The sequence below is a fragment of the Nilaparvata lugens genome, chromosome 5 (assembly GCF_014356525.2).
Source record: "Nilaparvata lugens isolate BPH chromosome 5, ASM1435652v1, whole genome shotgun sequence".
Classification (NCBI taxonomy): domain Eukaryota; kingdom Metazoa; phylum Arthropoda; class Insecta; order Hemiptera; family Delphacidae; genus Nilaparvata; species Nilaparvata lugens.
In genome coordinates, this window is record NC_052508.1 from 22,743,863 (window position 1) to 23,000,085 (window position 256,223).

Below are 256,223 nucleotides of genomic sequence, written 5' to 3' on the forward strand. Positions count from 1 at the left end.
CTTTTCGAACAGCAGCTATTGAAGCTGTCTTTGTAAACCCTATGGCGTATCCATGACTTTTACAAGGGGAGGTCCATTTTGTAGAAAGGAACCCTTTAACCCGACCAACCCACCTACCTGCCAGCACAAAATTTCATAAACAAAATTTAAGAGACAAACTCCGTATCCTACGGCACCTTATGGAAAACTTCTATTTCATAAATTTGGTTATAATAGCGGAATCCTCTCCACTCTTCTTGGAAAAAGAGTTGAGAATTGAATGTTTGGAGATTATAACAAAGTGTTGATTTACTGGATGAATGAAAACAGAATGCCAAACATTGTGCTCAAAGAGGAGTGATCCGTGGTCTAGTGGATAGAGTGCTTGCGTAGCAGCATAGAGATCCCGGGTTCAAAACCTCTCTCATTAACAAAAGTCTTTTAACCAGATCACTCCCGTGTTATCGGATGGGCACGTTAAACTGTCGGTCCCGGCTGAAGTATGACAGTCGTAAGGCTCATTGACGGCATAAATTATTCATATTCAGGCGAGGTGGGATCTTCCCGCAAGAGCCTCCCCACCAACAAAAGCCATACGAATTCACTGGTTTGTGCTCAAAGAGTGATTCTATTCAAGAGAGAAAACCGAGAGCAGCCCGAGAATACGATGGGAATATGAGATTAGGTATGATTTAATAAGAAGATTGATAGAAGATGGAGATTCTTGGAGGAATGTTGTGGAGGTGGCCAAAGACCACACTGGGCTGTAGAGCTTTTTTTTAAAAAAATGTATTAAAAAATCATCAATTAGCCTACTTTAAACGTTTAAGAACTTCTCATTACAAGGAACACGAAAGCCTCATTTGCTATACTTTGTTGTTGACCGAACGTAGTGAGGTCTATGTTTCAACTCGATTTGCTTTTGTTTGTCTGTATGTAACGCGATTACGGCCAAATGCGTTGATAGAATTCGATGAGATTTGGCAGGAATATTCCCTTTTCAACTGCGTGACGATGTATACACAAGGTTATTTGAAATTTTGCATTTTAATGATAATATGAAAAGAAAAGGAATTCCTCCATACTCTGATATCACTATATACATACACTAGCCGTCAGGCTCGCTTCGCTCGCCATATCCGTCTAGCCAGGTGGCTCCGCCCCCTGGACCCCCGACTGGATCGTCCAAAAATGAGATCAGCGGGCTCGCTTCGCTCGCCTGCATGTAGACCTCAGCGGAACCTCTGTACCGAATTTGAACATATGATGTCAATTTGATCTCGAAAACACCTGTTACTATATCTTTGGCGAACAAAATTCTTCCACCTCAGCTAAACCTGTGTACTGAATTTTTTTTAATATATTTCCATCAATTATTGAAAAAGGTGAGGGAACGCAGAAAAGCTGAGAAAACGCTAATTTTGGGCGTATCTTAGGCGTTATTTCAAATTCCTCCTAACACAACATTATTGCACCCCAGCTGAGCTTCTGTAGTAAATTTGTTCATTTTCTGTTTATTTGTTCTCGATAAAGCTGAGAAAACGCTAAAAAACGCAGATTTTGGGCGTATCGTTGGAATTTTTCCAATTCCGTTCTTATTGCGCCTCTAAAGGGTCAACTGAACACACATACCAAATTTGAAATGTTAGGACGATCCAGTCGGGGGTCCAGACTAAACGTCTGGCTAAACGGATATGGCGAGAGAAGTGAGCCTGACGGCTAGTAATATAATATTCCCAGGAATAGCTCTGATTGAAGTAGCAGTACCCAATTAATTTTTCCGCGATAAATCAGGACCTCCTAAAGGTACATTTAGGTACCTTTAGGAGGTACTGGATAAATTGGTATTTAGGAGGTCCTGGATAAATGCATTTCAATCTTCAACTTGGTGCCAACCTAACAAAGTCAACTCAACTTAATGCCAACCTGACAAATTTTTTAATTTAGTTACCGGAACAACTGTTTCGAAGAGGTACTCTCTCTAGATTATAGTTCTGTATTAACATAAATGGTATGGACATTTCAATTATAATTCTAATATATTGGAATAAGAAGAATATACATGCTAAAAGACGAACTTTAAACCCTTAAAAACCACCCTTAGAGTTTGAATATCGCCAAAAGATTTCTTAGTGCGCCTCTAAAGGGCCAACTGAACATACCTACCAAATTTGAACGTTTTTGGTCCGGTAGATTTTTAGTTCTGCGAGTGAGTGAGTCAATCAGTCAGTGAGTGAGTGCCATTTCGCTTTTATTATATAAAGATAATCTACTTTGATGATAGGATCAATCAGACTATGGAATTATTCATAATCAATCAGTGGATTATTCATTGCATACATTAAACAGATGTCTGGCCGTGTCTATTTCTATAAGGTAGGGATTCAATATTTTTCATGATGCGTGCCCATCAGTATCAATATTCTCACATTTGAAAAAAAAATTTAATAGGTGATTGAAAATAAAATAACTTTTTTGTCACAAACATGGATACCTAGCAAAATTATGCTTCAACAGATTACAATCATCTTCTTCAAGAAGCTGTGACAAAGCCTACATTATGGCACCAGCTGTAGTCAAAATCTTAAACTAGTGTAGTTCTGTGAACAGTAGACCTCGCGCTCATTAAGTTACATTGACCTGTTATGTTTTCTCAAAAATTAATAAATAATTTATCAATTTAAAATGTCTAGAAAAAATCTAAAATAAACATAGAGCTTTCTGTCCTATCGTATCGTGACGTGTCGTCCCGGAATGTGAGTGTGAGCGCTGTTATCAGGTCTGGCTGCCGTCGATACGCCAATCCAATCAACACATCAGACAACATTCTGTGTTGTGTTGGCGAAAAATCGGTGTGTTGGATTAACAAAATAAACAACCATAATGCTGATTCCTTACAAACTTAATTTCTCACTTTTCATGATTTTAGAAATCAATTTCTTTTCAATAATATTTGTTGCAATTTTAATCATCAGATTAAAAAAGAAAAATGTAAAAAAATGTTTTCTATCAATAACTCCAAACTAGTCATTGCCTCAGCTTATGGAAAGACAAAGTTAGTAGACAATGTCTACTAACGTTGATGATACATTTTCAAGATGTTCGGTGTTTTTGAACGGGTAATATTATAGTCCACTAGACAGCTGATTTATGATGAATAATTCTAGTCTGATTTCTACGGTAATATTGGCGTTCAAAGGAGACCCCTTTTCTTTTTGTATTATCCTTAAAATGCAAAATTTCAAAAAAGCCTAAAGTATACGTTGACGCGAAATTAAAAAATGAACATACCTGTCAAATTTCATGAAAATCTATTGCGGCGTTTCGCTGTAAATGCGGAACATAAATATAAACATAAAGAAAAATGCAAAACCGTCGACTTGAATCTTAGACCTCACTTCTCTTGGTCAATAAATAAATTTTACATTTTTTCAAATCAACAAAACTTTTTTTAAATACCAGGCAACGAAGGGTTATAGAAGGAAAAGTTTGGAAGACAATTTCTGACCCCGCAGATCTATATTTAGGGTAGTGAGCAGGTAAACATATCAAAAGTGTTAAGGGGGTGGAGGTGGTTCAAAGTTTAACAGGGTGGGTTAACACACCCTTCGAGTTAAGGGAGAGGTAGTGGTTCAAAGGTACCATTTTTTGTTTCTCCCAAACAGCTCGAAACTATGCATCAAGAACATGACTATACAAAATTAGCTTACATAATTTCCTACAATATTGATCTCACAAGTTTTTCTATATCTTTTATAGTTTTCGAGATATCAGCTCTCAAAGGTGTGACATTTTAGAAAAAAAAACGTTTTCCTCCAAATTTTTGCTCATAACTTTTCAAAAAACGATGTAAAAAATCCATGCTGATTATGAGCTAATAAAGCATACAATTTTCTTTAATTTGATGAATACTGTTGCAGCAGCTTTAATGTTGAGTGTGAAATCTTCAGTTTTGTAAGAATCGATCAATTGACAAAGGAATTTGGAGGATGTGTTTTAAACACTATTTTTGACTTAGCTTTGTTGACCAGTTGGAAGGTTAACATATCAATAGCCCCTATCCTTCTTACCTCTTGTGATGAAGGGATGAAGGTGGTTTTAAAGTTGTATTTTTCAATTTTTTGCTTGCATGTTTATAAATATCTTGGGTGAAATGCCTTTAATTGACATTCAAAAATGAAGCTTGATAAATTCTCTAGAATTTTTGTTCAGCGAAGTTCTATGAAATTTCCAACATTTTTCAAGATATTCGATCTTGAAAGTGTAAAATTGTTAAAATAAAAGATTTTCATAAAGTATTCTGCTCTTTGAATGTAAATGAATGCTTATCATAGGTTTATAGAGCATTATATTCTCTTCAATATGATGTATTATTTCACTATTTCATGTTTTCCTTTCATTGTTATCTATGCTTTAATGCGTGGGGAGGAATATTAAACTCTGCAACTTAACGGTTCGACACCTTCAACAGACGGGCTAGAGATGTGCACTTTCGCTATGTTAACCTCCTAATTAGTCCCAATTGAGCTTTAAAGTCAAAAAATGTGTTGCAGACATTTCCCTCAAATTTCGTTGTCAAAATTGAAAATTTTACCCCCCCCCCACATTGAAACTGCAACAACAATGAAAAGAAAACACGAAATAGTGAAATAATACATCATATTGAAGAGAATATTATAATGGTCGCTACGCTCGTTCCAAAAACCGAACAAGAATGTGTTCAAAGTAGAAAGTTGACCGGTATTACAGAATTGAGATTCTCATACGGTCATACATTGTGCAGCCTTCAATTGTTTCAGTATTTCTTAGATATTTGTGTGTATGTAATCTCTTCCTGAATACATTCCAGTTCGTTCACCATCTAGACCTACATAAACCGATCAGTCAAGAGGCAACGCCAGTCATGTAGACAACATTAAAACACTTGCTTTCCTTCTGTTGCCCGAAACAAAAATGCCCTGTTTCTGAAATGCTTAGTTCATGCTTGAATCATGGATTCTATTATGTTTTTCAATAACATTTAAATTATGAAAAGTCAATTTTTTCCATTCTATGAATTTTAAATTTTTTTCAATTTTTCTGGTATTTAAGAAATATTATTTTCTTGATACATCTCCAGCCTAACTGGCAGCTTCATTCTACCAAGTAGTTAGTATAAGTCTTCTCGTTTCAAATAATTTGTCAGTTTGGTCTTTGACATCTATGCCAAGACGTGTCTGATTGACAACGCCTCATGTTAACAAGATTAAAAGATCTGGACTTTTATGGTCAACTACACAAAAAGAGAGAAACAGCTTGATTTTAAAGAACATCATATAATTTATAAAACTGATATTCTCTATACACGGTATATCATTCACTAATCATAATAATTGCTAATTACAAACAAAAACAATGTACAAAAGTCAATAAACTGGTTCTACAGTGAGAAAATTAACGATGCGGTTTCCTTTGATTTGGTTAACTACTTAGCCTCTGATTGGTTTGTCTTGAATTGTTGTATTCCTCACTGTCACTGTCTGAGATATCTTCCTGATCACCTTTCCTCCCCTGAACCAAGAAAAACAATCAATGTATTAAAAGTCATTGATCAATAAAACAGGAAATGAAAATTTGAAATTGGAAATAATTTTATTCCTTCATAAAAAATACATCTCACACAAAACAAAATAGAATGTTTATCATACGTATATGAAACAAAAGCCTCCTATGTGCACAAGTCTGTGAAAAAGGAAAGTGTTCTTACTAAAAGACAATAAAAAATAGTACATATTGCATAGATTGAATATTATTCAGATTTTATGTCTAGGTTTTCAAATTGAACCTGAATCATTTTCAGGACCAACGGACCTGTTGTAGACCAGTCGAACGTTTTTAGGCAGAAGAGACCAACGTGCCAAACAAATAATTCCAAAACCTAGGAGTGGCCTAACAAAATAGTTTAGGCCGGAGAGCGAGCACAAGACTTGTGGGTTACAAACCCATTCGACTGACTACGGTCACTTAGACTATTCCGACAAAATGATAGTTATGTGAGTACTGTATTTTTAAAAGCTGGTATCCCAGACATCTTTCATAAATAATAATATTACAAACAAAATTAAAATGGTTAAATAAGCGAAAAGTTGGCGAAATTAACTACTTCAAAATCAAATAGTCTACCATTTTTCGATAGTAAAGTTAAGAAATAAAAGTGGGTACGTGGAAATCACAATAATTATTCAGCATTCGAAGGTTAGAAAAATATGTTGTTCCTTAATATAACCCAATGAATCAATATTTTCATTAACATAAATGCAATAGTCAATACACCTAAAGCAGTTACTGTAATTCTTTTTCAACATCAATGAATTTGTAATTTCTTCCGAATAGCCAGCGAACTATCATCTAATCGTCATTAAGAGGAAAAAATTATAAATCATCCAATGTATTGGATGATCTTTCAGTAGAATTTAATGGGAGATAACATTACAGAGAAGGAAATTGCATTCATACTTCAATTCTAATATTGTAACAATGAAAATTAATTTCATTCAGCATATTTATTAGTGACCCCCTGGGTTGGAGAATTCGCTCAGGAACTGTTGTATATAATCTTTGAAACCCGCAACTTTTGATTATACCTTATAGAGTTGGTGAAAATTATGGAAACAGCCAAATATTTCTTCTACAAGAATAATATTGACAGTAGATTTCATTAGGGTTCCTATTTGAAATGAAAAATTACTCTTCAATAATTAGTCTGCCATTTCAAGATATTTGTCGCTCATATGAATCCAAATTCAATAATATTACTCTGTCGTTTCAACATATTTGTCCCTCATATGAATCCAAATTAATGATACATGATTTCGATACAGAGTTCCAAGAGAAAATGAATAGCGAAAACCGCACATTGCTATCTCAACCCGTATCAGTTTGTTGATGTAAAAATTGTTGTAAATTATGTTTTATATTAACCAGCTAAAATCATGTGTCAGTGCATGAAGGCCTGTCTGTTTGATAGCTCCCAAATAGCCTCAGCTGATGTTATGAATGAATGAAAACTGTTGTAATTGCATGCAATGTATTCTTCAGCTGACTAAATGATAAATCGCAACAATTTTTTTTCTTCTTATGCACTCTCAATGTTATTTTTATATCCTGAAAAAAGGAAGGGGTGAGTCAATTTTGTTGTCCAACGAGCTTGACCTGCAAAAGGGATCGAAGAATGCGTGTTCAAAATTTGAAGCTGATTGATCAATTCTATCTATTTTAGAAAATACAAACAGACGTACAACGACTTTGGGCTTCAGTAAGTCAAAAGTGAAAACTCGTTAACGCTCGTTCAAATATAATAAAAATATTTTTCGATATAGCGAGATATTTTTGTAAAATTGATGTGGAATTTAGATAACTAGATTATTTTAGCAAGGTGTTTTAACAACTGTACCTGTTTTGATTGTGGAATCTCGTAAGGGAAACTCTTTCCACGGGCAGTGGCGTATTTCTTCAATTGAATCATAACAACAGGGCTCAATTCGGAAGTAGGAACCTTACTTGAAATACTATGTAGAAATTCCAATGCTCTCTCCATCTCATTCTTCCTGACTGAAAAAAATTGTTCAAGTAACTTATAAAAAGATAAAAACTATTATAAAGAGTAGAATAAATTTTCAAGAAGTTTAATTATTCCATAATGGTTATTAAATAGTAATAACATGGAAAAAAATTACAGACACAGTACTAAACATATTAGGCTACGAGGTTTTCCTTAAATGTATACATTCAGGGCTAGTTATTTTTTCTTTAAAAAATCATAATACCTTCTTTTGAAAAGTTTTTAATACAAAATAACAGATTAAAAACACTAATTGAAACAATAATTAAACACTAAACAATTTGGGGGTTTTTAAAAGCTTCTAAGCCAAGGAAAGAAATGTAAATTGTCTTTTTTTTAATTAATTATTCTGGTTGGAGCTTGTTAATTAGTTGCCAGGCAACTGTATTTAGGCTGTATTTAGTTAGGATTCTTAAGTACGTTCTTAACCAAGAACGCTTTAATTACAATGCATACTATAATTTTTGATAAGTTCTTATTGCTAGGCAACCAGAGTGCTTAGCTAATAACGTTCTTGAGAATATTTTATAGATGAGGTTTTGAGATGAGAAAGGTTTACCTTTTGAATAATACGGTTTATAAGATAAAATGTATGTTATTATAATTTATTAATTCTCATAAAACATAAATATCTCAGAGTACCAGTAATCGTGTTAATAATTGAGTTCTACCGATTAGATTTCAGAAGCATTAATGTTTGTGCCGAGCACTCCTTTTAATTCAGGCCTTTTCCCAAATTATAACAGTAAATTTAATACGCAATAGACTAGAGCCATTATTGTAAGAGAGTTAGCGAAATAAATTATTTTCTCTCTCTATTATGAACGGCCATGACTTCGAGTTTCCCATGATAGATATTTAAAAATTGTGGCTCCGAGTCGTCGAGGAATGTAGATTATGGAATTATCTCTAAAACTCAGCCTTCCTGTCGCGACATAAAGTGCGATAAGTTGGAAAACAGCAAGCATTGAAATTATAACAAACTACCGATTTTGCAGTTACTATTTGGTCCAAAGGCTCTAGAAGCCACGCGACGATTGGTCAAATTGATTCCATTCGCCCAATAGGAGACCTGTTTCTAAATACAGTAGTGGGGATTCCCCAGTCGAGAGACCAGATTACGTTTCGGAGGACACTTTGCTAGGAGCACTACGAGAGTAAAGATGTAGTCACTATGTTTCCCCCTTTTTGGGCAGGTTTATAAGTTTATTTCAGTAGTTAATGTAGGAGCTAGTTTTATTTTTTTATTAATGTTTAAATTTACTAGTAGTGCCATGTCCTGAAAGGTTTAATTGTGTTTCTTCTTCATGTACGAATAATTGTTTCTTCAAATAACCGCTAAGGTACGTAAAATAAGGTTAAAATATAATTTAGGGAAATTAATTAATTGAAACTTCAATCAAAAGATTTTATCAACAAAGCCTGTTATTTTTCAAGTTAATAATATTGATTGAGAATAATCCTTTTGATTTTATTAGTGATGGAAGATACTTATAAATTTTTTCTAAAGAAGTATAGAAAGTTTTCAGTTACGTTACATTTGAGTTATTGTTTCTGGAGATATATTATCGTAGAGTATTGCTGAAAGTCAGGAAGATAGCCTTTAAATTGGAATGGAATTTTCAAGATTATGTTCATATTGAGTTTATGACATTTTATAAATTTATATTTTTCAGACTCTGTTTTCTTGTCATTAAGGCTTTCGAATGATTTAGTAAATTTTTATGATAGAAATCTTAATAGACGAAGAAGAAAGTTTTTCTTTTCCAGGAAATTAATGTTAATGAATGTTCAAATTCTAATACAATTTAAATTATTTTCTATGTGTCTACTAATTTTATTTAATTAAAGGTAAATCAAATCATAAACTCTGGAATGTTCATTTTTAATTAAGGTTCTGAGCAGTTTTGGGCGAATGCCCGTTATTTACACTTGGATTGCGTCCTAAAGTTCATAAATAATAAATAAAATAAATGTTGGCTAGCGCACAAGTTTCCAACAATACTAGCCGAGCTACTATATGAAAAATTATATTTGATTTCGCAAACCAAACGAAAAATATCATATAAGTTAGCATCATTTCAATCTGAATTATTCCTTTCCTAAGAGTATTCTATCAAGTTATATAAAAGTTAACATCATAATTAATGAAGTATTCATTTTCTAAAAGCATTATATTAATTTATTACGGGTATTTTCATAAATGTTGCATTGTATATTAATGACACTCTGGCAAGTAAATTTGTTTTAAATCTGTTAAATTTTGAGAATGAAATCAGAACGTCAAGATAAAATCTAAATTGAATAACAGAATAAACTCCTGTTTTAGCTTTTGATGAATTGTAGGAAGAGTTAGAAATTAATGCTGTAATACATTTATTTACAGCGGTTCATGTGTGTCCCCAAACCAACTTCTTGTACTACCACCCCTTTGGTTCCGCAACTTTATGTAACACCGCTTCAAGACACCCGTTCAGACGACAGGTCTAGGGACGTAAGAGGACGTCGCCGTCAAGCCAAATTCAACCGGTAAAAGCTCACCGCCAAAAACAAGGTACTGTAACCCCGACGATAAAGCAACATACAGACCAACGAAAGTGCAGTGTAGTGAAACAAAGGTTCATTCGAGAATGTCAATCAAAAGTGGGGGTTCAAAATTATTATGAAATGGGTTATAAGGGTTACTATCGACGAAATTGGGTTCAACGGGCTTTTCTTTCTTGAGTAATTTCATGTTGAAATTAATTTGTTATTTTATGACTGATATTGTTTGGTTTTGTGACGTATTGCTATCTAAACGGGGATAGTAATGCGCCCCCGAATCAGATGAAGAATGTCAACAAAGTAACATGAAATTGTTGTTTCTGTTGTTCGATTTTAGTTGCCAATGTTTATTGAAGCTGTTTGTATTTTACAATTATTTCAAATTGTAGTGTTATTCTATAGTAGAAACCTATTAAATCAGGCATGGCAAGATTAATTGAAGTTTTCTTGACTCTAGCCCGTTCACCTGCATGAATTAGGTATAGACTCAGGTATTTTTTAGATGTGTCTGCCTATTTCTAAATTCTAAATTTTTCAAAATTATCTTCTTTATCATCTTTTAAAAGGTAAAGGCACACAACTGCGCCACTCTGCTGTCTAGAGATATTTAAATCTCTGGAATTCAAATTTTCTAAAAAAATAAATTTTTCATAACTTACTCTAATAATACTAGATCAATTTTTCTGAGTCTATACTTAATATTTCATTCTGTGAACGTGTTAACTGTCAATATTTTAGGTTTGGAGTTGAATGAATAATTTATAGTTGCTACTCCAATTTTTCTGAAGTTTAAATAATTGTAGATGAAATAGGAATGTTATTCAGTTCAGTAAATCCATTAAAATGAAAATCTTTTGAAGTGCTTGAAGATAAAGTCAGGTATCATTGAAGCTTAAGTTGAAAGTATTCTAAAACTTCATATTGAAATTGATTATTGAGAAATTAAAGGTTTAACGGTAGAATAAAAATTAGTAGAAGAAACTAGCATATGTGAGAAACAACTGATTCTAAGTGCTGAATAAATTTTTTGCATTCTGTAATTCCGTGAATGGTGATAGAAATTATTGTGATGTCAACGTACGTATTCTGGTCTCATGCATCGGGTACTTGAGTATCATCATAGTATAGTAGTAGTGAAAGTGAATATTGAGATTTTAAAGGCCAACCCAAGTAAATTAGGAAAATTCGGAAATTATTCTGGGAGAATGTTTGAGGAAAATAGGAAATTTTTTTTGATAAGTTTAGGTAGATCGAAGGTAATCAGAGAATAAATAGGAAACTGTTTTATTAGTTATTGTTGATATGTAGTTTTGAAAAGTTGATGAGTAGTTTTGGCCTTGAGATGTTTAAACTAAATAATTGGGTATTGTAGATTAAAGTTGAAACGATAATCAAATCCTTGGGAATTTGTATAAAAATAAGTTGATTGAGATGAGGTTGTTAAGTCCCTTTATCAGTAATGTTTATTCTCGAAAAGGTGAATCAGTTTTATTATTGGAGATATTTTTTTTTAGGTGTGATTTTTGCGGTAGGCATGCGTAGTGATAGTGTAAAGATCCGTTGTGTTGATGACGTTTCCTGTAGACTGTGGGGAATTTTTTTTGTTTGTTTAGTTGAGACTCAAGATTTAGAGGAGGACAAGGGGATGTCCTGCCTGTGTGTGTTGTTGTTGAATTTAGGTAATCGGCGCGAGTGTAGGTCCGTGTCCAGAGAGAACGGAGCACTGCCCGATAGTTGTCCATGTAACAAATCAAGGAATTTAGCTGTGACTAACCTTGCAAATTTGTACGGTGGAATTGTATAATTTCAGCGAAAGGCACCGAAGATGGTGTGAGCTGAGATTTTTTGTATCTAGTAAACGGTCTGGTTCATTCGAGAGTTATGGGGCTCGTCAGTAGAATAACGTAAACCGAAATCTAGAATATTTAGTGGGTCTTCGTAGTGATTGTAAGGAAAACAATCAGCGTAATGCAGTTTAGGGAACCCCAGTCAAATGGTTCGTTAATGTTTGTAGGAAAGTCAGCCGCAAAAACACAAGTAATAAGTAGTAAAAAAAGGGGTATTATTGAGTTTAAAGCTGCTTAGAAATTTGGTATGGTAACGAAAATTGAAAGTTTTAGACAATAAATATTTAAAGTGATTAGTTAAGGTATACAAATAAAATAATAGAGAAACTTTTTCGAGTACCTAGGTGTTAAAATGGTTATCAGTGAAAGTAGAAATAAATATTGGAACAGTACTGAACGGGTTAAATTAAAATAAAATTAACAGTGAAATTCTTCTAGTTGAATTTGAAATGAAAAGGGAAAATCTCTTGAGTTAAGCATGACTTTAAATTATTCTGTAGTTGAGAGATGAAAGGTTGATTAAAAAGTTAATTGGGGATATGAAAGTAGAAATATGTAGGAAAATTCGTGTCAAAAAGGAAATAGAATTTTTGTTGGCAAAATTAAATTGAGGTAATTAACAGTAGTAGGACCCTTTAGAGATAAGTGGTCAAAAGGTATTAATAAATAAAAAAAATAGGAAAATCTTTAATGAAATGATCAATTTTTTTAATGATGAATAGTAAAATTGCAATCAAGTTTTCCATGTGAATAAGTTGAGATATTTTGAGATCTAGTAGAGTAATTGAAACTAGTTGGATATGAAGTTTATTGTTGAGAAATATGTGAGGCTCCAGTAAGGTTGGAAATGTCAGTGCACTTGTAAATCAGTAATAGTGTAATAGTAGTCTATCAATGTATTGGTAAATTCAATAATGTTGTTAATCAGAAGTCAAGCATTAGCAGTCCTAAGCTAGTTGATCGAGCTGGATTTTCATATTATTAAATCATGCGATGAAAATTATGCTCCCAGTGTTTAGAGAAAATGTCACGTACTTTGAGTTTGCGATAAATAATAGCCTGGCTCTCGATCATAGTTTTGTTTTGACTAGCGCTCTGTGGTAGAGGTTTCTCACTGGAATATTATAATGAAAAGTGTTTTTCTCATGATTGTAGAATGCAAAATCACGCTTGAGGCATGTTGAAAAATATCCGAAACAGATCAGAAAAAAATAGGAAACAGATCAGTCTATTGAAGACAAGATTTTTTTTGTGAGTATGGCGCCACTCTATAGCCTTGTCTCTATACACTCAACGAGATGATTCCTAATGAATGAGAAGGAGAAAAGAGAAAAAGAGTTATGATAAAGATATTTACCGTATTTGTTAGAAGGATTCATTACGGGTTCATGAAGGGTTTATTAGTCAAAGATTTTGTTACGTGACAATATAATGTATATAGAAAAAATTCCGGAATGTAAATAACTTGCGCAACTAGATTAGTCATTAAAATTATGTATTAACTTCGTAATATTAAATATATTTAGGTAGGTGAATTAGGTTTAATTTTATTTCATGCACGGCTGCATACTCGCGGTAAATGAAATGATGGTACAGTTTTCCCACGGTAGTAGATAATTGATTGTTTGGCAGATCGGGTGATAATCAATTTTTGAGGTTATCAACAGTCATAATATCCTATGTAGCAATGTATGTATGTGATGTCTCTAATAATAATAAGTTATTTAGCATAAGACGATTTATCATAATATTCTATACTATACCCATTTTCAATAGCTTAATACTCATCCATTCATAGTTAAGAATTATACATTTACCTAGTTAGGAGTTAGTACACATAGATAAAATATATTCTCATTCATAAAATAATAAGGATAATGTCTAAGGCCTCATATTTTATATTCTATTCGCTTTATATTTCATATTATTTTGTTGATATCCCTATTCTTTATTAGTTTACCTTCCGTGATTAATACAATTATAATCTTATCATAGGTTTATTCAGTTCAACTGATTCCGTTTTAGTTCACTTTAATACAATTCAGTGATAGAAATTTCCTGCTGGAATACAATAATGGATAGAAAATTTTCATAGCTACGGAATGTACATCAAGCGTGTGTCATTGCTCTCCGATGGCTTGCTAGCGTTGCAGTTTCAACCATTATTATCTTTGAATCGTAGTCTATGTAGAATAGTATTGCCTATTGAATTGCTTTATATTGTTAAAAATATGTTGCACTCTCAACTCTATAGTAATGATAGTTAGATTTCAATACATTCAGCAGAGTGAAAAAGTTTCATCCTTTACTATTATAATCAACGTACTCCATATTTTACAACAGCAGAGTAACATAGGGACCAATTAAAACTATGTTGTCTTTTAAACGTTTTCCCATGTTAGAGTTTGCCAAGAAAATAACCAGGGACTCAATAAAGTGATTGAAGTATTCAAGATTATTATAGTCGGTCCGTCTTTAGTACCTACTTAAAAGGTGGACACGTCCATATTGTTTTGTCCTGACTCTTGCCACAGTTTTAAAGACTCTTGCCACAAAATCTCTATTAGTTATACATTTTGCTGAATTTCAGAATGATTAAAGAGATTTCTTTTGAAGAGGGCCCGCTTCAAATTGGATCCTACTATCTATCCAGAAATTCGACTCTCCAAATCATACAGAATGCCTCTATGGTAACATATCCTGATTAGATTTCTTTTTGCGTGTTTCACACCGTAAGGAGGGGGAGTGTGCCGAGCACTCCTTTTAATTCAGGCCTTTTCCCAAGTTATAACAGTAAATTTAATACGCAATAGACTAGAGCCATTATTGTAAGAGAGTTAGCGAAATAAATTATTTTCTCTCTCTATTATGAACGGCCATGACTTCGAGTTTCCCATGATAGATATTTAAAAATTGTGGCTCCGAGTCGTCGAGGAATGTAGATTATGGAATTATCTCTAAAACTCAGCCTTCCTGTCGCAACATAAAGTGCGATAAGTTGGAAAACAGCAAGCATTGAAATTATAACAAACTACCGATTTTGCAGTTACTATTTGGTCCAAAGGCTCTAGAAGCCACGCGACGATTGGTCAAATTGATTCCATTCGCCCAATAGGAGACCTGTTCTAAATACAGTAGTGGGGATTCCCCAGTCGAGAGACCAGATTACGTTTCGGAGGACACTTTGCTAGGAGCACTACGAGAGTAAAGATGTAGTCACTATGTTTCCCCCTTTTTGGGCAGGTTTATAAGTTTATTTCAGTAGTTAATGTAGGAGCTAGTTTTATTTTTTATTAATGTTTAAATTTACTAGTAGTGCCATGTCCTGAAAGGTTTAATTGTGTTTCTTCTTCATGTACGAATAATTGTTTCTTCAAATAACCGCTAAGGTACGTAAAATAAGGTTAAAATATAATTTAGGGAAATTAATTAATTGAAACTTCAATCAAAAGATTTTATCAACAAAGCCTGTTATTTTTCAAGTTAATAATATTGATTGAGAATAATCCTTTTGATTTTATTAGTGATGGAAGATACTTATAAATTTTTTTCTAAAGAAGTATAGAAAGTTTTCAGTTACGTTACATTTGAGTTATTGTTTCTGGAGATATATTATCGTAGAGTATTGCTGAAAGTCAGGAAGATAGCCTTTAAATTGGAATGGAATTTTTAAGATTATGTTCATATTGAGTTTATGACATTTTATAAATTATATTTTTCAGACTCTGTTTTCTTGTCATTAAGGCTTTCGAATGATTTAGTAAATTTTTATGATAGAAATCTTAATAGACGAAGAAGAAAGTTTTTCTTTTCCAGGAAATTAATGTTAATGAATGTTCAAATTCTAATACAATTTAAATTATTTTCTATGTGTCTACTAATTTTATTTAATTAAAGGTAAATCAAATCATAAACTCTGGAATGTTCATTTTTAATTAAGGTTCTGAGCAGTTTTGGGCGAATGCCCGTTATTTACACTTGGATTGCGTCCTAAAGTTCATAAATAATAAATAAAATAAATGTTGGCTAGCGCACAAGTTTCCAACAATACTAGCCGAGCTACTATATGAAAAATTATATTTGATTTCGCAAACCAAACGAAAAATATCATATAAGTTAGCATCATTTCAATCTGAATTATTCCTTTCCTAAGAGTATTCTATCAAGTTATATAAAAGTTAACATCATAATTAATGAAGTATTCATTTTCTAAAAGCATTATATTAATTTATTACGGGTATTTTCATAAATGTTGCATTGTATATTAATGACACTCTGGCAAGTAAATTTGTTTTAAATCTGTTAAATTTTGAGAATGAAATCAGAACGTCAAGATAAAATCTAAATTGAATAACAGAATAAACTCCTGTTTTAGCTTTTGATGAATTGTAGGAAGAGTTAGAAATTAATGCTGTAATACATTTATTTACAGCGGTTCATGTGTGTCCCCAAACCAACTTCTTGTACTACCACCCCTTTGGTTCCGCAACTTTATGTAACACCGCTTCAAGACACCCGTTCAGACGACAGGTCTAGGGACGTAAGAGGACGTCGCCGTCAAGCCAAATTCAACCGGTAAAAGCTCACCGCCAAAAACAAGGTACTGTAACCCCGACGATAAAGCAACATACAGACCAACGAAAGTGCAGTGTAGTGAAACAAAGGTTCATTCGAGAATGTCAATCAAAAGTGGGGGTTCAAAATTATTATGAAATGGGTTATAAGGGTTACTATCGACGAAATTTGGGTTCAACGGGCTTTTCTTTCTTGAGTAATTTCATGTTGAAATTAATTTGTTATTTTATGACTGATATTGTTTGGTTTTGTGACGTATTGCTATCTAAACGGGGATAGTAATGCGCCCCCGAATCAGATGAAGAATGTCAACAAAGTAACATGAAATTGTTGTTTCTGTTGTTCGATTTTAGTTGCCAATGTTTATTGAAGCTGTTTGTATTTTACAATTATTTCAAATTGTAGTGTTATTCTATAGTAGAAACCTATTAAATCAGGCATGGCAAGATTAATTGAAGTTTTCTTGACTCTAGCCCGTTCACCTGCATGAATTAGGTATAGACTCAGGTATTTTTTAGATGTGTCTGCCTATTTCTAAATTCTAAATTTTATTCAAAATTTTCTTCTTTATCATCTTTAAAACGGTGCAGGCACATGTTGTATAAAAGTATACTTTTATTCTACGTAGATATCGAAATTCATCTCATGTCAACAGTCAGACTTGTAACTAATGAGGTGGATAAGAATGAACAAAAATGTACTAAATAATATATCAAATTGTTTCCAATCAACAGTAAATTTCGAAGTACCAATCGAAAATTGGTAGCCTATTGCTGACCAACAAGTAGTCATTCTTACAACAGGTAAACAAATATGGCTCATATTCTACATTTCAGATAACACAGTATGTTTTGTTATTTGGACCTATATCAACTTTACAAAATCATAATATTGAAAGTTGGGATGTGAATCAAACTGTTTTAAAAATGCTTCTTTCAAAGTACACCAGAATCTATTCTTTAAATTGTTCATTAATAATATTAAAGATTTTTCCATTTTCATAGATTAGTAATACTAAGAATCCAACTAATAATATAATAAGCGATATAATAATAGTCAGTAGTGGTATGCTCGAATGCCTAATATAAAGTACTTACTCATAATGTTCATTTTTGAAGAGTAAATATTAGCATGGTTGGCGGAACTGGCGTGTTCATACTGTTCTAGGTATTTACCGAGAGTATCAGCCAATTCTTCATCTAAATTTTTGATTGCACTGTTTGATACGAGCCTGAGGACAAAAAGGCAAATTGTTGATTCACGACTAAGATCACATTCTAACAAAAGTAGTTCGTGATGTTCAGTTTCAATTTATAATGAACTAATTAATATTACACATTGATTCTTAAAAAACAGATGCATTCCACGTATAAGCTACAGAAGTGAATGCGGCAGTGATTCGGGCGATTTGGCAACACTGCAAAAAGTATATTGTTGTCGTGGTAGGGAACGAGATTACCGCCTTCTTGTAGCTCCTGCCTTACCATTAACATATTGGGCATCAGAGTATCCGAAGGGAGAAGAGAAAAATCTCTTCACAGTGCCAACGTCACAATTTCATCAAGGCTATTTTAGGACCTAATTTTTTGAGACAAAAATGTCTAGTTACTGTGGATACTCTGGTTTATATTATATTAATATAATCCTGAATTTCCTTTAATTGGAAAATTTGCTCAACCTCAATTAGCTCATAATCCTGATTACCAAAACATGTTTTTTTTTTAAACAAGATGATGCTACCTGCTATACATTCAATATATGGCTGTATTACTGTTCCCTTGATTAGATTGCACACCAAAAATTATAATTATAATATCGAGTGACCTGTCTGGCTCAGGTCTTGTGTTGCACCTGATCAATTTCAGGGCCTCTGACATGACCTAGACACCAAACAGTGACTTTGACATTGAGAAGAAACTTTTTGTGTATTCTCTGTGATTTCCTAGTGTCAAATATGTTATTGGTAGGCTAGGTGCTACAAATGGCGATAGTCGCGTTCTCCTAACACAACAAACATGAACTATTTGCAGGGTTACCAGATCGCTCGATTCACTGTCGCACCCGTTATATATCTGGAAAAGAATGAGACAGATGAAAAATTAAAATTGAAATGAATAATTGGATTAAAAAAATTGAAAAAATGGAGAATGGAATAGAAATAGAAATATAGAACAAAAAATAAACTATTATCAAGTCATATAATTACTACATGGAAATACTGCCACGGTGTAAAACTGCTACCTTATCCAATCTAGGAGTTCGTTTTGTTCCTTGCGTTTGTTCGTGTTAATAATAAATGGTACCAATCTTGAGAAGTTTGATAGAATTACTAATTGTTATTATTTTTAATACACTCAAATTCGTCTCTTCTTAAGTAACCAATGTTCTTAATTTGATAGAGTAACAGAGTTGACAATATTCATCCAGCCTCTGAATATATACTACGAGTTTCTTCTTCATAACAAATAATGGCACTAAGTTTACATACCTGTAGGATAGGAAGTTGCTTGACTTCAAGTGCTTGTTGAAGATACGATCGGCTGATTGCACATCACCTACAAATAAGTAGTAGGCCCACAGAGTATTCGCTAAAACTGAGTTACCCTTCTCAGAACACTCAGCACACAACTTTTCAACTGAAACAAAAATCAATATCTTCAATTTTTTATAAATAGTTGGTTACTTTAATAGTCTTAAAAATCTATTGAAACTTAGTGTTGAAATATAAATATGAAGGCTGTGTGACAGGTTAGCCTGGTGCTATTTTTCAAAGTTTTTCGAAAAGAAAGGTTACACAGGAAAAATGTGACCTTACAATGTAACCGTGATGTGAGCTTGGAATTCACGCAACTAAATCTTAGATATTGCCATCATCAATTGAATATTAAGTTCACTGTTACCAATCGAACGGGAATCTGAATCAGTGCTCGAAAATAACCCGAAAACTTTAGCACAGTAAATATTGAAACCTTCAAAATAACTCAAAGAGATTATTTATGAAATATGCGGCATCTCACAATTTTCAGTCAGGCGCTTTCCACAATAATTTGCTTGTACATACAACAGCATTTATTTATTGCAGTAAGTCGAACTGGCCAAGTAGTGAGTCAAATAGTCGCCAGTTGTGACGAGTTGATGGGATAGCATTCAACTACAGCCGCCAATCTTATACAGGAAGGGTAAAAAGTCCGAGAACGCCTTAATATCTCATACACAACGGTAATTTGACGGTGGGTGTGATTGGGGATCCTACTCAGATTGAAAATACTACTTTAATATGACTTTGAAAATATGGTCCCCCATCTTGGATCCGCCATGTTGAATGCAACTTTATTTTTTTAAATGGGAAGGTGGTCATGAGATACATGATTTCGATACAGAATTTCAAGAAAAGATGGGCCATTGATAGCGCATTTTCCCGATGATAGTGACGTCGAACACATTCTAAATAATACCAAGAAGCTCCGAGGGACCGGCTTCTATGTGCATAAAGACTTTTCAAAGGAGACAAGAAAAACCAGATCGAGACTTTTTGCGGTAAGGAAGGAGATATTGAAGGTACTTCCTCAAGAGAGAGTTCGAGTTCTTCATGATCGCCTGAGCGTGAGTGGAGTATTTTTTGGAATGGATGAGAATGGAAAGTTAACATTCGGGAACCAGGATGCGGATCAGAAATTGCGGGAGGTGCTGGGAAATCACGCAGAGACGGTACTGCAGGCGACGAGAGAGCAACAGGAGCGAGGCGACGACGCTGCAACGCGTGAGCAACAGTGAGGCGTGGCCGTCAGCCATGATCAGGACAATCACACTATTGAGTTAAGTGTTATGGTCTTCAATGTAGCAGGCTTAAAGGGTAAGCCATATTCCCAATTGTTTAGTTTTTTAATGGGGTTCGATTGTTTTGTTTTGTTGGAAACGCATGTTGAAGAGGGAAACCATATAGTTTATGAAAATTATTTGAAGGATTATGTTTTAAGCTGGGAATTCGCATTAAGAGATGCTCACTTTGGTAGGGCGAAAAAAGGTCAGCTAATCGCAATAAGGAAAATTATGAGAGATTATATTACAACTAGTATTTTGAACGGTAGACATGTGATCAAATTTGTAAAGCAAGATATTTATGTGGTCCCAGTTTATTTAAGCGGTGGCTTACAAGCGGATTGGGATTTTGATTATTATGCACTGTATGATTTTTTAAGCTCGTGGAATGATACTAATAATCTTATTGTGATGGGTGATATGAATGGGAGAATTGGTAATTCTCAGAATCTACCTCCAGATTTGAGTTTAGATAATATCACTGTGAGTCATATCCGTAGTTCCAAAGATAGTGTTATTAATGCAAAAGGTAGAAAGATTATAGATTTCTGCGAAGATTTTAACTTGTTAATATTAAATGGAAGAGTTAGGGGTGATACTGATGGTGAATATACTTTAATAAATGCAAGGGGAGCTTCAGTAATCGATTTATGTTGCGTAGCATTAGATCGTTTAAAAGTAGTTAAGGAATTTAGTGTTTTACCTGCAATGTTTTCAGATCATATGCCTATTGTTTTGAATGTGTTTAGTGAAAAGTTGGAATTCAATCAAAATTTGCTACCGTTATTACCGAAATTGACATGGGGAAAACTAGATGACAGTGGTTATGCTGAAAGGCTTGCTGGGGAGAGTCGTAAAATAGATTTTCTACCAGGAAACATAGATGCAGCAAATAATTTATTGACAAAATTGATAGCTGATTCAGCTAGCGGCTCAATATCGCAGAGAGGAAATAAGATTGATGTCAGGAAAAATGCCTGGTTTGATGGAGAATGTGTAAGATACAGAGATCGCGTGTTTGCGCTTCTCAAATTATTTAGAAGAACGAATTCCAAGCAAGTGAAGAACGATTACACGTCAAAGATAAAGGAATATAAGTTGTTATGTAAGAGAAAGAAAGAAGCTTATTGGGCCGACATTAAGGAAAAACTAAAAACTGTAAGGGATTCTAAGAAATTTTGGGAGCTGGCTCGGTTTTTCAGGGAGGGAAAACTTACGCGAAGTGGAAATATTAGTCCAGAACAATGGATACAGCACTTTAGACAGTTGTATACACCTGTTAGATGTAGTGGACCGATATCGTGGGTTGAGCCTCTTGTTATCGACGATTCATTAGACAAGCCAATCGAGATAACAGAAATAGATTTAGCTTTGAAAAAACTCGAAACAATAAAGCACCAGGTGTTGATAGAATACCGGCTGAGTTTTTTAAAGAAGCGCCAATAGAATTCCGACAGCTATTGTGCATGTTTTTTAACCGTATATTTCGTTTTCTTGATGTACCAGAGTCATTCACAAAGTCTATAATATTTCCATTGTATAAGAAAAATGATCCCAATAATCCTGAGAACTACAGAGCGATTTCATTTACTAATGCAATTTACAAAATATTTGTAAGTGTCTTGTTGACAAGATTGGAGAAGTGGATTTATGGTCGAGAAGTCATAAGTGAGAATCAAGCAGGTTTTCGGAAAGGTTACTCCGCAATTGATAACATTTATATTCTTTTCAACGTAATTAAACATTCTCTATCCATGCGTAAAAGATTATACTGTTTCTTCGTCGATTATAAAGCTGCGTTCGATTCAGTAGAGAGACAAGCACTCTTTTATAGACTGGCTGAGATAGGAGTTTCAAATAAATTTGTTAATTTAATAAGAGCACTATATGGGCCGAATGCAAAATCATCAATATGGTGCAAGGAGGGGCGTCAAACTGAAGACATAAGTATTGAAAGCGGATTAAGGCAGGGCTGTCTGATGTCTCCACTTTTGTTCTCCGCATTTATCTATGATATTTGCGATGTTTTGGGAGGGGGAATCAAGGTAGGAGATATGAAATTGAACGCTCTTCTTTATGCAGATGATCTTGTAATCATTTCCGATAATGTTACTGAAATGCAGAGAATGATCGATAGACTACATACTTATTGTAATCGCTGGAATCTTGTTATTAATATGGAGAAATCAAAGATGATGGTTTTTAGAAATGGAGGAAAGCTATGTAAAAGGGAGAAGTGGAAGTATGGGGGTGAACCTGTAGAAATTGTGAAGGAGTATAAGTATTTAGGTTTAGTTTTTACATCAACTCTGTCATTAACGGCTCATTTCAGGCAAAAATTAAGTACAGCAAAATTTGGAATTCAGAGTTTGTGGAATAAACTGATAGCAAACAACGATGTGACTGTCTCAACAAAATGGCAAGTTTTCAATGCAGTTAGTAGATCAATGGTTACTTATGCAGCATAGGTGTGGGGTTATCAGGAAAGAAACGATCTAGAAATAATCCACAGATTTTTTATTAAGCGTCTTTACTGGTTACCTAGAAATACTCCCAATTATATATTGTATTTGGAGACTGATGTAGAAGAAATGTATCTTCAAACTTCGAGAATGAACAGAGATTTTGTTTTGAAAACAATAGCGTTATCAGATAACAGGTTTCCCAAAAAAATTACAATTATTATGGCTCAAAATAAGTTTGGATGGTGCGAGGAGTGGAGAAGGCTGTTCGGATTGAATGATATTAATTGGGTGGACCCAGTGACTCAGTCTGATGAATGGAAATTGAAAAGCTCGGATGTAATTAATAAGATTGAAGAAAAGTGGATAAGAGATTTATGGAATAGAGCTGAAAATGCACATTATCACTCAATCTATGCTGAGCTCAGACTGGAAAATAATCAAATGAATAAAAGCTACATGAATGATAAGAATAAGAGACGGTTCATTAGTAATATATTCAAAGCAAGAGGCTCCTTATTGCCATTAAATTTCAGACCGGGTAGAGAGGGGGCTAATATAATATGTTCTTTGTGCAATAGTGGGGAAAGGGAAGATGTTTATCATTTTATAGGCCGCTGTAAGGTATTGGGAGGGCAAAGGAAAAATTGGTTACAGCACCAAGTACTAGGAGACGAAGTAGTGCGGAGATATCTTAACGGGGAGGACTGGGTGCGGTTGGAGGGGTATTTAAGATCAGCGGGAACATATAGAAATTTCCTTATTAATGAATTCAATTTTTGAACTGTGAAATAGTTAGTATTCTTAACCTAGGCTTCTCTGTAATACATTGTTTTTGTTATTGTTGTTTACCTGAGTCTTATCTTGTTTTGTAAATGAGAATAAACTTTGTTTTTCAATTATAGTTCAATAATAGTTCGTCTATGTTGAGGAAGGCTTATAACTATTCTTGTATAGAGTACCGGAATCAATGACTGAAATTTATCAAACGTTTTATCTTGATTAGTTAAGGAAAACTATTATCTTTATCTACCAACTCTGGCTGACGGCTTTGGCCATGCCTAATGAATTTTTGTCAACCATAGAATGAATAATACTGCATGTTACTTCATTGGATAAAATGTAAAGTGTTTATTATTCGATGTAATTGTGTATTGAGATTTATTTTTCCAAGAAAATGATTAATTGGAAATTAATTAATACAATCCCCGGCTAGATTTTGAATATGGCATATTTTGCCAAATATACCAAGAAAAACTTATCCATCTCCAATTCCTGGCTGATCTCAATCAGCAGTCAAATTTAGGAATAAAATATAATGAACCTAAATTAAAGGAAAACTGTACATTTGCAGATATGAGTGAGTAATCTTCATTATTGTGGAGAATGAAACAATGACAAGATGCTGACAAGAGACAATGAATTAACAGAACTCGGTCAAGTTCGAGATAAAATTAACAGAAATATTACCTCTTTCGCAGACTTCAGGTGATGCCTTCAAAATATGGATCATTCCTCCCAAAGGAATCTTTTCAGCTTTTTTAAAATCTTCTTCTGAATTAGCTCCTCTCACGATTTTCTCTACTTTATCCATTATGTCGGATACCTTTCCCGCTTCAATGTAGCACAAATAGCGCATGTTCTCGAACTTGGTATTTTTTTTCTGATCCTATAGAACAAGAATAGCATTATGAAGACAGAACAAAACAATATAATAATTATATTGAACACTTTGTTGAACAAATTAGAGAGAATTTTGAACACATTGTTTGTTGAACAAAGTGTTCAATACTGTTGTTTATTTATGTGGAAATAAATAATTGAATTGTATTTATAATAAGGTAAACTACTCTACTAATAATTAATAAACTACTATATGGGTAATTATTAAACTACTATATGGGTAATTATTTAGAAACTATATTTTTAAATCCAGTGTAAACTTACTTCGGTGAAGAAATGTCCGAAATGTTCCAAAGATTCAACATCACCAGTTTGAGCAAGTTTTTTGGTCAAGTAGGCGAGTTTGAAGCGGGGAAATTCAACGTTGGTAGCCAAAATTTCGCCCGCTAGTTCAGCGATCGTTTGGATTGGCCTTCCTTCTTCAAGTGCACACTGTATCAGTCCAGCTATTTCGGCCGGTGACAGTTTCACATTCTGCTGCTTCAACCTGCAACATTTCAAATACAATCAACTCATTTATGACAAAAACCTAAAGCTCATATTTAAAAGAATTATTACTTCAATTCTTCCTGGCATCATCCGCTTCGACTTATGGAATACCACTTATTCACAAACATAACACATAATATTGTTATTTGAGTTTGTATTAATCAGGCATTACGTATTGTTAATATTTGGGCAAACAAACTGAATTAAATCAAGAAGCATAAGGTTACTGAACATAGTTAAATTATTGATGACTTACTCCTTGTAAGCTGTCATGATGGCGTTCCAATTTTTGGAAGCGAATGCCATTTTCAACTTTCTTCGAGGCAGGGTAAGGTCTTCATCTGAAATTTTAAAGTGAAAAACATTAATAATCAAAAACTTATTATTTTTATGAAAATCAAAATACTTCAAGTATATTTTAAACAAATGAGTTTTTTCAGAAAGCGCTATGGACACTTTCATAATTCATTCAATTCATAGGATATGGATATTGTAGAAATTACGCATGCAGCTCTCTCTTCTCTGCAAAAAATGGCATGACGGAGGAAATAAATGAAAAGTATTCATTCGAATATTTCGCATTGTTAATCAAAAGTTCCTTGTGGAATTAGTTGTACAAATGGAGTGGAATATATCATGTTTTTCGATAAATCCCTCAATGGAACTCTAAAGATGAATAACAAAAGCTGAGTAACAGCTTGAACATAATGAAAATAGATTTATTCGTATACAATGTAGAAATCATGAAAAACATTTTGTATAAGGCGAGAGAAAATTTTGTAACTGGAGAAAGACGGATAGAAATGTGTTATTTTTGAAATGACAAATCAAGTGATCTACAGTACTCACCTGACTCTTTAATGGCCTTGACATCGACGGTTGGAATCACAAATGGCACAGACAATCCTTTCTCAGTTAGGAACGTTCCCAACCTGTGCAAAAATTCATCTGATGGTTGGACATTTTCTTCTTGCATACGGGTCCACAGACTAAGCGCCTTTTCCGCATTATCTAGTTTTACTGATCAAAAATTAAAATGAATTAGAATATTTAGAAATAAGTGAACATGATCATAGAAGAGCAAATAACAGTAATCAAGACAAGTATTCTAAATTCGTATTTACTGGTTTTTGTAAGAGTTGATTAATAGGAAACTACGTTCTAGGAAATGAGAAATTCAGGATTGTGCAGAGAGGTATGGATAATTTTGAATTAAAGTTACATATTCATTTTAAAACGAAAGTCACATTTTATATATTAGTGAGGACCTTAGATGTTACCATTTACAAAATTGAGATGATGATTACTGTAACATAGCATTTCATAAATGGGCTGGCAGAGCTCAAATTGAGAGATAGCGAGCAACTGACTATGAATAAGATAAGGTGCCGTGCCAGCCAGTATCATTTGTCCCATCCAACTTTAATATAATACAGATTTTCCTACAATTCTATTATCCTATAAATGTGAATGTTTTTGTAAAATTATATTTTTAATAATTAATCATTGCACCTCTCCCGGGAAAGTGTTCTTTGCATTTGGCCCATTGAACTCATTGAATTGATTTTGTTTATTGAGACTATTCAATCTCACTCACAACTGCGAGTGAGATCTTGAGTTCTAGCCCCCTCCCTTTATCAACTTTGGGGAAGTATGAGCCTTATCTGCCGGCAACTTGCAACGTACTCTCTCGTTGTATGGTGAAATGTGGGAACGATATCGTGTCAGTGAAATTTCGAACGCGCCTGCAAAATCCTAGAAGGAACTGTACTGAAACATTCCAAGTGTATACATAGGTGTATAGGTGTGAACGTGCTGACGAACAAACCCAATGCTCTACCGGCGGAGAAAATAGCAATCCGTGGACAAAACTGGGTGACTAGTTTCCAATTATTACAGCAAACGACCCTCCGGTGAAGTCAGTTTTCACATTACGTATAGAGAATAATATCTGTTAAATGACGATCGTTTTGCATATGTTGTGAGAAGTTGTTTACTCCTCTGAAGTATTGAAAGTGGTGCCAAAATCCACGTCAACTCCATGAAACACGTCTACAGCAAAACATAACTGTTTTTTCGTAATTTCGTAACTGGTCCTTCTTTTTTGTCGAACCGTCACATACAATACAAATCGTTATCCAAAGATGCTACCCAAGTTTTTTCTGCCAAAATGTGTTACCGGACATGTCACCTTATCACTATCGTGTATTTTATGATGCTACCTTAAAGCTCGAGTATAGGTGAATCCTGGTAAAACCTGAAAATCTGGATTCCTAAGTGAAACAATAACACATTAAACTCAAACGATACAATGTACAACGTCCTCCAGAGAACAAATACCACAGAATTCACAGAATTTTATGAATAAAAATGTTCGCCATTTTGTTCACCAAAGTTTAAATTTTTCATCTTCAATTTCGTAAGTGGCAACAACATTCAAGGTTCACACTGGAAATATAGCTTTTCAATTAGTTTAAAAATGAGTATGTGACTGTCATTTCAAATCATCCATACATCTGCTCAACGCTGTATATTCTCGATTTTCAGTCTGAAATAAAGCGATAAAAAACAATGAAGATTGTTTGACTGATAATAGTGGTAGTCTTCAGTATGTAGAGTTTCATGTCATACAACTCAGTGCCCATAACCAAAACGAAAGCTTCACTTTTTCAATTCCTTATTCAATGATCGATTTATCAAATTCATTAGCATTGAGTAATTGAATTACAAAAGATCCAGGGAAAGCACGTTAATTTTCAATAAGAGAGCAACATGTATTCGATGTGCAGGCTCTTACAAAATCGATCATTCTGAAAAATCCAGCCGTCGAAAAGTATTAAATTTCTAGAAAAAAAAATGAAGATAAATATTGTATGAATCGTGGGAGATGTCGATGGGACTTGAAAGTTATGTACTTTTTGAGAAAAAGACTTACAAATTTGCTCAATTCAACATTGAAAAGATAGGAAGAATAGATATTTAGAGTACCAATGACGTCACATCGATCATCTGACTCTGATCATTGAAAGATCGAGATGCGCGTGGCCAGTACCTTCTATTCTAGGTACCTTGGCATGGAATGAGTAGTAAAAAAAAGTAAATTCGTATGGCTTTTGTTGGTGGGGAGTCCCTTGCGGGAAGGTCCCACCGCCTGAATATATAATTTAAGCCGTCAATGGGCCTTACAACTGTCATACTTCAGCCGGGACCGACAGTTAACGTGCCCATCCGATAACACGGGAGCAAGCAGCATGAAAACAACCAAGACTTGGTTGGTTACCATGGTTACCATAAAGTAAATTTGTTTACGAAAGTGGCCGGTTTGGGATCATGCCATGTTGCCAGATTCATTGAACAGATAAATAGTTCCATAGCTATGGATTCTATAAATATGTTTAGGAAGCCAATACGAATTAATTGAATACATAAAGTTATTGAATGAATAGCTATAGCGTTGTTTATTGAACAACTGAGAAACTGGGAAAAAAATGATAAATATTAATAGTATAGCCAATAAAATAACTCGTTTAAAAAGCTAGCAAATAAATGAGAGACTCACTGAGATTGGTGAGAAGAATAGAATAGATGTTAGCACGGTCGACTTGTGCAATATCCTTGGTCACTTGCAAAATTCCCTCCAGCGTCTTGACATCCGCGTCACCGCGGTACCGTTCACTAATCAACCGGTCTGTGCGCACGCGCAGGCCTGGTGTCTGCAATTCACAACATCACAACATTACAGACTACCCACAAAACGATTTAACACTGAAATAAGTGATAGAATGTATCTGCATTGAAGTGGGAAAATTATTGGAAGTGAGATCGATTCAAGTAATTATCAACCTCGTGGATATCAGCGATAATCACTCGGTATTATCGTTGAACGGGTATTGCTTGAGGCCAACTACGCTAATTATCATTGAGTATCAAATCAATTAGAATGAAACCCGTTCAAATCAAACCTTTCGGTCTATTCAACCCGCATCATTCTTTCATCACCAACGCTCAAGACTAGGGCGTATGTAGGTAATAGAGACCCCCTGGGTTGAACAACTAGCTCATGAACTGTTATATTGATCTCCGAAACTTGTAATTATACAAAGTTGGTGTGAATTATTATGGAAACAGCTAAATATATCTTCTACAAGTATGATATTACAGTAGTAGGTTCCATGGGGATCCTATTCCAAATGAAATAAAAACACTTTCTGTTGCTTTAAAACTTTTGTCCGCCATCTTGGATCTGTCATATGAATCCAGCTTCATTTTGAATCCAACTTAATTTTTTTCAAAAGGGAAGGTGGTCATATGATACATGATTTCGATACAGACTTTCAAAGGGAAATTAATGGCGAAACCCGCACATTCTTCGAATGATCCGTTCCAAATAATGATCTCAACATTTGAAGATACAGTACTAATAAATGATACAAAAATTAAATTAATGAGTAGGCTACCTATACATTGAATAATGAAGTGTTAGTGAACACTAATAGTGGCTTCTACTCTAAGCAGTATTATTAATTACGTGTATTTACAGACAGGCAGACAAATCTTAACGGGAGCGAGTTAATATAGAACTTATAAATTAATATTGTATATTATTCAGCTGAAATAATGTGTCGGCGCATAAAGTCTGTCTGTCTAACCGTCTGTGTGATATCTCCCAAATAGCATCAGCTTTTTTAGATGAATGGAAAAATTAAAGAAATAGCATGCAATTAACTCCAGCTGACTTAATGATAAAATCAAAACAAATGTTTTCTTATGCACTTTCAATATTATTTTTATATCCTGAAAAAGGACGAAGGAGTGAGTCAATTTTGTTGTTCAACGAACTTGACCTGTAAAAAGGTTCGAAGAATTCGAGTTCAAATTAATAATTATATTATAATTTATATTATATTATAATTATTATTATAATTTTCTTGTGCAATAATTAATAAAATAAATAAATCTAGAAAATTTGATGAGAAGTTATTATTATTGATGTAATGCATGATGATTACCTCGAGTATCTTCCTGGCCTGTCGCATGCGTCCGCACTCGACGAACGCGAGCACCAGGTCGTGGAGGCTGTTGATCTCACCGTGAACAATGGTGCTGAGATCGGTGAGTCGCTGCAGAGAGGCGGCATCCTCCTTCTCTATCAACTTGCACGACAACTCCTTCTTCAACGGCGTAGCTCGGAAATTGTGGCACGCCCACTCAAACACGTTCAGTGCACCACTCAAATTGTTACTGCAACAAACCACACAACAAACAACTCACAAATAGTCATATTAACGCACTCAACATTATAACTCTTCCAATTCACGTTAATCTTACAAAATTCAGTAGATATAGATACAGATGCAGACTAATATAGTATAAAGGTGCGTACAGACTTTCGTTCCGCTCCAAGACCGAACGTCACTCCAGCAGAGCGATTGATGATCGACCGGCGAGCAACAATGGTTCGACCGGGGAACGCGAGAAGATCTACCATCTTCCGTAACGTTCATGATCGGTGCGAGTAGAGAGCGGAGGCGGAGCGATTGCTGTGCGATGGTGGTACGTGGGCGGTACGAGGGAGGAGCGTGCTCGGTGCGGGTTGGAAGCACGAGTATGTGTACGTAGCTTATGATACAGACATCAAATAAAGTTCAATTATTGTTGAAATTAATACCAACAAACAACTCAGAGATAGTGATATTAACGTTCGGTAGGTGCGCTCAACATTATTGTAAGTGAAACTCTTCCAATTCAAGTTGATCTTACAAAATGCAGTAGACACAGAAATCAATTAATATAGAAATAACTACATAAGTTAATATTAAAATGAATATTTTGAAAAAAGGACACTTGAAAATGGCTTAAAATCTGAAACTAATAGTGTTTATCTAAAGAAGGGTACCATGTACCCAGTCTTAGTCGAGCAGCGGTGACGAGCGGACGTGTTTGTGGTGACAAGGAGTGAATTGTACTATTGTTTGCAGTTTATCTATTATTGAGTGTACTGACTTGTTTATCGTGACCGTCTACTCATCAAACTCGTATTCTGTTTAGCTAGCATATTATAGATACGTTTGAAATATGAATAACTGCAACGTTTGCCTCGGCAATTTCAGTGATGAAGACTCAATAATTTGTGCTTCGTGTAAACAAAAATGTCATTACATCTGCCACTATCTAACCGAAAAGAACTTCAAAAAACTTTCAAAGGATAATCGGAATAAATGGAAGTGCAGTGCTTGTAAACAGGTGTCTGTGTCACCAGGACAAGAAGAGAGTGAAATGGAAAGTGATGTTTTAATGCGAAAAATGACTGTTTTATTTGAACAGTTTTCAAAATCGTTGAAAAAAGATATTGATCAACAATTAGGGGAACTAACTCACTCAGTAAAATTTGTTTCGGATAGTTTTGATAGTTTCAAATCGGATATCGGAGAAATCAAAAAAGCTAATGAACAATTAATCACTGAAAACCAAAAATTGAAAGAAGAAGTGAAATTTCTTTCTAAGAGAAATGAAATATTAGAAGAATATACCAGGAGGGAAAATTTATTATTAACCGGTATACCTGCAACAAAGAACGAAAACATGGACGAAATCCTACAAGGCGTAGCCAGTGCTCTCCAAGTGTCTGATTTTTCATCAAACGAAATCAGCGTCGCTCACAGACTGCCATCCATGAACCGAGAGACTACACCGATGATTGTCGTCAGGTTCGTGAGAAGGAGTATGAGGGACAAATGGATGACGGCTTTCCAAACCATAAGCAGAGAAGATAGGAGCAGCCCCGGAATCGACGTGAAAAAAATCAACAGAAACCTGCCGAACGGACACTTCAGGCTAATGAATCAGCTGACTGCCAAGAGTGCTAAAGAACTGAAAGCCGCTCGTGAGTTAGCTAGGGAAAATGATTGGAAATTCGTCTGGTTTCGTGGTTCACAAATGTGCGCTAAGAAGTCGGAGGGCTCACCTGTATTCAAAGTCAAGGGACTGGACCATCTGAAAAAAGTTATCAACGGAGAGGAATAAAGTGTTGCTACAGGTTTGATTAAACATTTATTATGAATGATCTCACGCAATTTGTAGATAGTATTAACAGTGTTAGGGAATGTGAAAGTACCGATGAATACTTGAACTATATCCAGCCCCTTAATTATGAATTGAATATTTTTAGTTTAAATATAAGAAGTTTGAAAAGAAATTTTGATCAAATTCTCATTATTTTGAACAGCATGAGAACAAAATTTGAGGTTCTAATTTTTACTGAAACCTGGACTTCTGAAGAAGAAAAATCACTGTTAAACATTAATGGCTATAATTTATATATAAAAAGTAACTCCTTGAATCGTTCAGATGGAATTGTCATGTATGTAGCTAATAGTATTTCCTCGAAAAAAATTGATAGTCCAAACGAATATCCTTTCTTAGCTGTTGAGCTGCAAACTAAAAATAATAAATATTTAGTAACATCCGTTTATAGATCTCCTAGTACAAGTATACCTTTATTTATAGAACAACTTGATAATTATATGAATGGTTCATGCTTTAATTTTGATTATTCATTAGTGATAGGTGATGTAAATATTGATTTGTTATGTAACTCTAAAAAAACGCATGATTATTTGTCTATTATGAGTTCGCATGGGTTTGAGTCCTTTGTCAATAGAAAAACTCGTCCTGCTTCAAATACTTGTTTAGACCATATTTTTTCTAAATCCAAACATAATGACTCATTACCACATGATAAAATGATCCAGAAACTATCTAATATTGGTATTCAAGGAATAGAGTTAGATTTCTTTGAAAGTTATCTAAGGGGTAGAAGCCAAATCGTTAGCTGTGGTGGTAGTAATAGTGAGATTAGAGATGTGACATGGGGTCTACCTCAAGGGACTGTATTGGGACCAGTTTTATTTTTGATCTATGTTAATAACCTGCCTAGTGTACTGGACTCAGTTGGGTCTAAGACAATTTGTTTTGCTGATGACACAGCACTTATCTTCCAAGAAGGTTCCTGGGAAGATGTTATCAAGCAAACTAAAGTGGGTTACTATAAGGTTTCTCAGTGGCTAAAATGTAATTATTTGAGACTAAATCTTGGTAAAACAAAATGTATGACCTTCAGTCCAACAACAAGAGGAGATCTAGATATGAACAGGCTTTGTTTGAATAATGCTTGTAACAGGTATCCATGTGATTCTTGCAATGAGGTTATTGAGAGTGTAAACAATTACAAGTATCTTGGTATTTTTGTTGATAAGCATCTACGCTGGTCACCTCAGATTAGCTACCTTTGTAGAAAATTAAGGGTGGTCAATTTAAAAATGTACATGCTTAGAAGTATTTTGAGTCTAAAATTACTAAAATCTGTTTATTTTGCTCTATTCCAATCCTTAGTTCAGTATGGTAATTCTATATGGGGAGGAACTTTTGATTCAACTTTAAAACCTCTATTTGTTTTACAAAAGTTAGTTATCAAAACAATAATGAGGTATCCGAGAGATTTCCCAAGTGTCACATTGTTTCAAAATTCCAATCTGTTCACTATAAGACAATTGTTCATTTTAAAGACTATTAAGAAACATGTACTCAAATTAAAAAATATTAAAAATTTTCAAAGAGTAACTAGACAAGTCGCTCAAAACTTGATCACAATTGAAAGAGTTGATAGCACCCTATCCCGTAGAAGTATTTCATATTTGAGAAATAAACTCTATAATAAAGTTCCAAGAGGATGGTTGTTAAAGAAGCCTAAAATAAAAGATTTCCATACCTGGGTGAAAGAAAATTATTTTTATTCAATTAATGATTTGGTTTAATATTGATTGATGTTGTATGAATCTTAAATTCAGCTTTATGTATATCTTTAATTTATTGTTATTTCTTAGAATGGAATATTTAGTTGGTTGAATGTTAATTACTGTTAGCCTATATTATAATATTGTAGGATCATTTTATATATTAATATTAATGTATAAGTGAATAAGTTATATTAAGACTCCACGTTGGCGTACAAGTTTTCTTTTGCCGACGTGTAGCACAAAGTTGTCAATTTCCTTTCAGTTGTATTCTGTATATATTTTTGTGCAATAAACGATTTGATTTGATTTGATGTAGTTATTTCTACATTAATTAAACAATCTAAGTAGCTCTATTAAAATACTCTATTAGAACACTAATTGAAGTAAAACGTTTTTCTATTCTACGCTGTTTACTACAAGTATATTGAACAAAGTCTCGTTTAGAGAAAGTAGAATAGGTTCTGAAAACCCAAATACATTATTACATTGAGACTTTGTATTCTAAACAAAAATGGACAAAGTAAAGATTAAATATAAAAAAGTATAGGCTTACTACGGAGGTGAACTGGAGGGAAATATTTTCACTGTATAATGATTATTTTAAACATCCAATGAAAGCTGTATAAATAGAACAAAGGACTTCTGCTACTATAAATATTGACCGAACTCATATTTAGTTTCTCATAAAATTTTTTTCTTCACTAATATAAATTTTTTCCTTGTTTCGTTATCTCGATTTTCAATTTCTTTGTAAAGTGATTATTGTAATTTTTTTGATTGGGGAGCAATTTTTGGGGTTTTCCCGTAGGCTTCCATTTTGTTGTAAATAAATAGCAGAAGGAAATTTGAAGATATCTTCCATCTTTGATACCTGGCCAGAATAGCTAAAACATCATAATTGAATGAAGCTGTTCAGAGAGTGCCTGGTGGGCGAAGAGTTAGAGCCCCTCCGCCGGCAACGGAGAGGTACCGGGTTCAATTCCCGGTCTGGGCACAATTTTTGGTCAGTAGCACTCTTCAAATTTCCTACTGCTATCAAGTTATTTGCAGTATCAGATATCCTTGGTTTTATTTATATGTCTTTTATTGGATGTTTTTTATATAATTATTACAGTAATAATATTCCAGCAGTTTTGGTTAGCTACAATTTCTAACAAAATCTTCCATCAGGGATATATTTATTGCTGAAATGTGAATTTCAAGATATTCAAGGAGCACAAGATATTCTCTCGACTTCATGATTGATTATAATAGACAATTTATATTTATTTAACCACAAAATAAAACAATACACGTTTGGAAACAACAAGCCAAACCGGTTGTCTGTACAAAAATATAATACTGTAAAATATATATTATGAACAAAATTAAAACTGATAATATAAGCTAGTAGAATGAAAACCTAGGAGTAGGGGTAAAGTGAGAGTACTGAAGAAAAGCTGGCTCAAAGCTGCCCCCAAATCTGCCCCAAAGCTGATTCTTGGTTCTAACCTTGCCCAATTCAATGTAATCTGAACTAACTTAACCTAGCCATACCCCTAATCTCACAATAAATCTCAAATGAAGATCCCCATTCCCACTTTTTTGGAAAAAACTAGATCCAGCTTTTTTTTATTTCTTGAATAACTAAGAAACCGTTAATTTTACAAAAAAATTACAAGAATAACTTTTTCCAGTAAATCTAATTACGAATCCATTGACACCCCATTTGTCAAGATTGAACAAAAAATAAGGATCTCATGGGAAAACTAGATCCAGCTTTTTTCAATTTCTTTAATAACTAAGAAACCGTTAATTTTACAATACATTTACAAGAATAACTTTTTCCAGTAAATCTAATAATAATAAATCCATTGACCCCCCCATTTGTCAAGATTGAACAGAAAATAAGGATCTTATGGAAAAAGTAGATCCAATTTCTTGAATAACTAAGAAACCAAGAATAATTTTTTTCAGTAAATCCATTTGTCAAGGGATCCTAACTCAATTTTTTCTGAAACTGAGCAACAAGCACACAGAATCTCTAATGATATTTTTATGTTGAGACCCTTTCTTAAGCAACACAAACCTCAGCACTAAACCCCCACATGGGATGACCCTCTGTCCTTAACCAGCTAAGTTTGAACTACTTGAAAACTCACCTCAGGTTGTATTAAACATTTATTATAAAAATAGATCATGAGTGTTGATAAATTTGGTCGATATTTGTATGATAAAGATAATAATAGTGATATTAATGTTGATATCAAAAATTTGATTCAGAATTTTTTCCATTTTTTACAATGCATACCATTAGCTGTAACTTTCATACCAAACATCAATCTCAATAATGAAAAAGAGTGGAAGTATATGACTGATCCAAACTTAATCCAACAACAATTCTCACTTTCTTCTGGAATCTCTTTTAAAGAATGGTATGAAAAAAATGTAATAAATATAGGTGAAAAATCTTAGGTTTAGGTGAGTACACCCAGAAAGAAATTGTAGATGTAGGTGAGTACACCCAGAAAAAAATGTAGGTTTGGTTACCCAGATCAAGAACATTATTCAACTTTAATAAAAATAATTCATTTGAGAAATCTAAGCTTATATAGATAGCACAAATTTGACACTATATAATCACAGTCAGTATTTGAATATATTGTGCTTTGAAAGAAGCTGATAAATCAAAAAAATATAAAATGCTTTAAAATTAAATTTGAAGAAAATGGTTGGAGATCATTCTATGGGAAGACAAGAACAATATTCTACAAATTAATGATAAATCAATGGGATGATACTGAAGGTAAAATATTGATACATTTGTAGAGTGTGGGAGATTAATACTTTTGATTTGAATATTGTCTAGTTTTTAACCAAATTTCTTGTTATTTTATAGAAGATTTTTTCAAATTTATAATACTCTTTTTACTGTTCAACTCAGTGGTGTATATTCAAACTCATTATCATAGAGGATTAAACAGTAGGCACTGGTTTTTTCTGAGAAATTATTTGTTGTTTCCAATGACAACTTTATGTCTATTGCTCCAGATTTCAATAGTTCATTTTGCTTACTACAGTCTATAACAACCAATGGTGCATATTCATCAAATGTTTTATACTCAATTGATGTACTGCTGTTATAAGGATAGTATTCATTTTGGAATTCAGAGAACATGTGATACAATAAATGTTTATTACCAACAATATTTTCATAGGGGAATGATTGAGCATTTAAATAGAGATTAACATTGTTCAGATTACAGAAATCAAAATGTGACCTGTTAGCAGTTATAACATTTTTCCTATTCTTTTGAAATCCAAGAATAATGAATCTAGGTTTCAAAATGTTCGAAGTTGTCTTAACTGTCCATTGAAGATTGGTAGTTTCAGGTAATTGTGGAAATTCATGCAATTCCCATGACCTGAATGGAATGGTAATTGGTATATCACTATGTGTTAAACTCAGCAGATCAAGACGAACAGTGTCAGAAGCATGTATGTAGGGTACTTTCCATTGTAGTTTTGTAATATCAATTTTCACCGATTTTGCTGTCTCTGATTCAATACAATTTAAGTCTGATGATGATCTTAATAGAACAATTTCCTGACAAACATTTAATAGAACTTTTCTATAGTCTTCCATTACACCTAACCACATATCCAAAGGAATGCAAAAGCCGAATTTATCTAAACTATTCCATCCAGTCAACTTCCATCCTGCATTCTCCATAATTTTTTCATTGAGTTTTGATTGACGACGTAGATAGTTTTTCATGGTTGTTGTCAATCCTACATTACGTGTGCGATCAACTTCAACCCCTCCCAATTCATATCTGATTTCATCAAATAGGTATGCAACTCCATTATTGATAAGTGAAAAGTCCTTGGTTTCAACATCATTCTTATCTTTCACTTTGATTTTGCCTTCAATTATGAGAAAACTTCTACTTGGAAGTGTATGAATATCTTCTTGTTTTAAACTAATTCGAATTTCATCATTGTAATTGAATGTCTGTTGAATATATGGTGTGTGAGTGACATACTCATATTTGGTAATACTCTCATCAAGATGTACACTCTGATCAACAAGTAATATATCCGACTTGACTTCTTTCTTATACATTTTTATTATATATTTTTTCTTCTCAATACAACCTGAGGTGAGTTTTCAAGTAGTTCAAACTTAGCTGGTTAAAGACAGAGGGTCATCCCATGTGGGGGTTTAGTGCTGAGGTTTGTGTTGCTTAAGAAAGGGTCTCAACATAAAAATATCATTAGAGATTCTGTGTGCTTGTTGCTCAGTTTCAGAAAAAATTGAGTTAGGATCCCTTGACAAATGGATTTACTGAAAAAAATTATTCTTGGTTTCTTAGTTATTCAAGAAATTGGATCTAGTTTTCCCATGAGATCCTTATTTTTTGTTCAATCTTGACAAATGGGGTTGCAATGGATTCGTAATTAGATTTACTGGAAAAAGTTATTCTTGTAATTTTTTTGTAAAATTAACGGTTTCTTAGTTATTCAAGAAATAAAAAAAAACTGGATCTAGTTTTTTCCAAAAAAAAGTGGGAATGGGGATCTTCATTTGAGATTTATTGTGAGATTAGGGGTATGGCTAGGTTAAGTTAGTTCAGATTACATTGAATTGGGCAATGTTAGAACCAAGAATCAGCTTTGGGGCAGATTTGGGCCAGCTTTGGGGCAGCTTTTCTTCAGTACTCTCACTTTACCCCTACTCCTAGGAAGCAATAATGAAATATGAAGGCCGAAGTAGCCTAAAACAAAATTTAATAATCATTATAGAAATGACTAGTACCCTTTTTTATTTTGTTTACATAAACAATTTAACAATTCAAGCAGCCCTAAGTATTAAAATACTTTATTAGAAAATATAGTGAATATTAAATAATGAAGAATTGGCCTACAGTGATTCAAGATTATTGAGTAGTAGGCCTATTAGGATTCAGAATAAATTTTCTGAAAATTGCTTGAAGGCTTTGGCTCAAAATTTTCTAGTTTCATTCAAAATTTAGGCGTTTTGAATAATTACTGTTCTATATTTTGTTAAGTTTAGACTTTAATAATATTTATTCGATTCAAAATTTGCTGAATTTTTCTGAGCTTTGAATAGTGTGAATTGTTTTTAGAAAAATGAAAATGGAATAAGCCACATTTTGACTCTGACAGTAAGTATAAATTGGAAGTGGGACAGTTTTGGGCATGAGCTTGTTGTGCCTTTCCGCATGTCAAGTATTTATACACAATGTGATAGATAAATAATTAAATTGTTAATTTATTTCAAAATTTGAAGCAATATCACCTGAGAAGTACAAATATAAAAGCAACTCACGAGACGAGATGAGCCTTGACCAGTGGTCCCAAGAACATGTTGGAGACCTGGATGAAGCCGTTGTCGACAAGAGCATCGAACACCTGCCGGGTTCCGTCGGCGTCCCCCTTCTCGGCAATCGTGTTCAACAATCGCCAGCAAATCACATTGTAGGCGAATGGCTTGTCTTTCTGCGCCTCTTTGCTTAGGTCGCCCTCCTCCCTCTTTTGGGTCTGCAGGAACAGCAACGCATCTAAGGCAAACATGCCAATTAGTTCTCATAGTACATTTCACAAAATACGATTTGATTCTAGGTACCGTACTACAGATAAAAATTCACGACACAGGTAACTTCAATTATTTCACAAAATATAACTTGCTTTTAAAAGTACTACTGATGAACATTCACGCAAAAGGTAACTTCAATGATTTGGGTTTCACATTATAGGGAGAATCAAACCATTTATCATGAGCGTCGGGTAAATCTAATCCAGAGAGGTATGCAGCTTAAAGATATACAGGTTATAGTTTTCTTCTGAACGACTTTTAACCTAATATCATCCTTATTTAAAGAATTTGACAAGTTTACGACAGAACTTGAGTTTGTGGCCTAGGCCCAACTCAACATTAAACACTAGTGTGACTTTTGAATGCTTGCTACCATCGGACTCCCCAATAATAAATGCAAAGAGAGAATTTTACATGAAATGATCAATAAAACTATAAAGCCTGAGAAGTAAATACAATTTCAAATGAAAGCTTTCGTCTAAACTAAAACAATATCAAATATTCAAAATATAAGCAGATTTTCAAAAAGTTGTCACTAATTCACAGATGTTGACAGCTAAGAATAAAAAAAAAAAACGATTTTTTTTTGTAAGATTGCCTCAACTTATTAATATTAGAGTAAATTCCAAACATTTTGTAAAAATTAGATTCTCTCATACTACTGTATTTTGATCTAAAATAATCTTAAGACGGCCAACAATGTGCGAAAACAATTTACAACATGTCAACTGACCTTGAAGACGGTCGCTCTCTATAAGTCCAGTAGCAACCTTGACAGATTTGATGTTATCTAGTTTGATATCTGGTTCCTTCTCTCGAAGCTCATTCAACATTTCAAACGCTTTATCGTGGGATTTACTGTCCAAATATTTTTCAATCATCATGGCATACATGCCAGCAGTGAGGAAGTAGCCTTCAGACTTCAATTCCTAAAATAGAGGACAATATTCATTCATTTTAAAAATATCCTTCCATACTTTTTTTAAATACAACAATATCGAGTATTGAATAACAATAATCGAGAAGATAGTAGGATTTATGCAACAAATAGAATATAGAAAGTAATCAGTTATACGCCGTTACCAACCAAAATACAAAGCCAAGTTAAAAAGAAACTATTTCATTTATTTATTCAGAAACCCAAATTCCTTAATCTAACAAAACGATTGCTTCTGAGTCATTATAATCTATTTTATCATAGAAACTTTTAAATTTATTCGACATAACATTTACATTTCAAACTTTTACATAAAAAACAAAGCTTTTAACATAACAATGGATAAGCTCTTGTAGCAAATCGTACAGCTGAAGCTAAACATTCTACGACAAACTCACTCAAATCAGAATTATAGTAGCCTACTTGAAACAGTTTGGTATTAGAAATTGACAAATTGATGTGAATGTTTGTAAGCTTTATATATTGAAAGAATATTGACATAAGAACGTAGTATTCTTGTAGAGAAATTGTTAGGATAAGAATTGTTTGAAACCCACATAAAATTATTCAGCCAAGGTTTCTATGATAAAAACCATTATCAAGTTTTGCAGGCCAGTTTGACAATTAGCCATGCAATTGGAGAAAAACTAGTATCAATTCGATATTAATTTATTGCTAGTTTCAACCACTGAAGGATGCGATCTTAATTTCAAGTAACAAATACATAAGTTCTCTATTATTCAGTGAAATGATTGGAGCAGCATCACAATTTATTGAAAATATTACAACTTGTCAAACCAGCTTGTAATTCAATTTCAATAATAATTGTATAATTTTCAATGATAAATACCTTGAAGTAAGATTCCGCTCTCTCCACATCATCGGTTGAACAATAAAGAGCAAGAAGTTGCTTTTTTATTCCATTTGTGTTCTCACCTTTTGCTTCAAGGGTTTTCTTAATAGCAAGCAATGACTCTTCATTCTGAGAAAACGATTGAAATACAAATTTTATGCGATGTCTATAAAAAAAAATACGAATATCAAGATAACAAGATAGTATTATTATTATTCTTTCACGTGATTTGAAGTTATAAGTGAGGAAGTTGAAGTTATTTAATGAAAATCATTTCGCAAACCACAAATACTGTATCACTTTCAAGAAGTAGCCTACGACGTAATTCTCATCACAGCAACAATCCTATAATACAATTCAAAAACAGGTAACTCTTGTTTTGTATATAAAGTTAATTCAGTTAAATAAATTTCCCAAATAATTGGTGGAATAAATTATCCGAGAAGTAAGTTTACTTACTAGTTTTCAACGTTTACAGTATTACACTTATTCAAACTTATCATTTGATAATTTTATATTATTCGAGTATTTTGGAAACAAAACTAAATCCTGTCAAATAAATTATCCAAAAAATTAGGATATGTCCAACTTGTATCATATTAGAACGTACCACATCAACGACTTCTACTAGCAAAGAGATAACTTCAAGCAGAATAGAATAATTGCCTTTATTGAGGGCGGAGTTAGGACTCTAGGTCCTCTCTGCCACACAACCCTATTGGTGATGACACAGAAGATAAACGAGATATAATAGAGGAAAAGATTCGGCACATCAAATAACACAATTAGAACATTCTACAATTGAAAACTTCACTGAAATTGGGTCGATTGAATAAAAACTAGAATGTAGTGACTTGAAACTAGTCATTGGTTCTAGCCACGGTATTTAGATGAAATATACCGTGGTTCTAGCTATACATAAAATTATACAGCTGACTTGAATCCTCGCGCGTGAAAATTACTTAGAACTAGCAATTGCTAGCTTTTATTCTATTGATCTATTTTTCCAAGTACTGTATTCCTGTTATTTTACTTGTATTTTCTGACAGTGTTGACTGTTCTGACAGTTTTGGAAGAAGCAAAGACGCATGCAGATGGTGATGAATGAAGACTAACCCTGGGTGCAAACTTGACAGGCAGTCTGCGTAGAATTGGAGCCGGCGAGATGTCGGTGCCAGAGAGTCGAGTCAACAGATCGGACAGGTCTGTCGTGGGGTTAGCGTCCGACAGCTGCGACTGAATCTGCTCGGCTGTCGAGTTGCTCAGGCCTAACCCTTGTTCCAGGCATTTCTGAATCACAAACAAATCTTAGTCAATGATCGACAAGTTCTATCAAGATATTAGCATCAATAAGTCGATTGGGATGCTTTTAGATAGCATCTAATACAAACACCGTAAGTCGACTTCCGTAGCATTCAACTTATTTGATATGTTTATTCATTTAATAATACACAAAACACGATTCATCAAAAATATTGTGAAGAACCAACAGGCACAACCCAAAACTGTTCCTTCCCCGAATTTCGATTCATACACTAGTCCAAAAAGTAGGTTACGTTTCATTCACTTTTGAATTTGAGTCCAATTTTCAGTGCGAACGTGAAAATGATTAACATTGTATTGAAAATGAATACTTGTTTTCGATTAATTTAAAACATTACGACCTTGAAATTACTTACTTAATTGAAAAAATGTGACATTTTGTTTCAAAAGACTTGAAACTTTTATTTCATTTGATCGTCACATGGTTGTAGAAATCATGCCCGATATACTGAAACGTGGCAGGAAGTCGAATTTCGGTGATAGGTATGTGTCATTAAGAATTACTGTCACATTAAACCAAAACAACACTCATATCCTCAACTAGGAATATATAGAAGTAGTTCTAGTAGTAGTGAATATATAGAAGTAGTTCTTTCAGAAATGTTAATAAATTAATGTTTTGCAAAGTTGAACAGTCCTTAATCACCCGATAAGGATACAGGCATGATTCACACTAAGTTGAGTTGAATCGTTTCATCATCAAAAACACTACACATATATGCCTACACTACACTTGATAATACGAAGATAAATGCCTTGTAAAATGTAAAACAATTAATCCTATCAAGAAATTTTAATTCACAAGCGGACTGACAATACCGGGGGGCAGTTGATAGATATCTTACTAATTGGAAATACATACACTGTAACCCAAAATAATTATAGTAAAATATATAAGTTTATTCTACTTTTAGCTAATCACTCACAGAGCGACCGAGAAGTCTGGGTTGTCGAGTTTTTCAAGACCGACTTAATGTGACTTTCCTGTTATTTCAATAGATGGACAAGAAAGGAGATTCTCTCAGTTAATCTTCCGAATTTCAAATCCAAGTCCAAAGTAGATCGTTCCATACCACTAATAATTATTGTCAGTGACAAATAGAGACGAACCTGGAACAATTCGCGGTAGGGCACTTCGAAATTTCTGTCTTTGTTAACAATTTCGAGCAGAGTGCGACCAATGAACTCCCGGTCGTCGAATACGGGCTCCTCTACAAGGTCTTCGGCCTGGCTGCGCGGAAGGCTCTTGGTTTGGATCATGGCGCGCATCAGCCGCGTGAACGACTCCACGTCTTTGGTGGCCAGCAGCGACTTCACCAGTGCAATACGCGAGATCGAAACTGTGTACACTGCCTGATATGATGAAGCTGAAACAAACCAAAACTTTCAAGTCAATAAAAATAAACTATTCAAATTTTAAAAGCTGAAAAAAGTGAAAATACTACCCTATAACTTAAGTAAATAAAAATGAAAAATTCAAAGAAGAATTTGAAATAGCTTCTTACAATTTGTATTATAATCAGTAATGTTTCATTACAATGAAGAACATGATAACTATGATGTGATAACCATGGAAGATAATAATAATTATTATTCCATATCTGCAGTATTTTTTTTCTAAATAATATTGATATCTGATAATAATTGAAGCATCAGTGAAATCAATAACATTCACACTAGTTAATGAGATTCAGTTTCAATAGGTGAAATCAGTCAATATAAATTAATGTGATTGATGGAAAAATAATAATCAATTTCGATGAATTTGGATATCAGCAACTCTAATCATCCAATTTCATATAGATACGATATTCGCGATTAATTCGTTAACTACAAGAAGTTTAATTGGGTTAGTTTAGTTTGATCAATTGGGACCAACATTAGTCAATTGCCATAGCTGATAAACTATTAAAAAACACTGATTGTATGGTAAATTCCACTCTACTATTTTTCTTGACAATAAAATCAGTAATTTTGAATCACGGATAAATTCCATAATTCAAATCATTTATGTACCAAATGTATTATTAAATTGTTTAACTTCCAATTATTAATTGTATTAATATTAAAACTATCATGTGACTTTTTCTCTATAAATAAAACAAAATTAATACTTTATATATATAAAAGTAAAATTTTATAATTTAAAAATGATACTTCAATTTATCGAAAAATTTGAAAATCTTCACACAAACGTTGAAAAATCTAGGAGAGCTACAACGTTTTATCTTCACCACACTTAGTAGAACTGACCAATAGCAGCGGCATCGGCCATCCTATTGTTGGCGAGGTAGTAGCTGGCAATGGCGGCGGCTGAGGCACCGATGGACACGCCGGCCTCCTTCAACTCGGCAACGAGATCGACGGCGGCGCTGACGGGGCCGAGGGCCAGCGCCCGCGGCAACACGTACTCTCGCAGCGTCTCCGCCGTCGGCGTCACCTTCAGATCACACATCTGTCGAACCACCTTCACCACATCTACTCAAAACCAATCACTTCTTTAATACACCAATTTCAATTTATTTATTTAAAAATACAATTTCAATAAAAACAGTATACATATATTTATATTTATTATTTTAACTACCAATGTTATTTCATTACATTAGTGTCATTTGCATTGTAAATAAATAAAACAAATAAATCCCTCTAGCTATTAGATATTTGAGGGATAAGAATAGAAGTACACTCTAATTTACTAGACTGCAATATATTATTAACTAAGTAAAGTGCAAAATTCATAAATAATAACTTATACCATAATAATCCAATATTCTTGTTAGATGACTGACTGTCTGACTAAACTATTGTGTGCTTGCTTATTTACTCTTAAATTAAAATTCTATACAAAATTGAATCTTACATAATAACTTCCAACAATATTGATTTCTAAACTTTTTCTATATCTTTTCTAGTTTTTGAGATATCCACTCTTGAAAGAGAGATATTTTTGAAAAAGCACATTTAACTACAATTTTTTGCTACTTTTGCTCGTATAGAGTTTTTAAAACCGATGTAAAAATCTATGCTGATTATGAGCTCATAGAGCATCAAATTCTCTTCAAATGAGTACAATAAAAGGACAACATTTAAAATTGAAATAATGAATGCTCATCATAGCTTTGTAGAGCATTAAATGCTCTTTAATCTGAAGTATAATTTTATTTGATGTTTTCGTTTCACTGTTACAGCAGCTTCAATGTGTTGGGGGGGGGGGGTGAAATTTTCAATTTTGCAACTTGCGAGTGTTAACTTAGCGGTTGCAGACCTTTAACAGAAGGACGAAATATGTGCACTTCAGCTATGTTTCCCTCCCTCTCAACTGGTCCCAATTGAGGTTCAAAGTCAAAAATTGTGTTTCAGAAATTCATCTCAACTTCCATTGTCAAATGAACAATTGTTGCAAAATTGAAATTTCACCCTCTATATAGAAGCTGCTATAACAGTTAACGGAAAACATCAAATAAAATAATACAGCAGATTAAAGAGCATTTAATGCTCTACAAACCTATGATGGGCATTCATTATGTCACTCTTCAATGTTGTCATTTTATTTTACATCAATTGAAGAGAATTTGATGCTCTATGAGTTCATAATCAGCATAGATATTTTCCATCGGGTTTAAAAAAGTTATTAGAGCAAAAGTAGCAAACAATTTGGAGGTAAACGTGTTATTTCAAAAATGTCTCACTTTCAAGAGTGGATATCTCAAAAACTAGAAAAGATATAGAAAAAGTTGTGAAATCAATATTGTAGGAAATTATGTAAGCTTCAATTTTGTATAGGATAGTCATGTACGTAAGATGCATAATTTTCGAGTTACATGCGAGAAACCGAAAAAATGTACCTTTCAGCCACCCCCACACCCTTTGCAAAGGGGGTAGGGGTGGGGACTTTTGATATGTTTACCTCCTTACTACCCTAAACAGAACTGCGTGGGCTAAAATTGTCTTTGGACACAAACTATTCCTTCTACAGGCAAACTTTTTTGAGCATTCATTGCCTGGACTAAAATGAATATATTGCATCAATGCTTAAATCTTAGCTGATATTTCAGAATTGACAAGCAAACTTACCTTTCCTAGTATTCTGTTTGACAAGGACCGGCCAAAAGTAGTGCGGTCTGACCGGATAGTAGGCGTCTTTCAAAGCTTTTATCAGAGCAATGGACAATTCGACGTTCCCAGACAGCAATGCATTCTCGGTTGCTATCAACAGTCCACGAGAATTTTGATCTTTCTCCTTCATTGCCTCACATAACTTTAGGATACTTTCAATTGGCTGTGAGCAAAAAAATAGTTCTCAGTTTGAAATGGATCAGTATTGTTTATCAGTTATATTTAAGGAATTTTCAATATATTATAACTTGACAGTAGCTGGTAGTGTTATTAATCTTACATTTCAAATAGACCTTTTATAGGCGATTTCCATCTTATTCTTTAAAATGTTATTAGGCCTATACCGTTTTTCCTCATATCCATATTAAATATTCTTATAAAATCAACAATATTTGATCCTGATTCTTACTGATCTGAGTCATTAATTTTCTCCAGTAGCCTGTCTATTCATTTATTTCAATATTTTTTCGCTTTCTCTTTCAGCAGTGAAGGACAGTCTTTAGAAAATAAAGTCTTCTCTAAGACTTTTATTTTCAATATTTTTTCGCTTTCTCTTTCAGCAGTGAAGGACAGTCTTTAGAAAATAAAGTCTTCTCTAAGACTTTTATTTTCCAATATTGAAGTCTCATATTTATTATTTTATTGTCAGTTTTTTTCAGAGTTCTTTATTATCTCTGGTATATTTTGTATTATATATGTATTTTCTGCTAACGACGTGGTTAAGTGGTAAAGTAGATATTACTGTCCAAACTTCGCCACGTCAACAAATAAAAAAATCATTCTATTCTATTCTGAAATAGAGAGTTTAAAATAATACAAAAGTTCTGTCTAAAACTCCAATAAACAACTTTAAATATATTGTCTAATAATTTGTCCAGTAATTTATCTATGGAGACAGTATGTTTCAATCTATTTGAAGCTAAATAAAAGATTTAAAGCTATTTACTCTTGTAATATCATACATTGACCGGTATAAAGGGCATATTGGGAATGTATGCTTTCAAACACTCCTAAACTGATCGTGCATAAACAGCTGAAAGGTAGTTTTTCGTTCACGCGGCTCGGCTAGTCGTCTGCAGCTGTGATTAGTAGAAAAAAACTAAAATCTATTCAAAACTATAAAAATCTATTCAAAACCATAAAATGTACCTACTCACTCAGTTGATATTGCAAGTAATTCCATTTGGTTTTATAATAATATTGATAGTGAATTGTTTCTGTCTATGTAGGATTATTTACAACAATTATCCCTAATTTTACATAACTGCTATTTTGACTAGTTGCAGCCGCAGACGACTAGTCAAGCAGCATAAACGAAAAACTAGAAAATTACCTTAACTGAAGGAATACCGAGCGTATACAGTATAAATATTACAATTCAACAAAATTCTCACTCACCAATATAGGGCCGGTTTCCGAGCTCGGCATTTGGCTAAGTTCTAGACTTTAAACAGCTGGAGTAAGAAAATTGGCTTTCCGAAACGGAGCGTAGTCGTAGTCATTGTCAAAGTCACGTTTGAATTAAATTTCAAAAACTAGAAAATTAAACACAAAATAAAATAAAGATAAAGAGAAAATAATGTAAAGTTTCAGCTATTTTGAATTATTTAGAAATGTTTAATTTCGTCAAGGAAAAACGTTTCCAATTGAGAAAATAAAAACTGCGACTACTGTTATAAAAACTGCGACTACGCCCCTTTTTGGAAAGCTAATTGTCTGACTCCAGCTGTTTAAAGTCTAGAACTTAGCTAAATCCCAAGCTCGGAAACCGGCCCTTAGATTACTAAATTGCCGTAGCTAATTGGAATCTACTATCTAAATATGCCTCGGTTGCTATATCTCTCCTCAAAATTCAGCCGCCAATACAATCATTCTTGTTCAATTATGAATATTAATTTTTGGACACACTCATTTTATTACCGTACTATACTTTGAATTGAAAAATCAGGCGTCATAGCCAAACTTACCCGATTAGCCTTGACAAGCTGTTTAACAAAGAAAGCTCCCGGACTAGCAACAGGCAAGCCTTCCGCTCTGGTACTTGGAACCATAGTTTCGTAGATCTTGTAAGCTATATCTTCCTTGCCTCTAGTAGTCAAACGCAGAATAACGTTAGCAGCATCCTGATTGTAGCCCGTTGATCTGCCGATTTTTGTTAGAATCTGTTACAAAGAGAACAGAATATTAATAATAATAATATTCAGCCTGAATACTTCCAATTTCTATTCTACATTATTCTTTTATAGATTACGTTTCAAGGACTCCAGTATTTAATTCTCAATTTCTCTATTTGTCATGGTTAGTAAATAATACCAAATTGACAATAATCATACAGAACAATAAAAATACAACTCACATTATAATCAAATATACTAGTAGTTATGTGAGCAGTAGACCTCGCGCAGTTAAAAACCACAGCCTCATTTAATACTGTCCATCAGAGTGAATTATGTCCTGTTCTGACGTGTCGGCGAGATATCGGTGTGTAAACAACTAATGGCTGTTTGGGTTGTTGTATCGACAATAATTATTAATATTAATTATAATTATCAGCATTGCAATGCTAATAATTTTTTGTGAACAAGTATGCTACTATCAGCAAAAGCTTACCGAGTTGAAAGCAGAGAAAAGTCGGGAGAAAATAATAAGCTACTTCGAGTTATTAATAGAGCATGCCTCGTTGCTTGCAATTAATAGTCCACACAACCACAGAATAGATACAGAATGGAAACTGACAATCAAACGCCTATCCGACCAATGCTTTTTACATGGCACAAATACTAGACACGTCACGTGACCTTAGGAAGTTCCAATCCTGGTCTTCTGATTGGCACGCGGCAGTAAACGAGATCAATTGATCCGGATCAGTAAAGTGATCCGAACCTTCCATCAATACTATTACAATGCAACAAAATTCTCACTCACCAATATAGGGCCGGTTTCCGAGCTCGGCATTTGGCTAAGTTCTAGACTTTAAACAGCTGGAGTAAGAAAATTGGCTTTCCGAAACGGAGCGTAGTCGTAGTCATTGTCAAAGTCACGTTTGAATTAAATTTCAAAAACTAGAAAATTAAACACAAAATAAAATAAAGATAAAGAGAAAATAATGTAAAGTTTCAGCTATTTTGAATTATTTAGAAATGTTTAATTTCGTCAAGGAAAAACGTTTCCAATTGAGAAAATAAAAACTGCGACTACTGTTATAAAAACTGCGACTACGCCCCTTTTTGGAAAGCTAATTGTCTGACTCCAGCTGTTTAAAGTCTAGAACTTAGCTAAATCCCAAGCTCGGAAACCGGCCCTTAGATTACTAAATTGCCGTAGCTAATTGGAATCTACTATCTAAATATGCCTCGGTTGCTATATCTCTCCTCAAAATTCAGCCGCCAATACAATCATTCTTGTTCAATTATGAATATTAATTTTTGGACACACTCATTTTATTACCGTACTATACTTTGAATTGAAAAATCAGGCGTCATAGCCAAACTTACCCGATTAGCCTTGACAAGCTGTTTAACAAAGAAAGCTCCCGGACTAGCAACAGGCAAGCCTTCCGCTCTGGTACTTGGAACCATAGTTTCGTAGATCTTGTAAGCTATATCTTCCTTGCCTCTAGTAGTCAAACGCAGAATAACGTTAGCAGCATCCTGATTGTAGCCCGTTGATCTGCCGATTTTTGTTAGAATCTGTTAAAAAGAGAACAGAATATTAATAATAATAATATTCAGCCTGAATACTTCCAATTTCTATTCTACATTATTCTTTTATAGATTACGTTTCAAGGACTCCAGTATTTAATTCTCAATTTCTCTATTTGTCATGGTTAGTAAATAATACCAAATTGACAATAATCATACAGAACAATAAAAATACAACTCACATTATAATCAAATATACTAGTAGTTATGTGAGCAATAGACCTCGCGCAGTTAAAAACCACAGCCTCATTTAATACTGTCCATCAGAGTGAATTATGTCCTGTTCTGACGTGTCGGCGAGATATCGGTGTGTAAACAACTAATGGCTGTTTGGGTTGTTGTATCGACAATAATTATTAATATTAATTATAATTATCAGCATTGCAATGCTAATAATTTGTTGTGAACAAGTATGCTACTATCAGCAAAAGCTTACCGAGTTGAAAGCAGAGAAAAGTCGGGAGAAAATAATAAGCTACTTCGAGTTATTAATAGAGCATGCCTCATTGCTTGCAATTAATAGTCCACACAACCACAGAATAGATACAGAATGGAAACTGTCAATCAAACGCCTATCCAACCAATGCTTTTTACATGGCACAAATACTAGACACGTCACGTGACCTTAGGAAGTTCCAATCCTGGTCTTCTGATTGGCACGCGGCAGTAAACGAGATCAATTGATCCGGATCAGTAAAGTGATCCGAACCTTCCATCAATACTATTACAATGCGGAACTTCCTAACAAGATGGCGGATTTTTGTGCTAGGGTACTAGCCGAGTTTCCATACTGTATGTATACTATGACACAACAGCTGACTTTTTACTAAGCTACATTGAGATATTAATTGCATGCAATTAATAATCCACACGACAGCTGATTTATGATGAATAATAATTCTAAAGTCTGATTTTTACGGTAATATTGGCCTTCGAAGAAGACTCCTTTTCGATTATCCTTGAAATGCAAAATTTCAAAAAACATTATGTACACGTCGACGCGAAATTCAAAAAGGAACATACCTGTCAAATTTCATGAAAATCTATTACTGCGTTTCGCTGTAAATGCGGAACATATAAACATAAAGAGAAATGTAAAACCGTCGACATGAATCTTAGACCTCACTTCGCTCGGTCAACTACACAGTCATATAGATCCATGTAATAAGGGTTGCTGGGAGGTGGGAGCACTTACAAAATCGATGAGTTGCTGTTGGTCGTTGACGGCCAAAGTGTAGATAATCTCAAGATAGTCTCTATCGCCAAGGCATATTTCTTTGGTTTCGCATTCCTGCAGCAAGCTCTCAATGGCGGATGCGTCGCCGACCCTCGCGTAGCCACAGAGCAGGGTCGTGTACGTGTCGTTGTTCGGCTCCAGATTCGCCTGACTCATCACGCCCACAATTCCCTTCGCACTTTCCATATCACTGTAATAAATAGAAGAAAAGTGTCATCAAATTGTTAAATTCAAAGAATTCCATAATCATATTATACATGTATTGTTAAATTGAAATCAATTTTTGAAGTAAGTTACGTAACTAATCATGAACACTTGAGAACTATATTCAAAATTAAACATTTTAGGACAGGAACCAACTAAAATGTTCCCCATTTACTCTGAGCAAGCTTCTATTTTGTACACCGTGTCCCACGAAGAGGTTTACACGTTTAATTTTATATTACGTGCCTATTCATGCACCGAGCTTTTTTAAATTTCACACAGTTTTCAAAGTAGGTTCCAAACATATTCTGGGAAAATTTCAACTTCCTAGCCTTCGTAGAAACAAAATTGCGGCATATTGAAAATCTTAATGAATTGGTAAAATTTTCAATATGCCGCCATTTTATTTCTACGAAGGTTATGGAGCTGAAATTCCCCCAAAATATTTCTCGAAACTACTTTGTAAACGGCGTTAAATTCACAATTATTTAATTTACTCAGTGGAAATTGTCATATTGTATAAATAAATGAATGGGCACGTAATATAAAATTAATTAAACGTGTAAACCTGTTCGTGGGACACGGTGTATATGGTAAGAAATTGGGTGAACGTATAAATGGTAATGTGTAAATGAACATAATTTATACTACACCCGTGAATAAAGGTTTATAAGATACTGTAATATTCTCATAGTTTTTCATCAAACTCAAGAAAAGCAGCGTTTCCATTAGCGATGGGAGAAGCATCGAAACAATGGAAGAAAGAAAGTGCCAGACCATATTAAGCGCTTTCAGACGGCGTTTTTAGAGTGCGCAGGGCAAGAAGCTCACCGATTGGCTTATTGAGTTGGCTCCTGAAAAAAACACTTCATATGGTCTGGCCCTCAGTGGAAGAGCTCTGGAAGCCGTTTAAGCATTTTGGTCGTTTGGACAGAATGTAGGCAAGAGATCTAGATCTTCTGGGATAAATTCCAAATCAAATCAATTTGTACAAATAATTGTAGCAAGCATAAGCAGAATAACAATATGATCACTGCTGATTAAATAACTTATCTCTTCAGTGATTGTTTGACCTATGGTGAGGTTCACATAATTATGGCAGTGTAGAAAGATAGGAGAACCGCGTTGGCGATACCCTGCCTTGTCACTGCCTTCTAACGACAACAGACACCCAATGTTTGGCCACACCCCTGCAAATCACCGGCTGAGGTCTCGATGCAGCTTTCCGACAGAGACACAGGAGCTGGGCTCCTCGGCACCACAGGAAAGAATGAGATTATGGCATGAGAGTAAAGACGCCACTGACTTGGTGTTGAGGGAGCAACTTCCAACAGGAGCAGAGCTGTCGTATGGCAAATGGAAAACTCTGAACCGCCTTAGAGCGAAGGAAAATCGCAAAACTTGGAGGTGATACCAGTGTGGTGATATCCAGTCAGATGACCACCTCCTAAAATGCTGTCTTGTATCAACATGCACTCGATAAGACCGCTTTGTACTCAATGAAGAAGCTGCTAGAACAGTGGATTTTCATTTTAATTTGGACATTTAATAACTTATCACCTGATACGCACGAACGAACTGCCTTCTATAGAATATAGCTGATACCGGTATATCTGATGGAATTATTAACTGTTCATTCTTGTTAAAAATGATCAATTGTATTTTATTCGTCAAGAGAATATATTTTTTAATGATGAAATAATATATTTTCATATTGGAGATTAGATATTTTGCAAATTAATTACACTTCTACATTGTTGAAAACCGATCTGGCAACGTTGCAAAAGGTAGAAAAGGATAGCGCTATCTGCTTTGTCGAATGATAGACAAGGATACCAACACCATTTTTTATCAAATTTAATACTGCCATTATAACGTGGACCTCATTATAGGGAGTCGATTTTGCCCCAACTACTACTATAGGTATAATCAATCATAAAGGAAAAATAGCATATTGAAGAAGTTTTTGGCAATAGCCTGTTTTTTCTTTTCCGATCGTTGTATTGTTTTTGCTAACCTAAATAAATAACAAGTTCTCATGGTATAGTGCGTTTATGTTCCAAATTTCACTGTTAAATCAAGCCGATGATCATAGTAGTTCTTTTTCGTGAAGCTATGTGAAGCTATGTGAAGCTAGTAGTCTCTCATTCGCACCATTCTTACACCCTCACCCCAACAAAAAAGTCATAATAGACAGTAATCAGCTTTAGTTAACAAGAAACCGGTTTGAAAATTTGAACATAAACAAAGGCTATCTTCATATGCTATATTTCCTCTATGATATAATGAGTTGATTGAATAAAAACTAGAATCTAGTGACTAGCAACTAGTCATTGGTTGTAGCTATACAAATAGCTGACTCAAATCATAGCACTTGGTTAAAAATTACTTGAAACTAGAAATTGCTAGTTTTTATTCAATTGACCTATACTTTGTTCAATATTTTCCAGTTTCTCAATGATAGGGGAGTGATAATATTATTTGTACAGGTCTTCTAAGGAACCATTATCAACAGCTGGTACCAATCAACTACACTTCAACTCCAAACTACCGTTTTAATACCAGTACACAATAATATTTATCACAGGGTGATATGTTTATTACAGCTGGTAACTTTAGATGCTGAATCATATTATCACAATATGATCTTGAATCATGATCATCTTTTCGTTCTTCAGTAGCCGCTCGGCCGAAAATTTCGAAAACATATGTCTGTAAAATGGATTAATAAATAATTATTATTAGCCCCCCTACTAACATTTCTGTTCAGAAACCATCCCCAATATTCACACAACATATTCCCGAAGTTTCATGCCGTTATGTCAAGTAGTTTTCAAGTCTACAGGGAACAAACAAACATACAAACAAACACACAAACAGACATTCATTTTTTTATAAATAGATTTCCATTCGGCTCAAAAAAAGCCTCTCTAAATGAAGGTAGAATGGTAAGGATTCAGTTCTGTTGTTTTAACATTTTTTCAGATCACTTTCAAAAATTTCATGTAGTACCTACTATTGTGTTTGAGACACTTCTGGCGCTATCATAGCTTCACGACTATTCTGTTCCACAGTCCTATCTCTTGCAGTCGTTAACTATATCTATAATAATTATATAAAGTAAAGAGCTGGCTTATGCACGTACGGGATAGGAAAACTATGTTTGACGCATCATCACGTCTGAACTACTGGACCAATTAACTTGAAATTTTGCTTCTAGATTCTTAATTAACCAAGGATGGTTATAGGCCTATTCTCAATTCTTCAAAATTTCATTACGACAAGTTTTCATTTTGTCAAGTTTAAAAGTAGATCCTTGCGAAGCACGGGTTCTTGCTAGTATTGTATAAATAAATGAATGGGTACGTAATATAAAATTAATTAAACGTGTAAACCTGTTCGTGGGACACGGTGTATATGGTAAGAAATTGGGTGAACGTATAAATGGTAATGTGTAAATGAACATAATTTATACTACACCCGTGAATAAAGGTTTATAAGATACTGTAATATTCTCATAGTTTTTCATCAAACTCAAGAAAAGCAGCGTTTCCATTAGCGATGGGAGAAGCATCGAAACAATGGAAGAAAGAAAGTGCCAGACCATATTAAGCGCTTTCAGACGGCGTTTTTAGAGTGCGCAGGGCAAGAAGCTCACCGATTGGCTTATTGAGTTGGCTCCTGAAAAAAACACTTCATATGGTCTGGCCCTCAGTGGAAGAGCTCTGGAAGCCGTTTAAGCATTTTGGTCGTTTGGACAGAATATAGGCAAGAGATCTAGATCTTCTGGGATAAATTCCAAATCAAATCAATTTGTACAAATAATTGTAGCAAGTATAAGCAGAATAACAATATGATCACTGCTGATTAAATAACTGATCTCTTCAGTGATTGTTTGACCTATAGTGAGGTTCACATAATTATGGCAGTGTAGAAAGATAGGAGAACCGCGTTGACGATACCCTGCCTTGTCACTGCCTTCTAACGACAACAGTCACCCAATGTTTGGCCACACCCCTGCAAATCACCGGCTGAGGTCTCGATGCAGCTTTCTGACAGAGACACAGGAGCTGGGCTCCTCGGCACCACAGGAAAGAATGAGATTATGGCATGAGAGTAAAGACACCACTGACTTGGTGTTAAGGGAGCAACTTCCAACAGGAGCAGAGCTGTCGTATGGCAAATGGAAAACTCTGAAACGCCTTAGATGAAGGAAAATCGCAAAACTTGGAGGCGATACCAATGTGGCGATATCCAGTCAGATGACCACCTCCTAAAATGCTGTCTTGCACCAACATGCACTCGACAAGACCTCTTTGTACTCAATGACGAAGCTGCTAGAACAGTGGATTTTTATTTTAATTTAGGCATTTAATAACCTATCACCTGATACGCACGAGCGAACTGCCTTCTATAGAATATAGCTGATACCGGTATATCTGATGGAATTATTAACTGTTCATTCTTGTTAAAAATGATCAATTGTATTTTATTCGTCAAGAGAATATATTTTTTAATGATGAAATAATATATTTTCATATTGGAGATTAGATATTTTGCAAATGAATTACACTTCTACATTGTAGAAAACCGATATGGCAACGTTGCAAAAGGTAGAAAAGGATAGCGCTATCTGCTTTGTCGAATGATAGACAAGGATACCAACACCATTTTTTATCAAATGTAATACTGTCATTATAACGTGGACCTCACTATAGGGAGTCGATTTTTCCCCAACTACTACTATAGGTATAATCAATCATAAAGGAAAAATAGCATACCGTATTGAAGACGTTTTTGGCAATAGCCTGTTTTTTTATTTTCCGATCGTTGTATTGTTTTTGCTAACCTAAATAAATAAATGACAAGTTCTCATGGTATAGTGCGTTTATGTTCCAAATTTCACTGTTAAATCAAGCCGATGATCATAGTAGTTCTTTTTTGTGAAGCTATGTGAAGCTAGTAGTCTCTCATTCGCGCCATTCTTACACCCTCACCCCAACAAAAAAGTCATAATAGACAGTAATCAGCTTTAGTTAACAACAAACCGATTTGAAAATTTGAACATAAACCATGGGCTATCTTCATATGCTATATTTCCTCTATGGTATAATGAGTTGATTGAATAAAAACTAGAATCTAGTGACTAGCAACTAGTCATTGGTTGTAGCAAGCTATACAAATAGCTGACTCAAATCATAGCACTTGGTTAAAAATTACTTGGAACTAGAAATTGCTAGTTTTTATTCAATTGACCTATACTTTGTTAAAATTAACTTCAGACTTGGGATGGACATGGGCAGCAGAGAAGGCATACAGAGGTAGGGATACAACGGATGCAATGTTGCCGTTGTTTGCCGGCTAGCGTTCTCCAATTTCCAGTGAGTATTCAAGCGCTCATGTTGAACTTGGGAAGTTTCCTCTCTGCAATCACAGTCTCGACTGACCCTATTCGACAAATTGACAACTACACTTCCACCTATGACTCAATCCATCACTGCAATTGGCTGATCTCCCTCCATTTCTCTGCGCCGCAAATTCTGCCAAGTCTGAAAAAGATTTGCATGAAGTATAATGTAACTGACCCAGCCTTGGCATGGCCCATGATGAGGGCATTGAAGACACCCTCGCTGATGGGCATCTGCTTCTCTCGCATGTATTCGAGAATGCGTGTGGCGCCGTCAAGGTCGGCTCGCTGACAGTAGGCGGCCACCAGCCGCTGGAAGGTGACGCGGTTAGGCTCAATGCCCTTGTGCTCCAGCTCCGACAGAAACTCCACCGGCGAGAACGGGTGCTCGTTCTCCAGGTAGACGCGCAACAGTGCGTTGTAGTGGCTGACGTCCATCGGGATGCCTGTTCCCAACATTACAAACTGATTGAAATATCTATATAGAAATCTTTTGCATTTTTTAGTTTAGTTTCATTTCGTCAAAGTTCACAAAATAATAAAGCAAAGCTTGTCATTAAATGATATATGTCAAGGGGATAGTTGCTTTTATAAAGGGCGGAGTCAGAACTCTAGGTCTTCTCTGCTACACAACCTCATATTGAGATATGAATCTGAGTATACATGGTAGAAGAATTTACCATAAACCAGATTATAAAAATAAGTTAATAGGATAATACTACAGTTCTTTATTAATGTAAGTTACAATATATTCTGGCTTATATACAAATTACTAATAAATGACAGTATAGTCAAGGAATTTTACAAAGTATGAAGATTGATTAGAATGAAGTTTGAATGCAATTTGAATATCGATGATACAATATTTTAATGTAACTAAATAAGTCGGTGGTATTTCAACAAATAATTGTCGACTCTCTAAGGAAGATATCCTTCCCATCAACACACGACCGGAAAAAAGAGAGGATAAGAGAGTAGGTAATAAATACATCTTAAAAATATATTTAAACATCTTACAGATCTGAACTGTATAACATAGATAAAATTTGAGTACAAGATGAACATACTAACCCAACTTTTCTAGTGTGGACCAGACTTCTTTCACAAGCTTCGTTCGAAATTCGGGAGTTTCTTCGGGTACCAGATTGCCGCAACATCTTATGACCATCAAAGACTGAGTACTGGTGGCCGTTTCTGTAAAGCGGAAATAATTATTAAGGAAGAAATTATTATTAAAAATTATTGAGGAAATAATCCTTATGCAAGTATAGCAAAGTATTAGTGATATTCAACTTCTAAGGTTAGTATCTGATTAACATTGGTGTACTATTCTTGTGTCATTCATTAGACAAAGCAGATAGCTCTATCTTTTTCAACTCCTCACCTTTGCCAAATTGCCAGGAGCCAGGATGCCAGAATGTATGAAATATAACTGCTAAAAATGCTATGTAGAAATATAACAAACTGATTAATATTTAATTACAATTATATATTTGAAAAAAGATTATGGGTAAAAAGATATATTTGATTATGTATAGAATTGATCATGACTAAAGTTAATCAACATAAGATGAGATAAACCGCGATGAATTGACTCACAACCATCTTCTATAGAAGACGGTTGGAGAAAGAAACGCGACAAGTTGACAACTATGCTCTCCTTTGAAATCATACGACTTTATAAGGTCGAATTCACTATAGTAGGCTACTGTATTTCTAATATTTCTTACGGTCATTATTTCGTAGGTACTATAACGCTATTTTTAAGCTTCGACTTAATATTAAGTTCGTATGGCTTCTTGTTGGAGCAGAGTTCCTTGCGGGAAGGTCCCACCTCGCATAGATATATAATATTTAAGCCGTCAATGGGCCTTACGTCTGAGCATATATTTGCACTAATCAATAGTTTATAACGACAATATGTAGGCTATTCATTTAATGTATGGCGCTACGATACAAATCTTTATCTAATACATGTTAGATGGACTTTCTGACCGAATTTGTCATTTTCAATGTAGAGAGTAGGTGGAAGCTTTTCTAAGAAAAATTTTATTACGAGAATAATATAAATTACAGCTGGAAAAATTAACATGCATTGAGTTGAAAGAATAGTTTACAGAATACAATGAAAAGAACAATTAAGACACATCACATGATTTGGAAGGATGTAGCAACTCACTTGTTGACTGAATTTCTTGTATAACGTCCTTTAGTTCTTTGATAGATATACGTCCCATTCTTCTAGCATCCTCATCCAATCTACGGATTGATCGATCCAATGAACTCCTATCATATTGTTGACGTGTGGCTTCTGCAGCGTAAGGTGAAAAATATCTAAACCTGAAATAATATTTGTTTTTTATTGTCAAGTATCTTCAAAATATGATCTTGGGAACATACCTATATTGATAATAAATAACTGGACTATTGATTACAATATAAATGATCTATTGAATACAATATATATGAACTATTAAATACAATCTACTATTATTTAAGCCTATATATAAAGGATAGATCTATAATTGAAAATTTAACCGATTTGACGCAGTTCTTGAGCAGAGCGATGCACTACAGAACAGTATAGTAGAATAAAAAACTCGCAATACAAAGTCTAAAAGTTCAATGCAATACCAATAGCCTATATGAACATTATACATTGCTATCGTTCAATGGCCAAATTGAACGGGAAAATGGCACAATTTAGTGCACAGTGTCTCTTGTATCCAAACAAAGAAATTTTGGTCCATCAGATTGGGAATCAGTGCTTCCGATGCTCTCCATTCTATACGATCCTTATTGCGCACAGCAACCAATGAGAGTATGTTCCGAAACAGCAGACAATTATCCAATATCACTCCCAACTCGGCTTGTTCCTTCAAATAAAGTGCTAATAAAATATCATGTAGGTACAAAGATAAAACAAGTATGAAGCAAATTCAATCCATTGGTCAAGGAAGCTGACATTCTTGAAGTCAACCTACAATATGCCAAGATACGACTTGAAGATGGATGAGATACAACAGTAACGTCAAGAAACTGGCACCTAAAGGTTAGGAAAATAACGAGACTGAAATAGAGTCAAAAGCAATATTAGACCACAAGAATAAAAATCAATCAGCTACTTCATGAAGATCAATATTGGCCTAATACAAAATCAAGGCTAGATATGGAAGTTCCTAAAGGAATTCTAATACGATCTGACTGCGCGGGTTATCTTCCAATTTGACTACCTATTCATTGAATTCTTATGCCTAGGCCACACTCTTGCCAAATGGCCAACACGACGGCTTGCGTTCGTCTTGCCAAATACACTGCAATGAGACCAAAAGACGAGCGGCTTATAAAGATTGGTGATAGAAACTACTTGCATTGTTTCGACAAAAATCGGAGCAAAGGCAAGCCAAGCCGAGCCGCACCAGTGAGCGGTGGCATAGTAGCCATCTACACTCTCTTGAGCTCGTCTTCATTTGTAAGCACTCGGCAAGAGTTTAGCGCTGGCATCAGAGGAAGAAAGAATTTAATGATATTAAATCATCATTATTTTCTTCTTTATCTCTAGCTATCAAATTTTCAATTATTTCATGTTGCAAACTTACACTATTTGTAATTGTAAACTTATAAAAAGGAGGATATTATAATAAATAATGATCAATCTTAATAGAGCCTATTTATGCAGATGTATTTTATTAGACTACAACTACGATATGATAAAAATAGATTTTAATTTTATCAACAATTTGAAATATATACATACAAATCGCAGTTTAAACTCAGAAAAATTTATTTATTAAACTGGGAATTACAGTTTGGAATTACTTACAGGTAAGTTATAGGTTATGTTAGGAATTGGATTAAGTTAAAGAATTATTTTGTGTTTCAATAAGAAACATAAGGATATTGATAAAAGGTCATATTCTCTAAAACAGCCTTATTAATTTGTATAGAAGTAAGAAATTGTTAAATAAAAAATACTCACGACTGCAAATTTGATTTGTCGGCTTGTTTTATAGGTTGTGAGAAAACATTTATAGAAATATTTTGAACCGTCTTTAATCTTCTAGCGTGGCCAATGTATTTTATAAACCTTGCTGAACGTAATATTGACATTCTTTAAGATTTTTCAAAGCAAATTCTATTGTAAGCCTGCAATTTTTGTTAAATTCAGATTTAATAGAAATAATTGGGCATGCGGATTGAGGAACAAGGGAACACGAACGACGAACGACCCCAACCCAACTCCGACGGTATCACGTAATTCAATGCCATCTAGATAATAGATTATAACCGGGGCAGCGGGCACACAATATGTACTCAAATTGTTTGAATTGAAAGTGGACGATTCTTTAGTCGTTTGTCACGTGTAAATTATGATCAAAATTACTACTATTAGGTTATTTGCTATAACATATTTATCAAGTTCACTTCGAAACTTGATACTATATTAATAGTGAGATTTAAATTTCAAGACAGTAAAAATGATAGAGCAGGCCATTCACTTTCAGGCAACTTTGCTAGACAAGTATATATAGTGAGGTTCACGTTATAATGACAGTATTTGATCAACTTTGGTTTTGCTATCCTTGTCTATCATTTGACAAAGCAGGTGGTACCATCCTTTTCTAGGTCCACAACGATGCCAATTATGTTTTTGACAGTTTAGAAATATAATTAATGCAGAGAATCGGCATCGCTATTCTTCTATCTTTATCCACTGCCATTATAACGTGGACCTCACTATAGCAACAGCAATGTCACAAAATACTGTCATTATAGCGTGGAACTCACTATACTATAAACCATACAAAATAATTCCGATTTTGAGGAATATTTAGAGCATAGGAAATAATGTAGGGAGACAGCGGCGGCGATGTTACCGTGCTAAAGCGACCAGCGTTCTCTAATCTCTATAGTGAGGTTCACGTTATAATGGCAGTGGAAAAGGATAGGAGAACAGCGTTGCTGATTCTCTGCCTTGCCAGATTATATTTCTACATTGTTAAATAACGATCTGGTAGCGTTGCGGAGCTAGAAAAGTATAGCGCTATCTGCTTTGTCAAATCATAGACAAGGATAGCAAGTCCAATGTTGATCAAAAATACTGACATTATAATGTGGACCACACTATATCCTTGTCTATCAATCAACAAAGTGGATAGCGCTATCTATTTATCGTTTTTCTCTGTTGCCAGATCGTCTTTTAACAATGTAGAATTGATAATTTATTAACAAAATATTTCATCTTAATTAAGAAAATTCAATATTAAGTTATTGAAAAATATAATTTTTTGCTTAATAGAATATTGGGTAATTGATTATTTTAAACGAGAATGAAAAGTCAATAATATTACATCAATAAACCTGTATCAGCTAACGTCTATAGAAGGCGTTGTTCTCCTATCTTTCTCCACTGTCATTATAATGTGTAGCCTACCTCACTATCACTATAGTGAGTGTTTAAATGCTCATGATACGGTACGCATATGAAGTTTCCTCTCTGAAAGCACCGAGTCTAATCACCAGATTAGCAACTGCACTCTTCTTTCTATGACTCTATTCATCACTGTAATTAAAAAATCTCCCTCCATTTCTCTGCTACGCATATTCTTCAAGTCAGAACTAATTTTGTATGGACTATATATATAATCATTCCAGATTGCCAGCGCTGAGTACCAGTAATGGAAACGCATAAAAAATTGTGTTGCTCCAAAGACTCACCGATTAATAAACGTTTATCGATAAAGGTTTGTGAACGGGCATGATTAAAAAAATGTTCAAGGATCTACTATTCCACAAGCTTATTCAATTCTTATCTATGATTATTACAAATAGAGAAGAATTGGCTTTTCGAAATACGGGATAGGAAATAGAGGAATGACGCATCATCACGTCTGAACTACTGAACTGATCAACTTGAAATTTTGCATGAAGGTTCTTTATATACGGAGGATTGATATAGGCTTATTTTCATGTTCATTAATCGATCAAATTTAATACGATTGAAAAAAAATTCAATTCCTGATTCAAAGCTTATGCTACAACAAAAGTTCAACCAAACAAAACTTTCTCCAAGGGAAACCATGGAATAATATTGACGTGAGATGCATGAATGAAGGTTTCGAGACCTATCAAACTTTTTTATTTTTTACTGAAAAATTTCAAATCTGATGAAGATTATCCAGCAATTTTGTTTTGACAAAATACGGTAATTCTATTTCTTATGTTTCCTGGATGGAGATTTCATTTCACAAAAAATATTTTATCCGGTGCAAAGCACGGGTTACCTACTAGTAGTTCATAAATCTATTAATTAAATTATAGTTACCGTAATATTGTATTTCTCAAATTTGTCATTAAATTATATATATGATTATTTGTCTACATAAGTTTTTGATTTATTATAATTTTCCCTTCATTTCAAAGTATTTGGTATGCCAATATTTGTTTCAACTTGATAAATTATTGCAAATTCAATTCCAATGACAGCTCTTTTTCTGAAACTCCATCATTTTTCATTCCAAAATCATTATTGACAACCAGCATTTAAGAGCTCTGAATGTTTGCAGTTTAATACAAACTTGATATTAGATCTGTCATTATTCTATCACTTCTCCACATTAATAAAGTCCCGAATTTTTATGAAAATTCAATAATTTCAATATTTCCAACTTCTTTACCTTTCTACACAATAAAAAATATTATTTATCCATATAAAATCGCTACATTTCATGTTCGTAACATATAGAACGCATCATGGGTCGATGGATTCAAAATTGAAACAAAAATCAATAATAATAACACTTTTATTCCATTTTATAATTATAAAATTCGCCAATGAGACAAGTATAAATCAATGGACTTAATAGTGATTTCGTTCTCTCCAATGAAATAACTCAACACAAATCAAGTTGATTCAAATATCACTACATACAAATATTAAATTTTTATATATATATAACAATTAAGATAATAAAATTATTATGATTAACTTTACATTAATGATATAAATGAGGGATTGATGTGGCTTTATTATTTAAAAAAATATTCGATTAAAAAATAATATTGAAAAAAGATCATGAAAAATAAAATAAATGTTAGAAATTCTTTATTACACAATAAATTTAGAGAAACTATGATAAATGTAACCAAAATTTGGGAAACTGTGATAAATGTTATCAGGACGCCATTTATGTTTTATATCTTGGAGGTAGGTCACTTATAAAATATTTTGAATTCATTATGACATCAACCAAATTTTTTTAATAAATTAAAATCTATTTTAAATCACTTTTAAAATATATTTAATTCATTATAATATCAACCAACTTTTTAAAATCATATAATGATATAAATCATTAAAAAATCAATCAATTGTATTGACACAAATAAGCAAGATCCATCACTTATAAAAATTCTCAATACTGTGTAGTAAAACAATAGTTTGTAATATTTACACTTTACAAAATTTCAATTCATTGATAGAAATTTATCATTCGCTTGTGACTTTAAATGTATAACGACTATCGTAGCATTAAAATTGAATTATTATATTTTATTAGAATCAAACTTTCCTTTCTTGAATATAATTAGATTCCTGATTTGAAATTAAATCAATGACGAGAAAAGGACAATGGACAACAATAAAAAAACGTCAAATCCCTATACAAACTATCAAGCCAGTCCGGTTTACCATAAAGAAAAGATAGCATAAGCTATCTTATTCTTATGCTATCTTTTCTCTATGGTTTTACATAGGACAAAGAGGACAATTATCTAGCTAGAGCTACAGAGAACACAACAAAGCTTTGAAAACTAAAACAGAATCCGCATTTTCCGACCGCCTACTGAATGAAAATCATTATTATACCAACATAGGACCAATCTTGAATTTATAAATATGATTTTTATGAATATAAATTTTAAAAACCACAGTAGCCGAGTTGGTCGACTATGAAAAATTTAAAATTTATGAATAAATAAATAAGCTTTATTGACAAATTTATGAATAAATAAATGAGCTATATTGACATTCTTTACAGAACAAAAGCGTCTCATTCGAGGTGAATAATAGTTGGCTACAATTTTTATTTACATACAGTATTTTTGCTTGTTAAAACTTGTCGATTATCTTCTTCCATATTTCTCTATCTGTGGCTACGGTGAGCCACATGTCTCCCACGTGCTGTGCCATCTCCTCCCTCCATCGATAAGCTGGACGTGACCTTCCTCTGGTACAGTCACGCGGTGCAGATCTTCGCCAACCGCTCTGCTGACATTTTTGACACGTGGCCGGCCCATCTCCATTTGATGAGGTGCGCTTCTTTTTGCAGGTACTTCACCTGACCCTTTTTTATTCTGTGGATCATCTCTTTCTCTCTATGGCTTTCAAATGAAAGAAGCTGACCTAGGTGAATGTATTCCTCCACAAACTACTTCAATGTTATCTTTACTTGAATTTGTTATCAGACTTTTCTTGCTTGCATTTAGACTGGGACCTATGTTTTTACTAACTATAAGCTCATCGAGCATGATCTTCATATCATCAGAAGAGCGTGATACAAGCATCACATCAGCAAACCGTAGATTTGACAGTTGATAACCATTTATGCATATACCTCTATAATTCCATTTTAGTCGTCGAAAATCATACTCCAAAGAACAATAGAAGATAATCGGGGATAGTGGGCACCCCTGCTTTAGACCTCTGCAACTCTTATACTCCGACCTTTTCTTTCCAATTCAATGTAGACTTCATTATTCTCATACAATCTTCTCAGTACTTCTATGTAGCTTCTCTCAACACCTGACTCTTCCAAGCCTTTCCACATTTCGCAGTGATTAACACTGTCAAAAGCTTTATGGAAATCAACAAATCCCAAATATACAGGAATCCTATATTCCAAGCTCTCTTCTATTAATAATAATTATTAAACGAAAATCCTAATTGAATGCTGTAAATCACCCCGAAGATTTCTGCTACTGCAAATATTGTCAACAGGGTAAACAGCTAGATGGAAATTCGATGAGCGCTTCTATTCAAAAATTATTTGTCAGCCCGGGAACACCTATTTAGATCTTTTCTATTAATTGATTGGCCGCTTGAAGTTGATCAGCTGCAGAAAAACCTGTTCTAAAGCCAGCCGGTTCTGCGGGATGATTGTCGTGAATGTTGTTTATTATCCTTGCTTTTATTAGTGTTGAAAATTTTATACATATTTGAAGTCAACGTTATGGGTCTGTTTTTAATATCCGAACGGTCACTTTTATTGAATAGGATGATAATCTTACATCTTTTCCAGTCGGTAGGCACCCTTCTGTCTCTCAGAACATATTTTAATGGATTGATCAACACTTCTGTTGCCGGTATAATTGGTTCATTGGTGATCTCATTGGGTCGGTGAACTCCGACCGCCCCTCTCCATTCCGCTCTTTATAAAATTCCTGAATCCTGACAGAATGCTGTCACATGCTATATTATTTTCTCTCTATTTGTTGATGAAGTTCCTTCTTTTGTTTCTATTTTTGGAATCCATCTTTTTTCACGCTGCTTATGAGTGTATACTCATGCTTGTTGATGATTCAGAAGAATTCATTACACTGTTAATAACACTCTCCTCATACTCCTTAATTTATTTTCTGATTCGTTTCCTCCTTTTATTTCTAAGATATTGATGTTTCTATTTTCCTCTTCAATTTTGTTCAAAATTCTGTTCAATCTCTCTCTTTCCTCAATCATCTTTTGTTTCTTCCGATAACTTGTTACTTATCCATCTTTGTCGCTGTTGATTTGAACTGCTTACTTTTCTCTCTGCCTTTCCAACTGTCTATTCTCCTACATTTAGTTCTGAAGGCCTTATTTTCTTCTTTTTTATAAAAAACCTTCTCTTTTGAATTTTCAGTTTTCCAATCAATAGCCTGTGATCTGAGTCGAAATTGATATTTTCCAAAACCTCAAGTTCTTCTATCATGTTATTGGGCCATATGCTCAACTTTTGAAGCAAATGCTTCAAAAAAAGATGAGTCTAGTCTAGAGCAGCTTATCACCTTTTGCTCATAGTACAATGGCTCAACTAATTCGTATGAGGAAGAGGAAACTATACCAGATACGATCACAGCCAATAGTTGAGAACTATAAAACTCTTTTTAGATTCAACCATGATATATATCACCATTATTCCTACAAAAGAATAAATAAAAAAATAGCTAGCTACCTGATATAAAGATAGCCATCACAAAATAGGAAATAGGCATTATAAGAAGGCTATTGATATGATAAGAATATGCTGAAGATTATTATAGAGATGACATTTTTTCACGCTATTATTTCAAAATTCTAAACTCAACTAACCTAAAACTATTCATAAATAGAAAACAGAGCAGACGACGCAAACACAAGCGGTGCCCCCTACTTGCATATTTAGCGCTTCCGTGAGCTATAAAAACAAAGTAAGGCTACAAAAGCGAATCAGCTGATGAAAAATCTTTGAAATACGAGAGCATTTGCTCCAGAGTTCAGGAGCATAAGGTAAGAGTATAAGGTGAAGATTATTCATATAAAAATGAGCAAATGCTTTTGCTTCTACCTTTTGCTCATGAGCAAAACCTTATGCTCCATGCTCTTGCTCATGAGCATTTGCTCTGGTTTTATTCATATGGGCCATTGTTTTTTTCCACAATAGGGAAGTTATCTCTTGAAGATTTCCCATTGGAGCTTTCCACGCCCATTTATTAGAAAGCTGCCCTTCGAAAAAGGAGCAGGGACCTGGATGATTAGTATTCTGGTATTCTGGACCTGGATGATTAGCCTTATATTCCCTCTTGTCAGTCTCAGAAGAGCCATTCTATCGGTTACCCCACGAAATTCTGTGATATTCCTTTTCAGCTGGTTATTGATGAGAAATCCTACGCCTCTATGTCCTCTTGTGGCCGCTGAGTGACTGATTTTTCTCTTTTCTATTATCTCATAACCTCTCCGTATTTCAGCCTGTCCTAATATATGCCACTCCTGCCCATCTAGTGCTTCTTTTAACTCCATCATCCTATATTCCCCACAAACAGATCTAGCATTCAAAGTTCCTATGTATATTTGAGATTCGATGTAATTTTTTTCCTATTCCCTTTGCATTCAGCCGACATTTTAATTCCGTTTTCCATCTGCGGTTGCTATGACTGCTCACCTTTCTTTTCTACTTCTGCTTTTCCTTCCCTCTCTTTCTCAATTTCATCTTGTCTCCTCTCCTGTATAGTAGAACTCTCAGTTTCGGTATTTTTTGCTCCACTAGCTAAGTAACTATCCTTGAAATTCTGCTTTGTTGCTTTCTTCTTTGTGGGTTGCTGAAACTGGGTGGTTTTGTGGTCAGTGTTCAACGAAGTGGAGAAGAGCGGATACAGATGGCGACAGGTTGAGGACGAGCGATGGTGGGAAGACCGAGGAAGATGGAGAGGCATGGTTAATACCCAGACCCGGCACTAGCTGGAACGGGACACTGATATGTATGTATGTATGTATATTGGAAAATACACTCTCATTTATATTAATGGTATGATTATTGAAGAAAGTGACAATTTCAAAGACTTGGGAGATGTTTTTTATCATAAGCACATTTTTGCTCTGCATGTTGAAAGGGTTTTCATAACGCATATCAGTAGCTTGGGTTCATCATCAGAATGTGTTCACATTTCAACAGCATACGAACTCTCTCCTATCCGTTACATAAACTAATAGTCGTTATTCATTTCATGTTACAAGTAAATCAGTAATCGCACCTTTTGAACCATTCCAGAATTGAAGCATTTTTATCATTCGATTCCGCGATGGAATTTTTGGCGTCCGGATAGAAGATATATTTCTGATCTGTAAATCCAAAAATTAAAAATGAATTTGCAACAAGTATTATAGAAGTGAAAGAAATAGTCAGAATAAGTTACAGCCATAATTTTTCATGAACTGAGAACCTGAAAACGCATCATAGCATCACACACTACAATGAATTCGGATTGTTGAAATCGTGGCGTCACCTACTGCCTTCCCATCAAGATGACGTGATTGTTCTAATGAGTTTGTAAGAGGCTATAAAACAAGTATTCATTCAAAGTAAACCAATCTGATTATTCCACGAAGTACAAGGAAAAAGCTGAAATTTTCAGGGAACTTTCTTACAGGCTTAGAGACAGTGCTGTAAAAGTTTAATGCGGCTAACACGATTCATTAGTCATAGATGGATGATTTTATTAGATATTGCAGTTCAACCTGCTGGAATATCTATTATAAAGGCTGGAATAATTATTATACAGTAATAAATTCATTAGTCAGTTACGAGAAATCCAATATGGAGCTACCATCTCCTAGCTACTCACTTCTACCGCCCATTGAAAAATACGGTACTTAGTGCCATCCATTTTTTAAAGGGAAAAAATTAAAGTGCGACTGAAATTCACCGAAAGCTGTAAAGCTACAGTCTCTAACACACCATTATAATTATCACGTTTCTAGTATTCTTATTAAAAAATATATTATTATACAGGCAGGCGAATATTATTATTACAGGCTGTATTATTATTATTAGGCAGGGAGGTATGGATGATTTGAAATAACAGTTACACACTCATTTTTAAACGAAATTAAAAATTTACTTTTTTTAGTGTGTACCTTGGATTTTGCCATTATAAAAATTAAAGAGGGAAAAATAAAAAAAAATGATTATTTACGAAAATAACATCTGTTGAAGGCTGTCCATTTTTGTCCATACACTCCTGTAGACGTTGGGAGAAGTTGTCTATACTCCTCTGACGCATTGCTCGAGGTACCGCTAGAATTCCTTGTGTTATTGTTTCACTCAGGGCTTCAAGGGCTCGTGACTATTTTTTATGGGGCTACCTAAAAGCACGTGTATACATAAACAAACCAAAAACCCTTGAAGCCCTGATTAAAACAATCGTCGTCGTCGTCGCCGTCTTCTTACAGGGGTAGGCATTAATACATGTTCCGCCTTCAAACATTCTCCCACCTTTTCCTTGGTCTGCCAATACTTCTCCTCCCTTCTGGCTTGTAAGCAATGACAGCTTTCGGGATTCTTCCGCTTCCCATTCTCTCAACGTGTTCTCTCCACTGTTGTTCTTATTAAAACAATAACACAAGAAATTCGAGCGGTACCACGTGCAATGCTCTAAAGGAGTATGGACAACTTCTCACAACGTTTACAAGAGTGTATAAGCAGCCTTTAACAGATGTTATTTTTCGTACATAATCAATATTTTAATTTTTATAATGGCAACATCCAAGGTACACACTAAGAAAAATAAATTTTGACTTCCGTTTGAAAAAAATGAGTGTGTAACTGTTATTTCAATTCATCTATACCTCCCTGCCCAACCCTGAACATTAAAAGGAAATAATTATAAAGGAGTATGTGTGCCTAAGTTCAACATTTAGTTAGAGTTGTTAATGCATTTTGTCAAGCTCAATGACAATGAATTGGACACGTTTGTTTGGGGCACGTGAAGTGGATGGACGGCCGCTTCGTTGTTCTTTGTGTAATGTTATTCTTCTTTCAACAGAAGATTAGCACAGACGAGAAACAATTAGCCTTGACATAACATCGTCACCATACACTCTACACAACTCGCGGTGAATTTATTTATTTAGATACAAAGAACAAATCATTAAAATGATTGGAGAAGGACCAACAGGCACAGCCCAAAACTGTTCCTTGCACTTTTATCCTTTCCGTAAAACACTACGAATTATTTAATCGGCGAAAAGAGGGAGTAGTAGCTCCATATTGGTCGCCATTGCTCGTGACTGACGAATGAATCATGATAGACGCATAAAAATTTCACAGCACTGTCTCTAAACCTGTAAAAATGTTCCCTGAAAATTGCAGCTTTTTCCTGTCATTTACAGAGTTATGAAAAAATAGTGTAACTTAATTCTGAGAAAATCCTTGTAATTCGTGGAATGATTAGATTGGTTTACTTTGAATACCTTGTTTTATAACCTCTAACAAACTCATAATCTTGATGGGAAGGCAGCTTAATGATGCTTCATCTCATCTCCACTCCGCTCGGCTTTAGGTAAAAAATAAAGGCAGCGATTCTATTCTATTCTATACTCGGCACTCCTTCGTTCCGATTTTTCACGAGACGAGTGAAAGCGAGTGGCTCCCTACCACTTATCTTGATGAGACACTTGTATTGTGGTAAAATTGCAGTGTGGATGACAAGACGCTCTTGTTGGCCATTCGGCGAGACATTTGACAAGTGAATCGGTGAAAAATTGACTAGTCGAAATAAAAATCAATACTTAATTCATAAGTAGACTTTCCTTTACTGTGACTTCTATCAATTATATGAATTCAAAACAACCTCTTTGCTGTGAGTTCAAAAATATTAAGTCTGCTCAGTCCGTGAATCTGTGAAGTCAATTCCGTGATTTCAAAAGCAGCTATTTGTTAAGTGTTCATAGAATGTACTGCATTAAGTAGAAGATGACAGTATATTATACATTATAATGGACTTATGAGCATTAGAATAGCATGTTTTATGTTCTAAAGACAAGGGTTTGAGAGCTGATTTATAAGTAGAGTAAAATAACCATAAAAAACCATATAAATTGAATTGAATCAAATTTGTAAAAAAAGTTTCCCATTTCCATTTTCTTGGGAAACAATAGGTTTATTTCACTCCGTGGAATACTTGCTATTAAAATTATGAATTTGAAATACTTAACAAAATTTTCAGATATTACTTGATGAATAATAACAAAGCCTAAAAATTAAGCTGGTGATAATAGATATATAAGTATAGAAAGACGAAATGTAAGTTTTGTTGTACTAAAATATTCTAAATAAAGGCTAGTACGTAAGGATATGAGCCGTATTACTTACTTTATCTCTTTCGGGAAAGGAAACTTCATCAAACTTATTGTTCCATAAGATTCTATTGCGATGAGTATACTCAGTGTTTTCAGGCTAGGAACTGCAACAACAATTAGTTAAATCAAACGAGTTTTTATATTGAAGAAATAAGTCAAACTACACAATTAGCAGACTTACTTAGCAGACCAACAAATTCAACAAAAGCATGATAATAAAGCTAGAAATCACTAGAAAAAAATTGGAACAGTTTAGGTGAACTTCGCTTCCTAGACATAGAACTCAATGAACCCATATGAATAAAACCCATATGAAGAAATAAGTCAAACTACACAATTAGCAGACTTACTTAGCAGACCAACAAATTCAACAAAAGCATGATAATAAAGCTAGAAATCACTAGAAAAAATTGGAACAGTTTAGGTGAACTTCGCTTCCTAGACATAGAACTCAATGAACCCATATGAATAAAGTTGAGCATTTGCTTATACTTCTAAAATATGAAGCATTTGCTTCATTTTCTATGAATAAACGTGAGCAAAACCTTTTGCTCATGCTCATCAAAAAAATAGCTTGAGCATTTGCTCATAAGTAAAAGCTTTTGCTCAAAATTGTATGAATAAACTAGAGCATTTGCTCAACTTTTGAAGCAAATGCTTCAAAAAAGGTGAGTCTAGTCTAGAGCAGCTTATCACCTTTTGCTCATAGTAAAATGGCTCAACTAATTCGTATGAGGAAAAGGAAACTATACCAGATACGATCACAACCAATAGATGAGAACTATAAAACTCTTTTTAGATTCAACCATTATAATTATATATCACCATTATTCTTACAAAAGAATAAATACAAAAGATAGCTACCTGATATAAAGATAGCCATCATTAAATAGGAAATAGGCATTTAAGAAGATGAGAGTGTAGACGATTATAAGAAGGCTATTGATATTATAAGAATATGCTAAAGATTATTATAGAAATGGCATTTTTCACGCTATTATTTCAAAATTATGAACTCAACTAACCTAAAACTATTCATAAATAGAAAACAAAGCAGACGACGCAAACACAAGCTGTGCTCCCTACTTGTATATTTAGCGCTTCTGTGAGCTATAAAAACAAATTAAGGCTATAAAAGCGAATCAGCTGATGAAAAATCTTTGAAATACAAGAGCATTTGCTCCAGAGTTCAGGAGCATAAGGTAAAGCTTATTCATATAAAAATGAGCAAATTCTTTTGCTTTTTCTTTTGCTCATGAGCAAAACCTTATGCTCCATGCTCTTGCTCATGAGCATTTGCTCTGGTTTTATTCATATGGGCCAATATAAGTGTCAAACAAAAAAACAGTGACTGCAGTGTTAACTGAATAACAGACAGGATTCCTTGAATTGTACAGCTAATTACAACTGGATGAACTGAAACATCATTTATATATATAGGTGCGTACAGCCTTATACGCCACGATCACGCGCATTTCACTTTTTATCACTAGATCCTATGCTTATTACATCCGTATCTTACTGTTTCTGTACAAATAAACCTATAATAAGCGTAGCATCAAGTGATGAAAAATGAAATTCGCCTGTTCGTACCTTTAGGAAAAATTTGAGCTAAGAATTTCAGTTATGCCACGCAGGCATTCTCGGCAATAACACTTAATTAAAAAGAATGTGTGGAATACTCCTCCAAAGAATAGAAGGGGTTTTCACGCAAAAGATCAAATAGTGATTTGCTCAACAAAGAGACTGTATAATTTTTTATTGACTTATTGACTCTGCCAACCTATTATAGACCTTTGTTCCAAAGACGTAATGGGACTTCTGTATTTTTGTTAATCGTGTACGTTGAGTATCAAGTTGTTGTCTTTGGCGGGTGCTAAACGAATGAATCATACCTCTTGTGCTCATTATAGGATTATTCTTGTGTATAATTATATTGGGAAACAACACAAATATATTGGTTGTAAACCGTTAATATACCAAGAGGAACAAATAACGGTTTACAATGTTCCCTGAATGTACCCCCACTATTATCATCACAACTTTTTTCTGGAGAATAAGAACACCAGAAACATGACTACTTCCACCCCAGTGTAGGATACCATATGACAGAAGACTGTGGAAATAACATTCGTACAAATGTTATTATTTCTGTAGTAATAATAATAATTAAATGTATTTTTCTGTAATAATATTCGTACAAATTCGAAGTTCACCGGGCCAGCCCAGTACTCGAAAACTAATGAGCAAGCCAAATATTACTAACAGAGATCTATGATGACTACTTACCAAATTCAAGAACGTAGAGATCGGAATGGTCTATTAGTTGGCTTTCAGAAGTGATTAGGCTGTCTACAGGACTGAAAAACAATTAATAACTTAACAGTTTCAGAATGGTAACAATAGTAGCACACTATATTTAAATAATTTTTAGAGTTTTTCAAAACGAATAATATCCAAAAAATTGTCAGTCTTTATTTATCCTAAGTGTATAAATGTATACTGTATAAGCATGTGCATTTTATAATGTGTACAGTAAATTGTTCCAGTTCCAATCGTGAATTGTTCCATCATGTGACTAGTACAAAATGTTCCCATGGAACGCCATTTCAAAATCGTTGGTTCAAGCTTTTGACGCGCACTTATAAAGTTGATTTACACCAAAATGTGTCGTTTACTAGCTGCGAGAATGAAGAAAGACCGTTTTACAAACTAACCGTCTAGAAAAGTGTGCATTTCTTTCATTCCATTACTCTCAAATTTTCTATAGAAAAAATTCATTTAACGGATGGTTATCAAACATCATTTTGTTGGTTATGTACTCTATGGCTAGGGTATGCTATGGTAAACAAACAAGCTATCAGCGCATGCACAGAGAAGCAAGCAGACTACAATTCAATCGACCAATGAGAGCTCGGATAGTTGGAACTGTAGCAATTTACCAGGCTTCGACTGTGGGGCAGGAACTTGGAACTGGAACTGGTTTCTGGTACAGAATCTTTCAAAATTCATCCCATGGGACGCGGAAATTTTCAACTGGTAAATTGTGAATCGGACAAGTTACCACATTCTATGTACCCAGAACGGGCTCAATGTTTTGTTAATTTCACTAGTACTATTCCTTTAGAGGTGTTATACCCACTACCAGATAAATCATTATTAGTTATGACTTATTCTAATCAAGGTATCCTTCAACGATGACAATAATAATTATAAATATCTTCAATTTCTATAAAGACGTAAAAAAATATTATATAAGCAGCTGTACAAGACCGAATTTCTTAAATTCGATGGAGCACGACTGAAGGGGACGTGACAAAACGTTTTGTCTGTTGGTTTTTATCTAGTGCAGTAGTGCAGAAAGTTTCAAGTTAGAAAGGAAATACATTATTTTACTGGTAGTTCAAAAGTAAAATGAAGAGATACTTTCAAATACAATCAAACACAACCGAAATGGTTATTTGTACATCAAATTATTATTTGTACATTGTGGAGGAGAAATAGACGAGTAAATCGTTTGTATAATTAGTAATGTAGGGGAGTAAATTACCTGGTTCCTCCGAACATGTAGGCACGGTGACCTATGACAAGGCACGCCTGCCTCCGTCGCCTGCTGGGTGTCAGGCCTTTGGTTGTCACCCGCTGCCACTCATTCGTCGACACGCAAAACCTATACATGTCGTTGAAGTGCTCACATGTCACGCTGTTAAAACCTCCGAATATGAAAATGTGATCACCATACAGAACTGAAACAACATTGCACTTGATTAGATGACAGGAGAGTCATCAATACAAATAAAAAAACAATAATGTCAATAATGTAGGTTTATCTTGAATGATTTTCATTTCAAAGATGAAAACTTGAATGGAATTATATTTTCAAGTAATCAGCTTTAGTGAAATCCACGTTTAAACTGATTAACATTGACTTGCTATCCTTGTCTATAATTTATTGGTCAAACAGATTGTTTGAAGGCTAAGTAGAAATATAAAAGAATATTTTATTATTACAGGATAAATTATAACAAGATATATTTTCTTGGTGAGTGAAAATATATTTGAGATAGAATTGATAATTATCAACAATGATCAAATTTTCTCCACCTCTGAAACCAAGTTTCAAAATTATTCTACTGAAATGAAATAAAATATTTTTATGAAATGTAAATAGAATAGCTTGAAGTCTTTTTGTAATTTGGAAATTTCAATTACTTGAGCTACCCCAAAATTGGACATTATAATGTCTTAGCAGAGACATATAGAGCATTGAAATACAGCATGCATCATAGAAAGACTCAAAACCCGCCAAAACTGTAGGCCTACTGTACTCACACGCGGAATGACTTCGCCTTCCTACTGGTATATCGCCGGTCGTGTGAGGCTTGTGCCAGCAGTTGCTTATGGTGTCGAGAAAGTGCATATTCTGGCTGTAAGACTCTGCGCCCGTGATGCGATGATCGCCCCTCCCTCCAAATATGTACATCCTATCGTTCACTACAGTCGCCGTATGGAAGTCTCTGAAGGATGGCGGTTTTCCCTGAATCATCACAAATAAATTATCATTTTTTCATCGATTAAACACTCATCACGAGTACATACAAATCCAAACAAGAATCTTCCTTCACAATCACAAAAAAGTATTTAAAATTTCACTTAAATCCACAAAATTATACACATGTTAAAATTCTAAACATCAAAACGTACAATTTTAAGATGAAATTTCTCGTAATCAACTCGTTGTTTGAGTTTACCTCAAAGGCGACAAAGACTGTTTGATGAAATAGGTGAAATTTGTCGAAAATTGAGTACAATAATTAATGGATTTCAAATTGTATTTCACAGAGAATTTGGCAACATTTTGTTACTCACAATGCAATAAATACTACAGTGTGGTAACCCCTGTAATTTAATAAGAAAAATTTGACATTATATAAATGATCACAGGCATTGAATCATCTTGAAGCAGTTCTAAACAAATTGATTGAGTAATTTCATCAAACTTATCTGAGCAAAGGATACACTTCACTTTCTAGGACTACTCACACACCCATGTTTTTATCACATGAATGACTACTTTTTGTCATCGTTGAACGCTGAACTCTATAAGTATGGGTTGATGGCAGTCCCTCAAACTCATCTTCAGTACCTAACCCTTACATCAACCACCAAAAACACAATATCTATTTGGATTTGCTGGAAGTGTGCCTACACTTTCAGTACGAATTGATCATCAATTCATGTTCTTTGGATAAAATCGATAAGATTTTTTATACGTCGTAAGGCTAGATTTTGGATGGTTGGTGAAAAATCTGCCAACATTTTATTGGTGGAAGTGCTTGTAAACACGCCGGATTTTTACCGGCCAAACATCAGTTGTGGCTTTGACGAGCTCCATGCTAAGTAGAAAGTGATGTCTGATTGACTAGAGAGAATCACTAAATTTTCAGCATTCCTTATAAATAACCTTAACGCTTTCCAATCGTGACCGTATGTCATCAGTTTCCTCATATATACGTACATAATTACACATTTTTTTAACATTCTCAGAAATAAATTGATTTGAATTTCAAGACATCAAGAACTGCAAATATATATAATTTTACTGTCGGCGAGTGCCAAGCCCTGATCCATTCAGCAGTTCACTATCAGGATTTGAATGATTGGAATAAAACCAACATTCCAAAATCCTTTTCTGTGCTTCTAGCCTGAATATTTTTATATTCGAACATAAATGTATAGTATGTATTTGTGCTACATGAGTTGTCTCTACATGAATAAACAAAAATAGAACATTTTTAATCGCGCAGTTCAATTTGTGCGTCCTCAGATCACATTATTGTGAAGTTGATTGAAAATTTGAAGTTGTTTAATGAGACCAGTGATACCCCCTGTACTTCGATTGAAAAAATCTAACATTATATAAATGATCACATTCATTGAATAATCTTGAAGCAATTCCAAACAAATTGACTGATTGAATTTTATCAAACTATCAAACTTATCTGTGACAAAGAAAAATATTATCGCCAAATGTGATCGTCGAACACAGATACAGAAAACGATTTTAGGCTCTAGTCATATCAGTAAGAGCTCACTAAGATTGATAAAAAATCAACTACGATAAAAAATTTAGCTTGTTGGAATGGACTGATTTACCTCCGTTTTGACAGGGCTCCATGTCATAGTGAGGAAATTGAGCACATAAAGCTCGTCCGAGTAATGATCAAAAACTTCGTCGTAGCCACCAAAAACATACATTTTTGATTTGATGACACAGGCTGAATGGCCATCCCTTGGCGACGGTATAAACCCGCCACTTTCGATTTGCGTCCATTTACATGTTCCTGTGAACAAATGAATCAATGGTTCACTTAAAATACAAATAATAAGATGAAGAATCTAAAACAATCAATAGAGAGAAATCGAAACAGATTCCTGAATACGAAAAAGAAGAAGGGTGAATACGAATACTTACCGGGATCAAAGCAATAGAGAATATTGTCGACAAATTCATCGTTCCTTCCACCCCAGATATACGCTTTGCCATTCCAAAAGACTGCCGTGTGCCCGTATCTCTTATAAGGTACTACATCGTGTTGCGGGTCACCAGGTTCTGGCAGAGGCAGGGATTTCCAATGCATCGTGACTGAAAATGAAAGAGATTGAGTGGTGGCCACTCAATTACTGCAATACAATCATTAGCTCAGCAGCAGCTCAATTGGCAAGAATATTAATTTAATGTAGTTATCATTAAGTAAATTGAGAAAAGAGAAATTTAAATCTAATTTTCATAAGACAGTGAAAAATTTAGATTCAAAACAAGGGTGCCAAGCGGGAAGCCTAGTTGGTTGAGCAACTGTGATGAGCAGTTATTAGTTTTGATATTTTTCAGACTGATTAAATATACAGGTAGCTTTCGATAATAGCTCCGACACGAAACAGACCTATTCGTTTTGGATTCATAAACGACTGTGACTAAGTTTGCTTCAGTTGCCTTGCAGCCAGCAATACCAATCTTTCTGTTTGGCTCCTACTATGGTTTGTTAAGCAACCAAAACAATGGGCCATATGAATAAAGTTGAGCATTTGCTTATACTTCTAAAATATGGAGCATTTGCTTCATTTGAATAACGTGAGCAAAACCTTTTGCTCGTGCTCATCAAAAAAGTAGTTTGAGCATTTGCTCAAAAGTAAAAGCTTTTGCTCAAAATTGTATTAATAAACTAGAGCATTTGCTCAACTTTTGAAGCAAATGCTTCAAAAAAGGTGAGTCTAGTCTAGAGCAGCTTATCACCTTTTGCTCATAGTACAATGGCTCAACTAATTCGTATGAGGAAGAGGAAACTATACCAGATACGATAACAACCAATAGTTGAGAACTATAAAACTTTTTAGATTCAACCATGATATATATCACCATTATTCCTACAAAAGAATAAATACAAAAGATATAAAGATAGCCATCACAAAATGGGAAATAGGCATTCAAGAAGATCAGAGTGTAGACGATTATAAGAAGGATATTGATATTATAAGAATATGCTGAAGATTATTATAGAGATGACATTTTTCACGCTATTATTTCAAAATTCTAAACTCAACTAACCTAAAACTATTCATAAATAGAAAACAGAGCAGACGACGCAAACACAAGCTGTGCCCCCTACTTGCATATGTAGCGCTTCCGTGAGCTATAAAAACAAAGTAAGGCTACAAAAGCGAATCAGCTGATGAAAAATCTTTAAAATACGTGAGCATTTGCTTCAGAGTTCAGGAGCATAAGGTAAAGCTTATTCATAAAATCTGGTGTGGCGCACTCTCACAACTTTCCTTGTCGTTATGAAAATTGATCACCTGACGCTAGTGTTCCCGCGCAACTCAAGTCTACTATTCAAAGATTTGACCCAGCTGGTGACAGGGCAATAACGCTGGAGACACACGAGGTCTGCTATCTCTTCATAGTGAATCATTTAATAGAATCAACAGTTTGCAATTGGATAATCACATTTTCTCGAATTTCGAGCTTATTTTTAATTTTAGGTGAAAATGTTACTGAACATTAATTGTAGAGATTCTCATGCTTAATCTTTTCCACTCAAGTTTTTTTGTTTAAATTGTATCTGAAGCCTGATAATTGAGAATCTAAAATCAAACTTTGCATAGATGGGGCGGAGCTCCTGAAATTTTTACAGATATGGGACTTGTGGCAGTTGATAGAGCTTATCGATGACTATTTCAGGTTTAACGTTGGAGCCGTTTTCGATAAAATCGCAAAAACCCCTGTTTTTGACAAAATTTTCGCCATTTTAGCCGCCATCTTGAATCGCATTTGATCGAAATTGTTCGTGTCGGATCCTTATATTGTAAGGAACTCGTGTACACAGACGCACATACACTCATACACACACGCATACACACACACACACACACACACACACACACACACACACACACAGACCAATACCCAAAAACCACTTTTTGGACTCAGGGGACCTTGAAACGTATAGAAATTCGGAAATTGGGGTACCTTAATTTTTTTCGGAAAGCAATACTTTCCTTACCTATGGTAATAGGGCAAGGAAAGTAATAAAAATGAGCAAATGCTATTGCTTCTACCTTTTGCTCATGAGCAAAACCTTAAGCTGCGTACACATATTCGCGCTTCCAACCCGCACCGAACACGCTCCTCCCTCATACCGCCCTCGTACCACCATCGAACCACAGTCGCTCCGCCCACGCACCCATCATGAACGTTACGGAAGATGTTAGATCTTCTCGCGTTCCCCGGTCGAACCACTGTTGCTCGCCGGTCGATCATCAATCGCTCTGCTGGAGTGACGTTCGGTTGCGGAGCAGAGCGAAAGTCTGTACGCACCTTAATGCTCCGTGCTCTTGCTCATGAGCATTTGCTCTGGTTTTATTCATATGGGCCATTATTGGCTCATGAATTAGGATTTTCGTTTAATAATAACTATTCATCAATTAGCATTTGAACAAATGAAATTTCTTATTTCTTTCCATCTGTAGACTGGCTGGTCGGTTGACTATGGCTTCGTATAAAATGAGCGCTGCTATCCAGAGATTGTAATTTCGGTGTAAGGGTAAGCATTCCTGACTAGCAATTAGGAGGTACCGAGTTCGATTCATGGGCTGGCAAATAATTTTTGTATAGTAGCGCAGGTAACGCTCATCGAATTTCCATCTAGCTATTAACCCTGTTGTCAATATTAGCAGTAGCAGAAGTCGTTGGGGTGATTTACAGCATTTAATTAGGATTTTATTTTAATAATAATTATTGGCTCAGCTCATTCTCAAATTCTCCTATTAAACGGCCTTGACAAAGCAGCAGACGGCGTGTCAAAGAGAAATATGTCCATCAGTTCTGCACCATTCGCGTTATAAAGTTATTTGATTTTTCAAGTGACACAATTCCACCATCATGTTTCCATGTCTGATTAAATTTTTCTGTAACAAACTGTATAAGCTACTTTTTTCAAAATTTATCGTGCTTTCTTCCTTCAGTGTTAATACCTCATAAATTGCCATTCCAGTGTCCCTTTGGTTTGCACACATCTATAATAACAGTGTAATGATTTTGGTACTGATCAAAAATGAATAGAAGGTATGGAAAGGCAAACCTGTATCAAGAACATGCACATCCATGGGTTTCTTAGTTTTGTAGTTTCTGCCGGTACAGTAGCCGCCGAACGAGTAGATGAGATCACCGATTGCCACAGCAGCATGATTCACGCGCTTCGGCCCGTTCTCCATGTACACTGTCCAGTACATTCTCAAATTATCATCTGATCCTGGAAAATTTAAATTTTTCATTCAATTCGTTTGTAATTTGTACAAAAATGAACTGTGCAACAAATACAACGCTTTGTCATGAAAGCAAAGAACACAGCATTGGACTGCATTGCATCCAAAGCATTGGACTTTTTGAAGTGAAAGTGAAATCTTAGCCTTATTCTTTTTTAAAACTTCTATTTGTAAAAATTTGGGAGAAGACAGTTTTGGGCTATGCCTGTTGTCTTCTCCCAATCATACTATATTTATTATAATTATGATTTGTAATTGTCAATGAAATAAATAAATAAATATTATATAAATATAAATATTAAACACAACATGTAATATTTTAAGCCTCTTTTTGTTAGGCTGGGTATCTGCACAGTTGACAGCCGCTTCATTCTCCTCTGCCTGATGTTGATAAAAAGAACCAATAAGATGATTAAGGTGACCCGGACAGATGTGTATGACAAAAATACTACACGCTTAATAAAACAGGTAGAAACTTGGACAAATTACCATGAAACCAAATTGTCCAAAATTTTAATCTTTTCCTACAAGCCCATATGATTGGATATGAAGTTAAATTTATTATTATATATTAAAATTGACAGCTAATAACAAAGAAAATATAAGAAAAAAATGCAGTGGTACAGACATGTGGTGAGAAGGGAGGAAGATTATGTAGGATAAAAGACCTACCACTTGAATGTCGAAGGCACTAGGACGAGGGGAAGACTTAGGGAGAAATGGGAAAATTGTATCGCCCAAGATATTGTACAGAAGAGTCTAACACCACACGAAGCCCATGACCGAGACCCTTGGAAGCGACTGATCCGAAACGCCGACCCCACCTGAGTGGGAAAATGCTGAGAAGTAGAAGATTGAAATTTACAACTCTGCATCGACTATGTTCTCTTCTTAGGTGTTGGACATAGAAAGCTTATCTAAAAGAGTTCAATTAGGTATTGGACATAGAAAGCTAGGCTAAAAGAGATCAGCGCTGACTACTTCAACAAGCTTCCTGGACAGGTGAAAAATTCATTCATTCATTCAGTTGTATGGTCCAACGCCAACACCAGCCTTGAAATTCTTTTCAGGAAATAAAATTGATAATCAGGTCTTAGACCCTCGTCTCCAAAACATAAAATATCAGTTTCAAGCCTAGCCTGAGAATAAAAATATCAAGTTCTTCTTCCAGAGTCACTCACAGTTCTATTCTTGGCTGTTTTAACCAGTCTACAGCTCTTTTTGTGGCTTCATGCAGCTCTCTTAGGTCTCCCTCAAAAAAATGGATTGGGCATTCAGCAGTTATGTGGTTCATGGTTTGTGTTTGGCCACACTCACACAAATCTGACTGCTGTAGGCCCCATCTCTTTTGCTACTGAGCGCATAGCCCTTTTCCCACACGGATCCGATTGAGAGCACTCCACTCTTTCCTCTGGAGATCAAATCCATGCACTCTTTCAGTTGGATCTTCAACTAGGAAGTTATTTGTGGATGCATCTTGTGCCCACTTCGATTTCCACCTCTCTCTCATGTTACCACGCTCCATAATCTTTGGGTACATCTTCCATGGAGGATTTCTATAGACTTAAGGGTACTTTATGGAAAGAGTGGGATGTCATCATACATCGGCGTTTTTGGATTGTGTAGGCACTTTTCCCATTCTCTCTTCAGGTGCTCTTCTCTACGTAGCTGTGCTGGGGCTATATTGGCTGAAACTGGAAGCCATGGAACAGGAGTCGGTCTTATTGTGCCTGAAATGATTCTCAATGCACTGTTCAGTTGGGCATCCAGTTTCTTTGTGTGGGAGCTGTAGAGCCATACCGGTGAGCAATACTCAGCTGTTGAAAAAATAAGTGCCAGGGATGAAATTCTTAGGCAATTAGTTCCAGCTCCCCAGTTTGTAACAGCCAGCTTTCTTATCAGGTTGACTCTACTACGCACCTTACAACTTAACCTTCGGATATGGGTCTTGTATGACAAGGTCCTATCAATGACTACACCCAAATATTTGGGGTTGCAAGTAAAGGGTACCGCTTGCCCACAAAAGTCAACCCTGACCTGTGCTTGTGCCATGTGAGTATTGAGATAGAAGAGGGCCCATTCTGTTTTATTGGGATTTGGTACCAACCTCAATTTTTTCAAGTACTTTCCCATTGCAGCAAGATCCCTGTTAATAATATCCTCACAGCATGCTGGATTTTTGCTTTGGCATGCTATGGTAATGTCATCTGCGTACTGGAAAATACGGCTTTCTAATGGACTTATGTCATGGACATACAGGTTGAAGAGTAGTGGGGCCAATACTGATCCCTGTGGCAGGCCATCATTTACAGTCTTCCAACGGCTGTGTTTCCCTCCCATGTGTACTCTGAACCTTCTGTTGGATAGAATTGAATCTAGAAGAAGAACTAGTTTCCTACAGTGGATCACTTGTGATAGCTCGAGTAATAATCCTTCTCTCCAAACCGTATCGTAGGCTGAGGATAGATCCAAAAATACAGCAGCTGTCTGAAACCTGTTTGTTCCCTCGGTAGAACTTTCTCAACCAATGGTGAAATGCGGTTGTACAGAAGCCTCTCAAAGAGTTTGTAAGTTACACTAAGGAGTGATATTGGCCTGAGGTCTGCAGCTTCATTCCCAGATTTCCCTGGCTTTTTGATACCAAAAACTTTAGCCTGTTTAAACTCCTTAGGGAGGTGACCAGTCAGTAAAATATTGTTGAAAATACTCGAGAGGTAGTTTTTAGCATTCCTTCCAAGATTTGCCAGGAACTCAGGGTATATTCCATCATATCCAGCTGCTTTTCCCAATTTAAGGGCACTGATCCCACACTCTAGCTCAGGCAATGTGAAAGGGCCTGAAATATTATCATCAGGTATCAGTCTCTTCTTCCTTTGCCTGACAGCTTTCCTGACCTGGTGTTTCCAATCAGCCTCAACATGAGCTTTTGAGGTCCTCAGTAACCGGCTTGCAACCTGGTTCGGTGTTGTTTTAAAGTTTCCCACTTTCTCAGATGCATCTGAACCAAGTTTCTTCAGGAGACCCCATGCTTTCCTGCTCGAATGAGTGAAATTCATACTGGAGACAGTCCTCATCCAGCGATCCCTCCTTTTATCTCCGAGCATCTTTAGGAGCTCGTTACCAACTTCAGCTTGACCAGTCTCCTCGAACTGTTGTAGCAATGTCTCACATTCATCATCCCACCCTGGGACATAGTCTTTACGTCTTCCCCTTGGGACATGGGATTTGGCTGCCAATATCACTGCTCTCGAAAAACGGTAGTAAGACTTCGCATTGTCTGGAATCCAACCTACTATGCTGTCAAGTTTGGCAGAGAAGCCTTGCCAGTTGGCTTTCTTAAAATTCCAGCGAGGAGCATCAATTGATTTGATTCTGTCTTTTCTGATGCAAGTGACAACTGCAAGCATGACTGGTCTATGCTTGCTATGGGGAAAAACATCCAACACCGTTCTAACAGCATTAGTTTGATGTGCTGGATTTCTGTAGATTATGCACAGGTCTGGTGTATAGTCCCTTCTCCATCTTGCTGAGAAGAATGTGCCTTTATCCTTGGCTGAATAGATCAGCTTTAGATTATTATTCTCAATCCAGTCACTCAGTGCAATTCCATTGTTATCATCTTCACTGTATCCCCACATAGTAGAATGGCTGTTGAAGTCGCCCATGTAAATGCTCAAGGAGTTGAAGACTTTCATAACTGGAATTGGCCATCTCACATTAGGTGGCTTGTAAACGTTGATGATGTTCACGCCCGAAATCTCTATCACTAGGCAAAATATATTATTATTATCAGTTTCACTCACCACTCTAACATCTGCTATATCATTTCTCACATATGTTGCTAAGCCGTATTTCTCATGATTTATGGCTGCAACTATTTTAAACCCACTAATTGTGCCTCTTCTAGCTTGCTCCTCATTGTCCTTCGAGTGTGTCTCTTGAAGGTGAAAAATTTGGATGTGCTTTTGAGAGGTTTGTGGCCAAGTTCCTGAAAGGCAAAGCTTCTTATGGTGTTCAAAAGACCTTTGATGACCTAACACAAATGCTGACATAATACTGAATGAATGTTTTGCAGATTCTTATGTGAGTTTTTGATCCGACGCACTGCCATCTTGAAAACTTCATCCAGTTCCACCGTCAGTCAGTCAGGTCATCACACACCCAGCTACGTGTAGCTATAGCGAGGTGCACGTTATAATGACAGTGGAGAAAGGCACTAATGATGTAGCGTAGATTTAACATTGGAAGAAAGGGCAACTAGGCCTACGTCTTCCAAAGATGTATTCCTATAGTGAATTCCACGTTATAATAGCAGTATTTGATTAACATTGGTGTTGCTATCCTTGTCCATCCCATAGTTGAGTAGGTTAATTTCAGAAAAAATGCAATCTATTTATATTTGTAGTATGTTATGTTATTATGTTTATTTTATTTTATTGATTGGTTCTGTTACTTGTTAAATACAACAAGGTCACTTTTAGGTTAAACTTGGGGTGACTTTGTCCCAGTATAAAAATTGTGATATTATGCAGGATATGATGCAAATACAATTCAAAATCTGATAAATATAATGTATTCTACCTAATAAAAGAAAATAATCACCTTTTTGGGATTAATAGCCTACAATGTTAATATTCATTTTTAGCTGATTCTGCAGCTGGAGCCAAAATGCTTCGACTCTAAAATAGATCTTTAAGCAGCAGAAACTATAATATTTTTCAAAAAATAATTTGTGAATTTTTAAAGTAGATTACATTTGTTTTCAATGTCACTATTCATTTTAAAGGTTAACAGTTGATTTCAGTTTGTCTAACTCTTGAAAATGAACTATTTTTCAAAGTGAGACAAAGTCACCCCAACCCCTGTTTGATTTTGTGTTAATTTCGAAAAAAATATCTTAGTTAAAGTAGAGAAAAATATCAACTTCTTATAATGAAAAATATTCTTCAAACATTTTAGAATACAATAAAAAATATTGCAGGAGATTTGATGCAACTCAAGTATTGATTGCAAGCGGTTTAAAATCTCAACTCCCCAAAATTGGGACAAAATTACCCCGGTTTACCGGTACTTAAACTGTTGAGAGAACTTAATAATTAAAAGTTAAGTGCAGTATAAATGGAGGTACCTCAAGCAGGTCGAAGGGAACCAATAACAGCTTCCCAACAAAGAATAGGCCTATTAGATAATCTAAAAGTCTCTCTATTGAATAATAAAGAACAAAGTAATAGTATGATGATCAATTATTTATTCGATCCCTTCTGTTTTACGTTGTTCTGTGATGTTTGTTTAATATATAATATAATGGTTGACTCATGTAGGTAACTAAGTTCAAGTTATGTCTAATAGGCTTATAAATAAGGATAAAAATGAATTAGAAATTGCATGTGTTTAAATGCTAATTAATATTAAACGAAATCATAATTGAATGCTGTAAATCACCCCGAAGACTTCTGCTACTGCAAATATTATCAACAGGAAATTCGATGAGAGTTACTATCCAAAAATGATTTGCCAGCCCAAAAGGTACCGTACCGGGTTCAATCCCCGGGCTGGCAATAATTTTTGGATAGTAGCTATCATCGAATTTCCATCCAGCTGTTAACCCTGTTGTCAATATTTGCAGTAGCAGACTTCTTCGGGTGATTTTCAGCATTTAATTTGGAATTTCGTTTGATAATAATAATATGCTTATGCTTTTTCAGGCCCAGTTCAGTAATAAAATACACAAATAAAAACAAATAGACATCTAACGAATAAAAGTACATAAAGGGTTTAAATCATAGGTTTGTTGAGAATCAGAAGCTTGATATCTTGTGATTGTGTGAGCATTTCTTGACATTGGGTGAGTCAGATTTTTACTCAATGATATCTGACCTTACAATTGCCTCAATTTATCGTAGAACTGTGACCAGATGTGGTGGCTCTGCTATTTACATTCGGAGTGATATTGACTTCACCGAAATTGATGTTTCTGTGTTTTGTAAAGAACTTGACTTGAAAGTTGTGGCTGTGATAGTGCCCACTTATCATATAATAATCGTTCCTTTGTACCACTCTCCCAGTGGAAATTTTGACAGTTTTTGTGAACTTTTTGAACGTTTATTGTTTTATCTTAATATACACCACACTACATGTAATATTGTGGTAGCTGGTGATTTCAATGTAAATTTTATTGGTGACGATTCAAAGGCAAGATATGTTATCGAGCTTCTGAAATGTTTTGGCCTGTACAGTGTACATCACTTGCACTGAGCCCACCAGAGGAGTCTCCTGCCTGGACAATGTTGCTGTGAGCTTTCAACCGGATGTTTGCAGCACAAAAGTCATTGAACTGCATGGCGACGACCACTCTGCATTGGTATCAAGTTTTTCAATGTCTGGCTTATCCATGATGAGTGATGAAACATCTACATGGCATATAAACTATTCTTTCAGATCGAGGCCTGTAAATGAGATTACATTGATTCTTTTTGGAAATGATATGGCCAGCACCCCCTTTGATGTAGTACTCCAGCTTGTTTGAGACTTTTTTCAACTATTTTCAGGAGAGATTTAACTTCTTTTTCCCTGAAAAGCTCAAACCGTATCGCTCTCAGCAACCACAGAAGAGACTGAGCCATATGAGAAGTCATCAAGAGTGGTATACTGATGATCTTGCCAGGCTGAAGGGACTTATGCTTGCTTTGAAGGATAGGTGTGCTGGTGGCAGTGCTAGAGACATGGAGAGATACCGACGTGCAAAGTCCATCTATAAGAGGCATATTGAGCAGGCTAGGAAGCTGGCAACGGCTGCAAAGATTGAGAATGCACCAAATCGCTGTAAGGCGGCATGGGATGTGATAAACTCACATCGGTCCTTGCCAAGGAGACAGCTTGATTTTGCAAGTCCTGATGAATTCAACACTTTTTTCATCGAGGCAGTGAACAGCAATGTGCGAGATCTGCCTATAGTTGATGGTGATCCAGTTGAGCTGCTGGCTGCACGAGTTAGGCAAATGTTTCTCAACTATAACAAACTTATTTACGGAGTGAAATGTTTTGACAGACATAATGCCCGGTTGCAGAGTCATCACATAAAGTTAAAACAGGCAGTTAACTCACTTATAAAGCCATAACTCCACTTTCCGTTGCAAAAATGGGCTTCGGAAAACGACTGTGCAATGACCAACCATTTATGTCAGAGATTTTAATCTGTCTCACATAGCTATGTTTGATTTTATGTAACTACTCAATAGTTAATAGTTTATTAATAGGTAATAGTTTGTTAATTAATATTGTAATGAGCATACAATGATAAAACTACACATAAATAAGATACTTCTGCTCAAAAAACTATAACTTATGGTAAATTTGTAAAGTCCATACAAATTGTATGGAGAAGTATCAATGCGGATAGTCAGAAACATTGTCAGTGGCTTGAAAAACTCCAAAACACAGGATATATTTGGCCTATCCACTTCTGTCTTGAAAGAGACCATTGAACATGTAGCAGAACCAATGGCTACAGCAGTCAACCACTGTTTGAGGTTGGGAGTATTCCCAGACACACTGAAGCTGGCAAGAACACTACCAATTCACAAGAAGGGAAATACAGAGATTCCATCCAATTTCAGGCCTATTTCAATAGTGCCAATAATGTCAAAAGTGATTGAAACCGAGATGAAGCTGCAACTTACCAACTTTTTTGTGAAGAACAACCTTCTGTCCCAGTCTCAGCATGGCTTCAGAAATGGTCGCTCAACAGCAAGCGCTCTACTGTCATTATCTAAAAAGATACAGGATGCTTTTGAGAGTGGTGATTCACTTGCGCTTACTTTATGCGACCTGAGCAAAGCTTTCGATTGTGTGCCTCATGGCATACTGATTAGGAAGCTCAACAAGTATGGTGTTCAGGGTACAGTTCTAAGCACAATCAAGTGCTACTTGGAAACAGAAGACAAGTGGTCTCACTGGAAGGAGCCTCATCAAGTATTAGAAATATGAAGCATGGTGTGCCACAAGGCTCTGTATTGGGCCCCCTGCTCTTCATACTCCTCATGAATGACTTCCCAGACAGCCAGGGGTCCATCCTCTTTGCGGATGACACCACACTGATAGCTAGAGGACGAACAACAGAGGAGGCAGCAGAAAGGTCAGTGGAACAACTAAATGCAGCAAAGTCCTGGTTTACTGCAAACAGGATGAAGTTAAATGAGGAGAAAACTAACCTTCTGGTATGTTCCCTCAAGAGGACTGCAGTGGAGTCTGATCCTGTGAAGCTGCTGGGTTTTGGGTTGACAACAAGTTGAGGTGGAGTCAACATGTGGCTGAGGTCTGCAAAAGACTTTCCAGGGTTATATTCCTTATAAGAAAACTGAGACACATTGTCTCCAGGGATTACCTGGTCTCAGCTTATCACTCCCTTTTTCATAGTCACATCTTGTATGGAATCCTCCTGTGGGGACACGCGCCTTATTGCCATGATGTGCTGCTCCTGCAGAAGAAGGCCATTACTTTTGCGGACTACAGGGAGCATTGCAGGCCACTCTTCAAGGAACTGAAGATACTCACCATCCACAGCCAATACATCCTGTCCTCCTTGATGTATGTCAGAGACAACCTGCAGCAGCTGTCAACAAGAAATCAGATACACAGCTACAATACACGCCATGCAACTGACCTGGATGTTCCCCGATGTCGGTTGGCTGCTACTGAGAGAGGCTTCCCATCAGCATCCTTGGGCTTCTACAATGGACTCCCAACTGAAGTAAAAAGTGCATCACGTGCAAGATTCAGCGCTCTCGTCAGGCAAAAGTTGATTGATAGAGCAATTTACTCGTTGGCAGAATTAGCTAATGAGCCTTTATTTTAATGACACAGTCTGTCTGGTGGACCCAGTCAAGGATGACGACAACAAGTATCAAGTAAGTATCAAAGGTCTACGTTATAATGGCAGTGTTTGATTTGCAATGGTGTTGCTATCCTTGTGTATCATTCAACAAAGCAGAGATGGCGCTATCTCTTTCACCCATTGCAAGGTTGCCACATCGTTCATCAGCAATGTAGAAATTCAACTAATTAAACCGTTGCAAGGTTGCCACATCGTTTATCAACAATGTAGAAATTCAACTAATTGACAAAATAGGGTTGAGGGTTAGGTTTTATTCAGATTATATTTTATAATGTTTCATAAGGATAGGTTAGGTTTCTGCTTTGAAATTGCAATATGCTAGAAGGGGCTAGGGTCCAGGTAGAGTTATGTTTTTTGTTGTTTCAAAGGTGAAAGGATAGGTTAGGGCTTTAGGATTTTGCATTGAAATTCAAAGTATTGAATGTGAAAGGGTTAGGGGTTAGGTTATTTCAAGTTATATTTGATAATGTTTCATAAGGCAAGGTTAGGTTTTTGCTTTAAAATTGCAATATGCTAGAAAGGACTAGGAAACAGTTGAAATTATGGTTTTTGATATTTCAAAACCAATAGGTTAGGGGGTTAGGATTTTGCTTTGAAATTGCAATATGCTGGAAGGGATTATGCGTTTTTACAAATATTTATGTTTAATAATGTTTTAAATATTAAAGGGGAGGTTAGGGGGTTAGGTTTTTGCTTTGAAATGACAATATGCTGACTTAGTTATAGTGTTTTTCAACATTAGTTAAATAACAACTGTTATATTTTATTAATTATATTATTAAAAAGTACTCTTTCTGTTATTGAATGAAATGATGATAATATATTGATTATTATATCGAATTTAATGATAAATCATCATTGGATAATAATCAATCAATCAAATTATTTATTGTCACACAACATTAAAATGTTACAACAACGTCATTAATAACACAGAAAACATCAATTTAAAAAATCTATTACAAAGAAATCTTCAACTTCATATAAACATTCATTGACCAGTACTTTTTCAAATATTTACAGTAACTATTAAAGCTCATTCTTTTGATATTTTCAGGCAAATAATATCCTCATCAAAATGGAATGACGGCTCCAGTTATGGTGCTCGGTAACCATCATCACAAATAACGCTACATTTAAAGATCTGACTGGATGGAACGGGAAAAAACCGTTACTAACGCATGCGCGATACGGTGCTGTCTGAGACCGAGAGTGGTTTGTCAACATTAGTCATTATTTTCATGATTCAAGTTTAATCTTTAATCGTCAGTGTGCTGTGAAACTAAGATACTATCATACTTTATTTTTTATGAAGTATTGTGGTTTCAAATTGAATAACTTTAATAAGTAGATCTTGAGTAAATAATTATTATTATGGATACCTCTCAAAGAGAAAAAAAGTTTGAACGGCTTCCTACAGTAGTTCGCCCAAAGTCTTACAAGATTCATATCAAACCAAGTTTGGAAAAATTCACATTTCAGGTTATTGAAAGTATAAATGTACTTGTAAGTAACGTTTTTTTTTCTAATTGTTGAGACGCAATGTATTATGATCTTTTACCAGATTCCTCAAAATTTCTATTTTGCCTTACTGCACAGAAAACATAAAATTCCGGGATAGTTTTTAGGTTATGCCGGTCTCTAATGGTGCAATTCCTTAAATTCATTAAATTCGATTATTAATTGAATATCCATGTTTAATGAACTTTATGGCGAAAGATGAATTGGAAGTGGTGTCTACTAGATTGCTTTTACGATTCATATATAATGAATTTATAGGTTGTGTTCTAGCCTTGACGACTCTTAGCAACGCCTGTCAAGACACTTCCAAGGAATTGCACCTTGGGGACCAAATACATGAGACGTTTACAGGCTATACGGCACGACAAGATAGGAAGCATCTAAAGTTACTATTCACGGCGTAATTGTATCTCAACTATTATTGAAGATACCGACTCATTTCTTTTTAAATTGCAGAGGAGGAAAAACTGAAAATCTGTGGATGAAGATACATTCTAATAGTAAAATTTAATACCTAAACGTGCATCCTTTACCCATAATATGGAATCGATGGCGTCAAAAACATAAAATACAATACACAAAACAAAAACATACATAATGCATGTTTAGCAAGATAGCATTTCCGACAAATCATCACTCATATATTTTACTAACACTGTAGTACGCCTTGCTTTTTAAGTGCTTGGATACAACTCTCTCGAACGCTCTTAAATCCAACTGTTTTACTCCTGTAGGCAGCCTATTGAAGTATCGCAATGCCGAACTCCTGAAGCACACCTGTGATCTCTTTCTTGAATTCCTTGACCGGGAGAACCGGATAGACTGTGTCAGGGAGTTCAGGGGGTCACCCCTTAAACTCTGGGATGGCGGATGTTCGTGTTTGAGTATAGGGGCTCATCCACTAGTTCTGCCAATGAATATAATGGCCGTTGTATTAGACGTTCTTTCAATATTTGCTTAAACTTTCTGGCTTCGCAATTTTTTATATATTCAGGGAGCTGGTTATACAGTCGCAGTGCTGATATTTCAAAACTTTTGAGTTGCTGTAAGTCTGCTTCGAGGTACATCCAGGTCTGCCGCATGTCGAGTGTTGTAGGTATGTATGTTGCTTCTCTTTGTCATGTTGTTTGCTTTGTTCTTTATGAATAGGAGTGAGCAGAGTACATAGTGGCTAAAGATTTTAAGTACTCTCAGCTTTTTGAATAGTGGCCTGCAGTGTGCCAGGTGGTCAGAGAATGTCAATTCAATTCAAAAAGTTATTTATTTGACAAGTCTTATAAGCAATCACAGTGGTAGCCTACATCATAAAATAAGAATACACTTTACAATAAAAATAAGACAATGTCTGCACCACAGAAATGACAGCGATATACAAATATGTATTAAGAAATATTTACTCTCGCAGAGGCATTACTGCCTGTGTGCGAGAATGAGTCTAAGGTAGGAATAGGCATATATAAATATTTCGCAGTACTTGCACAGATCGGTTAAGCTTGTTGACATTTCAATAATAGTGACACTAAACCCCCCCCCCCCCCCTGAGAATGAAACTACATTTCTCCCCCCTATCCCTATGCCACCCCCTAGAAACCCAAGAAACCCCTAACCCGCCCCCCCCATAAGTGACATTCCCCCATCCAAACCTAACAAACAGACGAAGAAACAGATCACCCACAGAGGCGTGAAAACGCAAACACCCACACATACACACACACACACACACACACACAAACACCTCAAAAAGAGAGAATCAGGAGATTCAGAAAAATAGCCAGTATAATGATTAAAATTTGTAATAGTGACCGGTGATAGAATGTGTAAAGGCTTGAAATGATTTTATTAGTTTTTTAGCAATCCAGCCCTAGAATCTAAACTCTGAAGTGATCAATCTTTCACAACTCTCGCCTCTACCGATACCCCGAATCCACCTTTTAATTGCTATTTTGAATGCAGATGTTTTATAGATAATGAAGTCTGTTGCAGCTATAGGTAAGTTTTTTAACAGAACATGGGCTATGTAGTATGAATTAGTAGTGAAGATGGTTTTATTTACCTTTGGCATTTGGATATTGTTATGAATTACTCTCCTTGTTGTATAATTATGAGTGATAGTATTAAATATGTCAGAATAGTTTTTGAATATGTATGTTGCCAAAGTTCTAATGTATAATTGCCTGACATCAAGCACCTCCATCTCCGCGAAAACCGCCTCAGTCGAGTAGTCCCAACGCCTCCCAAGTGCAGCCTTTAGAATCAGTTTTTGTGTAATGAATAGAGGATTCAAAATAGATCTGAATCCTCCTCCATAAGCTAGGAACCCTCCTTCAATAATTGATTGAACAAATGCGTAATAAATTGTTAGGATTTCGTTCTTGTTCAAATATTCTCTAAGTTTCCTAAAAACATAAATCATTTTTCTTAGTCTGCTGTTCTGATAAGCAACGTGTGCAGACCAGTTGAATCTATTATCAATAATCACACCTACATATTTATAAGAGTCTACCCTTGCAATTGACTCACAGTTACAAGAGGTATTGTTAATGTTACCACATGTATGCAGTTTGACCCCTTCAACTGAGGTGTCGCTAGCATCTCTCAGGGAGACCGGCATGAACTTTGTCTTACTGACATTGAGTGTCAATAAATTATGGTCAAACCATGTTTTTAATGACGCCAAGTCTCTCTTTGCCCTATTCAGTACGGATTCCCAGTCAGGTCCCCTAACCAGAACAGCAGCGTCATCTGCAAAGAGATAGATCCTGCTATTTAAGTTCAATCTTGCAAGGTTATTTACATAAATCAAGAATAATAATGGACCTAGGGTGCTTCCTTGAATTACCCCATATTCTACTTGTTTCAGCTGGCTATTTCCTCCATTTATAACAGTAAACTGTTTACGGTTACTGAAATACGATTTAAACCAATTAAATGAGTCTCCCTCTATCCCAATCAGTTCCATTTTCTTGAGCAACTTTTCCCTATCCACAGAATCGAATGCCTTGGCCAGATCCAAGAATATCAATGCACATTTTTCATTACTTCCCAAGGCAAAATTCACATCTCTGGTTATAGCGAAGAGGGCATCTGAAATATTTTTTGATTTTCTAAAACCATATTGAGAATTAGTTGGTAATCTATTACTTTCAAGGTATGTTGTTAATTGGTCTTTTATTACTTTTTCAAGAATTTTGGAAAATACGCTAAGTAGGCTGATTGGACGAAAGTTTGAACTCTCAGTTATGTCTCCTGATTTGAACAATGGAATCACCTTTGCTATTTTGAGGGCGTCAGGAAACTCGCCCGAAGCGATGCTCAAGTTGATGATATGCAGAAGTGGATCAGATAGGCTTTGAAAGTGGGATTTCAGGATATCAGCAGAAATACAATCATACCCAGGAGCCAAACCGCCGCGCAGGGAATTCACATAAGTAAGCAACTCTGCCTTGTCGATAGTGTGTAGGATCAATCTAGAGTCTACTGCGTAATCTGAGTCATTTACTACCGTTGGGCCTATAGGGTTTATTTTATCAGCTAAGTTACTTCCCACATTGGAAAAATATTCATTGAATTCTTCAGCTACATGCATTCTTTTATCCCCCGGATATGTCTTTCCTGCCGCGTACTGGTCCAGTGGAAAGGGGTCTTTGTTTTTTCTTTTACCAGACAATTCATTCACAGTCTGCCAGAATAGTTTTGGATTATTTTTAGAATCGAAAATTTTTGTTTTGTAGTAGTGGGTCTTGGTTCTCCGTATCAATGAATTCAGTTTATTTCTGTAATTTATATAATAGTTTTTAAGTTGTTGATTGAAGGGCTGGTTCCTAAGCTGTTTACTTGTATTGTCCCGTTTTCTAATTGATCGTATTAAACCTTCCGTCATCCAGGGCTTCAGTTTCACCTCCCTATTGCTGAATTTCTTGATTTTTGTAGATTTTTCTATAAAGTTTTTTAAAATGGAGAAGAAAATGTTACAGGATGAATTTAATTCTTGTTCATTAGTGACAGCCCTCTAATCACAATTGCTTATAAATTCATGTAGATTTTTTTTCAATGAATTCTTCGTATTTTTTTACTGAATTGATTATTATTGGTTTCTAGGGGAAAAATTAATCAATTCAGGGCCCTGCTAGAAGAAAATCGTGGAATTTATTTCCATTCAAATAATGTCAATGAATTGTATGATAAACTATCCTCTTCTATCCGAGAGACTGCATTACTGTCTGGAGTTTTGATAATTAAGAAGATCTCTTCTAATGGGAATAAACATGTATTTCAAGATAAGCCCTGGTACAATCAGGAGTGCACTGAGGCAAAGAGAGAACTGCGCAGGAAATGGAGGAAATTTAGTAAGGGGCCGACTGAAGCCAATCTGTCGAATCTATTACAGGCCAAGAAAAGTTATAAAGAGGTCACAAGACTTGCAAAAAAAGTATTTCACGAGAACTTACTGAATGAATTACATAATGCAAAGGACAGCAAATCGTTTTGGAAAGTTATTAAGAAGAATACTCGAAAATGGCCAAAGCAAAATCCAAACTGTGTGGTTAGTCTTGATTCTTGGATCCAGTACTATAGAAATTTCTATACAGAGCCACGCTTGGAACTCGTATTGTCCCCAACACCCTCAGTTCAGATTATGGATGATGAAATAAGTCTAATGGAACTACAAAGGGTCATCAATAAGAGTAAGTTGGGAAAGGCACCTGGAGCAGATGGACTAAGCTATGAATTGTTCAAGATTCTGCCTGCTGCATGGGACCATTTCATATTAAACATGTTCAACACCATCTTCACTACAGGAGCAGTACCACAAGATTGGGGAAGATTATAATGTTCCACTTATTCAAGAAAGGGGATCCAAGCTTGCCAGACAACTATCGAGGAATTGCTCTAATCAATGCCATAACAAAACTGTATACTGGCATATTGGCTGAGAGGATAATGCAGTGGGCTGAATCCGAAGGTAAACTCCCAGAGGAGCAGAGTGGCTTTAGGAAAGATAGAGGATGTGTGGATAACATATTTGTGCTCAGCTCAGCACTGAACATTGCAACTCGATTGAAGAAAAGAACTGTTTACACCATGTTTGTGGATTTCAGAAAAGCCTTTGATAGTTTGGATTATTCAAAATTGTGGCCCAAGCTCTACAACCTTGGAATATCTGCAAAGATGATAAAGTCAATAAAGTCTCTATATGATTCTGCACACATTCAGCTAAGTGATAACAATGAATTGGGAATTGAAATTTCAAAAGGTGTCCTGCAGGGCGATTCCCTGAGTCCTTTGCTTTTCTCTCTGTTCATCGGTGACATGACTTGTAGGGTTGTAGAGGAGTGAATTTGAGTGCCAGTCAAGATCTAGTGGCTTTGCTTTATGCGGATGATCTTGTGATTTTGGACATGACTTGGGTTGGCATAATGAGAGCATCGCGTCTCCTGGAGGAATACTGTGTGCAGAACGATCTTGAGGTGAATGTTCTGAAGACGAAGGTAGTACCGGTCAGAAGAGGAGGTAGCGGAGTTAAGAAGAATGTTACTTACCAGAATCAGGAGATTGAGACTTCAAGCACATACTGCTATTTGGGAACAGTCTTTTCATCATCTGGACTTTTCTGCACTAATGTACAAGAAGCAAGTAAAAAAGCAAGGGTGGCATCTGCAAAAGTTAAGGAAATCCTGACCACCACAAAGACAAGCAGATTTCGGACGGTCTTCAAGCTATATCAGTCCATTGTTGCCTCCACTCTCCTGTATGCAGCTAAAATCTGGGCTCCATCATACTGTGAGAAACTTGAATCGACTGAAAAACAGTTTTTCAAGTCTTTGTACTTCCTGAGGAAAAATTCTCCTATGCATTTTGTGCGTCTTGAGATGGGATTAGACCACATCGAGTGCAGAGTATTGAAGGGAATGTTAGCATGGTATTTAAAGGTTAAGAGAATGAGAGGTGACCGCTTGCCAAAAATATGTCTTGAAAGACTGACGGAATTAGATGCACAGCCCAACAATAAAGAAAAGTACAACTGGATGACGCAACTTAATCGGAAGCTCGACAGTGCCAATCTTGGTGAGAGTTTGATCGCACTGGAATCCAAGAGAGATATAGATGCCCTAATAACCAAATTTAAGGAGCACAAATTAAAAACGGATGTCGATAGGGTGATGATTTCTCACTACAATCCGCTTTATCGTTGTATTAGTGGTTTGGGTGCTGAGGAGGAGTACTTGAACTTCGGGAAAAGCATATGGAAGATGCGTCTCATCAGCCAGCTGAGACTTGCTCAGCCAAACTTTGCAAGAATTCATCACAAGGGGTACACGGCATTTTTCTCAAGTGAGGAAATCTGCTTGCTGTGCAACCAGCGGGCTGATAACAGCTTATGTCACGCTCTCTTTGGATGTCCGACTTTTGATGACAACAGAAGAAAGTACTTGGCGGAGTATCTGCGGGGGAGCCAGGAACTTGACGAACAGTACAAAGAACTATTACACATAGAGACACCAGCCAAGATGGATAAGATTTGTTTTTACTTTTTCAGCTACATAAGATTCAGGAGATTCGTCGACGAGTTGGACTGATATCTGATCTGTTTTTTTGTGGCAAGACTGATTAAGGACAAATATGTTTTCAGTTTTCCTATTTTCAAATGATATTTTGTATTTTATATAATATGTAAACAAACTCAACTCCATTTGTATGTTTAAAAAAACGAAAGCAAATAAAATATTCTATTCTATTCTATTCTATTCTATTATTATTGGTTTCGAAATTTCTAGTGCAATACTGTAATGGTCAGTCACATCCGTCATTACAACCGCTGTTTTCAGGCAATTATAGTTGTCATGTCTGATAAAAACATGGTCTATACATGATTTACTGTTCCCCTGCACCCTAGTATATTTATCAATACCGCTCATAAATCCATTTTCAAACATCATGTCTAGATATCTTTCAGTTTTATTATCTGACTGCAATATGTTAGCGTTAATGTCACCCACAAGAACACAAGTTTTATTCCTATTGATATTCATGTAATAGTTGCGAAGTGCATTAGTAAAGACATCCAGGTCACTGTCGTGAGTACGATAAACTGTAAGAAGGTTCATATTTTTTCCATGATACGTTAATTCGATACTCAAACCATACACGTCGGCCAGCTCCATCTGTCTACATTCACTCACACTCACTCCCTCCCTCACATACACCAACACTCCGTCATTCTTGTTTCTCCATCTGTTCGTTTTAAAAGCCCTATAACCCTCCAATTGAATACCCGCAGTATCGTCTCCCAACCAAGTTTCCCCCAGCATGATTACATCCCATATCACATTACTTCCATGCAAATAAGTTATGTAATTATCGAAATTTTTGTTGAAGCTTCTGATATTCAAATATATGAACTTAAGGTCATTTTCACCATTGGAGAAAAAGTTGTCCACCTCAAAAGCCTCAACACTCTCACATTCAATACGTCTGTAATCATCCAGCATCCCTAAATTACATCAAATCTACTATAAGTAAATAAGGTTCTTATTTATAAGAAGCAATGGGAAGAAATTTGTAATTAAAAAAAAAAAAAATGATAATAAAGAAAAAACTTTGCTCGTAAAACGCGGCCGCCCGTACCCCCCAACCCGCCCATGAAGTCCCATCCAAATACAAGTCCCATCTAAGTTGAAATATACATATAAATAACCCAGACAAACAAAAAAATAAATATAAATAAATACACTTTCCGTGAAGCTGCCACAGGAACTACCTAGAGCCCCTCCCTAAACCCACTCTCGCATTGATAGAAAATAAAGAAATAACACAGAAAACGATCGAGATAAACAGATGTTTACAAAATGATGAATAATAATAATAATGAGTTTCTGTTCATGGCGTGGTCTTAAGTATGGCCACAAGTGAACAAGTCAAGAACATAAAAAACTGTCATAAGACAGGTCAAGAATAAAAATACACATCAAACACAAAAAGCAGCAAGCAGAAGAGGCAGCAAGACTAATGCAAGAAGTATCTACTTACAGTCTGAGGATCACAATCATAGAACTCCCTCATAGAATAGAAGGGGTTCTCCTGAAGGAAAGCCCTCAGTCTCCTCTTCAAGACTGTCTCTGGCAGAGTCCTGGCTGAAACTGGCAGCTTGTTCAAAATTTTAGCTGGCTGGTAGATGAGGCTGCTCTGGGTCCTCCCCAATCTACAATATGGCAGGTCCAGCCTCAGCCTGCCTCTGGTGCCATGATCATGCACATCACCCCTGGCAGGCAAAGTACGGACACTGTGGAATGCCTTTATAGCTGACCTGTAAATGTAAAAATTGAATACAGTGAGAATCTTTTCACTCACAAAAAGAGACTTACAATGCGCTAAAAATTCTGCCCCACAAAGAATCCGGATGGCCTTCTTCTGCACCAGCAGTACATCTTTTACCTCAGAGGCACCACCCCACAAGGTGATGCCATAGGCCATCACACTCTGAAAGAAGGCAAAGTAACACATGCGGAGATGGGCCTCTGGTACACATCTTCTCAGGCTCCTGAGCAAAAACAGCACCCTGCTCAACCTGCCACAGACTACCTGAATGTGACCGCCCCAGGAAAGCTTACGGTCCAGAGTGAAGCCAAGGAGCTTCACTGGAGGGGAATCATAATGTACTCCATTCCTGAGGCCAAACACAATTCTCTGGGTCTTCTCACTATTGAGAAGGAAGAGATTTGCCCGAAACCAGTCCGCAACAGCCCTCTCAGAAGCACACATCTTTCTGCTCAGGTCAGTCATGTCACCACTGATATCCAGCATTGAGGTGTCATCAGCATAACACACCACAGTCCAGTCTCTGAAAAGGGCAACATCATTAATCATGATGAGAAACAGGAGAGGCCCCAGTACAGAGCCCTGGGGGACCCCACAGCTCACTGATCTGACTTGAGACCTCACACCATTCGCTAGCACTATCTGATCACGTCCTTCCAGGTAGAAACGGAGAAGCATCCGAGGGCTGTCACCAATTCCATAGGAAGCGAGCTTGGCCAAAAGAGTAGCATGGTCCAGGGTGTCAAATGCCTTGCTAAGGTCACACAGTGTGAGCCCAGCAAGGCCTCCCTTCTCAAAACTTGCATGGACCTTGAGAACAATATGTTCAACAGCCTCCACTGTCGACTTCCCCACTCTGAAGCCAAACTGTGTACCTGCAAACAGATTATTCAACTCACAAAATTCATAGAGTTGCTCAGCTATCACCATTTCAAATATTTTGGACAAAATAGTGAAAGTTCAATGGTGGGTGATAGTGACTAAGAGCACCGAGTAGAAGACTCAGTTATTGCAGTTATCAATTCAACTTGTTATCTACACATTAATCCGATAAGTCGCAGCAGATCAGATGGGAACAGCCTGACTCCGATAGTACGAATGTAACTATGAGTACGACAGCTTAGCTTGTAGAGGAATAAGATATGATATTCCTACTGTACTCATAGTGATTATGCTTATTATTATATGTTAAAAAACAATTTTTTAGTATTATGAGACACATTATAATAAAAATTACAGGACAAAACAACAGGATCCACTCTCCCCATCTGGTCGCTTACGACACAGGACAAACAATATAGTTACATTTTACAGATCTCATGAAGAGCAATCCAAACGGAATAGATATCAGAATCCATTTTTAGGAATAAGTAATCCATAAATAGTGAACCAATCCATTATTTTCAGTTTATCAGTTTTTAGTATATGTGATTATTCTAATGGCCTTTTTATGTAGCAATTGTATATCTGAGCTGGCTGAAGCATGTCCCCAGAGAAGGATTCCGTATGTTATGTGACTGTGAAATAGCGAATAGTAAGCTGTCATTCTAGAGTGACAACATACCTTAGTTTTTTTAGGAGATGTAGGACTTTTTTTAGACATGTCTTTGAAATGTGTGTGTCCCATTTCAATTTTCTGTCAAGCCAAAAACCCAATAATTTTACTGGTTCGGTAGGGCTTTCAGGTTTTTCGTTTTTCAGAGAGCATATTAATATTTGGGATTTGTCCTCATTGAGTTTAAGCTTGTTTATTTGGAACCATCTCTTTGCCTCCTGTGTGTGAGTTTCGTTCATTGCCAATGCTTGTTCACTTGATATTCCTCTAGACATCACCGTCATATCATCTGCAAACGTCAAAAGGATGAATAGAAGGGGGCCTAAAACAGAACCCTGGGGGACTCCGTGTTTAATATCTCTAATCCTTGACAAAGCTCCTTTTATTGAGACTACTTGGCTTCTGTCTTCAAGATAACTTTTGATGGTATTGAGGACCGGACCGCTGATTCCATACCTTTCCAGCTTCCTTAGGAGAATCCGGTGTGGAACACAATCGAAGGCTTTACTCAGATCAAACAGTGTAAGGGCCATTGTATCACCAGTCTCAAATGTGTTCTGGATTTCGCTAGTCAGGGCAATCAGTGCGCTTGTTGTAGAGCGGCCACTTCTAAAACCATGCTGCTGATGACAGAGGAGGTTGTTACTTTCGAAGTAATCCACCATTTGTTGCTTCATAATAGTCTCTAGCACCTTTGCCATGGTGGGAGGAATTGATATTGGCCTGAAGTTAGCTGGCTGGTCAACTGCACCTTTCTTGTGAACTGGTCTGGTTTTTGATGTTTTCAAAATATCAGGGAATCTGCCACATTTCAGACACTCATTTATTGCGCTGGCTATTGGTTCAGCAATCATTGTGATGGTTTCTTTCAAAATATTACATGATATGCCATGGATTTCTTGCGATTTCGAGCTTCTGAAATTTCTTTCTAAATTCACTATCTGTGATGGACTAACTTCCTTCCACTCAGTCATTCTGTGTTGTGTCAAGATGATGTTAGAAGATGGTTCCATATCATTGGCTGGTAAACTTGCTTGTATCTCCTCAGCAACTGTTGTAAAATAGTCATTGAAGTCATCGGGATTCAGTACGAATTCTAATTCTTCTATTTTGGGCCTATGACTATTTATTACACTCCATGCGGCCTTGTAGACATTGCTGGCTGATTTGATGTAATTTGCTGTGTGTTTCTTTTTAGCATCATTTACAGCGCTTCTGTACCTTCTATTCATGTCTGCCTATTAAGAATACAATGAAGTTTGTTGCTCAGGTGAGTTGGCAGCTTTGTAGAAAAAGTGTAGGAGTGTCACCAGGTCCTACATGTTGCGAAGCTCTTTGGTAAACCAGGATTTGTCTCTGTGTTGTAATGGGGTATTTAAATTTGAAATATATTGGGGTTATATTATGTATGGTATTGTGATGGTATTATAAGGTTGTGAGAACAACCCTAGACATTATGGTAACAATTTATAATAGGGGAATCGCTTGGCTTGCGAGAGGTTAAATTGATCTAACTCTATAACTCATGAGAAAGGAACTATATTTTAAAATAATAAACAAAACAGTTATATTTTGGAGAACTAAGTAATCGATTTAATCAAATTGTAACTCAAAATGAAACTGGAAACTTAAATAAAAATAATATTGAGAAAACTTTTTAAACAAACAATAGAATAATTACAGGATTTGCCTTCAATAAAAAAGATGAATAATATATAATAATAAAATTGATAATATTAGCTCACTGAACTCACTGAACCAGGAAAATGGTGTCTCGGAAAAGAAGGGTAGAGCCGGGCCCGATTATCTGCAGTAGATAGCTCCAGGTCCCGTCCTCGTAACCGACTCACTAGAGCCTCTCATTTTTTCCATAATTTTACTTGTCATGAATTTTCACCGTCGTCAGCAATTTATCTATTCACTGTGAAAATTCATGACAAATAATAAAAATTATGTAGTTCTATTACATCCCCGGGTCCCCCTAAACTTCGGCCCGAAGTTATCGAAAAAACGGCATCTCTCTAAGTTAATTTTTACACATTTCAAAAATATTTCAAAAATTAAAGTCAAAATTACCGCAAGCTAAAATTATTATTATTATTATTCACAATATTATTCTAATTGGATATTTATATGTAACATAACTTTCAATGAGTACCTTAAATCTATGTGAGTGCCAACTCATAAGCTAAATGCAAGTGATATAAATTACATTATAGTGAACTAATTCATAAAAATCAAACTTAACACATCAATCAACTTCAAATCAACAATTCAATACATTCATATCTGAATAAGAATTGAATGGAAAAAATTTCAATTATATTGATGAATAAAATTAAACCTACAAAATCTACGAAAGTAATAAAATTGAATCATAATGCAAAAATTAAACATCAAGTCCGAATAGTATTCGAGTAAGCAAAATAATATTGTGGACCTTGAAAATAAGAATAATAATAATAATTGAAATAGTTTATCTTCTAATCTGGGAAAATATTTGAATCGATAGCATAAAAGAGTAAATGGATACAATAATAGTGAATAAGTAATTATTATTTGCATAGTTTCCTATATCCTAACCCATTATTTTAATGATTTCATTACATACTACTTTACTAAAACACAATATATTCTTAAAGCTCCTGTGGGTAGTCCACAATTGGAGTACGTTTCGGGACTCTCAGTTGATTTGCTTTCTTCTTAATATAATTTTGAAGACATAAATACAAGAATATAACAGTTATCAGTGTTTGCCAGACAATAATAATATAAATGATCAGTTTATTGTTCACCCCTAACAAATCAAAGTTATTTGGCATTTCAACATGATGGAAAATGTCTTCTGAGAATGAGTTGTGCTCTTCAAATTTTGAAAAATTCAAGTGCCAATTTTCATTTAAGATTTCCGAAAGGTTTAAGTACTGAGGCAGAGTCTCATGTTTAAAAATTGGGATGCTCAATTTAGATAAATTTGTCCACATGTGAGGAATTAAGTTATTAATAGCTGGAGAAGGATGGGAACGGGAGTCGCAAGGATAAAGAGTGCTTATCAGTACGTCACCGTTGTCGTCTTGAAGTTCGCAGTTGCAAGGGATGTGGAGTGATAGGGTTCCTGGACTGTTGCTTGGGACCTCAGTTGTTGAGTTTTTACAGCGAATTGTCGTCTTTTTGCCGGTGTTGTGGAATAGGAAGGTGTCTTCTCGTAGGCGAGTGATTAGGGTTTGATTGTCAGTTGCTTTACAATCAAATTTGCAGACTTCTCGTAGCTCCGATACGTCTGCTTCTGATGTTAGAAGGTGGAGACAAGTGGCTTGGGTGGCGGAGTTCGACATCTTTTTCCTCGGAATTAAGCAGAGGCCTTTCTGCTTGAACTGGCAATCGTCTTCTTCGTCATCTGACAGGATTTGCAGTTTATTTTCTTCTCTAAGTATCAGGTGATGTTGGGAGGTCAAACGGCAGGTATGACCATTCCAATGAAGCGGGATAGATTGCAGGTGGAATAATGAAATAGTTGAATTTTTCTTCTTTATTGGTATTTTGAGGGTAACCAATAGTTCGTTGTCGGATTTTCTGCAGGATGTTAGTTTCAAGTTTCGAATTTTATCGTTGTCTTTTGTTGATATGGTGAAGTTTCTCTTGTTTATTTTCTTTTCGAGTTCTTGAAGTCGATTGTTTAGGTCTTCTTTTGAAATGACGTGATGAGAAAGTTGTTGATTGTAGCATCTCATGTCGATTTCATTGTAGTTGTTAGATAGAGTCATCATATACATGAAAATAGTAGTCCTCAGTTGTGTTTTCAGTACATCGGTTGTAGTATTCCCTTTCTGAAACTTATTCTGTTGGGTGAATGATTCTTGCCAAAGAATAAGGTCATGCTTCATGTTGTTCAATACTTTCTTCACGTTCTCTGCCATGCCGTTCATCTTGCGTGTGTTGTCTATCAATTCGACATGTTCAGCGTGAACGAAGTCTTGAAGATTACTGAGATGAGAAGTGATGTCGGTTTCGGTTTTCACGTATGCGCCCAATTCTTCGTCGGTAGCTACTCCGCAACACCAGTTTAGGACCGCCCCGATCGTATCGATAGAGCGTTCGCGGCGTGGTAGTCGATTTTCGCTCTCAGCTGGAGTGTTGTCGTCATCGCTGCCAATGTAAATGCCGTCTTGTAGTTGTAGAAGTTGCAGCTCCGTTCGATGAATCTGATCAAATACTGCACACTCCGATGAGGAAGGGAAAGGACATGAGTCAATTTTTAAAGGAGTACTCAGAAGGTTCCTCATAACAAATAAAGGATTTGACCTAGGAATACTGAATGTTATTGGAACTGTGGACTCGTAAAATACTACATTGTGAATTTCTTTAAATAGAGCTCCGTGAAAAAGAGAAATTTCTTGAGACAATACCGTACAACATATTTCTACAAATGCTAAGGAACAAAGTATTATGGTATTCATTTTAAAAATATTATATCAGTTAGTACTCTATATTAATCTATCAATGAACAGTTCGTATAAGATATCAATTTTATAAACAATAATTACTAGTAAAATCCCCAAAAACCCTACAAATAGATTATGTAAATGGTCAAATTAATAGCTATTTCTTATATTCCAATCGTAATCACTTACTGGAATTGATTATTTCATTAACATCAATACAGATAATATTGTTATTAAAATATACGTTTTCACATAAATAATCTTATAAATAAATAAATTATTATATCAAGAATCATCCGTTTCTGAAAAAGAGAAACATTTTATTACATACGAGTCAAGAAAATAATATTCAAGCATAAATCGTATTTGATGATTTTCAAATAGCATTCATTCATAAACAAAAACGTGAGAACAATTCACATCTTTTAATAATGAATCATCGTTAGAATGTCTAGTAAAATTGTCTATCAGAGCTCAATTATATTTCATTGTTTCATCGAAGTAGAAATCCAATTAATTAATTGATTGATTGAAAACTGCATACTATTGTGATTTGAGAATCATCTCGATATCTAGTCGTGAGAAAATGGATTTGATCGCTTCACAAGTCAATACTGATCTCGCAAACAAAATTCTCTAAAAATTCAGTTGTAAGCATGATATTGTTTTTCAATGATTTGGAAAATAAATAAATTACATGAATGTTTCATCTCGATTTCTTCTCATCAATTGTCTTTTAAATTAATGAAAGGCAAAGATTTAGGATGAGCGAGGTATAATTGCTAGCATAAAGAAAAGTGCTGGAATAAAGAATACAGTTAGACAATAGAACAATAAACACTTAATTGATGGGATCTCGTATGAAATATTTTTTCAATTTATCTACATGAAAAGCTACATTTTTATAAGTACCTCGTAGCGGAAAAAATATCTCATAGACTTCATCTGTTACTTTCTTTACTACTTCATATGGGCCTGAATATTTTTTGACTAATTTCCTAGACTGTCCTTGTCTTACATCAGGATCGTGGACCATAACTAAATCTCCTGGTTCAAAAATGCAATCTGTTCTATTCCTATCGTAATAGTATTTCTGTTTTTCTTGTGCATCTGATAAGATTGATGGTATCTGTTCTCGCACTTCTTTAAGATTTGCTAATCTCGCGTCTAAATGATAAGTGACGTCGTCATTTTCGGGAAAGATTTTCAAATCTAAAGGAGTAGTGGCTTCAAAACCGTGCAATAAGAAAAAGGTGTATATTTCAAAGAGCATTGTTTCGAAGTATTGTATGCGAATAAAACTTTCGGCAGCATTTGTACCCACAATTTCCTATTATCGGCTACGTAAGCTGTTAGCATCTCTTGAATTGTCCGGTTGGCTCTTTCGGCCAGACCTTGACTTTGGTGGTGACTTGATGATCCTAATATGTGTTTGATTCCAAGCTCAACCATAAGGTCATCGACTTTTTTATTTACAAAATGTGTACCTCTATCGGATCGAACTTCTTTTGGAACGCCAAATCGGTATATTAATTTCCATAAGCATTTAGTGGTATTATTTGCGTCGGCGTGTTTACAAGGTTCAGCTAAAATATATCGGGTCGTTAAGTCAACAATCGTTAGAATGTATGAATAGCCCATTGAGCTCTCTAACGGACCGATGTAGTCCATCATGATACTTGAGAAAGGCTTACTATCACACTTGATGGGTGATAAGAAACCTTGAGGCTTCGTAGTAGGGGTTTTTCTCTCTTGGCAATTTTTACATGATCTTACATAATTCGCAATGTTTTCATACATATTTTCCCAATAATATTTCGATGATATTTTCTCATGGGTTTTATAAATGCCGGTATGTCCACCTGTTAAGGAATCATCATGGAATGTTTCAAGGATTTTATTGATAAGAGATCGGGGTACGAGAAGTTTCAATTGATTGGTATGCCCATCAAATTTCTTCAGATAGACAATGTCTTTTTCGATCGTGTATTTTCTCGCCTTTCTAATCGTAGCTGTATCACTATGATTAGGGTTTCGTATTGCATCATATATTTTTCTTATACTCTCATCATTTTTCTGTAAAGTCTTTATGTCTATTTCTTCTATTTCGAATATATTGTAGTTTTCGTCCTTTGTGAGATCAGTTATATCCTTCTCTAGTGGATATCTACTCAGGGCATCAGGTACGTGCATTTGGGCTCCTGGTTTATATTTCAAATCGAACGTGAACTCCGTTAATTTCATAAGTAACTTACTGACTCGAATACTGGGGTTTTTCCAAGTTTTATAGTATTGTAAACTAGCATGATCTGTGTAGATTGTAAACAATCGGCCAATTAAGTATTGTCTGAAATAATTTACACAATACACTATTGATAGAAGTTCAATCTCTCCTACTGCCCAATTTTCTTCATGTTTTGTCAGTTTTCTGGAAACAAAAGCTACTGGATGTAATTTTCCATTGTCATCAGGCTGCGAGATAATGCCCCCTATTCCAACTCGAGAAGCATCTGTGTGTACCACTACCTCCTTATCATTATTAAAATGATGAAGTACGGGTTGTGATAAAAGTTTGCTTTTTATTTCCGAGAATGCGTTCTGCTGATCTTCTTCCCAAGTGATTGGTTTATTCTCGTTATTTTTAGATATCAGATTTGTTAAGGGTCTTGCAATTATAGCGTAGTTTTGAATGAATTTTCGGTAAAATCCACTAAGACCAAGAAATGCTCTGACATCTTTGACAGTTTTGGGTATAGGGTATTTTTCGATAGCTTCCAAGGTTTCGGAAGCGGGTTGTATCCCTTCCTTTGAGACAGTGTGTCCAAGTACTTTAATTTTTCGGTAGAAGAAGTGACATTTAGATGTATTCAATTTTAGTCCTACGTCTTGCAATCTTTTCAAGGTTTTCTCGAGCTGTTGATATTGCTTATCAAATGATTCTCCATAGCTAATGATATCGTCCAAGTAAATCAAAACTCCTCTATACAAATAATCATTGAATACTTGGTTGATTGCTCGTTGGAAAGCATTTGGAGATGTGGAAAAATGCTTGTCTGATATCTAGGGTGGAAAAGTAATCCGAATTGTCAAGAGAATCAAAAATTGTTTGAAGAAGGGGAAGGGGATATCTATCCGGTAATATTTTCTCGTTCAACATTTTATAGTCTACAACCAATCTGAATCCACCGTCTTTTTTAGTAACTAAAAATGCGGGAGAAGCATAATGACTCTGGGTTTCACAAACTATTCCTGCTTTTATCAATAACTCTACTTGTCTGTCTATTTCTGTTCTTTGAGCGATAGGTAATCTGTACGGTGACTTAGCAATGGGTGTGTAATCTGTAAGTTTGAACTTGTATTCGGGTAATTTCGCTTCCTCGAAATCAATTTCGTTTGTTGAAAATAGGTGTTTGTATTTATTGATGAGTCTTTTCGCTTTGGAATTTTGCTCTGGTGTAAGATCTTTATTAATATCTATTTCACACCCCCTCCATCGAATAGAACAGAGTCTACTAATGAAACAGATTCGTCGTAATTACAAACTTCTCCTTCAATTTCACCAATAATAGTTTCATGCAACAATCTTATATCTTGCCTTCCTAGATTCAAAATTCTAATTTCACTCATGTTTGTTTCAAAATCATCCTCATTCCAAAGCACATGCAATTTTTTATTATGTAATAACGATTCATTTGGAGTAAAATGGGATACTTTGAGCAATTTTTGTGTTAGATTGACTTTGACATTCACGTCTTTTTGAGCGGGGATTATTGTTTCAAGAGCACATTTGACGAAATTTACGGGATTGGGTATGCAGACTTCTTTTGTAATATTTGTTTCAGAATCGTTGTGTAATCTATTTAATGTACAAATCCACTCTTTATCCATGTCTAATTCGACTATTTTACCATTATCGGTCATTGAAATGATGTTATTCTCATAATCTAATTTCATTTTATATTTTGAGAAGAAGGAATTTCCAACAATAATATCAGCCTGTAAGTCTTCAGAAATTACTAAATTTACTTCGAATTTCCTGTCATGTATTTGAATTTCACTCGAGATCATTCCTGTGATCGGCATTAATGAACCATTAGCTACCGATAAAGCAATACTACTATTTTTCAAATGTTTTAGATCATCGCTACTTAAAAGATTTTTTTGAACTATGTTTACGTTCGTACCGGTGTCAATGGTAATTGATACATCTTTTCCTTTGAATTTTCCATTAATAGTAAGTACTGGGACTTGAATTCTTCTCTCTTTAGTCAATGATCCATTCATTCCAAGTTCGTGCTGAGCATGCATTTCGGAAGACAATAGCTGTTTGAAGTTGGTTTCACTTTCTATTTCGTTAGAGCAATTAATTTCACTTTCATTTGAGTATAACTGATTATTATTGGCATTGAGAAAAAACTGCCTGACAAATTCTATCGCTTTGGATTGTTCATCTTTCATTGATACAGAAGATATTATATTACATGTGATTTCTTCTTTATCAATTGAATTTGGAGAATAATTATCAAATGGAAATTCAGCGCTTTGTTTTTCAAATCCGGATCCCAAGTTCATATCCGATTCGTCTAGGCTCGGGATCCTGTATTCGAGTTTTTTGATAAGAAAAAACAATCGTCTTTCCAGTGATTATTCCTCTTACAGTATGTACAGAATCTAGTCCTATTAGGGTTGATTGGTGTCCTGTAATTGACTGATGTTGATTGTGTGTAATTATTGTTTGTATAAGGTTGTCTTTGGAAATTGTTCTGATTTGTTTCGTGTGGGAAGACGTTTCCGCTCCTATTTCCAAACTGTCTATTAGGATTAGGATTATGTGATTGTGTGTTTCTGTCGCGATCATTGTAATTATTATTGTTTGAATAAGGTTGTCTTTGGAAGTTGTTCTGATTTGTTTCGTGTGGGGAAAAGTTTCCGCTCCTATTTCCAAACTGTCTATTAGGATTGGGATTTTGTGATTGACCTACATTTCTACTCAAATTTTTCACCACAATACTCAGATCGTTCAATTTCTTCTCTAAAGTATCTACTACATTTATTTTTTGGACAGGCTGTTCGATTGAAGCATTATGCATTCCTAACTTTTTGTCTAGAAGGAAGCGAGATCTTTCATATTTGGCGAGATTTTTCTCTAAATCTTCAACTGATGCATTGTCCATGAAAGCAACATGTTGCAATGCTCCTACGTCTAAGCCTCTCAAAACATATCCTACTATTCTTTTCTCTGACATTTGAGGCTCAAGAATGTGACAAAGTTTTATTATATCTGCTGTGTATTCTGTGTATGTTTCTGTTGGTAATTTGTTTCTGTTTTCGAGTTTTTGTCTGGTTGTCTCTTCATGAACAGGGTCTACAAGTTTACTTTTTAAGTGGCCTACTGCATCAAGAAATGTCGCGTTTTCATTTTTATCCGAAAATATGTCGAAAATTGCCAATGCTGTTTTCTTGAGGTAGAGGGGTAAATACAAGATTTTATCATCCTCATCCCACTTATTTATTTTTGCTGCCCTATTGAAGGTTTTCAACCACTCGTTGAAGTCTTCACTCTTTGTACCCCCATAGCTTTCGGGTTTCGCAAAGGGTCTTTTATCATTCCCTGCCATATTATTTTCTGGAATTAGGATATTTGCTAAGTTATCGGGAGCTACTGTGTCGTAGATGTGTTCTTGATTTCTGCCTAGCTTGCCTACTATTCGCTCGTAATCGGCTAACATAGGGAAGATAATACGATCGCGTTGAGACAGGGACCCTAACTTAAGTAATCGACTTAGAGCATCTCTAGCTCCTGAATCGTGGTCCACATAAATACAAACTTTTTTTGCCAAGTCAACAGCGAATCTCAAGTATTCAATATTAACAGATTGAGGGATGTGAATACCTAACTGTTTGCCTAGCTCTAATAATTCTGATTTATCCAGAGATTTTACTTTTAAATCAATAGGTAAACGTAATAATGAAACCTCGAATTCACTAGGTGATTGTTCAGAGTCACTAGAACTAGAGCTACTCATCTCAATATAACAATAATAACAATTATCATATTTACCCTGTACGTTGAGAGAATAGAGGACATAATTATACGAGATCAAACACAGAATATAATAATTATGATAATGACCTGAAATGAAAATGTCAATAGATAATTTGAAGGCTAATCTTGTCAATTAATAAACTCTTTCTCATGAGAACGACGCCCAACACCATGTAATGGGGTATTTAAAATAGGAATATATTGGGGTTATATTATGTATGGTATTGTGATGGTATTATAAGGTTGTGAGAACAACCCTAGACATTATGGTAACAATTTATAATAGGGGAATCGCTTGGCTTGCGAGAGGTTAAATTGATCTAACTCTATAACTCATGAGAAAGGAACTATATTTTAAAATAATAAACAAAACAGTTATATTTTGGAGAACTAAGTAATCGATTTAATCAAATTGTAACTCAAAATGAAACTGGAAACTTAAATAAAAATAATATTGAGAAAACTTTTTAAACAAACAATAGAATAATTACAGGATTTGCCTTCAATAAAAAAGATGAATAATATATAATAATAAAATTGATAATATTAGCTCACTGAACTCACTGAACCAGGAAAATGGTGTCTCGGAAAAGAAGGGTAGAGCCGGGCCCGATTATCTGCAGTAGATAGCTCCAGGTCCCGTCCTCGTAACCGACTGACTAGAGCCTCTCATTTTTTCCATAATTTTACTTGTCATGAATTTTCACCGTCGTCAGCAATTTATCTATTCATTGTGAAAATTCATGACAAATAATAAAAATTATGTAGTTCTATTACAGTGTAGTTTGGAGGTTATATTTTTTATTTTTGAAGGCGTACTCTGGGAATATCAATAATCTCTCGATGTCTGGTGTTATGTTCATGCACATCAGTCCGAGTCAACATGTACTGCTGGTTCTAATCAATGGAATACTATGGTAAATTCCTTAGAGGCATCTAAAGGTGCGTACAGACTTTCGCTCTGCTCCGCAACCGAAAGTCACTTGAGCAGAGCGATTGATGATCGACCGGTGAGCAAGAGTGGAACGCGAGAAAAGCTAACATCTTCCGTAACGTTAATGATCGGTGCGAGTGAAGAGTGGGGCGGAGCGATTGCGGTGCGATGGCGGAACGAGTGCGGAGCGTGCGCGGTGTGGGTTGAAGGCGCGTATATCTGTACGCGGCTTTAGACGCGCGGTTATAAGCAGGCATCTCGAGACACGTGGTTGCTAGAAAGACGTAGCCGTCCTATCTCCCAATATTAAAAGCTACGCTACTCTGGTGTCTTCTTCTTCTTTGGCTGTGCCAGTCAGCATTCCTTTCTCTTAGTTTGCCTCTCGATCCCTATCCAATGCTTCCTCTCTCCTCCAACCACTCTCCCGCAAGTCAGCCAATATTCTATCTTCCAACCTCATCCTAGGTCTACACGCCCTCTCACACCATCCAAAACCAAATCCTGCTCTCTTTGTCCAGCGTAATCCTCCTCCCGTCGTTGCACATGCCCAAACCACCTCATCCTTGTCTCCTGCATTTTCTTTCCCAGTAGTCCAACTTTTACAGTGCCTCTGATCAATTCATTTCTTATTTTATCTCTTCTTGTAACCCCACACATACAGCTTAACTTTCTCATCTCAGTCACTTCCATCTTTTGTTCCTGTTTCTTTGAAATGGGCCATATTTTGTTCCATACAGCATAGCTGGCCTCACAACTGATCTATACACTTTTCCCTTCATTTGATAATTCACTCTCTTATCACAAAGAACACCACTCATTTTTCTCCAGTTTATCCATCCACAATTTATTCTATGCTGTATTTCTACATCAAGCCCTCAATGAGCCATATGAATAAAACCAGAGCAAATGCTCATGAGCAAGAGTATGGAGCATAAGATTTTGCTCGTGAGCAAAAGGTAGAAGCAAAAGCATTTGCTCATTTTTATATGAATAAGCTTTACCTTATACTCTTACCTTATGCTCCTGAACTTTGGAGCAAATGCTCACGTATATTAGAGATTTTTCATCAGCTGATTCGCTTTTGTAGCCTTAGTTTGTTTTTATAGCTCACGAAGCGCTAAATATGCAAATAGGGTGCACCGCTTGTGTTTGCGTCGTCTGCTCTGTTTTCTATTCATGAATAGAGTTTTAGGTTAGTTGAGTTTAGAATTTTGAAATAATAGCGTGAAAAAATGTCATTTTTATAATAATATTCAGCATATTCTTATAATAGCCTTCTTATAATCGTCCACACTCTCACCTTCTTAAATGCCTATCTCCTATTTTGTGATGACTATCTTTTGTATTTATTCTTTTGTAGGGATAATGGAGATATATATATATCATGGTTGAATCTAATAAGAGTTTTATAGTTCTCAACTATTGGTTGTGATCGTATCTGGTATAGTTTCCTCTTTCTCATACGGATTAGTTGAGCCATATTACTATGAGCAGAAGGTGATCAGCTGCTCTGGACTAGACTCACCTTTTTTGAAGCATTTGCTTCAAAAGTTGAGCAAATGCTCTAGTTTATCTATACAATTTTGAGCAAAAGCTTTTACTTTTGAGCAAATGCTCAAACTATTTTTTTGATGAGCATGAGTAAAAGGTTTAGCTCACGTTTATTCATATAAAATGAAGCAAATGCTCCATATTTTAGAAGTATAAGCAAATGCTCAACTTTATTCATATGGCCCAATATCTCTGTACACTTGAACCCAGGTACTTAAAACTTGCAACTGGATGCAGCTTGTTTCCTTCAAGCTGTAAGGGTAGCCCATCATTGTTTCCCAATATCATGTACTCTGTTTTTGCTCGGCTAATTTTCAGTTCCTTTTCTCCAAAGTCTCCCTCCAGCTTTCCAGCCTTTCTTCCAACGGCTTCTTGACTGCAGCACCCATGACTACGCTACTCTGGTGTGAACTGGATAAATTACATAGCTTGGTTATCTCATAGGCGATTATTAAATTCATTACCTAAACATTATATAATCTATTTTATTGACACGAATAAAATATAATTCATTTTTTAAACAAGAATAAATAGTCAATATTCCAGTATCAGCTATCCTCCATAGAAGGCATTGACAAGGCAGAGAATCAGCAACGCTATTCCTCTTTATCTTCCTCTATTGCCATTATAACGACTTATAATAGTGACGACCTTTAGTGTTTGATCTGTTTGGATGCGTATATGTGCAAATGCACGCTAAGAGAACAAATGTTTTCAGCTGTGAATAACAAATAGTGAGTAGGTTTTTGATTTTGTATTAAATTTTTTCAAATAAGTGCAATATTTCTAAAGTTTTTTATTTATTGTGATACATTCTGTGATTCATTTAGATTAGAGTATAAAATCAACCTTCAAAATTCTAAATTCTAAATCATCTTTCCTGGACCGAAAATCAAGTAACGAAGCAGTGTGTGATAACATAACCTTATCTTTTGGACAACAATAACATTTTATCAAAATTTTTGGAGAGAAATAGTACAGGCTCAGCCTAGTTTTTCCTCCAATGTCATAATTGTATTATGATTATAGTATTTTATACAATAAATGAATAAATAAAATAAATAAATAAAGTAATGCATTACCAAGCGTGCAGTTGATAAACAAAATCTGGAATGAGAAATTGGAACACTCACATCGCTAGTTGTGTTCAGTGTAAGGAGCTACATGCTCACATCGTGTTTCAATGGCACTTTTCAGTTTTTTCGGCTGCATGATTCGACGTGCACTTGCACATATATGCATTTAATTAATGTTCAGTTCAATTCGTTAATTTCCACTTGGCATAACAATACATGTTCATATATATATGATTTTTAACAAAATAAGAATTACATTTTACCTGAAATAATATAAAAGAACAAAATTGATTGAGTGGAATTCCCCCAATAAGACTGAGTTTGGGGGACAGTTCCAGCAAGCAGTATTATTCAATATTATATTCACAAGGTGATATTCATTATAAATTACAATTTATGTGTCATTCAAATTACAAAATAAGAAACATATAACAGTAGGTGAATAAGTGATAACATCACATTGATGTACCTACTGTTATCTGTTTCTTATTTTGTAATTTGAACACATTGTAATTTATCATGAATATCACCTTGTGAATGTGATCACATCTCAAGGCTCACAAGTTCAACTGAAGCTGTACAGTCGTTCAACAGTTTTTTCAGTTTTGTAATTGCTTGATGAGAAAGATTCCGTTTTCCACTTCTTCGATTAGTGGCTCAAGAGTGGAAATTAAAGCTCAATGAGGATAAAACAATAACCCTAGTTTGCTCATTAAGGAGGAAAACAGCAGCAACACTACCAGCAAAGCTGTTGGGCTTCTGGATGAATGGGAAGTTGAGCTGGAATCACCATATTCAACAGGTGTGCAATGTAGGAAACTTTCAAGAGTATTACCTCCTCAGCAAACTGAGACGCCTGGTTGATCATAGCAGCCTCATCAAGGCCTACCACTCACTTCTCCAGAGCCACATAATCTATGGCGTACTAATAGGGGTTCAGCAACCGGTCGTCCATGATGTACTGCATCTACAGAAAAAACTGATGATAGTGTTCTTCTCGTGCTTGAGGGAACACTGCCAACCTCTCTTCAGATGTCTAGGGAAACTTACGGTGTACAGCCAGTATGTGGGTTACTGTGTTATCTGATATACACACTCATGTGAGGTACCTTCTTCTATATTTCAGTACAGTTTTGTTGATTGTATTATATATATATATCATATATATATATATATATATATATATATATATATATATATATATATATATATATATATAATATATATGATATATAATACTACAACATATATATGTAATAATACTACATGATCATAATATAATAATTCATAATAATATAGTGAAATAAAAAAGGAATATGTTTATCCTTTTTTATTTCACTATATTATTATGAATTATTATATTATGATCATGTAGTATTATTACACAATGTCACACATTATAATGAGATCATGTTATTATAAGAATGCGATGAAATCATGTTATGTAACCATGTAATCATATAAAATAACTTGTAAAACTATAGATCTTATTGTAACCATGTTACCATAGGCGACAAGCCTAGTAACAATTTAAAAATAGAATCTATCTGTCTATCTACAGTATTGATGTTTATAAAATGTAATGATTTTGAAAAATGAAATATTATTTCATTGGTTCATCCTTTTTCTCTCAACATTTTTTATAAGGTGAAAGTCTCCATCTATTCAAACTACTTCAGCTTACTCTTCAACTACTCAGAAAAAATTGCCATTTCAGATATGATTTAGATTTACATAAGCTACATCTCAATTTCGCTTTACACCCTTTAACAAATGTGTTTTTGTTATTTTTATTAATTTCCAGATAAATGATCCAGTTGACAGAATAACAGTGAATTCGGTAGGTTTGAAGTACAGTAAAGTGGAACTGCAGCACTCAAATGGGGATGTGTTTACGCCAGAAACAAAACTATCAGTAGAAGATGAAACACTGTCTCTCTTTTTCCCAAACCCTCTTGCAACCGGCTCAGCAACAGTTAGTTTTGAGTGTTCCGGAACTCTCAATGATGACACCAAAGGATTTTACCGGAGCAGTTTGTAAGTATCATTTTATAATAATGTTGATAAACCTGTCCCTACACATACATTCATAAACCTTTGTACGATTATCTTTGGAAACTTGAAAATCATTGAGGAATGTGTTTAAATGAGCTATTAGAATACTATTAGTGATGATAAATATACTTGAGGTTAGTACTTTACCCATGGACACTCCCATTTCCAGCTAGTCATCCAGGAGCAGCACATGCTAGTTATTCACATGAAAATAGCACAGGAGCTGTCCAGCTACTCTAATATGATGACAGTCGGCATTGGCAGTCTTCCATATCGTATTGATGTCCCATAAGATGAATGGACAAAAATTAAAATTATGCATTCTTCTTGGAACACATTGCGTCTACAGTTTACATAAGATTTTCTTGATAGAACAAAATATAACAAATAATAAAATAAAATTAATAACAAAATAAAAGGAGCGCATTAGCTTTCTCAAATTTCAAATATTCCTTTCAGAGAACCTGGGCATTTTTTCCAACTTGAAAGAGTTAATTTTCGTTAGAATTATTGTTACTGTAAATTGAAAACTGAAAAAAAGATCCCTAAAGAATTTGATTTTCTTTCCAATGGCACACAGAACGTTGAATACTGTCCATAAATAAGTGCGTTCTAAAAGATGACTGATCTCATGGGACATAATTGAAATGACCGGTAGTTACTGCCTACTTTTGAACTCACATGTTGAGTAAAAACAAATTTTTATTCTACAGAATACAGTAATCTATTTATTACATCAAAAGAAAAATCCAATAGAGATAGATCAATCCAAATAGGTATCATCCATACTTATAAATTAAGGGCCGGTTTCCGAGCTCGGCATTTAGCCAAGTTGAAAAAGCTTGAAAAAGCTGGAGTCAGAAAATTGGCTTTCGAAAACGAGGCGTAGTCGCAGTTTTTATTTTCTCATTTCGTAGTAGTTTTTTATGATAATCTTTATTTTCCCATTTCTATAATAATTGGAAACGTTTTTCCTTGTCGAAATGAAACATTCCAAAGTAATTAAAAATAGCTGAAACTTTACACTATTTTCTCTTTATTCCATTTTGTGTTCAATTTTCTAGTTTTCGAAATTTAATTCTAACGTTGACTACGACTACGCCCCGTTTCGGAAAGCCAATTTTCTGACTCCAGCTGTTCAAAGTCTAGAACAGCTAAATTCTGAGCTCGGAAACCGTCCCTTAGTTAATTTCTAGTAAAACCCTTAATACTTATAAAAAACATGAACTAATACTTGTAACAATTTTTTTTTGCAGGAGAAATGACAAAAGTAAATACATGGCCATTACCCAATTTGAATCAACATATGCGCGCATGTGCTTCCCATGTTGGGATGAGCCTCTAATAAAAGCTGTTTTTGACATTACTATTACTGCTCCAAAGGGGTGTACTGCTGTCAGCAATATGGTAAATATTACTTGTTGATTTTCATTGTTTACTTAATTCTATTCACTATCTTAGCATATCAATTTATCAGATACTCACAATACATTACGATCTCATTAACCTTCCGGTAGTCGCGCCCTACTCAATTACAGGAGCAGTCGCGTGTTGTAATTTTTACAGCATCCAATTTTCCAAGTGTATTGTACTCTGTTTACTGTCAAAACATTTTAATTAATTGTATAATTACTATTTCCATATCATTGGATTATTATACGCCTATGAACATTTGCATGATTACCTTTTCGTAGCCCAACAAGGTACACCAAGCATAGCCAACAATTCCGTGTTATTGGTTCGTTGACAGTGTCTGTCCCTATCATACTTATGCACTGTGGCGAGTAAATGGCACCTAAAGACTGAACCATTGCTCGGTTGATCCTGCAACTCAGTGGAGTGATGAAGAGAAAGTTTTGGAATGCATAGGTGACTCATTCACTGATACCACCCAATTCAATAGTTTTGTGCAGCAAAAAAAAACTGACACTGTTGTACTTTTTAGAACATCGCAACTGCCGGAAGGTTAAGACAGTATAACATTCAAAATGTTCTTATAAATTGCTTATGACTACATAATAAAAACAATTTTTCGTCCTCATTGGCTCAGTTTTAAGCTTGTCGCAAATTGAGACGCGACGTGACGTGAGTCTGCTAGATGATTTAATATCATATTATCGTATTATAATGTTAACATTGAGACAAAGCTTGCAGACTCTCGTCACGTCGCGCCTCGTCTAAGAGCAAGTACATTTGTTGTCATGCTCACTCACTTCCCTGTCGAGTAAGGAATAATGAGATGTGAGAATTATTATTTGAAAACTATTTTTCTTAACATTTACCAAAACTCACCTAGTATTTTATGTTCTAAAGTTATCTTAGAATGGAAATTTGGCATGTCACTAAATTGTTTTCCTCCTTCAAGAATATTGTCATTCACTCTTTAAGAGGGGAAAGAAAATAACGCAGTTACTGTATTACTATTTTCCAAATAGAGACTTCTGCAATTGAAATTTTTATATAATTTATAGTAGATAACTGTAGAAGGAATTCATAACATTGAACCTTGTACACTATTTAGTTTTGTTAGTTGGAAGCAAACCCGTGAGTCTTTCTTTTTGCTCTGCTGATGCTCCAAATCGATTTCCAAGCTACTCTGGAACAGAGGTAGTATTTTTTCACAATTTATGACTACTGAACAGTCGTTTTATTAGTGACTGTGACTGGGTCATCCATCACAAACGTTATCTCATTGGGATGTGTTGAAGGATTATTCATGAATTATTCAATCCAATAATTTATTTATATCATAAAAATAATAATACAAAACGAAAACAATGTGCAATATGTGGAATATACATTATTGTAAGGAGGGCTAAATTTGAGCATAATTGCAACCGTGTATTAACAGCAAAGAATAAACCTAAAGAGTTATGGTCTATTGTAAAAGAAAATCTTAATAAGAATGATTTGAATAATGTTTATGTAAATGACTGTCTAACAGCTGGTGGTTTTAATGATTTTTTATTGAGAGTGTTAGTAATATTGTTCATAGTGTACCTACTTCTGTTAATGATGTTTCTTTTTATCTTGTAAATTTCAAACTAAATGTTCCTATAATAAAATTCATTTTCTTTTTCATTTATTAGTGTTGAACAAGTGTATAATGCTGTATTGTCTCTTAGTAATAGTGCTTGTCTAGATATTTATTGTTTGAATTCTTCTCTAATGAAATTACCTTTTCAATATGTGTATTGAGAATGGGGTTTTTCCTGAATGCTTAAAATTAGTTAAAGTGATTCCATTATTGAAAACAGGTTCACCTCTTGACTACAATAATTATAGGCCAGTGTCTATTATACCTATACCTATAATTGCAAAGATTTTTGAGATTATACTTTATAATCAAATTGTACAATACTTCGAAAAGAACTTACTTTTTACTAATAGCCAATTTGGTTACAGAAGCAATAGAGGTACTCATACTGCTATCTCAGAGTTCTTGAGGAATGGAATTAGCTGGCTAGATGGAAAAATGAAGGTCAAGAGTAGCTTTTATGACATGTCAAAAGCTTTTGATACCATTTCACATGTTATTCTGATACAAAAACTCAGGTTTTATGGGTTTGATGATCTATCTATAAAGCTTATAATGTCTTACTTAAGTAATAGATTTCAGACAGTTATTCACAATGGTTCTTTCTCTAATTTTCTAAAAGTTGAATCAGGTGTTCCCCAGGGCTCCACACTTGGTCCCATACTTTTTATTATCTATTCAAACGACCTGCCAGCAGCAATAAGTGGTAGTGATGTCAGGGCGTTTATGTTTGCTGATGATCTAGCAATACAAGTCAAGTGTAAGAAATTATTTGACAACATAAATATCCTTAATTTTATCAATGCAACTATCGAAGACTGGACAGCTGCAAACTCTCTTTGTCTCAACAAAGACAAAACACAGTTGTTGAAATTTGATTTAAGTGGCCGATGTGATATGTGAAGTTTCTAGGCATCACATTACAAAATAATTTAAAGTGGGAAAAGCATGTCAGCTTACTGTGTAGTAAGGTGTCTAGAGGTATTTTTATGCTTAGCAGATTAGGGCATATTGCTAGTCTTGATGTGATGATTGCTGTTTATCATGCATATATTCAGTCTCATTTGGCATATGGCATTGTTGCATGGGGAGAGATTCAAATGTGAAGAAACTTTTTATATTACAAAAGAGAGCTATCAGAGTGATTTGTAATAAGGATAATAGAACCCATTGTAAACCATTGTTTAAAAGCCTAAGAATCATGACAATTACTGCACTGTATGCTTTTGAATGCATGATGCACACAAAGAAAAATGTAAACAGTTTTCCAATGTAATGTTCACAGCCATTTTACTAGACAGGCTACAGCACTCAGGACTCAGTGTAACTACCACTTTATGCTGAATAGTTTTGTTGAGTTTGGAAAATAATGTACAATAAGTTACCAGTTGAAATAAAAGAGCTTGAAATTAGACAGTTCAAAATTTGTGTGAAAAATATTTTAAATGACTTTATGTAATGCATAAATAATGTAATGTAATTCTTATGACCTGTGATATATTAATGTTAAATTTCTTTTAATTGACTGCTAACCTTACAGTTTGAAATACTAAATAATGTGATGTAATTCTATGACCTGTGATATTGTTAAAATTGTGATTGTATATTTTTTGACGATGTCTTGCATTATTGTTTTTAATGTTCTGACAATAAACGAATCTTGAATCTATTGTTAATCTAATAGTTTTCAGATTTGTTCTATTAAATAATTTTACTTTAGCTATTCTATTCCATGTTAGCCTGTCAAAGATGAGGTGGTTGAGTCAAATGGAGAAAGAACTATGATATTTGAAACGACTCCGTTGATGTCAACATATTTGGTTGCAATGTGTGTTGGTGAATATGAGTACATTGAAAGTCAGACGTCGGATGGAGTGAAATTGCGACTGTATACTGAGCCAGGACTTGTCAATCAGGGCAGTTTTGCACTTGAGTTCACTGCTAAAGTACTCGCTTTCTACAAGGATTATTTCGGTATCAGTTACACACTGCCTAAGCTGGATCTTATGGCTGCTGCTAATTTTGTTGGTATGTATTCAGGTGGTTATTCATTTTAACAGTACTCAGGCAGTATCGCCTAAACCTATACAAATGCAGTAATATATACTGTAATGTTGCAATTTTATAAGTTGGTTGATGTTTACATGTCTCATATAATTGAACATCTCAATATCATCAACTGACTGCCAAGCTGAACAAAATCATAATTAAAAAAAGAAGAAGATGAAGTGATAGTTCTATCAAGAACTGCTGTGCCTAACCTTTATGAAGGTAATAAATTAAAAATAATTTTGAAGAAAATTTTTAGAATTTTAAAGTAGGCCGGCTCATCTAGAAAATGAATCTGAGTCTATACTATTTCAATTCATGCAGGCGAACGGGTTAGAGTCAGGAAAACTACAATAAGATTTTTGCCATGCCTGATTTAATCGCCGTTCACTATTTTAACACTACAATATTTTAAAACAAACAAAATATCAACAATACTGACACGAAAGAGAATAAGATTCATATTAAATTTAACACGTTACATTACCTTTATTCTCTGATCTGGGGGCGCATTAATATCCTTACGTTAGATATTAATACGTCACCAAACCAAATAATATCAGTTGCAAATATCAATTTCAGAACAAAACTCAAAACACAAAAACCCAAATCTCGTCGATAACCCCATACACCAATTTCAAAACCGCACTTTGATTGACATTTTTGTATGACCCTTTGTTTCACTGCACTGCACTTTGTTGATGGTTTCCGTCGTGTTTCCTTTCGATGTTATTTCGGCGTTTTCTTCTAAGAGTTGAGTTGATGATGTCGGGAAGTCATCTTGCGATGCGCAACCTCCGTCTCCCGAATCGGCATTACGTCAATTCTGGTCAGGTATCATCCTCGGGACCTCTTACGACATGCCTTGCTCGTGGAGTCCTTGATGGTATGAAGTTGTTTCTTACAGCAGGATTTTGAAGGGGTTGAAACATGAAGTTGGTCTGGGGTCACACATGAACCACTGTAAATAAATGTATTACAGCATTAATTTCTAACTCTTCCTACAATTCATCAAAAGCTAAAACAGGAGTTATTGATTACAGTTAATTAAATTCTCTCATTCTATTTAAATCCTCATTTTATATAGATTTTTATCTTTAAACTACTGTTTCTTTGTATCAGAATTAATGGATCTTTCTTCTCAAATAATTCAAAAGCTCTGTTATAATTTAATAAAATAGCGTTCAGTTAAAAGCCTTAACGCCATGAGAAAACACAGTCAGAAAAATATAAAACTTTAGCAAGTCTTAAACTCAATATGAACATAATCTTGAAAATTTCATTCCAATTTAAAGACTATCTTCCTGACTTTCAGCAAAACTCTACAATAATATATCTTCAGAAACAATAACTCAAATGTAACATAACTGAAAACTTTCTTCTCTACTTTCTGTACTTCTTTAGGAAAAAAATTATCTTCCATCACTAATAAAATCAAAAGGATTATTTATTCTCAATCAATATTATTAATAATTACTATCTAATGTTTATTACGCATGCAATTGTTCAATAAAGGCCTTTATTTATTTATTTTATTTTTTTATTTATTTGTTAAAATTGTGATTGTATATTTTTTGACGATGTCTTGCATTATTGTTTTTAATGTTCTGACAATAAACGAATCTTGAATCTATTGTTAATCTAATAGTTTTCAGATTTGTTCTATTAAATAATTTTACTTTAGCTATTCTATTCCATGTTAGCCTGTCAAAGATGAGGTGGTTGAGTCAAATGGAGAAAGAACTATGATATTTGAAACGACTCCGTTGATGTCAACATATTTGGTTGCGATGTGTGTTGGTGAATATGAGTACATTGAAAGTCAGACGTCGGATGGTGTGACATTGCGACTGTATACTGAGCCAGGACTTGTCAATCAGGGCAGTTTTGCACTTGAGTTCACTGCTAAAGTACTCGCTTTCTACAAGGATTATTTCGGTATCAGTTACACACTGCCTAAGCTGGATCTTATGGCTGCTGCTAATTTTGTTGGTATGTATTCAGGTGGTTATTCATTTTAACAGTACTCAGGCAGTATCGCCTAAACCTATACAAATGCAGTAATATATACTGTAATGTTGCAATTTTATAAGTTGGTTGATGTTTACATGTCTCATATAATTGAACATCTCAATATCATCAACTGACCGCCAAGCTGAACAAAATCATAATTAAAAAAAGAAGAAGATGAAGTGATAGTTCTATCAAGAACTGCTGTGCCTAACCTTTATGAAGGTAATAAATTAAAAATAATTTTGAAGAAAATTTTTAGAATTTTAAAGTAGGCCGGCTCATCTAGAAAATGAATCTGAGTCTATACTATTTCAATTCATGCAGGCGAACGGGTTAGAGTCAGGAAAACTACAATAAGTTTTTTGCCATGCCTGATTTAATCGCCGTTCACTATTTTAACACTACAATATTTTAAAACAAACAAAATATCAACAATACTGACACGAAAGAGAATAAGATTCATATTAAATTTAACACGTTACATTACCTTTATTCTCTGATCTGGGGGCGCATTAATATCCTTACGTTAGATATTAATACGTCACCAAACCAAATAATATCAGTTGCAAATATCAATTTCAGAACAAAACTCAAAACACAAAAACCCAAATCTCGTCGATAACCCCATACACCAATTTCAAAACCGCACTTTGATTGACATTTTTGTATGACCCTTTGTTTCACTGCACTGCACTTTGTTGATGGTTTCCGTCGTGTTTCCTTTCGATGTTATTTCGGCGTTTTCTTCTAAGAGTTGAGTTGATGATGTCGGGAAGTCATCTTGCGATGCGCAACCTCCGTCTCCTGAAACGGCATTACGTCAATTCTGGTCAGGTATCATCCTCGGGACCTCTTACGACATGCCTTGCTCGTGGAGTCCTTGATGGTATGAAGTTGTTTCTTAAAGCTGGATTTTGAAGGGGTGAAACATGAAGTTGGTTTGGGGTCACACATGAACCGCTGTAAATAAATGTATTACAGCATTAATTTCTAACTCTTCCTACAATTCATCAAAAGCTAAAACAGGAGTTATCTATTGATTACAGTTAATTAAATTCTCTCATTCTATTTAAATCCACATTTTATATAGATTTTTATCTTTAAACTACTGTTTCTTTGTATCAGAATTAATGGATCTTTCTTCTCAAATAATTCAAAAGCTCTGTTATAATTTGATAAAATAGCGTTCAGTTAAAAGCCTTAACGCCATGAGAAAACACAGTCAGAAAAATATAAAACTTTAGCAAGTCTTAAACTCAATATGAACATAATCTTGAAAATTTCATTCCAATTTAAAGACTATCTTCCTGACTTTCAGCAAAACTCTACAATAATATATCTTCAGAAACAATAACTCAAATGTAACATAACTGAAAACTTTCTTCTCTACTTTCTGTACTTCTTTAGGAAAAAAATTATCTTCCATCACTAATAAAATCAAAAGGATTATTTATTCTCAATCAATATTATTAACTTGAAAAATAACAGGCTTTGTTGGTACAATACTCAGATGGAAGTTTCAATTAATTAAATTCCCTAAATTATATTTTAACCTTATTTTACGTACCTTAGTGGTTATTTGAAGAAACAATTATTCCTACATGATGAAGCAACACAATTAAACTTTTCAGGACATAGCACTACTAGAAAATTTAAACTTTAATAAAATTAAAACCAACTCCTACATTAACTAATAATATAAACTTGCCCAAAAAGGGCGAAACATAATGACTACATATTTACTCTCGTAGTGCTCCTAGCAAAGTGTCCTCCGAAACATAATCTGGTCTCTCGGCTGGGGAATCGCCTCACTACTGAATCTAGAAACAGGTCTCTTGTTGGGCGAAGGGAATCAATTTGACCAATCGTCGCGTGGCTTCTACAGCCTTAGGACAAAATAATATCTGCAAAATCATTAGTTTGTTATAATTGTAATACTTGCTGTTTTCCAACTTATCGCACTCTATGTCGTGACAGGAATGCTCTGTTTAAGAGATAATTCCATAATCTACATTCCTCGACGACTCGGAACCACAATTTTTAAATATCTATCCTGGGAAACTCGAAGTCATGGCCGTTTATAATAGAGAGAGAAAATAATTTATTTCGCTAACTCACAATAATTGCTCTAGTCTATTGCGTATTAAATTTACTATTATAACTTGGGAAAAGGCCTGAATTAAAAATAGTGCTAGGCACACTTCCCCTCCTTACGGTGTGAAACACGCAAAAAAATCTAATCAGGATATGTTACCATAGAGGCATTCTGTTTAATTTGGAGAGTCGAATTTCTGGATTGATACCAGGATCCAATTTGAAGCGGGACCTCTTCAAAAGGAATCTCATTGAGATTTGTGGCAAGAGTCTTTAAAACTGTGGCAAGAGTCAGGACAAAACAATAACCACTTATTAAGTAGTTACTAAAGACGGACCGAGTATAATAATCTTGAATACTTCAGTCACTTTATTGAGTCTCTGATTATTTTCTTGGCAAAATCTAACAAAGGAAAAACGTTTAAACGGCATCCTAGTTTCGATTGGTTCTATGCTACTCTGCTGTTGTAAAAGATGAGTACGTTGATTATAATAGTGAACGATGAAGCTTGTTAACTCTGCTGAGTGTATTGAAATCTAACTATCATTACTATAGAGTTGAGAACGCATAATATTGTTAACAATATAAAGCAATTCGATAGGCAAAACTATTCTACATAGACTACGATTCAAGGATAACAATGGTTGAAACTGCAATATGAGATCAACACGAGAGCAATAACACAAGCGCGATTTTGCTTTCTAAAATCATGAGAAAAACACTTTTTATTATAATATTCCAGTAGGAAACCTTTACTACAGAACGCTACAGTAGTCAAAACAAAACTATAATCGAGTGCCAGGCTTTAATCGACAATAATAATTCTGTATTTCGCTTCTCACTAGAGTATTGTCATTTTCTCACTGCCTACAACTTCAACTAGAAGTACGTGACATTTTCTCTGAACACTGGAAGAATAAATTCTCAACGCATGATTCAATAATATGAAAATTGAGCTCGATCAACTAGCTTAGCATTGGACTGCTACTGCTTGACTTCTCATTATCAACATTTTGGAATTTACCAATACATTAACACATTAATAGACTACTATTACATTATTACTGATTCTCAAGTTCACTGACATTTCCAACCTTACTGGAGCCTCACATGATTATTTCTCAACAATAAACTTCATATTCAACTAGATTCAATTACTCTACTAGATCTCAAAATATCTCAACTTATTCACATAGAAAACTATCTCTCTCACTCTCCCTTCTCCGTTTTCCTTTGAATTAGACCAAGACTCCTACATCAGTTCACCCGGCATATAACTACTACTGGCCAAGATAAGATTTCTACTATACTGTTAATTACTTTAATTTAATTTTCCCAACAAAAATTCTATTTCCTTTTTGACTCGAATTTTCCTACATATTTTTACCTTATATCCCAATTTAAATAATTTCTAGTCAACCTTTCAACTCTCAACTACAAAATAATTTAAACTCCTGCTTAACTCAAGAAATTTTCCCTATTCATTTCAAACTCAACTGAAAAGATTTCACTTAATTTTATTTTAATTTAACCCGTTAAGTAAGTTACTGTTCCAATATTTGTTTCTACTTTCACTAATAACCATTTTAACTTTACCTACTCGAAAAAATTTCTCTGATATTTATTTGTATACCTCAACTTATAACTTTAACTAAAACCTTCAATTTTCTTTACCATACCAAATTTCTAAGCAACTTTCAACTCAATCATTTTTTTTCAACTCAATAACTCTTGAAGTTGCTCTTGGCTTACTGCCATTGAACATTTTTATAATGGCACAAGCACGAAAATCAGCCTATCAACTGAAAGTTGCAGGCCAATGGAGAGAAGAACTGTCCGAAACAGGCCACTGCACAATCACCAAAGCTGTTGCTCACAGCCCTGTGCTTGAAATGACGTCAGATGTCATGAATACGGAGTACGGTTTTCAGTAAACCTTTCTCTGTCAAATTCTTCTCTAGAGAGTAGGGGAAGCCTCAGGAGGGGCCCTATCTCAAAATAGGCAGCCTTGTCTGGTACTCGGACGGTTCTCACATTGAAGGGAAACCTGGCTACGGAGTGTACAGTGATTCACCCAGAAAACAAGTTTGTGCAAGTCTGGGACAACACTGTACCATCTTTCTAGCAGAGACTTGGGGCATCATGGCTTGTGCCAACATAGGCATTGCCAGACGCTATTGCGACAATCATATAGTAATCCTGTCAGATTGTCAGGCAGCCCTCAAGGTTCTTGACTCCAATGAAATCAAGTGTAAATTGGTGTGGGCACCACTTGCAACACGCAACTCTGTGCATCTTGCTAAGCGGGGTTCCAGTATGCCATTCTTTGGTCCAGAGCCAAGCTGTGGCATAAGCAAAACAATTGCCTTCCATACAATAAGTAAATGGTCCAGGGACTTACACTCTAGCAATGGCAAGGTCACCCTGGTTAAGCACTTAGCAAAAGGCTGCTGGCAGACGCAAGCCCTTGCTTCACCAGCTGGCTGGTGAGTCTGGGTAGAGGTCAGGTCAAGCAGTTGATTGCCCTGATAATTGGACACGGCCACTTCAGGAAACATCCCCACACGATTGGACTTAGAAATGAAAGTCAGATGTGAAGGCTTTGTAATCAGTCTGAAGAGACTGCCAAGCATATCATACTAGATTTCGAAAGACTTGAGGCTAGAAGAAAGGCTCTGTTTGGCTGCAAGCAGCCAGGTGAGGAATGGGATGTTAGTATAGGAAAAAAATTCCTGGACCTTGTAAAGGACACAGGAATTGGTTTGCCTAACTAACATACTTGGGACACACAATAAGCTTCGGTTGACGTGTGAGGTTATTTGATCATTTGGATCTTTGAATCCGTCCCTTCAAAACATTAACATTATTAAGTGTTAATGTAAAAATAAACATAGTAGAATTGATGGTGATATTGTGAAATCTCTCCATAATAAGAAAACAAGGATATTGTCAAATAAAATCAGTGTTGTTTTATTTTTAGTGAAATTTTACAATATCCTTGTTTTCTTATTAAACATAAACAGTTGAAAAATAAACTGGATAGATAAACATCTAAAAAAAGTCTCATTGCAATACATGAACGACACAGCCGTAGTTGATGGGCAAAAATAAGAAAGTAGCAGTGAAACCACCTAAAGATTCACCATGATAGGCGGCAACATCAGTTTTACTGTTCAACTTGCGTCTCTCACTCACTTCCTTGCCATCTCAACCGTGCATACAGCTACCGAGACAATTCTGTGCACGATCAACTACCAACATCACTCACTATTCCTTCAAAAGATGGTTCATGGGTGTAAGGTATTTTGTTTGTTGTGGCTGTAGTTGCATTTTTATAGTAATAACAGTGATTTCCTCGTTATTCAAATTTTAGAAATTTCGTTCATGTTTTAACTCTTCGGGGGTTTTAATTCATGCAAGATGCTTTAATATGAATGGAACCCTAGGTAGATTCTTTATGATCGCAGAGGAATTATATTCCTGGAGTGAACTCTCCTTCTATTTGTACTTGAACTCTATTGAAAAAAATTAAATTCAATCTTAAGATAACCTTTTTGAAATCCCCTCCACCTACATGCTCATAGCGAAAACTTTATGGTTGAGCATGAGCTTACATGCTTTTGAACATAGCAGCGTGCAAAATATGCTCTGTTACCTGCCTGTATTGAATAATGAATTTAAGGAATTAAATTTTCCGATATTTTAATGAATTCAACTTTCCCATCTTTATTAATATATTTAAATATCAAAATCAGCCATGTATTGAATTTGTTTAAATCTTTTTAATATTTTCATTTCTAAAACTCTTATTCAATGCTTTCACGTGTTCATTTTGTCAGGTGCTATGGAGAACTGGGGCCTTATGTTGTATCACGATCACGAGCTATTAATAGATCCGGTAAACTCTACAAAGTCGCGCAAGCAAAGCGTTGCACTTACTGTGGCTCATGAGATCGGTCACATGTGGTTTGGAAACCTTGTTACAATGGTTAGTATCCTTTCATTTTGCAATCATTCATCTAACCGAACTTAACACTTTGACATTTTTTAGAACTTATCGACCCATTTACTTACTACATACACACTAATTGAAAGTTAAACTTCGTCAGTTTTTTAACGTATTTTTTGGTAATTTTAATTTTTTAAATATTATACCACCAATTTTTTCAAAAACAATTCAAATACAAATATAATTATTCATACAGCGTGTCAAACAAGTAATGTTCTGAAAAAAGATAAAATTCTGTAGATACGCTTCCTGGAAAAAAATTATGAACATACATGTTTCAATGATGATGTCTCATCATCTTGCCATTGCTCATGCTCATGGATTGTGTGAGCATCATAAGTGAAAAATAATCATATTCATGTAACATTGATGATTTGGACAGTGGCATCCACCATTTCTAATTAATAATGTTTAATTGATGGCCTGCTTTTGTAAATATACTTTTTTATAGAACATGTCCAAAAATCTTTAAGGAAGGAATTGAAACAAGTGATGACTCATGTGTTCTAGCAATCGGTTGCTACATCTCGCCTTACCCCTCGAATGATACAACTAATTGAGCTAACATAGAGAAATCATTATTTCAATTACCACATTAAAAACTTTTGAAAAAAGGGGGCCTTCCACCAGCTCCCAGACGGGAACACTGTAAAATTGTTGTTGCGCAGCATTTGATGGTAGAGCAAAAGCTGTTGGTTTTTAATTATCAACTAAATTATCTTTCGTAATTTGAAAGCAAAACATCTTTATTAGGAGTCATTTTTATTTTATTTGAAATAAAGAATTTCTGTAGAATTGAAAATATATATTTATAAATAGTTTATATTAATATTAATATTTAAATATTTATAAAATATAGTTTATAAATATTTTGGACTCAAAATTGGACAAAAAACGTGTAGTGTAAACATAACCTATTTTTGGACAATTTCTATCTAAATTTGGGAAAGGAACAGTTTTGGGCTTTAAGCCTGTTGTTCCTTTCCCAATCATTCATAGTTGAGAATGATTGTATCTATTAATGTATAAATAAATAAATAAATATGAATGTTACATATTTTTTATAAAATTAGTTATGCTGCATCTATTTTAATACAATATCAGTTAATTCAGTTTATGGAATTTTGAGAATTTAATCAATTTGAAATAATAAAATAAACTTGTTCTCAATGATTTTACAAAACTTTAATCACAAATGTATTGGACTATTTTATTATTTCTATAAAAAAATTATAATAATTGAGCAGTTTAAAACAGGATTCAAGTCATAATTAATTTGAGGGGGTCAGAATACAAGGGGTCCAAGTGACATTTTCATTCTTTTAGTTAGCTACAGTAATCGATAGCTGAAAGTGGTAAAAATCTAGTATACAAGAGGTATAAGCGTATTTCTAATCAGTGCTGACATCTGGTGTAATATTTTTAAACTACATTTTCAAACAGCTGTTTATTTGATCAAACAAGGGGTCCAAGTGACTTGGATCCCTTGTTTACAGGACAACGGTTGCTCGTATTCATCAAATTAAATTTAACCTTGATTAAGCCATGTCATCATGCAAAAGATACCTCGAAAACCTATTAGCGAATCAGATAATATTGCAATGAGGTCATTAATCATTGTTCAGTTGCTGGTAAATTTGATAGATTTATGTGTAGGTAGACAATAGAGTTTTGTTTGGTAAACAAGGGGTACAAGTGATACTTCTTATCACTATTTAGGTGATAATTGAGAAAGGAGAGCAATTTGAGACTTGAAACTGTACGTTTGATTTGGTAAAAGTATACTGAATGGTTATAGGAATAGATGAATATCATTTCTATATTCATTTCATGAATGAAGAATTAATTAATGTAAGTAAACTTCAGACTCAATTTTCTCGAAACTAACAATATGACACTTGGACCCCTTGTATTATAATAACCCCTTCATTTGGAATTTCTAAAAACAATATGGAAAAAACGTTTCAATATTGAAACGATACCCTTATATAGTTGATGTCCATCCTAAGTTTCCATGGTCTGAATGGAAAACCAGGGGATGTCCAGCCACGGTTCAGGTCTGTCTGTCTCCAGAGGTAGGCGATGGAAAAGTGTGTAGAGGAAACTTATTCAGAAAATAGTGGAAAGCTATTTCCACTAGCTGGCTCTGGAGGTGAGACTAGAATGCTAGCCCCACCTCCACCTCTGCTCAGCTTCTTTACTCTGTCAGTCAAAACTGTCTGATCAGCTTTGTTTTAAAAATTGAAATTTATTCTCTATTAAAAAACTGTTATGTTTGGGGTTTTGCCAAACCTTCAGGTTTATGACACATGACAGACGCCACTTTATGTCTTTACTCAGTATTTTTAAGGCCTTATTTGGAATACAAATGCATTCATTCATATTCTGATTTTTTAGGAATGGTGGACCCATTTATGGCTGAAAGAAGGCTTTGCAACTTATTTGCAATGGTACTGTTGTGCCCATTTTTTCCCGGAATTTGAACTTTGGACACAATTTTTGGGAAGACAAATTTATGCCTATGAGTTGGATTCATTGGAAGGCTCTCATCCAATAGAGGTATGCTATTCTTGATAACTTCTCCGCCACTTAATATCCTAGTCTCTAAACTCTCAATCATCCTGGATGAATGATTAATTTAGAAGCTTCCCTAATCATTGACGTATTCGATTCTATAACTTATGGTTCCTTGTTTTCATAAAAAACTCAAGTCTCAATAATCCTATGTTAAAGAGGCTTATGATTACTTGTTAAAAAAACAATACAGTATGAAAATTATCATAGTATAGAGTTGATTTTATTATTTATTTTCAGTTTAATGACTGAATAGATCGCAAATACATCGCAATACTTAAATAATATAACCTATACAAACATTTGAATAGTCTTGTTGAGGTGAGTTGAAGGTGTGATGATTATAATGCCGTCCTCAACGCTTTTTGGACTGAAAAATTTTACTGACTGAATTCTTATTAAAGTAATAATTCGTGACCCCCTGGGTTGGAGAACTTGCTGAAGAACTGTTGTATTGTAATCTTTGAAACCCGCAACTTTTTATCATACAAAGTTTTTGAAAATTATGGAAACAGTAAAATATTTGTTTCACAAGAAAAATTTGACTCTTCAAAAATTAATCTGTCACTTTAACATCTTTGTCACTCATATGATTCAAAATTTTTTTAATGAGAGAGTGGTCATTACTGTATACTGTACAATATGAAGTCCATAGCACATCATTTCAGGGAAAAATGTGGCTCCCACATACTTAAACCATGGAATAGTTGTGTGCTAGGGTAAAACTTCGAATAGAATCGGAAACTTCGTAATGAGAAACATTAAGAGGAGAGGAAGAGAATGAAATAGAGAGAGAGAGAGAGAGAGAGAGAGAGAGAGAGAGAGAGAGAGAGAGAGAGAGAGAGAGAGAGAGAGAGAGAGAGAGAGAGAGAGAGAGAGAGAGAGAGAGAGAGAGAGAGAGAGAGAGAGAGAGAGAGAGAGAGAGAGAGAGAGAGAGAGAGAGAGAGAGAGAGAGAGAGAGAGAGAGAGAGAGAGAGAGAGAGAGAGAGAGAGAGAGAGAGAGAGAGAGAGAGAGAGAGAGAGAGAGAGAGAGAGAGAGAGAGAGAGAGAGAGAGAGAGAGAGAGAGAGAGAGAGAGAGAGAGAGAGAGAGAGAGAGAGAGAGAGAGAGAGAGAGAGAGAGAGAGAGAGAGAGAGAGAGAGAGAGAGAGAGAGAGAGAGAGAGAGAGAGAGAGAGAGAGAGAGAGAGAGAGAGAGAGAGAGAGAGAGAGAGAGAGAGAGAGAGAGAGAGAGAGAGAGAGAGAGAGAGAGAGAGAGAGAGAGAGAGAGAGAGAGAGAGAGAGAGAGAGAGAGAGAGAGAGAGAGAGAGAGAGAGAGAGAGAGAGAGAGAGAGAGAGAGAGAGAGAGAGAGAGAGAGAGAGAGAGAGAGAGAGAGAGAGAGAGAGAGAGAGAGAGAGAGAGAGAGAGAGAGAGAGAGAGAGAGAGAGAGAGAGAGAGAGAGAGAGAGAGAGAGAGAGAGAGAGAGAGAGAGAGAGAGAGAGAGAGAGAGAGAGAGAGAGAGAGAGAGAGAGAGAGAGAGAGAGAGAGAGAGAGAGAGAGAGAGAGAGAGAGAGAGAGAGAGAGAGAGAGAGAGAGAGAGAGAGAGAGAGAGAGAGAGAGAGAGAGAGAGAGAGAGAGAGAGAGAGAGAGAGAGAGAGAGAGAGAGAGAGAGAGAGAGAGAGAGAGAGAGAGAGAGAGAGAGAGAGAGAGAGAGAGAGAGAGAGAGAGAGAGAGAGAGAGAGAGAGAGAGAGAGAGAGAGAGAGAGAGAGAGAGAGAGAGAGAGAGAGAGAGAGAGAGAGAGAGAGAGAGAGAGAGAGAGAGAGAGAGAGAGAGAGAGAGAGAGAGAGAGAGAGAGAGAGAGAGAGAGAGAGAGAGAGAGAGAGAGAGAGAGAGAGAGAGAGAGAGAGAGAGAGAGAGAGAGAGAGAGAGAGAGAGAGAGAGAGAGAGAGAGAGAGAGAGAGAGAGAGAGAGAGAGAGAGAGAGAGAGAGAGAGAGAGAGAGAGAGAGAGAGAGAGAGAGAGAGAGAGAGAGAGAGAGAGAGAGAGAGAGAGAGAGAGAGAGAGAGAGAGAGAGAGAGAGAGAGAGAGAGAGAGAGAGAGAGAGAGAGAGAGAGAGAGAGAGAGAGAGAGAGAGAGAGAGAGAGAGAGAGAGAGAGAGAGAGAGAGAGAGAGAGAGAGAGAGAGAGAGAGAGAGAGAGAGAGAGAGAGAGAGAGAGAGAGAGAGAGAGAGAGAGAGAGAGAGAGAGAGAGAGAGAGAGAGAGAGAGAGAGAGAGAGAGAGAGAGAGAGAGAGAGAGAGAGAGAGAGAGAGAGAGAGAGAGAGAGAGAGAGAGAGAGAGAGAGAGAGAGAGAGAGAGAGAGAGAGAGAGAGAGAGAGAGAGAGAGAGAGAGAGAGAGAGAGAGAGAGAGAGAGAGAGAGAGAGAGAGAGAGAGAGAGAGAGAGAGAGAGAGAGAGAGAGAGAGAGAGAGAGAGAGAGAGAGAGAGAGAGAGAGAGAGAGAGAGAGAGAGAGAGAGAGAGAGAGAGAGAGAGAGAGAGAGAGAGAGAGAGAGAGAGAGAGAGAGAGAGAGAGAGAGAGAGAGAGAGAGAGAGAGAGAGAGAGAGAGAGAGAGAGAGAGAGAGAGAGAGAGAGAGAGAGAGAGAGAGAGAGAGAGAGAGAGAGAGAGAGAGAGAGAGAGAGAGAGAGAGAGAGAGAGAGAGAGAGAGAGAGAGAGAGAGAGAGAGAGAGAGAGAGAGAGAGAGAGAGAGAGAGAGAGAGAGAGAGAGAGAGAGAAAAAGTCATAGTATCTGGAGTCCAAGATAAGCTAGTTCTGCGCTCAGTGAATTCGATTTTGGTGGCACTGAACTGATATTGGCGCGCTGCAGCATTGTTGAGGAATAGGAAACCTAACCTCATTTTTATCTCATGTCCTTCATGCAAACTTCCTTTTCAAAATTCACTTGCCAAATTTTATATTATGGAGAGCAGAGGACAATTTATTGTCGAATTGGCTAAGCAATCATGTAAGTACATAATTATTTAATATCATAGATTCGGTAATAAGTTATTAATAGCCTACAGGTACAAATATGTTACCTCTATGGCTAATGTAAGTAAACTCATTCTAAGTTAATTGAATAAGTGTTGTGTTACAACGTGTTGTGTAAATAATAGCCTAATCAATCCATTTAATAATTTGAATCTCTCACAATTGATATGGTACAGTAGTTATCAATAAATTAAAGTTATCGCAATTTTTGTCTAGAAAGTTTTAGGCTATTTTCAAATCCTATCTCATCTATTAAAAACACCTACTACCGTACTAACACAAATGATATTGACTGAGACATTTTCTTGATTGTATTTTTTTTTCTCTAAAAAATTTGTTTCATTGTATTTTTTTCTTGTTTGCAGGTTTGAATGAAGCTATAATCGAGAACAATGACCATGGAAGCGATTTTGATATTGGTAATCAGGATAAAGAAGATATTAGAATAACAGAGCTCAAAAACAGTTATGCAAGTGAGTACGGTACCAAGTATATAATACGGTATATTCGATGTAAATTAATTTTCTCAATGAACTACCTATTTCAAGCCTTTTCAATTGCTTTTATTAATACTGAGTATAATACGGTATATTCGATGTAAATTAATTTTCTCAATGAACTACCTATTTCAAGCCTTTTCAATTGCTTTTATCAATACCAATTATGTATTTATTATGGGTTTATTATTGGGGTTTTTCAATTGTTGGTTTCCTATTATTCATTATTATTTGTGAATAAGTGAAAGCTTGATTCAGTTTGAGCATGTGACAAGAAAAAACAATTTTCATAACAGGAATTTCAATATTGCAATTGAGCTAATTCTCTTTGAACTTGCAGATTTGAATGAAGCTAGAATGGTGGATAACAGTAACCATGAATGTGATAATACTGGTAATCAGGACAATGAAGACATTGAAATAATGGAGCTCAACAACTATTATGCAAGTGAGTAATGAATATGATTTTTGATTCAAAAGTATTTCTTCAATATTTCTTGTTAATTTTATACTGATTGTTCTTAAAACCGTCCAACTGGTAAACGTCTCAAATGACCTCAGGCGGTCGCTTATTAAAGCGATAAAAATTGACTATTTTTTATGAATTATTTGCTCACCCTATGTACATGCCGAAAATTGGAAAGTTTCTTCAATTTCCGATTTTTCACAAACACATTAAAAAAACTCACAAAACAAAACTAGGCTATAGATTTTCACTTATCTTGAACTGCAAAAGAATTGTCAACTATTGTATCACAAGACAATAAACAGAAACCTCCTGATAATAATTGGTTTGTGATACTACTTGATGGCAGTTCAAGCAAGTAGTTGTATGAGAAGAATACAACTTGAAAAAAATCTAGACATAATTAGGAATATGAATGGAAAACATTATTGTATAATGATTATTATTGTATAATCATAATATACTGATTTCACCCTTTCCCATAGTTCTTCAAACTATGATGCTAACTTCAAATAGTACTAGGAAATGACCAATCAGTGGTTTACGAAAAATGTTGTTTTTCCAGATATTGAAGAAGTGGAGCCTGCTTTTTTTCAAGATAGTCTTCACGAAAAAGACAGTTTACTCCAGGATAATCAAGCTATTGTTGCAGAGGACATGACTGATGCAGGTTGGTAGTGGAGCACTCTGTTGTAGTACAGGGTGACTTATGGAAAATGGATGATTCTCAAATATATATATTTCAATGAATGGTATAAAATAATTATTATTTTTGTAGCATTAAAATGATGCTACAAAATGATTAATGTTATACTGCTCATGTGAAAATAATCCATTTCCTATAAGTCACTCTGTATACCACAGTATAAGTAGAAGAGCTTGAAAATTTCTACAAGCAAACATACATTACAATATCTTCAGATACATGAGGCTTTGCAATGAATCATACGGATTATATCTATGATCTAATATCTATTAAAAAAATAGTTGATTAGTAGCATTTGGTTCTTATGAAGAGATGTGTAGTGACACTATTATTTGGATCTCTCTAAACCTAAAAGTATAATACTTCAATATTCATATATATTCATTTCAATATTAATATATATTCATTTAATATCCATATTATATTGATGATCATGGATGAAAACATTGAATATTGATTAATGTGTGTTCCATTTTATTTCAGAAGAGGAGTATGGCCTCTTTGATGATGACGATGATGACCCAGACTATATTCCTAATAGTCAAGAAGACATCAACTTTGTGAGTCAAGTTCCAAGGAAAGCAGGGAGGTTTCAAACTGCTCATCCATCTGAAAATGTGGCTGCTACTTCAGGAGATGTGGATTCGGTCCCTGAATCTCTGGAAAACTCCGCTCTTCATAATGGGAGTGCAATCAAGAAATCTAGGAAAAGAATAAGGTCAGAAAATACATGGCGCAGAAATGAGATTAAAAGAAAACGCAATAGAGGTGAATCTTACAAGAATTGGAGAGGAGTTCATGTGGAACAGCGCACAATAAAAGAAGTATGCAATAATTGCAGAATGAAATGTGCTTCAAAATTCACTGAAGATGAGAGGTTGGCAATCTTTACTGAGTTCTGGAATCTTGGCGAAATAGACCGCCAAAGAGATTTTATTATCAACACAATCCAACAGACTCCAAAAAAGCGCATCAGGATTAGAAATGGGAGTGAAAATGGTGATTCATGCAGGAAAGTAACTTTTTCATATTCATTGAAATGTGACCAGAAGGAAGAGGTTGTGTGTCAGCGATTTTATCTAAACACACTTAGCATTTCTCAACAGATGGTGAAGACTGCGTTTCTGAAAATTCAGGCAAGTGGAAAAACGGTGTCGGAAGACAGAAGGGGTAAATCTGGGTGCAATTCGAAGTTGGAAGAGAAAGTGAAAATTTCTGTGAAAGATCACATTGAATCTTTCCCCAAAGTTGAAAGTCATTATTGTCGCAGAGATTCAAAAAGGGAATATCTAGATCAGAAATTGAATTTATCAAAAATGTACTCTCTTTATAAGGTCCATTGTAAAGAAAACGGAATCTCCAATATGGCAAAGGAATCAATGTATAGATATATTTTTAACACCAACTATAACTTGGGGTTTTTCCAACCAAAAAAAGACCAGTGTGACTTGTGTGAAAAGTTCAAAAATTTGGATGAAGAAGGAAAAACTTCTCTTCAAGGCGTTGTAGACGAGCATCTTCTTAACAAAGTGGCAGCAAGAGAGGCGAAGGAGAAAGCCAAAGAGAGAAGTAAAAATGATGTAACTTTTTTTTCAGCAGTTTTCGATATGCAGCAAGTGCTGCAAACTCCTCATTTGGAGGTTTCTCAATTATTTTACAGGCGAAAGCTCTCAACTTATAATCTTAGCATCTACGATCTACATGAAAAAAGGGGTTCTGTTTTATGTGGGACGAAACCAAAGGACAAAGAGGATCTAATGAAATTGCAACGTGTGTGAAGAAAATGATTGAAAAGAAAGTAGAGGAGGGTAAGAAAGAAATGTGTTTTTTCTCCGATAACTGCGGGGGGCAAAATTTAAACAGAAATGTTGTGGTAATGTATTTACATTCAGCCATAAACTACAACATAAAAATTACACATTGCTTTTTAGAAAAAGGGCACACCCAAAATGAAGGTGATAGTGTTCACAGCTCGATAGAGAGGGCATCAAAAAATGTTGCAGTGTATGCCCCAGACCAGTGGTATCTACTGGCAAGGTCTGCCTGCAAAAAATCTCCATATGAAGTGATCGAAATGGATGAGTTCCAAGACTTTGTGGGTTTGAGAAGTTGCACTTGCAATAATATGGACAAAGATGAGTACGGTGAGAAAGTAAAATGGCAAAAGGTAAGAGTTTTGATGGTGGACCCAAATGAGAGCAATTGTGTTTTCATCAAATACAACTACAATGATGAGTTCATTCGAATAAATACTGAGAGCAGAACAAGAAAGAAGCTGTCATCACTATTACACAAAGATATAGAAACAGCTTATGCTAGTGAATTGCCCATAAACACGAAAAAGTTCTTGGATCTGAAATATTTGTGTGATACCTTGCTGATTCCGAAATCCTATCACAATTTCTACAGAAACATAAAACATTGTAGTAGAGTCCAGAACCTTTCAGATGAATCCTAAGTACTTAGTTCTGTTACGCTTTTGCATTTTTCTCTTCAATTGTTCTACTCTTTTAATTCTTAACTTTTTGTGAATATTAAAAATTAACATACAGTCATTTAAAATACTAACTTATTGACTTATTCCGATTACTGGGGGATGTTTGAACTTACAAGTCCTGTAACACAGGAGAATCACCAATAAACGTTTATATCAAAATAACATGTTCAGTTTCAGTATACTGATTTCACAGTAAAATCATCTTTTCTTGTATTATAAGTGCTTTTAAATCCCATGAAACAGCCTCTGATCACCTGAATTATGAGAATAGTAGGCCTACAATACAATGAATCTATTACAATTTATGCTATTACTTTAATATTGTGATTCTGTTTAAAGAAATATTCTTGAGGGTAGTTTCTATTTTATTTTGATTTGAGAATTAATTTACAAAACATAGTATGTTGTATTTGTTGATTTGTTGTAAATAATATTTTCCTCTCTTCTGATGCTCCTGTATTCAGACATAATTTCTCGTGAAATTATTTGCATACAGAATTATTTTCGCTAAGATTTATTGGTGTAATAGCATGTTATGTTATGTCTATATACAGTGTTTCTTTCTTATTATTGGATATATTGTCAATAAATTTAATAATTATTATCGAATGGACAGCCACTTTGTTCCTTCATTTTTGTTCATCTGTCATACTAATTTTCTTTTACTTCTGCTATTCTGTTAATTTTGATGTTTATTTTAATAGAGGCTGTTTGTATTTTGAAATAGGTACTGTATGATATAGACATTTAATTTTTATTTTTACTTTTAATTCTATTGCCAACATATTAATTCATTTTCTTTTTCTTTGCATTTTTTGTGATTATTGTTTGTGCTTTCTTTGCGAGAATAAAGTTATTATTATTATTATTATTATCAGTATTATCATTATTATCATTAATCTATGTTGAGTAGATGACTGGGAATGGTCATTATTGATGTGCTATAAACTTACATTAACAAGAATTTCGTTTCACGAATTTAGATTGAGACCGCTCACAATACTTGTTATTGAAAACAGCTGAGAGCTGAATAATTATTTAAGAATTTCATATTGGTCGAGATGGAAATCCTCATAACTAGGGGTCTGTAAAGACCAGGTAGATGCATCATCCACCATTCTGGGCCAACAGCTTTTAATCACCCAACATGGTTGGTTTGTGGATAATTTCTCACAACAATTGTTTCACTGTCCAAGTGTCCATTAATTTATTTATTATGAATTAAAATTTGGGACTACTATTTTTTATACAGAATAGCAGATGCTGCGTATAACCCCTCTTTGTAGATCCTTACAACAGCTACTTGTTATTTTGCTGAGTAAAGTGTCTCAACCTACGATCTGAACCGAAAATTACACATTAATGAGAGCATATAGCACAGACTTAAGAGCCAATTACATAATTGAGCCACTTTGTGTGCTTTGCTCAAAATACTCAACATTAATATACAACATTAGATAATTATTATTCAATAGATTGGAAAAGAATATTGGTGCAGAACTATTCGATGTCCAACTTACAATAGTTCTGCATCAATTATGTTTAGTGCAAAACTATCTTAAGTCCTCAAAAAATTGGAAAAACATTTTTTTTCGTAAATAACTTTTAAATTATTGAAGAACATCGATAAAAACCCATAAAAATGTTCTTCACTTTCAATCAAGATATTTTATCAGGTCCGGGTGCCTTTCCACTGCTCATTCTCTGAATTGCATCTTCCATTTCCTTCCAGCTGATATTACCCTGGTTTGTCTCCCACTGGTTGTTTCCTTCTTCCTCTATTTCTCCCTCGTTGTTGTCTTCATCTTGTCCATTTAGAAGTTTCCTGAAATATTCTTCCCATAACAGTTTTATTTCCTCAGGCTTCTCTACAATTCTCCCGTCTTCTCCTTCCATTCTTTGTGGCATCTCATTCTTCTTCTTCTTATTTTTCATTATCCTATAAAACATTTTACTATTTCCTTTCACGTCATCTCTCAATTTATTTACAAAACCTTCCCATGCATTTTCTTTTTCTTCTTCAATAACTTTTTTACACTTTCTCTTTTCATTATTATATGCATCTCTGTCCTCCTCTATCTTGGTTCTCCACCATTTTCTCCAGGCTGTGTTCTTATTTTTGACAGCCTCAATCGTACGTGCATTCCACCATACCGGTTCCTTATCTTTAATTTTCCCGGATGTCCTGTCACATACTTTCTCCGCTGTATTTACCAAAGCTCGTTTGAATTGCATCCACTCCTCCTCCACTTCTCCATTCTCACTCCTGGGCATTTCTATTGCTATCAACCGTCTGTATTCTTCAGCTCTATCCCTCTCCTTCAACTTCCATTCCCTTATTCTACATTGTCTTTTCTGCTGTTTTGGTCTTTCCATTTCGTTGCATTTCCACTGTGCCACAAGCAATCTGTGGTCGCCATCCATGCTCACACTTGGTATCACTTTAACATTTGTTAAATTTCTCCCCCATTCCCGGTCCACTAGGAAATAGTCAACTACACTCTTATTTCTTCCATCCCAGCTATACCTAGTTATCATATGGCTTTCTCTTTTCTTGTACCAAGTGTTTGCAACTCTCATGCCGTTCCTTTGGCATAAATCAAGAAGTTTTTCTCCTTCCTCATTCCGTGTACCATAACTGAAACATCCTATAACCTCTTCATAACCTGCCCTGCTACTACCCACATGCGCATTGAAATCTCCCATCACTACTCCGACGTTGTGCAAATTACTTTCCAACTCTTCTTCAAATCTCTCTTTTTCGTCGTCGGTACATCCTACTTGTGGAGCATAAACTTGTAGTATTTTCAGCCTTTTTGTTTTGAACTTGAAAGAGATAATTATTGCTCTATCCGATACATATTGCACATCCTCTAAATATACCAGCATACTCTTCTCGACCATTACTGCGACTTCATTCCTTCTGCCTCTTTCATTACCACTCCAGAATATTTTTCCGCCACCTCTCAAAGTTTTCTCACCTTGTCCTCTCCACTTTGTCTCGCTCAATCCCAAAACTGAAAGTCCTCTCTCTTTCATCATGTCCGTTAGCTCCTCCAGTTTACCTGTCAATGTTAGAATATTCAGTGTACCTATTCTCAAGTCGTTCAAAGTATTCCGTAATCCATTCTTTTGTTTGGCGTTTCCAATATTTTTATCCGTTAATCCAGTCCGGTTCCGAGGCTTGTTATTTGTTCTGAAAGCGATTTGTATCTAAATAAAATATAGAGTTGATAAAATTAATGTTAATAATATTTCAACTTTAATAAATATAAAGTTAAAATATAAAATTATATATTTATAATATATCATATGATGAAAAATTTCGATTGCACAGGTTCTCAGTTCTCATTCCTGGTAGCCCAAGTCAATGAAGGTCCAAAAAAGCAATTCCGATCCGAAAATTAAATAAAAGCTGAATTTCTCACCATCGATAGAACCCTCCCAGAGGGTCATTCTCCCAAAAGTCCCAAGAAATCCCCCGGAGCTTTCTCCCCCAGCCCCCTTAAACATGAAAAATGCAGGTAATCACGGAAAATCAAATATCTCTGTAACCATTGATTGAAAAAGTTCTATTATATGTCATTCAATTCGCTATATAATGGACTACAATATTAGTAACTATTCATTTTTTCAATAAAGCGAACAGTTTTCTTGATAAAATTATATATATGTAAAAATTTAGGGGGGATAGCGATTTTATCTTATTGTTTTCTCCTATTAACTTCGAAGCAAGTGATTTAAAAGATAAATGAACTCCATAATATTAATGTAGCCACTTCCATTGCGAATCCATTGATTCCACACGTGATCAGCTGATTAAAATATATGGTATTTATTCACCGGGCTATACAGCTGGAATATTCACATCTCACTTTTATTAGTGGTAGCCTACAACAGATAATGAAAATTGCAGTCTTGTTATCAGCTGTTCCTGGAAGGATAGATTTATCCTTTTCATGTCCTTCAGCAAGTTTCCCCATAGCCCAGTCAATAAAGGTTTTTTCGATCCGAAAATTAAATAAAAGCTGAATCTTTCACCATCGATAGACCCTCCCAGAGGGTCATTCTCCCAAAAGTCCCAAGAAATTCCCCTGGAGCTTTCCCCCCTAGCCACCCTCAAAGTTGAAAAATGCAGGTAATCACGGAAAATCAAATATCTCTGTAACCATTGATTGAAAAAGTTCTATTATATGTCATTCAATTCGCTATATAATGGACTACAATATTAGTAACTATTCATTTTTTCAATAAAGCGAACAGTTTTCTTGATAAAATTATATATAATGTAAAAATTTAGGGGGGTAGCGATTTTATTTTATTGTTTTCTCCGATTAACTTCGAAGCAAGTGATTTAAGAGATAAATGAACTTCATAATTAATGTAGCCACTTCCATTGCGAATCCATTGATGTATAATTATTGTTACGTATTTGCGATTTGATTTCACGCCTTGGAAGGGGAAACAGCCGACGCGGTAGAGCGCGGCTGACTCTTTTCGCCATAGTAAAACGTAAACAGGAAATCAATTATCTCTTTAACCATTAATCGGAAAAAGGATCTATCATATGTCATTCGATTCGTTACATTATTGACTACAATATTAGTCGTATTCATTATCTCAATAAAACAAACAGTTTCCTTGATAGAATAATATTTATGATAAAATTTAGGGGTTTTTCGATTTGATTTTTTGTTTTCTCCGATTAACTTTGAAGCAGATGATTTAAAAGAGAAATGAGCCAAATAATTAATGTCGGCAATTTCATTGCGAATCCATTGATGTGTATTGTTATGTATTTGCGATTCGATTTGACGCTGTGGAAGGGGAAGCAGCTGACGCGGCTCGGCACGGCTTACTCTCTTCATCATAGTAAACAGTAATATACCTAGTAGGCCTACTGCTTTCTAAGTTGCATCTTATTTACACTATGGCACTCAAAACAGTCAATTTCGTCTATTGTTTTGACATGCGCTGAAACTGAATTTTCACTTTTTAATTCTCTAAATTCTAAATATTATAATTTTCGAGATTCAACCAAGTTGATTACAGCAATTCAGCTGTCATTGCTGGTTCAGGAAATCAATATTTTCTACGTGAATTAATTATTATAATTCCACTATTACAAGTCATCATTATTGATGTCTATGATTTGATTGAAATGTGATAATTAATTAATCATTTTGTTGTTATATATGTGCTTATTCATGCATTCTATGACAGACAAAGATATTGTTTGCAACCGATAAGATATTCATACTATTACACAATATGATAAATATTTACATATATGTGTGTATGATCATAAATCTATGTTACAATTCATCATAAGTTATGAATGTCAAAACAGAGATAAATTATAGATTACAATAGTGTTAACAGTGGCAATTTCCTGAAAAATCATAGCGTGCAGTGTTTGCTGTTTTCCACAGTTAATATTCTAGAAGCCAAGTTGATAATATACCAACAGTTAAGACAAAATATATATGACGGCTGAGGCATTAAACTTGTACATTGAGCTTGTTGAGTTGAAACGTTCTATGATTCTCTCTGTAAAAGTAGCCTATCTTCCGTTCTTACTAGTTGAATCTACAAATCTAAACAGTCAAATATGAAAATTCAGTATATTCTAAAGATGAAAGCCATGCAAACATACAAATTAAGGAAGAGTAAGCATTTATAAGCAGTAAATAAATCATGAAAGTATTTTACATTCTACTCTCGTAATCACAAGTTGAACAAGTAGGATAAAAAATTGAATATTCAATTTATTGAAAACTAAATGTACAGTCCATTGGAGATGGAAAATTCGTAAAGAATCATGATCCAAGTACAAAGTAGCCTACCCCCTACCGTATTGGATGAATTGAAAGATGATTCATCATATTCTATTATTTGTTAACACATCAATGCCTCAACTCCACTCATCTTGTCATTCATTATACAAGGGCCTCAATGAGAACTTTATAATAATGGGAATAAAACATGAGCAGAATCATACTGGAATTACAAGGTTGGCTATTCTTTATGTCGATTAATGTTGATTTATATTGGTTTTGCTTCGGGCACCAAAAGAATAGACCAATTTTTATTTATATGTTGAAGCATTCAAATTAAATCTATTGAACATGATTTCTTATGACTTGGCATTCACAGATTTAGTTAGTTAGATGAAGATATTTGAAAAATGTACGGTCTGATTATCAATATTATAGTTTTCACAGCATTCTAGTTCATTGTGATCGTTGAAGGGTTGAAGTGAGTTAGTTCAAGTGCATTTTAGTACAAGTATTTTGTGGTTATGATGGGCTCTTCTTTATTTTCTATGGATTTTTTGCTCCAGTAGAGAAAATTGAAAATGTTAGTTTTACATTTTGAAAGCTTTGAAGGTACGGTTATATAAATTTGATAAGCCCAGTATTAAATTAATCGATGTTGTTTTTCAATTTATCGCTTGTATCAATGTTACATGCACTTTTTGCAATTCATCACTATTTTCTCAAGAATTAGTTTGTTATGAATTTCATGATCTGAAAATTCAAATTTAAATGCTATTTGGATGACGTTCACATTCCATTTGTTTTGTTTTTTTAATTTACATTGGAGAGTCAAGCAATTTAATCAATTTGAAAGTAAAATGAAATCACAGTGCAAATTGTACAGTGGATAGTCACTTTGAAATTCAGTTGCTCAATTAATTTCGGATACTATAATTTTTAATTTGAGTTGATCAGAGATATGCATTGTATATGTTTCAGTTTGACTGATCTCTTATCACAGTCTCGCTTTCATTCATAAACATAATAAACCTAAATAAGTTGATCACCTTAAGGATGTAGCTTATCTTACGTCTAACAATGAACAATACGAAAAATTGTCATTAAATTACTATTATGATGATCATTGGAATTTCTGCTTGTGATTGGGAAAAAGTCATTTTGAGAGCCTTGAATTTCGTACCTATTGGAAAAAGTTTCATTATTACTAGAAATTTTGTTATTTGTTTCAAATACCTTTTACTTTTATTTTCTAAACTCTTTACTTTAATCCTATTAAATACCTACCGCTACCCTTTTTCTTTGTTCACCCGATCCGATGATATTCATTCCATTATCAAGTGTTTGAATTATAAAGATTAATACAACAAGAAGAAACACAAAAAAGCTATGAAAAGACATTTTGAATTTTCATTTTTCACAAAATAAGGATAAGATGAAGAAGTCGGACACGTCATAATCTACGAACTTCATTGAAGAACATCAATATCTAAAACTAGAGTTATCAAATTGTGATACGTCTGACTTGTATTGAGAAGGAACACTTCAAATTAATAAATTCTGTGAGCATACAACGAAAGCCTGATTTTTATCATCAGCGTAGTTAAATCAAGAAAATTATAATATTTTGTAGAGTATTGAAAAGTGAAAATCCAGATTCAGAACATGTCAAAACAATAGACAAAATTAATTTTTTCAAGCGCCAAAGTGTAAATACGTTGCAATGTAGAAAGCAGTATTACTTACTATGGTGAAGGGAGTCAGCCGCGTCGGCTGCTTCCCCTTCCACAGCGTCAAATTGTATCACAAATACATAACAATACACATCAATGGATTTGCAATGAAAAATTAATATTTTGCCGACATTAATAATTTGGCTCATTCTTCTTTAAAATCATTTGTTTCAAAGTTAATCGGAGAAAACAAAAAATCAAATCGAAAAAACCCTAAATTTTTTCATATATATTATTTTATCAAGGAAACTGTTTGTTTTATTGAGATAATGAATACGACTAATATTGTAGTCAATAATGTAACGAATCGAATGACATATGATAGATCTTTCCCCGATAAATGGTTACAGAGATAATTTGAATTCCTGTCTACTGTTTACTATGGAGAAGAGAGTCAGCCGCGCTGTACCGCGTCGGCTGTTTCCCCGATGGATTTGCAATGGAAGTGGCTACATTAATTATGAGGTTCATTTATCTTTTAAATCACTTGCTTCGAAGTTAATAGGAGAAAACAAAAAATCAAATCGAAAAAACCCTAAATTTTTTCATATATATAATTTTATCAAGAAAACTGTTTGCTTTATTGAAAAAATGAATAGTACTAATATTGTAGTCCATTATATAAAGAATCGAATGACATATAATAGAAATCTTTCCGATCAATGGTTACAGAGATATTTGATTTTCCGTGATTACCTGCATTTTTCAACTTTGAGGGTGGCTAGGGGGGAAAGCTCCAGGGGAATTTCTTGGGACTTTTGGGAGAATGACCCTCTGGGAGGGTCTATCGATGGTGAAAGATTCAGCTTTTATTTAATTTTCGGATCGAAAAAACCTTTATTGACTGGGCTATGGGGAAACTTGCTGAAGGACATGAAAAGGATAAATCTATCCTTCCAGGAACAGCTGATAACAAGACTGCAATTTTCATTATCTGTTGTAGGCTACCACTAATAAAAGTGAGATGTGAATATTCCAGCTGTATAGCCCGTGAATAAATACCATATATTTTAATCAGCTGATCACGTGTGGAACTTGACAATAATCTCCACATGTAAGGAGAAGAAGGAGAAGGAAAAGTAGAATAAGTAAAGAAGTAGAAGAAGGAGAAGAAGAATAAAAAAATGAAAAAGGAAAAGTGAAAAAAGAAGTAATAATGAAGCCAGCTGATGATATTAAATGGGCTGCACAGCTGTTCAATTGTTATATCTCGCCTAGCCGCAACGCATGCGCAGTAGCCTAATTTGCTTTTTGTTTGTAAGCTTCGTTTGAAATAATTATTATTCATTGACAAGAAAAAACATGATGAAGAAGGAAAAGAAAAAGGAAAGGAAGTAGAAGAAGAAAAAGAAGAGGAAAAAAGGTTAAAGAGTTTAATAAAGTCACACATTCGTGCAACCCCGGATAACCTAGTTATTAATAAAAACACAGAAGTTTTGAGAAAGTATCCCAAATTGGGTGATATTTTTTATGTGTTTCATAACAATGAGGACATTCGTTTTTAATGAAGTCACTAAACAACAAAACATTGAAAAATTGGTTGAACAGGAATGGAGAATAGTCGAAAAAGAAAAATAGTATCTTGAAGACTTGCTTATCTCCAACCCAGTATGCATGCCCTTACATAATCGAGCATTCTATTAATGAAATTCTGGAAAAAAATTGAAGCTGATTTATCAATTCTTTCTAAAGCTATTGTAGAACATACAAATAAACGGACAACAACTTTGGCCTTCAGTAAGTCAAAAGTGAGAACTCGCTAACCTAACGCTCGTTCAATTATTTTTGATGAAATCAGTTCTGTGAAATCAATTAAAAGTTGATAAGATATGATTCCGTTTGGTCATGATCTATTTATTTCACATTGCTTTTATTTTTCTATGCCAAAATCTACAACATTTGGTGCCAATAACAAATGTAAAGCCTTACAAATGTAACAAATATAATGTAACAATAACAAATGTAAATCTGTTGAAGATATTCCTGTTTATAAAATTTCCCTTCACTAATTTTTCCCCATTCAGGTGCCAGTGACTCATCCTTCACAAATCTTTGAAGTATTCGATTCTATATCTTACACAAAAGGCTCTGCTTTAATAAGATTGATTCAAAACTACATTGGAGACAGCGTAAGTACCTGATTTGTTCTTCAATCCAATATCATACACTTTGACTTCCAAGTTGTTTATTCCACTTTTCCAGTTGCTTATTCATACTAGGTCCATAGTCTGTGCAAACCTTGGAATGTAGTAATGGGTCTTAGGCCCGGATTCTAGGAAATTTATTAAATCCACTGGACGATGAAATCTATAGGTTTAATGACCTATATGATTTATTTAGCTTAGTGTATTCATGAGGTTGTTTTTATTCTTTGTTGTTGTTTATATTGAAAATGAGTACATAAGATTATTACTTTGTAAAGGGCATTTTTTAAAAATAAAAATCGTTTGTCTGTCTGTCTTGCCTTGTCTGTCAAAAAATGAGATTTAATAAGTGTCCTTGAAACCGGTACTTGTGCATTACATTACATTTATCAATTACAATATTATATGTCATCTAAAAGTTCTTGATAAATAATATTGTTTCTCGATTTTAATTATTCAATCTTATTTTTAATTTGGATCAATCTCAAATAAAATAATGAAAAGCATAGTGCATAACTGCACACGTTCATAAGTATGATCCAGCCTTGAAATGAGCCATCAATGCAAATGTCATATTAGATTTTTTGGTTCAAGGCTGGGGTTGTGGCATCTCCACTTTGAGGCTCCTTTATTGCTCCATTATGCACCGGGCTCTGGCATCTTTGTGATACTGTATGCATATATACATTATCAGTTTATCACGTAGTCGTTAATAAAATGTTGTACTCTCAAGAAGGCTAATTATATTTATTTGAATGTTTCTAAATAATTGCAGGAATTCAGGAAAGGCCTCAACTTGTATCTAACCAGACACCAGTACAAAAATACCATAACTGAAGATTTGTGGGAAGCATTGGAAGAAGTGAGCTCTAAACCTGTGAGGTCAGTTATGTACACTTGGACTAGTCAGAAAGGATTTCCGTTAATCACTGTTGATGCAGTCCATTCGCCCGATCACAGTTCCAAACCCAACACTAGAACGTTGAACATCTCACAGAAAAAGTTTTCTTTCACTGACTTCAGCTCAGGTGAACAATTGCATTTATACCACTGAATTGATTCTACTACCACGTTTAACAAAATGCAATACATTTTTGTCTTTATGATTCCATATTGAATGAATATAAATAAATCTTTAATGCAAGATATAATAACTAAGCAAAAATTCGAGAGTGCAATTAATTTATTGCTTCAATATTGTAATAACATGAAATTTATGTACTGTGAAAATCGTCGTTAGTGACTTTCAGGGACCATAAATTTTAGGTCATCATGTGTGATAGTCACTAGACCTGATATTGGGCCGAGTTCAAGGAATACAGTAGTGGAAGTAATATATCAATAACACTAACTTTTTCCGTTGCAATATAATTTAGAGATGGACACTAATTGAAACATCTTACATTTTCTCATTTCCCCTTTTTGCTTTTTTGATTGGTTATAGAAATGAAATCTGGACATTTCAACATGAATGAAACCAGTTTTAACAAATAATAATGTTCATTACAGCACAAATTTGCTTGCTTTCACTTTGAAAACTTCACTTATGAAAAAGACAAATACATTAATGTGAACACAATTGATTTTTTCTCAATTCTCCCAAATTAATGAGATTGGTTAATGTTTAATTCCTATGCAAAATTCCTATTAGCCTCCTATGTGTGCCTTTATTTGATTTTAGAAGCCTTATTGGAAGTAATTTTTACTTTCCTTGCCCTATTACCATAGGTAGAGAAGGATTGCTTTCCAAAAAAATTAAAGTATCCCAATTTCTAAATTTTTATGCGTTTCAAGGATCCCTGAGTCCAAAAAGTGGTTTTTGGGTATTGGTCTGTATGTGCGTGTGTGTATGTATGTCTGTCTGTGTACACGATATCTCATCTCCCAATTAACGGAATGACTTGAAATTTGAAACTTAAGGTCCTTACACTGTAAGGATCCGACACGAACAATTTCGATTAAATGTAATTCAAGATGACAGCTAAAATGGCGAAATTGATGTCAAAAACAGGGGTTTTCGCTATTTTCTCAAAAACGGCTCCAACGTTTTTGATCAAATTTATACCTAAAATAGTCATTGATAAGCTCTATCAACTGCCACAAGTCCCATATCTGTAAAAATTTCAGGAGCTCCGCCCCATTTATGCACAGTTTAATTTTAGATTTCCAATTATCAGGCTTCAGAAACAATTTAAACAAAAAATTTAAATGGAAATGATTGAGCATTAAAATCTCGACAATTAATGTCCAGTAACATTTTCACTTAAAATCAAAAATAAGCTCAAAATTCCAGAAAATGTGATTATTCAAATGCAAACTTAATGAGAGAGGCAACTGTTGATTCTATTGAATCATCCACTGGAAGAGATAGCAGAATTGATCTTGTGAGCTGATCAATCCTAAATTTTATTTTCGAAAACTCGACTCTTACGCTGGATACACACGAGGCGGTTTTTGTCGAAATTTTCATAACGGCAAGGAAAGTTGTTTGAGTGCGCCACACCAGATTTTTATATAATAAACTCAACTATACAGTTAGCCTACAAATGATTAAGTTATATGGTAGATGGTATGGTACATAATGCTACGTTCATGGTACATCCTACACATGAAACTCAAGTGTGAAATTAAAAGTATGTGGGCTGAACTGAATCAACTGATCCCTGAACCATTTTCAGTTTTGCTCACAAAATTGAGTTATGATAGGCCAACTAATAGTAGGCCTGAATATAAGTAAACACAAACTGGATGACTCATTGACAAAGAGTCTTTGTGTATTAAGTTGGCTGACTTTATCATGCTTCCAGAAACTACGTCCTGTTTACTCGGCTGTCCTTCATTATAGATTTAACGCTATTTTCATTAAAAGGTCACTTCATCCGATACGTTATTATAAGCGATGTCATAACAAACAATTTCCACTTTATATTTTACATTTTTATTGTGTATATATCATATTTGATTATGAAATCAAATATGGAGGGAAATCATATGTTTACCCTGACGAAAAGAATAATTGGTATTTAATTCGTAAAACTTGAAAACTTTTCAGGTGAAGCAGATTCATCACTTTGGTTAGTACCATTGTCATACTATAAGTCGAACAGTCCAACTGAAATTGTCAAAGACATTGTTCTCGACAAGAGGGAAACTACTATTGAGGTGACCAACGTATCGGACGATGAATTTGTGAAATTCAATCCAGATGTTGTTGGCTTCTATCGCGTCAAGTATCCAGCCGAGGTGCTTCAACAATTCTTGCCGAGCATCAAATCCAAAACCATGTCGGCGCTTGACCGGGTTGGTCTAGTCGACGACTTATTTGCTCTTGTAAGTTCAAACGACAGCTGTTTATATAATTAGTTAACTTCACTAGAGGTGAAGTCTGGCACAGATAAGAGACAACAGACTCTCATCCAATTTTTGGTAATTGCTTTTAATACATAATATATTATGTACTCAGTGTATTGCCAACACAAAAAGTTGGACAGCACCTAAAGCTGGTCTCCGAATCATCCTCAACTTACAGCCAACTGAACAAAACTAGACGGAATCCTGGCCAGGTTTGTTAGTCTTAGCCAGTGCTACATTCAGTTGTTATATTTAGCCTAATGATTCATTTTATATATCCAACGTCTGTTTGATTTTGTGCGTAATATGGAGGCATTTCAACTTGATACTGTACTAAAATCAGTTGGCTACAGAGGCGCTGAAATATGTTTCTAAGGGTGGTCACTAACAAGAGGACAAGTATGTCGAACATGTGTGAACTGACATGTCTTCAAATGTAAAACAGCTGTTTGGCAGCAGTTTCAAACATAGAATAAACAATCAATAACATTAAATAAACCACTGGAAAATTACAAATTATAATGATATAACAATAACTTGGCCTCAAATTAGAGCAGCGAAGAAAAGATAAACAATAATCGAAGATACACAAATTTTGTTGAAAGCCTTTTGCTTTACAAGAACATGTATGACGTGTCCTGTCGTTAGTGGCCATGGCCACCTTTCCTGAAAACCATCTTGTTGAGTCAGAGTGACTGCTGTAATAAATTTTCACTGAACCAATTTGTGTTATAGAAGCTAGAAGAAGTCTTTCACATTCATTTTTATCATACTAGAATTTGGATAAATATTTTCATGAATCATCTATTTATTGAAACTGATAGATTTTGATTGATATGAGATGAATGATGATGATGATGACTAATTTGCAATCAGGATGAATTTTAAAAAGCTCACATGAATTTAACAAGAAACACATTACTATTGCTACAACATAATTGGACATTTAGAAATGTTTGTTGAAGTAAGTCTCAGAGAACTGGCACAAAACATGGAAAATTTGCTCAAATTGATAAATCATATAAGAGTTTGATGCCAAGTGCCACGATTTGCCGTTTAAAGTATCTTTATATGCATTATTTCGATGAACACTACTAGCAGTCACTAATCTCAGGTTTGTTTAAACAACTAAATCGAGTTCAATTTTTTTCAGGCAAGAGCGGGAGAAAGCGACACTGCCCAATTCTTGAAATTCATCCAGGAATTTTCCGATGAAGATAATTACGTAGTTTGGTCAACAATCTCAAACTGTCTCAGGAAAATAAAGACACTATTGGCAAATACGGAGCTGGAAAACTCTTTAGATGCATTCGGAAGAAATCTTTTTAAGAACATAGCTAAGAAAATAGGATGGGAAGCTAAAGAGAATGAATGTTAGTTTTCTATTCTGGTAACAATTCAAGGATGATCGTTCTGACATCCAGTTTTCAATGTTATTCTATTCACAGAATAGGTTTTTAAAGATTCGCTGACTTGGACTCTTTTAATCATGTCAACTTACTCATGGTATTTTTCAAGAATTACACTGAAAAGAATTGAGTCGGTTATGTTGGCTTCAAGGCCATGTAAGAATTGTTTTTAGTCTTGATGTGGCCTCACAAAATGTAGTGATGAGATGTGAGGTCTAGTAGGTCCTTGCTGGGGTGAAAGCCCCCATGTAATTCTTCCAATAACATCATATAGTTGAAAATAAGTTACTTTAAATCACAAAATAGTCCACTGTGGGTTGGGGGAGCTTTGAGTCGATCATCGTACTCAAGAATGTGTTGAAAACCAGAATTCACCCACAGTATCCATGCTTGTCGTAGGAGGCGACTAAAATGGACCTCAAGGCAACTCAAGAAGTTGCCTTGCCTTCAAGCCCACAGGATTTGCCCCATCAGGGCAGTTTCGGAGGAGCAAAAAGAAAAACCCAAGAGACCAGAGATGGGTGAAACTCCAGGCACAAATGTAGGTCAAGAGGCTAAGTAGAGGGTGGCCAGGTGCCCTAGAGGAAATTTGGCGACCTCTCCTTCAGCGGAAGGACCCATTAAGAAGCCAGGAGTGAAACTCACGTAGGTCACGATTTTTTGGGTGGAGAGAGCAAAACTCACCACTTCGCAGAGAAGGGCGGCCTACTCACGTAGGTCACGATTTTTTGGGTGGAGAGACCAAAACTCACCACTTCTCAGAGAAGGGCGGCCATTCAGGCAAAACTTCTTGGGAGAGGTGAGGCTTTTTACCATGTAGAGTTTCGGAGGGGCAAAAAGTAAAACCCAAGAGACCAGAGATGGGTGAAACTCCAGGCTCAAATGTAGGTCAAGAGGCTAAGTAGAGGGTGGCCAGGTGCCCTAGAGGAAATTTGGCGACCTCTCCTTCAGCGGAAGGACCTACAAAGAAGCCAGGAGTGGAACTCACGTTGGTCACGAGTTTGTGGGTGAGGAGACCAAAACTCACCACTGCTCAGAGAAGGACGGCCATTTAGGCAAAACTTCTTGGGAGAGGTAAGGCTTCTGACCCTGCGAAGTTTTCGGAGGGGCAAAAAGAGAAAACCCAAGAGACCAGAGATTGGTGAAACTCCAGGCACAAAATGTGGGTCAAGAGGCCGGGCGCCCTAGAGGCAACTTGGCCACCCCTTCCTCAGCGGTAGGACCTTCAAAGTAGGCCAGGAGTGGAACTCACGTAGGTCACGAGGACTAATCAGTCTGAAGAGACTGCCAAGCGTATCACACTGGATTGTAACAAGCAACCGGGTGATGAATGGGATGTTAGTATAGGGAAAACTCCTGGCACAGGTATTGGTTTGCCTAACTAACATAGTACTTGGGAACAAATAGACTTCGGTTGACGTGTGGGGTTCTTTGAACCTTTGGATCCTTGAATCCGTCCCTTCAAAAACAATAAACAAAGTTAGAAATAGGAGGCAAATGAGGAATAAAAAACTTTCTCTGCTTGATCGGTAGCGGTTTAATTATGGAGGGAATAGAAATATTGTGTATGAATTGTATTATTTTTAAAAATTTGATCACGTATTGTAGATTGGATCAAATATTTTTTCGCAAGTTTTTGTAACTTAGAGTCGCTTCTCGCATCTCCCCCTCCGCCATCGCTCTTTATCTCCAGTCCTCCTCTCGCAAACCTCTGCATTCCATCTCTTTTCGAACATTGGCCATCCATATTTTCCTTGGCCTACCTCGCTTTTGATGCTGGTTTGGTGTCCATTCAAAGACTCTCAATGGTAACAAAGATGGAAATAAAAAATCGAGAGGCACATCATTAGAAGGCAGCCTTTAGAAGTTGGATAACCGCACTGAAAATCATCTTCAAGTAATGATTTGATTATATTCTTACAATTTTCTTGAAAGAATTTGGGAAGAAATAAATTATTGTAAGTAGAGATTTCACACTGTTTTTTAATTACATAATATTAGCGGCATTTTGAGTGATTACTTCAGTACCGGGTTCTAGTCAAAAAGAAACGTTTGGTACTGTATCAGTGTGATGTTGACATTTGTATAATTATCTTATCGCAGCTTTAACTTTCTCACCCTGCTTTGCGTATTTCTGACCAAATTAATTTTTTCAGCTTATTTGGATGGAAAATTGAGACCGTTGTTAATTTATGATCAGTGCATCACATTCAACGATGAGGAAGCTTTGAAAGAAGCTACAAAGAGATTCCAGGATCATTTGCAAGGAGTTTCAGTGATTTCAAATGAATTGAAATCCACAATTTACAGTGCTGCAATGTTGAATGCTGATGAAGCAGCTTTTGAGCATATGATGAAGGTCAGTCTCTGCATAATAATTGTATTATGTAACTTGAAATTGCAATCAATTAAAATAAAAGTTCTACAGGTGACTGACTATCAGGGCACCCGTGCTTTGCTAAGGCAATTAAAAGATATTAGTTTTGAGAGATATTTAGAAGCAAAATAATTGTTAGTCTATTCACAAAATAATATCACTGCTAGAATATCCAAAATGTATTAATACTATTAGGGCGTCACATGACATCGTCTTAGATCGTGGAGAGCACCTTGTCACTTGAGAGGACTTTCTCAAAAACATTCAGTACTTGTGCTGTTCTATCGATGTATCATTGTGATTAAATTAAATAGTTGTCAATAAAACTTCATCCTCTATCCTGAAAATATAATTCCAGTTTCCTACTAAGATTGCAATATCAGGGAAAGTCACCTTCGTATTTACAAAGCCATCGGGATGAAAATTAAGAAGGAAATAAGAAAGTAATAAAATATTACTATATAATATACTATAGTATAAATATATCGGTCCCGACTACCTAAAAAGTAGTCGTCATCTCTCATCATCATCCCTCTCACTCATTACCCACGCACAAGCCTAAGAGCTTATGTGGGAATCACCCTCAGTATTATTATTATTAATTACTGTACCGTAGATATGTTTGTGTAATGTCAAAGTATTATGAATTGAGTGGAAAAATAGGATTCTCTGTGAGCTTCGAATTACCTGTCCTATATCGGTAATAAATGAATAAATTAGGCTACAACTTGACATGTAGATTATAGGGCCAAATCATGGAATAATGTAATGAGAGTGTTTGAGTGCTCTGTAGAATAGTAGCCTAATCGAAGCGGAATTTTCGGGGACTTGAAAGTCGACTTCGACTTTATTTATAGTTTCCATTGATAGTTTCACATCAGCAGTGATCATGTTATTCAGCTCTTGCTTGCTCCAATTTAATATTATTCAGTTCAAATTAAGTTATTTAGGAACTTTTATACTGACACCTATCCATTGACCTCTTGCCTATTCTGGAATTCTTGGTGGATACTATTGATTGAACGAGCGTTAGCGAGTTCACGCTTTTGATTTACTGAAGGTCAAGGTTGTTGTTCGTCTGTTTGTATGTTCTACAATAGAATTTAGAAAGTATTGATCAATCAGCTTCAAATTTTCAACACTTATCCTTCGAACCTTTTTACAGGACAAGTTTGTTGGATAACAAAATTGACCCACTCCTTCGTCCTTTTTCAGGATATAAAAATAACATTGAAAGCTCATAAGAAAAAAATGTGTTGTGATTTATCATTTAGCCGAAGAATTCATTGAATGCAACAGTTTTCCCATTTCATAACATCTTAAGGGGAGTCGGAAGGGCCTATACCACCAATGTTAAATTGGCCAACTTCAATGCACCTTTTTGAGATTTCCACTAGAGATAAACTCACAATTTTTTTAAAATGGAAGAATGCGTCTTTATCTTCAATCTGATGGAAGGAATTTAGTCTAAAATCATTTTTCTCTGAATACATTTTTTTTAGAAAAATTGCATGCGATTCCTGAAAAAAACTATATTTTCAATATAAATGTTCCTTTTTTGAGACGTCTGTTGAAGATAGAGCTTTGAAATTTTGCAGACATGTACAATAGGCATTACTCTAAAAAGTGATGGAGGCGATTTATGATATTTTCAATATTGACAGAGATATTGATGATAAATACATTGTAATAATTGAAAAAAATACAATTTCTAAAAAAAATTTATTTAGAGAAAAAATTATTTTAGAGTAAATTCCTTCCATCAGATTGAAGATAAAGATGCATTCTTTCATTTAAAAAAAAATTGTGCGTCTATCTCGAGTGGAAATGTCAAAAAGGTTGGCCAATTTAACATTGGTGGTATAGGCCCTTCCGACTCCCTCCTTTTTTGTGATAATCAAAAGAAGTGATACTCAAAAGAAAAACAAATCCTCGCCATGTTTCCAATTTTATCATAAAAGTTAAATTTCCTTTTAATCCTTCAACCCTGAAACTTTTTAGCGCTACTAGGATATTGGGGATGATATTCTACATCCAATTCTGACGTTGAATTGGAAATTTGAGAAAGTTGCAATTTTACACGATTTGGCGACCCTGTAATTTCTTCGGATGGAGGGCCAAGTATCAACTTATTTTACACAGACTGTAAATCATAGTTTTATTAACATTTGAATTTTATTAGAAGAAGAAAAATTAGTGTACCACAATTCTCAATTTAAACATCTTGAAAAATTAGGTAACAAATACCATACTATCTTATAACTTATATTTTTCAATAACCGGTTTTTATATGAAGTTACAGTGTTATGGATTATATGTCTATTTTTTATTTTTGCAGATGTACAAAGAATGTAATATTTCTGAAGAGAAGGACAGAATCGGCGAAGCGTTGTGTTGCTGCAGAAACGAACAATTGCTGATAAAAGCTCTAGAATTTGCAATTTCTGTGAGTTTCTATGTTATGTTATATATTCTATACACAGAAAGGTGTATAACGACAATAGATTCTACATGAAATTTGCAACAAAAAATGTCTTTATATCGACCTTAGTTTGCGAGATTTTTGATATTTTTGAAAATTACAATAACTAGAAAACTATCAGTCAAAATCGAATTCCAAGTTTCTTTGTTTCTTTGTTCGACTTTTTAAACTTTTTATAGGCGTGCAAACTGTTTGAATTTTGGTTTTGAGCCCGACGAATGTAGTAGACATGTGTGTTCCAAGAGGGACACGGACACACTCGACGACTATTTCTTCACACAACGGCTTGAGCCTACAATAGTGGGCTATCTAGAGTTCTTCGCTTTGGTTGTGAGGCTGCTGCAGCTGGAATTGATCTCTTTGGAGTGTCCCTAGGCTCTTTCAGGAAAATTATGAAGAGAGTTCTGCATGTGTAATTTCAGTGTTTTTTTTTCTTTTTGTTCGCCCCAATTGTTACTCTTTCATAGTTTTTTTCACTATGATTTATAATTATCTACTGTTAACTGTGCTTTATCTTGTATTTTGTTTTTGTATTTTTGCTTATATTATTCACATTAGTTATATTCACTTTTTTTCTTGTATCTGTTTATCTCTGTTATTTTCCTGTAAAATTGGTGTTGTACCGTTGGAATAAATAAATGTACTTTTTCTAACTTTGAGCGCTCAAAAACTTGAAACAAATGAACAAATGATATTAATATTTTTTGAAATGTTTTTCTCTTCCCAACCATATTCTTAGAATTGTATGTTGACTGATAGTTTTCTATTTATTGTCGTTTTTCAAAAATATCGAAAATCTGTATATCTAAGGTCTATATCGAAAACTAAGGTTTTTCTAAGAATTTTTAACTGGACATTTTTTGTTGCAAATTTGATGTAGTATCTATGGTCTTCGGCTGTTACTCCTTTCGTCGGACACTTTGTATTCCACTTGGGGAAAAACGTAATTAGACCTTATCACGGCAAAGTTGCTTGGCGTCGGGACCTGAGGTTTTCAAAAATGTTCATCTTAGACTTGAATGTATTTCTAGTGATTTTAGAAAACCTCCAGGATCATAAATTACAAAATTTTGCTACTTGAATTTTTCTGAAAAAATGTTTTATCGAGAATTCTGTGAGTTTGAAGTGAATCTCAACAAATTTTTATACGTTTTCTCTTCAATTGATGTTGAAAACCAACATCTATTTTCTTGGCTATATCAATTGATGAAGGCTGTGTACCACGCTTCTGGAAACATTTTACTTGTGTGATATTTTTCCAAGTATTTCGATTTGTATACTAACAATTAACTTAAATGGGACCCAATAAGCTTCGGTTGACGTGTGAGGTTCTTTGTACCTTTGGATCCTTGAATCCCTTCAAAAACATATACATAAATGGAACGAATTCCCAAAGAAACATTTTCTCCATCATTTTACTTTTAAAAAAAGATTTTCTTTACAAGTTCGATCCATTTAGGTAACTTGATGTTATCCGAATAGATTATACAACAATGTTTGCAAAAGATTAGTACACAGGAATATATAGAAGAAGCATCTTACTACACTAACAGTACTTTTACCATTTGTAAGGCAACAACCAAGTTAACAGCTATTTGAAAATTTTAATGCAGAATCTCTAATTTTCATTTTGTTAAATGTTCATAATTTTTTACAAAATAAAATTCTGCCAAGTGCTGACAGTGAATACTTAAGGTTTTTGCATTTGAGTATATATTTTTGCTTGAAAAGAGAAACAAATACCTGGAACGAAATCTTCGCAGATGTCTGTAAAATGTCTTAGGCCGGTTACAGAGCTCGACCGACCGTCAGTGCGTACGTCAGTCGCGCTTGTCTTTTCCATAGATGTTCCATGTATCCGTACAGAGCAGGACTGACCGCACGCATGCGCACGGTCAGTACCATGCGTTTTAAACTGCGTATGAAGACCATCGGTCGAGCTCGTGTGCATCCGTTCCATCGGTCGACTGACGCGCTATTGAAGCAAATAGAAGCGTTCACAGTTGTACTGATCAGTTGCCCGATCGCGCCACAACCACTGCGCTGATACCTATGCCCGACAATCAGCTGATATTGAATTGAATAATATAATGAACTAGCCGTCAGGCTCGCTTCGCTCGCCATATCTGTCTAGCCAGGGGGCTCCGCCCCCTGGACCCCCGACTGGATCGTCCAAGAATGAGATGAGCAGACTCGCTTCGCTCGCCTGCATTTTTCATTTGGGCATTTTTATCATATGTTAGGACAATCCAGTCGGGGGTCCAGACTAAACGGATATGGCGAGCGAAGCGAGCCTGACTGCTAGTAATATAATATTCCCAGGATTGAAGTAGCAGTGCCCAATCAATTTTTCCGCGATAAATGCATTTAAATCTTCAACTTGGTGCCAACCTAACAAAGTCAACTCAACTTAATGCCAACCTGACAAAATTATTAATTTAGTTGCCAGTTAACAACTGTTTCGAAGAGGTACTCTATCTAGATTATAGTTCTATAGTAACATATGATATGGAAATTTCAATTATAATTAAGAGATTGGGAGAAGAAGAATATACATGCTAAAAGACGAACTTTGAACCCTTAAAAACAACCCTTAGAGTTAAAATATTGCCAAAAGATTTCTTAGTGCGCCTCTAAAGGGCCAACCGAACATACCTACCAAATTTGAACGTTTTTGGTCCGGTAGATTTTTAGTTATGCGAGTGAGTGAGTGAGTGAGTGAGTGAGTGAGTGAGTCAGTCAGTCAGTCAGTGAGTGAGTGCCATTTCGCTTTTATATATATAGATTGATTCAATTAATAAATATATCATAATTATTTGAAATCAGAATTCTACACTTCTACACATTTCTTCATCTATTTCCAACTTTTGAAATTCGAAATCAGCAATTAAACAATTTGTAAACGCGTCCATTTTGTGAGTCAGATCATTTCGTTCGTCAGGATGGTACGTACATACGCACTGACGATCGGTTGAGTTCTGTAACCGGCCTTAAGGTGCATTTTCGTTTGTGCGTAAACTTCCGCAGTCGATGACGACAAGCATTGTTGACATTCATTTTGTCCAAATTTCAAGTGTGCTAAAACAGCCGAACAATTTGGTCTGAGTAAACTTCTTATTCTCTAAAGCAGGGGTTACCAACAAATTTTTCCCAAGGACCCCCTCATCCATTTATTACATTTATGCGGACCCCCACTACTTCTTAAGGTACGTTTTCGTTTATGCGAACTTATCCGACGTCGACCGTGACCAGGTCGGGCTCAATTTCAAGATGGCTGAAAATCAGCGGACGACTGCGGATGAAACGTTTTCATATCACCAACCTGAGCAAAGGATACGATAGAATTATTCTTTTCTCTCACCAGTTTTATCTGCCGTGGCTTCAGCGACTTTTTCAACAATTTTGTTTTTCTTGATTATATTTCTATATTCTTGATGTTTGTGATCAAATAAAATCCTGTATTCTCTGATATTTTCAATCAATTCTTCATCATCAACTTCACTAAATCTACTAGTCAATTTTGAATTAGTCCCGGTCTTTTATTTGACTGTTGCCTGCTGGATCTTCTGTGAGATATTTGAGGTTGGAATTACCTGCGGTTGGCCGAGAGACTGCTTCTCGAGGAGTGCTGCCGCAATCGAACGCTTACGAAGTTTGGTCCGCAGTGAAAAATTTGCATAAACGAAAACGCTCCTATGATTTAACACAGAAGCAGTCGGCCATTTTGTTCGAGCCCGACCCGGTCGCGGTTGACGTGGGATAAGTTCGCATAAACTAAAACGTACCTTAATATCAACATATTGCCATTTAAAAGTATAAACTCAACCTCTCCCATTAGAACATAATTTAACATAAGCTTTAGGTTATTTAGACAAATTGACCACCCTTAATTTTCTACAAAGGTAGCTAATCTGAGGTGACCAGCGTAGATGCTTATCAACAAAAATACCAAGATACTTGTAATTGTTTACACTCTCAATAACCTCATTGCAAGAATCACATGGATACCTGTTACAAGCATTATTCAAACAAAGCCTGTTCATATCTAGATCTCCTCTTGTTGTTGGACTGAAGGTCATACATTTTGTTTTACCAAGATTTAGTCTCAAATAATTACATTTTAGCCACTGAGAAACCTTATAGTAACCCACTTTAGTTTGCTTGATAACATCTTCCCAGGAACCTTCTTGGAAGATAAGTGCTGTGTCATCAGCAAAACAAATTGTCTTAGACCAAACTGAGTCCAGTACACTAGGCAGGTTATTAACATAGATCAAAAATAAAACTGGTCCCAATACAGTCCCTTGAGGTAGACCCCATGTCACATCTCTAAGCATGATTAATTGATTCAATTAATAAATATATCATAATTATTTGAAATTTTTCTAAACATTTCTTCATCTATTTCCAACTTTTGAAATTCGAAATCAGCAATTAAACAATTTGTAAACGCGTCCATTTTGTGAGTCAGATCATTTCGTTCGTCAGGATGGTACGTACATACGCACTGACGGTCGGTTGAGTTCTGTAACCGGCCTTAAGGTGCATTTTCGTTTGTGCGTAAACTTCCGCAGTCGATGACGACAAGCATTGTTGACATTCATTTTGTCCAAATTTCAAGTGTGCTAAAACAGCCGAACAAATAACAATTTGGTCTGAGTAAACTTCTTATTCTCTAAAGCAGGGGTTACCAACAAATTTTTCCCAAGGACCCCCTCATCCATTTATTATATTTATGCGGACCCCCACTACTTCTTAAGGTACGTTTTCGTTTATGCGAACTTATCCGACGTCGACCGTGACCAGGTCGGGCTCAATTTCAAGATGGCTGAAAATCAGCGGACGACTGCGGATGAAACGTTTTCGTTTGCACGGCTGGGTCGCAATATCACCAACCTGAGCAAAGGATACGATAGAATTATTCTTTTCTCTCACCAGTTTTATCTGCCGTGGCTTCAGCGACTTTTTCAACAATTTTGTTTTTCTTGATTATATTTCTATATTCTTGATGTTTGTGATCAAATAAAATCCTGTATTCTCTGATATTTTCAATCAATTCTTCATCATCAACTTCACTAAATCTACTAGTCAATTTTGAATTAGTCCCGGTCTTTTATTTGACTGTTGCCTGCTGGATCTTCTGTGAGATATTTGAGGTTGGAATTACCTGCGGTTGGCCGAGAGACTGCTTCTCGAGGAGTGCTGCCGCAATCGAACGCTTACGAAGTTTGATCCGCAGTGAAAAATTTGCATAAACGAAAACGCTCCTATGATTTAACACAGAAGCAGTCGGCCATTTTGTTCGAGCCCGACCCGGTCGCGGTTGACGTGGGATAAGTTCGCATAAACTAAAACGTACCTTAATATCAACATATTGCCATTTAAAAGTATAAACTCAACCTCTCCCATTAGAACATAATTTAACATAAGCTTTAGGTTATTTAGACAAATTGAAATCCACCAATCTGAGATCCTCACCCTGTCGTGGTCGACGACGGCATTTACGCACTAACGAAAACTCAGTTTAACACACATTCTCATTCTTCAAAATGACTTACTTTGTTTCATACATTCTCATTCTTCGTTGTGCTTTTCTTACACATTCTCATTCTTCTTTTTGAGAGTAGATAAGTATGTGAGTGGAGTTTACTTTGTGCTGAATGAATCTTCATTCCTTATTTGAAAATTGAGAGATATTTAAATTCATATCTCAGATCAGAATATAGATAACCTAATTTCTTTGATGAATAATTTTTGAGAAAAGAACTTTTAATACTTTTGAATCATAAGGGAATCTCATATCTGAGAAAATAATTAGAACTAAGATGTTTCTGCATCTCTTTCTCACGTAAGTATCGCATAGAAATGATGATGATGATGATGATGACCACCATAATAAACATTCATTTGCTTGCTATTTTTACAATTGCAGGATGACGTTCTCATTCCAAATGGCTGTGATATGATTATCTCTGTAACTCGTACCAAGTTAGGCAGAGACGTTGCTTGGAAGTTTCTGCAAGAGAATTGGCAATTAATCTACGTCAGGTTCAAGGTAGGAACCCTAGTATAAAAGAAAATTTGTTTCTAATCCATTAAAAATGTTTTCAATACTTTACATTCATATTGCACTGGAATATTGGATAATGTTGGGATTATGGGCTGACAGTTCCTAAAATGCAACCCCAATTTCTTCCAATCTTCTGTTTGCGCTTAAATGAAAATAAAAATTCTGTAATATCAACAGAACAGTTTAATCATTCTAAATCAAGAGTCAAAGTTAGTAGGTGATCAAATAATACCGATTGCTTCAGAAAAATCCAAAAATGTGAACACATTTTTCTAAAACCTGTACAGAATAGTAGCCTACGTGGAGGCTACGCATAGAAAGCCTTGTCATTGACGCCTTAAAACTTGGCTTAGACGAAGACCAAGTGACTGGCAGCCAGTGATTTTCTTTATGCAATTTTTCATCAATTTTCATCCACTATACATCGATCAGGATGGAATTCGATGTAATGAAAAGCTTCAGCCACAGTAACTTGCCGTTTTCACTTTCCCTTTCTATTAGCCGATTTACAGCCAATTTCAACAGTTCAACCAATTTCAGCGGATTGCTGCGTATATATTGCACGCACATATTGTGCACTGGTGTAAAAAAACAAAATTTGTTTATTGCTTTTTCACTTAAGAGTTCATTTTTAACTGTAAGTGTTAAGTAACTAACTTATTGCGAAAATGAAAACCCCGATATTCATTATTCATTAACACTCTTTACAATGACTATAGTTCAATTCACAAGGATAAAAATACAGCATTTCAATGGATTGTAATCGCAATATATAAGTTTACATTTGAACTGTCGATACAAATCTTGCATTCAGGACGTGCATTCTGGAAGCTGATACTTTAGCCAGTTACACACACATCGATTTTTGGAAGTCCGATTTTTTGTCGTCCTTATAAAGTCTCTCAGATTGAAAGGAACTTGGCAATCACATCATTATGTGTTTGTCAAGTTGTGTTCGATCTAATAGAATTCATAGGGACGGCAAAAATTGGACATCCAAGAATCTATGTGTGGAACTGGCTTCACTTGCCATTTCTTTAGAATTGAATAGAAGTAAAAGTTGTCTCTTGTTTCTTATTTCTATTTAAATAACCCTTCACTATTCATTATTTTAATAACCTCCATATTATTTATGTATTTTATTTATATTAGTTACTTATTTCTATTTAAATATATCCCTTCACTATTTCTCATTTAAATAGCCTCCATTTGTTTGAATTGTACATTCTTCTCAAGGTCAGATAGACCAAGTTGTCGGTTTTTTCCTCTGTTCCGTGCTTATCCTCTTCTACAATATTATTCAAGGCCACTGATGTTTTCTGAATCTGTCTCTTCTCATCCGCTTCACAATTTTTATTCACAGCTTCAAAAAGTAGAGGCAGCTATCTCTTTTCCTTTATCGTCTCATGCTGATATTTTCTTCTATCATTTTTTTCTTATCCTAAAATTCATTCTCATTTGTATATTATATTCTTATTAAATTTATTCACACATTAGTTTTATTATACAGAAATTGAGGAACCGATTGAGAAAGGAGTTGTAACACGACATAGCTCAAAATTGTCTTCCCAATTCTATTATCACAAAATTATCAATATTATAAAAATTAGTATCTTTGCTCTTCATCAATTTTAGTCTTATTTTCAGTACAAAAATTTATGTTAATATTCTTTATCTCTTCAGTTATTTTTTTGTCGTAGAAGTTCTGTAATATCAATGTACTAATTTTTTTGTTCTTTCCAGCATCACTTTATGCTTCCAGCAATTGTGAATTCCATTCTGTGCCATTTTTCGAAGGAAGAAAAAGTTGTCGAAATAGAAAACTTCATGGCCGGACATGAACATTCGTTCGTGGAACGAAAAATCAAACAGGTGTGCGGATCTATAAGGCAGAATGCTGATTGGTTGAAACGAGATTTCGAAGGAATGAAGTCGTTCTTTCTCATTAATTGAGAATAAGATTAAAACTCAGTATACTATAGTATTCTTTGTATTACTGCAGTATTCTATGTTTTATTTTTATATAATTATACAATAATGTTGTTAAATCAACCGTCTAAAGTGAATGGTATAAATTTTGAATAAATATACAATTTCTGCAACTTTTTTATCTGGATGTTTCCAAGTTCCTTCAATCTGGAAAGTTTATGGACCCAAAGTCAACTTCTAGAGTCAATTTTTGTATTCTGTTCCATAAAATATTAGCCTTTAATTTAATGAAAAGGCTCCAATCACCTCAATGTAGGGAAAATTATCTCATAGCTCTACTATCTTTCATGTCTAGAGTAGTTTTCCCATATTATGGGATTAATATATTTTTATAAAACATATAATTGGCCATCTTATAATTTAAATTTGCTATGTTTTTTTTTCAATTTACTTAGCTTGATTTTCCAATCTTAATATAACTTCAAATGCAATTCAAATCTATTTTTAATTATTATTTGTTAAAAATGAACTAAAAGTGACAATTTTGAAAAAGTATAGAATTATACTTTTTCAAATTCATTAGAATTGGCAATGATTTTATAAAGTGAATTCATCTTTCACATAATTTTGCCAATTGTTCTTTGATCATCAATTGTCTCATTGTTGTTACTCTTTTTATTTCTTCTTCATCAATGATTAGAAAGAACTGAAATTTGAAGATTAAGTACCACATTCCCTTTGTTAGTAGTTGAACCGTTATCTTCAATCGGAGACAAACACACCTTATAATGATAATAACTTTTAAAAGTAATATTATGGTACTTGATTGAATGGAAACACTTGTGATATTTGTACAAAATGCAAGCAACGATAGCTCAAAAAAATGCATTGAGGAAAAAGTTTGGAACACAATTTTTGACACCGCAGCTCTCTTAAGGATATAGTGAGGTGCACGTTAAAATGGCAGTGGAGAAAGATAAGAGAACAACGTAGCCGTTGCCTCTGTTTTGTCAATGCCTTCTATAGATGGTAGCTGATACAGGTTTATTGATGTAATATTAACAGTTCATTCTCGTTTAAAATAAGCAATTATATTTTATTAAGCAAGAAATTATATTTTTGAATAATGTCAAATTTAATTTTCATAATTAAAATGAAATATTTTGTTAATTAATAATTATTGATTCTCTATTGCTAAAAGACGATCTGGCAACAGAGAAAAGCGAGAAAGAGATAGCGCTATCCGCCTTGTTTAATGATAGACAAGGATAATAATATAATTATTAGATGGTAGCTGATACAGGTTTATTGATGTAATATTAACAGTTCATTCTCGTTTAAAATAAGCAATTATATTTTATTAAGCAAGAAATTATATTTTTGAATAATGTCAAATTTAATTTTCATAATTAAAATGAAATATTTTGTTAATTAATAATTATTGATTCTCTATTGCTAAAAGACGATCTGGCAACAGAGAAAAGCGAGAAAGAGATAGCGCTATCCGCCTTGTTTAATGATAGACAAGGATAATAATATAATTATTATTATAAACAAGGATAGCAATACAATTGCTAATCAAACACTGCCATTATAACGTGGACCTCACTATAGTTATGGGGTAAACATATAAAAACGCTTTAGCACAGTAATTACACGCCCACAAGGGCGTGGGGGTGATTTCAAGTTACCTTTCTTTTTTCGCATATATCTCGAAAACTATGAGTCTCAATGACATCTTTTCATCGTAAACAAAGTCAAAGTTTACAATTTTATCTACAAGTTTCATTTGTAACGATTTTCCATATCTCATAGTTTTCGAAATTTACGCTCTTGAATGTGCGACATGAAAAAAGTATTTCTCTATTTTTTTCAATTTTTGGCCTTATTACATTTCAATGATTGATTAAAAAAATCTGTATTGATTATAGACTTATGGAGCATTGAGTACTCTTCAATTTGATGTATATTATAATTTCACTATTTTACACATTTTCCTACGAATGATGCAGCATTGTTGAGTGTAAAATCATCAGTTTAGCCGAAGCTGCCAAATAGATATATAGGAGAATACAGGGAACAAAGAGGTGTAAGTGCTTGGAACCCCCAAAATAGATATAAGCTGCCAAATAGATATATATATATTATAGGAGGATACAGGGAACAAAGAGGTGTAAGTGCTTGAAACCCCCTGCTGGCGTTCATGGCCAAAACCCTGCTATTTGATCTGGTTACAAACACAAAAATCATTTTAATGATTTTGAATGAAAACGACTTGATATTGTCAAAACCACTGGTTTATCAAAACAATTTGAGATACTAATTCGGTTTTTACACCTATCAATCTTTATAGTAAACAATTTTGATTACCCTTTTCATTTAACAATTCATTAGAATAATTTTGATGTATTTGTTAAAAAAACAAAGCAATCCAAACAGGTTAAAAGGTTACCGTATTTTCAGAAAGTAAAACTAGTATAATATTATTAATAGTATCTGAATATTAAAAAACAGAAAAAAAATTTTGACTTGTGTATTAGATATGATTTTACATCAGGCCTTTCTAGAAAGGAAAATTCCTTGAAAACACGCTTGAGTGTTGATTGTAAGTTTTTCAATCAACACTACAAGAATGATAGTTTTTAAAGAGTGTTTGTTGGCGTAATTCCCGCTATTAAGTATAGTCTTAGGACTATTTATTTTTACCTTTCCTATGTATATCAATTTCAACTTTTTTCATTCATTTACACGCACAAATACGTATAATATAGGCTACCTACTTCATCACTATATAGGCTACAATGTATTGTGTTACAGTTACATTGAGGCATGAAACTCTATCTCGACTTCGTCCTCTTCCTCCTTTTATACATTATGCTTCATCAATTATTACCCAAACTTGAGGGATCGATGGCGTCATAAAACTCAAAACACGTAATCCAACACAACTATATTCAGATGAAAGTGATGGATCTATCAGTAACCACTTTTTAAAAAACCCATAAATTTGTACGGTATACGGTTCACTATAATATGCCTTCTCACACAACAGCTTCCCGACGGTTCTCTTGAAGGAGGTCTCATATTCAACCTCTTCACACCAGGAGGCAGCTTCTTGAAGAATTTCAGGGCAGAAATCCTATAACTGGTCAGTGATCTGTGGAGGTGTCTCCAGGGGACATCCAACAGCTCACGGTACCTGGTGTTTTGGTAGAAAATGTCACTACAGCGGTCAGTAAGAGTATACTGTTTCCCCTTGACATACACCAATCACAGGAGGATGATGATTGATGGCTGATGACTGTCAATACACCAAGGTGAGTAAAGATGGGCTTGCAGTGGGTATTTGGGTAAGATAATGCCTGAACGCTGCCTGTTATGATTCTCACAGCCCTCTTTTTCAGCCTCGGGACATCAGCAGCTCCTCCAGTAAGTGACCCCACAGGAGCCCATAGGTGATATAGCATTGTACATCATCACAAGATACCTTTGTCATCAGGCCCCTCATCAAGAGCAGCAGGAAGCAAATGTGGGAGAGTCTGCTGCTTACCTGCTACAGCTGAGTTTGCAGCAGACAAAATTCAGCAGCTTCACTGGATCCTGAGGGTCTTGCAGTTCTTCTGACAAGTTGCAGTCCTGCAGATTGCCAGTCCTGCTTAGGTCTTGCCTTCATTCAGTTGGAAATGATTAGCAAGGGACAGAGTAATAGATCAAAGGTGATGCTCAACAGATGCCTTCTAAAACCCACTCAAGCTCAGCACCTGATGACAGTGAAGATGCAGCATCATCTGCAAATTTCAGAGTAGAACTGTGGTCGTCAAGGTCATTTTTCATGACTAGGAACCAGCACCGATCCCTAAGATACATCAAAAAAAGTCTGGGAGTTTGCACTTATATAGGCTACCTTACTAAGGGAAATAATCAGGCTCAGCTCAGATCACACAGAGCCAGAGCAAAAGAGCAGACTTACCATCCTCAAAAGCAGCATCAATCTGCTCAGCTACATGGCCCGCCCACTGCACCCACTGTTGATCTCCCAACTTGGAAAGCTATAGGGCCTACTCTGCATGTTAGAGGACATGCCATATATTCTCCTCAAAGAAAGCCTTCTGCTGAGGTATGATCACTGCCTCAATCACCTTTCCAAAAACACAAAGACCCGGTTGCACAGAAGCCGGTTAAATTTTAACCATGATTAACTTCACGAGAACCAATCAGAGAAGGCGTTGTTGAAAACACGGCTTCTCTGATTGGTTCTCGTGGAATTAATCACGGTTAAATTTTAACCGGTTTTTGTGCAACCGGCACAAAGGCTCTTTGACGTCGGGACGTGAATGGGGTTGTTGTGGGCGGGGCTAATCCTTTCGGAAGTCTGGTAAACTGTTCGACTGACTAATCCAACCATACAATTAAGGTCAGCCGCCTATTCAGGTTTGATTTGGAAAATGACTGGGGGTGTTCGATTAACCAGCTTTTGGAGCGTGAGTGGGGAAAGATTCGAAGTTGTTGGCTAAAGTAGTTAGAACAAATTACTGTCGGTTAACAACAAATGGCCCGCTTTATAGATTGAAAAAATCGATCATCAGTCACCTGTTTAAGGAAAGTTTCAGAATATAGAAAATATTAGAAATCATCAGTGCAGTATTCTGTATTATACGCCACGACTAAAACAGCACGACGGCTTTTGTTTTAAACAAACAAGGAATCTTTTTATGGATTTCAGAAAGTAATTAAAAGCAAATTTTGTGATTTATAAATAAAAGTTTTGGTACCGGTACCAAATAAGGTTTGATTGCATATTAATTCAGACTCAATATCAATAATTACATAATTATTTCGTCTTTCATTAAACATTAACTTACAGCTACCACCTATTTTGTAGTTTGCTGAGCTAGATGGTTGGTAGCTTTTATTGGCAACGAACAATGAATGAAGCTTGATTATTAACTTAGTAGAATTACATTCCTGATGAGCTAAGATAAAAAAATCCATGTCTTTTATACACCGATCTAGGAAACCGGTTTCGATTGTGAAGTGTTTTTGTCGATACCGTTATACCGATAGTCGGTCGAAGCAAGAAAGTGGAATACGTGTCAGTAGGGCTAGGGTGAATTTTGGTAGTGAAATAGCTTACTCATATAGATCGGCATCTCATTTAGTGAATTGCTCTTTGCCGGCATTTAACTGCATTACAGATAAATCAAATACACTATTGTCATTTGTGTGTAAATATTACTCAACAGTAGAACGTGCTAAATTAGAAGTTAATTCCAGTATTTTACCAGCCATGCCAGAAAAGAAACCGTTTCAACGTTTACCTACAACGGTTGAACCAAAACTTTATAAACTTTATTTTAAACCAGATTTGAAACAATTTTCTTTTGAAGGAACAGAGACTGTCAATGTTGTGGTAAGTACCGTAATAAAATAAATAGTACAGTAATTGTTATATGTAGGCTACACTAAATGAAAAACTAATGTGTATCAATTTTCAATTTTTAGGTTATTCTCAATCACACTGCAATAATGAATATATTTATAATCATTATTATTAGGTACTTTGGTTTCTTGATAAAAATGATGTTTAGTAAATAAAAATGCTAGTATTCATTAAGACTGAATAACTAAATCCTTATCATTTGAATAAATCAAGTTTCAAAACAAAATTTTACTTTACAATCAATTTTTCCAATAATTTAACCAACAACTCTCAGGATAGGCCTAGGTACCTAATAAATGTATTTTTCCACTTAGAAAAAATAGTAGCTAGTATAAGTTTATACAAATTTGTTTTTCCCTCATAATAACCAAGTTGTAAGAAGGAAAGTTAAGTAGGCCTATAAAAGTAAACATGACATGACACTTTTTGTTGTCTTTGACTCAGCTTTGTATTTTATCAATCCAATTTTTCAAAATAGATATTATAGGCTATCTAACGCACATTAAGAGTTAAATTTTAGAATCAAATCTCAAATTGAAAAAATCAAGCAATAAACAAAACTATAATAGGTACTATCTAACAATAATCCTTTTATTTATTTCTTTATTGAACGTTTTTTAGTAAAGGTACTTAGGTATACATGAGGAATTTTGGAAGAATGTTTTGGATAAAAATTGCAAAAATTTGCCTTATTAATTTTTTTATTGAATTAACTTGACTATAAGAGTAAGCTGCTCATTTTTCTATTTTAATTCAATCAAAATATTGTCAAGTAAGTTAGATCTATTAATATATTATATCAAATAAACTTATTCTATTCAAAGTTATTTATCCAACTAATTGTACAATTGAAAAATTGATATCTCATCATATAGCCCAAACTATAAAAATTGTTTTGCAATACCTATAGTAATTTTATATAAAGATGAAAGTTCTTTTACAAAAAATAACCCCTTCAATAAAACCTATCCTGTGTGTGGTGACATTTAATCAATTTTGAAATCAAATCGATTAGGGTCTATATGCTGAATTGTTATAATGCAAAATTCAATATTATTGGAATTGAACCTACATATTAAAAACAAAGGTCTAGTAATGTTGAAAGGGATTTTCAATACTGTAAGTTATTTATTGGCTAATAAATACCGAAGTATTCTCGGCTCTAAAGTACTAAAATATGTAATATAAACTTGACATATAATAATTCAAACTCAATTTTGAATGTGGAGGACATATAGCCTAGTCTTCTATCTATATAGCAAAAAATTTAAAGTCTCCTTTGTAGATTTACAATCCTCTCCTCACCAGTCATTATTAAAATGTTCATTAGAATTTTAGATTGTCTTGGACTAAGGCATCTATTTATTTTTAATCGGGTTGTCCAATCTGACTGAACATTAATATTATCACATCTTAAAGACATGAAAGGTTTTTTATTGATAATTTTTTAGCAGTAAAGAAATGAGAGGAACCAATATCACTTCAATCAAAAACAAAACATGGTGTGGGTGTAGTATGCTATAGGGTTATCTGAAATACCATACGCCATCCAGACGTCCAACTCCTCGAACCTCACACCTTGCTTGTCAGTACCCAGTTCAAGCACAACGCCCCTGGCTTCACGCCTAACTTCTTCGCTATTAAAAAAATTAGTTCAGTCAAATGGTCGTTTTCCAGGAAAGAGCCCGAAAGAATTTTTCTCGACGGTTCTATGTAGTATGTATTTTGGGGCGCTGAATTCGATGATTTTTTTTATATTTTCATCAAATTTCAGTTGATACATGATTGTGAACCGCCTTGACGAGCTAAGAAGAATAAGCTGTAGGCCTAATACGATGAGATCTGATCATTCTGTCAAAAGTTATAAGTGTTTTAAGTTTTGATCCTTGATGTATCCTTATGACCTAGCCCCCCCCCCCCCATAAGGAAATCCGAAATATGTATTTTTTGTTAGGAAGGCCCTGAAAAGGTATTATAATGAAAAAAATTTATTTTGGCTGTAGGACATGTATTTCTATTTTTTGGTGTATTCCCCCTCCGCCCACTACTAATTTCGAAAATTCCCAAAGAATCCTGTTCAGAATTAATTGTTCTTCCAATTTTTATCTATACTAGAAAAATATCCAAGTTGTATAGGGTAGAAGTGGTAGGCTTGCATAATTTTGTAAATCCCTTAAAAAATACCCCTTTTTTGAAAATTCGTAACTCCGGAACCAAAAATGATAGAACCATTCAATTTATTGGAAATTTTATCTTTAATTTTATAGAGATGATTTTTCCACAAAAACTCGAAGTTTTCGAGATTAAATGGAATAAATGTCCGATTTTTTAGGGGGTTTTGGGGGTGAAGCCGCCCTCTGGCGTGTCAGCAAATTTCAGATTCGAATTCAGCGCCCCAAAATACATATAGAACCGTCGAGAAAAATTCTTTCGGGGATGTTTCCTGAAAAACGACCATTTGACTGGACTAAATATATTTTCGCCGATAAGAAGCTTGTGTAAAAGCCCATCCATAGTCCATAGTTTGCAGCTCGGGGCATTATGCCCAATGTTATTTCTTAAGAGATAGAGGAACACTGTTGCCGTTTTCATGCTGGGTCTATTAATATGACATACGCTCTGTGTTCGCACTTTCTCGCACACAAATAGCTTACAGGTTTTCTGGCTTCTGTGAAATTTGGCAGCACTGTACTCCATAAGAGCAAATCTGCAATCTATAGTTCCTGCAATCGGTTTTCACAGACTATAGCTACCCTACCTCCATTTTGTAGAGTGAATAAGTGAAGCAGGATAAAAGAGGAGGATGGATTACTAAAGTTTTTGCAGACTCTGACTCATGTAAAAACGCTGTGCGAAACTTGATTGATTTCTATTTGATGATTAACATTCAATAGTGTTTAGCAGAATTGTTTTAGATCGCCAGTCTAGTTTTTTCCCTTCTAATAGATTATTGACCGAGCGAAGTGAGGCCTAAGATTCAAGTCGACGGTTTTGCATTTCTCTTTATGTTTATTTGTTTAAATGTTTATATGTTGCGCATTTACAGCGAAACACAGCAATAGATTTTCATGAAATTTGACAGGTATGTTCCTTTTTGAATTTCGCGTCGATGTATAAATAAGGTTTTTTAAAATGTTGCATTTCAAGGATAATACAAAAGGAAAAGGAGTTTCCTTCGAACACCAATATTACCGTGAAAATCAGACTATAGAACTATTCATTTTTAAAATGTTGCATTTCAAGGATTATACAAAAGGAAAAGGAGTTTCCATCGAACACCAATATTACCGTGAAAATCAGACTATAGAACTATTCATCATAAATCAGCTGTCTATAGTGAGGTCCAGGTTATAATGACAGTGGATAAAGATAGGAGAACAGCGTTGCCGATTCTCTGCCTCAATTAATTATATTTCTACATTGTTAAAAACAGATTTGGCAACGTTGCAGAGCTAGAAAAGGATAGTGCTATCAGCTTTGTGGAATGATAGACAAGGATAGCAACACCAATGTTAATCAAATACTGCCATTATAACGTGGACCGCACTTTAGTGGACTATAATGCTACCAGTTGAAAAACATAGAACATCTTGAAAATGTATCTTTCCATCAACGTAAGAAGACAGTTGTCTACTAACTTTGTCTTTCCATAAGCTGAGGCCATGATTCTAGTTTGGAATTTGGAGTTATTGATAGAAAACATTTTTTTAAACATTTTTATTTCTTAATCTGATTATTAAAATTGCAACAAATATTATTGAAAAGAAATTGATTTCTTAAATCATGAAAAGTGAGAAATGAAGTTTGTAGGAAATCAGCATTATGGTAGTTTATTCTGTTAATTTCAACACACCGATTTTTCGCCAACTCGCCAATACAGAATGTTCTCTGATGGGTTGATTGGATTGGCGTATCGACGGCAGCCAGACCTGATAACAGCGCTCACACTCACATTTCGGGACGTCAAGTCACGGTACGATAGGACAGAAAGCTCTATGTTTATTTAGGATTTTTTCTAGACATTTTAAATTGATAAGCTAAATTATTTATTAATTTTTGATAAAACATAACAGGTCAATGTAACTCACTGAGCGCGAGGTCTACAGTTCACAGAACTACTAGTAGTAAGAAGTCTTTTATAATTAAATTGATAAGCCTATCGTCAGGTGAAGTGAGGAAGGGTGCCTCTCAGGCTGTTTGCGTTCCAGCCTTTACCGCGCCCGACCGAAGGTTGAAAGTGTCTTGAAAAAGGCTTGATTCGATTTTTTTCAATTTGGGAAGTAGTAGGAAATGTGAGATTTAATTTTTCCAATTCAACGATGTTATATCACTTGCTGAACACAGTAGTAACAATATTGCAGTCACATTCTTGCAGGCAAGATTTAAACTCGCCACATCAACAACTCCGCATCAATAATTAGTCCGCATCAGTGATTAGTCACTGTAAATATATGGCAAAATTATGGATAAGAAAATGAAAAACTGGCATTTGACAATTTCAACTTTAACATGGAGTAGTGAAAATCTTCTCCAAACATTGTTTTTATTGTACCTACTGTAAATTTTATTAAATTATATCATCATTTCAGTTAGTGGTTCTAAAAAACTCAATTGAAAAATCTCAATCCTAATTGTTCAACTCACTGAATTCACGGTTCAACAGAAATTTTCATTTTAACAAGTTGTGAATGCTTAATGAATTGTTTTGTTGATTAAACGTTTAAATGTTACAATTTCAGATAAATGAATCAGTGAATGAAATTATTTTGAACTCGTTCGAATTACAAATTGGCAAAGTCGAACTTACAGATGTAAATGGAGAGGTACATAAGCCTCAGCCTACTTTATTAGCCGAGGATGAATCGCTTATCCTGAAATTCGAAAAACAGCTTCCATGTGGAGAAGCATCCATATATTTCGAATTCGTTGGTGAGCTGAATGATAAACTCATTGGATTCTACCGCAGCAAATGCAACCCGTGAGTACTAAATCATTCATTTTTACAAGCACTTATCATTAAAATTATTGACTCTCCACTTAATGTCGTCAAGATCTCATAACAATTTACTTGATTGGGTATAAAATATTATCATTTACTCCTAGAATTTTAATTCAGACCAAGTTGCAGTAAAAAATAACTAATTTTAGACTTTGTTAAAGAGGTTTACCCTTCAAAGAATTATATTAGATGGTTGAAAATGAATAATTAGAAATATTATTAGCGTGTTATTGTAGCTAGTGAAAATAGCCAAGAAAACAATGTATTCCATGACCATTGTTCAACTTCAATTCCATTGAATAGGCAGCATTCAACTCGACTTACCTGCGCTCAGGTTTTCTTTAAACGGAATCTTTTGATTTCAGCAATGAAAAATTAATTGTTTAATACCCAGTGTCATTTTAGACTCAAATAAAGAAAGTAGCCTAATTTATTTGAATCCACCAATTATGTAACAGTTACATCATCATTCATTAGATAGCCTACTACGAATGAATTTTGTATAGGCTAATAATAATTATTTGAGACTTCTATAGAAAGAAGAATTTAGTTAATTTAGTTGTATGACATGGAAATCACAAAACATAGCATAATGTCATTTTTCCATTTCGTTACGCCTACATATCAATCTTTCAGTTGCAAAATCTGTTTCTTTGATATTGGCACCGTAGACATAAGCAATATTTCATAAAAATAGTCAGTTTGCGAATTCAAGTTTAAATTTTCTAAAAAGCACAATTGGTTTTTTGATATCTTGATGACTAACGGAAAACATTGTTTTCAAAAAAGTAGGACAATTTGTCAATGAATTGTTGTCATTATCAGTAGATTCTATCAGAATAGTAGTTTGTTGCTTGTCAAATTATTTATCTTGATGATTAGTCACTTTGATTGTCATCACCAAGACACTGTCGGTCCACTTTCAATGAAGAAGAAATTTATATTTAGAACAGCTAAATCACACTAAAATGATCTTGGCAAAACCTTGTTTTGTTTCAAAAGTTGATAATTCAAGATCGAAAGGAAGAAACAATAAAATTACATTGTTTGGACATTCTAGTAATGTTATAAGATGTCTAGTTAATCTCGTAGTTTATAACGGTCGTTATTGATGCTCATTATGATTTTTGTCGTAAGATTAGCTCTGATAAAGTAAACTGCTATTTCTGTTTGTTTGTTGACATCGACAGACCTACTGCTTTTGTTCTACATCAGCCTATTAGAATGTTGAATGACGGTTACAGTTAGAATGTCAAGGTCATATTTATCAACTTCAGGATTTCTCACCATGCATTGTTAGGATGCTTGTTATTAAATCAGATTATGCACATTCCACATTCGTGTGCAAAAGAAGCAGCTTTTTCTAGCTGCTTTAAAACTGCTTGAAGAAGTAGAAAATAATAATTTGTCATTTCGCTTTCTGAAAAAAAATTCTATATCAAATATTATGGTTTTTTTTCTTGAATAAAAAAAATATTGCCTGTCTTCTAATGTCTCAACTAAGACTCAATTATTACAACATCACTTCCATAATCATTTCTTATATATATATATATATATATATATATATATATATATATATATATATATATATATATATATAATTAATTCATATATAATTATAATTATAATATAATTAATTCATTGTAATGAATGTGAGCATTCCAAAGTATAGTGATTAGATCCTAAAATTATTTATTAAAAGTATGGTGGAGTTTCATTGGATGATTTTTTATAATATGATAAACAGCTTTTTTCTAAGTCAAATTTGTAGGATATTCTCTATGCAAGTTTATAAATTGGGAAATGAATGGCTTATTGGGGCTTAATTTATTTTAAATACTAGTTTTCTTCCAACTTATTAATTGTTTTAATGCATTCAAGGTATGAATAGATTTTTCTTGAAAGAAAACATTTTTACGTATGGTTGGTTGAGAACGTTAGTTCTGATAAGATAAGAATGATCATACGATTTGTTCCAAGTCTGACACGGAGACAAGCCATTTTATATCATGCCATTCATGCTTTATACTTTGGAATGAATAAACTATGATAGCGTTTTCATTATAAATTTTGAATTTAGATATTTTTGGCTCAGCTATAGACTGATAACCGTTCATGATATTATATTATGCAGAAGCTTAGAATCACTTGATAATAGTCAGTTTTGTCTATTATTTGTCAGTTTTGTTAATGATAACGTCTTATCAAATGCGTTGAATTGGTTAATTATATTACTAAAATCATTATTTATTTAATAAGTGATAATTAACAAGAAAATCACTATTATTAAAAGAGTTGGAAACGCTTATTTTTCATTTGTTGGATATTAAATTTTGATTTTGAATTAGATTATTATTATTTGTCAAGTTTGAACGGTCCTCTTTGAAGACATGAAGTCAATATGGGAATGGGATTGCTTGAGTATTGTAAATGAAATGTCCAAATGTAAACAAGACTTCTAATTCAAATAAAACATCAACATTCTTTCCAAGAAAAAATAGTAAACTTTATAACATTTCAAACCCAAGCGAAAAATAATATCTTGGGTCAAAACAAAAGTGTATGGCACTACCCAACAAGTAGAATACTATCAGCTGGGAGAGAATATCAGTTCTTATTATCAATAACTAAGAATGTAATAGGTGAAGGAAATGACAAAGGGAATAAATATGAATTAAGGAAATAAGAAGAATCCACTTTTGGTAGTGACTTCCAAATTACCTTGTATTTAAACCTACAAAATTAAGAGTTTGACTTTAAATTCAAACATTGAACAACTACATACTTCAATTATCGACTTATGAATGGATTGTTTTGTAGGATTGTGTTTTCCCGTTCACATCCTTTCCCTGAATCTGTTTGCTCCCTGCCTCCACCTCTTCTCCTCATTCTCTCCCTACACCTCCGTCTCCTCCCCTTTCTCCTCTTCAGCACAACCCATCATTTGTGGCAAATTATTTTTATCGTGTTTGTTGTCTTTGTTGTATTCTTCTCATTTATTTGTATTTTTTTTGTGTTAGATTGATGGTTTTTAGTGTTTGTTTGCATTGTTGTACTGTTGTGATATTGGTTTGAGTGAAGTGGCTTGCGTTGTTGTTGAATTTAAATTTATTTCAAGTTTCATGTTTTTTGTTTTTCATTAGGAATAAATAACTTAATGAATTGAATTGTTTGTAGAGCTACAGCGGGTGGCGGTGGAGGCGGAGAAGAGAAGTACGCGGCAGTGACGCAGTTCCAAGCGACGCATGCGCGCCGCTGCTTCCCCTGCTGGGATGAGCCGGCCATCAAGGCTGTCTTCGACATCACCATCACTGCGCCCAAGGACAATGTCGCACTTTCCAACATGGTCACTATCAAATTAAATTCAAATTCATGTATTTGCCATAAAAGTAATTACATACACATTAATAAAATAAATATTCTCAATTAAAATATGGTACTACCGGCAAAGATCAACTTCATAGTATACATTTTTCTCATTTAGTTGAATCTTGAATGATCGGGAGAATACAACAGGAACAGTCTCATTCCAAAACTGTTTCCCCGAATATAATATGTTCCAAATTATGAATTTCAATATTCACTCTTCTTTTTAGGGCTACTGATTATTAAAGCACAATGAATTATTATCAAAAGCCCCCTGTATTTTTTGCAGCACTAGGCTACTAGTTTCAACTCTTCAAGAGCCATTGAATCACACTTGAAAATTGCTCTTGAAAAGTTGAAACAATAGCAGTGTTGCAATGAAATTAAAGATACTTTTGAAAATGTTTATTGTGTTTCAAATAATGCTTATGTTTTATCTTTATAAATTTAATTCCATGTAAAATTAACTTGAAATTCTGAGTTTAGATGGTTGAGGAACAAGATAATGATTTCAACCCAATAATTATTATAAAATTTGTAATTATTAAAGCGTTTTTTAGTCAGGGAATATAATAAATAGCTTACGATAATTTTATTCGATTAGAATCTCACAAAAATACGTATAGTGTATATTACTATATACATAAATTGACATTACTGTAAAACTATGTGAGAATAAGAATTTAGTTACATTCAATTCAAAACCACGAATCTGTATGTGTGGAAAAGATAATCTTTAATTTAATGAAGGAAAGAATCGGCTTATACATGTAGAAGATGGGAAATTCACGATTAAAGCATCATCACCTCTGAACTACTGAACTGATTAACTTGAAATTTAGCTTATAGATTTTCAATTTACCGTGGATGGTTATAGGAAAAATTCTTTAAGATTCCAGTAGGTCAAGTTTCAGTTTGTCAAGTTTTTAATTAGACCCTTGCGGAGCACGGGTTACCTGCTAGTTATAAAATGGGCCATATGAATAAAGTTCAGCATTTTCTTATACTTCTAAAATATGGAGCATTTGCTTCATTTTCTATGAATAAACGTGAGCAAAACCTTTTGCTCATGCTCATCAAAAAAAAAAAAAAATAATAATAAAATAGTTTGAGCATTTTCTCAAAAGTAAAAGCTTATACTCGAAATTGTATGAATAATTTAGAGCATTTGCTCAACTTTTGAAGTAAATGCTTCAAAATAGGTGAGTCTAGTCTAGAGCAGCTTATCACCTTTTGCTCCTAGTAAAATGGCTCAAATAATTCGTATGAGGAAGAGGAAACTATACCAGATACGATCACAACCAATAGTTGAGAACTATAAAACCCTTTTTAGATTCAACCATGATATACAGGGTCTGTATAATAAGTAACCGGACTGACCTCAGGAAATTTTTTATTGGCAAAATATGTACAATGCTGTCTAGAGCCCTCGTCGTAGCACGTTGAACGTTTTCCAGAGTCCCGAACCGCGTCCCCTTAAGTTGTCTCTTGATCTTGGGGAACAAAAATAAGTCCGGTGGTGCCATATCCGGGCTGTATGGAGGATGTGGCAACGTTACCCTCGACTGTTTGGCCATCTGCTCGGTGACGAGCAGGCAGTTGTGCGACGGAGCATTGTCGTGATGGAGGATCGACGAATCGGCAATCCCCGGACGGACTCGATGAAACCGGGCGGTTAGTCGACGGAGCACCTCTCTGTAGTACTGGCCGTTCACAAAGAAAGTACCCAGAGTTCACAAAGTAGTACTGGCTGTTCACCGGACAAACTGTAAACGGCCATTACTACGGAGAATTTCTCCGTCGATCAACCGCCCGGGTTCATCAAGTCCGTCCGGGGATTGCCGATTCGTGGATCCTCCATCACGACAATGCTTCGTCGCACAACTGCCTGCTCGTCACCGAGCAGATGGCCAAAGAGTCGAGGGTAACGTTGCCACATCCTCCTTATAGCCCGGATATGGCACCACCGGACTTATTTTTGTTCTCCAAGATCAAGAGACAACTTAAGGGGACGCGGTTCGGGACTCTGGAAAACGTTCAATGTGCTACGACGGGGGCTCTAGACAGCATAGAGGTTGCCGACTTCCAGGGAGCATTCAGGGACTGGAAAATCCGGTATCAGCATGTTATCAACTTCAATGGGGACTACTTTGAAGATTTCTGAAGAAAAATTGTACATATTTTGCCAATAAAAAATTTCCCGAGGTCAGTCCGGTTACTTATTATACAGACTCTGTATATCACCATTCTTCCTACAAAAATGTTTGCTTTATGAACTCACAGCTAGCGCACAAGTTTAACTTTGCTGGCTGTGCCAAATCATTCATGTTTTGTAACTATTATGTAAAAATTTGGCGAAAAGAATAAATACAAAAGATAATCTGATTTAAAGATAGCCATCACAAAATAGGAAATAGGCATTTTAGAAGATGAGAGTGTAGACGATTATAAGAAGGCTATTGATATTATAAGATCATGCTGAAGATTATCATAGAGATGACATTTTCCTCGCTATTATTTCAAAATTCTAAACTCAACTAACCTAAAACTCAATTCATAAATAGAATACAGAGCTGACGACGCAAACACAAGCGGTGTCTCCCTACGTGCATATTTAGCGCTTATGTGAGCTATAAAAACAAAGTAAGGCCACAAAAGCGAATCAGCTGATGAAAAACCTTTAAAATACGTGAGCATTTGCTCCAGAGTTCAGGAGCATAAGGTAAGAAAATAAGGTGAAGCTTATTCATATAAAAATGAGTAAATGCTTATTCTTCTACCTAATGCTCATAAGCAAAACCTTATGTTCCATGCTCATGCTCATGAGCATATGCTTTGGTTTTATTCATATGGCCCATTAATTTTAAGCGTTGCGCAGACGACTGCAAATCGCATGACGGTGAATGTGAATGTAGCGTTTGGCTTTGTGATTGCAGCCGGCGATCGCGGAGAAGGCGGAGGCGAACGGCGACAAGACAGTGACGTTCGCGACGACGCCGCAGATGTCGACGTACCTGGTGGCGATGGTGGTTGGTGACCTGGACTTTGTGGAGGACCGCTCCGAGGACGGCGTTTTGGTGCGAGTCTACACCGAGCCCGGCAAGGCCAAGCAGGGCCACTTTGCCCTCTTCGTCGCCACCAAGGTCCTGCCCTACTACAAGCAGTACTTCAACATCGCCTACCCTCTTCCCAAAATCGATTTGGTCGCTGTGGCTGACTTTTCAGCTGGTCAGTTCTACTACTTTGAATTATTTTCTTGTTTCTTGGTTAGTTTTGCTTTCTCTAGATGAGGAGGTTCTCATTTTTTGTAGCTGACTTTACAGCTGATGAGTTCTACTCCTAAATGCTATTCTTGTTTCTTGGTCAATTTTGCTTTCTCTGTATGAGGAGGCTATTACTTATACGCTTTTTAACCCGACCAGTTGTCCTGTAAATCAAGGATATTAGAGAAATAATATTCACTTTACTGTAGATTGTTCCAAGAAGGATGGTCGGTTTTCAAATGACTATAATGCCGCATATACATATTGGCTCAATAAAGGCCAATGTCGAACAGCGCCAGAGTGTGGATGGGAGGTTTACCAGCACTGGCCTTCATTGACGACCTATGTTGGGTTACCAGGCTGGGCCAACATTTAGATGCGGCATAAGGGTGTGATCACATTGAATGTGAATATCTGCAAGTGCACGTCGAATCATCCATGAGTCGAAAAACAAAATCTGGAAAGTTCCATTATAACAGGCTGTGACTTGCATGTAGCTGATCACACTGAACGCAACTAGCATTTGCACGCGTTCAGTGTGAGTGTTCCTATTACTCTTTCCAAATTTTGTTTCTCATCTGTACGCTTGGTTATGCATAACTAAGCGTGCACTTGCACATATACGTATCCAATGTGTATCAACTTTTCTACATAGCTCTCATTTTTCAGATTTCTAGTTTAATGAATTGCCCAATTTAAGTCATAATTTACGTAAGTAGTACTAGAAAATATTTTATTGGTCGATAGAACGCGAATATTACGTAGAATTGTCAAATAATATCTATAAAGCTGCTTAGAGCCTTGTCTACTCGACGGTGCATCAGCGTGACAGTGACGAGAGCGAGAGAGTTTTCAACCTGTGATTAAATGGTTGCAATCTTCGCAGTCGCCGTCTGCGAATCGCAGTGGTCTGCACAATCGCAGTGGCCCTCTATAAAATTAAAAAGATAAGAAGAAATGTGGCTTTGATCATCGAATCAATCTTGATGCGCTTCAACACCCATGTATCCTAATTACCTTGGTTAAGCTTGAGCCTTACTTTCCAATGAATGAAAATTCAGAAACCGTGATTACCTCATTGTCTTTTATGAGAGAATGCTCACAAATTGGCAGGCTAGGGCTCGTATGCTAATGTGTAAATACGTCTATAACAACCAATGGTTTTGTTCATGGTTTCTGTTTCTGTTCTGCATAACAGAAATACTTTGTATTATGTGAAGTGAAATTAATTAACTTAATGCAAAAGTAGTCACATTGTAGATGATTGTAGGAAAAACTTATAGTTTTACATTTTTTCAGAAGCTTAATTGGATTTTAACATTGTTATTCAATATTTAACACAGGTGCTATGGAAAACTGGGGCCTTGTTACCTACAGAGAGACGTGCTTACTTGTAGACACAGAAAATACTTCGAGTATGAGAAAACAAATAATTGCGCTAACCATTGGACATGAGATCGCTCATCAGTGGTTTGGAAATCTAGTGACAATGGTAAATATAATTAAGAATTATATATTTCTTATAATTCTTCTATCAACTGTCACTTCCAATTCTACTTATAAGATATTGAAGTACAACTTGGAACTTACAACGCTATTGTTAGGAAATTTTCTATGCAAATTTTTCTAAAACCTTGAAATCTCAGGAAAAATAATAATACCATACTAACAAAAAATCCAAATTGAAATAAATTCAAATTTACAAAATGCAATGAACAAGAAATGCAAATGAATTCTTATCAACCAACTTAAATAGATTGAATTGGTTAGGATTAAAGTACTTATATTGCAATGAATTTGTGTATAAATATCTCTAAAATGCATATAAATTCCGAAACTGGAACTGAAATATTAGTAATTTCAGTGCAGTATTTGAAGACAAATAATGTGCAATTTATTATTTTATAAGATAACGATACTGTAAATAATGTCAACATTCCAACATATTCCCTGTACCTATCTACCTAAACTTGATTATCTTGTGCATTTGTTAAGTTGTGTAAAGAATAAAATAAAATTGTGTGAAAAGAAAAGTTGTAAAAAATATACTAATTTAATTATAATGAATGAATAGTTTCAAAGATGTAGGCGCTGTATAAAGTATCGGATGATTTACTTTATCATTGTGAAAGATCGTTTGTTAAGGTGGATTACCACAAAAGGGTGACAGTGGACAGTGAAAATATAATTTCCATACATTCAAACGGGATTATTCATACTCGCTCAGCCAAGATAGATGGGAATAGTCCAATAATAACACGTGGGGATTATATTTTCACTGTCACTGTTGTTTGTGTGAGAATTTGATGCATAGTGGACGTCGTCTTTGGACGACATATTCCGTGATTCTAATAAATATAAAAATGTGTTGCAACAGGAATGGTGGACTCATTTGTGGTTGAACGAGGGTTACGCGTCGTTTGTGGAGTACTTGTGTGTGGCACATCTTTTCCCCGAATACGAAATTTGGACTCAGTTCATCAGTCAGCACACTCGAGCTCTCGAATTGGACTCCTTGGATAATTCACATCCCATTCAGGTGAGCCTCTCAAGTATTCTAGGAAATCAAATCAATCAGTGAGTGAAATAATCTAGAAAGAAATTAAAAAAAATTCTAAAAAGAAATCAAATCAATCAGTGAATGTAATTATCTGAATAAACTACTGTTTCTCATTCTGTTTTGCAAGATCTCTCATCCATTTCATCGAAATTTGTCGATGTTTACAATTAAATTCAATTTATGCACTAAAATACAGTACATAAAATGCATCCACAGACATGTTTAACACATCTGATTGTGGTTGGTATATAAAAGCATGAATGAAATTAAAATTTCATTTAACAAAAATTAACAATGTATCAATCTATTTGAAGTCGAGAACGGACATAATGTGTCTCAAGGGATCAAGAGGAAATTCGTTTTAACCGAATACGTTCATGTTTATAGTAATAAAAACACGTTAGAACGAACGGTTCTTCTCTTCATATTGGATTCTTTCAGTATTTATTCTACCTGCATTTGTGTTTGCAGGTCCCTGTTGGTCATCCTTCCGAAATTGATGAAATATTTGATGATATTTCATATTCAAAAGGTGCTTCAATTATCCGAATGTTACACAATTACATTGGGGATGATGTAAGTATCAATTTTTATGCCATACTTTTAGGATCCTGTAAACTTTGGTTATGAACACATCTATTTTCAGATTAAAAAAATTATAAATGGGTAAGGAATAGAAATAAAAATTATAAGTTAGACTCCTCCATAATTTTAAAGATTTCTCCAACTTTCCAAAGATTATCGGAAGGATAAGGGAAGTTCTGTTAAAAAGAGCGCCATACACAGTGGGTGATGAGTGGATGTCTTGAGGGAAGAAAATGAAATATCATTGAATTAATAAAAAATAAACATTTCCTTTAGATTAACTAAAATTGATCGATTTCTTCCACGGGGTGCTCCTAGAGGCAGTGATGTTTTTGACGTCTCCTTGCACTATAATCTTCTGTGTTTTATTATTGATTGTGACGATTCAGTGTTACGAAGCTTGTCTTTTTTATGCAACTCACTGAATAAATTAAATTTGATTTGATTATAATAAATTGAGAAAACATAATTTATTTGCTATAACTGCAAAATACAAGAGTGTTAATTACATTTAATAAAAGTCAAGTTCTCCTATTCTTGAAGAAAGCAAAAACTTTTAATCTAACTATATTATGTAATTATGAGATTAGTGTAATTTATTGATTGTAATATTTTTTGTTTCTTCATAAAGCGGTGAATGTTGTTCTCTCCCAGTCATAGTTTCAAGACTTATAATTGTATTAATAAAAATTATATAAATAAATAAGTTTGAATTTATAAACGCCGTTTCTTGAATATTCGATGATATAATTTCCATCACTCAACCCCAATGATAGAGATACAGGTTGGGCAGAGCCGACTGACGAGTTTGAAAGGGTTATAAATAATGAACGGAGAAACTTTAAAAAAAAAATGGTTTGGTTTATTGAATTCAGCTCGAAAAATAGTTTTTAGTGTTAGTTTTTGAAAATTATATCGTTTAAATGGCGGCCATCAGCAGCTATACACTGATGTAGCCTATTTTTGAAATTTTCAAACGCATTTTGGCATATTGCCACTGGTAAGGCCTGAATCTCCTCCCTGATTTTCTCCTTAAGCTCTTCCAAAGTGTGTGGGCGATGTTTGAAAACCTTTTCTTTGAGGTAGCCCCACAGGAAAAAGTCACAGACACTCAAATCGGGTGAGCGTGCCGGCCACTTCACGTCCCCCCTCAGAGAGATAAGTCGCCCTGGGAACATTTCTCTCAACAAATCCATTGAAATGCGCGCTGTGTGGGCTGTAGCCTCATCCTGCTGAAACCATATTTCCCCCAAGTCTTGTTCCTCAGCAAGTACTTCCAATTTGGGTTGCAGAAACGTTTGTAACATTGTGACATAACGCTCGGAGGTGACAGTGACGGTGATGTTGTCATCTTCGAAGAAGTATGGCCCTATTGAGAAACGGCACACCAAACTGTCACTTTTGGTGAATTAAGTGGTCTTTCATGAAGTTGTCGAGGGTTATTTGCTGCCCAGTACCGGAAGTTTTGTTTGTTGACAGCTCCACACAGATGAAAATGAGCCTCGTCACTGCAGAAAAGAGTCGCCATTGCCGGGATGCGTTGAAGCATTTCCTTGCAACAATTTTTACGGTTCAAAAAATCGGCGGCATTTAATTTTTGCACAATCATGATTTTATATGGATGAAAAAACAAATGTTCATGAAGAATCCTCCTAATTGAACGGCTGGACATCCCCAAAGCTATTGCATGCCTGCGTGCAGAACGCCTCGGTGATTGCTCGACTGCTGCTCTCACAATTTCAATATTTTCGGGAGTTCTCACTGTTCTTGGTGCGCCATGTCTTCTTTCTTGTCGTGTACTACCAGTTTTCTCGAGTTGACGAACCCACGCTCTGATAGAGTTCACAGATGGGACGGGTTTGTGGACAGGAATGTTAAAATGTCGTCGAAACGCCCGTTGAACTGCGATAAACGAATGTTGATTTTCGTAAAAAGCGCGAACAACATAACCGCGATGCTCTCCCGTCCAATTCATGATGCACACTAAAAACTATTCTCCCTGGACTGTACAATGACGCCCACCGAGCCTGCCTACTCCCACCACAGGCTGAGCAGTGCCCCCTCCAAACTCGTCAGTCGGCTCTGCCCCACCTTGTACCTGCATAATCTGGATATAGTTGTTTGTATCTAATTTATTGTGATATTAGCTTTAGTGACAATCTGTTCCTATAAATGTCATCTTGTAATCCAGAGATGATTTTGTTGTGCAAGTAACTAAAGCATCAGGGAATTGTGTGATGTGATGATTTTAAGACTTCAGAAAAAGCATGAGATGATTTTGTTGTCCAAGTAACAAACGCATAAGATATGTGATGATTGATTATAGCTATTCCTATAAAATGGCATCTTGTAATTTAGAGAAGATTTTGTGTGCAAGTAGCAAACGCATAAGACAATTGTGCTCTGTGATGGTTTCAGGACTTCAGGAAAGGCATGAATCTGTACCTGACTCGGTACCAGTATAAGAACACGTTCACCGAGGACCTGTGGGCTGCGCTGGAGGAAGCCAGCTCGAAGCCAGTGCAGGCGGTCATGTCCACGTGGACCTGTCAAAAGGGCTTTCCCGTGGTCACTGTTGACACTGTAAAGTCACCACACGACAATCCAAATTCTCGCACTTTTAAAGTATCACAGACAAAATTCTATGCTGCTGGCAATAAACCACAAAACAATGGTGGCGGTATTTATTCGATTCATTCAATACTTACACTAGCTTATTACTTTAATTATATGATTATAATCTCAAAACAGAACTTGATTCGTATTGAATAGATAGGCCGAAACAGAGAAGTATCCCTAATTTTGAAGGTGCAGTAAAAATTAACCAATAATGTTGGGGCAAAACTGGATAGTGGTAGTATTGTAAAGTTCCATCTGACTGTTTATTTCAATATTAAATTACTCAGTTTGTAACAGCATATCGTGCAAGAGATGTCACGTATTGTCAGTTTACTGTTAGGCTGGTTCTAAAACTCTGATCATTCCTGCTGAACATCTTTTGTGGAATGGGGTTAACACTATGTGATTTTTCCTCAAGATTCAACCCAGGGCCCTACATGCAGTGAAGTTGGCTTTCAATAATTTCCATGATTTTTTATTTAAAGAACAAATAAATGAGCCGCTATTAAGCTTGTAAAACTAACCTTTTGATCCAACCGTAATAAATTAATAGATAAACTTCACTATTTCTGATAAATAAATAATGAGGTTTTCTTCCAACGTTTTTTGGCTAGATTTACCTTTTGGCAAATCTACCTTTAAATAATTGATACCTTGTTGCTTGACCTGTATCAATCTATCTATTATTGTTGTAATAATTATTATAAATTGAAATCTTGCATTATTAATATTAATATCAGATTTGAGGCTTATAATACAGTTTTGGCTCAAACAGAATGCAGTATCTTGAAGTCAACTTTAAGACAGTATTGCAGTTGACATAATAGAACACTAGTGAATATTGTATGTGGTGATTAATTGAGGGATTGACTGTTATATATGTAGCACAATCGAGGCAAGCTCTCTTCTTATAAAGGCTTCATACAAAATACATCACTCATTGTACAATATTAAGGCAAAAGATGCTACTTGAATAACATAAAACAATACCAGTGGATATCTGACTAAACAATACTCCTGATGAAAGTATCTGTTAATTTATAATATACTGTAGGAATATTCTGTGGTATATTTGAAAAACTAGGTGAAAAATCTAGACAAACTATCTCTTGATAGTGACTTTTGTGTCTGCTTGTATATAAGAGGATCTATTCGAAAAGCTTTAATCATAGAGAAAAGATAACACAAGACGATATCCTATGTTATATAACTTTTATGTTCCATTTTTCAATGTTAACTCAAGCTGAAAGACCTAGTACTTCTTTTTCGTAAAGCAATGTGATACTGGTAGTCTCTTATACTGTGCCGTTCTTACACTACACTGCCGTCTACACTCACTCGGCCAAAACAGTAATAATAGAGAGTACTCGACTTGAGCTGTCAAAAAATCGGCTTGAAATTTGAAAAAACGACCTATACCATGGGATATATTTTATTTATGCTTTAATGTATTTTTCATGAACTCGTCAATCTAAGTTTATAGATACTGATTTTAGTGAAGGGGTAGTTGACTTAAATTCATTGAATACGAATTCATGTAGATATGACAAATCCAAAATATCTTGTAATGGGGCATTTAAAATCGGAATATATTGGGGTTATATTATGTATGGTATTGTGATGGTATTATAAGGTTGTGAGAACAACCCTAGACATTATGGTAACAATTTATAATAGGGGAATCGCTTGGCTTGCGAGAGGTTAAATTGATCTAACTCTATAACTCATGAGAAAGGAACTATATTTTAAAATAATAAACAAAACAGTTATATTTTGGAGAACTAAGTAATCGATTTAATCAAATTGTAACTCAAAATGAAACTGGAAACTTAAATAAAAATAATATTGAGAAAACTTTTTAAACAAACAATAGAATAATTACAGGATTTGCCTTCAATGAAAAAGATGAATAATATATAATAATAAAATTGATAATATTAGCTCACTGAACTCACAGAACCAGGAAAATGGTGTCTCGGAAAAGAAGGGTAGAGCCGGGCCCGATTATCTGCAGTAGATAGCTCCAGGTCCCGTCCTCGTAACCGACTGACTAGCTTCTCATTTTTTCCATAATTTTACTTGTCATGAATTTTCACCGTCGTCAACAATTTATCTATTCATTGTGAAAATTCATGACAAATAATAAAAATTATGTAGTTCTATTACAAAGTGAATTGGAAGGATAATCAAAGGGACAAAAGATATTATGTTTTCTGTAATAAATGCATCTCAAAAATTTGTTCTGTAAACGTTCCAGTAGGTAAATCTGTTCATTATAATATGGATTCCAAATTTCACATGCATATTCTAACAGGCTTCTCACAATTGACTTATAGAAGTATCAAAGGCTCTACATCACTGAAGGGCGAGCAAATTATGTAGTTCTATTACATCCCCGGGTCCCCCTAAACTTCGACCCGAAGTTATCGAAAAAACGGCATCTCTCTAAGTTAATTTTTACACATTTCAATAATATTTCAAAAATTAAAGTCAAAATTACCGCAAGCTAAAATTATTATTATTATTCACCATATTATTCTAATTGGATATTTATATGTAACATAACTTTCAATGAATACCTTAAATCTATGTGAGTGCCAATTCATAAGCTAAATGCAAGTGATATAAATTACATTATAGTGAACTAATTCATAAAAAATCAAACTTAGCCTAACACATCAATCAACTTCAAATCAACAATTCAATACATTCATATCTGAATAAGAATTGAATGGAAAAAATTTCAATTATATTGATGAATAAAATTAAACCTACAAAATCTACGAAAGTAATAAAATTGAATCATAATGCAAAAATTAAACATCAAGTCCGAATAGTATTTGAGTAAGCAAAATAATATTGTGGACCTTGAAAATAAGAATAATAATAATAATTGAAATAGTTTATCTTCTAATCTGGGAAAATATTTGAATCGATAGCATAAAAGAGTAAATGGATACAATAATAGTGAATAAGTAATTATTATTGCATAGTTTCCTATATCCTAACCCATTATTTTAATGATTTCATTACATACTACTTTACTAAAACACAATATATTCTTAAAGCTCCTGTGGGTAGTCCACAATTGGAGTACGTTTCGGGACTCTCAGTTGATTTGCTTTCTTCTTAATATAATTTTGAAGACATAAATACAAGAATATAACAGTTATCAGTGTTTGCCAGACAATAATAATATAAATGATCAGTTTATTGTTCACCCCTAACAAATAGTTCGTTGTCGGATTTTCTGCAGGATGTTAGTTTCAAGTTTCGAATTTTATCGTTGTCTTTTGTTGATATGGTGAAGTTTCTCTTGTTTATTTTCTTTTCGAGTTCTTGAAGTCGATTGTTTAGGTCTTCTTTTGAAATGACGTGATGAGAAAGTTGTTGATTGTAGCATCTCATGTCGATTTCATTGTAGTTGTTAGATAGAGTCATCATATACATGAAAATAGTAGTCCTCAGTTGTGTTTTCAGTACATCGGTTGTAGTATTCCCTTTCTGAAACTTATTCTGTTGGGTGAATGATTCTTGCCAAAGAATAAGGTCATGCTTCATGTTGTTCAATACTTTCTTCACGTTCTCTGCCATGCCGTTCATCTTGCGTGTGTTGTCTATCAATTCGACATGTTCAGCGTGAACGAAGTCTTGAAGATTACTGAGATGAGAAGTGATGTCGGTTTCGGTTTTCACGTATGCGCCCAATTCTTCGTCGGTAGCTACTCCGCAACACCAGTTTAGGACCGCCCCGATCGTATCGATAGAGCGTTCGCGGCGTGGTAGTCGATTTTCGCTCTCAGCTGGAGTGTTGTCGTCATCGCTGCCAATGTAAATGCCGTCTTGTAGTTGTAGAAGTTGCAGCTCCGTTCGATGAATCTGATCAAATACTGCACACTCCGATGAGGAAGGGAAAGGACATGAGTCAATTTTTAAAGGAGTACTCAGAAGGTTCCTCATAACAAATAAAGGATTTGACCTAGGAATACTGAATGTTATTGGAACTGTGGACTCGTAAAATACTACATTGTGAATTTCTTTAAATAGAGCTCCGTGAAAAAGAGAAATTTCTTGAGACAATACCGTACAACATATTTCTACAAATGCTAAGGAACAAAGTATTATGGTATTCATTTTAAAAATATTATATCAGTTAGTACTCTATATTAATCTATCAATGAACAGTTCGTATAAGATATCAATTTTATAAACAATAATTACTAGTAAAATCCCCAAAAACCCTACAAATAGATTATGTAAATGGTCAAATTAATAGCTATTTCTTATATTCCAATCGTAATCACCTACTGGAATTGATTATTTCATTAACATCAATACAGATAATATTGTTATTAAAATATACGTTTTCACATAAATAATCTTATAAATAAATAAATTATTATATCAAGAATCATCCGTTTCTGAAAAAGAGAAACATTTTATTACATACGAGTCAAGAAAATAATATTCAAGCATAAATCGTATTTGATGATTTTCAAATAGCATTCATTCATAAACAAAAACGTGAGAACAATTCACATCTTTTAATAATGAATCATCGTTAGAATGTCTAGTAAAATTGTCTATCAGAGCTCAATTATATTTCATTGTTTCATCGAAGTAGAAATCCAATCAATTAATTGATTGATTGAAAACTGCATACTATTGTGATTTGAGAATCATCTCGATATTAGTCGTGAGAAAATGGATTTGATCGCTTCACAAGTCAATACTGATCTCGCAAACAAAATTCTCTAAAAATTCAGTTGTAAGCATGATATTGTTTTTCAATGATTTGGAAAATAAATAAATTACATGAATGTTTCATCTCGATTTCTTCTCATCAATTGTCTTTTAAATTAATGAAAGGCAAAGATTTAGGATGAGCGAGGTATAATTGCTAGCATAAAGAAAAGTGCTGGAATAAAGAATACAGTTAGACAATAAAACAATAAACACTTAATTGATGGGATCTCGTATGAAATATTTTTTCAATTTATCTACATGAAAAGCTACATTTTTATAAGTACCTCGTAGCGGAAAAAATATCTCATAGGCTTCATCTGTTACTTTCTTTACTACTTCATATGGGCCTGAATATTTTTGACTAATTTCCTAGACTGTCCTTGTCTTACATCAGGATCGTGGACCATAACTAAATCTCCTGGTTCAAAAATGCAATCTGTTCTATTCTATCGTAATAGTATTTCTGTTTTTCTGTGCATCTGATAAGATTGATGGTATCTGTTCTCGCACTTCTTTAAGATTTGCTAATCTCGCGTCTAAATGATAAGTGACGTCGTCATTTTCGGGAAAGATTTTCAAATCTAAAGGAGTAGTGGCTTCAAAACCGTGCAATAAGAAAAAAGGTGTATATTTCAAAGAGCATTGTTTCGAAGTATTGTATGCGAATAAAACTTTCGGCAGCATTTGTACCCACAATTCCTATTATCGGCTACGTAAGCTGTTAGCATCTCTTGAATTGTCCGGTTGGCTCTTTCGGCCAGACCTTGACTTTGGTGGTGACTTGATGATCCTAATATGTGTTTGATTCCAAGCTCAACCATAAGGTCATCGACTTTTTTATTTACAAAATGTGTACCTCTATCGGATCGAACTTCTTTTGGAACGCCAAATCGGTATATTAATTTCCATAAGCATTTAGTGGTATTATTTGCGTCGGCGTGTTTACAAGGTTCAGCTAAAATATATCGGGTCGTTAAGTCAACAATCGTTAGAATGTATGAATAGCCCATTGAGCTCTCTAACGGACCGATGTAGTCCATCATGATACTTGAGAAAGGCTTACTATCACACTTGATGGGTGATAAGAAACCTTGAGGCTTCGTAGTAGGGGTTTTTCTCTCTTGGCAATTTTACATGATCTTACATAATTCGCAATGTTTTCATACATATTTTCCCAATAATATTTCGATGATATTTTCTCATGGGTTTTATAAATGCCGGTATGTCCACCTGTTAAGGAATCATCATGGAATGTTTCAAGGATTTTATTGATAAGAGATCGGGGTACGAGAAGTTTCAATTGATTGGTATGCCCATCAAATTTCTTCAGATAGACAATGTCTTTTTCGATCGTGTATTTTCTCGCCTTTCTAATCGTAGCTGTATCACTATGATTAGGGTTTCGTATTGCATCATATATTTTTCTTATACTCTCATCATTTTTCTGTAAAGTCTTTATGTCTATTTCTTCTATTTCGAATATATTGTAGTTTTCGTCCTTTGTGAGATCAGTTATATCCTTCTCTAGTGGACTCAGGGCATCAGGTACGTGCATTTGGGCTCCTGGTTTATATTTCAAATCAAACGTGAACTCCGTTAATTTCATAAGTAACTTACTGACTCGAATACTGGGGTTTTTCCAAGTTTTATAGTATTGCAAACTAGCATGATCTGTGTAGATTGTAAACAATCGGCCAATTAAGTATTGTCTGAAATAATTTACACAATACACTATTGATAGAAGTTCAATCTCTCCTACTGCCCAATTTTCTTCATGTTTTGTCAGTTTTCTGGAAACAAAAGCTACTGGATGTAATTTTCCATTGTCATCTGGCTGCGAGATAATGCCCCCTATTCCAACTCGAGAAGCATCTGTGTGTACCACTACCTCCTTATCATTATTAAAATGATGAAGTACGGGTTGTGATAAAAGTTTGCTTTTTATTTCCGAGAATGCGTTCTGCTGATCTTCTTCCCAAGTGATTGGTTTATTCTCGTTATTTTTAGATATCAGATTTGTTAAGGGTCTTGCAATTATAGCGTAGTTTTGAATGAATTTTCGGTAAAATCCACTAAGACCAAGAAATGCTCTGACATCTTTGACAGTTTTGGGTATAGGGTATTTTTCGATAGCTTCCAAGGTTTCGGAAGCGGGTTGTATCCCTTCCTTTGAGACAGTGTGTCCAAGTACTTTAATTTTTCGGTAGAAGAAGTGACATTTGATGTATTCAATTTTAGTCCTACGTCTTGCAATCTTTTCAAGGTTTTCTCGAGCTGTTGATATTGCTTATCAAATGATTCTCCATAGCTAATGATATCGTCCAAGTAAATCAAAACTCCTCTATACAAATAATCATTGAATACTTGGTTGATTGCTCGTTGGAAAGCATTTGGAGATGTTCTAAGACCAAAAGGTAGTCTTTTGAACGTGTACAGCCCTTTATGAGTTGCAAATGCTACATATTTTCGACAATCTTCGTGTAATGGCTGTTGGAAAAATGCTTGTCTGATATCTAGGGTGGAAAAGTAATCCGAATTGTCAAGAGAATCAAAAATTGTTTGAAGAAGGGGAAGGGGATATCTATCCGGTAATATTTTCTCGTTCAACATTTTATAGTCTACAACCAATCTGAATCCACCGTCTTTTTAGTAACTAAAAATGCGGGAGAAGCATAATGACTCTGGGTTTCACAAACTATTCCTGCTTTTATCAATAACTCTACTTGTCTGTCTATTTCTGTTCTTTGAGCGATAGGTAATCTGTACGGTGACTTAGCAATGGGTGTGTAATCTGTAAGTTTGAACTTGTATTCGGGTAATTTCGCTTCCTCGAAATCAATTTCGTTTGTTGAAAATAGGTGTTTGTATTTATTGATGAGTCTTTTCGCTTTGGAATTTTGCTCTGGTGTAAGATCTTTATTAATATCTATTTCACAACCCCCTCCATCGAATAGAACAGAGTCTACTAATGAAACAGATTCGTCGTAATTACAAACTTCTCCTTCAATTTCACCAATAATAGTTTCATGCAACAATCTTATATCTTGCCTTCCTAGATTCAAAATTCTAATTTCACTCATGTTTGTTTCAAAATCATCCTCATTCCAAAGCACATGCAATTTTTTATTATGTAATAACGATTCATTTGGAGTAAAATGGGATACTTTGAGCAATTTTTGTGTTAGATTGACTTTGACATTCACGTCTTTTTGAGCGGGGATTATTGTTTCAAGAGCACATTTGACGAAATTTACGGGATTGGGTATGCAGACTTCTTTTGTAATATTTGTTTCAGAATCGTTGTGTAATCTATTTAATGTACAAATCCACTCTTTATCCATGTCTAATTCGACTATTTTACCATTATCGGTCATTGAAATGATGTTATTCTCATAATCTAATTTCATTTTATATTTTGAGAAGAAGGAATTTCCAACAATAATATCGGCCTGTAAGTCTTCAGAAATTACTAAATTTACTTCGAATTTCCTGTCATGTATTTGAATTTCACTCGAGATCATTCCTGTGATCGGCATTAATGAACCATTAGCTACCGATAAAGCAATACTACTATTTTTCAAATGTTTTAGATCATCGCTACTTAAAAGATTTTTTTGAACTATGTTTACGTTCGTACCGGTGTCAATGGTAATTGATACATCTTTTCCTTTGAATTTTCCATTAATAGTAAGTACTGGGACTTGAATTCTTCTCTCTTTAGTCAATGATCCATTCATTCCAAGTTCGTGCTGAGCATGCATTTCGGAAGACAATAGCTGTTTGAAGTTGGTTTCACTTTCTATTTCGTTAGAGCAATTAATTTCACTTTCATTTGAGTATAACTGATTATTATTGGCATTGAGAAAAAACTGCCTGACAAATTCTATCGCTTTGGATTGTTCATCTTTCATTGATACAGAAGATATTATATTACATGTGATTTCTTCTTTATCAATTGAATTTGGAGAATAATTATCAAATGGAAATTCAGCGCTTTGTTTTTCAAATCCGGATCCCAAGTTCATATCCGATTCGTCTAGGCTCGGGATCCTGTATTCGAGTTTTTTGATAAGAAAAAACAATCGTCTTTCCAGTGATTATTCCTCTTACAGTATGTACAGAATCTAGTCCTATTAGGGTTGATTGGTGTCCTGTAATTGACTGATGTTGATTGTGTGTAATTATTGTTTGTATAAGGTGTCTTGGAAATTGTTCTGATTTGTTTCGTGTGGGAAGACGTTTCCGCTCCTATTTCCAAACTGTCTATTAGGATTAGGATTATGTGATTGTGTGTTTCTGTCGCGATCATTGTAATTATTATTGTTTGAATAAGGTTGTCTTTGGAAGTTGTTCTGATTTGTTTCGTGTGGGGAAAAGTTTCCGCTCCTATTTCCAAACTGTCTATTAGGATTGGGATTTTGTGATTGACCTACATTTCTACTCAAATTTTTCACCACAATACTCAGATCGTTCAATTTCTTCTCTAAAGTATCTACTACATTTATTTTTTGGACAGGCTGTTCGATTGAAGCATTATGCATTCCTAACTTTTTGTCTAGAAGGAAGCGAGATCTTTCATATTTGGCGAGATTTTTCTCTAAATCTTCAACTGATGCATTGTCCATGAAAGCAACATGTTGCAATGCTCCTACGTCTAAGCCTCTCAAAACATATCCTACTATTCTTTTCTCTGACATTTGAGGCTCAAGAATGTGACAAAGTTTTATTATATCTGCTGTGTATTCTGTGTATGTTTCTGTTGGTAATTGTTTCTGTTTTCGAGTTTTTGTCTGGTTGTCTCTTCATGAACAGGGTCTACAAGTTTACTTTTTAAGTGGCCTACTGCATCAATAAATGTCGCGTTTTCATTTTTATCCGAAAATATGTCGAAAATTGCCAATGCTGTTTTCTTGAGGTAGAGGGGTAAATACAAGATTTTATCATCCTCATCCCACTTATTTATTTTTGCTGCCCTATTGAAGGTTTTCAACCACTCGTTGAAGTCTTCACTCTTTGTACCCCCATAGCTTTCGGGTTTCGCAAAGGGTCTTTTATCATTCCCTGCCATATTATTTTCTGGAATTAGGATATTTGCTAAGTTATCGGGAGCTACTGTGTCGTAGATGTGTTCTTGATTTCTGCCTAGCTTGCCTACTATTCGCTCGTAATCGGCTAACATAGATAATACGATCGCGTTGAAACAGGGACCCTAACTTAAGTAATCGACTTAGAGCATCTCTAGCTCCTGAATCGTGGTCCACATAAATACAAACTTTTTTTGCCAAGTCAACAGCGAATCTCAAGTATTCAATATTAACAGATTGAGGGATGTGAATACCTAACTGTTTGCCTAGCTCTAATAATTCTGATTTATCCAGAGATTTTACTTTTAAATCAATAGGTAAACGTAATAATGAAACCTCGAATTCACTAGGTGATTGTTCAGAGTCACTAGAACTAGAGCTACTCATCTCAATATAACAATAATAACAATTATCATATTTACCCTGTACGTTGAGAGAATAGAGGACATAATTATACGAGATCAAACACAGAATATAATAATTATGATAATGACCTGAAATGAAAATGTCAATAGATAATTTGAAGGCTAATCTTGTCAATTAATAAACTCTTTCTCATGAGAACGACGCCCAACACCATGTAATGGGGTATTTAAAATCGGAATATATTGGGGTTATATTATGTATGGTATTGTGATGGTATTATAAGGTTGTGAGAACAACCCTAGACATTATGGTAACAATTTATAATAGGGGAATCGCTTGGCTTGCGAGAGGTTAAATTGATCTAACTCTATAACTCATGAGAAAGGAACTATATTTTAAAATAATAAACAAAACAGTTATATTTTGGAGAACTAAGTAATCGATTTAATCAAATTGTAACTCAAAATGAAACTGGAAACTTAAATAAAAATAATATTGAGAAAACTTTTTAAACAAACAATAGAATAATTACAGGATTTGCCTTCAATAAAAAGATGAATAATATATAATAATAAAATTGATAATATTAGCTCACTGAACTCACTGAACCAGGAAAATGGTGTCTCGGAAAAGAAGGGTAGAGCCGGGCCCGATTATCTGCAGTAGATAGCTCCAGGTCCCGTCCTCGTAACCGACTGACTAGCCTCTCATTTTTTCCATAATTTTACTTGTCATGAATTTTCACCGTCGTCAGCAATTTATCTATTCATTGTGAAAATTCATGACAAATAATAAAAATTATGTAGTTCTATTACAATCTAAACAAATATATTTAACCCAACTTGATTCTGTAATTTCACAGTTTAATTGTCTACTATATGTTTAAGCTTGAATTCGAATTATGATGTTTTAGCTAGAATTGAATTTATGTTTTAGTTTCATTTTAATTACAATGTTATGGATGTTTTTTGTAGGCGACTCGCCACTGTGGCTAGTGCCGCTGACGTACAGCAAGGGCAGCGACCCGTGCGGCAAGTTTGCATGCGGCGTGCTGGACAAGCCTGAGATGACAGTGACGATCTCCGACGTGCAGCCTGACGAGTGGGTCAAGTTCAACCCGAACACGGTCGGCTTCTATCGCACCAAGTACACCACTCAAATGCTCGACCAGTTCCTGCCCAGCATCCAGGCCAAGACTATGCCTCCGCTTGACCGCCTCGGTCTCGTTGACGATCTGTTTGCTCTGGTAAGTCAACAACCGACAATCAAGGGCCTGGACATACAGATAACGATCTGCGAACTAAGCGATCTTAGGTATCTACGAGGGTCATTTTTTCAACTTCCGATCACATATTATAAGACCCAGACAGAGGCAGGGAGGTGATTTCCACAGAGCTGAATAGCTTGTCATCTCCACCAAATATCCTGTCATCGGTGCGGCCACAACTTCAATTGTTGTCGAGTTATAGACCCAGAAACATGGCCGCTTCAATTGAGCCTCCCGCCAAGTGCTAGTTGCGTAGTGTTATTCCTTTTTGCAAGCAAAAGGCAATAGTTCAGCAAAGATCTACTTGAAGATTGAAGCGTACGCTGGAAACGTAATTAGTGATGATATTGTGCGTGATTGGTGTCGGAAAATTAAAGATGTCAGTTGAAATGACTTCCGGAATCGTTGTGATCCATGACAACTCGGCGTCACATTGCTAGTGCAACTAAACGGCTTCTCCACCAAATCGAATGGGTTTCGATCACCCACCATACAAACTTGACTTGACTACTAGTAACTTATACCTTTTCCTTAAACTCAAGACATGACTTTGAGGGCAGAGCTTGCAAACTAACGAGGAGCTCCAAAACAGCGTCATAAATCACTTGAACTCATTTGGTGGCAGCATTTTATGAAGAGGGTTTTGATAGGCGCTGAGCCACTGGTATGACTGATGCCTCAACCTTCACGGCAATTATGTTAAAGAATACTCATAAGTGCAAGTAACTTTTAGTAAAATAATGATTCTTTAATATACATTCTTCTATTATGGCCAATCGAAGGTTGAATAAAAAAATCGCTCTCTGTGTGGCCAGCCCTAAATATTTGTCCAATTTTATTGTGTCAGATTTCTGAATACATCATTGATATATTCAGCTTATGTATTCATTGATGTATTAGAAGTCACTAGAGCTTCTTGTTTGAGCTTTTTCATTGAAATAGGCCTGATTTCTAGGACACTTAGTTATTCTCTAGGTTTATTGGTCCATCTAAGGCTCAACTCACACTTACGCGACTCAGGTCGAGAAGAGACTCGACTCCAGTCGAGAGCATGTGTTTCCAAATGGTGACACTCAGACCAGTCGATTCTAGTCTCCGTGACGTCACCATTTGAAAACACATACTCTCGACTAGAGTCGAGTCTTCTCGACCTGAGTCGCGTAAGTGTGAGTTGAGCCTATGTGTTGGCCCGGTTCCTAGCTTAAATATATGGCTAAAACTTATTAAATCTAATGGACCATTCAATCTATAAGTATGATGGTCCATTAGATTAAATAGGCCATAGCCATAATTTAGAAACCGGGCCATAGCATCTTAATCTATACTTATTAATTAATTCATTCATTCATCAGTAGCAGCTCTGTGAGAACTTTTTCTCCAATTTTATTTGTGGTTAAACTCGCTTTACTTCCTTGATCTATTCAGCTTCGGTATTAGGATTTACGATAGCTCCTTCTCTAGGGTTTTTGGATTGAATGAAGATCTCAATTTTATTCTATAGTTAGCAAATTCATTTGAGAACTTTCAAGGGTTTTGATTATCCACTAAACGCTTTTTCCATTAAAAATTGAAATAATTTTCGAGTAGTGTCTAAATGACTAATTTTGATGGTATGGATTTTGTATTTTAGTGATTTGTATTCATTTTTATGATTAGAGAAAACTGTGAAAATCAGTTACACATTTTTCAAGCTTGTTTCAGCTTTGCTAGAACCAATAAGATGTGGCCAGAAACGCAATATACACTTTAATTATTGTAGTTGCAATAACAATTATTCATAGTGAATAATAATTATTGATGTAAATGCCATGAATAAGTGTTAATTGACATAACATCAACTACTATCCTGTAGGAAAATTTACTAAAATATGTGCAAATGAATACAAATACAATGATTGTTTTACTAATATTAGCTCAAAACCAACTTATGACATCCATTTTTCCTTTGGAAAAAATTGAAACTTATTGGCCTAATATAAATGAATGCTTATAATTTCAATAAGTTGTATATTACATTTTACAATGTGAACGCTACTATAATAAATATCATGGCCATGTAAAAGTGATTTTAGTAATGATTGTGTATCAATAAATAAATGAGTTGTGATAGTGTACAGATTGATTATATATTTTGCCGTGCTACCAATTTTTCCTCAAACGGTTGGATTAGCATTTAACACCTATCACCTAAGGAAAGTTGTCGGCTCCAATAAAATAGATACTTGATAAACTGTGAATGGATCTATTGCCTATGAATGAGAAATCCAGTTTTCAGAGCAAATTAACTTATAATCTTCAGATGAAAATTTTTGGCAAAACACAGAAATATAAAACGAACAATAACTTACAAGCCTAATGATTTCAGAGTTATTACGAACTAAAAAATACTTATCTAGTTTACAGTTGAAACATAGTGGCTATTGGCTTTACTACACTAATAGCGAATTTTGCACAAAAATTTATATAAACTTCAATCTAAAACATTAATAAATCATTTAAACAGACAATAACTCAGAGCACAAAATTATACAAGCAACAGCCAGCCATGTTTTTCAGAAGAAGGTCCAACAGGAAAAAAAAACACAAGTTGCCAGTCACGAAAGACAACGCCCTCTTCAATATCGATCTTTACAGACACGTCAACACAAAATTATAACTTATAAATTTAGAATTCACATTCTACATCTGTTCTCAATAAAACTTTAATTTGAAAATGTTATTTTAAATTTTTATACATATATTCTATTCAAATAAACGATTTATTTAGTAATTTGTTAACCCTACCTCGGTGACATTATGGAACAATGCAACAAACATTTACGATAATAAATTCTCCGTCAAAAATTTGTCCGTCTATTGATAACTCTGACATTTACTATAAAGTTCCATAGATCTCGAATTGAAGATTCGATTTAAATGTGAGAAGAAAAATGTAATATTACAAATACCCCCCTCTTGACATAAAAAAATTTTACTGTTTGAAAATTTAAAGAAAAAATTTACATTGACCCTAATGAAAATTGTTGAAATTTAAATTCGAGAACAGTAACAATTTTTTCTAGAAAAACATTACATGTCATCCAAAAATATTGAAAATTATTATAAAAATTCATCAATAGCGTTTGTTATATGTTTCCAAACAATATCTCAAAATATAGAATATCATATTACTTTTGATTTAGCTTTATAATTTAAAGAAAAATATCTCACAGAAAGTTTAATATGTAAAGAATAGTTTTTTGAAATTGCACACAAATTTATAGATAGAAAAATTTAATTTTTATTGCATAAAAAAATTTTAGTATGTTGAATAAAAAAATTATTATTATTATTATTATTATTTTTTTTTTTAAATGAATTGATGAATTGTTACATTTAATTTTCACATAAAATTTCAATAAATCAAAAAATGTTCATTTCTTTCACTATTGACGCGGTTGATTTTATTGATGCACATTTTTGAAAACAGTCCGTTAGGCACTCAGTATGATTTTCAGTTTAGTGTGACTCCAGTGTGATGACGTTAGTGTTGGGCTGATCTGGATGCACGTAGTGTTGGGCTGATACTTGTAGTCGACTGCTGCATACCAAACTCGATACAGTGACATCTCAGTTAGCATTGCTTCATGTTTGTAGTAGACGGCTGCATTCCAAACTTGATACCGGTGACATCTCAGTTAGCATTCTTCATGTTTGTAGTAGACGGCTGCATTCCAAATTCAATACAGAGTCACATAAATTTTGTATCATATTTGTAATTATACAATGTACATTTCAGGCTTGAAATGACAATGTAATTCGTTTTTTGGAAAAGAAATAGACGCTGCATACAGGATTAACTTAGGTGAGGATTAATTTAGGTAAGGTTTGGTTTTTTGATATTTTCAGCATTCAAGGTTTAGAGTTCTGCATACAGGAATAATTTAGGAGAGGATTTTTTGAATCAATTCTTTCATGATACTGTGACTGTTCTTCTGAATTCAAAGTTGTGAATGTGAACATGGATGGCAATTACCTCCAGGTAATGCAGTAGTGTTGAAGTTTGAGATACAGAGTCAGCAATAAGCATTGGCATTGCTATTGCGTATGCTTTGGTGTCGGCTGTGGCATCGGCGTTGATATTGGCATTGGCGCAGATTTTGGCATTGGCGTAGCTATTGGCATTGATTTTTTTTTGTTGGCATTGGCGCAGATTTTGGCATTGGCGTAGCTATTGGCATTGGCGCAGGCATTGGCATTGATTTTGGTGTTGGCATCAGCATTGGCGCAGGCATTGGTGTAGCTATTGGCATTGGTGCAGCATTGGCATTGATTTTTGTTGTTGGCATCAGCATTGGCGCAGGCTTTGGCATAGTTATTGGTGTTGACATTGTTGTTGGCATCAGCATTGGCGCAGATTTTGGCATCAGCATTGGCGCAGATATTGGCTTCGGCGTAGCTATTGGCGTTGACATCAGCACAGGCATCGGCGTAGATTTTGGCGTAGTTATTGGTGTTGACATTAGCGTAGTTATTGGTGTAGGCCGCAGCGTAGATTTAGGCGTAGATATTGGCGTAGTTATGTCACACTAGTTTGAAAATCACCCAAATGTTCTTAACACTCTTCATGGCGTTCACTTGTTACTGATTTCGAGATTCACATGATAACTATTTCAATGTTAATGTCTGTGCTGTACCTGTTGTCTTAAAATGCTTATAAACTAAGAAGAAAAACTTGATTAGGCTATCAATACAATCTAATACACATAAAAATTATTTTAAGTATCTATGAAATTGAAATTGTTAACATCTTATTATACAGTCAGCAATACATAAATTGTAAAATATGGACATATCAATGATAAATTTAAAAAAAAATCATTCATTTTCATCTATTCACTGTTCAAATATCAAATTTTAATCCATTCTTCAAAATAGAAATATAATTTCATAACACCCTGTATCATTATCAAAATTGTAAAAAACAACATCATAACAACACAACAAAAATTTAATTTCAATACATATTTCAATAATTTCAGACATTTGGTTTTCTATTCAATCATTTCATAATATATTTGCATTCATTATTATTTAATATAACATTTCATTTATAGCATGTTCATTTCACATTTATGATTTATCATTCAGGGTTTCAAAATTATTTAGTTTTAATTTTGTTCAAAAATTGTATAAAAAGCAAATTATTTAATATTATTAATCATCGTTTGTTGGATACTATAGTTTATTTCGACTTTTCAATGTTCTAACACAAACTACATTTCATGACAAAACTTTACTATCAAACATTAAACAAGAAACCATTCAAAACATCAATAATATTTTGCTTCAAAGGCAAACAATATTCATAATTAATCATCATTTTGCATCTATGGCAATCAACATTATTAATCATTAATTTGCATCTATGGCAATCACATAAGTAATCAACACAAAAATATTATCTCATTACTGCCTCTCTAAGTCATAACCTCTGTTATTCCTTCTTAGGCAATAATGGGTTTCCATCTCAAAAAACAATCACATACCAGCAAAATTCTAATCAACAAACCCCACTAAAAATCTACATACACTCCAGCATCCATTTCAAACGATAATCAATCATATCAAAATTTATAGAACAAACAGTTTTAAAATTTAAAAAAAATAAAATCAATTACAAAACACTTATTTCAATTAATAATATAACAAAACGTTTTAAATTGAACCAATTATTTTTTAAACTAATTTAAAATTAAAGACTGTATAATAAGTATAAACATTTCAAGATTATGATACAAAGATGATCAAGATGAATACTGGGTAAATAAGTTCCCTAAAAAATACAAACAAGAGAAAAAGAAAATTGGGTAAATAAATTCCCTAAAACAACACACACAAAATTGATACACTTCACATAAGTGATACATGATGAAAAATTATGTCACAAGCACACAATTCTTTACACTACAATGGATAGATTTTAGAAAAGTTAAGTTTTATCAACAATTAAAGATTAGGAAAATAAGCTACTATTTCAACTTCTAATATTATTTCAGAAAAAATACAAATTTAAATGACTATGGACAAGATTGGTTAAGATATGCATCATAGAAGAAATTTACTGAATATTACACAAAGACAGGAAAGAATCGAAAATTGAAAAGATTAAGGGCCAAGAAAATAGGCTACAGGAAAGAAAAAGACACAATTATGGACTCTTACCATACACTGTGTAGCGATTATGCTATTCTGAATCCCGGCATAACACAGGATTCCTAATCATTGTGTGTTGGGGAATACCCTTTCATCATATGATTCATTGTCATCATCTTGTAAGTAAGCAACTTGAAACAACCTTTGAATACTAATACATCAATGGAAACTTTGCGTTTTGTTTTCTTCAATAGCATGATTTTATTCATGGGTTCATTTATTTCAACCAAGCAGTTTTGCCTACAAAAGTTCGTCATGGTCACTTGAGAATGCATAGCATACATCTTTTCAATTCTCAGTTGAAAGTTGAACTCATCAACTTGACTCAAAGCAACATTCATTTTGTTCACATTGTTCCTAACCTCCACAGAAACCTGTCTCATGTAATCATTCATTTTGTTTACAATCTTCCTAACTTTTGATGTAGTAATCTGATCCATAGAAACATTTGATTTGTTTACTGTTTTCCTAACCTTCAATGTAGCAATAGTACTTTCTTGATAGTTGACTTTCAATGAAGACAACTCCCTACCTACTTCTTTACTCAATTCTACATTTTCACTATGGTTGACTTTTTCAACAACAGTAACTAGGCCTACATTGTCAGAAACTTGAATGAGTTGATCCTGTATCTTAACACTACTATCATCCTGCTTCAATTTGTTTTCATCTTCATCTTCATCTTTCAATGTTTCATGTGCACTTTTCAATAGAAGGTTTATACTAACCTGCTCTAGTCTAATGCTAGTACATTCTTGCTTCATCTCATCAAACCTAGCATTTTGATTTTTAAACATTTGGTCTAACTTAGCATCTTGCTTATCAAACAGTTGTGTTAAGGCAGCTATTAATTCATCATCAATTTTAATATTTTTCATATTGTATGCCATTTTGCTAGTCTGCACAGATATATATTCATTAGGACTTGATCTCTCTTGAACCGACTTCCCACTCAGCAACAAACCATTCATAACCTATCAAGATATCTATCCTACTAATAATTTTTATAACCAGGGATTTCATAGTGTACCATTTGGGACATATTTATTTTGTAATTCGGTCCCACCACAGGGGTAACATTTGCCGTGCTACCAATTTTTCCTCAAACGGTTGGATTAGCATTTAACACCTATCACCTAAGGAAAGTTGTCGGCTCCAATAAAATAGATACTTGATAAACTGTGAATGGATCTATTGCCTATGAATGAGAAATCCAGTTTTCAGAGCAAATTAACTTATAATCTTCAGATGAAAATTTTGGCAAAAACACAGAAATATAAAACGAACAATAACTTACAAGCCTAATGATTTCAGAGTTATTACGAACTAAAAAATACTTATCTAGTTTACAGTTGAAACATAGTGGCTATTGGCTTTACTACACTAATAGCGAATTTTGCACAAAAATTTATATAAACTTCAATCTAAAACATTAATAAATTCATTTAAACAGACAATAACTCAGAGCACAAAATTATACAAGCAACAGCCAGCCATGTTTTTCAGAAGAAGGTCCAACAGGAAAAAAAAACACAAGTTGCCAGTCACGAAAGACAACGCCCTCTTCAATATCGATCTTTACAGACACGTCAACACAAAATTATAACTTAAAATTTAGAATTCACATTCTACATCTGTTCTCAATAAAACTTTAATTTGAAAATGTTATTTTAAATTTTTATACATATATTCTATTCAAATAAACGATTTATTTAGTAATTTGTTAACCCTACCTCGGTGACATTATGGAACAATGCAACAAACATTTACGATAATAAATTCTCCGTCAAAAAATTTGTCCGTCTATTGATAACTCTGACATTTACTATAAAGTTCCATAGATCTCGAATTGAAGATTCGATTTAAATGTGAGAAGAAAAATGTAATATTACAATTTCTTGTAGGAATAATTAGGTCATATGTATTTTGTTATAGGTGCAAGCTGGACAAGCACCCACAGTTCAAGTATTGAAACTGATTCAAGCGATGACACACGAGGACAATTTCACTGTTTGGTCTGCTATTTCGGACTGCCTTGGCAAAGTGAAAGTTCTCATTGAAAACACAGACTTCGAAGATGCGTTCTACACTTACGGACAGAAACTATTCAAAGAAATTGCGAAAAAATTAGGCTGGGAGCCTAAAGCTGGCGAAAGTGAGCAAACAATATCTTGAAAATTTAATAATAATTAAATTGACGTTTAACATCTAATTATTGAATTTTAGTTTCATGTACATGTTCTTTGGGGATTAAGTTTATGTACTTTGCTATCTAAACTCGGAAAACCATGATTTATTTTAACGATTGAAAAATATTTCATAAATTCATTGTGAATACCTCTCGCATAAATTATTTTTAACTTCCGCTCTTACTTATAGTGATGTCATAGAGAAAAGATAGCATAAGAAGTTATCGCATGGTATAGGGCGTCCTAGTAGTTTTGTTCGCGAAGCTATGTGATGCTGGTAGTCTCTTACACTGTGCCGTTCTTACACTCTCACCCCAACAAAACAGTAATAAAAAACTGTAGTCGACTGGAGTTAAAGAAAAAAAGAACGCTTGAAATGAACGACCGATACCAAGGATATCTTCTTATGCTATCTTTTCTCTATGATGATGTGATATTCACTGAATAATGTAAGGCTGTGCATCATGCTTTTGGAAACTTTTTACTGGTGATTTTTCAAGTATTTAGATTTGGATACTATCTAGTTACCTAAATGAAACACATTTCTAATGAAATTTTTTATCATTTTTACCTTTTAAAATATGAGCGCCTAAATTTAAAATTTCGGGGGAATTTGCTGAATTGGTAGCCAATAAATTAATGAAATTTCGACGATACATTCTCAAAAATATTGTTTATCACTTGACATTTTTTATTTCTCAGAATATCAGTTCTATGGAGATTCATTCAAAATTTAAAAAATAACTTGAATTGGGTTATTTTGTATTCAGTAAAAAATAACATAAGATTCTCCATACTAAAAATGTATATTTATTTTCCAATAAAGTATTTTAATAGTGCTACTTGGATTGTTTGTTAACTATAGAAATAACTACATAGTACCCTTTTTTAAACTTTTTTATATAGGGTGGGTGAAAAGTCCGAGAACGGCTTAATATCTCATACAAAAAGGTAATTTGACGGTGATCTTACTTAAATCGAAAATACTACTTTACTATAACTTTAAAAATCCGGTCCGCTATCTTGAATGCAACTTTTTTACTTTCCAAAAAAAATTAAGGTACTCTAATTTCAAGTTTTCTATACGTTTCAATGTCCCCTGAGTCCAAAAACATGATTTTTGGGTGTTGGTCTGTGTGTGTGTATGTGTGTATGTCTGTGAACACGATAACTCCATTCCTAATTAACCGATTGACTTGAAATTTTAAACTTAAGGTCCTTATACCATGAGGATCCGACAATAAGAAATTCAATAAAATTCAATTCAATATGGCGGATAATTACTAAAAAACCATGTTTTTCACGGTTTTCTAACGGCTCTAACGATTTTCTTCAAATTTATACCATAGATAGCTATATATAAGTTCTATCAACAGACATGAGTCTCATTTCTGGCAAAATTGCAAGAGATCTGTAATATTCTTGAGAAAAAAGGCGGATAATCACTAAAAAACCATGTTTTTCACGAATTTCTCGAAAACGGCTCTAACGATTTTCTTCAAATTTATACCATGGATAGCTATCTATTCATAAGCCCTATCAACTGACATGAGTCTCATTTCTGGAAAAATTGCAGGAGCTCCGTAATATTCTTGAGAAAAATGGCGGATAATTACTAAAAACCATGTTTTTCACGATTTTCTCAAAAATGACTCGACCGATTTTTCTGAAATTCATACCCTGTATAGTTATTTATCAGCTGTATCAACTGGCATGGGTCTCCTTTCTGGGAAACTAAGGGGGGGGGTCCACCCCATCCTTGAGAAATGGACTTTGTAACCTCCTTCTCGTGCATGAGGTAGGTAGGAGAGCAGTCTGTTCATAAAAAGAACACATACTCGAGATATTTAATCTGTAGAACAGCTGTTTTAAAAAATATCTTTCCATATCTTTTAAAAATATCTTTTAAAAAATATAATCGAATTTCACAATTTACACAAAGGAAAAAGTACTATGAAAACAATTATTATATATATACACATATACAGTAGTCTGATCGTAGTTTCAAATAAGTTGCTGCCAATCGTCATTATGTTATTCCCCTAAATTATTCACCTTTAAGAATGGGGCTTACAGATCAATGAGAAAGGAAAGTTGTGTGAGTGCGCCACACCAGATTTTTTCAAATAGAAAGGTGGTCATGCGACACAAGATTTCAATACGAAATTTCAAGACAAAATGAATAGCGAAATCCGCACATCAATATCTCAAACCGTTTGGAAGATATTCTCATTATCAAGTTTCTGCCATCTCTCCTGTCCTCATCTCACAAACATCATTCCATCTCTTTTCGAACATTGGTTATCCTTATTTTCCTTGGCATACCTCACTTTTGATGCTGGTTTTGTAGTATAATTTTAAATAGATACTACTGGAAATATATGTTTCCTTGTTTTAGCAAAGCTGAAATTATATTAGATGTTTACTAAACTTCCTATATTAAGCTTTGTATTTACTATTGCCATGTATTTGGGTGAAGATCTCCAAACTGTTTTACTGACACAAGTGTTTGTTGTGTTACAGGTCACACAGACGCATTGCTGAGATCGCTGGTTATCAGTCGACTGGGGGCGACGTTCAGAGACGCCGAAGTGATAGCCGAGGCACAGAAGCGGTTCGCAGCGCACCTGAGTGGAGAACGACCCATTCCCGCCGACCTCCGCTCCCCCATCTACCGCGTCGTCATGGCAGCCGGCGACGAGACCACTTTTGACCAAATGATCAAGGTATATTGTCTGTCTGTGCTGTCTGTACTTGAAATGTATTGAATATTAATTGCTATTAATAGATGATTGTGCATCATAAAGTGATGATCAAATAAATGAACTAGAAATATGGAAAGTAGTCCAGTCAAGGAAATGCTATAGAGGGAAAAGTTTGCAAGACAATTTTTGACCCCGCAGTTCTGTTTAGGATAGTAAGGAGGTAAACATATCAAAAGTCCCCACCCCTACCCCTTGTGCTAAGGGGTTGGGGGTGGTTCAAAAGTACCATTTTTTGGTTTCTCGCATATAACACGGAAATTATTGTATCTAACGGACATAACTCTTATATATTAAAGCTTACCTACATAATTCCTACAATATTCATCCCACAACTTTTTCTACATCTTTTTTAGTTTTCGAGATATCCGCTCTCAAAGGTGTGTGTCATTTTTGAAAAAACACGTTTGCCTCCAATTTTTTTATATTTTTGCTCTTATAACTTTTTAAAAATCGATGGGAAAATCCATGCTGATTATGAGCTTATAGAGCATTAAATTCTCTTCAATTTGATGTATAATCTCACACTTTTACGCATTTCCCTACAACTGTTGCAGCAGCTTCAGTGTTGAGTGTGAAAACTTCAATTGTTGAAGCAATGAAAAATTCAGCCCCTTCATTGAAGCTGCTATAACAATGAAACGGTTAATTTTGTTATTGCTATATTCGGAAATTTCTATCGAATTCTTTTTCAAACTATTTGTGTATTTTTTGTAATTTCTAATGTTAATTTTGAATATTGTTATTGTATTATCGTAGCAGGATTTTTGTAATGTTCGTGTTTTGATGAATTGTTAATCAAGAATGTATTATGTATCTGATTAGGATTGCAACTCCTATTTGTATGAGTACTTGCGCAAGAACAAAAATAATCAAACTATTTGATTATCGGTAAATTTCAATGCTTTACCATAACGCAAATTTAGGAGTGCTCAGCTTTGTTTTGGTGCAATCCGCATGTGAATTTCCCCAATATAGCGGTCTGAGTCTCTGTCAATGGTCTTTTAGTATACAATTCCTGTATATGGAATAGCTGGCCTGGCGAACCTCTTACTGCCAAAAATGACAGTAGAACATGTACTTTGGAAATTATAGTTGTAACCTGAACTCTTTAGGTGAAAGATGGAAAAGGTGTTTCCTCAACCCACATTTGAAATGTATTGTTTCATGTTTTGAATATTTTTAGACAAGTATGATAACGATATTAATTAAACAATTATGGTTTCTTGATTCCAGTTGTACAAAGAAAATGATTTGCATGAAGAAAAGGATAGAATTGGTTGTGCTCTGGGCCAAACAAGGAAGAAGGAACTGCTGAAACGAACCTTGGAATTTGCCATTTCTGATGATGTCAGGACTCAAGCCTCTCCAATAATAATTGTGTATGTAACTGGAAGTGTGATGGCTAGGGAACTGTCTTGGCAGTTTGTTAAGGACAACTGGACTCTATTCAGCACTAGATACGAGGTAAATCAAAACATCAAAAATACTCTTAGAATAAATTTACATCCAATTATCACGATGAATATAATTTGATGCAAATTATTCATTATATTATGTAGAAATTCAATGTCTATGTTTTGGTTTGAGGACGGAGATCCGGATATTGAAGCAGATTCAATGTGGCAGATATTCACGAAATTGAAAAAAAAATCATTTCTTAGACATTCATATACAGTACTGTATTTAGATGTTTGATAATTGCTTTTGCCCTGCAACTTCCAACTATACTGTCATTGATGTATCTCCCTTCCAAATTGGAATACATTATATTCCCTAACTTATACATGTTACACGAGGTCGGAAGCTACATCAAATACAGTATAGTTGATTATGATTCTTACTATACGGACCGAATACGCAAGTTTTTATGTCTGTAGAACGCACGGTCTCTCATGGGGCAGATTATACGAGCTCGTTCAAGAGGCCATGCGTTGTGTAACTACTAAAAAAACGCTGTCGAATCGGTCCATATAGTATGGATTCAGACCCGCCGCAAAGTAGACCCACGCTAATCCACGAAAAGCAACCCACGCCGTGGGATGTTTTGTAAACCATTGCTAGGCTTCTCTAGACATCTGTGTATTACATGCAATGAATAATCCACTTGTCAGCTGATTGATTATGAATAATTCTTTAGCAATGGTTTACAAAATATCCCACGGCGTGGGTTGCTTTTCGTGGATTAACGTGGGTCTACTTTGCGGCGGGCCTTATTTTTGAAGTGAAGTCACTAGAATTTCAATTATATTGTTCCAATATCTTCGTCCATAAATATATTGTGTTTATACAAGATCAAGATGAAGGGTTGTTGAATATCCTCTTTGTGTAACTATTTACCTTAATTTTATTTATTTTATTCTTAGTTTCATCATTAAATTTGTTTTAATAGTAAACAAGTAATACATTGATGATGGTGTTTCAGAGCGGCTTCTTGCTATCGAGGCTAGTGAAGTACACTGTTGAAGATTTTGTGAGCGAGGAGCGCGCGCTGGAGGTGGAAGAGTTCTTCAAAGAGCGCGAGCACTCGAACATCGAGCGGACCGTGCAACAGGCCTGCGAGACCATTAGGCTGAATGCCGCTTGGCTCAACCGCGACCGCCAGCTCATGAAGGAGTTCCTCACATCAGCCAACTGAGTTCCATCAACATCTCTCTATTGCTGTCTATCGCTCTGCTCCATTTCTCTGTACAAAATATCTGAATTCAATCACTTCTAATAATATTTATTAATCCTATACCATTACGTTTGTGTACATTTCCAAAGATTACACATGAAACTTCCAACAAACTGAATTTTGATGTTACTATCCATATGAATAACTGTAATTGAACCTTGTCTATATCGTTCTGTTACTTTTTATTTGTGCAATGTGCCTGGTTTAATCACTTTATTATATTTGTGTACATTTTTCTATATTACACATGAATTTCAATATTTATTTTCTGATCCTTTCATTGTATAATAGCTACATAATCTAACTAGTGCAAAAGCATAAGTATTGCGGAATGTATAATGTTTGTACTTTAAAATTACTGTCCCATTGTACCATTCATAAGAAATATGATTTGATTTAATCTACACTATAATTTTTTCTGTTGAACCCCTTTCCCATTCGAAGTCTCTTTTCTAGTGTCTCGTAATAATTCAATTTTCCTACTTTTTTCCGGCGCTCTTATTTGATCCGTTATAGTAGACCTATCCAATATTAAAATAAACGGTATCATGATATTTGGATCATATCATGATACCGTTTATTTTAATATTGGATAGGTCTACTATAATAGAAAACTTTCAATTTAAAAAATTTGAATTTATGATTAAATCTGAAAGTAATGCAATTTTGACATTATTATGAGTCATCTGTCTTTTAAGAATTATTCTCTTGAGGAATCATGTGTGATTTCAACCTGGACCTACATTCCCATTCACAATAATGTAGATATGAGTATTTTTTATATTTCTACTCATGATGAAAGATTCACTGACAAAAGGTTTGAAATGTCCATGCAGTTCTTATCAATTTATTCTTATCGTTTGAATATTTAGAAAGGTCAAGTGCTCAGAAATTGGATCTTTTACTACAATTGGAGGCAGACTGCTGGCATTAAACTACCGATAACAACGGAATGGGGCTTTGAGACAAGTCTTATCAATCAGCTCTTTCTTTTTTTAACAATTCTATTTCAATTTTTTTGGCCGCGGCGGTTTTAGTGCTAATTCTTATCAATGATTATTTAAATGGTGAATTTGACATTAATTGTCATAGTGTATTGATCTTTAGACCTTGGTATCTTTTGAACGGCCCGTGGGCACTCAATATAATTTAGAAGAAGCAGTCAAACAATTCAAATTGACCTGATTGTCTTCGCGATCTCATCGTGCACATGTTTCTTCAAATATATAAAATTAGATCATGTCGATTACAATATTCACTCGTACATGAAAAACAAATATTGATAAAAAGTACTTGTACTAGAACTTTTAATAAATAATTTGTATCCCATAAAATAAACTAAAATTGGTGTTTGGGCAGTGTTTAAGATATAATTTTGGTTAAATACAATAGTAACAACTTGGTTACCCACTTCTTATACTCTAGGGTGTACCGTATCAGATTTGAAGTTTTCCGGTTTAATTTGAATTTATTTTTGTCAAGTTCAAGAGTCGTGTGAAAATATGAAATAGGTAGGGTACTGTATTTCTCACTGACTAAAGCATGCTTCTGGATGGCTCGGTATTCAAAAATTATTCACTTGCTCTAGTTATTGATATTTTTATTCAATTCATAAGAGTTTCAACTTGATTGAACATCTCAGTTCCTAATGATTCAATAAATTCTAAATTATTTTTTTCTAGAATAACAAATAAATTAGCTATTATAACCAGGCTACCGTACTTCTATCCCTTTATTAATATATTCTGGATTTTTCTTTTTCGAATTCCTAATATTATCAAAATGTCCTATTTGCAATATTATTAAAAAATTACCATACATATTACACAGCATTTCTACACGTTTATTAATTTATTCTAGATTTTTGTTTGATTTTCGGAAGTAAATGTCTTTTATTATCAGACTGTTCTATTTATGTTTGATATTATTCAAATACCGAGTTTGATATTATTCAAAATATAGAACAATCACCGTATTTAAAAATAGGAGAAATATTTTTGGGCTGCTCCTTGAATAATTAGTATAGGCAAGTAACTATTGATATATCAAAAAATCACTTCTGTGTCAACCGATGAGAGGTCCTGGCTAAAGATTAGTCATGACGGCTGCATCGGGTGAGGTGTGAGGTGGTGGTAATCTCCATTAATAAGTCATAAGAATATTATTATTATTACTAGTTTCGTTCTATTCTAATTCGAATTGGAAGTGGTGTTGAGGCATAGTATAAAAAAATCAATTAGAATACAACAAATAGGTACTTGATAATCTTGACAAATAAATTAAAAAATCTGGTGTGGCGCACTCACACAACTTTCCTTGCCGTTATGAAAATTTATCACCTGACGCTAGTGTTCACGCGCATCTCAAGTCCACTATTCAAAGATCTGAGACAGCTGGTGACAGGACAATAACGCTGGAGACACGCGAGGTCTGCTATCTCTTCGTAGTGAATGATTTAATAGAATCAAAAGTTGCCAACAGTATTTTCAATTGAAAAATCACATTTTCTCGAATTTCGAGATTTTTTTCTTTTAGGTGAATGTTACAATGTTAATTGTAGAGATTTTCATGCTCAATCTTTTCCACTTGAAATGTTTTGTTTAAATTGTATCTGAAGCCTGATAAATGGGAATCTAAAATCAAACTTTGCAGAGATGGGGCGGAGCTCCTGAAATTTTTACAGATATAGGACTTGTGGCAGTTGATAGACCTCATCAATGACTATTTTAGGTATAAATTTGATCAAAATCGTTGTAGCCGTTTTCGAGAAAATCGAAAAAACCCTGTTTTTGACAGCATTTTAACCGCCATCTTGAATTGCATTCGATCGAAATTATTCGTGTCGGATCCTTATAGTGCAAGGACCTTAAGTTCCAAATTTCAAGTCATTCCGTTAATATTGGGTGATGGGATATCGTGTACACAGACGCACATACACTCACACAAACACACATACAGACCAATACCCAAAAACCACTTTTTTGGACTCAGGGGACCTTGAAACGTATAGAAATTTAGAAATTGGGGTACCTTTTTTTTGGAAAGCAATACTTTCCTTACCTATGGTAATAAGGCAAGGAAAGTACCTAATAAATTTCTTAGGTAGCCTACCTAAACAAAAATCAAGGAATCAAAAAATTTGATTTAGCATTGGATTCAGTTTTTGGTCAATCAGAAACAATAAAAATTGGCTAGCCTTGAAAATTTAATGATGAAATCGTTTGAAGATTAAATTTTTGTTCAGTTGCTCTCTACTATTACTTCATTTTCTTTAAATTATTCATGCCATGAGGTAGATTTGAATTTGGGCGGTGTTGAGCGGGAAAATTATTAATGCCATATTGATAACTTCATCTAAAGTCAACTGAAGCTAGAGCACGACGAGAATGTCTTGAGCTGTTGTTCGAAAAAGCAAGATAGAGTGTCTTCTCGTCGTGCACCTTGTGCATTGATAGCTCTTATTTTAATTTATCGTTGTTCGACTATTCATTAACAAATCAAAAAAGATATAGAATCGAATCAAAAAATTCCATGAAATTGGGTTTTATAAATTGATTTTTCCAAAAATATTTTTTTATATTTCACTGGTTGTAAATTTGAACGGTAGGTAGTGTGACTGAGTCACTCGATCGGTTGCTTCCTTGGTCATTTGCATTTCTCTGTGGCCGTGGATTGCGGTTTCAACTAATTCGCCAGTGTTTAGGCATTTTCCTCATTATCTTAAATTTAGTTATAAACTCATTTCTTATCCGTGTATTTTTCATAGACTGTGGCTAGTTTGTGAAACAAGTTTCTCTATAGAATCATTCTTTAATGATATTTTAGTGTGTTAGCTCATGAAAAACAATCAGTGCTAGGTTGTCAAAATGGCTGCGCGCGATCCTTCTGACGATTCTTTATATCCTATTGCTGTACTGATCGACGAATTGAAAAATGAGGATGTTCAGGTAAGTTTATCTTCTTTATTTTTGTGTTATCGATATGCATGTTTACAATAGAAAGAATCCTTTGGAGTTATTTAGTTGTCATCCAAAAATACTGTTCAGAGAGTCTTCCTTGACATGCCTGTCAATAATCATTATTATCCATGACATTTACTTATTTGAAAAGTTAATAATATGAAACAAAACTAATTGTTTTATTCTCTTGTATTTTTATTTCAGTTTGTTTTAAAACTTACGGTAACCTTTGGGTTTTATGGTTTATCATTATTTAGAAAATTGATATACACTTGATAGGCTTACCCAGTTTTTTTGACAATTTATCAACTATCATGAATTCATCTAAGACACTCGGAGTTCATAACGTTATTCATTTACTCAACATTTGTGTAGCCTATCCGTTTCTAATGTCTCTTAATGAATGATTATAATTAATATATTAAAGCTTTTTGCCTTGAATCGGTAAGCTAGGTAAGCCTAACCTAGCTTTTGGATGATTTACTTATCAGCCCATTGCGGATGAATCTTGTAGATCAATATTATGGTGACTCATATAGAATGTTCAATTGTATATTGATAATAGGCTACATAAAGCATTAATATAATGTCATACGTTAATTTAAAATTGTTCAATCCTCAATTGAAATATATGTTGACATTTAACGTAGTGTTTTTAAAAGTTGATAACAAAGCATTTCCAACCAAAATTGACAAGATTGGTTTTTTTTTTCAGCAACGTTTGAATTCAATAAAGAAATTGTCAACTATTGCGTTGGCATTGGGTGTTGAGCGTACCAGGACAGAGCTCATTCCATTTCTTACTGAAACAATCTACGATGAAGATGAAGTACTGTTGGCCCTTGCTGAACAACTTGGACAATTCACAACTTTGGTCGGTGGGCCCGAATTTGTTGACTGTCTTTTGGTGAGTGAAAACATTATTTTTTGCATTTAGTATTCAAGTAATTGTATGTTCAGTTCCAACCGATTGACGTAGTCTTGAATTTGCGTGATGATTGAAGAATTATTGGAATTTATTAAGCTTATTGTCCTCATTCGCCACATATAGTGAAACGTCATGTTATAAATTCTTTTGAAATGAAAGGACTGCACGGTTGCCAATTTTTTTTCAAACGTCTTCTATAGGCTAGTAGATAGACGTGAATCAAGTCATCCTGGTATATCTGATACAATATTTATTATTTACTCTTGTTAATAATGATCAATTCTATCTGAAATATTTTTTGTTTACCAAGAAAATATAGGCTATCATTTCTTTATTTGATAATAAATTATCATAATTGAGTTTAAATATTCTGGTAGTTATTATATATCTATAGTCATTATATTTATTCTTAGAATACAAACGATTTGGCAACAGTGTAAAGCTAGAAAAGTATTAAGCCTTCTGACTTGTCTAATGACAAACAAGATAGATAAAATTACAATTTATGTGTTGTGGGCGAAGTTTAGCAATAACTTAAGAAACCCACCTTCCACTTAACCCACGATGTTAAGGATAGCATAGTTTAGGATGTTACGAATGCCAAGAAATAGCAAACTAATGTTAATCAGCTGCTGACTTTTCAAAGTGAATGTCACTATAGTGGGTCCACGTTATAATGACATTAACATTGTTATTGCTATCCTTGTCCATCGTTCGACAAAGCAGATAGCGCTATCCTTTCTTCCTCCGCAATGTTTCCAGATCGTTTTCTAACAATGTAGAAATATAATTAACCAAAAAATCAATCCCAATTATGAAAATTCATTATTAAATCATTAAAAAATGAATTTTCGTGATGAATAAAATATAATTGACTATTTAAAACAGGAATGAACACTTCTTATCATATCAGATATACCGGTATCAACTATCAGCTATCCTCTATAGAAGGCAGTGGCAAGACAGAGAATCGGCTGTTCACCTATCTTTCTTAACTGTCATTATAACGTGGACCCCACTATATAGGAGCTTTTCCCCTCTTTAGGAGCTAAACTTACCATCTTGGCCTCAGGTTGGGAATCACTGGTATTATCCATGTAGGCTACTCATCTTCTCCACTGTCATAACGTGGACCTCACTATATAGCAATTTATCGCATCTTCAGGAGTTAAATTCACCAACTTGGCCCCAGGTTGGGAATGACTGAACTATGTGTACTAAAATTGAAAAGAATTGCAGTCTATTTGAGAATGTAAGTGATAGGGTATACTTTGTTTTGCCGCCGCTAGTCGTTGGCAACCGGTGAGGAGATTTTTAGGTTGGTAACCTGTCTTTCTTCACTGTCATTATAAAGTGATCCTCACTATATTGGAATTTATCACCTCTTTAGGAGCTAAATTCATTAACTTTGCCCCAGGTTGAGAATCACTGATATAGTCTTTGTGTATACTAACATTGAAGAGAATTGCAGTCTATTTGACAATGCGGGGTGATACGGTATGCTTTGGTTAGCCGCCCCAGAGTCGTTTAATAAGTCCAGTCTCTTTGAAAATGTAAGTGATACGTTGTACTTTGTTTAGCCATTGCAGTCTGAGAATGTGTTTGTTTGTTTAGCCGCCGCTAGAGTCGCTGGCAACGGTTGAGGAGACAGTGGTGCGTGACAAGGCAGTGGACTCACTGCGGCTGATCAGCTCTGAGCACAGCACCAATGACCTTGAACTGCGTTTCGTGCCACTAGTGCAGCGCCTCGCCACCGGTGACTGGTTCACTGCTCGCACCTCCGCCTGTGGCCTCTTCTCCGTCTGCTACCCACGTGTCAGCGCACAGTTCAAGGGTAAGCATCAATTAACATCTTCAAACATTTGGTACGTTCTGGGAAAACGGTAAATTGTTCCAGTCACTATCTGCGGGTAAAAAGTTTCGCGTCCCATGGAAACTATTTTGACAGTAAATGTTCCAAAATCCAGTTATCGGTAAATAAATACTGCCTCGCATTGATTGTGAGCGCAGTGCATTTTACAATTTACTACAGCGAAGAGCTCTCATGGGTTGATCGGATGAACCGTCGATAGCTTGTTGGTCTAGCATAGCATACATAAAAAATAATGTTTGATAACCATTCATTGAATTATTTCTTCTTTTTAGAATATTTGAGAGTGATGAAGTGGAAGAAGTGCAAACTTCTCTAGAAAGTAAGTTGTACAGCAGCCTTTATTCATTTATGCAGCTAGTAAACGACATACTTTAGCTCATTTGGTGAAAATTAACTTCAAAAGTGCGCGCGATAAGCTTGAACCATAGATTCTGAAGTGGCGTTCCATAGGATGGGATCAAGTAGTTTTGCACCAGTCAAATGATCGGTAGTCACGAGACATGGAACTGGAACAATTATTCACCACTTACCGTGCTCCCAGAACGTACCCATTGTCAATTGAAAAACTTGAAAAAATGAAATGATTATCTGGGTAAAAGAAACCAGCCGGGGCCGCCGAAAACAATCGATGAACAGGTAGAAGTTCTGGAGACCCTTCAGTGGTCGCCTATTGTTATGGAATTTCGACATTTTCGTGGCCTATTGTTAAGGATTTCACTCCGGTGGAATACATTGGTGGACCAGTCTGTTTACTTAAAGTCATTTTCAGCTGTAAACCAGTGGTGGTCTACAGTGATTGGATAAACACACACATTACTATCGTTTATAAATGCAAACTAAGAACGTATTATTTTTTTTTATAAAGATTACGCTGTAATACCTCCTTTTATATTCAGTGTACATGATGAGACTAAATAGATGAGCAAGAACACACGCCGTACGCTTTCCATAAGCTGATGCTATAATTATCATATTATACATATATTCGATTATTATATTCATACAAATAAATATAATACGCATATCATCAGCTGATGAATAGCGCACGTGGTGTGTAACCACGAATTGTAACTCAAGTCAGTCTGTATTCCTGTTGAGTTTCATCAAATGAACCATTGGGAATAATTCAATAACAAGTACTTGATCACTGGCCATAGTACTTCAATAATAGTATTTAATAATAAATCTTAGAAAATACAAGTAACAAATGTAAGGTGCAAAGTAATAGATGAGTCCCTACCAGCTAAAACTGCCTTCAAGAAAGGAGACGGGGCCACTCCGGCTACTAATGAGGGTAATGAAGCAGAATCAGAGGACAATAGAGTGTGATAGTCGAGAGTTGGAGGATGAACCTTTTTGGAACAATAGCCCAGTGTACAGGTAGCGCGGCCCCGTATCGTTTCTTTAACCCGATTATCTTTTCAAAATTACATGAATAATCAACATTGAAGTTGAAAATTATGGGCAGAAAAATTTTATGAGTGAGTTTTGAACATTACAAGAGTCTAGCGCAAGAGTCAATGTAGTTAAGTTTGAAATGGCTATACTGAATAAAAAGACTAGGTATTTCCAACCACAGATTTATTAAAATTGGAATTAAAATCAGTTCACCAGAGATTGATAATAGTGTAGCAACCGAAACCGGTATCTCGATTTTAAATAAATCTGTGGTTGGACAATATCTAGTATTTTTATTCAGTATGGGTAACTATCACAATAGCACTTCTTGATCAATATGACATTATTACTTCGATGGGTGTATTTCTATTAGCCCAGGTGTTCGATTACCCCAAGTCGGACTTTCCCGATAATACCAGGTCATCTAAACGATATCTGGTCTAATCGAGACAGGACCTGGTGCAATCGCGACTTGAGGTAAACGAGACGGAATGTTGCGATTAGCCCAGTATATAAATAGCCCAGTCAAATAGTCATCATAATGAGCCCCGACCAAACAAAAATTAAGGTAATTGATTTTATTGCTTTCATCGGACCATTTGGGTATTAGTAAGAGTAATCTATGGTTTCCCACCAACATTTCTTGAGGCATAACTTTTGGCAGCCTGAAAAACAAGAGATTTTGGTACTTTTTTCAGTTTTTTCACGATATCTCCAAAACCAATTGTTCAATCAATATTTTTGTTCTATTCTTTTTTGAAGAGCATTGAATTCTCTACAATTCTCATCCCATAAATGTTTTTCTATATCCAATAGGAAGCGAGTTATAGCTCGTTGGAAATTGTTAATTTTTTTTAACTTTGCGAAAAATCGCTAAATCCATGTTTTTTCCTTTTTACTTCTTATAAAGTCGTATGTGGTATTTTTTTTAATTGTAATTAGGGTATTACTTATAATTGGTGTTGGGGGGGGGTGGTGGTGTTGGGAAGGCACTCTGCTGTTTCATCCTCAACTGGGCTATTTTTATGAAATCTACTCTATTAAGTACTTGATAATTTTCGCACTATAACACTGTATAACGTGCACTTTTTATTCCCAATAATGGCCGTTTTTAGCAATTAGAATTCAGTCTGAATTCATCCAAAAAAAGTTAGCGCCAAATCATGAGTCTTATAAATTAAATCACTACCCTAATATATACCTTTTCTGTTTCAACTCCTATCATTAGTGATTGAATTGACATCTTAGTAATACCCTAATTACAATAATAAAATACCACATACGACTTTATAAGAAGTAAAAAGGAAAAACATTGATTTAGCGATTTTTCGCAAACTTGAAAAAAATTACTAATTTTCTACGAGCTATAACTCGCTTACTATTGGTGATAAAAAACGTTTAGGGTATGAAAATTGTAGAGAATTTAATGATCTTCAAAAAAGTATAAAAACAAATATTGATTGAACAGTTGGTTTTGGAGATATCGTGAAAAAACTGAAAAAAGTACGAAAATCTCGTGGTTTTCAGGCTGCCAAAAGTTATGCCTTCAGAAATTTTGGTGGGAAACCATAGATTACTCTTACTAGTACCCAAATGGACCAATTAAAACAATAAAATCAATTACCTTAATTTTTGTTTGGTCCGATGTACTATTTGATTGGGCTAAAAGTACAATTCGTAGCTACGCTACCATAAAAATAGAGACCGCCCGGCTGAAGCGTTATTGTTGAACCTTTATTGTCAATGCCTTTTCTAAATCTGAATATTCATTAACATTTTTGAAAATTGGCTCACTTAACAAATGATATTTTGTGATTCGAACAATCCAAAAAACATGTATTTAGTGCTTTTATTCAGTTTTTTTAAGGAACTTTATCAGGCGATGCATTAAACACATTCTGAGATGAGACACCAATACAAATCCTAATCGAGAAAGTTTTTTAGTTTTAGGGTAGGAAAGTTTTAAGAGCGAAGAAGTTGTAGATAAAGATCTAATCTTCATTTTGTATTTGAGACTTTTTTCTTCAAGATTGATAGTTTTCTTTGTACTGGCTTATACAATCGAGACATGCCCATGTTTCGATTAGACCAGGTATCGTTTAGACGACCTGGGTTAATCGAGACGGAATGCTTCGATTAGCCCAGTAGTTCGATTATACCAGGTCCTGTGTCTCGATTAGACCAGGTTTCGTTTATACCAACTGGTACAATCGAACTACTGGGTTAATCGAAGCATTCCGTCTCGATTAGCCCAGTAGTTCGATTGTACCAGGTTTTGGAGCTTCATTGTAGAATAGGACCTGGTATAATCGAACACCTGGTCCAATCGAGACACTCCCACTTCGATGATAGTTATGAATTTAATGCTAGAACCACTGAACAAGATTATAAAGCAATAAAAAAAAATCATTTTACCAATAATTTGACTTGTACTTCACTTTATGATGCTATATTATTGTCAAGTTATGACCCAAAAGCAAGAAATGCTTATGATTGTTCTTAGAGGGATGTGATGGAGGGAAATAATAACAACCTCACTTCCTCTTATTATATAGATTTGTTACTGGGCTCAGTACTTCACTTTGTACTTCGGAATTATCGAATCATTAGCAGTTTCCATAGGATTATTTTATTCATTTTGTGAGTATTAGGCTATAGTTAATCGCTGTGAAACGTTGTTGGCCGGTTTCAGCTGACCTGCGCAACCATTTCCGCAGTCTCTGCCAGGATGACACACCGATGGTGAGGAGAGCGGCCACTTGCAAACTGGGCGAATTCGCCAAAGTCGTCGAAGTCGAATACTTGAAGTCTGATTTGATACCGATGTTCGTTAATTTAGCACAAGATGAACAGGTAAACACCTTACTCTTGTTTAAAACATTGTTTTCATTATTGTTGATGTTGAACCGGATATTTCTGTTTACAAAAAACTTTGGTAGTTTTCAGTAAGCAATTGCTGATGATTCTCCTGTAAATGATTATGAATTGTATTTATTCATCCAAATTAAAACCCGAGAGATAATTTACTGAATTCTGAGTTTCATTCTTTGATGTCATTAATTTGAAAACACAGTTTATCTAGTTTTTTTTAGTAATAATTTTTTCATTGTTGAATCAATTAATGTAATTGAAAATAAAATTGAAATTTTCAATTTTTGAAAGATAGTCTTGAAATGATGTATTGAAATTGAGCCCTCAGGTTAGTCTATACATAATAGAAAATATAAAACTTCTAAAAAAGCATAAACAATGTCAACAATACTGTATTTGAAACAATTATAATATTATGTGAAAAACTTAGGCTACACTTTGAACCCAAATACCAGCCAAAAGCTTTATGAAATTATTTCTTATATTTTGTATAAAATAGCGAATGCAATAACAAAAATTACAATTCTTTTAAGCTTGAAACATTCTGGATGTTTCCAGGACACACATTTCAAATCTAATGGACCATTAAACCCATAGATTCAATGGTAGATTAGATTCAATAAGTGTTTTAGAAACCGGGTCTTAGAGTATATAAATTAAATAGTTCTATTAGATTCAATAAGTGTCTCAGAAACTGGGTCTTAAAATCTTGAACAAGCACCGAAAATAAGTTGGCTTTTGAAATGATTGAATATGTTGGATTGCAGGACTCAGTTCGACTGCTGGCGGTGGAGGCGTGCGTGAGCATAGCGACGTTGCTGGCCCAGGAGGACGTGGAGCAGCTGGTGATGCCCACACTGCGCAAGTGCACCATCGACTCGTCGTGGCGCGTGCGCTACATGGTGGCCGACAAGTTCACCGAACTGCAGAAGGCGGTCGGCACCGAAATCACCAAGTCGGACCTGGTGCCCGCCTTCCAGTCGCTGCTGAAGGACTCGGAGGCCGAGGTGAGGGCGGCCGCCGCCCACAAGGTGCGCGACTTTTGCCACAACCTCGACGCTTACCAGAAGGAGGAGATCATCATGAAGAACATCCTGCCCTTTGTCAAGGAGCTCGTCACCGACCCCAACCAGCACGTCAAGTCGGCGCTTGCCTCTGTCATCATGGGCCTCAGTCCCATCCTCGGCAAGCACAAGTCAGTCTCCTGTCTCTATATTTATCATCATTCAAGCCTAGGTTTCTCTGAACCACGCAGCGTCACTGCGTGATGCGGGATGCGCGATGACGTAATCACGCAAAAGTCTGCTGCAGTTATTGCTACGGATGTATTTTCTGTAACTTCACGCGCGCAATTCTCTGTGATTCCCGCCAATTCAGCAATGCGTGATCCCTCTGCGCGACGCACTCAAGTCTGGGATCCCAGACTTTTGCGTGGCACGCAGTAGTTATTTTCCAGTAGTCGCCATTCCACCACCTTAATTTCACCATCTTCTAGTGATAAGACGTGTTGTTAACAGTGGCGTATCCAGAAAAAAATCATGGGGGGATTGTACCATTGACGTAGGAAGAACCTAAACTTTTGGGGGTCACTGGGGGACGTGTGGGTATTGAATTTCCCCCACCAAAGGTGGGTCCGGGGGCTCTCTCCCCCGGAAAATGTTGATAATACACCTTCAAATTAGTGCGATTTTATGCGATCTCCACTGAAGAATAACATTTCATTTAAGGTTTTTTTTTGTTCAAGTTGGCTAATTATTATTTCGATTTCCCTTTGAAAATGTCATAGGCCTATGATTTTTTATTGAATAACAAATAGAATGGAATGGAATTTCACTAGCAATTCAATTGTTTAAAAAAATAATAATGTTTTAGTAACCTGAATAGGCCTAAATGTGTTGAAAGCCTAAAATATTCCCTAAACTTGGTTTCATTATCCAACGGATACCTGGAAATCAAAATTGTAAGGAACCCTTCTTCCTCACTGTCAATAAAAAGTTCAAAGGGTTTTCATTTACAAAATTCATTAGTAGATTTTCTTCATTATCCTCTTCGTCCAGCTTCAAAGCTACAGCAACTTGTCAGACATCTATGTTGTCTATGACTGAAAATATAATCGCGCGCTGCGAGGTTGGTGCCAGAGAAAACACCTACTTTTTTCAACACGCACGCGTGGTTTCCGCGCATCACTGATGACGGATCACGCAATAACGCTGCGTGGCTCAGAGAAACCTAAGCTTTATTTACTATGAATTAATTATAAAACAATTAAAATTAATTGAATTTATAAAAAATATTAATTTTTCAAATTAGTGATTGCTAATTTTATAGCTTCGGTTTTTCAATAATTGGTTGTTGGTTCTTCGGGTTTTCAAAAACTGAATGTATTGTCTATCAGAAGACGGATTTTCACAAAGCGAAAAAGTTAACAATTTTATTACATATAATAATAAGAATAAGAATGTTTATTTCGCCAAAATTACATAATAGTTACAAAACATGAATGATTTGGCACAGCCAGCAAAGTTAAACTTGTGCGCTAGCTGTGAGTTCATAAAGCAAACAGTACGAAGTAACCCATAGCAATACTGAAAAATGGAAAAAAATATATACCTATGTAATGAATATTATAGTAATGCTTCTTATAAATAATACAATGATAAGAATTGAATAATTTCGTGTTAAAACCAATTATACAGGTGATAACCAAAAACAAGTCATACAGCCTACATACATTTAAATCTTCTGAATGCAAACTAATGAAGAAGAATACAATAAAAAATGAAATTTTCAGTTGTGAGCTTTTGAAATTTTGTCATGTACTTGGATAGTTATTAAAACCTTTGTTGACATCTTAAAGACAAGCTTTGATTATCAATACTCTCATAAATAATAATAGTTTGAAGTTGTCTCCCATATGAATTTTCCAGAAGTGCTTAAGTCGTTTGGAAAAAAACAAAATGTTTAACATCTTAAAAAAATTATTTTGTGATTGAATCTCACTTTTAATTGACTTGAAAGAAGGATTTGAAACTGTAAATTACATGACTGTTTCTATTCCGAAGTAGCATTCAATTATATTAGGTATCAAAAATATAAAAAATTATTTCCTGAGAAATTTACTTCTTTGACTTCAGACCCTTTGGAATCCACCTCTTCAATTATGAATGAATAAACAGCCAAGTATAATCAATTTGCGATTATTCAATGATTGAATATGACCGAAGTCCGCTTACCAACCTACCGTATTATATAAAAAATAAAACGATCCAATTAAAATATATGAATTTTAAGATACCGTACTAAAATTTATATCAAATAGTTCAATTGTTGAAAATGAGAAATTCATCTTTTTATAATACTGTACATGATAATATATAGAAATCCTTTGAAACTAAACCTATTTATGGTACTTGTTTTTTGATAAAAAACGGCAATTTACATTAAAAATTGTTCCATCTCAAAGTTACCTTCATCACACAAATTAACTGACTGTGGGATGAAAAATGATACTATTTTTATTATTATTATTTGGACATGTATTTTTTTAGGCCTACTTTAAAAAAAATATGTTATGTGTTTTTATCATTGTTGGATAAATAAATACGGTAATCATAAATTCGACATCACGTCATCAACTTTCTAAATTCTGATATAAATTTTAGGTACTTTGTCAATTTTAATCAGTCATCAACTGTAGAAGACTTCCGAGCATATTATTGATTTATAAGAGGACATAAGAAAAACTTTACAATTCAAATTCCACTTTTATTATCTGTGACTCTTATTATATCTAGTTTAGTACACCTTTACTAATAGATTTGTTTTGTTTTCAGCACAATAGAACATCTTCTTCCCTTATTCCTGTTACAACTGAAAGACGAGTGCCCTGAGGTGCGCTTGAACATCATCTCAAACCTGGATTGCGTAAACGAAGTCATCGGAATCCAACAGGTTAGCACTGCTCTTTCTTTATCATACAATTTTTCAATTTATTTATTAAAAACACAAGACAAAACAAAATTACAAAGATTTACGAAACAAATAAAACACAATAAAATGTTACAAATATAAAAAACCATGGGCTTAGTGTTTGGGTGTGTTGGAGAAGAGAAAAAAAAGAGAGGAAGATACCTAGCCAACTATGGTTTCCCATGTAATAGGCAGGCAAAGAAGAGAAGAGAAGTAATGAGGAAAAAAGGAAGGGAGAAATGGGGGGAAGGAAGAAAACAGAGGAATAGGTACTCAGAATAAAGGTAAGCGAGTCCACTGAAAAATGAAAAAACTAATGAAAAAACAATGCTGGAGCAGAAATCTCGAGTCATATATCTAAATGGAAGAATACAATAAGAAGAAATTACTGTATGTCCAGTTTTTTATATCCAGTTTAATTTTTCCGCTGGTCTTATTGTCCATGAGAAAGTGATTTGGAATGAGGTTTATTATTTTAGTACCTATGTAAATTAATTGCCTCCTTATACATTCAATATTAGTGTTATAGGTTACATATTTGTTAGCAGTGGCCCTTAGATTATAATAATTAAGAGTAGAGTTTAGAGGAAAATCGGATCTATATTTTATTAAGTACTCAATTACGGTTTTTATGTATAATTGACGTATAGTCATGACCTCAAAATCACTAAAAACCATATCCGTTGGATAGAGCCTGGGTTTGCTTAATATAGTTTTAATTATCAGTTTTTGTGCTACAAATAATTCAGCAATATGACAGTTGAAACAGCCTCCCCAAACAACTATGCCATACTGCAGAATTGACTTGACTAGAGCATGATACATCATTTTCAGGTGGTTCTTATTAAGAATTCTGTTAACTTGGTAAAATTTAAAAGATAAATATCTAATTTTTCTACATATGTATTTAATATGAACATCCCATTTAAGGTTTTCATCAATTATAATTCCCAAATACTTAGTATTATTGACTTTTTTAATGGTGGGACAATCACAATTACCCAAGCTTAAATTGCACTGAGAATGGAGTCTCAAATCTTGATTCTCGTTAGGCTGCCCTACTCTATTTGCAGAGAAAGTTATGTAATTAGTTTTTTTCAATATTTAAACTTTATCAACTCAATATTTTATACTCTCTGTTATTATTCTATATTTCTATTACATAGATAGAAACCACCTTTATTTATATTCGATTTCGAACTACTGATTCGATTTCTCAGTCTTTCTATTCTATTATTATAATATTACTATAAAAAATTACCAAATGAAGTTCATAGAAGAAAATTAATCGTAATATGACAAGCCGTTAGTTAGAAAAAGTTGAAAAATCTATAGCCTAACCTTATAATACAATAACTTTTCTCAATCCATTATTATGATAAATTTCTCCAACATCTTCTCCAATGACCTGTAAAGCCTATTGTGTTGTTGAATATAATTTATTCTAATATCTGATATGTATTGTTTCGTTATTCAATGTAATTTCATTTGTATTTGCTGTGCTAGTCTAATTGAGCGATATTGATCTATTTCCAGTGTATGCTATTCGGGAAGCAGCGACATTGAACCTGAAAAAGCTTGTCGAGAAATTTGGAGCTGATTGGGCCTGCAACACAGTTATTCCGAAAATCCAGTTCATGGCCAGGGATCACAACTACTTGCACCGTATGACTTGTCTCTTCAGTATTAATGTGAGTAACTAATAAGTCCAACTCATATAAGTCGACATCCTTGAGTATTAATATCTAAACAATTTAAAACAATCATCTAATTTATAGTGGAATACAGTAATTGGCATGTAGAAAGTACTGTATTCAGTTACCTTTATTGAACGTGTTCTTGCATAAATCTCTTTTTACATCAAATAATGATCGTAACTTGATACACATATCTGTTTATCTAGCTACTGGTTATTATTTGCAATTTCTAATTTCTAAATTATTGTAATAGTACCATAGAATTAGTATTCGAACATAATATTATTTCCTTGTAATGGTTCAGGTGTTGGCTGGCGTGTGTGGACCAGAAATCACAGAGAAATTGATGCTGCCAACCGTTATTGAGATGGCGTTCGATTCTGTCGCAAATGTAAGATTCAATGTGGCGAAAACCTTACAAAAAATCAGCCCCGTTCTTGATCCCAAGTAAGTATAATATATTGTTTATCTTATAAATTTCCCCAGATTTAAAATTGTTAATTTGTTTATAATTAGCTCTATTGTGGGAAAATCTATGGTGTTGATTTACATAATAATTTAGGCCTATGTAACATGTAACATATATGAATAATTATAATTATACGAATCATATCAAATTATGAGAATGAAATATTTGATTATTTTAGTATAAAAATAAAATTAACAATGTAAAAACGTGGTCTTAATAAGTCAGTCTTTGCAACACCATCAAAGTCAAAGATTGTCGCCTGAAGTATTGACCGTTTGCCACCTATCCAATCATCACCTGATGACTTTGTCAACCTATTTGTTCACGGCAGTTGAAACATTTTGAATTTGTACACCGCTGATCGCCGTCCTTATTTCTATTCCACTTTTATGTTATATTTTATCCAATTTAATAAATTCTTCTTCTGTCTGCTGATTAATTGTAGCTCTAGATTTCATTGTTTTTTAAATGGTACCTTACTTACTCACTTACTCCTTGGTTCTACAACCCATTGAGGGTGTTAGCCTCCCACAGTATGCCTCTCCATTCGTCTCGATTTTGTGCTTTTCTTCTACATCTTCTGATGCCCATCTGACTCAGGTCAGTTTCGATGTCGTCATCCAGCGCATTCTGGGCCTTCCCCTCAATCTTCTACTTCTTCCTCCTGCATTGGATCTGAACACTTTCTTTGCAGTTCTTGAATCATATACGTTCCACATACCCCAACCAACTCAGACGCCTCACTTTTATTTCAGCTACAATATCGTGTGTTGTTGTATAGCTCTTGAAACTTTCTGTTAGCGCGTATTCTCCACTCTCCATCACTACAGATAGGTCCATACATTTTTCGGAATAGGCTTATCTTTCTTTCCTAAACATTAAGTAAGTTTTCGTCCCTCTGAGTCAGTACCCAGGTTTCTGCACAATACAGTTATCAATGGTCTTATAACTGTGTTGTAGACTTGTACATTAAAGTTTTTTTGAGATGAGTATATGGTATTTATTTGAATGGTACTTGTTATATCAAAATAACATTTCTTTACTTTTTTCATTTCAGTGTAATCCAGGCACAGGTGAAACCAGTTTTAGATCAACTCAATACAGACTCTGACGTTGATGTGAAATACTTTGCTTCAGAAGCAATTGCCGGCATTGCAGGTATTACTAACCACTCAGCAAATACGGCTAAATAGAAGCTATAATTAATTATCTTTCCAAATTACAGTAACTATACTTTTATTATCCAATGATTAAGTGTTGTGTGCATCATTTCCATATTTTACAATGCTTCTTATCCCTGCTTATCCAATATTAGTTTTACTCAATATTAAAATACTGTACTAATTTAAATCCCTCTTAGAACCCCAACAACTATGAAGTTGTTTCAAACTTCTTGTATAGTATGATTTTTCTCATGTCAAGTTCTGAATAAAATTATTGAATTATAATGAGCTTTACAATAATAACAAGTAAGTAGGTTGATTAAAATGTTTCCATTCTAATTTTATGCTGTTCTTGAAGTTTATGGTATTTGTTCTCTTGCAATAAAATTTGTAGTTTTACATACATCTTTATGCATTCTAAAGGATCGTTCATCTAATGATATGATCATTGACGGGCCAGTGGATACATGAAACATTCAATTTAGAACTCTTGTCCACTATATTAATTTGATCACTGAAGTAAATTAGTTTATTTGTCCGAAACTCCATTTTCTTCAACTTCTACACTAACAATCAATCTTCGGATACTCTTTTAGAGAAATATTATTACAAATAATCTCTTGGAATGTTTTCTACAATCATACACATCTTTTTTAGGCGGTAACGTTATATTATGATCAATTTATGATCTGTTTTTTGTAATCATGATCTGCTTGTTAGAAATGAAACAATACTCTTTTAATAAATTGGTATTTTAGAAATCCGATTATTTTTAAATAGTAAATATTTTATGAAACAGTAATATTGGTTAGGAATTTATTGGTTTCATTTCTTCCATAGTTGATTGTCTTTATTTCTCTACAATAATCGTACTTTTAATCGATTACGTTCGAGTTCTTCAATACTGATTGAAGTTCTTTTAAATTTATGAATGTAAAATTAAATTACATTCTTGAAATTGCTTGTTAAATATATCTGTGTCTTTTTCCGAGTTCCTGACAAGTGTACCTGTCATGAGAACATTTTAAAATTGTTCCAGATCAATTTTCAAACCTTTTTTATTCTATATTATAGGCTTAACTATCTCTTTTTTGGAAATGCCAACAAATTAATACATAAAATATGAGCATAATGTATATCTTGTCTAGTTGGCAAGAAGAAAATAAATCATTAGTTTTGTCAATAGTACCGGATTTTTTTAAATTAGTGAAAACGTTAAAGATTCAACCGTTTTACGGACGATTCAGTAAATCTGAAATACTATGAAACTAAACAATACAATTTTAATTGTATTGCAAATTTGTCTTACATGAACTAATATAATCTACTGATATTAAACACATTCGTAAGGAAAGATACAACGCGTACATCATACTTGAGTATATTGACAATTTGTTTCTGTTTATCCATTACACAATCAGAAAAATATTTTTTAAAATGATAATTTTATAACTTACAGGAAAAATATTCAAACATCGACTTAACCATTTCAAGTCAAAAAAGTGATACAATGACTAAACTATCATCAGATTTATGTTTGAAAATTTACGTCGGAAGGTATATGTTTGGAAACTGTAGATAGTTTGAAGTTTCAATAATGAATTATTATAGTTTGGCTTCAACTAGCAAACAAGCTAATTCCATCATTTCATAGCCATCTTCATTTTTCGACCAAACTTCATTTTCGATCAATAGTGAAAATTTATTGAATTTCTTCAACATATTCTAGAAAAGCTGTATAGATTTTAAAATTCTAATCTCTTTTTAGTAAATTGGTTTTTGATTTTTTAAAAAACTTTGAATAATCTTTGAACATACATTACAAATAGAGCTATTGTCAATATTATATTTCTTGAGTGATAATACTAGAGATTGATTTTGATATTCACCTTGTATCTGAAAATTCAATTAATTCCTCAACTATGAAGTATTAGAATACAAACTATTTCTTATTCATTAAAAATAACTATGTAGATACAATGAAATTTCTAATATAACACAGAAATTCAAATACTTTCAGAAACTCAGATACCAACACAACACACTCCTCAATTGATTAACTATCATCTTCGAAAATAATATCCCGTCTACTCTGTAAAAAAGTGTAACTGGCACAAATTAAAAAAATAGAGGTACCACTACCAGGCACCACTTCTAACCCAAATCCACTCGTTATTAATTTGTATATTACTATGGATTGAGTAAATAAATTCAGGCTAAATTCCAGTTCTTAGCAATTTTTTATCGGTCGGTGAAATTATCCTGAGAAGGAAAGAAAAATATTCAGCATTACTCATTATTCAGCTTATTCACATTCCATTATCATAATTTTTTTGGCGATTTCAGTGTTATGCTTAAGGTGCGTACAGATATACGCGCCGCGAACATGAGCAATTCACTTTTAATCAGCTGATTATATATGTATTTTTACAGAAACGGTAAGATACAGATATAAAAAGCTTGGCATCAGCTGATTAAAAGTGAATTGCTCATGTTCGCGGCGCGTATATCTGTACGCACCTTTAGATGAACTAACAGTTTTTGTTTCAATTATTGTAAAGTATCACGTCCAATAGCTTTTTTTCAATTAGTTCTGTACTTATAAGATTAATATTTCGGTGATCCTGTGTTGAAGTGTGCATCCTACTAATATTATTCAATTGATTTGTATTTCTTGTTGTGACAACTACAATCTTGCGAAGATTATGTACTTTGTAATTGTTCGTTTTGTTGATTATTTTATTATCAATGTACTTGAATTACCCAGTTTTCATACTGGGCTTCACTTTTACTTTATTTCATGTTGTCCAAGTATTGAACTTTTTGAAAGGCTTTGCCCAAAACTGGGTACTCAAATAATTTAAAACTATGTTTATTGGCTAGGGTTGTTGATTTCTCATAAACGTTTATTCGCTAATCAATCTGGTTGAATTTAAACTTGCTTTTTCCTGATCAGTATTTCTTAGAGTTTCCGTTTATTTGAAATGGCTCTTTTTGTGTGATGCAAAAATTTTCTTATTCTTTCTTCTCTCAAAAACGTTTATAGGCCCCTAATATTTTACTCCTGCTATGTGCATCTCGAATGTGTGTTCTCATGCATCTTTAATGGATTGCAGTTTTGATAATAATGTTATCGCAGTTCGCCGTACTAAGCTACTACATCCTCTCATCAAGCAATCACTTTTTTCAACAAGCATTCAATACCAATAAAAAAATAAATAAGATGATATTCATGTTAGTGTAATTATTTAGAAGTTGAGAATTTTTCTTCTTATACTTTTTCGAATAATTTTTACAATGTTGAATGCATAGAACTTAGGCAATTTTATTGAAATTGCATGATTTTTAAAGTCAGTGATTTTAACATAACTGATAATTCAACATCCCTACTATTGGGTAATACTGTAACTTATTCTATTGAAAACATAAACTTATTTTTGATCTATTGATAATCAAAAGAATTAATTGATATGCGTCTATTATTAATTAATTTATTTTCAAATAGCACTTGAAAAAAGTGAATGTTTGATACCTTAACATTGTCCTTAGTTGTTTTTCTATTTTCTATTTTTCAAATTTGATGAGAAAGTGTCAAGTAAAGTAGGATTCCATAATTCACTAATCATTCCAAATTCGTCTCACACCCTGCATCTACTGTTTGTTAGTTTTACCATTTTAATTTCTGCCATGTTGTTTAATTCATTTTTGTCGTGATTTTTTCTATGTATAGTTTTGTTGATTGTGGTGTTTGTATTAATATTTCACCCATCCTATGAACCTGAACACATTTCTTCCTGCCTTTATTTTGATGTATTATTCTTTTGTTATAAAAGATAAGAAAATCACTATCAAAACGGAAAAAGAAGAAGAAATAGCAAATTGTACAAACGAGACAAATGAGGGTTGACATGGGTTGCCTGGCACCTGGATCCGATCTTCGTAAAGCAACATGGCTAACTAGCAATCGGTCTGTCTCATTCATTTATTTTATTATTATTTTACTTTCAAACGTTATTATAAATAGTTGAAAATATTTCAGCCTTTATTTGCCAGTACAATTCACAGGCTTCAGTTGGTTAAAATATGAACATTTGCGAACACAAGTGCCAGAAATCACATCATATTTAAATTACTGTATATCGTTTTCAAGTGAATCGTATTATTAAATTTGTATCGTAAGTGATAACAGTAATTAATTATTTTGCACTGTATTGATGAAAAACTAATTTTTAAAGCATCTATTTCCTGTTGAAAGATATCCTATAATAATGTATCAATAATATTATATCTCTCAAATCTTATCAATCAAAGCTCTGTTTGCGGAAAATATAAATTCATTAAAAATTAGATTATAGGTATTTTTCTATAGTTAATATCAAACGTGTATTTACCACTTCGAAGCAATATTTCTAAAATGAAGCAAGACTGCGGTTTCCTTCATTAGGAACTCAGTGGTGTCTCATTTTTACAAATAAAATTGTTTGATAGAATAAAAAAAATAATCTAAAAAATCCAATAATATGCTTGACGGAATTTATAAGAGATCTGCTTTACTTTTTATTTTTGTACAACTTGTTGCAAACCCATCCAAGATGGAATAGTTACCCAAATTATAACAACCTTATAGCCTATATTTTGATGGAAAGCAATAATCTTGTAACATAGCCTACTGAGTTAGTTACCACTATGTAGTTCCTAGATTAATAAAACACATAGTTAATTCACTAATTTTGTAAACTGGAAAAACTAGTCACTGATCTAAAGACATCAAATATGTTTTAAACATCTATTAATACAATAAAGCTGAATCAGATTTTGACTTGAAGTGATGTTATGCGTCATGAAATTTTTGAGTTGAAAAGTAATAGACATTTTTATTTATAAATCCATGCTATTTCATTTTATATCGTCATTGTTAATTGCTGAGGTCGTCAGAATAGTGAATTTCACACATAATCAATTCCATATACTCTTTACAAAATCTTCAATGAGTTATGAATTTTATTGCAGTTGTGCTAATAATTAATTCCAATTTGAGCTACCTTTGTTCTTGTAAGCATGTTGTGTTTTCAATAGTATTGTAGTTATTTTTTGCTAATCAACCAATGTTTAAAGTTTATATATTGTGTTGTTTGTTTTATTTGCGCTTGAAGTAAACTGTAATATTGAATTAACTAACTCCCTCTGAACTTCAGTTACTGTGTAGATAATACTATTTAGATTAAGGCGTATCACAAAAACGTTCCTCACTGCAATGCATTGCATTACAGAATATTGTTCTACACGTTCTCAACGATTAAATTAATGTACCTGTGTTCATTATTTTCAATTAAAAATGCTCCTTCGATGATTAGTCTAATATTAGTATTCTAAAGTGATAGATCTCTCTAAAGTTGTAAAATAATTGGAAGTTTCATACTATAATAATCAATATAATATAGTGTTGATAAATTTTATATTATTTATTGAACTTAGCCTTCGTCACAAATTGCGATATACATTGAAAATATTTGATGTTTTGATTTTTCTACTATGTGACAAAACATCCTATACTTCTGAAATATGAGGTACTCATTTATAATGCTCTTATATCATGCACATATACCTCTGCACATTTTTTATCTTATAATCTTGTGCAACACGAAATATTTCTGATTGGTTTCAAGCGTATATTTTTAATTGTATGATATTAAAAAGATTTCTATGATCGTCTTATAATCCCCTATATATTTTTCCCCTATTGCTTGCAGTGCGTCACATTTTAATGAATGAACGATTTTATATAATTTTCCCTATCGTTGAGCTAATATCTTTCACCATTATGTATCATTGGTTTTCACTGAAGAAATGCATTCAATTCATGTGCCTGTTGAGTTTTCATCTCAGTGCTCTCACTTCTGCTCCTTTCCATATTTTTAACTTGTTTTTGTTTTCTTCTGTTTCAGCCTAATTTTCCATGGTCACACTTCTACATTTTTGTCAAATTCATACTTTACATACTGGAAATCGAGTCTTATCATTTTCATCTATCAAAGTATATCTCCTGTAATATTTTATGAGTATCTTTAATCAGAACTCAGTTTGTATCTGACATTATGGTTTGAATGAAATTATTACCATATTAGAACGATTGAGGTCCTCATTAGATTTTATAACAATAATTATAGAATGCTATAACCCAACAAATCCTAAAATGCTATTAAATATTGTTTTAAGTCGAGTAGATTGTGTATTTAATGTCATAATATGTAATATTGTTACGCAATGTTGATGAATATTATAAGTTAGTTTTGTGTAAAGAGGTCAGCATATCAAATATTATTTGAGCAGGCTTTTTGATACCTGTTGTCATTTCAAATATGTCTTCTTCGTTCTTGAATTTATATGATCAGATCATTTATTAGAAAATGTCTAGTTTCTAACTGGAACTAGATTTGTCATCTTATTCTCAAAGTGATTATCTGCAATCTGAGTATTCGGTTCTTCTAAATTTATTTGTATATTTTATTGAATTAATATTGTTATTTTAATAAAATGTGTTGAATTCAGTACAATGACCAATTCAAAAGAAGCTGAAGAATTACATTTTCATTTTTAACTTATGTAAATAGGATAGAATGGATATGAATTGAATAAAGAATGCTTCTTTCTTGGTAACTGAGAATTGACAATTATTTTAACCCTATTGTTTTGCATTCTATTTTCAAAGCTGTTCATATCTACTAAACAACTAGATGGACAAAATTATCTGATTCAATGATTCTGATTTGGATAAAAACTGCTTCAATTACATCCTTTACTGGAGATTCAATAGAAGGGGTTTTGAACGAAATATTTTCTGGAAGTTTGGAAATTTTGTTTCCAAATTCCCTGATCTTCCTGGAAATGTACACATTTATCAATTTAGCTGAAATCATAATTTTATATCTAAAATGCTACATTTTCTTGAATAAATGCTTGAGTCTACTCACTATCTGATTGAGATTACCGTATCGATTTGCAATGGTTTGGTTTGTTACTTTTCTTAATATTTATACTTGCTTATTTAGAGGAGCACAAATTTTCAAATTTACACTACTTGCACTCTAGTTTCTGTGGTGAGGAAATATTATTACATATTACACAGCCATCTACTCAAATGGCTTAGATGTAGTAATATAATTGATTCTTATGAATCAATTGAAATATAAGGATTGAGCAACTTTCCTGGAAGTATTTGTGAGTTCTCTTTAATATCGTACCACTAATCTATTCTATTCGAATGGATTCATCTTCATCATCAGAGTGGAATCTCTGAATTATATTCATTCTACAATAAATTTTTCAAAATACTTTAAATAAGCCTAATCTACTTCAAAAATCTCTAAAATTTCGATAGCTACAAAAAATCCCAGGAGATGAAATTCATAATACATTAATTATTTTTAAATAGTAGGCCTACCTTTATATTATATCTACAAAAGTGTGATTTAACTTGAAAACTCAAGTTTTTCATCAAACCGGAACTAAGAGGCTATTTTCTGGTAGACACGACTAAATGAGGACATCGGAGTTAATTAGTCAAGTCTCCTTGTTTCTTGTCTCACTCTCTCTCTCGCCCTCATCAGCCGCACCCCACCAGTCTTTGCCTGTGCTTTCAGCAAAGTTTCAGACGATAAATTGCACACGGCCAGGGCCAGGTAGTAATGAGCAACTCAAAAGCCATCTCTGTCTCACTCTCTTGCTCTTACCAACTGTTGGATGTCTGACACACACTCTCTCTCTCTCTCTCTCTTACCAACTGTTGGATGTCTCACTCTCTTGCTCTTGGATGCCTGCACAATGTCTGATACTATTTCAAACGGAACTAACTGCAAATTGAGTGAGCTGCAAATTGAAATGACTAACTTGTGTTATGAAAGGCAGCAACGCAACAGCGAGCCAAGTTCACAGAGGAGTCGGGCCACTTGTGATATCAGATACACATCCACATCGCCAGCAACTTCGCCCATTTCAATAGAAGATTGCTCTAATTCTCTACAAGTATCTAATTTCAGATAATTATCTAGCTCAGCATATTGAGGAAAGTACAGCGAAATATAATATCAACGATGTGGCATACAAAATAAGGTAACGACTCACCTTCCTCAAGTGAAAGATGTTACGGAGAACAGTAGCAAAACGTGGAGGAGTATTATTGAGGCTGTAACGTTCTAGAAACTTTCCTAGGTTTTTTCCAACTAAATGTTATCGCAGTCAACGCCTAGTTATTTAGTTCACTTGGAGCTGGAAATTTAACCAATGTCTTACTTTATTGCAAAATAAATTGGATGTCGTCTTTTTTAGAGTAAGCAGAGAATAGTTAGGGAAAACTAGGCTACTTAGAGAATTAGCAGAAAAGAAATACGAAGGAGTATCGTGTTATTTCAATTCAATTCAATTTATTTCAAAAACACGAAAATAATACAGAGTCGTGACAGTTGGACAAAAATGACTATTCTAAATATCTATATCAACTATCTTATTTTTATAAGGCTAGAGGTGAAGATTTCTGGCATAAGTGTAACACTTGTTGGCCAGTAGAAGTAAAAACTTATCAACACTGTTTCTAATTCTCTAGCTAATCATTGAAAATGGAATCTTATCGTATAAAAAATAGAAAGTATATTTAACATAACTGTCTTCTATTAAATGTGAATTAATCTTGATAATAATTTATTATTTCATTTTATACATATATGGTGTATATAGTTTGTTATTTATAGTTATATCTTCACCTGGAACGAGATTAAATGAATGATCGTGTGATTATAGTGCGCTTGCAGTTGAGTAGATATAATGAAGGCACATTAGAAGCAAAAAATGCAATTACTCGACAGTCTCACTAAAATGAAACTCCTGCACAGAGAAATTGAGGGGGTAGCCTAAGCTTTTTGCGCCCATCTCCTCTCTGCTGGTTTATTGTACACCCTGGTGTCGTTCTTCCGAATTCAGCCAACATATAACTCAGACGGGCATGATGACGTAGACCTCAGTGCTTCCGCAGCCTGTGGGCCACTTCGTCATGCTTAGCATGTCGTGCCTAATTTCCAGCATCGTTCTTCACGCTTACCAACGTGCGTCTTACACGACTGTGCACTTCCTTCAAGAAGTTGGTGGTACACCTGGGGCTGGGCTGGGCATCGCACACCTCCAGCTCAAGCCAATTTTCAAATGTATGGTCAAGCAATCAGTATTTCCTTTAGGAGTAGAACAATATTTATTTATTCATTTTGTTACAATTTTCAATGGAATCAACAGGTAAAAATTCAAATGTGATTCCTCAACTTGAACAAAAACAAATTATAAAGTAGTTCTGAATGTAAAAAAATACTGCAATCTTCCGTAATCATTTATAAATTGTTTTTATATTTGGGGAAGTGATGGTTATCTTAGTATTCACAACCGTGTCTGTTCGCATCGAATCATGTGGGTTTCAATCTATCAATATTGTAATGGTCTTATGAGGAAAAGTGCATGATCAAAATTATTATTTTGAAAAATCTTTCAAGTGCCGTGCTCTCTGTTATTCTGTTAAACTGCTTGAAGCCAGCTACAATAACAGAAAGTTGTGAGCTTCTTTTTATGGTGGTTCGTACCACACATAATACTGTTGGTCTATTAATCTCGTGGACACGATACCATAGAGAAAAGATAACATATGAAGATATGCCATGTTATTAGATCGTTTATGTTCCAAATTCAAGCCGATTTTTTGTCAACTGAACCGATTACTGTAGACTACTGTCCATTATTACTGTTTTGTTGGGGCGAGAGAGTGTAAGAACGGTACCGTACAGTAGCTCTGGTAGAGCTTCAGCATTTTCAGGGAACTGTTTGGAATATCGAAAAATTCCACTGTACAAACCGTGTAGAGAATTTATCAAGCTCCATTTTGGAATAGTTAGTTATGTCGGTTCAACGCATTATTCTTAAGATATGAGCGTGGAAGCAAAAAGCTGAAAAATGCAACTTTTAAACCACCCTCATCCCCTTAGCACATGAGTTATGAATGGGGACTTTTGATATGTTCTTCTCCTAACTAATCTCAACAAAGCTGCAAAGTCAAAAATTGTGTTCAAAACAAAACATTCCCTCCAAATTTCTTTGTCAATTGGACTATTTTTGCAAAACTGAAAATTTCACACTAAACACTAAAGCTGCTGTAACAGTTCTAGGGAAATGGGTAAAATTGTGAAACTTGTAAATTTGTGTTATACATCAAATTGAAGAGAACTCGATGCTCTATAAACTCATAATCAGCATAAATTTTTTTCATCGATTTTTAAAGTGTTATAAGAGCGAAAATAGAAATGAATTGGAGGCAAACTTTTTTCAAAAATGTTGCACCTTTGAGAGCGGTTATATTGAAAACTAGAGAAGATATAGAAAATGTTGTGATTTGACTTTTGTAGGAAATTATGTAAGCTTTAATTTCGTATCTAACAGTTATGTCCGTAAGATATATAGTTTTCGTGTTATATGCGAGAAACCAAAAAATGGTACCTTTGAACCACCCTAAACCCCTTAGCACGATGGGTAGGGGTGGGGACTTTTGATATGTTTACCTCCTCACTACCCTTAACAGAAATGTGGGGTCAAAAATTGTCTTCCAAGCATTACTCTCTATACCCTTTTTTGAGCATTCATTGCCTGGACTAAAAGTGGCTGATGCCTTGACGTTTGAAGTGAATTATTGATAGGCCAACCTACATAATAATAGTTCTGTTGCTTCCTGATTCGTCTCAGCGGAGCTACAGGTTTAGTGATCCTACGATTCAACTAAGCTAGTCATACTCACAAAACGGTTTGTCGACTCAATAAGCAGAGTAGGAGAGCATCACAATCAACCTTATTTCGGTTGTCCGCGTTTTGAACCCAAACTTGCTGCCAGTGCCAGGCTACTTAGCCTGCTCAACAGTCAACATCGGATGGAGGGACTTTGCGATCTAATAAAATGGAAGCCATCTCTTGTTGAATCGCCTGCTCAACGAGGTTGCAACACTGTAGAACCAGATCTATGATTAGGTCAGCACACACCTATGGTGTCAGTTGAGCATAACCCAATGCATTTTAATCCATCTTGGACTTTCCACACAATCTTTGGTTCATCATTCTGATATGAAGATTATCCAAAATAGCATCAAATAGTCAATAACTCTCCTTCAAAGTATTTGAAAGTTCTGAAAACTATGGTAAAATACAAAATTAGTGGTCAATACTTAAGGCTGTGCAAAGGCTAAAAAAACTTTCTACTGGTGATATTTTTCAATTTTTTTTAATATGAATACTATAAGGCTATCAAAATGAAAAAGCTCTCTCAGGTAATTTTTTCCGATCATTAATTTTTGAGATAGGTAATGACCAAAAATAACTTTTTCCCACAGTTACCTTGAAAAGTGGCCATTCCTGCACTGATTACAGAACGCAAAGAATCACTTTTCCGCTCTAGTGCGGGAAAAATTTTTCCTGGACTCCACATTTGCAACATGGCAACACAAAAATTAATAGTTGGTGGGTTATATGGAGGATTAGTGCACGAAAACAAAAGTTATGTTGGTAACAATGACTGTGGTTAGATTTAGATAAGAATCATTTCAATGGCTACCCTACATTTATGATTAGATCCCAATCTAGAAATCCAAAACAAGAATAATGTTTATCTAAATCGTAATTAAATAATAACTTATCATCATTTAATAATAAATAATATTTATTTTCTATTGACAGTAATAATTATTTCAACTATAAGCAATAAGAAATGTAGCAAACACACATTATGAAATTCGAATTTTCAGGTTAAATAATTACCATTAGGAATCCATGTCAATAAAATTAATAAAATAACATTAGAATATACTACAATAAAATATTTTCTGTTGTCTATGTTATTTTATAAATATTTTTTAGTTTACTTATATTATTTTTCGGTAATTTAGTAAGTTAACCATGTCTAAATATCTTAATACTGTTTTTAGTTGTATGAAACAAAGTTAGGTACGATTCTTCCCGCTAGGTCGCGCGCTTGTCGGTTCAGCCATTCTGCAGTCATCCCAACCGGCTGTTGGCGTGTATTTTAAATGCGAATTTTTTGTTTTATCTGTATTTTTTCTGATTCTTGAATGAATAAAGATGAGAACTTTGGCTGAGAATTTTCAACTTCAATTGGATTATTAATTTTTAAATGAATTAAGGTTGTTATTAATAACAGCATCACACACACATGGATTTCATCCATAATTTTATCCATAATTACCCACTTTTCATATTCAATGGTAACTGTAGGAAAAATTAAATGTGAAATATGTGCACAAAGTTCCTCTGCTGCACTCAAGAAACCATTCCGCCCTCGCCTACAGCTCGGGCATGAACGTTTCTTTCGGTGCAGCAAACTGTCACTTTGCGCACTAGTTGCACAAATAACTATTATTTGTTATATTTGGTGAATTGAATAAATTTCTCAAAGATTGATATTTTTAGAAAACTTTTGTTTCATTCAATCAATACCATGAAGAATTTATCCTCAAAATTTCATGGATTTATCTCTTACCGAATTTGAAATGATCTGTCCCAAAAATTTTAACTTTAGGCGCTCATATATCTCAAAAAGTAATGATCGGAAAAATTTTTTCCTGAGAAAACTTTTTTACTTTGACAGCTTGATAGTATAAAAATCGAAAAATATCACCAGTAGAAAGTTTTTTTTAGCCTTTGCAGAGCCTCAAAGGCTCTTTGATATCTACTTGCGGAAAATCTAACTTTACATAAATATTAATACATATACCAATTATGCTCAGACCTTGCTGTTGCTTGTAATAGGGTACAAAAGTCTTAGGCTGGGCGTACACTGATTAGTCAAGGCAAGACTAGTCACGTTTAGTCACAATACTTCACATAGCTGCTTGTGACGCAACTCACACTGATTAGTCACTGCAATTAGACATGTCTTCATAAGCCTAAGGCAAGGCTCACACCAGTTAGTCAAGACAAGACACATTCAGTCACAATACCTTACATTTTGCTTATGACGCAACTCACACTGATTAGTTATTGCAATTAGACATGTCTTCATAATCAAGTATGTGAAGTATTGTGACTAAACGTGACTAGTCTTGCCTTGACTAGCCGGTGTACGCCTAGCTTTTAATGGTCGTGTATCGTACTAGTGTTAGGATAATCGACCAAACATGGTACAAAACACTTAGTGGAAATGTTCAATGCAGTGGAAATGTGGTCGCTGGTTGCAAAAATCCATATTCTCGGTGCAAACAGTAACTAAAATCTATTTTTCATAATATTATACCACAAACGAGTTGCTAATTCATTTAAAACACTCGTCAAAGCTGTTTTGCTAGTAAACAGAATACTTGCAACCTCGCTTAAAAAATGCGCCAAAACTTTATTGTGTTTGAGTTCGTGGAAAGTAGAGTCGACCGGGTCTCGAAGAATGATCGATGGTTGCAAAATGCTTTGAACGCACACAAACAACAACTGCAACACAACTTTTATAGAGTTTGGCCAACTTTGCATATTAAAATTCGTTGCGAAAACTTTCCTTTCGCGCAGTGTTATTTAAAGCGTCATTCACAATTTGGGGGTGAAAACTTTGGTTAACTTTTGCCCGTCCGCCGTGTCGCCACTAGGATGACAGCCAGTAGCCCAGCAGCCAGCGACGCTATTTAATCATATTCGCCCGTCGCTTCCTACCATTGACAGACACAACACAACTCACTAACAAAAATGTTATTTCTTTCATCCCTTATCTCTCTATTATTATTTTCCACAAAACCTATTCTCTTGTCTATATTATTTATTCTGTTTTTTTACTCTCTTATTTTTTCCAGTGTGAATTACATTTTCATTTGTTTCACTTTTCGACCATAATGAAACTTCTCTTTCTTTTGCTTCGTCTCGCGTCTACATATTATTTTTCTTCAACTTCTGCTCATACCATACTGAAGCTGTTTTCTAACTTAATTCGCATTTCGCTACCAAAAGTTGTTTTCAATTACACAGTTGCAGACAAAAAATCCAGGTGCAGATAGAATAAATCAAGTGCTTTAATTATTATCGTTCAGAAAAGCTTAGTTCAGCTTTGATTCATTCGAATTTGGGTTACTCTGATCTTCTCAAGTCCATAGGCTGCCTTACATCACACGAGTATGATAATTTATTAGTTACCTTTCAAAACTGTAGTTTGTTTCCATGATTTAAATCTGCACGATTCTTCAAGCTACTGGAACATATTGAATTTTTTTTCTCCATTCTATACAATACTGTAAACTTGTTCTTGGAACAATATTTTTTGACCAAATTGTATGTATTTTCGACCGAACTTATTCTTTGAAATACTTCTCAGCATATTAACGAGATTTATTGAATTTCTTCCTTTCAATAACCACTTCTCCGTCTCTAAAAATTCGTGGGGATTCAAAGCATTTGATATTTTTCGGGAGCTGAGGTTGCTAGAGAATAAAAATTCTTGAGACAGGCGAAAAATTTGAATGAAGCTTGGATCCGTGAGAGCAGCGAGTAAGTGCTGGAGAAAACGACGCAAAAATAGAATAATCCACGGCCGAGTTGGCATTTTCGGCCTTGATGTGTGAATTTCAGCGCGCTCGCTTTATCCTGGAAATGATATCTGGCGTGTGCGCTGTATTTTCAAGGAGCTCTGTAGAAGTGGCGGTGGCGGGAAAAAGTAACGCTCCAGTTTCAAGCGGAGCGCGTTCAGAATTTTAATACGACAACCGCTGAAAGATGGCCGCTCTTACTCTTGTCCTCTTGACACATATCTTTCTCTTCCACTCACATACTTCTCTATTTCTCAGAAATTCGGATTAGAGATAATGTACAATGGTGCAAGCCAGAACTAACAGAGCTGTAATTCTGGAGGGAAAACTGAGCGCTGAACAGAAGTTGAACTGTCCTGAAACAGCTAAAAAACTATCTATTTCAATCTTTGTGACCACCTGCAACCAAATGAAGGGTAAGCATAGCGATATCCATAACTCTCCATGAGACCTATTACGATGCCTATTATAAGAGACCTATTAAAAGCGAGATGTTATTGTGGTGAATACCGAGCAAGTCTACGCCACCAGGTCTACTACGAATTGACTCAGGTTCGCTTCAACCTTCGTAGGTGCTCGAAGGTCAAATTTTCAAATTTTTTTAGATCTCAAAAAGTTAGAACAATGATTTTCGAAAATTCTTTTAGTTACTTGGGTACACAATATTTTAATAGTTTGCCAATGGATATCAGAAAATGTAATAATAAATTTTTAAAGAAAATTAAAGCATGGCTATGGATGCAAACGGATGTTGATATTCTAAGAATTAACCCGGTTTGAAGTTTTTTGTATTACTGTTTATTTAGAGTTGATTATGTTGATTAGAAATTCATGAATCCAGTTGTTCTTCAGTTTGAGTATTGTTTTTGTTTGCTGCTTTGTTTTTTTGTTAATTGTATGTTTGTATATCATTGTACTGTACAGAGATCTACTCATGTATGTTGTCTTGTTATATTTGATTTTTTGCTTCTTGCTGGTTGTCTTGGCTTGTTGGGGATAGTGATTAAAGTTTACAGGATGCTACAGACGTCGTGCGCTAAAATGTCTGTAAAGTGATGAACTGAACTCCAAAAAAAAAAAAATAATCTGTCTTAACAATTTAGTAATAATTACAATTAAATACATTACTAACAATGAACACACAACTTGTCAAAGTGGTCATATAATTTCCAAAACTTAAAATGGATGTCAAGTGAATTTTATGATGGAAATAAAATTATTTATTTATTTAGGTTGTGCTTAGCAACTAGGATGGTAGAGTGCCATATGTACTCAACATGGAGTCATTCAAGATGGACTGGACTCATCTGTACAGATGGAGAGTACACCACTCAACTTGAGAATTGATTCAAGTGAGACCAACGATCAAAGTAATGACAGTCTTGAATTTAAATAAACAAATAACCATTCGTATAATTTTTATGAGCAAGTAATTTCACATGGTTTCATTCATTCATTCATACAATAAGTACATTATCAAACTGATAGGGAGAGAAAAAATAAGGTAGCCTTGCACTATTCTTCTCCAAAATTTAGGGTTATACATAGTCCGAAATAGGTTGTGTCTTGTAGTTCTTCACTTTACAAAAATTTCAGTCATTAAATATGCTCACAAAGTAGATTTTCATATTAAGACGCTTTAAAACCAGAAATAGAACAAATATTTCACATTATTATCACTTAAATAGAAAAGATTCACATATCAAAGGAATAATTTTGAATGACCGAAAACAAACTTAATTGATAAAAACGGACTAAACTTGAACTCTAAATATACTTTGCAACTACAAACAATTTAGTACTTGAACATTATATAATATTATTGAAAGATGAGTAACGGAGACGCGTTCAGCGCTATCAACTGTTTCAGCACATAGACATACCACTCTGAACTCTCCGGGAAGGACTAGTACAACGCAAACCTGGAATAACAGAAATGCATGTAGTGTGTACACAGGCTTTGACCAATACTTAATATTACTTAGGTAATAGTAGGTATTGCTTTGACTGCCAGCCAACTGTATCAACGTTTTCATGAATAAATAAGTGTTATTCTGGCAGCCTGAGAAGACGCCAGTGTGGCTCCGAAGATAACTGTTAACAGACAGAGACTTCAGTAATAGACATGAGTAATATTAGAAGTCGAATATATGCTATACAAATATTGTAGAGTTGTACCTGAATTAATCTCAGATATAATGGCGATTCTTAAACAATAACAAGAACAATAATGGAGGGAATGGCTGAGGGAAGGACCGCGCGAACAAATTCAAGACTGGAGTACATAGAACTACTGAAGAAGGATCTGATATGTGCCAACTACAAATCGATGGCAGATGACAGAGAGGCATAGAGAGTTGCTGCCAACCAGCCCAACGGCTGTTAAACAAACAGAGGATGAACTAGTAATTGTCTTCTGGCTTTTCAAAGACAAGACATGCTTCAGCCAATCATGCAATTCTATTCTCGATTGTAAAAGTGGAATATAATCCTATAAGATCATGCTCCATTCAAGAATCATCAACTAGTCCTTCTACATGCTGTTGAAGCTTCAGATATAGCCCTGATTCTCTGAAGATTTCTACTTGGACACTTTTATTGAAAAAAAATTGATACGTTTAATACATTGTTTCTGTAATTATTGTTATCCTATTATATTAAGCGAGCAATTTCTATATATATTTTTATATTTATCTGGTTATTTTTATATCTGGTTATGTGGTTATTTATGTCCAACGGATCTCGAAAACGGCTCTAACGATTTTCACGAAATTTGGAACATAGTAGCATAAAGGAAGTAAATACTTATACTTATTTAATCTGTGATAGTAGGCTTATGATATGAAAATTCGATTGCACTAGGTTTCATCCCTGGGAAAACTCGCTGAAGGACATTAAAAGGATAATTTATCCTTGGAAAAACAGCTGTGACTTCCAGTCTTTCAGCTGAGTATATCATTCTAAAATTAAAGTATATCATAATTTCCAAAGTCAATCATTATTTTACAGTTTTAAGTGATTAGTGAGTGCTATTTTGTTATCCAATTCGGTTTGTAAACAATCTAAATTGGAACTTTTCTGTTTTCAAAAATATTTGGACTGGAAATCGGACCTGAATTCAAGTTTATGGAACATAACCTACTTTTTAGATTATTTATAGTGTATAAATCAAAATTCAGGGAAGAAACAGTTTTGGGCTGTGCCTGTTAGTCCTTTCCCATTCATTTTAAAGAATGATTGTGTTCTGTTTATCAATAAATAAATAACGAGCGAAGCTTGATGCCCCGATATTAGAGACTGATTTGAAGAACGAACTCATTGAAAGATCGGTTGGTAAGAAGAATTTGTCACATTTTCAATCAATAATTTTTCCAATCTTATTTTGGATGATTCTTCTAATGAACTTCATCTCCATAGATCTGGATACAAAGTATAAAAATGTCAATATTCATTTATTTATTCATAGACAATAGATATATTGGAAATTATATTGGATAATATTCAGAGCAATGCCATCTTGGGCATTGCAGTAAAATGGAATGAGCCCGATAAAATTGTGAGTTTGACTTGGAAAACTTTGTGCGCGTCTCATACACGGACCTGATGTGAGTTACCACTATTCCCGCTACTATACAAGAAGTTGTTAAAAATTTGAAAATATATTGTTGGCAAATAGAACTTTCAAGTCACCACTTCTAGCTTTCGAACGAAAGAACTTTCATGTGTAGTTCACGTATATGTACTTCAAGCTCCATTCGTATCGTATTCAAAATGCTTGACGTTCAGTTGAATGCAGTCGGTTATACTAAGGAATGGAGCAGCTATTCTAGTAGAGTTTGAAGTAATGCAATCCAAATCTCATAAGTCATAAGTTGCTTCAATACCTAATAGCCTACATCAACGATGTCTCTGTTTATTTCCATCCACATATCGTTCACATTAATGACTTGGTTGATTGTTTCATTAGAAACCGTCATTTCATGTTTTACCACTTAATTTGTGCCAGTTTCAATTCAGCATTCAAAACTGGGAACAGCTTCAGTGGTTTCATCATAAATTCAAAATAGAGTAAAATGGATATTCGGTACGTCACGCTTATCAACTCTGAGGGTCGTCACACACCCAGCTACGTGTAGCTGGAATACGTATTCGTCCTATCTTTCAATACTAAATCCACGCTACGCAATCTGTTCCGTTCATACCAGCGTAGCGAAGCTTTCAACATTGGAATATAGGACGGCTACGTCTTCCGAAGACGTATTCCTAGCTATGGGGAGCTGGATGGTGTGACGACCTTGAAAGCTCAACTTTTAAGAAAAAATTTCAACAACTATAATTTGTTTTATTTGTATTTGAAAGCCTTATCCCGAATAAATTACCTATTATTTACCGCAAATCAACTTGTTAAGAATGTGAGAATCTCTCGTGACTGAACTTTCTATTAAAAGGATAATTTTTGTCATTCTTCACAAATTTCACTGTTTTCAATGATTTCGTTAACCTCTACGAGTTGTCGAATATATTATAAGCCCTACTCAGAGAAATATCCCCAGATGGTTCATTCAAAAATTACTTGATACTCAAGCTATTAAGATATAAAATAAAAACTACACATGGAAAAAATAGAAATTTGTAGATGATCGTGTAGCCTACTTCTTGAGTTGATTCTCTTTGGAACAATATAATTGAAGTTCTTCTGGATTCTATAGATTGATTGGAATATTGTGAACTACAGTAATATGTAAACAAATTTATTGGAATTTCAAGTTATATGAAATATAGCTTCCTCTATGAGATAGAGGAAACTGGAAACGTGAAACTGAATGACGTAGAAAGAAAAATGTGAGATTACATCTCACAAGGCATTGAATGTATATTTGATCTGGGTTCATGCGCTCAAATAATAATGAATATCGGGGGACCGAGCTTCGATCTGGAGTGTAAAAGCATAGAAAATTTGTAACGAAAGATTGAATTTATAGTACCTATCTATTTATTCATTTTCTCAGTCGTACAATTATTTTTACAGTTATATGAGGAGGCACAACAGGCTTATTCTCAAAACTGTCCCTTTTCAAAATTTATACTACAGTCCAAATCAAAATATATTTCAAGCTACTATCACTCATAAAAATAAAAATTTATTCACACTTCAAAAAACAAACACATCATCAATTACAAATAGATATGCTATGAATTCGATCTATGAATTCGATTTATGCTAATTCGATCGTATATCTAAATGATATACGATGTTTGCTACAATATTTTTTAATATACTATTATAATGTACTAATCTACACAACATCATCTAGTTACTATTCTGGACTTTCTGAAGTAAATATGTTTTCTAAAAAAAGAGAAATAAACGAAAATAAGTTTTTCTTGCTGAAATATTTTTCTCGTGAGATCATCTGAGGAATATCCCACACATGCACTCGCTCACTCACTTCCATTACGGTGTCGAAAGACGACAAAATTTTCATCTGTTTTTCCAAGGACGTATTTATCCTTTTAATGTCCTTCAGCGAGTTATCGCAGGGTTGAGACCAAGTGCAATCGAATTTTCATATTATCATAAACCTACTTTGTTCCAAATTTCGTGAGAATCGTTAGAGCCGTTTTCGAGATCTGGTCACATACAGATATATACATAAAACATCTATTCATATAAACTGTGCCGTGCTATGAATTTAGAAAGTTAATTTGGAATTTAGAATTTAGAAGCACACACAATATAACTTAATAAAAGGGATGCTTGATAAACATACCTAGTGCTAGAGAACGGGAATCCAGAAATGACAAGAGAGACAACGAAATAGAGAGAAGATATCAACTATATTGTCACCTCTTACAGTTAAATTCAACAATTAATAAAACAAAAGAAGTTACATCATGAAAACCGATAATAAAATTACTAAATTTAGAAAGTTATCTCTGATATAGATAATTTGGTAATAACCTACTTTGTATGCTCTACATTGAAAACGTTTTAGATTGAATCATAAGAAGCTTAAAGGACTCTAATTTGAAAATAAGAATTGAAAATTATCATAGATATGTCTCAGAAGTTAATCATGAATAACAATAAATATTTTAAGAGAAGATCCACATAAAATTCATAAAATTCTTAGAACATCAAATTTAGAACACACTTGGAAACTTTAAAACACTATCAAAACATTATCAAATATTAATGATCCCCAATAATAACTATTCTGTATCTTTATATCATGAAAGCTACAAAGACAAACATTCCTCAAGTATCACATCATGGAATACTACCTTGGAAAAACTATTCAAAAATATATGTCATCAAAACAAATTTAGAAAAGCTAGGGTCCTTGAAACTTCATTTGATCCTTTACAACTTTAAGATGAGAATTATTTTAAAACATTAATTTATCAATAAGGGACCTTTAAACATTTCGTATACTAATTCAACTTTAGTAGCTTAGTAGATTAAAATATAAATTTAAAGAAAACTGAAATTCCCAGCTGGATCCTTACAGAGAAAATATGGCCTCACATTTCAATGTAAAGATACAACCGAAAATCTATTACTCAAACCAAGATTAATAAAATTAGTGATCTATCCAATCCAAATAATATCTCAAAATTACGATTTAACAAAAGTCTAATTCCGCACGTTTTACACCCTTCCCCTTTTTTGAAAGTCTATCATTATTAAAACCCATTCTGTCACATCCGG

The 256,223-nt window shown here is 34.6% G+C and overlaps 7 protein-coding genes and 1 long non-coding RNA gene across 10 annotated transcripts; 4 read left to right on the top strand and 4 right to left on the bottom strand.

Annotated features, from left to right (window-relative positions):
- Positions 1 to 5,274: 5,274 nt before the first annotated feature.
- On the bottom strand, positions 5,275 to 61,430 carry LOC111052113 (leucine-rich PPR motif-containing protein, mitochondrial). The gene is made up of 23 exons (XM_039427962.1): positions 61,153 to 61,430; positions 59,353 to 59,513; positions 58,245 to 58,367; positions 57,352 to 57,619; positions 51,521 to 51,752; positions 50,119 to 50,313; positions 46,583 to 46,787; positions 44,759 to 44,983; positions 43,616 to 43,872; positions 42,299 to 42,472; positions 41,180 to 41,311; positions 40,126 to 40,321; positions 39,126 to 39,357; positions 30,008 to 30,239; positions 28,558 to 28,711; positions 25,848 to 26,018; positions 25,255 to 25,339; positions 24,774 to 24,996; positions 24,297 to 24,495; positions 19,034 to 19,181; positions 17,643 to 17,776; positions 7,412 to 7,569; positions 5,275 to 5,529 (listed from the first exon to the last, which is right to left on the bottom strand). The coding sequence occupies exons 1-23, from the start codon at positions 61,281 to 61,283 to the stop codon at positions 5,440 to 5,442; spliced, it is 4,125 nt and encodes a 1,374-aa protein (XP_039283896.1). The 5' UTR covers positions 61,284 to 61,430; the 3' UTR covers positions 5,275 to 5,439.
- A 6,422-nt stretch (positions 61,431 to 67,852) lies between these two features.
- Positions 67,853 to 81,854, bottom strand: LOC111052111 (kelch domain-containing protein 3). The gene is made up of 8 exons (XM_039427963.1): positions 81,684 to 81,854; positions 78,521 to 78,691; positions 78,202 to 78,389; positions 76,378 to 76,582; positions 75,596 to 75,791; positions 74,335 to 74,405; positions 72,059 to 72,149; positions 67,853 to 69,027 (listed from the first exon to the last, which is right to left on the bottom strand). The coding sequence occupies exons 1-8, from the start codon at positions 81,832 to 81,834 to the stop codon at positions 68,973 to 68,975; spliced, it is 1,128 nt and encodes a 375-aa protein (XP_039283897.1). The 5' UTR covers positions 81,835 to 81,854; the 3' UTR covers positions 67,853 to 68,972.
- Positions 81,855 to 90,153: 8,299 nt separating this feature from the next.
- Positions 90,154 to 90,555, bottom strand: LOC120351279. The gene is made up of 2 exons (XR_005571282.1): positions 90,421 to 90,555; positions 90,154 to 90,343 (listed from the first exon to the last, which is right to left on the bottom strand). It is a non-coding gene; the product is annotated as an uncharacterized LOC120351279 (long non-coding RNA).
- Positions 90,556 to 91,987: 1,432 nt separating this feature from the next.
- LOC111046243 (puromycin-sensitive aminopeptidase) lies at positions 91,988 to 168,647 on the top strand. Of its 2 annotated transcripts, none has more exons than XM_039427964.1 (14): positions 91,988 to 92,266; positions 118,006 to 118,238; positions 119,513 to 119,663; positions 125,046 to 125,334; positions 131,290 to 131,438; positions 133,857 to 134,018; positions 150,738 to 150,842; positions 151,633 to 151,885; positions 153,910 to 154,187; positions 155,362 to 155,581; positions 157,774 to 157,976; positions 160,333 to 160,440; positions 166,409 to 166,531; positions 168,290 to 168,647. In XM_039427964.1, the coding sequence occupies exons 1-14, from the start codon at positions 92,135 to 92,137 to the stop codon at positions 168,497 to 168,499; spliced, it is 2,616 nt and encodes an 871-aa protein (XP_039283898.1). In that variant the 5' UTR covers positions 91,988 to 92,134; the 3' UTR covers positions 168,500 to 168,647. The 2 variants fall into 2 exon arrangements, with proteins under 2 accessions (XP_039283898.1, XP_039283899.1); XM_039427965.1 differs by lacking the exon at positions 125,046 to 125,334 and adding an exon at positions 123,033 to 123,321 and having other exon boundaries at positions 91,991 to 92,266.
- Positions 136,802 to 139,332, top strand: LOC120351282. The gene is made up of 4 exons (XM_039427967.1): positions 136,802 to 137,011; positions 137,403 to 137,510; positions 137,875 to 137,982; positions 138,566 to 139,332. The coding sequence occupies exons 1-4, from the start codon at positions 136,966 to 136,968 to the stop codon at positions 138,676 to 138,678; spliced, it is 375 nt and encodes a 124-aa protein (XP_039283901.1). The 5' UTR covers positions 136,802 to 136,965; the 3' UTR covers positions 138,679 to 139,332.
- LOC120351281 lies at positions 142,883 to 144,110 on the bottom strand. Its single transcript, XM_039427966.1, has 2 exons — positions 143,099 to 144,110; positions 142,883 to 142,991 (listed from the first exon to the last, which is right to left on the bottom strand). The coding sequence occupies exons 1-2, from the start codon at positions 144,105 to 144,107 to the stop codon at positions 142,942 to 142,944; spliced, it is 1,059 nt and encodes a 352-aa protein (XP_039283900.1). The 5' UTR covers positions 144,108 to 144,110; the 3' UTR covers positions 142,883 to 142,941.
- A 4,282-nt stretch (positions 168,648 to 172,929) lies between the features above and the next one.
- Positions 172,930 to 217,002, top strand: LOC111056058 (puromycin-sensitive aminopeptidase). Of its 2 annotated transcripts, none has more exons than XM_022343378.2 (13): positions 172,930 to 173,885; positions 178,655 to 178,893; positions 182,095 to 182,263; positions 185,220 to 185,511; positions 186,890 to 187,038; positions 187,924 to 188,085; positions 188,578 to 188,682; positions 191,110 to 191,371; positions 202,481 to 202,752; positions 210,904 to 211,123; positions 213,681 to 213,883; positions 215,156 to 215,386; positions 216,345 to 217,002. In XM_022343378.2, the coding sequence occupies exons 1-13, from the start codon at positions 173,466 to 173,468 to the stop codon at positions 216,555 to 216,557; spliced, it is 2,937 nt and encodes a 978-aa protein (XP_022199070.2). In that variant the 5' UTR covers positions 172,930 to 173,465; the 3' UTR covers positions 216,558 to 217,002. The 2 variants fall into 2 exon arrangements, with proteins under 2 accessions (XP_022199070.2, XP_022199071.2); XM_022343379.2 differs by having other exon boundaries at positions 173,116 to 173,885; positions 191,110 to 191,365.
- A 3,226-nt stretch (positions 217,003 to 220,228) lies between these two features.
- Positions 220,229 to 241,580, top strand: LOC111056059 (serine/threonine-protein phosphatase PP2A 65 kDa regulatory subunit). The gene is given in 11 exon segments (XM_039427968.1): positions 220,229 to 220,543; positions 221,271 to 221,462; positions 223,098 to 223,317; positions 227,447 to 227,607; positions 228,393 to 228,820; positions 231,459 to 231,769; positions 233,131 to 233,285; positions 233,596 to 233,738; positions 234,818 to 234,918; positions 238,757 to 238,890; positions 240,869 to 241,580. Coding segments are annotated over 10 exon segments (1,866 nt in total). The 5' UTR covers positions 220,229 to 220,462; the 3' UTR covers positions 238,831 to 238,890; positions 240,869 to 241,580.
- The last annotated feature ends 14,643 nt before the right edge of the window (positions 241,581 to 256,223 follow it).

What these genes read in the sequence shown, in the direction of transcription:
- LOC120351282 (XM_039427967.1), top strand. Translation starts at nt 136,966, where the DNA reads ATGGAGAGCAGAGGACAATTTATTGTCGAATTGGCTAAGCAATCAT. An exon ending in CGAATTGGCTAAGCAATCAT is followed by an intron (nt 137,012 to 137,402) that starts GTAAGTACATAA and finishes TCTTGTTTGCAG; the next exon opens with GTTTGAATGAAGCTATAATC. An exon ending in GCTCAACAACTATTATGCAA is followed by an intron (nt 137,983 to 138,565) that starts GTGAGTAATGAA and finishes TTGTTTTTCCAG; the next exon opens with ATATTGAAGAAGTGGAGCCT.
- LOC111056058 (XM_022343378.2), top strand. Translation starts at nt 173,466, where the DNA reads ATGTCTTTTATACACCGATCTAGGAAACCGGTTTCGATTGTGAAGTGT. An exon ending in CAGAGACTGTCAATGTTGTG is followed by an intron (nt 173,886 to 178,654) that starts GTAAGTACCGTA and finishes TTACAATTTCAG; the next exon opens with ATAAATGAATCAGTGAATGA. An exon ending in ACAATTACATTGGGGATGAT is followed by an intron (nt 188,683 to 191,109) that starts GTAAGTATCAAT and finishes TGATGGTTTCAG; the next exon opens with GACTTCAGGAAAGGCATGAA.
- LOC111046243 (XM_039427964.1), top strand. Translation starts at nt 92,135, where the DNA reads ATGGATACCTCTCAAAGAGAAAAAAAGTTTGAACGGCTTCCTACAGTA. An exon ending in TTGAAAGTATAAATGTACTT is followed by an intron (nt 92,267 to 118,005) that starts GTAAGTAACGTT and finishes ATTAATTTCCAG; the next exon opens with ATAAATGATCCAGTTGACAG. An exon ending in TAATCTACGTCAGGTTCAAG is followed by an intron (nt 166,532 to 168,289) that starts GTAGGAACCCTA and finishes TGTTCTTTCCAG; the next exon opens with CATCACTTTATGCTTCCAGC.
- LOC111052111 (XM_039427963.1), bottom strand. Translation starts at nt 81,834, where the DNA reads ATGTACTGGACAGTGTACATGGAGAACGGGCCGAAGCGCGTGAATCAT. An exon ending in TCTCTATTGCTTTGATCCCG is followed by an intron (nt 78,390 to 78,520) that starts GTAAGTATTCGT and finishes ATTTGTTCACAG; the next exon opens with GAACATGTAAATGGACGCAA. An exon ending in TCTCTACGTTCTTGAATTTG is followed by an intron (nt 72,150 to 74,334) that starts GTAAGTAGTCAT and finishes TTGTTGTTGCAG; the next exon opens with TTCCTAGCCTGAAAACACTG.
- LOC120351281 (XM_039427966.1), bottom strand. Translation starts at nt 144,107, where the DNA reads ATGGTCGAGAAGAGTATGCTGGTATATTTAGAGGATGTGCAATATGTA. An exon ending in GAATGAGATGCCACAAAGAA is followed by an intron (nt 142,992 to 143,098) that starts TGGAAGGAGAAG and finishes GACAACAACGAG; the next exon opens with GGAGAAATAGAGGAAGAAGG.
- LOC111052113 (XM_039427962.1), bottom strand. Translation starts at nt 61,283, where the DNA reads ATGTCAATATTACGTTCAGCAAGGTTTATAAAATACATTGGCCACGCT. An exon ending in ATCATGACAGCTTACAAGGA is followed by an intron (nt 24,997 to 25,254) that starts GTAAGTCATCAA and finishes GAAATGTTGCAG; the next exon opens with GTTGAAGCAGCAGAATGTGA. An exon ending in AGATTCCACAATCAAAACAG is followed by an intron (nt 5,530 to 7,411) that starts GTACAGTTGTTA and finishes TTCTTGGTTCAG; the next exon opens with GGGAGGAAAGGTGATCAGGA.